Source organism: Mobula birostris, chromosome 18, assembly GCF_030028105.1.
Source record: "Mobula birostris isolate sMobBir1 chromosome 18, sMobBir1.hap1, whole genome shotgun sequence".
Lineage (NCBI taxonomy): Eukaryota > Metazoa > Chordata > Chondrichthyes > Myliobatiformes > Myliobatidae > Mobula > Mobula birostris.
In genome coordinates, this window is record NC_092387.1 from 59,338,799 (window position 1) to 59,626,298 (window position 287,500).

The 287,500-nt window shown below is 43.5% G+C and overlaps 2 protein-coding genes across 3 annotated transcripts in view; one reads left to right on the forward strand and one right to left on the reverse strand.

Moving 5' to 3' along the window:
• Positions 1 to 49,607: 49,607 nt before the first annotated feature.
• On the forward strand, positions 49,608 to 198,577 carry tmem266 (transmembrane protein 266). Its single transcript, XM_072282074.1, has 10 exons — positions 49,608 to 50,842; positions 120,143 to 120,331; positions 139,844 to 139,998; positions 141,620 to 141,693; positions 145,978 to 146,034; positions 150,759 to 150,897; positions 168,512 to 168,627; positions 183,375 to 183,567; positions 196,001 to 196,063; positions 197,991 to 198,577. The coding sequence occupies exons 1-10, from the start codon at positions 49,608 to 49,610 to the stop codon at positions 198,575 to 198,577; spliced, it is 2,808 nt and encodes a 935-aa protein (XP_072138175.1).
• Positions 198,578 to 223,203: 24,626 nt separating this feature from the next.
• etfa (electron transfer flavoprotein subunit alpha) overlaps positions 223,204 to 287,500 on the reverse strand; it is a 71,209-nt gene continuing 6,912 nt past the window's right edge. The window contains exons 4-13 of one of the 2 annotated variants that reach the window (XM_072282772.1): positions 286,028 to 286,110; positions 280,785 to 280,884; positions 275,628 to 275,738; positions 271,947 to 272,048; positions 269,636 to 269,704; positions 263,546 to 263,628; positions 245,915 to 245,980; positions 238,221 to 238,301; positions 233,882 to 233,968; positions 223,204 to 224,231 (exon numbers count right to left, since the gene is read on the reverse strand). In XM_072282772.1, coding sequence (XP_072138873.1) covers positions 233,924 to 233,968; positions 238,221 to 238,301; positions 245,915 to 245,980; positions 263,546 to 263,628; positions 269,636 to 269,704; positions 271,947 to 272,048; positions 275,628 to 275,738; positions 280,785 to 280,884; positions 286,028 to 286,110 — 740 coding nt within the window. In that variant the 3' untranslated portion in view covers positions 223,204 to 224,231; positions 233,882 to 233,923. The remainder of the gene's footprint in view (positions 224,232 to 233,881; positions 233,969 to 238,220; positions 238,302 to 245,914; positions 245,981 to 263,545; positions 263,629 to 269,635; positions 269,705 to 271,946; positions 272,049 to 275,627; positions 275,739 to 280,784; positions 280,885 to 286,027; positions 286,111 to 287,500) is intronic. The other variant, XM_072282773.1, reaches the window with a different exon arrangement.

Below are 287,500 nucleotides of genomic sequence, written 5' to 3' on the forward strand. Positions count from 1 at the left end.
GGAATGTAACCCTGCACCAAGTCTCACAAGCCCCTCCGGCAGATTGTTTGTTCGAGATTCCAGCCTTGGCGTTCTCTCGGGTCTCTTTGTCCGAGTGTTTGCGCAGTTGTTATCATACACTCAGTGACCACGTTACTAGGTACATGGTGGTCTGCTGCCTCTGTAGCCCATTCATTTCCAGGTTCAAAGTGTTGTGCTTTCAGAGATGCTCTTCTGCACACCACGGCTGTAACGCAAGGTTATCTGAGTTACTGTCGTCTTCCTTTCATCTTGAACCAGTCTGGACATTTTCCTCTGCGCGCGCGCTCTCTCTCTCTCTCTCTCTCTCTCTCTCTCATTAATGAGTCGTTTTTGCCCACAGAACTGTCACTGGATGTTTTTTCGCACCATTCTCTGTAAACTCTAATGACTTGTGCATGAAAATCCCAGGAGATCAGCAGTTTCTAAGATATTCAAACCACCCCATCTGGCACCAACAATCATTTCACTGTCAAAGTCACTTAGATACCATTTCTTCCCCATTCTGATGTTTAGTCTGAACAACAACTGAGCATCTTGACCACGTATGCATGCTCTTATGCCTCCAATCTGACCACATGAACATCTGATTTCTAACTTCCGGTAATTCCTCCATCTCCCTCATAGCTCTTTCCCATTCCTCTTTCTGGCTTCCTTCCTACCCCTTCCTCTCTCCTCACCTGGCCACCACCTCCCTCCTCCTTCTCTTTCTCCCACGGTCCACTGTCCTTTCCTATCAAACTCCTTCTTCTTCAGCCATTGATCTTATCACCTCCCAGCTTCTCACTTCATCCACCCCTCCTCCACCCACCCACCTTTCCCCTCACCTGCCTCACCTACCATATACCAGCTTATCTTTCTCTTCCCCCCTCCCCACTTTCTATTCTGGATTCTCCCCCTTACTTTCCAGTCTCAGCCCAAAACATCATCTGTTTATTCCCCTCCATAGTTGTTGCCTGATCTGCTCAGTTCCTTCAGAATTTTGTGAGTGTTGCTCTGCATTCCCAGCACCTGCAGAATCTCTTGTGTTACTGCCCACTTCACCTTGTTTTCTGCTTAGCAATAGAAGAAACATTTGTCTGAGTTGGTTGGCAAGGTTCTGAAATCCTAACCAGGAAGAACGATGAGGTTGGGATCGAAAGAAAATCTTTAATCCCTTTACTGAAGCCCAAGTAGTGTGAGAAGGACTCTTGAAGGTACAGATATACCTCTTGGCTCAATGTGACGGCATCTTTCCCTGTACAGGACTGAGTGGTATAATGAGGCTTTGAACTAACTTCTCTAGAGCTCTCCATGTTGAGATATTCTTTGGTAACCGTTCACTACAATTATTGTGCAGATTCTCTACTGTACAAATCCAGGCCATGCTGTCTTCTTGCTGTTGCCATTGGGCAGGAGGTACAAGAGCCTTAGGTCCCACACCACCAGGTTCAGGAGCAGTTATTACCCTTCAACCATCAGGCTCCCGAACCAGCATGGATAACTTCACTCCCCTCAACACTGAACTGATTCCACATCATATGGACTCCCTATCAAGGACTCTACTGTATAACCCAGCATTATTTATTTATTTAATAAGTATTATTATTATTATTTTCTGTATTTGTGCATTGATTGTCAGTTTTTGTATGTGTGGACATTGATTTTGTTGTATTTTCTTTGCTCATTCTGCCTACAATAAAATTAATCTCAGGGTAATATATGATCTCAAATATATACTTTCATAATAATTTTACTTTGACCTTTGAACTTTTGAACTTTGAATCTGAGCTAATAATACATCTGTTACTGCCAGGGCCACTGATTTTCTTTTCCATAGAAAATTGCGTGGAATTATAATGTGCTATTCCCACAATGCTGATTTTAAAAAAACAGATAATCCCATGGAACTGAGCAGGGAATTGTCTTGATCTGTCAAAATATACTAGGGAGTGTAATTATATCATCATATGATCCGATTTAACAAAAAATGTGGGTTTACCTATTCAACAATTCCTAACCAATTGGTCAGATCCTTTCCCGTTGCCTGTGAGGGGCGGGAGGGATTTAGAGTAGGGTATGGAAAGTGATACAGCTGTCAGATAATAATATAATACAGTCAATTATCATTTTTGATTTCACTGCACATCAGGGGGCAGTAAAATTGCCAGCATCGTGCAATAAATAAAATGTATTTCAAAGATAGGCTCGCCACAAGCTGCACAGGGAATGCTGAATCCCAATTACTTTTTGGATGTACGATAGGTATCTGTTATTTTTTTCAATTAGCATCAAAGGTTACAGAGAAAAGCAGAAGAATAGTGTTGGGGGCGGGGATAATAACTCAGCCAGGAGGGAATGGTGGAGCAGACTCGATGGGCTGAATGGCCTACTTCTGCTCCTATGTTTTATGGTCTATTTAAAGTGAATTCAGGGTAACGGTGGATTCCCACTGCTGCCTCTAAGGAGTTTATATGTTCTCCCCATGACCCCTTGGGTTTCCTCCCACAGTCCAAAGAAGTACCGATTCAGAGATTAATTGGTCATTGTACATTGTCCGGTGATTAGTTTAGGAATTAAATGAGGGAAGGGCCAGAAGGGCCTATTCTGCACGATTATCCCAATAAATAAATAAATATTAACGGAACACGCTTTCATTGCAGTGCCTTGTCTCCTGCAAGGGTAAACAAGACCTGTAGTTATTTTTCATAAAGTTAGTCTCAGTACCAGTAATAATGGAGGTAACAAACTGTCGTAAAAGAACCAGCTGTTAACTTATGTCCTTCAGGTAGGCATTCTACCACCTTTATCCAATATGACCTAGATTTATGTGGATAATTCTAAGTATGGACAATGAAATCAAAGTAAATTTATTATCAAAGCACGTATATGTCACCATGTGACATATTGTGAAAATAAAGAAATACAGTAGAAGGACTGACAAGCAACCAATGTGCAAAAGGAGCCTAAGTGTGCAAATGAAAATAAATATGTAAATAAATAATACTGAGAACAGGAGCTGGAGAGCCTTTGAAAGTGAATTCGTAGATGAGTTCATCGTAATGAACACTAGCATCGCTAACACCGTGCACTTCCTGTGAATCAAAGTCAAAGTCAAAGTCGAGTTTATTGTCATATGCATAAGTGCTTTTACGCACAGGTGCAATGAAAGGCTGACTTACTGTAGCATCACAGGCACATTGCATCAGATAAGCAGCATGCGCAAGGAAAACATACATTAAACATAAATTGTACTCATTACTTACAAAAAATGCAATTAGAATGAAAATAACTGAGTTCACTTTAGCGCAAAGTGATCAAAGTGGTCATAGTGTTGCTAAACTGCAGTGATTAGGGTTGTGCCAGTTGTTTCAGGAACTGACTGATTGAAGGGAAGAAGCTGTTCTTGAACCTGGTGGCGTGTACCTCCTGCCTGGTGGTCGTTGTGCAAAGATGGCGTGGTCTGGATGGTGGGGATCTTTGATGACAGATGTTGCGTTCCTGAGGCAGTGCCTCCTGTAGATATTAATAAAGGGTCGCACCTGTGATGTTCGGGCAGAGTCCGCTACTCTCTGTAACCTTGTACTGCATGTACATTTCAATTGTCGTACCAGACTATGATGCAACCAGTCAAGATACTTCCAATGTAAAGAATATGGGAGGGAGGACTGAAAGATTATGCTGATAGGAAGGATGTAAGAAGGCCAATGGATTGGTTCTAGCCACATAGCAATGTCTATGTAACAATGGAAAATTGTCCATCACAATCCATTATTCTCTACCCAAGAGATGGAAAATAATAGGCAATGGATGTGAAATTCCCTGGGGTTGAGAGGTAGATGTAGAGGTAGGTTTATAACACAGAGGATGGTGGGTGCATGAAACATCCTTCCAGGGGGTAGTGGTAGGGGCAAATATATTAGGGGCATTTAAGACATTTTAGATAGGCATATGGATTAATTAGTGGCACTTGGGATTAATTAGTGAGAGCAAATTAAAGGAAGGCGGGGCAAGTACAACGGCCACTGTCTGGGTGGACAGAGCCAGAGTGGTGATCTTAAGGCTTTAGCTCTTCGAGGCCAGCGAAGAGAGGCTTCACTCAGAGAAAGAAAAGAAAAGCTCAAACTTTTTCCTTCTCTTCTTTGTATCTGCTCAGTTGGGTAGAAATGACAGGCAAGATAGTTGAATGCTCCTCTTGCGGATCTGGGAAGGCAGGGAGACCTCCAGTATCCCTGATAACTACAACTACGAGAAGAGCATCCAGCCGCAGCTTCTAACAAACCAGGTTGAGTTGGATGCACTCGGGATCATTTGGGAGGCTGAGGGGGTGGTAGATAGGATATAAAGAGAGGCAGTGACACCCATGGTGCAGGACACAGGAGACTGGGTGACAGTCAGAAAGGGGAAAGGGGTTAAAGAGCCAGTGCAGAGTATCCCTGTGGCCATCCCCCTCAACAACAGGTATATCACTTTGGATACTGTCGGGGGTTGGGGGGGGGGGTGACTTAACAAAGGAAAGTCACAGTGGTCAGGTCCCTGGCACAGAGTCTACCCCTGTGGACTCAGAACGTAAGGGAGAAGAGGCACGCTGTGGTGATAGGGGATTCGTTAATTAGGGGAAGACTGAGGTTCTGTGGGCGAAAACAGGATTCTCGGATTGTATGTTGCTTCTGGGGTGCCAAGGTCCGAGGTATCTTAGATCAAGTCCACGGCATTCTTAAGTGGGAGGGTGAACAGCCAGAACTCGTGGTCCATGTAGGTACCAATGACAGGGGTATGAGGAGTGATGAGGTTCTGCAGAGGGAATTCAGGGAGTTAGGTGCTAAGTTAAAGAGCAGGACCTCCAGGGTTGTGATCTCAGGGTTGCTACCCATGCCACGTGCTGGGTAGGCTGGAACTAGGAAGATTATACTGTTTAATATGTGGCTAAGGAGTTGGTGTAGGATAGAGGGCATAAGATTTTTGGATGATTGGCCTCTCTTCCAGGGAAAATGGGACCTGTAGAGAAGGGACAGTTTGCACATGAACTGGAGGGGGACTAATATCCTAGCGGGAAGGTTTGCTAATGCTGCACGGTGGGGTTTAAACAGAATTGCAAGGGAATGGGAACCAGGGTGCCAGAACAGTTAATGGAGAGGACTTGGAGGCAGATGTTGGATAGACCTCAAAGTTAGGAATCAAAAGATTGAGCATGGTGTGACATAATCAAAAAGGGTGAATACAGGACTGAAGGTGTCGTATCAGAATGTGCATAGTATACGGAATAAGGTAGATGAACTTACAGATTGGCAGTATGATGTTGTAAGCATCACGGAATCATGGCAGAAAGATTATAGCTGGGACCTTAATGTCCAAGGACACACATTGTATCGAAAGGAAAGGCAGGAAGGCAGAGGGGTGGCATTGCTCTGTTGGTAAAAAATGAAATCGAATCATTAGAAAGAGGTGACATAGGGTTGGAAGGTGTAGAATTGTTGTGGATAGAGCTAAGGAACTGCATGGGTAAAAAGACCCTGATGGGAGTTGTATACAGACCCCCAAATGATGTGCCCTACAAATTACAACGGGAGATAGAAAATGGATGCAAAAAAGCAGTGTTACAATAGTTACGGGGGACATCAATATGCAAGTAGATTGGGAAAATCAGCTTGATGCTGGGTTACAGGAGGGGGAATTTCTAGAGTGCCTATGAGATGGCTTTTTAGAGCAACTTGTGGTTGAGCCCCCTAGGGCATCAGCTATTCTGGATTGCGTGTTGTGCAATGAACTAGAATTGATTAAAGAGCTTAAGGTAAAAGAACCCTTAGGGAAAATTGATCAGAATATGATTGAATTCACCTAGAAAATTGAGAAGGAGAAGCTAAAGTCAGATGTATCAGTATTACAGTGAAGTGAAGGGAATTACAGAGGCATGAGAGAGGCGGTGGCCAGAATAGTTTCAAAAAGAACAGCATCTCTGGAAGCAATTCAGAAGGCACGGGATATATGCATCCCAAAGAGGAAGAAGTATTCTAAAGGAAAGATGACATAACCATGGCTAACAAGAGAAGTCAAAGCCAAAATAAAAGCCAATGAGAGGGTATATAATAGAGAAAAGATTCATGGGAAGTTAGAGCATTGGGAAGTTTTTAAAAAACAACAGAAAGCAACTAAAAAGTCATTTAGAAGCTAAAGATAGAATGCGAAAATAAGCAAGCCGATAATATTAAAGAGGATACCAAAGGTTTCTTCAGGTATATAAAGTGTTAAAGAGAAATGAGTGGATATAAGACTGCTGGAAAATGATGCTGAAGAGGTAGTAATGGGGGACAATGAAATAACAGACAAACTGAATCAGTATTTTGCATCACTGTGGAAGACATCGACAGTATGGTGGAAGTTCCAGGTGTCGGGGGCATGAAGTGTATGAAATTACCATAACTTGAGAGAAGGTTCTTGGGAAACTGAAAGGTCTGAAGGTAGAACATCACCTGGACCAGATGGTATACTCCCCAGAGTTCTGAAAGAGGTAGCTGAAGAGATTATGGAGGCATTAGTAATGATCTTTCAAGAATGACTAGATTCTGAAATGGTTCTGGAAGACTGGAAAATTGCAAATGTCACTCCACTCTTCAAGAAGGGAAAGAGGCAGAAGGAAGGAAACAATAGGCCAGTTAGTCTGACCTCAGTAGTTGGGAAGATGCTGCTGTTGATTATTAAGGATGAGGTCTCAGGGAACATGATAAAATAGGCCATAGTCAGCATGATTTCCTCAGGGAAATTGTTGGAATTCTTTCAGGAAGTAACAAGAAGCATAGACGAAGGAGAATTGGTTGATGTTGTGTACTTGGGTTTCCATAAGCATTTGGCAAGGTGTCACACATGAGGTTGCTTAACACGCTTCGGGCCTATGGTATTACAGAAAAGATCCTAACATGGATAGATAGATACTTTATTGATTCCAAAGGAAATTACAGTGTCACAGTAACATTACAAGTGCACAGATATGCAAATATTAGAAGAGAAGGTAAGAAAGAATAAAAAATAAGTTACCTCAAACAGTCTAACAGGAGGGGGGTCATCACTTCCCCAGCTATAGGTTGACTTGTTATAGAGCCTAATGGCCAAGGGCAAGAATGACCTCTTTGGAGCAGCACAGTTGTCTTAGTCTATTACTAAAAGTGCTCCTCTGTTCAGCCAAGGTGGCATGCAGAGGGTGAGAAACATTGTCCAGAAATGCCAGGATTTTCTGTAGGGTCCTTTGTTCTACCACAGCCTCCAGTGTGTCCAGTTTGACTCCTATAACAGAGCCATCTTTTCTAATCAGTATATTGAGCCTGTTGGCATCACCTGTGTTGATGCCATTGCCCCAGCACACCACCACATAGAAGATTGTACTGGCGACAACAGACTGGTAGAACATGTGAAGGAGAGACCTGCATACTCCAAAGGACGTCAGTCTCCTCAGGAAGTAGAGGCGACTCTGGCCCTTCCTGTGCACAGCCTCTGCGCTGGTGCTCCACTCAAGTCTGTCATCCAGGTGCACCCCCAGGTACTTGTAGGTCCTCACCACATCCACATCCTCACCATCAATAGGAACAGGGAGCAGTGCAGGCTTAGTCTTCCTAAAGTCCATCACCATCTCCTTTGTCTTACTGATGTTGAGCTGCAGATGATTCAGTTTGCACCATTTGACAAAGTCCTCCACCAGGCCCTGTATTCGCCCTCCCGTCCTCCCTTTATACGCTCAACTATTGCTGAGTCATCAGAGAACTTCTGCAGATGACTTGACTCAATGTTGTATCTCAAGTCTGAGGTATACAGTGGGAGCCAATACAGTCCCCTGTGGGGTCCCAGTTCTGCTTATAGCCATGTCTGACACACAGCTCTGAAGCCACACAAGCTGTGGTCTGCCAGTCACGTCATCCATTATCCAGGATACAATGGAAGTGCCAACCTGCATTGAATAGAACTTTTCCCCCAGCAACAAGGCAGTGGATAAAGCAAAGAATCAGAAGAGTCAGACTGGCTGCTGGTGACTAGTGGTATTCCACAGGGGTCTGTTTAGGGACCGATTCTTTTTTACAATATATTTCAATAATTTGAATGATGGAATAGATAGCTTTGTTGCAAAGTTTGCAGATGAAATGAGGACAGGTGGAGGGGCAGGTAGTTTTGAGAAAGTAGAGGGGCTACAGAAGGACTTAGACAAGTTTGGAGAATGGAAAAAGAAATGGCAGATGGAAAACAGCATTGGGAAGAGTATGGTCATGCACTTTGGTAGAAGAAATGAAAGGGTTAACTATTTTCTAAATGGAGAGAAAATACAAAAAAACTGAGGTGCAAAGGGACTTGGGAGTCCTTGTGCAGGATTCCCTAAATGTAAATTTGCAGGTTGAGTCTGTGATTAAGAAGACAAATGAAAAGTTAGCATTCATTTCAAGAGGACTAGAATATAAATCAAGGATGTAATGTTGAAACTTTACAAAGCACTGGTGAGGCCTCACTTGGAGTATTGTGAGCAGTTTTGGGCCCCTTATCCTAGAAAGGATGTGCTGAAACTGGAGAGGGTTCAAAGGAGGTTCACAGAAATGATTCCTGGATTGAATGGCTTGTCGTATGAAGAATGTCTGATGGCTCTGGGCCTGTATTCACTAGAATTCAGAAGAATGAAGGTGAGCTCATTGAAACTTATTGAATGGTGAAATGTCTTGATAGAATCGATGTGGAGAAGATGTTTCTTATGGTGGGAGAGTCTAAGACCAGAGGACACAACTGCAGAATAAAGGGGTGTCCTTTTAGAATGGAGATGAGGAGAAACTTGTTTTGCCAGAGAGTAGTGAATCTGTGCAATTCTTTGCCACAGGCAGCTGTGAAGGCCAAGTCTTTATATGTTTTTAAGACAGAAGTTGATAGATTCTTGATTGGTCAGGTATGAAGGGATACAGGGAGAAGGCAGGAGATTGTGTCTGAGAGAAAAACTGGATCGGCCATGATGAAATGACAGAGCAGACTCGATGGACCAAATAGCCAAATTCTGGTCCTGTATCTTATGGTCCTATGGCCTTGCTGGAGAGCAGTGTGGGAGAGAAGGGCTAGATTGATGAGGAAAGGACGCCAGCGTAGCATAATGCGATGCTATTACAGCTGGGAGTATCCCAGTGTTCAGAATTCTGTAAGAAGTTTGTACGTACTCCCCATGAACTGTACGGGTTTCCTCCTGGTACTCTGGTTTCCCCCACAGTCCAGGGATGTACTGGTTAGCAGGTGAGTTAGTCATTGTAAATTGTCCTGTGATTCTGCTAGTATTAAATAGATGGGTTGCTGGACAGTGTGGCTTGTTGGACAGGAAGGGTCTGTTCCATGCCATAACTCTAAATAAATGAAATAAAATAAATAAATCTTGGAGTAGGTTAGAACTTCAACAAAATAGGGTGGACCAAAGGGCCTACACTGTGCTGTATTGCTCTGTGTTCTATGTTCCATGTTGTTACTGAGTGCCGTTGAATCGCGTTGACTCATGGCGACCAGATGGATGGTGTAGTTGCCCACAGGATTTTCGCGGCGAGATACAGAAGTAGGTTGCCAGGCCTTTACTCTGCGCAGATACTGCTGCTGCCCAGGTTGGGACCCGGCCGGATTCGAACTTGGGTCCATCCTCCTCGAAGTCCAGTGCTGATGCCACTACACCACCGGCTATGTTCGATAAAACCTAGTAAATGTGTCCTTTTTTAACCCCTATTTCATATTTGTCTTTGATGCACCTTCCCTACATCCTAATTGCTTTATGCAACTTCTCTAGGACTTATGGTTGGGTAGGAGAAGCATGGAGAGAACCTATTGGTTTCAAAACACACTTTTACTTCTGTATTGTTATTCCAAAGATGCTCTAAATAGAGTCATACACACTCTTCAGTCTACTAAGACCATGAGGAAAATCAAACACTCATTTTACACTAATGTATACTAATTCTATTACTATTATTTCCCCATGAACTTCATCTTGATTCCACCACTCACCCATAGACTAGAAACAATAGACAGTCGCCAATTAATGTATCAACCTGCATCTTTCGGACATGGGTTGAAACTGGATCACCCTAGGTCACAAGGAGAGTGTGTAGTCTCAACATAGTCAGCGCCCAAGGTTAAGATTGAACTTAGATCTCTGGAGCTATGAGAGCTCTGCTAGCTGTGCTGCAGTGACGTCCCTCCTCCACCCCAAGATCCTCAGTCCTGGACGATTTGAAAGCTACAACCCTCAATGATTTGGCAATCCTTGAATTATGACCTCTGTCTATTTCCAATTTTCATTGCTTTACTGTGGGTGGTTTTTCCCTCAGCTTTGCAATTTTTTCTGCTGGATTTTTTTCTCAACATACAGTTGGAGAGCTTTACAGCTCAGAGACAGGCCCTTCAGCCCAGCTTGTCCATACTAACCAAATTTCCTGATCTAGTCCCATTTCCAGTCATTTGGCCCTGTACACTGCGTCTTTATAAGGCATTGGCGAGACCGCACTTGGAACGCTGTGAGCATTTTTGGTCCTCTATCTGAGAAAGGATGTCCTGGCATTGGAGAGGATCCAAAGGGGATTCACGACTCGAGAACGATCCCAGGAATGAAAAGCTACACAAATGAGGAGTGTTTGATAGCTCTGCGCCTGTACTCACTGGAGTTTAGAAGAATGGGGGTGGGAGTGGAATCTCATTGAAACCTATTGAATATTGAAATACCTAGATAGAGAATGTGGAGAGGATGTTTCCTATAGTGGGGGAGTCTCAGACCAGAGGGCACAACCTCAGAATAGAAAGGCATCCCTTTAGACCAGAGATGAGAAGGAATTTCTTAAGCCAGAGGATGGCGAGTCTGTGGAATTCATTGCCACAGGTGGCTTTGCAGGCCAAGTCATTTAAGTATTCTTAAAGCAGAGGTTGATAGGTTCTTGATTAGTAACGTTGTCTAACTTTACAGGGAGAAGGCAGGAGAATGGGGGTTGAGAGGGATAATAAATCAGCCGTGATAGAATGGCAGAGCAGGCAGAATAGACCGAATGGCCTAATTTTTCTCCCATGTCTTAAGGTCTTATAAACCTTTCCTATCCACATATCTGTCCAAATGCCATTTAAACGTCACAATTTTACCTGTGTCTACCACTTCCTCCGGCAACTCGTTCCAGCATTGACCACTTTCTATGTGAAAAAGCCCCCTCCCACTTTATATCTTATATTCTTATAATCTTATATTAACACCCTAAATTCTGGACTCAACTATGCTGGGGGAAACTTTGTCTATTTATCTGTGCCCCTCATGATTTTATAAACCTCTATAAGTTTAGTCCTCTGCCTCCAGCGCACTAAGGAAAAAGTCCCAGAACATCCAGCTAACCAAATGGCCTCCAGTCCCAGTAAATCCTTTTTTATCCTCTCTGGTTTAATGATTTCCTTCCTGTAGCTGGCCAACCAGAACTGTATCAGTACCATCTTTCTGATTTGGTGTCCAGCAACATTCCAGCAGCCAGGTTGTCTCCACTCACACCAAACCAATTTCAGCTTCTTCTCCCTGAAGAGGTTGTTCATATGCCGAGACCCTGTCTCTCAACCGGACGCACTTACTCCACAGTGTTGAATTCGAGAGTGCCAGGAACTTGCAAATCACACATGAACATTGAGGACCGCTTCGAAGTCAACACGGAGGCAAATGTGTTTCTGGCTGCACAGAGGCACAGCAGGTGGAGTTCCTGTCTCACAGCTCTGTGACCCACATTCAGTCTTGACCTCTGGTACTGTCTATGTGGAGTTTTCATGACGTCCCAGTGATTTTGTGGGTTTCCTCTGGGTGCTCTGACTTTGGAACATAGAGCACTACAGCTAATTACCGGCCCTTCAGCCCACAATGTTGGGCCGACATTTTAACCTACCCTAAGATTAATCCAACCCTTCCCTCCCATATACAATATATATTTATTTATCATCCATGTGCCTATCTATGAGTTTCTTAAATGTTCTAATGTATCTGCTTCTACCACCACCCCTAACAGGGCATTCCATAGACCCACCACTCTCTATGTAAAAAACTTACCTCTGATACCCCACCTATACTTTCCTCCAATTATCTCGTATTAGCCTGGAGGATGGTCTGTGGCCATCCACTCTATCTATGTTTCTTATCATCTTGTACACCTTTATCAGGTCATCTCTCATCCTCCTTCACTCTATAGAGAAAGGCCCGAGATCACTCAACCTATCCTCATAAAACTTGCTCTCTAATCCAGGCAGAATCCTGGTAAATCGCCTCTATGCCTTCTCTAAAGCTTCCACATCATTCACATAGTGAGGCAATGAAAACTATTCGCAATACTCCTTGTGTGGACCAACCCAAAGTTTACAAGGATTGTTTGATGGCTCTGTGTCTGTACTTTCTGGAATTTAGAAAAATGAGGGGAGATGCCATTGAAACCTGTTGATTATTGGAAGGCCTAGATAGGGTGGACATGGAGAGGAAGTTTCCTATAGTGGGGGGAGTCTAGGACCAGAGGACACAGCCTTAGAGTAGAAGGGGTCTCTTTAGAACAGAAACGAGGAAGAACTTTTTCAGCCTGAGGGTTGTGGACAGGTGTGCTATGGATGGGTGTGGAGGCCAACTCTTTGGGTATATTTAAAGTGGAGGTTGACAGGTTCTTGATTATTAAGGGCGTCAAACGTTACGGGGAGAAGGCAGAAGGCTGGGGTTGAGAGGGATGACAAATCAGCCATGATGGAATGGTGGAGCAGACTCTATGTGTCAAATGGCCTAATTCTGATCCCCATTTATTATTTTAAACAGGAAGAGACTTCGCTCTTATTCATTCCTCCAATGTTTATCTGTCGGTCAACACCATGAAGCGCAGGTTGTCTGGCTGTTGTAGAATGGTCCAGGTCCTTTAGCCCACGATAATAGGACCTTCCCGTGTACAGATTCGCTGTGACATTTCCTACATTCTCCCAAGACTGCAGCATTTGAATCAGCTGACCGTGAATTATGACATGATGCGACCTCCATAAAGCGATCATCCAGGTCCACAAGAAAAACAGGATCATATGCCTCAGTGGCTCTGACATCTACCATCGTGAAGTGGTTTGGGAAGCTGGTCATGACATGCATCAACTCCAGCTTTTCAGACAATCTTGATCCACTGCGTTTTGCCTGCTGCTGTAACGGGTCTATGGTGAACGCCACTCCCCTTGTCCCTGCACTCTTATCTGGAACAACTGGATAATAAGGACACCTAAGTCAGACTATTGCTTATTGACAGCAGTTTTTCCTTCAAACTCTTCACCAAATTCCAGATCTTGGGAGTCACTGTCTCCTGCAACTGGAATCCTCCTTACTAACAGACTGCAATCAGTAAGGGTAGGCAGCAACACCTCCGCCAGACTAGCCTCATTCTCTGCCCTCTACTCTACTCTCTGTACACTCACGACATTATAGCCAGATTCTGCTTAACTCGGTGTGCAAGTTTGCATTGTAGTAGGCTGTATCTCAAACGGTGATGGGTCGGAGTTCAGGACGGAGGTAGGGAACTTATTGACGTGGTATCATGACAACAACCTTTCCCTCAAAAGAGCTGCACATTGACCCAGAAAGGAGGGTAATACAGATGCTCCTGTCTACATCCACAATGTTGAGATTGAGAGGGTTGCGTGCTTCATGATCCTAGGCGTGAACACCATCCTGGTCGAACCACATCGACGTCACGGCCAAAAAGTCTCTACTTCCTCAGGAGGTAAAAGAAATTTGTCATGCCCTTACCCATTTTTATTGATGCACCATCGAAAGCATCTCCCACATTCTTTCTTCTTCCCTGTCCCATCGGGCAGAAGATCCGAAAGCACCTAACACCAGGTTCAAGGACAGCTGCTATCCCACCGTTATCAGACTCTTAAACAGACCACTTGTATGATAAAAATCTAATCACAACCTATGTCATTACGAACGTGCACTTTATCATTTACCTGCGTAAATAATATGCAGGGTGGGGGGGGGTGTCGATTCTATTGCTGCTGCTTGTGCAAAGGGAGGGGAACGAGGGGCTTTGGGGCTTCGGTGTTTGTATCGTTCTGTGGGGTTTCTTTGTTTCGTGGATGTTTGTGAAGGGGATGAATTTCAGGTTGAATACTGTGTACCTACTCTGATATTAAACGTACTTTGATATACTTTTTCAGTAGCTTTCATGCTTTACTTTGCATTGTTACTGTTTCACCTTACTCTGACTCAATGCACTGTGTAATGATCTGATCTGTACGAGCAGTGTGCAAGACAAGCATCTCGGCACATGTGACAAAAATAAACCAAGTTCAATACCAAATATTTGTTTTCAACTTCAGGACACTTTTTTTTAAAAAAGGCATTGTTATGTCATTAAATTCCTAGACATTTCAAACCCATTTTAACAGTTCAGGCACCTCAATATCTTCCCAGCAATTGAAGTTATTTAACAAAGTCAATGTTATAACATTGGAAAAATATAGTATATTTATTAATGTACTTACTTACTGCCCGTTATACCGCTGGCACTCGGGACAACAATGAAGGTCCTCCAATTCTGTCTGTCCGTACTGACACACACAGATACAGATATTGCTGTTTCTGTAACTATTTTTTTTACCATTCAGTGTTGTTAGCTCGGAGCTGGACCCCCGAACCTAGAGGACCAGTGGACCACTCTTAGTCTGTCCTCTACCCTTTGACCTGTTCGGCATGGGTTACCACACCAAGAGCCAAAGCACAACGCCCTGACTCTAGCCAACATATCTCTCCAGGTCACTGAGGCACGCAAGCCTCCAAACCCAAATGACAGGGTTGTGTTCCCGTTAGAGGATTTATTAATGTAGAAACCATTATATATTTTATTGATGAATAATTATCTATTATTAATGCAGTCAGTAGATTATATTAGAGTGTTCAATACTGAAGAAAAGCAATACAATCTGTACCAGGAGGTACATTGGCTAACGTGGAACTGAGTCACAAAAAAATCAACAATTTGTCTTAATTTGAATTATTAAGGGCAGTAAAACTAGCTCCAGTGAATTAACCTCAGGAAATTTCCCTACAGAAGTACTACATGTACCGGTTTGCTGGGTGACAAGTACTTATGGGTGGCTTCAGAGGAGAGGTCAGGAACTGATTAAGTGGACTAATCAATTCCTGATTAGAGAGGGCATGGAGAGAATGTTTCTTACAGTGGGGGAGTCTAGGACCAAAGGACACAGCTTTAGATTTCAAGGATGTCCTTTTAGAACAGAGATGAGGAGAAATTATGTAGCTAGAGGGTGGTGAATCTGTACATTGCTTAAGGGCGTCAAAGGCTACGGGGAGAAGGCAGGAGGATGAGGTTGAGAAGGATAATAAAACAGCCAGAATGGAGTGATGGAGCAGAATCAATAGGCTGAATGGCATAATTCTGTTCCTATGTTTTATGGGCTGTGATACAATATATGGGTCACAAGGAGTGTCACTTGCTGTCTTAACACATGGTCACTGAGCAAAGTGCTGGCAGATGTTGAGGACCAGGAGAAAGCACACGACAAAGCGTACATTCAAGTAACCAGCTCAGGATTCACCGGTGATAGTGACTGTTCCTCCCAAGGCTCAGCAAGTATCAAAGCATTTTCGTGGTTAAATTAGGGTCTGTGCACTCAGTGACCCTTGTCACCAGTGAATATAGTTAAACTTCTGCTTTGCTAATTGAGTGAATCTTGGTCACGTCTTTAATTTCACCTTTTTTTATTTAGCTTTAATCTCAGTAAAACAAAAAAAACGTGGAAGCTCCTTATTGTAAGGGGAGGGTGTACTTGTGTTTATATAAACCCCTTTCACCTTCTCGAACATGTCCCAAACAGCTTTTTGAAGTGTTGATCCCGTCACCATTAGGGCCCAACGTTCCAGTCAATTGGCGGAGCACAGCAAGATCACACAGGAGTAAGGTGATGAGAGTTTGGGTGTCTTGACAGAACATAAAACATAGAACAGTACAGCAACAGATCAGGCCCTTCAGCCCGTGATGTTATACTGACCCTTTTAACCTACTCTGAGATCAATCTACCCCATCCCTCCCACATACTCTCCATTTTTCTATTATCCATGTGCCTATCTAAGAATTTCTTAAATATCCCTTATGTACCTGTCTCTACCACAACCCATGGCAGAGTGTTCCACGCACTCACTACTCTCCGTGTAAAAAAACCTACCGTTGAAATCCTCCCAGTACTTTCCTCCAATCACTCTTTTGTATTAGCCATTTTCACCTTGGGAAAAAGGCACTGGCTGTCCACTGTATCTATGCCTCATTATCTTATACAGCTCGATCAAGTCTGCCTCTTTGCTCCAAAGCTAAAAGCCCAAGCCCCATAATGAATGAATCTGACCTTCGAACTTCCTCTGAGATCAATCTAACCTTTCCTACCCCCCACATAACCCTCTATTTTTCCTTCATCCGTGTGCTTATCTTAGAGCTTTTAAATGTCCCAAATGTACGTGCCTCTAGTACCACTCCTGACAGTGCGTTCCATGCACTCACCACTCTCCATGTAATAAAACCTATCTCTGACATCCCCCAATACATTCCTCTAAGCATTCTATAATTATGCCTCTTCATGCCACTCTGGGAAAATGTCTCTTGTCCACTCAATCTTTGCCTCTTATCATCTTGTACACCTCTAACAAGAAGGCAGGATTGTGAATGGAAATGACACTCACTTCTCCTTCATGTTCAGCAGATTCCAAAAAGACATAAAGTGTTTGTTTCTTAGACCTGAGGCCACACTCTGGGTGGAGAAGCAACACTTTATATTATGTCTAGGTATCCTCTAACCTGATAGCATGAACATTGATTTTTCCTTCTGGTGAACACATTCCACCCCTACCTCCTCTATTGCCCACTCTGACCGTTTACTTCTTCTCACCTGCCTACATCTTCCCCCTGGGTCTCTCCTCCTTCACTTTCTCCTATGGTCCACTCTCCTTTCCTAGTAGATTCTTTCTTCTCCAGCTCTTGACCTTTCCCACTCTCTTGGCTTCACCTAGCACCTTCCAGCTAGCCTCCTTCCCCTGCCCCCACCTTTTTATTCCAGCATCTTTCCCCTTTCTTCTCAATCCTGAAGAAGGGTCTCAGCCCGAAACTTTGACAGTTTATTCTTTACATTGAGGCTGCCTGACCTGATGTCTTCCTCCAGCGTTTACGTGTGTTGTTTATTTGTAAAAGTTTATAATGTGTAAATGCAGAATGTTAATGTCACTTTTTCAGAGCAAGTTAGTCTCCTTACGTGATTATTGGTTATCATTCATTTGCAAACTTAGAGTAAATGGTTTTTGAAATTTAAAGCGTTTTTAAAGATTAGCTTTAGTTGCCACACGTACATTGAAACACACAGTGAAATGCGAGGTTTGTGTCAACAATTAAACACAGTCCGAAGATTTGGTTGGGGCAGCCCACAAGCGTCTCCATGCTTCTGGCACCAGCGTAGTGTAAGCACAACTTGCTAACTCTAACCTTTGCACTTTCTTTTGTAATGTGGGAGGAAGCCAGAGCACTATGTGGAAACCCATATGGTCACAGGGAGAACATACAATCTTTTGATTGCCCAAATATTGATTGGCATCTCCCTAGACTGAAGGGTTTAAATGGGGTGGAGTTTGTTAGGTGTGTTCAGGAAGGTTTCTTGACACAATACGTAGATAAGCCTACAAGAGGAGAGGCCTGATCTGGTATTGGGAAATGAACCTGGTCAGGTGTCAGGTCTCTCAGTGGGGGAGCATTTTGGAGATAGTGATCACAATTCTATCTCCTTTACCATTGTATTGGAGAGAGATAGGAACAGACAAGTTAGGGAGATGTTTAATTGGAGTAAGGGAAACTATGAGGCTATCGGGCAGGAACTTGGAAGCATAAATTGGAAACAGATGTTCTCAGGGAAATGTACTGAAGAAATACGGCAAATGTTCAAGGAATATTTCATGGGGTTCTGCGTAGGTACGTTCCAATGAGACATGGAAGGGATGGTAGGGTATAAGATCCGTTGTGCACAAAGGCTGTTGTAAATCTAGTCAAGAAGAAAAGAAGAGAGTATGAAAGGTTCAAAAAACTAGGTAATGATATGAATCTAGAAGATTATAAGGCTAGCAGAAAGGAGCTTAAGAAGGAAATTAGGAGAGCCAGAAGGGGCCATGAGAAGGCCTTGGCGGACAGGATTAAGGAAAACCCTGAGGCATTCTACAAGTATGTGAAGAGCAAGAGAATAAAACGTGAGAGAATAGGACCATACAAGTGTGACAGTGGAAATGTGTGTATGGAACCAGAGGAAATAGTGGAGGTACTTAATGAATACTTTGCTTCAATATCCACTACGGAAAAGGATCTTGGAGATAGTAGGGATGACTTGCAGTGGACTGAAACACTTGAGCATGTAGATATTAAGGAAGAGGATGTGCTGGGGCTTGTGGAAAACATCAAGTTGGATAAGTCTCCGGGACTGAATGACATGTACCCCAGGCTACTGTGCGAAGCAAGGGAGGAGATTGCTGAGCCCCTGGCGATGATCTTTGCATCATCAATGAGGACAGGAGAGGTTCTGGAGGATTGGAGGGTTGTGGATGTTGTTCCCTTATTCAAGAAAGGGAGTAGGGATAGCCCAGGAAATTATAGACCAGTGAGTCTCACTTCAGAGGTTGGTAAGTTGATGGAGAAGATCCTGAGAGGCAGAATTTATAAACATTTGGAGAGGCATGATCTGATAAGGAATAGTCAACATGGCTTTGTCAAAGGCAGGTTGTGCCTTATGAGCCTTATTGAACTTTTTGAAGATGTGACTAAGCACATTGATGAAAGTAGAGCCATAGATGTAGTGTATATGGATTTCAGCAAGGCATTTGATAAGGTACCCCATGCAAGGCTTACTGAGAAACTAAGGAGGCATGGGATCCAAGGGGGCATTGCTTTGTGGGTCCAGAACTGGCTTGGCCACAGAGGGCAGAGAGTGGTTTTAGATGGGCCATATTCTGCATGGAGACCGGTGACCAGTGGTGTGCCTCAGGGATCTGTTCTGGGACCCTTACTCTTTGTGATTTTTATAAGTGACCTGGATGAGGAAGTGGAGGGATGGGTTAGTAAGTTTGCTGATGACACAAGGGTTGGGTGTGTTGTGGATAGTGTGGAGGGCTGTCAGAGGTTACAACGGGACATTGATAGGATGCAAAACTGGGCTGAGGAGTGGCAGATGGAGTTCAACCCAGATAAGTGTGAAGTGGTTCATTTTGGTAGATCAAATATGATGGCAGAATATAGTATTAATGGTAAAACTCCTGGCAGTGTGGAAGATCAGAAGGATCTTGGGGTCCGAGTCCATAGGACACTCAAAGCTGCTACACAGGTTGACTCTGTGGTTAAGAAGGCATATGGTGCATTGGCCTTCATCAATTGTGGGATTGAGTTTAAGAGCTGAGAGGTAATGTTGCAGCTATATATGACCCTGGTCAGACCCCACTTGGAGTACTGTGCTCAGTTCTGGTTGCCTCACTACAGGAAGGACATGGAAACCATAGAAAGGGTGCAGAGGAGATTTACAAGGATGTTGCCTGGATTGGGGAGCATGCCTTATGAGAATAGGTTGAGTGAACTCAGCTTTTTCTCCTTGGAGCGACAGAGGATGAGAGGTGACCTGACAGAGGTGTACAAGATAATGAGAGGCATTGACCATGTGGATAATCAGATGCTTTTTCCCAGGGCTAAAATGGCTAGCACGAGAGGGCACAGTTTTAAGGTGCTTGGAAGTAGGTACAGGGGAGATGTCAGGGGTAAGTTTTTTACACAGAGAGTGGTGAGTGCGTGGAATGGGCTGCCGGCGACAGTGGTAGAGGCAGAATCGATAGGGTCTTTTAAAAGACTCCTGGATGACTACATGGAGCTTAGAAGAATAGAGGGATATGAGTAAAGCATAGGTAGTTCTAAGTTAGGGACATGTTCGGCACAGCCTTGTGGGCCAAAGGGCCTGTATTGTGCTGTATGTTTTCTCTGTTTCTATGTTTCTATGTACAGAGGCAGGAACTGAATCCCAATCTTCTGATCATTGGCACTGTATCTGCCGTGCTACTGGTAGCCTCCATTGTAATTTACCAGCGTACACTCAGCGATTTTGTTTTTAATGTGCTGTGTCATCACTGGGCAAGCCAGCATTTATCTTCCACCCCTGAGCATCCTTGAAGTGGCTTGCTGGGTCATTTCATTTGCGGTAGCTCTAGAGGCACGTGTGACCCTTATCAGAGTAAAGATGCCAAATTTCCTTCCACAAAGGAAGTTAAAGGTCGACATACACTCAGTCACCACTTTGTTAGGTATGCCTGTGTGCTTACTCTAGTCAACCAATCACCCGGCAGCAACTCAATCTATAAAAGCAGTTAGACTCGGTCAAGAAGTTCAGACCAAACATCAGAATGGGGAAGAAATGTGATCTAAGTCACTTTGACAGAGGAATGATTGTTGATGCCAGACAGAGTGGGTTGAATATCTCAGGAACTGCTGATCTCCTAGGATTTGCACGCGCAGCATTCCTCTGGAGCTTACAGAGAGTGGCAATGAAATATTGCAATGTACAGTGAAATGAATTGTTTGCGTCAGTGACTAACACAGTCTCAGGATGTCCTGGAGGCAGCCTGCGAGTGTTGCCGTGGCTCTGGCACCAACGTAGCTTGTCCACAATTTAAAAACTCTAACTTGTGTTTGTTTTTTTTTTGTAAAGTGCATGGAAACTGGAGCACCAGAAGGAAGCCCAGGCATTAGGATTAGGGTTAGGGTTAACAATCATGGGGAGAAAGTACAAACTCCTTACAGACAGAAGCTGGGAAATGAGCCCCGATTGTTGGTGATGTGAAAGATTATGCTACCTGCCACGCTACCGGCAGCCACCATTATAATGTAGTAGCAGACGTGCAGTAATTTAATTTTTCTAGGGAACGGTGATACCATTGGAGGAGCCAGCATTTACCTTCCATCCCTGAGCATCCTTGAACCGAGTGGATAGCTGGGTCGTATAGCTCTAATCATATGTGGGCCTTATCAGAGTAAGGACGACTATTTTCCTTCCAGGAAGGATGTTAAAGGTCGAGATATTTGCCAAGATACCCAGGAGAACCCCGACTCCATCTTGGAATCTATTACAGTATATCCACCTGCGATTTCTGATGAGGCAGATGCTAACTTCTGATTCAAGTGAGAACAACTCTGACACTTGCATATCCTGCACTAACATGTTGTGGGTCAGTCTTAAGCCCCTGAAGTGGTACCTGAACCCATGACCTTCGACCAAAAGGTTGGGATCTCACCAAGTGAGCTATGGACAATGCCATTGAGCAGGGCACAGGGAGAACTCCCTCAGTACTGCAGCGAATCATGGATTACATGCTTAGATCCTGAAGTAAGCCTTAAACCAGTACCTATCTGATGCAGAGGAGAGCCTTCCACTAACTGAGCCAAAATGATACTCGGTGGCATTAATAGGTGAATGCCAGATGTATATAAATGAAGCATTATCTGCAATTTTAGCAGGTGATAGCGTTTGGAACTGGATTACAGTGGCAAAGACCGAAAAATGGTTTCTTGGACATGTAAAGTGTTTGTTCATTAATATTGCAGTAGTAATTTGTGTGTTAAAATACTTACTGAGTCGGATATTAATATAAAACTGAAATAAGTTATTTGGATTTCCATTATTAAGAACTTACTGTTAGCATTGGGAAGCTGAGTGTTATCCGTTTCTGCAAGCCTGAATCAGCATTATTTCATTTCAGTGCGATTTAATTTTAGTACTGCTGATGCTCCCAGATCTGGTGTAGCGCAGCTAGAATTTGAATAAAACCTCACTCCCTCTACAAGCTCACTTCACCAGTGTGACACTTTCTCCTTTCATTTCCTGCTCTGTCCAATCCTTGGATCAAGCAGGTAGCACTGCCAATTTAGCAGCACATTCATCATCATCATTATGTGTTGTGTCATATGACACGGGCGATCATGGTCCCACGACCATGATTGTTCTTGGCAAATTTTTCGACAGAAGTGGTTTGCCACTGCCGCCTTCTGGTCAGTGTCTTTACAAGACGGGTGACCCCAGTCATTATCAATACTCTTCAGAGATTGTCCGCCTGGCGTCAGTGGTCGCGCTACTAGGACTTGTGATATACACCAGCTGCTCATACAACTATCCGCCACCTGCTCCCATGGTGACCCTGATCAGGGGGCTAAGCAGGTCCTACACCTTGCCCAAGGGTGACCTGTAGGATAGAGGAGGGAAGGAATGCCTCATACCTCCTTTGGTAGAGGCGTATCTCCACCTCGCCACCCAAGCAGTACACCGGGAGCGAGAGTCAGACCTTGCCCCCTCAAGCCTCATCTACCATTAAGTATGATAAGACTTTAGAAAACTCTGGTTAGGCTGCATCTTGTGCATTGCATTCGTTTCTGGTCATCCGTTTATAGGAAGGGTGTGGAGACTTTGGAGAGTGTGCAGAAGCGAGCAGCATCCACTATCAAGGAGCCCCATATCCAGGCCATCCTCTCTTCTCATTATTACCGTTGGTCCCACAGAAGCCTTGGGTCCCACACCACCGGGTTCAGGAGCAATTCTCGCCCTGCAACCGGCAGGCTCTTGATCCAGCATGGATAAATCCACTCTCCACGGCTCTGACTTGATTGCACAGCCCACAGACTCACTTTCGAGGACTCTACAACTCATGTTCTCAATATTATTTTTTTTTTGGTGAACGCAGCAGGCCAGGCAGCATCTGTAGGAAGAGGTACAGTCGACGTTTCAGGCCAAGACCCTTCGTCATGACGAAAGGTCTCGGCCTGAAACGTCGACTGCACCTCTTCCTACAGATGCTGCCTGGCCTGCTGCGTTCACCAGCAACTTTGATGTGTGTTGCTTGAATTTCCAGCATCTGCAGAATTCCTGTTGTTTTTATTTTTTTTGCGCAGTTTGTCTTCTTTTGCACATTGGTCTTTTGTCGGTCTTTGTTTATGTAACTTTTCACATATTCGACTGTATTTCTTTACCTTCATGTAAATCCCTGAAAGAAAATGAATTTGGGTTGTTTTCTCTGAAGCAGCAGAGGCTTGGGGTAAACCTAATAGAATTTTCCCGATGAAGGGCCTTGGCCTGAAACGTCGACTGTTCACTCTTCTCCATAGACGCTGCCTGGCCTGCTGAGTTCCTCCAGCATTTTGTATGTGTTGTCCAAATAGAATTTTAAAAGGTTATGAGGGGCGTTGATAGAATAGACAGCCGTTATCTTTTTCCCAGGGTTGAAGTGCTGAATACTGGAGAGCAGGCATTTGAAGTGGGAGCGGTTCATCTCAAAGGAGATTTTGGGCCAATTTTTTTACGCAGAGTGTGGTGTGTGCCTGGAATGTCCTGCCAAGTGCAGCAGTGGAGGCAAGTAGGGCCGGAGGCACATTTAGAAATGGATCTGTATTTATTATCGAGATACAGCATGGAATGGGCCCTTCCAGCCTTTTGAGCCACGCCACCCAGCAACACACAATATAATCCCAGCCTAATCACAGGACAATTTACAATGACCAATTAACCTACCAACTGGTACGTCTTTGGATTCTGGGAGGAAACTGGAGCACCTGGAGGAAATCCATGCGTCACCAAGAGAATGTATAGACTCCAGATAGATACCGGCAGGAATCAGACCCCTTTCTTAGGGTTGGCGCTGTGCAGTGTTACGCGAACTGCTGCAGTACCGAGCTGCTCCTGTGTCCCACCGTACTTGTACAAACTCCATGTAGGCAGCGGCAGGATTTAAACCCAGGTCATCTTACTGTGTAGTGTTGTGCTAACCACTATGCAGTCACTCCACCCTGTGTGCACAGAAGGGTTTAGATGCTTAATTACTAGTTTAATTGTCTTGGCACAACATCTATGTTTTATAATGCAAACTCAACTCGGTATTCCTGTCTGTCACAGCAACTTTTCACCTCCTTGCTTAAGAATCTACCCACCATTAGAAAATATTCCAAGGCGTCACTTCCACTGCTCTTTCCAAAAACTCACAGTACTCTGAGAGGAAAGCTTTTTCTTCATCTCTGTTCTAAATAGGTGACCTTTTATTTTTAAACAGTAACCCCAGGATTAAGATTTTCCCTCAGCTGGAAACATCTTCTCCAAATCCAACCTGTCAGGATCCCTTAGGAAGTTGTTTCAATGATATCTCCACTCTCTCTTATAAAATTCAGTGGTTGTAAGCCCTGCCTGTTCAAACATTCCTCCCTCTTTCAGATCTGAGCTGTGAATGTCCCACTTCACTTTAAAGAAGTCTATGTGTAGACAAGAAAATTCTATTACATTTGTCTGGCCTGGTATGGTAATGATAGTGTAGTGGTTAGTGCTGTCACTTTATAGGTACCAGTGATTACCTACTCGGGTTCAATTCTCACCAATGTCCATAAGACCATAGGATATAGGAGCAGAATTAGGCCATTTGGCCCATTGAGTCTGCTCTACCATTTCATCATGGCTGATCCATTTTTCCCTCTCAGCCCCAATCTCCTGCCTTCTCCCCATAACCCTTCAAGAATTTACCAACCTCTGCCTTCAATATACCCAATGTTCTGTAAGGAGTTTATACATTCTCCCTATGACCATGTGGATTTCCAATTTCTGCCACATCTTAAAGATGTATGGGTTAGGGTTAGTGAGTTGTGGGGATTCCATGGCTCTAGAAGCGTGGCGACACTTGCAAGCTGCCCCTAGCACAATCCTCGGGCTGCATTGGACATTAACGCAGATAATGCATTTCAGTGTATGTTTCCATGTTTTGATGTACATGTGACAAATAAAGCTAATTTTTGGAGGGATGGATTCAACCAGTGATCCTACTTACAATTTATAAGTAAGTGTGTGTGTGTGTGTGTGTGTGTGTGTGTGTGTAGATATTCTGCTTGTGAAGTGTTGATGACTCCTCCTAAGGGTTTCAAGAACCCACAATTGGGCTCATTGTTTTATGGGCCGGTCTATGAATGATTTTGGCTTTGGAGGGACTGTTGGTATATCTGAAGACCTTTCTCCATTGTTTGCCAAATGACGATACAGCCTGTTGAACTTGTATTTGAAGTTAAAGTAACTTCATGCAGTTTCAGTGAAGTTCCTTATATTCAGAAGCATTACTGATTCCTGACCACCAACTCTATAATTGTAACTGTTCCTCAACCCCAGCCTGGTAATTGCAAACTGTCTGACCTGTGGTTGGTGATGTGAAGGAGATACTCACAATGGTTAAGTAGAAAATGGTGGTATCGTCCTTCTGGGATTGATTTCAACCACCAAGACTGCTGATCTTTCGGGCCTGTTTACTTAATTCGTGGATACGTAAAAGATACGCTGACACGATTCAACAAAAAGCCAGGCAGCCCTCCCAGTTACTTTTATTTCTTTTTAAGTAAACCCAGCGACATAGATTATCTGGTCATCTATCTCAATGCTTTTAACCTTGCAATGCACTAAATCGAATGACATAATACAACAGGGACCACAGTTCTAAAGAAAATTCATTGAAAAATATTGATTATGGACTCATCTTTTTATTTCTGTGTTAAGGAACTACCTTCAATTTTAACATTATTGAGAGAGCTGTACTCTAAATCTAATCTGTGCTTCCAACTAACCTGGGAGTGCTTGGTACTCACTCTGGTGAGTTTACCATCTTCTCCCAGCTATTTTTAGTCCACTGATTAATGCATTGATAGAAACTCCTGTCAGAGTGGTCTTAACGCAGATGTGCATCGATTTAAAATAAACAGGTTATTGACTCTGTGAAAATACAGATTAATTGTTGTGCTAAATATAGCACAGAAAGGAAATTAAACCGACAGGTGTCGAATGTGGGAACATGCTGAACACTCCAGCCACGACGTTACACAGCAGGAGGGGAGACAGTCTTGCATTTGCAAGTGTCTTGCCTGTCACTCTCAGAGTGTCCCATTATGCTTTGTAGCCAATTAAACGGGTTTACAGACTCTGGGTGTACTTAGTGGAACTTGGCACTGCAGAACTCAAGCAGATTTCTAGGTTAAGGGTGGAGGCGAAACTTCCCCTTTCATTTGCTAAGTCTATACATGTCTACGATCATACCTATGCAATAAGGCCAAAGCAGTGATAACTATTGGCCAAGATAAAGGTAAACTACCCCTACTCTTTCCACTCCCTGATGAATCGTTCACCATTATGTTTGGACCCAAGATCTTAATGACTGAGATGGCAGTCGACTGAATCCAGATGAAGGGTCTCCACCTAAAATGCCAGCTATCCATTCCCCTCCGTAGATGCTGCCTGACCCATCGAGTTCCTCCAGCACTTTGTGTGTTGTTTCATTTCGACATCTACATGAGATTCTGCAGATGCTGGAAATCTTCAGAATATTGTGCTCAGTTCTGATCGCCTCCTAACAGAAAGGTTGTAGAAGCTTTAATGAGGATGCAGAGGAGATTTACCAGGATGCCGTCTGGACTGGAGAGCATATCTTCCGAGGATTGGTTGAGTGAGCTAGAACTTTTCTCTTTGGAAGAAAAGGAGGATGAGAGTTGACTTGATTGAGGTGTATAAGATGATAAGAAGCATAGATAGAATGGACAGCCAGAGACCTTTTCCCCCGAGCGGAAATGGCTAAGACAAGGGGGGATAATTTTAAGGTGATTGGAGAAAATAATAAGGGGGACATCAAAGGTAATTTTACACAGAGTGGTAAGTGCCAGTCCTGGTAGAGACAGATACATTAGGGACATTTAAGGGACTCTTAGATAGCCTCATGGATGGAGGCCTATGTAGGAGGGAAGGGTTATATTGATCTCAGAGCAGTTTAAAGATCAGTACAACATTGCGGGCCAAAGGACCCGGACTGTGCTGTAGTGTTAATATAAAAGTACTGGAGGAACTCTGCAAGTCAGACAGTCTGCGTCTTGGACTAAGACTGATCCTGATGTAGATCCCGGCCCAAAACGTCAACTGTTCACATTCCTCCATAGATGCTGCCTGACTTGCTGTGTCTACATCTTACCTATCTGGACTGGGGGAACACCATTACTTCGCAGGTTGAAGGCCATCACTAGTTTCTTATCGGCAGCTGGTAGTAAATGTCGTCAACACCTTCATCCCAAAGAACAGATGTTTTAAAATTCAAATTTTTTAAAGTCCCAGATTGGTGCTTTTAGATGACCCCTCTAGAGTTTCTGATTGTATCTGCCACTGTGAGATACGCTTTATTCACTGATAATGCTTACACTACTCCTTCCCATCTCACCAATCATAATCAAAGCAAGATAGGAGTGAAGAATTAAGGATAAATCAATTCTTTCACATCATTATTTAACAATGATCCGTTAAATTCCACTCTGAATGTAGATTTATTCTTGATTAAAATGGTCTTGAGGTAACTTCTGCTGAATTTATGAGAATGTTTCCAGGACTCAGGTGTGAGTTATAAGGGGAGATTGGACAGGCTAGGACTTGATTCCTTGGAGCGTAGGAGACTGAGAGGTGACGTTATAGAGGTGTGTTTGTGTGTAGGGGGGAGGGGGGGTATAGATTAGGTGAATGAAGCCAGTCTGTTTCCCAGGGTTGGGGGATCAAGAACTAGAGGGCAAAGGGCGAAAGGAGAACTTAGTCATCTCCATCCTGGGAACTAGCCTCTGTAGTATCTAGGACATCTTCAAAGAGTGATGCCTTAAAAAGGCAGCATCTATCATTAAGGACCCTTGTCACCCAGGTCATGCCTTGTTCTCATTACTATCATCCAGAAGGAGGTACAGAAGCCTGAAGGCACACACTCAGTGATTCAGGAGCAGCTTCTTCCCCTCTGCCATCCGATTTCTGAATGAATATTGAATCCAGGAACACTACCTCACTACTTTCTTTATTTTTATTTTGAACTACTTATTTAATTTAACTATTGTATATATACTGTAATTCACATTTTAAGACCATAAGATATAGGAGCAGAATTAAGCCATTTGGCCCATTGAGTCTGCTCCATCATTTCATCATGGCTAATCTATTTCCCCCTCAACCCAAATTTCCTGCCTGCTCCCCGTATCCGCATAAAGTCGTAAATTTAGTCAGCACCATCTTGGGTACTAGCCTCTAGGCATGTTCAAGGAGCAGTTCCTCAGAAAGGCAACCTCCATTATTAAAGACCCCCATCACCCAGGGCATGCCCTCCTCTCACTGTTACCATCAGAAAGGAGGTACAGAAGCCCGAAGGCACACACTCAGCAATGCAGGAACAGCTTCCTCCCCTCTGCCATAGGGTTCCTAAATGGACATCGAACCCTTCAACACTACCTCACTTTCTTTTAAATATATGTTATTTCTGATTTTGCAAAATTTGAAATTTATTCAGTATACATATATGTGCTTACTGTAAATGATTTACTTATTTTTTGCTTTCTATATTATCATGTATTCCATTGTACTGTTGCTGCGAAGTTAACAAATTTCACGACTCATGCCAATGATAGTAAACCTGATTCTGATTCTGATATCTCTTCAGGCCGTCACCAATCAAGTTTCCTTCCTATTATTACATATTGCATTGTCCTGCTACCACAAAGGCAACAAATTTCACAACATATTCCAGTGATGTTAAACCTGATTCTGATTAAATAGGAACCTGAGGGGTAACATTTCACCTGGAAGGTGGTCAGTGTATGAAACGAGCTGCCAGAGGAATTGGCTGAGGCAGGTGCTTTACCAACATTTGAAAGGCACTCAGATGGATATATGTATAGGAGAGGTTTAGAGGGATACGAGACGAATGTCAGCAAATGGGACTAGCTTCGGGGAACCTTGGTCAGTATGGATGAGTTGGGCTGAAGGGCCTATTTCCTATGGTGGGAGAGTCTATGACCAGGGGACACAATCCCAGAACAGAGTCCTTATGGAACGGAGATGAGGAGGAATTTGTTTAGCCAGAGGGTGGTGAAATTGTGGAATTCTTTGCCGCAGGTGGCTGTGGAGGCCGAGTCATTGGTTATATTTAAGGCAGAGGTTGATAGATTCTTGATTAGTCAGGGCATGAAGGGATATGGGGGAGAAGGCTGGAGATTGGGGCTGAGAGGGAAAATGGATCAGCCATGATGAAATGGTGGAACAGACTCAAAGGGCCAAATGATCTAATTCTGCTCCTATATCTTATGACCTTATGATACCGTATCATGGTTGTGCCTCTCATAAAACTTTGTAAAGGTGGCGTGGTTAGCTTAACATAGTTAGCTACGGTAGGAAACTTTGTCACATAGTGTGAGCAGAATTATCTGCAGCTTAATGTGAAAAAGACTAAGGAGCTGGTGGTAGACCTGAGGAGAGCTAAGGTACCGGTGACCCCTGTTTCCATCCAGAAGGTCAGTGTGGACATAGTGGAGGATTACAAATACCTGGGGATACGAATTGACAATAAACTGGACTGGTCAAAGAACACTGAGGCTGTCTACACGAATGGTCAGATCCGTCTCTATTTCCTGAGGAGACTGATGTCCTTTAACATCTGTCGGACGATGCTGAGGATGTTCTACTAGTCTGTGGTGGCCAGTGCGATCATGTTTGCTGTTGTGTGCTGGGGCAGCAGGCTGAGGGTAGCAGACACCAACAGAATCAACAAACTCATTCATAAGGCCAGTGATGTTGTGGGGATGGAACTGGACTCTCTGACGGTGGTGTCTGAAAAGAAGATGCTGTCCAAGTTGCATGCTATCTTGGACAATGTCTCCCATCCACTACATAATGTACTGGGTGGGCACAGGAGTACATTCAGCCAGAGACTCATTCCACCGAGATGCAACGCAGAGCGTCATAGGAAGTCATTCCTGCCTGTGGCCATCAAACTTTACAACTCCTCCCCTGGAGGGTCAGACACCCTGAGCCAATAGACTGGTCCTGGACTTATTTCCTGGCATAATTTACATACTACTATTTAACTATTTATGGTTTTATTACTACTTAATTATTTATAGTGCAACTGTAACGAAAATCAATTTCCCCCAGGATCAATAAAGTATGACTATGACTATGACGACTAACATGATCGATCACTGATCAGGGGTTCAGTTCCCAATACTGTGTATAAGGAGCTTCCATGTTCTCCCCATGATCATGTGGGTTTCCTCTGGGTGCTCTGGTTTCCTCCAACATTCCAAAGGTGTACGGGTTAGGATTAGTGAGTTGCTGGCACTGGAAACATGATGATAATTGCAGGCTGCCCCATGCACAATCCTCACTCATTTGATTTGATGCAAACAATGCATTTCACTGTATGTTTCAATGTACATGTGACAAATGAAGTTAATCTTTAATCTCTTTTCTTTAAATAGGAACCTCTTTGTTATATTGTGGTAAGTTTACTTTTTGCGTAAAGGCATCAATTGTTATCAGAGATGAAGTTTCATTTCAGTACAACAGTGACCTCCTCACCCTGCGAGATATTGAAATGTTGTTTACATTCTGCAGAATTCCCTTGTCGCTGGTCACCCATCCATTATCCACTGTGTTCCCTTCCCATCAACTCCCTTGATGATACATTGCCTGGCTATAGACCCTCCATTTACTGAGCTGTCACTGCAAATTAAACAGTGTTAGGGACCTGAGCAAGAGAAGAATGGAGAAGCACAGTGATCCAGCACAGTCACAGGTCCTTCGGGCCTTTGACTCTGTGCTAACAATCAAGTACCTACTTATATGAATCTCTTTATTCTGCCCACAGATCCATTAACTCCCCTCGTCCTCTCACTCACACACTAGGGACAATTTACAACAGCCAATTAACCTGCCAGTCTATGAAGGCAAATGGAGGTCGGTATTTCAGGTTGTGACCTTTCATCCAGAATGTCCATCTCCCTCCATAGACGCTGCCTGACCCTCTCATGTATATACTGCCAGATTTCAGCATCTGCAGTCAGTTGTGTCTCTAACCTTCCAATCTGTATGTCTTTGGGTTTTGGGAGGAAACGGGAGCACACTTATTTGTCTCATGTACATCGAGACATGGAAACATACAAACAGTCCGAGATTTGTGCTGGAGGACAGCCCATGATTGTCACCATGCTTCCAGCACTAATACAGCACGTTCACAACATGCAAATCAAGATAAGTGGAGTATGTTATTACCATAACTAACAGTACGAGTGTTTGACACTTGATGATACTTACAGATGGGATACGCAGAGATTCTTTTAAGGTAAATCCAAGGTGCTATAGTGGAGCCATTCTTTTAAAGAAAAGATTAGCTTTATTTGACACATACAGTGAAATACGCCATTTGCGTCAATGATCAACACTGTCCGAGATGTGCTGGGGGCAGCCTGCAAGTTTTGCCTTGCTTCTGACGCCAATGAAGTATGCTCACAACTCACTAATTCCAGATCTTTGGAATGTAGGAAGAAACCGGACATGTGGCCACAGGGAGAATGTACAAACTCCTTACAATCAGCAGCAGGAATTGAACCCCGATCTCCCGATCGTCGATGCTGTAAGGCATTGCATTAAGCATTGTGCTACTGTTGCTTGCCTCACTTTCTAAAATGTTGGCCACAATTCTTTCATCATGTCCCAGTGAGGTGCTGGGGTGACCTTCCTCTCGATACACTAAAACACAAGAAATGGAGGCTTCTCAAATGTCTGCCTTGTCCTTTCCTGTCAACATCTGTAGATCAGTGGCCTCTCTTTCAAGTTCATCACCAAGTTCAAAGTAAATTTATTAGCAAAGTACATATACGTCACCATATGCTACCCTGCGATTCATTTTCTTGTGTGCATTATGGTAGATACAAAGAAACACAATAGAATCTCAGGGTCATATATGGTGACTTATATGTACTTTGCTAATAAATATACTTTGAACTTTAAGAATCAATGAAAACTGCACACAAATACAGACAACAAACCAACGCACAAAAGGCAACAAATTGTGCAAATACAAAAAGAAAAGCAAGATAATAACAATATTAAATAAATAATATGGAGAACTTGAGATGTAGAATCCTTGAAAGTGAGTGCATAAGTTGTGGAATCAATTCAGTGTTGAGGTGAGTGAAGTCCTTGACTTTGGTTCAGGAGCTTGATGGTTACAGGGTAATAGCTGTTCCTGAACCTGTTGGTGTGGGACCTGAGGCTCCTGTACCTCCTTCCTATTGGTAGCAGTGAGAAGAGAGCATGGCCTGGGTGGTGGGGTCCTTGATGAAGAATGCAGTTTTCCTGTGACAGCACGCTTTGTAGATGTGCTTAATGGTGGGGAGGACTTCACCTATGATGGACTTGGCCATATCCACTACTTTCTGCGGGCTTTTCTATTTAAGGATATTGGTGTTTCCCTACAGGCCATGATGCAACCAGTCAGTATACTCTTTAAATTATTCAAATGGTTCCGTTTATCATCAGAGAATTTATACAGCATACAACCTGAAATACTTAGTCTTCACAGACATCCACAAAAAAAACAGAAGAATGAATGACACAAAAATGTTAGGACTCCAAAGCCCCCTCTGCCCCCACCCCCACAAGCAGTAGAAGCATCAACACATCAACCTCCTCCCCCCTCTCCCACCCATTTCAGCAAAAAGTGTCAGCACCCACCACCAACCAAGCAATATCAAAGCTCCCCAGAGTGAGATCAAGATCTGCAGTCAACAAAATCTATTGTTTACCCAACAGATCAACATGCCAGAGGCTCTCGTTCTCTCACTAATAAAGGACAGGGAGATGGCATCTATTTCACAGTGAAAGGGGAGACTAACATACACTGTTATGATGTTACTGTCTGTCACTTTACTTTTTATTCCGAGATTCTCTGACTCGGGAATTGGCAGAACAATCTCCCTACCATCGAGAAAAAGGGAGACCGGTTGCTCAGCTACAGAGAGCTCCGTCCACACATCCGCCACAGTGAAATCCTCATGAACTTCTCCCGCGAGGCATCAGCCAGCGGCACCAGCCTGAAACCAGTCGTCCACAGGGCTGCACCCTGGCGCCTTCCATACCGCGCCCGGAGAATGTCGGAAAACAGCTGGTCGGGCAGTGAGCTCCAGGAATGGGAACTCATCTCCCTGGGAAAAAAAAAACACACACGTTTGAGTGCCGTTGCAGATCAGGGACCTCAATAGAGTTCCAACCACCTTGAAAGGATTAAAAAAATACATTAAAGAGAGGAATGTAAGCTGTTTCCGCAGATGAGCTCAAAGAGGCAGCCACTTGGCACCATCTTAACTGTGCCCCTTTACCGCACATCTATGGAAGTTTTTCAAGGATTTAAATGACGTTAATTTTTTTGCAAACTCCCAAGAAAGTAGAAGTACTGACATGCCTTCTTTGTAATGGCACTTACGTGCTGGACCCAGAACAGGTTGTCTGAAATGATAATGCCGAGGCACTGCTGAGGACTAGCTCGTGGGCCTCCAGTTTCCTCCTCCAAATCCCAGGATAGATCGAAGATTAGATTTATTTATCACATGTGCATCAAAACATACAGTAAAATGTGTTGTTTGTAACAAACAACACACTCGAGGTTGTGCTGATGGCAGCCCACAAGTGTCGCCACACTTTCCAGTGCCAACATAACATACCCACAATACTTGGCAGAACAATACAGAACACAGCAAGCAACAAAATGATAGGAAGAAAGGCCCCATTCTTCCTTCCCACTCACTCACCCAGGCACACACACAGCCCTCCAAACCCAGGATAGAAAGTCTTCAGCCTCCAAAATTCAGCAGACTGAGTCAGACTTGCAGACACTGGACCCCTTGACTTGCCCAGTGACTCGCAGAGATCTGCAGACTCACAGACTAGAACTAGGGGACATAGCCTCAAGATTCAGGGGAGTAGACTTAGGATGGAGATGAGGAGGAACTGCTTTTCCCAGAGTGGTGAATCTGTGGGAATTCTCTGCCCAATGAAGCAGTGGGGGTTACTCAGTAACTATATTTAAGACAAGGTTGGATAGATTTTTGCATAGTAAGGGATATAAGGGTTATGGGGAAAAGGCAGGTAGGTGGAGATGAGTCCATGGCCAGATCAGCCATGATCTTATTGAACGGTGGAGCAGGCTCGACAGGCTAGATAGACTACCTACTCCTGCTCTTGTTTCTTATGTTCTCTTGTTCTTATGACTCAGAGTTCTGGACAATGGGCTTTGATTTCCAGACTTCTGATTCAACCCTTGGGCCTCGATCCTTGACATTGATCCCAGGACCTGCTGATCTCCAAACGCTAGGCCAGTACTCTAGGCAGGGTCAGGTCAAGACTAATCTCTTGCCCCTGCAGCTGGTCTCCTCATGGTAGATCCCTAACTTGATTGCATGTGATGCATTCCCGTTCCAGCACTGTAATGTTAGGGCCAGATGTCCGGTAAGATTGCGGTGTGCTTAGTCACAGTGGCCTCTCTGGGTCCAACAAATGGTGCAAACGTTTGTCTTCAACATTTTTCTTGTGATCGCAAGGCCCTGTTGGACATTGGTAATACAGGATTTTGCAAGTCTGGTTCATTGGTTCTTTGGGGAGGCCAACAGAGGGAGACCTGTGTAGCTCAGTTGTTGCACAGACCAGGAACTCATGCCACGGTGTCGCCCGCTTTAGCCACCCAGGGGTGCACTGGAATCCAGGCTGGTTTGGGGGCTGGCCCTGCAAGCTGGCCTTCTGATTAGCACTGCTTTCACTCCGTGGAAGACAAGCTGGACTGCTTTAGACTGCAGCCGGCCCAGCGTGAGATGAAGAACTGCTGCGGGCTTGTTCTTGCAGAGTCGTGGCTCCAGGACAACATCCCATGCACATCACTCTTCAGGCCACACCAGTCAGGGACCTCTGCGAACATTAGTCAGTGATAAAGTAACTTTATGTGCTCTTTGTAACTGTATGTGCCGAGTTTTGCACCTTGGCCCTGGTGCAGTGCTGTTTTGTATATGACTGAATGACAATTAAACTTGAACTTTATCTTGAGAAGGGAGAGGACTGCTGCCTGTTCGGAATGAATGAATGGCTTGCTCTCGTTGATGTTCAGGTTGTGAACCAGAACTCTGTCTTTCTTTGATTGATGGGTCAATTAAGAAGTTGTAGATGTTGTGGGACTGCTACGTTATTGGAGGGAGGAAGATGGAACACACAGCATTTTGAGATTGATTTTGCCTCTGTGAGAGCAAGAGCCTTGTGCAGAAGGTAAAAGATGTAAATGATCCTGTTTGTAAGAGCTGCTGTTTTACAATCTTTAACATTTTCTACACTTGTATCCACCTTACAGCTATTAGAGTTCTTTAACCTCTGTTTCACCAAGTCAAGCCACAAATCTTGAGAGAACATTTAGGATAATAATCAGATGGGAAAAAATGAGCCAATTAGATATGGCAGAGTACACTTGCATATTGAGGAACAAGGGTGCCTATATGAGAACAGATTTGCCGTCAGACTCAAGGACAGCTTTTATCCCATTTTTTAACATTTCAAAACAAACTTTCTTCAAAATAAAGGTAATGGAAAAGAAGAAATGGTGCAAAATTTTTGCTTTTGTGGTCATTATATTTTTCAAGATCATACCCAAGATGACGGCAGCTGTGTTTTGGCTCCCAGACTGTAAGAGTCATGTATCTGTTCTCTGCCTGCTTTGTATTCTGTGTTGTGCATTTATTATGTTTTTTATGGTAACTAGTCTCAGTAGTGGGGGCGTGGTAAAGGCAAAGGGAATAAGTTCCGTATTCTTGCTTATTTTGTGGTAGTTTGTAGCTTGGGACCGCAGAGTTCATATGTTTGCTGACCACTTAATACCACAATATTGCTTTAAGATTATACACTTGCTAATGGGTAATGTAGGATCAAAATAAGGAGTTTGACTCTATGGAACAATCACTTCATTGTAGCTGAGGGCATGCCACGTAGTATAACAATACCTTGGCGATCACAGGCTAGTGGCAATTGTTCTGTTTTGATTTTGCATTAGTTTTTTGCTTCTACACCGCAGCAAATTCCTAATACATGTAAACTTAGCGAATTAAGTTGATCCTTGATCCTTGATTACGTTTAGTCATAGCCATAGTCATAGTCATACTTTATTAATCCCGGGGGAAAATTGGTTTTTGTTACAGTTGCTCCATAAATAATAAATAGTAATAGAACCATAAATAGTTAAATAGTAATATGTAAATTATGCCAGTAAATTATGAAATAAGTCCAGGACCAGCCTATTGGCTCAGGATGTCTGACCCGCCAAGGGAGGAGTTGTAAAGTTTGATGGCCACAGGCAGGAATGACTTCCTATGACGCTCTGTGTTGCATCTCGGTGGAATGAGTCTCTGGCTGAATGTACTCCTGTGCCCACCCAGTACATTATGTAGTGGATGGGAGACATTGACCAAGATAGCATGCAACTTGGACAGCATCCTCTTTTCACACACCACCGTGAGAGAGTCCAGTTCCATCCCCACAACATCACTGGCCTTACGAATGAGTTTGTTGATTCTGTTGGTGTCTGCTACCCTCAGCCTGCTGCCCCAGCACACAACAGCAAACATGATCACACTGGCTACCACAGACTCGTAGAACATCCTCAGCATTGTCCGGCAGATGTTAAAGGATCTCAGTCTCCTCAGGAAATAGAGACGGCTCTGACCCTTCTTGTAGACAGCCTCAGTGTTCTTTGACCAGTCCAGTTTATTGTCAATTTGAGTTCATTTATTTTTTAAAACCATAGAAACATTGCCACTCATGTGTCCCCAATGGGTGATACACCCTTTCATTGTTTGATGGTTCTTCCCCGTCCAGCTCAGCCTCTCCGTGTTCAATAATGGAAGGGCCTTACACTGTGGTCCTTTCCCACGGAATCTTTGCATTGGCCGCGCCGTGCTTCAGAGTATCGCTCAGCGTGCACCCTTCCAGTCTGGACTGTGCCAGTCGGCAGTGTTCCCTTACAGAGATCTCTCTGTGCTGGAAGACCAACATTTTTCGGGCAAACTGAAGGGTCTTTTACCATGTTGATGATCTTCCCACAGCACTTGATGTCCATCTCTCTGTCTGTCCCTGGGAACAGTCCAATGATCAGAGAGTGCCGATATTATAAGACTCTTGAACAATAAAATTTAATTGGTCGCATAGGTGTATTTGGGCAGCGTGGGCGTATTGGGCCAGAAGGGCCTATATCCGTGCGGTATCTCTAAATAAATAAAAATAATAAATAAGAAAATAACCAGTTCATTTGCTTTTGATGAGGGTGATTGAGAGATAAGTAGTGACTCAGGCACTCACTTGCTCTCTGAGATATTGCCATGAGAGATCTTACATCTACTGAGAGCTTTAGTTGAACATCTCATGCAAAAGGCATCTCCTTCCACAGTGCAGAGTGCCCTGGGTACTACACTGGAGTATTAGCATAGATTTCTCAGCTCAAGTGTCTGGAGTGAGACTTGAACCTGCACCCTTCTGACTCAGAGGTAAATGTGTGCTACCAACTGAAACGTTTAAACAAGTGTTTAATACGACATAAACTGCCTCACTGATAGCCCAGGGAATTCAGTAACAATTCACACTAATGTGTACAGGTTGTTCTATTCCTTTATAACAGGCAATGATATAAAAATCCTCTCAGCGACATAAGATTATGTGAGTCATGGGACCTCAGCTTTTGCTATTCTATGGTTCGTTATCTGTCATTGGCAATATAAAACTACCCCCACAAAGGTTGCTTTATGTTACATTATAAATGATACAAAAGATTAGACTCTAAGGGCTTCTTGAGGTGTTAGAGGCACAAGATATGAAGATGCACAGGATGGGTTAGCACAATTTCCGCCGCTGCCTGTGAGGAGTTTGTACGTTCTCTGCGTGACCGCGTGGGTTTCCTCCGGGTGCTCCAGTTTCCTCACACAGTCCAAAGGCATACGAGTTGGTAGGTTAATTAGTCGTTGTAAATTGTGCTGTGAATAGCTAGGATTAATTCCGAGTGATTGCTGGGCAGCATGCCTCAAAGGGCCAGATGGACTGATTCCGTGCTGTATCGAAAGAAAGATAGATAGATAGATATTTTATATTCACTTCTTGGTGCTGGCTGAGTTTGCACAGAATGGGGAAATACTGAAAGAGCTTTTTATGATTAACATTATAGTTCCTGGGCTGCAAAGACAAAATACTGATGAGGTTAACACTCCTTATTTTGATATGCAGCAGCCATTGAGTCATTGAGAGAGACATAGAGTCATAGACCAGCAACACACATAAAAGTTGCTGGTGAACACAGCAGGCCAGGCAGCACCTCTAGGAAGAGGAACAGTCGGCGTTTCAGGCCGAGACCCTTCGTCAGGACTAACTGAAAGAAGAGCTAGTAAGAGACTTGAAAGTGGGAGGGGGAGGGGGAGATCCAAAATGATAGGAGAAGACAGGAGGGGGAGGGATGGAGCCAAGAGCTGGACAGTTGATTGGCAAAAGGGATATGAGAGGATCATGGGACGGGAGGCCTAGGGAGAAAGAAAGGGGGAGGGGTGAAGCCCAGAGGATGGGCAAGGAGTATAGTGAGAGGGACAGAGGGAGAAAAAGGAGAGAGAGAAAAAGAATATATATATAATAAATAAATAAATAACAGATGGGGATACGAGAGGGAGGAGGGGCATTAACGGCCCTCGGCCTCCCGTCCCATGATCCTCTCATATCCCTTTTGCTAATCAACTTTCCAGCTCTTAGCACCATCCCTCCCCCTCCTGTCTTCTCCTATCATTTTGGATCTCCCCCTCCCCCTCCCACTTTCAAATCTCTTAATAGCTCTTCCTTCAGTTAGTCCTGATGAAGGGTCTCGGCCTGAAATGTCGACTGTACCTCTTCCTAGAGATGCTGCCTGGCCTGCTGCGTTCACCAGCAACTTTTATGTGTGTTGCTTGAAATTCCAGCATCTGCAGATTTCCTCGTGTTTGAGTCATAGACCAGGCCCTCTTGCCATCGGGGATATCTTCAGGAGCCGTGCATCAAGAAGGCTGCATCCATTATCCGAAGGAGTGGATGAACTGGACATGGAGCAAATGTTTCCTATAGTGAGGGAGTCTAGGACCAGAGGGCACAACCTCAGAATACCAGGATGACCCTTTAGAACAGAGGTGACAAGGAATTTCCTTAGCCAGGGGGTGTAAATCTGAGGAATTCATTGCCATGGATGGATGTGGAGGCCAAGCCATTGGGTTTATTTAAAGTGGAGGTTGATAGGTTCTTAATTACTGAGAATGTGAAAGGTTAGAGGGAGAAGGCAGAAGATGAAGGGGATAATAGATCAGTCATGATGAAATGGCAGAGCAGATTCAATAGGCCAAATAGCCTTATTTTGCTCATGTGGTCTTATGGTCTTATCATTCAGGACATACCCTCTTCTTGTTACTGCCTTCGAAGAGCAGGTACAGGAGCCGGTGGAACCACACTCAGTGATTCAGGAACAGTTTCTTCCCCTCCACCATCAGATTTCCGACTGGTCCATGAACACTACCTCACTGTTCCAATTTCACACTATTTTATTCATTTATTGATTGATTGATTGATTGTAACTTAAAATAGAACACAATCAGGTTTAATATCACCCCTATATGTCGTGAAATTTGCGATTTTGCAGTAGCAGCACTTTGCAATACATAAAAATATTATTAAAAAGGGAGCTAGGGCTTTACTCTTTGGAGAGAAGGAGGATGAGAGGAGACATGATAGAGGTGTACAAGATAATAAGGGGAATAGATAGAGTGGATAGCCAGCGCCTCTTCTCCAGGGCACCACTGTTCAATACAAGAGGACATGGCTTTAAGGTAAGGAATGGGAAGTTCAAGGGGGATATTAGAGGAAGGTTTTTTACTCAGAAAGTGGTTGGTGCGTGGAATGCACTGCCTGAGTCAGTGGTGGAGGCAGATACACTAGTGAAGTTTAAGAGACTACTGGACAAGTATATGGAGGAATTTAAGGTGGGGGCTTATATGGGAGGCAGGGTTTGAGGGTTGGCACAACATTGTGGGCCGAAGGGCCTGTAATGTGCTGTACTATTCTACATTGTATGTTCTATGTTTTATTATAAATTACAATAAGAAATATATATATATATTTGAAAAAATTAGAAGGTAATGCAAAAAGAACGAAAATAGTGAGATAGTGTTTATGAGGTCAGTTCATTGTCTGTTCAAAGAGCTAATGGTGGAGGGGAAGAAGCTGTTCCTAAATCGTTGAGTGTGGGTCTTCAGGCTTCTGTACCTCCTCCCTGATGGTAGCAATAAGAAGAGCGCATTTCCTGGGCGATGGGGTAATGGGGGAAATGGGTAAGATGACGTATCTCGACCCGAAATATCCTTAGATGCTAACTGGACCCCCTGAGTTCTTCCAGTGCCTTTCATTTTACTTTGAGTCAGAACCGTTAGTTCGTGTCACTTGCCACCACACCCAACACTAGGAAATGAAATACAGCAACGGGAGGAATTTAGGGAAGGATCTTTGGAAAGATACCTTACTCAAGCCTTTGTCCAAGGCGCAAGTGTGGCTTTGAAACTTTTTACTTTTAATGTGTCACTGGGTCTTCACAATGAGGACAAAAAGGTAGTGTATTATTAATGTAATGCTTTACAGTAGCAGTGATCACTGATCGGGGTTCAATTCCCACCACTGTAAGGAGTTTGCACATACTCTCCTTTTATACGTTGGGTGTTTGTCAGTTTCTACCTATGTAAGCAGGACAACAAATCTCTGGGTGGTATCTGGTGACACACCCGTTCTTTGATAATAGGCTGACTTTAAGTGTATAAGCTGATGCAAAGGGCTTTGGGATGTCCTTTAGAGCTGGGTCTCATGCTTTATCTAGAGGCAAGGTTGGTTGCAATTCGACTTAGACTAGGTTGTTTGCAGTTACTTTGTCTGCAAGGGAAGGTCAAAGGCTTTACTTACCTCTGGCCTCCCCAGTGCCTTTCCTCCATCTACAGAGTACAAAATAGGAACAAGTTGGAATACCTGCTTGGATGAGCAGAGAAGTTCGACACCATCCAAGACAGAGTTTGCGTGTTACTCCTTGTGCACAATTCTCAGTCTATTATGAAGTGGGTGATTGCCAACAAGTGCTATTAATATCATGTCATTGTAACCTGGTTATACATCCTCAGGAAGAAATTTCCAGAATAAGTGGTATTGAATTCAGTTTCACAATTCTGGAATGTGCAGCACACAAATAAGAAGTGCAAATAAAATTGGCAGATCATACATTCTAATTAGATTCATAGATTGTTATCTTGAATAGTTATAATTACTTTGGGGTCAGCTATACTCAAGGCCTTGAATGCAGGTTAAGTTACAGCTTAGAACCTGTTTATCCAAACAATTGAATCCCCCATTCTCTCTCCCTGTCTCCCTCTTTCTCTCACTCTTCTTTGTCCTCACTTTTTCTGTTTCTCTCTTTTCTCTCCCCGCTCACCACTCCCTTCTACCTTTCTTCTACTTTTCTCTCTGCCCCTCTTTTCTCTCTTCTTTCTCTTTCTTTCTTCTCCTCCTACTTTCTCTTTCTTTTCCCGCTGTCTTTTCTTTCTTTGTCCTCTCTCTACTCTCTCTTTCTCTCTACCATTTTATCTTTTTCTCTCTCTTTCTCATTTCTCCCTTTCTCTCCATTCTCTCTTCTCCCTTTTTCTCTCTTTCTCTCTCTGTATTTCTCCCTTTCTCTCTCTCTATGTGTCTCTCTATCTCTGTCTGTCTGTCTCTCCCCTTCCCTCTCTCCACCCACCCTCCTTTCAATGGACACTGGATCACTTGTCAGTCTTTAGAGGACAAGCCTTGTCATGCTGCCTGCTCCCCATGGCTTAACCTTTCCTGAGAACAGAAGGAGCAGGTGGACACCACACAGCCCCTCGAGCCTGCTCTGGCACTCGGTATGATCACGGCTGATTAGATCTTGGCTGCAGCTCCACGTTGCTGCATGTTCTCCATAACCTTCGATTTCCCCTGTGTTCCAGCAACCTGCCTTGTGAAGCCTGGAATGCACTCGATAGCTCAGCTTCCACTGCTCCCCGAGGAGAGTATTCCAAAGACTCACGAGTCATGGGAACCCTCTTTCAGCAACATACAGGTGTAGTTATCCTTAGTGCAGTTCCGAAGTTGTCTTCAATATACCTGCACGCCGAAGGGAGATTTAAAACAAACGAGCCAGCGGAACACTGTACAGAGTAAAGGCGGCGGAGAGGCGCAGCTGATAGAGACACTGGCCCACATCTCCAGCGATCCAGGTTCAATGCTGACCTCCGGTTCTCCTTCTTCTCTTGATGACCACCTGGGTTTCTCCTAGATGCTCTGATTTCCTCCCGAGTCCCAAGGAAACAGTAAGTTAGTTGGCTGTTGTCTATTGTGCTTAGAATATACTCGGGCAGTAGGTTCAGAGGGGAACTATTGGGAAGGTGAGGAAAATAAAGGCACACGGTAGTGTAGTGGTCAGCATGACATTACTACAGCCTGGGGCACCGGAGATCAGAGTTCAATCCCGGCGTCCTCTGTAAGGAGTTTGTACGTCCTCCTCGTAAATGCATGGGTTTCCTCCGGGTTCTCCGGTTTCCTCCTACAGTCCAAAGACGTACCAGTTAGCACGTTAGTGGGTCATTGTAAATTGTCCTTTGATTAGCCTAGGTTTGATTAATTAATTAATGTATGTATTGATATACAGCCGGGTTAAATAATGTATTTATTTATCAGTTTATTGCAATACAGTGCAGAACATGCCTTTCCAGCCTTTCGAACTGTGCCACCCAGCAGCACCCCCCAATTTAATCCTAGCCTATTCACGGGACAATTTACAATGACCAATTAGCCCAAGTCTCTAGACTGTAGGAGGAAACAGGAGCATCCGGAGGAAACCCATGCGATTACAGGGAGAACGTACAAACTCCTTGCAGCAGCGGTGGGAATTGAACCCAGGTCGCCTGTACTGTAAAGCATTGTGCTAACCACTACACTACCATGCCGACCCTGGACGGTGCGGCTCATTGGGCTAGTAGAGCCTGTTCAGTTGCATCTCTAAATAAAATTTAAATAAAATGGGGTTAGTGTAGGATTAATGTAAAGGGTGGTTGGCAGAGTGTCAATGGGCCGAAGGGTCAGATTCCATGCTGTATAATTCTATAAATCTATGATGTATCTTAGGTGGAGGAAGATTAATAGTGAGATGATCCAATGAGAACCATATGGTCATAAACATTTCAGTGGTTTGGCTCGGGGACAGTTAGGGAAACATGCCAACTACTGTGATCCAGGTCTGTAAAGATGCAAGATATACAGAACTTTGATCCAAAATTGTGGCCCATATTCCTTTCAGTCCAGCAGGATCAGATTACTAAATCATTTACTCCTGTACACAAATTGACAGCCACGTTTTATAAACACAAGAGATTCTGCAGGTGCTGGAGATCTTGAGCAATGCACACAAAATGCTGGTGGAACTCAACAGGTCAGGCAGCATCTGTGGAGGAAGTAATCAGGACCAATGGAAGGTCTCGGCCCAAAACACCAACTGTTTACTCCTCCCCATAGATGCTGCCTGACCTGCTGAATTCCTGCAGCATTTTGTGTGTTTTGCTCCCGTATTTGTTCAAATTGCAACAAGCGTGTCATTATTCCTGCCTTTGCCTGTAAGGAGTTTGGACGTTCTCCATGTAACCGCATGCGTTTCCTCCGGGTGCTCCGGTTTCTTCCCACAGTCCAAAGATGCACCCATTAGAAGGTTAATTGATCATTGTAAATTGTCCCGTGATCAGGCTAGGGTTAAATAGGTGGGTTACTAGGTGGCATGGCTTGAAGGGCAGGAAGGGCCTATTTCAATATCATACAATACATTTCATGATGAGGTTAAACCCAGACTGGAGGAGAAAAACCTCGTATTCTGTTTGGATAGCCACCAACATGATGGCATGAACATTGACTTCTCTAACTTCCAATAATTTGTTCTTCCTCCTTCCTTCCTTCTCTCTCTTTCCATTCCCCATTCTGGTTACCAGTCAGTTTTGATAGGAACTGAGAACTTAATTTTGATGGAAATTTAAATTCCTAATCAACAAAAGGTAAATATTTCCTATAAAGTTGTAGTGACTATTGCAATAATCAACTATCCCCTTATTAATGATTAACAAAAAGCACAATTAAGTCTTCACATTTATTGCAGACTAGAAAATGGGAAAAGGTTTCAAGACAGCAGCCCTGTTGCACAGTGGTGCATTCAGTAGAGCAGCTCCAGACACCCAGGTTCAATTCTGACTTCTGTGTGTGGAATTTGCACGTTCCGCCCGTGCCTGCATGGATATCCTCTTGGGATGCTCTGGTTTCCACCCACATCCCAGAGACATGTGGGTCGGTAGGTTAATTAGCTATTGTAAATTACCCCTAGTGTGTAGGTGAGTGTTGGAACCTGGGGGGAGTTGATAAGAATATGGGGAGAATAAAAAATAACATGATTAATATAAATGAGAGTTGATGGTTATTGGAGCCTGTGTTGTCGTGGAGCCTGTGTTGTCGATGAGTCTGTGTTGTTCTGGAGCCCGTGTTGTCAATGAGCCTGTGTTTTTGATGAGCCTGTGTTGTCATGGAGCCTGTGTTGTCATGGAGCCTGTGTTGTCGTGGAGCCTGTGTTTTTGATGAGCCTGTGTTGTCATGGAGCCTGTGTTGTCGTGGAGCCTGTGTTGTCATGGAGCCTGTGTTATTGATGAGCCTGTGTTGTCATGGAGCCTGTGTTGTCGTGGAGCCTGTGTTGTCATGGAGCCTGTGTTATTGATGAGCCCGTGTTGTCATGGAGCCTGTATTGTCATGGAGCCTGTGTTGTCGTGGAGCCTGTATTGTCATGGAGCCTGTGTTGTCGTGGAGCCTGTGTTGTCGTGGAGCCTGTGTTGTCATGGATCCTGTGTTGTCATGGAGCCTGTGTTGTCGTGGAGCCTGTGTTGTCATGGAGCCTGAGTTATTGATGAGCCTGTGTTGTCATGGAGCCTGTATTGTCATGGAGCCTGTGTTGTCATGGAGCCTGTATTGTCATGGAGCCTGTGTTGTCGTGGATCCTGTGTTGTCGTGGAGCCAGTGTTGTTGAAGAGCCTGTGTTGTGATAGAGCCTGTGTTGTCGTGGAGCTTGTGTTTTATGTCTACGTTTCTCTCTCTCTCATACGCTCCGTAGACGTAGAGATTCTGCAGATGCTGGAAATCCGGAGACACACACACACAACATGCAGAAAGAACTCAGCAGTTCAGGGAGCATCGATGTCACAGCTCTATAAAACTCTGGTTAGACCAGACTTAGATTATTGTGTTTGATTCTGGTCGCTTCATTATAGGAAGGATGTGGAAGATTCAGAGAGGGTGCAGAGGAGGTTTACCAGGAAGCCGCCTGGATTAGAGAGCCTGTCTTATGAGGGAAGGTTGAGCTGGGGCTTTTCTCTTTGCAACGAAGCAAGATGAGAGTTGACTTGATGGAGCTATATAAGATGATAAGAGGCATAGGTAGAATGGCCAGCCAACAGCTTTTTCGCAGGGCTGAAAGAGCTAATATGAGAGGGCATAATTTTCTGGTGACTGGAAGAAAGAATAGGGGAGATATCAGAGGTTTTTTACACAGGTGCAGGTACATAGAACATGACAGAAGTGGTGGGACAGGCAGATACAACATGGAGATTTAAGAGACCCGGAGATAGGCACATGGATGAAAGAAAAGTGGAGGGTTATGTGGGAGGGAAGGGTTAGATTGATCTTGAAGTAGGTTATAATGTCGGCACAACATTGTGGTGCTGTACGTTCTAAGTTCTCTGTGAAGGTTGGAGCATAAAGTCACTTCATTGTAAGCTATCTGGCTTTTATCCAATGAAACTGCAGTGTTAATATTCATTTTCACACCTTATGGGTTCCTTTGAAAGCTGTTGTCTAATTATTCCAGCTTGGCTAGCATTAGAACATAAGAAATAGGAGCAGGAGTAGGCCACTCGGCCCCTCATCCCTGTCCCACCATCCGATTTGATCATGACCGATCTGCCCCAGGCCTCAACATTTCAGGCTGAGACCATTCATCAGGATCTGAGAGGAAGCCAGAATAAGAAGGCAGGGGGAGGGGAAGGACTGCAAACTGACAGGAGATATGTGAGGCCAGGTGAGGCCGGGTGAGGGAGGAACGGGGTAGCTGGGGGAGGGGAGGACGAAGTAATAAGCTAGAAGGCACCCATTGACACCAATCCTATGGTAATCCCATACTAGACCCTATATATATAGATATATAGATATAGATAGATATAGATATAGATATATATATGTAGAGAGAGATAGAGAGAGAGAGACAAAAAGAAAGAGAGAGAGACAGAGACAGAGAGATGACCCAATGACCCCACTGGATTTCTGCACGACTGGTCAATATTTTCAGCATAAAACCACCCTGTGCACTCCCTCATGGTGTGTCATTTCCCACATAGGCATTTGCGTTGGGCCCATGGGTTATTTATAAGCAGAGTTCCTCCATCCATCCCCACCACCAGCCCACAACTCTTCTGTTCCTCACCCTTCCTGAAACCCCTCCCCACCCACCTCCGTTCTTCAGTCAGGGCCTTTGAACGCGTCAGAGACAGATGGACAGTAAACACCATGAGGGACCAAGTCAAATTCAGAAACCAGATGTGAAGAGGGATTTGGAAGTCCTAGCATAGAAGTTTGCAAAGATTCGGCATGTCATTCAAAACATTGACAAACTTCTAAGATGTGAACTTCTATAGAATAGTATAATTGGTCATGGCTTGGTGTGGAAGCACCAAAGTCCTTGAACAGAAAAGCCAACAAAAAGTAGTGCATAAAGCCCGGACGGTCACAGGTAAAGCCTTTCCCACCACGGAGCACATCTGTATGGAGCAGTGTTGCAGGAAAGCAGCACCCAGCATCAAGGAGCCTCATCATCCAGGCCTTGACAGAAGCCTCAGGACTCACGCCACCAGACTCAGGAACAGTTACTACCCCTCAACCATAAGATTCTTTAACTGGAGGAGATAACCTCACTCAGCTTCATCTCTCCTTTCACCGAACTGTCCCCACAACCTATGAACTCACTTTCAAGGACTCTTCACTTCATGTTCTCGATATTTATTGTGTATAGGGTGTCAGGGAGGGGTAGCACCTCTGGTGGGGGAACTTGTCGCGTCCTTTTCAGGGCGGTTTGTCCACCTTTGGTCCCCAACTGGAACTCAGCTCTCACCTGTGGCTCGCCGTAGCTGTTTGCATGCGACAGCGGCCACACTCCGGGCAACGGCTTCGACAAGCCGGCTAAACCAGGTGAGGGTAGCCGACGGGTCTCAAACCCTCAGTGAGATAGGGAGTTGTCTATCCCAGCATGTGAAGACAGACTCCGGCGGATTGAGCAGACGAGACCAATGGAAGGTCCAACAGTCAAGAAGGCGGTCTCTGCAAGCGTCGTGGAACGTGTAGAACACGACAAGACACAGAAGATGTCCTGGTCACCCACTGCACCTAGTCCCATCTCCAGCCGTCTCAACTCTTGTCTTGCCACTGGGTCCAGATGGGAATTGGGAAGAGAGAGTGAGGCTGACGCTGTGCAACTCTCCCTCACTTAAATCCAACTGAAGCGCTAGTCTCGACACCATCATCACTAATAGTGTCGAGGCATTCATCGACGACGATGGACGAACCACACACATTTATTGGTCATTTATTTATTATTATTACTTTTCTTTCTTTTTGCATTTGCGCAGTCTGGTTTTCTTGGGTTGTTGTCCATCCTGTACAGTATGGTCTTTCATTTATTCTGTTGTTTTCTTGTATTTACTGTGAGTGCCCATAAGAAAATGAATTCTCAGGGTTATACAGTATGGTGACATATATGTCCTTTGATAATAAATTTATCTTGAACTTTCAACTTTTAAGAAGTTAGTCTCAGTACCAGTAATAAAAGAGGTTCTAGACTGCTGTAAAAGAACCACCTGTTAACTTACGACTTACCACCTTTATTCAGTCTGGCCTAGATTTACATGGATAACTCTAAAGGCTAATTCTGCTCCTCTGTCTTATGGTCCTATGTTCTCATGGTCTAATAGAAAGACGTCCCTGTAGAACAGAGGTAAGGAGGAAGCTCTTTAGCCAGCAATTTAACTAACATATATTTTTCTGTGTGTCATACTTGTCAGAGCCTCGGCGACCACTTTTTTTCAAGTGGTTGTCTTGGAAGAAAGAGTCTGTGAGTGGTCCCCCACGTCCTTCCCACAGCAACTACCATATTACTGTACCCCATTACACTCACACAGAGTCACATAGGCTGACGATAAGGAAGGAATCGTTCCCTTAGCACCAGTCAACTGGGTAGCCAGGAAAACAAGGCTCCTTTAAGAATTCTGTTAAGCAGAAGACTTCCTAGTCCAAAAGACACCAGGCTCTGTGAAGCATTTTGTGCTACATTTAGAGCTATTAATAGTGAAAATCACCATATGGGAACGGTTAGAAGAAATCACAACATATGTTTATACATTTTAAAACAGCTCAGGACACTTCATCAGAGTGTTAAAAGATAACACTTGATTCCAGACCACATAAGGACTAGAACAGGTGACTTCATCAAAAAAAAGTTAGGGTTTTAGGAACATCAAAGATGGTGAAGTTAAGGCAGAGAATTCCAGATATAAGAAAGTGAACTAAAGTATTCGAAAATCATTTGAGGAACAGCGAAAATTGTGGCAATCACTGTCAGATTTGGAAAATTGACTTCCCTAAGGAATGCAGGAGTTTCCAAAGGTGGTTGGGAACAAAATCATGGATAAGAATTGTTTTCACTCACTCAAGGAATCCAGTGGACCCATATCCTAAGAACCTTTCTGGGTCACATCAGCCCTGTTACTGAAGGGAAGGTGTCAGAATCAGAATCAGGTTTATTACACTGCAATACATGAGAAAGATTACTATTAAGTTACAATTAGAAATATATAAAAACAATAAATAAACAGGCAAAAAAAGAACAGAAAGTGAGGTTTATGGGTTCATTGTCCATTCAGAAATCTGAATGAAATGAGGGCACGTCCAAATGATGAGGGTCCTTATTTGTTGCTGCCTTCTTCAGGAATCACTTTTTGAAGATGTCCATGATGGAGGAGAGGTTAGTGTCCATGATGAAGGAGAGGTCAGTGTCTATGATGGAGGAGAGGTCAGTGTCTATGATGGAGGAGAGGTTAGTGTCCATGATGGAGGAGAGGTTAGTGTCCATGATGGAGGAGAGGTCAGTGTCTATGATGGAGGAGAGGTTAGTGTCTATGATGGAGGAGAGGTTACTGTCCATGATGGAGGAGAGGTTGGTGTCCATGATGGAGGAGAGGTTACTGTCCATGTTGGATGAGAGGTCAGTGTCTATGATGGAGGAGAGGTTACTGTCCATGTTGGAGGAGAGGTCAGTGTCCATGATGGAGGAGAGGTCAGTGTCCATGATGGAGGAGAGGTTAGTGTCTATGATGGAGGAGAGGTTAGTGTCTATGATGGAGGAGAGGTTACTGTCCATGATGGAGGAGAGGTTACTGTCCATGATGGAGGAGAGGTCAGTGTCCATGATGGAGGAGAGGTTAGTGTCCATGATGGAGGAGAGGTCAGTGTCCATGATGGAGGAGAGTTCAATGTCTATGATGGAGGAGAGGTCAGTGTCCATGATGGAGGAGAGGTCAGTGTCCATGATGGAGGAGAGGTTAGTGTCTATGATGGAGGAGAGGTTAGTGTCTATGATGGAGGAGAGGTTACTGTCCATGTTGGAGGAGAGGTCACTGTCCATGTTGGAGGAGAGGTCAGTGTCCATGATGGAGGAGAGGTTAGTGTCCATGATGGAGGAGAGTTCAGTGTCTATGATGGAGGAGAGGTCAGTGTCCATGATGGAGGAGAGGTTAGTGTCTATGATGGAGGAGAGGTTAGTGTCCATGATGGAGGAGAGGTCAATGTCTATGATGGAGGAGAGGTCAGAGTCTATGATGGAGGAGAGGTTACTGTCCATGGTGGAGGAGAGGTTAGTGTCCATGATGGAGGAGAGGTTACTGTCCATGTTGGAGGAGAGGTCAGTGTCCATGATGGAGGAGAGGTCAGTGTCCATGATGGAGGAGAGTTCAGTGTCTATGATGGAGGAGAGGTCAGTGTCCATGATGGAGGAGAGGTTAGTGTCTATGATGGAGGAGAGGTTAGTGTCCATGATGGAGGAGAGGTCAGTGTCTATGATGGAGGAGAGGTCAGTGTCTATGATGGAGGAGAGGTCAGTGTCTATGATGGAGGAGAGGTTACTGTCCATGATGGAGGAGAGGTCAGTGTCCATGATGGAGGAGAGTTCAGTGTCTATGATGGAGGAGAGGTCAGTGTCCATGATGGAGGAGAGGTCAGTGTCCATGATGGAGGAGAGGTTAGTGTCTATGATGGAGGAGAGGTTAGTGTCTATGATGGAGGAGAGGTTAGTGTCCATGATGGAGGAGAGGTCAGTGTCTATGATGGAGGAGAGGTCAGTGTCTATGATGGAGGAGAGGTCAGTGTCTATGATGGAGGAGAGGTTACTGTCCATGATGGAGGAGAGGTCAGTGTCCATGATGGAGGAGAGTTCAGTGTCTATGATGGAGGAGAGGTCAGTGTCCATGATGGAGGAGAGGTCAGTGTCCATGATGGAGGAGAGGTTAGTGTCTATGATGGAGGAGAGGTTAGTGTCTATGATGGAGGAGAGGTTACTGTCCATGATGGAGGAGAGGTTACTGTCCATGTTGGAGGAGAGGTCAGTGTCCATGATGGAGGAGAGGTCAGTGTCTATGATGGAGGAGAGGTCAGTGTCTATGATGGAGGAGAGGTTACTGTCCATGATGGAGGAGAGGTCAGTGTCCATGATGGAGGAGAGGTTACTGTCCATGATGGAGGAGAGGTTAGTGTCCATGATGGAGGAGAGGTTACTGTCCATGATGGAGGAGAGGTTAGTGTCCATGATGGAGGAGAGGTTAGTGTCCATGATGGAGGAGAGGTTACTGTCCATGATGGAGGAGAGGTTAGTGTCCATGATGGAGGAGAGGTTAGTGTCTATGATGGAGGAGAGGTCAGTGTCCATGATGGAGGAGAGGTTACTGTCCATGATGGAGCCAACTGAGTTTGCAACCCTCTGCAGCTTTTTCCGATCCTGTGCATTGGCGCCTCCACACCAGACGGTGATGCACTTATCGAACTTCCATTGGTAGCAAACATTTTACTACAGAGAGATTTCTCCTTGGTCAAAGATAAGGCAAAAGAACATCAAGTGAATGCCTGATGGTATGAACATCAATTCCTTGAACTTCCAATAATGCCCCCCCTTCACCATTCCCCATCTCCTTATCCCTCTCTCATCTTATCTCCTTACCTGCCCAACACCTCCCTCTGGTGCTTCTCCCACCTTTTCTTTCTTTCATGCCCTTCTGTCCTCTCCTATCAGACTCCCTTTCTCCAGCCCTGTATCTCTTTCACTAATCAGCTTCCCAGCTCTTTACTTCACCCCTCCCCCTGCTGGTTTCACCTATCACCTTATGTTTCTCCCTCCCTCCCTCCCCCCACCTTTTTACTCTGCCCCTTATCTTTTTTTTCTCTAGTCCTGCTGAAGGGTCTCGGCCCAAAATGTTGACTGTATTCTTTTCCGTTGATGCTGCCCGGCCTGCTGAGTTTCTCCAGCATTTTGTGGATATCACTCTGTATTTTGTTACTGTTTTCCCTTCTGCTGCCTGAATGTGCTGTTGTGTTGGGCTGGTCTGTCTGGATGGCCTACAGGGCAGGGTTTCTCCACTGTACCTCGGTACACACGACAATAATAAACCGTTTTACCAATTTGTGCCGCTTTAAATGTTTTAAGTGTTGAACTTGCTTCAAAAACCTTGATAGTTCAGTCTAGCCCAATGCTATTACAGAGCCAGTGACCTGGACTCAATTCTGCCACTGTCTATAAGGAGTTTGTACGTTTTTCCCGGGTGCTCCTGTTTCCTCCCACGTATGGGCTAGTAGGTTATGTGTAACAGGCTCTATGGGCTGGAAAAGTCTTTTGTCATGATGTACCTCTAAATATTGTTATGTAGGTTGATGTGGTTGGCACACAGCAAATTCCCACACAGAGCAACGTCATCAAAACACTGATCATCTCGGTGTCGGCCAAGGGATGGATATTGATTGACCATTATGTTGGGGAGGACCACTGCAAAACTTGATGTGGCCTCATACAGGCGGAGTAAATGGCAGCTTCGTTCAGTTTTTCATCTGAACAGCAGTGGGGCATCCCCTTCAGGACAGCTCAGCAGCTTCAGGAACAAAGTTGTGTTCATATTCCCTGTGGTGGAGCTTACAGCTTCCTGTCTCAGATACAACAATGCCACAGCTGGTAATAAAACACAGACAATGATTTTTGACCAGTTCCCATGTTACCCTTCCCTTCTCTCTACATTTTATGGCTTGTAAAATAGGAAAAAAGTTATTACAGTTCTGGACATCTTTAATAAACACTTCTATGATTGTAATTCACATCATTAAAAGGTTCTGCTTAAATAAACATGCTAGCAAGATTTTCAGACGTGAATTCCCCACATTTGTACGAGAGATCACTAATCCTGCCAGTGTTTATTGTCATGAGTTCACTCTCGGTCATAAATGTAGTAGCTGCCCTCAATGGCCACTTTATTACACACGAGAGGTACTAATCAAGTGACTGCTGCGTTTTTTCTGTATGCTCATAGTCTCCTCTGCTGCAGCCGATCCATTTCAAAGTTCAACATGTTGTGCATTCAGAGATGCTCTTCTGCACACCACTGTTGTGACGCGTGGTTATATGAGTTACTGACCCCACTCCTCTGATTAACAAGGTGTTTTCGCCAACAGAACTGCCAGTCACTGCATGTTTTTTTTTTTTGGTTTTTGCACCATTCTCTGTAAACCCAAGAAATTGTCATGTATGAAAATGACAAGAGATCAGCAGTTTCTGAGATACTCAAACCTGGCACCAACAATCATTCCACAGTCACTTAGATCATATTCCTCCTCCATTTTGATGTTTGGTCTGAACAACAACTGAACCTCTTGACCATGCCTGCATGCTTTTATGCATTGAGTTGCTGCCACATAATTGGCTATTTAGATATTCGCATTAACAAGCAGGTGTACAGGTGAGCTAATAAAGTGGCCATTGATTGTATAACCATTAAGAATATACAAAATAGATCAATAAAATATTAAACAATGGCAAGATTTCCAGATCCCCAGTTTCACTTGGCAGTCTCATGTTTGTCAACTGAATGTGTGTTTCTTGCCTTTTTTAGTGAAATAGTAGTGCTTGAATCCTTTGGGAACTTTGATTCAAACAGGAAGTTGAGGTGAAAGTAATCCCTACCCAATGCCCCTCATGAAGAATGACTTCTCTAGCCTCAGTCTGACGGAAGATGATTGGTTTACTTACCTGTCAATATTGTCAGGAGCCCCATACTGCTTTGGGTGACAGGGATGGATCTTGGGCTCATCGTTTCATACTCTCTGGCTGTGGCTCGCTCACTGAGTTATTCCAAGGAAGTTAGCTTGCTTTTATTAAAGAAAAGTGCCATAGTTTCGCTGATAGGGTCTGTTTAATCTGGATAGGTTCTGTTGAAAGGATGCTAAGTGAACCTTGCTCATTGTTTGGAGTAAATTAGAGTGTTATCTGAGCATTCTGTCCTAAATCTTACCCCTCACTTTGATATAGTGGGATTCCAGCCAATGTGAACTAAGCTAATTTGCATAGGTCAAATGGCAATGGGATACCACCGCACACTCTGGACAATTCTGACTCTGACTTCTGGGGCAGCTGCTGAGGCTGAAGTTAAAATTCTGGACCAAGGAAATCTGAAGATATGAATGCAGAATTCCTTCTGAGGTTTACTTCTATTTGCTACTTTGCCTCCGTATGCAAAATAGATTGCCAACAGTGCAAGATGGATGGTGTTTTAAACCCTGCCTGATCTTATTCCCACAGTCAGCCTGAAAGAATGAAAGAATTCTTGCAGCCGTAAGACATCTCATGCCAATGTGTTCTTTTGAAGGGTGGTCAGAATTGTGTAGAAGTATATTTGTAATCAATGCCAGATCCACATTGCATCTGATGTTTGAGGTCTGGTGTTTGTGGTCCTCAATGGGGGTCTTCATTCAATATCATTGACGAGTCCTGGGGTCGATACTGAAGAGTGAAGCCAAAGCCCAAAGGTCAATTGGAAGCCTGGAAACTGAGGTCCAATGGAGTGAGCCCTGAGTCCACTGGGGAAGTTGAAGCCCTGTGTCTGTGAATCCGCTATTCCACTGGAGGCTGGAAATGGCCTGTACTGGGATTGAAGAACTGTGCACGTTATGGGGAAGAGGGAGAAATGAGGGTTGTTTTGCTGTTGTTGTTTTGTTGCTTGTTGTGTTCTGTGTTGTTCTGCTGAACATCGTGGGCTTGCTCTGTTGGTGTGGGAATGTGTGGCAACACTTGTCGGCTGCCCACAGCACACCCTTAGGTTGTATTGGTTGTTATTGCAAATGACACATTTCACTGTGTGTTTTGATGCACATATGATAAATAAATCTGAACCTTAATCTGGATACTGACCAAGACACCAAGGGTAACTCTTTTGCTGTTCTTCAAAGATGATGAGAGGCATTGATCCTGTGGATAGTCAGAGGCTTTTTCCCAGGGCTGAAATGGTTACCACAAGAGGGCCACCGGTTTAAGGTGCTGGGGAGAAGGTACAGAGGAGATGTCAGGGGTACGTTTTTTACTTAGCGAGTGTTGAGTGCGTGGAATGGGCTGCCAGCAACGGTGGTGGAGGCGGATACAATAGGGTCTTTTAAGAGACTTTTGGATAAGTACATGGAGCTTAGAAAAATAGAGAGCTATGGGTAAAACTAGTAATTTATAAGGTAGGGACATGTTCGGCACAATTTTGTGGGCAGAAGGGCCTGTCATTGTGCTGTAGGTTTTCTATGTTTCTATGAGTGCCTTCGTTTAACGTGACAGGCTTCTATCAAAATGCACCAGTCCTGTGTCGCTGCTTGGAGTGAAATCTAATCAGGCAACAGATACAAAGTTCTAACGCAGGACTCCTCCAGTCCAGCGTCATCATAGTTAAGTGTGATCTTTCATCGATAACCTTTTCCCAGAAAGATTGCTGACTTGGTGAGTAACTCCAATTTCCTCCCTTTCCAAGAATTTGCTTGTCTTCCATTTTCCTTTTTGACATTATTGTCCTTTCGTTTAGATTTCAGCAATTTGCAATGTAATACTTCTGCATTATCCTCATTTAGTTAGACTTCCGATATCACAAACTGCTGATGGCGGAATTCGTAATGAGAGCAGAAAATGCTGGAACTGCTCTGCAAGTCAGGCAGCGTCTGTGGAACGTGAATCGGTTAACACTTCAGGTCCAAGACCCTTCATTAGAACATTAACTCTGTTTCTCCTTCCCCAGGGCAGGAGAATTTTGGAAAATAATTTCTGTGTGTATGAGGTTGGCAGTTGTAAAGTCCTGTGGTGGTGGAGCAGAGAGGACTGAGACACAAGGATGTAAGATGAAAAAATGGGTTTGGTGGAATCACAGACTTTAATAGGACATGAAATTGTGAGCGAGGTTTTTACTGTAAAGAATGGATGGTTGATGGTATAGTCTTAGTGGACTGAATGGCCTCTTTTGTTTTCGGTCCTGCCAAAGGGTTTCGGCTCAAAATGCCAACTGTACTTTTTTCCATAGATGTTGCCTGGCCTGCTGAGTTCCTCCAGCATTTTGTGTGTGTCACTCAGATTTCCAGCATCCACAGATTTTCTCTTGTCTGCAGGTCACCATTGGGCAAGGTGTCGCACCTGTTTAACCCCACATCGCAGGATCACCTGAAGCCATGGTGAATGGCACAAGTCCTGGTTATGCAACTACTGACGCCAGGCAGACAGACTCTGAAGGGTAATGATAATGGCTGGGGACACGGCCCAGAAGATGGCAAGGGCAAACTACTTCTATAGAACAACTTGCCAAGATCAATCATGGTCGCCTACATCATACGACACAGCACATAATGATGATAATGGTGATGACTCCACTGAGAAAGTAAACTGTGCTGTAGGTTTGGAAGCAATGACATACTAATTCTGTCATAGCAAAACATTTTAAGATGCCTCATAAGACCATAAGTTATAGGAGCAGAATTAGGCCATTTGGCCCATCAAGTGTGCTCTATCATTTCATCATGGCTGATCCATTTTCCTCTCAGTGCCAATCTCATGCCTTGTCCCTGTATCCTTTCACGCCCTGACTAATCAAGAATCTATCCACCTCTAGTTTAAATATACACAAAAGCTTGGCCTCCACAGCTGCCTGTGGTGAAGAATTCCACAGATTCAGCAAAGTTCATTGTCAAAAGAAATATAATACCAAATATTGTGGTGTTAGGGAAGGTAAACAATACCTGGTCAAAAATATGGATTGTAAGAAGTCCATCTAAGAGATGCAGGAAGGTTAAGGAAGCAAATTCTCAACCAATGAAGTGCCTGAGTTTAAAATTGAAGGGGCACTGAGATCTTAGAGGTTTAAGGGAGGTTCCAGAGATCAGGAGGACCAAGCTAGTGAAAACAAGGATGAGAACTTTAAAATTAAACTCTTACTTACCCAGGAGCATCATCAGTGCACTTACATGGGTGACAAGTGAAGCACAAAGTGGGAATTAACGGGGCTGACGGTTTAGAATGAAACGCAGATTTACAAGTTTATGGTGAGTTGTATAATGGAGTGTGTCGTGTGACAACAGAACGGTCACTGTTCTGTAGTAATGTGCTTCCATCAGCTTTATGTCACTTGTGAGTCATCCAAAATGAAAATAAGAGATAATTACTCAGTAAGTAGTCAAGTCCTGTAGAGCGCTGTGGAACAGAAAGGGACGACAACGGTAGATGGCGATGAAGATGCAGTTTGGTGCTCTTGCTTCATCATTTGGGATGCTGAGTGCAGGAGTTGCCACACCATGTTATGGCTGTCCAAGTCATTGATAAGGATGCTGCATTTAATTCTGGCTGCCCTGCTATATAAAAGGATGCTATTAATTTGGAGAGAAACCATTTACAAGGATGTTATCACGACTGGAGGGTTTTGGTTATGAGAGGCTGAACAGATGAGGATTTTTTTTCTCTGGAGCATAGCAGGTTCAGTGGTGACCTTACAGAGATTTAGAAAATCATGAGAGCCATCGATGCAGGATTCAAGATTGTTTAATGTAATTTCCAGCACACAAGTGTAAAAGAGGACAAAATAGTTGTTACTCAAGATCCGATGCAGCCCAAAAAAATAAGATAAAGGACGCAATAATAAAAAAAACACAATAAATATAAATACATAAGATACATGGACTGATAGTATGTACATAAGATGTCAATAGGCACAGGAGTGTCTGTAGGTAAGGTGACTCTGATAGGATATGATAAAGTAGTGGTGGTGGAGTGGGTTATTGAGTGGAGATGTTGATCAGCCTTGCTGCTTGGGGAAAGTAACTTTTTGATGCATGGATAAGCTGAATATCCGCAGTCTTTTCCCAGGGAAATGAAACAAGAACTAGAGGGCTCAGGTTTAAAGGAAGAAGATTATGTGAGGGGTCAAATTCCTCACACGGAAGGGGTGGGCATATCGAACAAGCTGGCAGAGGCAGTGGTTTGGGCAGATAAAATTACAACATTTAATCCATGGACAGGTACAGGGATAGGAAAGGTTGAGAACAAAGGTTCCCAACCTTAGGTCTATGGACCCCTTGTTTAATGGTATTGGTCCATGGCATAAAAATGTTGGGAACCTCGAGTTTAGGGGGATATGTAGGCCAAGTGGAAAAAGCTCAGTTAAGCAACTTGGTCCACATGGACAGGATGGGCTGATTTCCATATTGTAAAGCTCTGTACCTCTATACATTTTTTAAAATCGCGGCATTATTTAATTTTCTTCCTTCAGGTAAATTTGATCCATTATTCCTCTCACAGACTGCAGAGAAGAAGTGTATTTGTGAAGGCCTTCTGTACTGTGGTAACTCAGTGGAGCTGCTTTGACCACCGATTGATTTAAAATGGTCAGCATATCATTTAACCAGAATTACTATCTGCTGCAAATACGTGTGGATTATAAACCAATGGAGTCGTTGGATAATGTGAGACGATCCTTACGGATTAACCATCAGGATATTGAATTGTACTAACGAGCTTGAAAATAATTAGTCATCGAGAGATAGAGCAGAGAAATGCCCATCGACCTCCTGGGTCTATACTGGCCATCAAACACTCACCCCCACGCTGATCCCAGCTTAATCTATTTTACTGTGCCCACATTCCCACTCACACCACAGCATTCTATTTAATGAACCAACCTGTGAATACTACTTCAATAATTTTGCTCTCTTTATGCTCTACTTATATTATTTAATTTTTAATATATGTTTTTATTGTAATTTGCAATTTTTTGAAATATATTGCACAGTACTGCTGAAACAAAACAACAAATTGTATGATACATGCCAGTGATATTAAATCTGATTCTGATATTTTAGTTAGAGATACAGTACGGTAACAAGCCCTTCTGGCCCAATGAGCTTCTACTGCCCAGCTACACCCACGTGACCAATTAACCTTCTAACCCGTACGTCTTCGGAATGTAGGAGGAAACGGACCACCCGGAGGAAGCCTACGCGGTCACAGGGAGAATGTACGGGCTCCTTACTGACGGCAGAGGAATTGAACCTGGGTCGCTGGTACTGTAGCAGCGGCATCCTACCCGATCGTAAACACGAGAAATTATGTAGATACTGGAAATCCAGAGCAACGCACACAAACTGCTGGAGAAATTCAGCAGGTCAGGCAGCATCTATAGAGAGGAATAAACAGTCTATGTCTAGGGCCAAGACCCTTCATCAGGACTGGAAAGGAAGGGGGAGGACACCAGAACAAAAAGGTGGGTTGAGGGGAAGGAGGATAGACATAGCCAAGTGCATGGGAAAGATAAAGGTCTGGAGAAGGAATCTGATAGGAGAGGAGGATGGACCATAGGAGAAAGGGAAGGAGGGAGGAGGAGGGGACCCAAGGGGAGGTGATAGGCAAGTGAGAAGAGGTTAGAGGCCAGAGCGGGGAATAAAGGAAGAGGGGAGGGGGACGGAATTTTTTTATCGAAAGGAGAAATCTATATTCATGCCATCAGTTTGGAGGTTATCCAGATAGAATATAAGTTATTGCTCCTCCAACCTGAGTGTAGCCTCATTGTGGCACAAGACGACGCCATGGACTGACATGTTGGAACGGGAATGCCAATTGGAATTAAAATACCTGGCAACCAGGAAGTTCCACTTTTGGCGGCTGAAGCAGACGTGCTCGACGAAGTGGTCCTCCTGTTTACAGCAAGCCTCACCGATGTACAGGAGGCCACATCAGGAGCACTGGATACAATAGACCTGAACACAAAAGACCTTGCTTTATTTTTGCACAGATTGTGAGTGTTTGTTGGTGTGTCCCGGACCATTTCAGAGGGTGGGCAGAGTCAGTCACTGCAATCTCATAAATCAGACCAGAATGGGATGGTAGATTATCTCCTTAAAGGATATGAAGAAGTGAGAAATATAACCAGGAATTCCGGTGCCAACGTAGGATACCCACAACTTACTAACTTTAACCCTAACCCTAACTGTACATCTTTGCAACGTGGGAGGAAACCAGGGCGCCCAGAGGAAACCCACACGGTCACAGGGAGAATGTACAAACTCCTTGCAGACAGCAGAGGGAATTGAACCCCGATCTTTACAGCAGGTGGTGTAATGGCATTGCACTAACTGCTGTGTACTGCGCCGGCCCTTTTCAGATCAATGACCCTCTAGCCACAGTGAGAAATCAGTTAGGTTTTCACGAATCAAAAGTTTTGGGAAGGTTATGCCAGAGTCAGAGGAGCTGAGAGCTGATTCCCTCGGGGTAGTTACTGAGCTGAAATTAATGCTGTTTCCCCAGGATTCCTGAACTTCTAATGTTTTCAACAACTTAAAAGACTCAAAGCTATGATTTTTGTCTAAAAGAAGGCATACTTCAGTAGCACTTTTCACATCTTTTTCAAGAACTTCAAAGTAGTTTGCAGTGAATGAAATACTTTTTGAAGTACAGTAATGGTGGAAAAGTGACAGACAGTTCCCCCAACCGGCAACGTGATGTGAATCTGCTTGAGTGAAGTTGTCTCTGGGGCAAATGCAGGCTTCAGAGAACTGTTTGCTGTTCTGCAGGATGTAATGTTGAGGCTTTAGAAGGCATTCATCAGACTATACTTGGAGTATTCTGAGCAGTTTTGGGCCCTTATCTAAAATAGGATGTACTAGAATTGAAAAGGGTCCAAAGGAGAATTATTCTGGGAATGAAAGGGTTAATATATGAAGAGCGTTTGATGGTTCTGGAGTTTGGAAAAATGAGAGGGTATCTCATTGAAACATATTGAATATTGAAAGGCCTAGATAGAGTGGACATGGAAAGGATGTTTCCTATAGTGGGGGAGTCTAGGACCAGAGGGCACAGCCTCAGAATAGAGAGATGTCCATTTAGAACAGAGATAAGGAAAACAATTGTTCAGCCAGAGGGTAGTGAAGCTTTGGAATTCATTGCCAGAGACGGCTGTGGAGGTCAAGTCATTGAGTATACTTAAAGCAGAAGTTGACAGGTTCTTGATTAGTAAGGATGTCAAAGGTTATGGGGAGAAGGCAGGAGATCAGGGCTGAGAGGGATAATAGGTCAGCCATGATGGAATGGTGGAGCGGTCTTACTTAGCCGAATGGCCTGGTTCTGCTCCTAGGCCTTATTGTCTTCACCTGAGACAGTGGTTTTGGAGGGACGGCACATGTGACAGAGCAGCCCTCCCTCAGTACTGCCTTGGTTTATCATTGTCCCATGTACCAAGGTATGGTGAGAAGCTTTTGTCTGCCTGCCATCCAGGCTGATCCTTCCATGTATACGTACATAGAGAGGCAAAAAGAATGCAGATTGCAGTGGTATATTTACAGAGAAACTGTCGTGCAGGTAGACCGGGACATGACCAGGTAAATGGAGAGATCGAGAGTTCATCTTTATTGTCCAAGAGGTCCATTCAAGTACAACAGCGAGGTAAGATGAGCCTGGTGATGAGTATTTTAATGTTTTGTATCTTATTCCCAATGGGATGAAGGGGAAGAAAGAATGACTCTTGTAGGAGAGGAGGGAGGGGAAGAAAGAATAACTCTTGTTGGACAAGAGGGAGGGGAAGAAAGAATGACTCTTGGAGGACAGGAGGGAGGGGAAGAAAGAATAGCTTTTGTAGGAGAGGTCCTCTTTCTGCTACTCTCTGTAAGGACCACATGGGTTTCCTCCAGATACTCCACCTTTCTTCCACACTCCAATGATGTACAGTTAGGGTAAATGAGTTGTAGGCATGCTACGACGGTGCCAGGAGTGTAGCAATACTTGCAGGCGATCCAGCACAATCCTTGCCGATTTGATTTGATTCAAAATGTGCATTTCACTGCACGTTTTAAGGTGTGTGTGACAAATAAAACTAATCTTTAAGTTGGCTGCTTTCCCGAGGTAGTGGGAAGTGTAGACAGAGTCAATAGAGGAGAGGCTGGTTTTCATGAGAGTTCACAGCTCTCTACAATTTCATGTGATCTTAGACAGAGGGGGAGGGGAGGGGGAGGGGAGGGGAGGGGGGAGGGAGAGAGGGAGGGAGAGAGGGAGGGAGAGAGGGAGGGAGGGCTCCCCCCTTAGACAGAGCATTTTCCAGTTGTAACCTCCCGGCTCCAAGGCAGGAGCGCCATCCATCAGTGGCAGCTCACACCATAGTGGAACGTCTCCTTCCCAGTCTCCATTCAAGACGATCAGGGATAGCAGGATCAAGGGATATTGGAAGAAATGTGGAACAGGCGAATGATCATGCTTTCTTATCACTGCTGCTATCAGGAAGGAGGTACAGGAGCCTTAGGTCCCACAGTACCAGATTCAGGAACAGTTAATACCCTTCAACCATTAAGCTCCTGAACCAGTGTGGATAACTTTAGTCACCCCAACAGTGAACTGATTCCACAATGGACTCACTTTCAAGGACTCTACAACTCATGTTCTCGATATTATTTATTTACTTATTTATTATTATTATTTGTTCTCCGTATTATTTATTTATTATTATGCTGTTTTTGTATTTGGACAAATTGTCTTCTTTTGCACTTTGGTTGTTGGACTTTGTGTGTAGTTTTTCATTGATTCTATTGTATTTCTTTGTTCTAGTCTACTTTGATGATAAATTTACTTTGAACTTTGAATCTGGATGACTAAGCGTGTTGATATTGAATGGCGGATGAGGCTTTATTCTGATGGTCAGCTCTTCCTTCTACTGTCCTTTTTAATCGAGGAAGGTGCATGGCCAATTTTTTATTTTGGGATGGAGCTGGAGGCTAATATATATCTCAGCAAGAGGAAAGGAGACATCTTCACTTGCGACGCAAAGATGCTACAATAGATTTCAGGGTGTATTACTAAGTGTTCTCTGGCCTCTTTGTGGAGATTCTGTTACTACGAGGACAGAAGCTTAAGGCAAAGAGCCACCATTCCCAGTGAATGAGGGACCTCTGTGTTTATTGTCTCCGTGGAAAGGACGATTGATGCCTGGTAGATGAGGGCACCTGTGGATGGTGTGGCTAGCCTTCTGGGTTGGTCTCAACCGGTCAGATGTTAAGAAAATACACGGAGAGAAGTACAGGGCAAGTCTGCAGTCCAAGTGGAAGACTCCTGTTGCAATAAAAACCTCCTTTTCCCTGGTCCCTTTCGCTCTAATAATTTCAGAGCGTCCTGAAGTGAGTTACAATCAATGGGCAATGCATTGGTGCAGCGGGTAGTGCTGCTGCTGTGTTTGATGTCTGCAGCCAAATGGGTTTGATCCTGACCTCTAGCGCTGTCTGTGTGCATGTTCTCTCTATAGTAATGCAGGCTTTCTCCTGGGACTCTGCTTTCCTCTTGCATCCCAATAGTTGTATGTTAATTGGTTAAAGGAAGATAAAGAATTAAAAATTCGTTATATTTGTCACCTGTAAATGGGAACATACAGTGAAGTGCATTGTTTGCGGCAAACCAGATCAGCAAGGATTGTGGTCAATCCCAACTGTTGCCATGCTTCCAGTGCCAACATAGCATGCCCACAACTCATACATCTTTGGAATGTGGGAGGAAACTGGAACATCCAGAGGAAACCCACGCGATCTTTAGGAGAATGTACAAATCCCTTTCAGGAAGTGGCGGAAATGCAATCCTGATTGGTGGTTACTGGCTCCTGTACCATAATGCGCCGACCGCTACACTACCGTGCCACCTCCAGATGCTGTAAATAACTACTCGTTTATCTGCTTGGTGGATTTAATGGGCCATGGAGGAGATGATGGGAATTAAGTGGGGAAAATAGGATTGAAAAGATTAGTCTGAGAGCTAGTATAGATATGATGGACCAAATAGCCCTCATCCACACTGTAAGAAAATACTTAATATCTAAATACTTGGGCGGAAGAAAGGAAATTATAGGCCAGTTAGTCTGACTTCAGTGGTTGGGAAGATGTTGGAGTCAAGTGTTAAGGATGTGATTTCTGGGTACTTGGAGGTACATGATAAAATAGGCCATAGTCAGCATGGTTTCCTTGAGATAAATTTTTGCCTGAGAAATCTTTTGGAATTCTTTGAAGAAATAACAAGCAGGATAGACGAAGGAAAATTGGTGGATGTTGTGTACTTGGATTTTCAGGGTCTTTGATAAGGTGCCGCACATGAGGTTGCTTAACAAGTTAAGAGCCTATGGTGTTACTGGAAAGACAGCAGCAGAGATAGAGCATTGATTGATTGGCGCGAGGCAAAGAGCAGGAGTAAAGGAGCCTTTTCTGGTTGTTTGCCGGTGATTAGTGGTATTTCACAGGGATCTGTGTTGGAACCACTGCATTTTACATTATATGTCAATGACTTGGATGACGGAATTGATGGCTTCGTAGCCAAGTTCGCGGACAATATGAAGATAGGGGAAGGGCAAGTAGTTATGAGGAAGTAGAGAGGCTACAGAAGGACTTAGACAGATTAGAAGAATGGGCAAAGAAGTGGCAGATGCAATAAAGTGTCGGGTAGTGTACGTTCATACACTTTGGTAGAAGAAATGAAAGGGTATACTATATTCTAATTGGAGTGAAAATTCGAAAATCAGAGTTACAAAGGTACCTCTGAGTCTTCATCCAGGATTCCCCAAAGGTTAATTTGCAGGTTGAGTCTGTGGTAAGAAAGTCAAATGGAATATTAGCATTCATTTCAAGAGACTAGAATATAAAAGAAGGGATGTAATGTTGAAACTTTATAAAGCACTGGCGAGGCCTCACTGGGACTGTTGTGAGCAGTTTTGGCCCCCTTATCTAAGAAAGGATGTGCTGACATTGCAGCGGATTCAAAGGAGGTTCACAAAAATGATTCCAGGATTGAAAGCTTGTCATATGTGGAGCGTTTGATGGCTCTAGACCTCTACTGACTAAAATTCAGAAGAATGAGGGATGACCTCATTGAAACCTATCGAATGTTGAAGGGCCTTGATGGGGAGGTCGTTTCCTATGGTGGGGGTCTAAGACCAGAGGGCACAGCCTCAGAATAGAGGGGCGACCATCTAGAACAGAGATGAGGAGGAATTTCTTTGACCAGGCAATGGTGAATGTGTGGAATTCTTTGCTACAGGCATTTATGGAGGCCAGTCATTGGGTATATTTAAGGCAGAGATTGACAGATACTTGATTAGTCATGGTGTGAAGGCATACAGGGAGAAGGCAGGAGATTGAGGCTGAGAGGTAAAATGGATTAGTCATGATGAAACGGCAGAGCAGACCGGATGGGCCAAATGGCCTAATTCTGCTCCTATATCTTATGGTCTTATGGTCTTATTGAAGTGTAGGTCCTGATGTTGTTTAGGAAACATGGTGTCAGGTTTATGCATGATCATCTCCCACAAAAACAAACATGATAAAACCAGAACAAACAACACAAACAACAGGAACTCTGCAGATGCTGGAAATTCAAGCAACACACATCAAAGTTGCTGGTGAACGCAGCAGGCCAGGCAGCATCTCTAGGAAGAGGTACAGTCAACGTTTCAGGCCGAGACCCTTCGTCAGGACTAACTGAAGGAAGAGCTAGTAGGAGATTTGAAAGTGGGAGGGGGAGGGGGAGATCCAAAATGATAGGAGAATACAGGAGGGGAGGGGATGGAGCCAAGAGCTGGACAGTTGATTGGCAAAAGAGATATGAGAGAATCATGGGACAGGAGGCCTAGGGAGAAAGAAAGGGGGAGGGGGGAACCCAGAGGATGGGCAAGGGGTATAGTGAGAGGGACAGAGGGAGAAAAAGGAGAGAGAGAAAAGGAATGTGTGTATATAAATAAATAAATAACGGATGGGGTATGAGGGGGAGGAGGGGCATTAGCGGAAGTTTGAGAAGTCAATGTTCATGCCATCAGGTTGGAGCCTACCCAGACAGAATATAAGGTGTTGTTCCTCCAACCTGAGTGTGGCTTCATCTTTACAGTAGAGGAGGCCGTGGATAGACATGTCAAAATGGGAATGGGATGTGGAATTAAAATGTGTGGCCACTGGGAGAAGTCCTTCCAGGTGAGGCGCCTCTTCACCTGTGAGTCAGCTGGGGTGATATATTGCGTCCAGTGCTCCTGAGGTGGCCTTCTATATATTGGTGAGACCTGACGCAGACTGGGAGACCGCTTTGCTGAACACCTACGCTCTGTCTGCCAGAGAAAGCAGGATCTCCCAGTTAGTCCTGACGAAGGGTCTCGGCCTGAAACGTCGACTGTACCTCTTCCTAGAGATGCTGCCTGGCCTGCTGCGTTCACCAGCAACTTTGATATGTGTTGCATGATAAAACCAGGTCATCTATTAAATGTTGGTGGAGGGTTAAATATTAGTCTGAGCACTAATGGTAACATATATGTACTTCAATAATAAATTTAGTTTAAACTTTGAACAGTATCTGCTTTCAATTACAGGGTACAATGGGCCTTCAGAAGGCAATTAGAAATAATAATTTGTGGGGAGCTAGTATGGAATTAATCAGTTAAACAGCCTCCTTCTGTATAATGATAGTTCCATAAGAGTACAGCACTCCCTCAATGCTGCAGCAGAGAAAGCCGCTCAGATTTCCTTTTCAGATCCCTGGAGTGGTACTTGAACCCTTGACCTTCCATGTCAGAGACGTGTGTGCTGTCAGCCAAGCCACTGCTGACAAGTAGCCCTTGAGAACAAGGGGGAAATCCATCCTGTCTCCTCTCAGTCACGAGCTCAGATTTTTTTGCTATTGTGTCAAGGATCACATTTTATGTTTCTGCCCATTTATATTTATGAGTAAATCTAGAAAATGCAGGAACCACTCCACAGGTCAGACAGCATCTGTGGAAAGAGAAATACTCTTAGTGGCCACTTTAGTAGGTACACCTGTACTCCTGGTCATTAATGCAGATAGCTAATTAGCCAATCACGTGGCAACAACTCATTGCAGAAAACCATGCGGATGTGGACAAGAGGTTCAGTTGTTGTTCAGACCAAACATTAGAATGGGGAAGAAATGTGATTTAAGTGACCTTGACAGTGATACGATTGTTGATGCCAGATGGAGTGGTTTGAGTATCTCAGAAACTGCTGATCTCCTGGGATTTTCACGCACAACACTATCTAGAGTTTACAGAGGATTTTCCAAAAAACAAAAAAACATCCAGTGAGCAGCACTGTGGACAAAAACACCTTGTTAATGAGAGAGGCCAGAGGAGAATAGCCAGATGGTTCAAGTTGACGGGAAGGCGATGGTAACTCAAGTAGCCACATGTTACAACAGTGGTGTGCAGAAGAGCATCTCTGAATGCACAGTTTGTCGAACCTTGAAGTGGATGGGCTACAGCAGCAGAAGACCAGGAACATACATTCAGCGGCCACTATATTAGGTACAGGAGGTAACGAATGAAGTAGCCGCTGAGTGTAGAGTTTATCTTTCAAGTCCGAGAACTGGGAATGAGAGTAAATGATTTAGTTTGAGTTGCTGAGGAGACAGGGAAGACTAGGTAGGAGAAAGAAAATATCCCTGCCAGGAAATGAACAACTCAGTAACTTAGTGACAGATAAGACACCTTTGCCTGTGTTGAGTTTTGCTGATAGCAGAGCAGTGAAATGTGCTCATCGGGCAAAGTTATATATACTCAGGGCTTACACAGACCATATAAATGAAATGTTGTGGTCTTTTCAATTTCCATGATTATTACTGTCATTTTGAAGAGTGGCAAAATCTGCAGAACTTATTGCCACAGACGGCAATGGAGGCCAATTCATTGGGTATATTTAATTTGGAGGTTGATAGGTTCTTAATTAATAAGGATGTCAAAGGATATGACTTCAACTACTGCACAGAATCTTGTCATCTTCAGAAGTTTTCTGATGATTCTGCCATAGTTGGATGCATCAGCAAGGGAGATGAGGCTGAGTATAGGGCTACGGTAGGAAACCTTGTCACATGGTGTGAGCAGAATTATGTGCAGCTTAATGTGAAAAAGACTAAGGAGCTGATTGTAGACCTGAGGAGGGCTAAGGCACCGGTGACCCCTGTTTCCATCCAGGGGTCAGTGTGGACATGGTGGAGGATTATAAATACCTGGGGATACGAATTGACAATAAACTGGACTGGTCAAAGAACACTGAGGCTGTCTACAAGAAGGGTCAGAGCTGTCTCTATTTCCTGAGGAGACTGAGGTCCTTTAACATCTGTCGGACAATGCTGAGGATGTTCTACGAGTCTGTGGTGGCCAGTGCTATCATGTTTGCTGTTGTGTGCTGGGGCAGCAGGCTGAGGGTAGCAGACACCAACAGAATCAACAAACTCATTCGTAAGGCCAGTGATGTTGTGGGGATGGAACTGGACTCTCTGACGGTGGTGTCTGAAAAGAGGATGCTGTCCAAGTTGCATGCCATCTTGGACAATGTCTCCCATCCACTACATAATGGACTGGTTGGGCACAGGAGTACATTCAGCCAGAGACTCATTCCACCGAGATGTAGCACAGAGCGTCATAGAAGGTCATTCCTGCCTGTGGCCATCAAACTTTACAACTCCTCCCTTGGAGGGTCAGACACCCTGAGTCAATAGGCTGGTCCTGGACTTATTTCATAATTTACTGGCATATTTACATATTACTATTTAATTATTTATGGTTTTATTACTATTTAATTATTTATAGTACAACTGTAATGAAAACCAATTTCCCTCGGGATCGATAAAGTATGACTATGACTATGACTATGAGGAAAAGAAAGGAGAATGGGGTTGACAGGTAAAATAAATCAGGCATGATAGAATGGTGGAGCAGACTTGATGGGCTGAATGGCCTACTTCTGCTCCTATGTCTTATGGTCTAAGACTATCACCTCCATCCATTCTCCTACCAAAACTGCAGCTGGTGCACTTTGCCCAGCGCTTAGTTGGTTTCAGGTTTGGACTATGCAAGTTAAGAGGGGGGAGAAACCGTACAAATAAGAGGAGTGTCACAGTAGGGTAGTGGTTGGCACAATGCTAGTGACCCTCGATCAGGGTACAATCCCCGCTATTGGTTGTAAGAAGTTTGGACCTTCTCCCCATTCCTCCAAGTGCTCTGTTTCCCCACACATTCAAGTTCATACAGTAAGGGTTAGAGTTGTGGGCATGCTACCCTGGCACTTAGCATGGTGACACTAGCAGGCTGCCCAACACAATCCTTGCTGATTTGATTTGTTGCAAGCGACACAGTTCTCTGTATGTTTCAACGTACTTGTGTCAAATAAAGCTAATCTTTAAATCTTTAAATCTTTAACACATTGGAAGGTTCCCAAATTTTCTGCAAGATGCTTAAACAAGTTGTTTGCAGTAACTCATATCAAATAGAATCCAGAATATCAGCAACAAATTGCAGGCCAAGTAAGAGGAATCAATGGCTTGATCAAAGCGTTCTCAGTTGCAAATCAGTCAGCAAGTCCAGCTGAGATTTAGAACAGCATCTTAAAAACAGGACAGTGCAATTTTTTCTGGTATTGATTTTTGTTTTTAATTTGGCTGTACAGCAGAGGTGAAGCTTGCGTCAATAAGGTACGTCCTAAATTTAGAACTGGTTCCGACCCTGCCTCACCTCATCTGTTGGAGAAATCCAAATGGTGTTATTACCTGCAGTTGTGATTATTCCAACATGTTTCTGACCATTTCACCTTCTTTCTAATCTTTTGTGTGTCCTACCTTGCCCCAAGCTCCACTCATTGAACAACCTGGGGTACATTTGTTGCCAGAATCCCTCACCATTTAAAAGCCTTGTCCCTCATATTCTTTCCCACAGCCTTGCTCCAGACACTACTCTTTTTTTCCCCATGGGAACACACACAAAACACTGGAGGAAATTGGCAGGTCAGGCAGCACCTGTGGAGAAGGAATAAACAGTTAACATTTCAGACTGAGGATCTTCATTCAGGACTGGAAAAGGATGGGGAAAAGAAACAAGAATAATCTTTGGAAGGGAATACGCAGTCAACGTTTCGGCCAAGACCCTTCACCAGGGCTGGAAAAAATGCGGAAGAAGAAGCCAGATTAATCTCTGAAGGGAAATAAACCATCAATGTATCGAGCTGAGACCTTTCAAGAGTGCCTGAAACATTGACTGTTTATTTCCCTCCATAAATGCTGCCTGACCTGCTGAGTTCTTCCAGCATTTTGCGTGTATTGCTCTAGACCAGCTGTATCTGCAGAACCTCCTGAGTATCTATTTCTTTTCTATGGCACCTTCCACTTTTTTTAATCCACCATTTCCAACTATCCCTCCAATCATTATGCTAAATTCTGGAATTTTCTCCTTGAACATCTTCTCCTCTCCTCTCCCCTCCTTCAACTTTCCCCCATTCACCAATATTGAGTACTCATCCCCTGTCTCCAGTGGCTCAAATAATTATTTTGTGCGTTTATGTTAAGATAAATTCTTCTAGGCATTGTTCTATGAACAGTTCCACACATAAATGCTCGATATCTTGGTATGCTTAAAAATTATTGTGCTATTAGATTTTTTTAAAAGAATATTTTAGAAGGATGTGGATGCTTTAGAGAGAATGCAGAAGAGATTTACCATAATATTGCCTGTATTAGAGAGCGTGTCTTACGAGGAAATTTTGAGCGAGCTCTTTGGAGCGAAGGAGGATGAGAGATGACTTGATAGAGGTGTATAAGATGATAAGAAACATAGAGATAGTGGACAGCCAGAGAATTTTTTTTTGCCAGGGCAGAAATAGCTAATACATGGGGCATAATTTTAAGCTGATTAGAGTATCTATAGGGGTGGATATCAGAGGTAGTTTTTTTTAACACAGAGAGTGGTGGGTGTGGCAGTAGAGGCAAATACATAGAAATATTTAAGGGACTCTCAGATAGGCACATGGGTGATAGAAAAATGGAGGGCTGTGCGGGAGGGAAGGGTTAGATTGATCGTATAGTAGGTTAAGAGGTTGGCACAACATTGTGGGGTGAGGGGCTTGCACAGTCCTGTACTGTTCTATGCTCTATAAGTTGTAGAGTCAGTGAGCAGTACAGTACAGAAAATATCATTCGGCCCATCTAGTCCATGCCAGACTGTTATTCTGCCTCGTCCCATCAACCTGTACCTGGACCGTAGCCCTCCGTATCCCTCCCATCCATGTACTTATCTTAACTCCCCTTAAATTTTTCAGTCAAACTTGCATCCACCACTTCCGCTGGCAGCTCGTTTCACCCACGCACCACCCTCTCAGTGAAGAAGTTCCCCTCACACTCAGCCTAAATATTTCACCTCATAACTTTAGCCGTTTTCTGAGTTTGGAATGAGGACCATCTTTGGCTGAGAGAGGGTTTTTGGGTTGGGACTCTAGGTTTTCCTCCATAGCTATTGCTTGGCCCACTGTGTTCCTCCCACATCTTGTGTGTCATTCTCGGTGGTGGGGGAGGGGGTGGGTGCTGCCTTCAATCCTTCCACTGACTTCTCACCTTCAGAAGCCAAAAGGACAAACACTGGCCTCAAACAGCTGAACCAGATCTTATCTCGCCCCTTTGTCTTTCATGCTAAAACAGTGATGATATAAAAACCTCAAGACTTCTTTTTCCAAGGCACATGATCGAATAATGTCACACATTGATATCATGACAAGGAAAGTCTACCAACATCTCTGCTTCCTCAGGAGGCTCAAGAAATTCAGCATATCGTACAATTACCAATGGGCCCCGCTGTACATCTTCTAAATGATGACTCCCACCTTTCCCTTGTGGAAAAAAACACACAAAACCTGGCTGGCAGGCCTGACTGCAGCAAAGAAGATTGTAGTTCAGCATTGGAAACCTCCCCATGATATTTCAAATACTCACTGGCTTCGGAGCTTTTTGGACATTTCTTACCTGGAACTTTCATCAGCAAGAGTAAATGATGCACGGCCAAACACAATCTTAATGTGGACAAATCTGATACCTAACTTAAAAGATCTTTTTGTTAAAATAGGAATGCTTTGTCTGTGTATGTACTACTATTCAGTTGATTGGTGGAGGGGAGAGGAATGGGGGAGAGAAGGATGGAGGGGGGATGGTGATGAAGGTTGTGGGGTGACTGGGTTAAACAGTCAAAATGTAATTGGCAGCTGGTTGTATTGAATGTAATTTGTTGGTGTTGCAATAAAAAAATTAATAATAAAAGGAAGAAATTCAGCATATCCCCGTCAACTCTTCTGAATTTTTATTGATGCACCATAAAAAGCATTCTGTCTAGATGCATAACGGTTTGGTGTGGCAACTGCTATTTACATGACTGCAAGAAATTACAGAGAGTTGTGCACACAGCTCAGCATATCTCAGGGACCAGCCTCCCCCTTTATGATCACAATCTATATTTCTCATGCCTCAGTAAAGCAATCAACGTTATCTCATCCCAGACATGCTCTATTCTCTCCTCTCCCACTGAGCAGAAGATACAAATGCCAGAAAGCACATACAACCAGGATCAAGGACAGCTTTGGTCCTGCTGAGCAGACTCTTGAACAGGTCTCTTGTACAATAAGATGGACTCTTTGTCTCACAGTCTACTTCGGTATGATCTAGCACTTTATCGTTGACTTGCTCTGCACTTTTTCAATAGCTTTTTGTACTTTATTCTGCCTTGTTATTGTTTTACCTTATCCTAGCTTAGTGCACTGAGTAATGATTTGATCTCTATGAAGAGTATGCAAGACAAACTTTTCACTATATTTTGGTACAAATAACAGTAGCATGTGCAGTAACTATCAGAAAGCAATAAAGAATCAAAGTTATGTCTCCTTTTAATTGATCAGTAGTTTACGTGTTCAGATACAAATGTAGGTCATCAACGATCATCAAAGCTATTCGCTCAATGAGATCATGGCTGGTCTGTGTACTAACCCCACCGATCTGACTAAGAAAGATATTTTGACCTCTGTAATGGAATCTTCAATTGGGCAGAGAGAGTTCCAGACTTTTTCACCTTTGTCCTACTGAGTGCCTGCAAGAAAGCAAATCTTGGTAGTATATGATCACATACACATACTTTGATAATAAATTAACTTTGGACTTTGAATCTTATCTGATGTGAACTAAATTTTAATGTGTTGTCCTTAACTCTCAATTTGCTGGCCAGCAAAAATAGTTTCCCTCATCTATACAATCAATCCTTTAATTGGATTAAACATTACAGTTAGATCACTATATAATCTTCCCTACTCAAGGTGAATGGGAATTCCTGCATATAATCCTCAAAACTGAGGGAATAATTGCATTTAATTGTTGCTATGTTAGAATATAATTGAATTTGGGAATGATGAATTCTTTGTTTCATTTTGCTAGATAGCAGGGAAAGCACAATTTTGGTTATTGGTTATTGGAACCCTATTGCACTATTCATAACGGGAGAAGCAGCTGCCTTAAAGTGGAGGCACAAAATACTTCAAATTCTGGAATCTGAAGCAAAATATAAACTGCTAAAGAAACTCAGTGGCTCAAGGTGTGTGTGTGTGTGTGTGTGTGTGTGTGTGTGTGTGGTGAAGGGAGATTCCAAATGTTTAGTACCCATTAAGTAAAGGGATTTCTCCTCATCTCAGACCTAATTGGCTGACCTTTTCTCATGAGACTGTGGTCCCTGCTTTTGCATTCTCACTATGAAAATACTCTGAGATTATAATGAGTGGCCCCTGGTTTTGCATTCTCGTTCTATGGAAATATTTACTCCATCAGTCCCTCTCATTACCTTCTGCTTCAATGAGATCTCTTCTAAACTCCAGTGAATATAGGCCTCTCTACCAGGGAATTCTCTGCTAGGTCCTTCATTCTTTCTGTTAGCAGGGATAAAGCCTATTAGCCTACACAAGGTCTCAAGCAAATTTCTATGGATGTACTGTGGACAGAACTCTAGCTGGTTGTATCCCTGTCTGTTATGGAGGAGCTACTGCACAGGGTTGGAAAAAAAACTGCAGAGGATTGTAAACTCAGCCAGCTCCATCATGGGCTCTAGCCTCCTCAGCATCATGGACATCTTCAAAAGGCGGTATCCATCATTAAGGACACTCACCACCCAGGACATGCCCTCTTCTCATTATTACAATCAGGGAGGAGGTTCAGGAGACCAAAGACACAAGCTGGAAGCTTAAGGAATAGCTTCTTCCTCTCTGCCAGCAGACTTCTGAATGGATGTTGAACCCATGAATGCTACCTCACTCTTTTTGCTCTTTTTTCATAACTTCTTTTTACATATACATTTTTGATGTAATTTATAGTATATTTTATGTTTTGCACTGTAATTCATGGCATACGTCAGTGATCATTCTGATTCTGACATGCTGTATTTGTTTCTTTTATTTCGTACAGGCATTAGAAGTCAAGGCAATGGGATGAGATTGCAGTAACTTCTGGTGGAGTTCTGAGAAGGGCATCTCTCCACATGGCGGACAACCAGTGAGTGTCAATGATAATTATCTTGAACTTGACAATGAACTACTCTGAACCTATCCCTGCAATGCCGAGTAATTATCAAAAAGCCACATTCAGCGGCCGAGGCAACAACTATGGAGGAGAATAAACAGTCGATGTTCTGGGCTGAGCCCCTTCATCGGGACTGAAAGGAAGGGGGAGTCAGCCAGAACTTAAAGTGGGAGGAGGGAAAGGACAGGGGGGTGGGATGAATAAAGAATCCGGGAGTGGATAAGTGGAAGAGGCAGAGTGCTGAAGAAGAAGGAAGTGATTTAAGGAAAATGGACCATGGGAGAAAGCGAAGGATGGGGGCCACCAAAGTGGGGTGATAGGCAGATGGGGACAGGAGAAGGGGAGGCAGAGCGTGGAGTGGAAAAAGACGGAAGGGGAAGGAGGGAGAAATTATTGGAAGATAGAGAAATAAATAATCATAACTCTTCTCCCACGTACCCATGTTCCCCCTCTCCTGGTTTCACCTATCACCTCCCGGCTTGTATTCCATCCCTCCTCACCCCTTCCCACCTTCCTATTCTGGCTTCTGCGCACTTCCTTTCCAATCCCAAGGAAGAGCCTCAGCCCAAAATGTTTATAAAACAAAAAGACATAGGAGCAGAATTAGGCCATTTGGCCCATCAGGTTGACTGTTTATTCATTCCCATAGATGCTGCCTGGCCTGCTGAGTTCCTCTAGCATTTTGTGTGTTTTGCTTTGTATTTCCAGTATCTACAGAATCTCTTGCTCTTATTAAAATGGGCAAAATGATCCCTGAGGATAGTTTAGGAATTATTGAGGAATTTCACATTCCATTGGCTGCAGTTTTGCACAGAAGCTTAGTTTCTCATTTCTGAATGGTATCATTGATTGACTGATTGACCCAAAGCAATTATTCTGAGTAAGATGTAGGGGTTTCACTGTCAAGCCAGTAAACTAAGCTTGACTGCTGCCTCTATGAGACCATAAGACATAGGACCAGGATGAAGCCATTCAGCCCATCAAGTCTGCTCCACCATTCCATCACGGCTGATTTATTATCCCACTCAACTCCATTCTCCTGCCTTCTCCCCGTAACCTATGACATTCTTATCAATCAAGAAGCTATCAGACTCTACTTTAAGTTTACTCAATTACTTAGTCTTCACAGCTGTCCGTGGCAATAATTTCTCCAGATTCACCACCCGCTAGTAAAGAAATTCAACCTTATTCCTGTTCTAAGGGACAGTTTTCTATTCTGAGGCTGTGCCCTCTGGTCCTGGACTGCCCACTATAGGAAACAGCTTCTCCTCGTCCACTCTATCTAGGTCTTTCAATATCTGAAAGGTTTCGATGAGATCCCCTATTACTTCTAAACTTGAGTGAGTACAGGCCCAGAGCTATCAAATGCTCAATGATTATTGAAAAAGATGTTCAGTGTTGTGTTAATTGGAAACTATTAGTTGATTTATCAAGTTATCAGATGGTTCATGTTTGCAACATGTTGAGTCAGAGGGAGTGGACTATTGATTGGGGATGGAAAGAGGTGGATTTGAAATGTTTTTTTGCCATTCATAGTAAATACTACCAAACAACAGCTTGCATTTGTATATAATCTGGATTTCACAGAGCAAAGCCAGCAGAGCTGCCTCACAACTCCAGTTTACTCAGCTTTAGTCCTGACCACCAGAGATGTCAGTGTGGAGTTTGCATATTTGACTGTATTAGTTACCTCCAGAGGCTCCAGTTTCCAAAGCATCCCACAGATGAGCAGGTTTAATTAGCTACTGTAAATTGCCCCTCGTGTATAGGTGGGTGGTAGAATCCGAGAGAGGGAGTTGAGGGACATGTGGGGAGAACAAAATGGGACTAGTATCAATGACTGCTTGATGGCTAGCACAACATTCAATGGGCTGAAGGGCCTGTTTCTATGCAATACAACTCTCTGACCTTTTTAATGCAACAAAACACTTGAAGGCACTGGAATCTAGATTTAAGATTCAAGTTTATTCAGCACATGTACATTGAAACATAGAGCGAAATGTGTCTCTTGTGTTGGCAACAGCACACCCCAGGGTGCGTGCCGAGTGTGTGTCCTCAGGGGGTGCTGGGGCAGCCCACAAGTGTCACCACACATTTCAGTGCCAACTTTGTATGCCCACAATGCTCAGTGGAACAACACTAAGCGCAACAAGTAATGAACCAACATCAGGAAAACAAGGCAGAATCAGGTTTAATATCACTGGCAGGCATTATGTCACGAAATTTGTTGTTTTGCGGTAGCAGTACATAATAATAAAAACTATAAATTACGATAAGAAGTATATTTATATAAAACCAAATAGGTAGTGCAAAAAGAGAGAAAGGAAAATAAAAACTGAGTTAGTGTTCATGGGTTCACTGTCCATTCAAAAGTCTGATGGCTGAGGGGAAGAAGCTATTTCTGAAATGTTAAGTGGGTGTCTTTGGGCTCCTGTACCTCTTCCTTGATAGTAGTAATGAGAAGAGAGCATGTCCTGGAAGATGGGGGTCTTTAGTGATGGGTAGGTGTGTTTGAGACATCGTCTTTTGAAGGTGCCCTGGATGCTGGGGATGATGGAGCTGGCTGAGTTCACAACTTTCTGCAGCTTCCACCATCTGAGTCTGGAACTAAGGAGCATAACCCAAGGGGCTTCCCCCAGCAAGACAAAGATGAGGAGAAATTTATTACAGAGAACAATTCCTTCCTTTAACATTTTATTTATTGTATTTAGAGATACAAAGTAGTTGGTCCCTGCAGTCCAATGAGCCTGCACCTCCCACAATCCAAGGATGTACATCTTTGGAATGTGGGAGGACACCGAAGTAAATTCACCAGGTCACGGGGAGAACGTACCATCTCCTTACAGACAGCAGAGGAGTTGAACCCAAGTCACTGGAGCTCCAATATTGTTACACTACTGTATGGCCCAGTGGATGCTTCCACAAAGAAGTATTGTTGTTGTGGAGGGGGGATTGTTTCACAGTCAACAGATGATTGCATTAATGATGTGCTGGAGAGGATATTAGGTCCCCTGGAAACCAGTCAAAAGAGACATTCTTTTCAAATATAATTAGCAATAAATTTCTTATATGCTGTCAGCTTTTGAGAAGATCAGGTGACTAGTGAAGATTAGTAAACCAGTAGGAAGCTTTTAAGATACAATGGATACCACATCATCTATTGCAAGGGTGAAGAGTTACCATAAAGCTCACCTAGCCAAGAGTAATACTGTCTTATCTCTTTCTCGATCTCCTAATTAATTCCACTCTTTACCTTCCTTCTCTGTCAGTTCCCATCATCCCAGGCCTTTGCTGTCTCTATCTTTCATCTCCCAGTCTTGTTGCTATTTCCACCCTTTCCCTCCTTCGTCTGCCAGTCACTCCCCTCACCTAGATGATCCTAAAGATTATCTTTATTGGTCATATGTGCATTGAAGCATCGAGGAATGCTTTGTTTGCACCAACAACCAACATAGTCCGAGGATGAGATGGGGAAAGTCCACAAGTATCACCATGCTTCTGGTGCTGACATAGCATGTCCAAAACTTACTAACCACTACTAACGAAATATCCTTGGAACGTGGGAGGAAACCAGGGCACCAAGAGGAAACCCACATGTTCATGTGTGGAACATACAAACTTTTTATAGACAGTGGTGGGAATTGAACCCTGATCTCTAGCACTGTAAAGAGTACACTACCTATCATCTGTCACCTCTTGCCACAATAATCCCTCACTGGTTATACTCTTTCAGTTCAGATGAAGGGTCTTCAAGTGTTCTCCACATGTGCAGTCCAATTACACTCAGCTCAATACTGAACCTATTCCACAACCTATAGACTCAATTTTAAGGACTCTACAACTCATGTTCTCAGTATTATTTATTTACTGTTTGTTTATTTGTTTTTAATTTGTACAGTTTGTCTTCTTTTGCACATTGGTTGCCAGCCTTTGTTATGTATACTGTTTCATAAATTCTTTCGTAATTCTGTAAGACCATAAGATATGGGAGCAGAATTGAGTCATTTGGCCCATCGAGCCTGCTCCACCATTTCATCATAGCTGATCAAATTTAACCTCTCAGCCTCAGTCTCCTGCCTTCAACCCATATCCCTTCATGCCTTGACCAATCAAGAATCTATCAACTCCTGCCTTACATATACATAAAGACTTGGCCTCCACAGCTACCTGTGGCAAACAATTCCACAGATTCACTACTCTCTGGCTAAAGAAATTCCTTCTCATCTCCATTCTAAAAGGTGCCCCTCTATTCTGAGACTGTGTTTTCTGGTCTTAGAACCCCCCACCCCATAGGAAACACCCTTTCCACATCCATTCTATCAAGGGCTTTCACTGAGGACACAATGAAGTCACCGCTTATTCTTTTGAATTCTAGTGAATACAAATCCAGAGCCATCAGATGTCCTTCATATGACAAGCCATTCAATCCTGGAATCATTTTCATTAACCTCCATTGAACCCTCTCCAGTTCCGACACATCCTTTCTAGGATAAAGGGCCCAAACCTGCTCACAATACTCCACGTGAGGCCTCACCAGTGCTTTATAAAGCTTCAATCTTACATCCTTGCTTTCATATTCTAGTCCTCTTGAAATGAATATTAACATTGCATTTGCCTTCCTCACCACAGACTCAACCTGCAAATCTAGCCTTTAAGGAATCCTGCACAGGGACTCCCAAATCCCTTTGCACCTCAGTTTTTTTGTATTTTAACTCCATTTAGAAAATAGACAACCCTTTTATTTCTTCTACCAAAGTGCATGATCATACACTTCCCAACACTGTACTCTATCTGTTACTTCTTTGCCCATTCTCCTAATCTGTCTAAGTCATTCTGTAGCCTCTCTACTTCCTCAAATCTACCTGCCATTCCACCTATCTTCATATCGTCCAAATCATTGACATATAACATAAAAAAGAATCAGTCCCAACACAAACCCCTGTGGAACACTACTAGTCACAGGCAACCAGTCAGAAAAGGTACCCTTTTCCCTGCAAAATGCTGTCAAGAAAAATGGATCTCAAGGTAGTATATTGTACTTTCATAATAAATTTACTTTGAACATTGAACTTGTACCCTCAGGATTCCTCGTCCAGGCCACCAAACAAACACATAATACCAGCTATCAAAAGATCACAGATAATGAAAAAGAACAAATTTCTGTTTAAAGAGTAACCCATTGGATCAAGAGGACATCCCTTGAGGCTCTGAAACTACTAGATGGTTTCTGGTGCATTCAATGGAGTTTTTACAGACAATAATATAAATATTCATTGATAATACTTTGATTTCAACTGTTGAGTTCCTCCAGCAGCTCGTTTTTTTTTTGGCCACAATTTTGCATCAATATCAAAGTCTGAAGGCAAATTCTATCTTGGCTCTGAGCATGAGTTTGACATGATTGGATGTATTGCTGGTCTTGGAGCCCATTTGAAATTACTCACTGCCGAGATGAGGGAAAGTAATCGGGAGGCCTGTAAAACCAACATGATATCTAAACCTGTCAGACTGAAGCAATTTTGTTTAAAGTTGCTTCCCCCATAATCTCATACCCCTTCACTAGCTTCCCCCTGCCTCCCCAGAGCTTCTAGTTGAGGATGAGATTGCCTGTCGTTCACTGCAGTCCACAGTTGTTAACATAGAACATTACAGCACAGTACAGGCCCTTCAGTCCACAATGTTGTGCCGACTTTATAACCTACTCTAAGACTAATTTAACCCTTCCCTCCTACATAACCTACACAATCCTCTATCTTTCTATCATCCACGTGACTGTCTTAGAGACTCTTATATGTTCCTAATGTATCTGCCTCTACCACCAACCCTGGTAATGTGTTCCACACACCCACCACTCTCTGTGTAAAAGAAAAGCAACTCCATCTCTGACATCCCCCCTATACTTTCCTCCAATCACCTTAAGCTCATACCCCCTCGTACTAGCCATTTTCACCCCAAGAAGTTCTTCTGGCTATCCACTTGATCTATGCCTCTTATCATCTTGTACACTTCTATCAAATCATCTCTTATTCACCTTTGTTCCAAAGAAAAAAGCCCTAGCTCACTCAGGCTATTCTCATAAAATATGTCCTCTAGTCTAGGCAGCATTCTGGTATATCTCCTCCACAGCCTCTCTAAAGCTCTTAACAAGATCGCTGTCGGTGGCCCCTTCTTTGTCCTGGACATGTACAAGCTGTGCAGTGATGGTATTCTGCAGCCAGCGACCTTTTCTGTTGTCCTGACAGTTCTTTTTATATTTTGAGAGGATGCTGTAGCAAACCAGACGGTAATGACAGTAATAGAGAGGATGGCAGTGTGTTCTGGGGAAAATAGAATTGGATACCTTCAGGGAAATCGCTGACTTTCTACTCTGCTCTTGGACTGGGACTCTGTGCGTTGACTCTATCCCCTAGCAGCGCTCCTTGTCCAGCAAGTTAATCTGTACCCTGGAGTGATTACTCACTTGGGCCGGATTTCCTGCCCTGTAATTATCTGTGAGCAGACGGCGGCAAAGCCATGGTGCGTGTGTGCAATCCTGTTAGCTCAGCTGGTAGTGTGTGTTGTCATGTGCCTCTGGCCGCTCTGTGGAGCAGATGTCCAGATGGAGTCGCTGGAGTATGATGGTTGATACCTTCATCAGGATTCCCGGCTCAAAGCTGATGTACACTGCTAATGAGGGCAATGATGACTCTGGTCGAACACCACTGTGTTCCTGATTCTGGGAGGAGCGCTGTGTTAATGTGCAAATCAGAGACACTTGCAGGACATTTTTGTAGAGCAGCACATTAAAGGGCAGTACAAATGGTGCAGTGACTAGGGCTGCTGCCTTATAACTCCAGGGACGGGGGGTTCAATCCTGTGTTTCGGTCACAGGCAGCTGTCAGTGTCCAATACTCTGGAACTTGCAGCACAGTAACATAGCCATTATCATAAAGCTGTTTCAGTGCTGGAAACTCGGGTTCAATTCTTGCTGGTGTCTGTGCACTCTCCCTGTGACCACATGGTTTTCCTCCGGGTGCTCTGGTTTCTTTTTTAGAGTCATAGAGTCATAGAAACACAGTACAGCACAGAAACAGGCCCTTTGGTCCATCTAGTTCATGCTGATCCATTTAAACTGCCTACACCCATAGCCCTCCACACCCCTACCATCCATAGAAATAAAAAAGTAGTGAGGTAGTGTTCATGGATTCAATATCCATTTAGAAATCAGATAGCAGAGGAGAAGACGCTGTTCCTGAATCACTAACTTTATGTTTCTGTACCTCCTTCCTAATGGTAGCAATGAGAACAGGGCATGACCTGGGTGATGGGAGTCCCTAATAACGGACACTGCTTTTTTGAGGCATCGCTCCTTGAAGATGTCCTGGATGCTACAGAGGCCAGTGCCAATGATGGAGCTGACTAAGTTTACAACTCTCTGCAACTTCTTTTGCTCCTGTGCCGTAGCCCCCCCCCCCCCCCGCATAACGAATAGTGATGCAGCCGGGTTAGAATGCTCTCCACGGTATATCTGTTAAAATTTGCGAGTGTCTTTGGTGATATACCAAATCTCAAACTCCTAATAAAATATAACCGCTGCCGTGCCTTCTTCAGAGCTGCATCAGTATGTTGGTCCAGGATAGATCCTCAGAGGTATTGACTGGAACTTGAAATTGCTCACCCTTTCCAATCTGATCCCTATGAGGACTGGTGTGAGTTCTTACCCTTTCTAAAGTCCATAATCAGTTCTTTGGTCTTACTGATGTTGAGTGTGAGGTTGTTACTGCGACACCACTCAACTAGCTGATATAACTCACTCCTATCTGCCCTCTTGTCACCATCTAAACATGTACAAAGGAGAATGATGTTTCTCCATTGTACAGGTAACAGCAGTTAGGGCACCAAAGTGTCGTAGCCACTGGACTGCAAGTCAGTGTTAAGAAATCAAAAGGTTTTCACGTTACCTGCAAGAAAAAGATGCAGACACACATACTGTATATACAGAAAGTTTCAAACTTTCCACATTGCAAAGACGTACACCTAGGGTTAGTAAGCTGTGGACTGGCTATGTTGCCGCCAGAAGCTTGGTGACACTTGCACACTAGTCAGCACAACCCTCACTGATTTCATCTGACACAAAAACAACTCATTTCACAGTACGTTTTGATGTGTGTGTGACAAATAAAGCTAGTACTTTATTATACCCTCATAGAATGGGTCATCAGAAAGGCGAATACCAACTTTCTGGGCCATTAGTATTATCAAGGATCGCGACCATTCAGCTGGCATCCTCTTTGCCAGTCTACTGTCAGGCAGGGAGGTCTGATACATAAAAGCAAGAATGGTCAGAAAGGGAAGCAGTTTCTTCCCTCAGGCCATTGGGCTCCTGAACTTCCTGCTGCATCACATTCAAAGTATCACTGGGTAATCTGTTCTGTACCTTAAAATATTTAATTTATGCACTTTATTTATTTATGTGTAATCCATCTATAGATCTGTAGATATTATGTATTATGTATGTTATGTATACTACTGTGCTTTACACCCTGGTTCAAAGAAACGTTGTCTCGTTTGACGGTATACATGTATATAGGCTTTTTCCATTGAGAGTGGGGGAGATTCAAACATGAGTCGAGAGTTAAAGGGCAAAAGTTTAGGGGTAACATGAGGGGAACTTGTTTATTCAGAGAGGTAGATGTGTGGAACGAGCTTCCAGCAGAAGTGGTTGAGGCAGGTTTGATGTTGTCATTTAAAGTTAAATTGGACAGCTATATGGACAGGAAAGGAATGGAGGGTTATGGGCTGAGTGCAGGTCGGTGGGACTAGGTGAGAGTAAGAGCTCAGCACAGACTAGAAGAGCCAAGGTGGCCTGTTTCCGTGCTGTAATTGTTATATGGTTATATAGTTAAATGACAATAGACTTGATTTGACTTAACCAAGTATCACCTGGTGTAATTGAGCAATATCTGGGAATTCGAATGGATGCACAGTGTGGCATCAGCCTGTGGGAATGGAACTTGAAGCTCAGCACCAGAGACTCAGGTTCGAATCTGAGCTCAGGTGCTGTGTGTGGCGCTTATGCATTCTCCCCATAACCTTGTGAGTCTCCTTGGGATCCAAGGTCATGTGGGTTTGTGGGTTAATTGGCCACTGTAAGTTGCCTCTAGCGTGTGGGTGAGTGCTCGAATCTGAGGGGAGTTGATGAAAATGTGGGGAGAATAAAACAAAATAGGATTTTAAAAGAATTCCCCCCCCTCCCCCCCCTTCTATTCCCCACTCTGGCCTCTTACCTCTCCTCACCTGCCTATCATCTACCCCGTGTCCCCTCCTCCTTCCTTTTCTCCGATGGTCCGCTCTTCTCTCCTATCAGATTCCTCCTTCTCCAGCCCTTTATCTTTCCAATCCACCTGGCTTCACCTATCAACTTCTAGCTACTCTCCTTTTCCTTCCCCCCCCCCCCACCTTTCCATTCTGCTATCTTCCCCCTTTCATTTCCAGTCCTGAAGAAAGGTCTTGGCTCGAAACGTTGACTATTTATTCATTTCCATAGATGCTGCCTGACCTGCTGAATTCTTCCAGTACCTTGTGTGTGTTGTTTTGGATTTCATGCATCTGCAGACTTCCTTGTGTCTAAAATGGGATTAATATAGACACAGGCACAAAACATTACAGCACAGTATAGGCTCTTCCGCCCACAATGTTGTGTTGACCCTTTAACCCAATGCCAGATCAATCTAACTCTTCCCTCCCACATAGCCCTCCATTTATCGGTCATCCATGTGCTTATCTAAGAGTGTCTAATGTATCTGCCTTTTCACCATCCCTGCAACATGCTCCACACACCCACTACTCTCTGTATGAAAAAACTTATCTTTGACATCTCCTCCAATCAGCATATGCCCCAGCGTATTAGCCAAAATGGCTGACTGGCCATGCTGTCAATGCCAGAATGGTCTGTTTCTGTGCTATATATCTCATTGACTCTATGACTATAACATTGCAATGCAATAATTTCTGAGGATGTGATTAATCACACTGATGGAGGTAGAGAAGTAGATGTAGTGTATATGGATTTCAGCAAGGCATTTGATAAGGTACCCCTTGCAAGGCTTATTGAGAAAGTAAGGAGGCATGGGATCCAAGGGGACCTTACTTTGTGGATCCAGAACTGGTTTGCCCACAGAAGGCAAAGAGTGGTTGTGGATGGGTCATATTCTGCATGGAGGACAGTGACCAGTGGTGTGCCTCAGGGATCTGTTCTGGGACCCCTACTCTTTGTGATTTTTATAAATAATCTGGATGAGGAAGTGGAGGGATGGGTTAGTAAATTTTCTGATGACATCAAGGTTGGGGGTGTTGTGGATGGTGTGAAGGGCTGTCAGAGGTTACAACAGGACATTGATAGGATGCAAAACTGAGCTGAGAAGTGGCAGATGGAGTTCAACCCAGGTAAGTGTGAGGTGGTTCATTTTGGTAGGTCAAATATGATGGCAGAATATAGCATTAATGGCAAGACTCTCGGCAGTGTGCAGGATCAGAGGGATCTTGGGGTCCAAGTCCATAGAACGCTCAAAGCTGCTGTGCAGGTTGACGTTGTGGTTAAGAAGGCATACGGTGTATTGGCCTTCATCAATCATGGGATTGAGTTTAAGAGCCGAGAGGTAATGTTGCAGCTATATAGGACCCTGGTCAGACCCCACGTGGAGTGCTATGCTCAATTCTGGTCGCCTCACTACAGGAAGGACGTGGAAACCATAGAAAGGGTGCAGAGGAGATTTACAAGGATGTTGCCTGGATTGGGGAGCATGCCTTATGAGAATAGGTTGAGTGAACTTGACCTTTTCTCCTTGGAGCGACGGAGGATGAGAGGTGACCTGACAGAGGTGTACAAGATGTTGAGAGGCATTGATTGTGTGGATAGTCAGAGGCTTTTTCCGGGGCCTGAAATGGCTAGCACGAGAGGGCATATTTTTAAGGTGCTTGGAAGTAGGTACAGAGGAGATGTCAGGGGTAAGTTTTTTACGCAGAGTGTGGTGAGTGCGTGGAATAGTGCCAGTGGTGGAGGCAGAAACGATAGGGTCTTTTAAGAGACTCCTGGATGGCTACATGGAGCTTAGAAAAATAGAGGGCTATGGGTAAGCCTAGGTAGTTCTAAGGTAAGGACATGTTCGGCACAGCTTTGTGAGCCGAATGGCCTGTATTGTACTGTAGGTTTTCTATGTTTCTATGTTTCTAATATATTTTGTATCACAACATTCCTGCAATACACCATTCTCTTATTACATCAGTGTTGGAATATGACATTTCTGAATATTCGTTATTCCTGCTTTACACCATTTCTGCATAATTAAAATAAATTAAAATACTGCAGCCGTTGGAAATCTGAAATAAAAATAGGCAATAGCTGGATACGCTCAGCAGATAACTATTTCTCCTTTCACTGAATTGTGCAAAGGCATAAACTTACTATAAATTACAAAATAATTAAGTAGTGCAATAAAGAACAGGTGGTGGGGAAGAAGCTGTTCCTGAACAGAAGGCTTCAGTCTCTTGTAACTCCTCCCCGATGGTAGTAATGAGAAGAGGGCATGTACTGGATAGTGAGGGTTCACACTCTTGACACACACCCTCTTGAGGGTGTCCTCAATGGTGGGGAGGGTTGTGCCCATGATGGTTTACAGGCTGTTGCCAAAGCTGGTGGTGAAAGTTTTGGGGGGGGAAGTAATCTAATCTTTAGGACACAGGAGACCGAGGGGAGCTTTATTAAAGTGTGTATGATTATGAGAGGCCAACTGGAAGGACCTGTCTCCCTGAGCAGAAATGTTGGTAAGTAGGGTCATGCATACGCTAATCAGTAGAAGAGTTACAAGGTAGCCGAGAGAGGTGGGATTTGCTACTCACTGCCGGAGAAAGGGCTTCAGCACTGATCTCTCGAAGAACGGTAAATTTAAGACCACGTTCTGGAAACGTGGACACAAGATCCTGCAGGCGCTTGTCACCAGAATGTGTGGCAACAGTTGCCGGCTGCCCCCAGAACACCCTTAGCTGTGTAGGCTGCTAATGCAAACAAAGTATTTCACTGCACGTCTCGATGTACGTGTGATAAATAAACTTGAACCTTGTATCTGGAGATGCCAGAATCCGAAGCAAAAAACAATCTGCTGGAGGAACTTGGTGGGTTATATAACCATATAACCATATAACAATTACAGCACGGAAACAGGCCATCTCGGCCCTTCTAGTCCGTGCCGAACTCTTACTCTCACCTAGTCCCATCTACCTGCACTCAGCCCATAACCTTCTATTCCTTTCCTGTCCATATACCTATCCAATTTTTTTTAAATGACAAAATCGAACCTGCCTCTACCACTTCTACTGGAAGCTCATTCCACACAGCTACCACTCTCTGAGTAAAGAAGTTCCCCTTCGTGTTACCCCTAAACTTTTGCCCCTTAACTCTCAACTCATGTCCTCTTGTTTGAATCTCCCCTATCTCAATGGAAAAAGCCTATCCATGTCAACTCTGTCTATCCCCTTCATAATTTTAAATACCTCTATCAAGACCCCCTCAACCTTCTACGCTCCAAAGAATAAAGACCTAACTTGTTCAACCTTTCTCTGTAACTTAGGTGCTGAAACCCAGGTAACATTCTAGTAAATCTTCTCTGTACTCTCTCTATTTTGTTGACATCTTTCCTATAATTCGGTGACCAGAACTATACACAATACTCCAAATTTGGCCTCACCAATGCCTTGTACAATTTTAACATTACATCCCAACTCCTATACTCAATGCTCTGATTTATAAAGGCCAGCATACCAAAAGCTTTCTTCACCACTCTATCCACATGAGATTCCACCTTCAGGGAACTATGCACCATTATTCCTAGATCCCTCTGTTCTACTGCATTCTTCAATGCCCTACCATTTACCATGTATGTCCTATTTTGATTAGTCCTACCAAAATGTAGCACCTCACACTTATCAGCATTAAACTCCATCTGCCATCTTTCAGCCCACGCTTCTAACTGGCCCAAATCTCTCTGCAAGCTTTGAAAACCTACTTCATTATCCACAACGCCACCTATCTTAGTATCATCTGCATATTTACTAATCCAATTTACCACCCCATCATCCAGATCATTAATATATATGACAAACAACATTGGACCCAATACAGATTCCTGAGGCACACCAATAGTCACTGGCCTCCAACCTGACAAACAGTTATCCACCACTACTCTCTGGCATCTCCCATCCAGCCACTGTTGAATCCATTTTACTACCTCAATATTAATACCTACCGATTGAACCTTCCTAACTAACCTTCCATGTGGAACCTTGTCAAAGGCCTTACTGAAGTCCATATAAACAACATCTACCGCTTTACCCTTGTCAATTTTCCTAGTAACCTCTTCAAAAAATTCAATAAGATTTGTCAAACATGACCTTCCATGTACAAATCCATGTTGACTCTTCCTAATCAGACCCTGTCTATCCAGATAATTATATACACCATCTCTAAGAATACTTTCCATTAATTTACCCACCACTGACGTCAAACTTACAGGCCGATAATTGCTAGGTTTACTCATTATTTGAACCATGTTCAAACTAATGGGTGGAGCGGAGTGGTAGCAGGAGGAATTGATGATATTCCAGGTTTCAAAGGGTTCAGAGGTTCATTTATTATTAAAGCATGCATCCATACGCAACTCTGAAATTCATCTTCTCCAGATCCAGACAGCCATGAAACAAAGAAAGAACATGAAAGTCACTCAGAGAGAAAAATCAAATCCACCCCCCCACCGCACAATAAAGAACAGCAGCCCAATCATCAACCCCCATCCTCTGCACAAAAAAGAACAAAGATATCAACCCCCAAAAAACTACCCCTCCTCCCCCACACAAAATAACTAACAGAACATCAACTCCCAAACACCCTTCCCTCGCACAACAAAACGGAAAAGGAACTGGCGATAAAAATCACAGAATATAAAAACCGTAAGTCTGAAACAGTCCACAGTCCATAAATGCAATAGTCCAATCCATAAATGCAGAACCACGATATCACTGACATTCATCGAGAGAGGGGGACACCACGCAAGACAGACAGGCCTACCCACCTGCCACAGTGAGCCGCACAGTGATAGGCCACTCACTGACTCCATCTTGGCAGTGATCAAAAGAAAAGTAGTCAGTGTTGAACTCTCGCTCGCCTTTCGCATTTGTCTTGATGTCTCAATCTTCCTCGAAGCTATAATCGGGGAAATGGAGTCCAACGTTGGCCTGCACCCTGTTTCAAAGTCTCTTCGCACCGAGTCCATCTGAGTGCATGCACGCTTCCCAGACTCTTCTCGGAGACAGCAAGGCACTGGATCACTCAAACAGTCTCCAAACTGTAAATCACAGGATCTGACAGTCCCAAAGACACACTTAAAGGTGAAAAACAGACGTAAAAAAAGCAAAACGGACATTTTTGTGTGCTAGCTGGAAGATGTTCACTGGCACCATCTTGACCGGCAGGTTTTAACCTGAAATGTCGGCAATTCCTTTCCTCACACAGATGCTGCGCAGCCCGTTGAGTATTCCAGCAGCTCGCTTGTTGCCACAAGCAGGATTACGGTCGATAGCCTGCTTTAGCTCCAAATGTCACCAAGGCATTCTCAGGTCTATCCCTCACCATTCTATGAAGCGGAACTATTCAAGATTCACGATTGTTTAATCTCATTCTTCAGTACACGAGTGTAAAGGAGAATGAAATGATTGTTACTCTGGATCTGATGCAGTATAAAAAACAATAAATGTAAATATAAAAGCAATCCTATAAAAACACAGCATACAAGTAACTGAGATTAGCATATATATGCTGAGTATATATGGTACAGGAGGTAGCTAATAAAGTGACCACTGAGTATATTTCTGTGTGTCTGTAGTGTTCCGCAGGGGTAGCCCATCCATTTCAAAGTTCAACATGTTGTTCTCTCAGGGACACTCTTCTGCACACCACTGTTGTAACATGTGGTTACTTGAGTTACTGTCGCCTTCCTGTCAGCTTGAACCAGTCTGGCCATTCTCCTCCTACCTCTCTCATTAATAAGGCCCTTTCGCCGCAGAACTGCCACTCATTTGGTGTTTTTTTATGCACCATTCTCTGTAAACTCTAGAGACTGTTGTGCATGAAAATCCCAGGAGTCTGCAGTTTCTGAGCTACTCAAACCACCCCGTCTGGCACCGACCATCATTCCACAAGCAAACTCACTGAGATCAGATCTCTTCCCCCATTCTGATGTTTAGTCTGAAAAGCAACTGAACCTCTTGACCATGTCTGCATGCTTTGAGTTGCTGCCACATGATTGGCTGACAAGATATTTGCGTTAATGAGCAGGTGTACAGGTGTACCTAATAAAGTGGTGACAGAGTATCAGTACAAAAGCAATCTTATAAAACACAATATATAAGTAACTGTTGGCCATATATTGTATACGTAATATTAACTTAAATACACTACCTATAAAAAGTATTCACTCCCCCACCCCAGAAGTTTTCATGTTTTATTGTTTTACAACATTGAATCACAGTGGATTTAATTTGGCTTTTCTTGATGCTGATCAACAGGAAAAAAACTCTTTCATGTCAAAGTGAAAACAGATCTCTACAAAGTGATCTAAATTAATTGAAAATATAAAACACAGCATAATTGATTGCATAAGTATTCACCCACTTCAGGTCAATATTTAGTAGATGCACCTTTGGTAGCAATTACAGCCTTGAATCTGTGTGGATAGAGCTCTATCAGATTTGCACATCTGGACACTGCAATGTTTCTCCATTCTTCTTTACAAAACTGCTCAAGCTCTGTCAGATTGCATGGTGAGTGAACAGATCCTTTCAAGTCCAGACACAAATTCTCAATTGGATTGAGGTTTGGGCTCTGACTTAGCCACTCCGGGACATTAACTTTGTTGTTTTTAAGCCATTCCTGTGTAGCTTTGGCTTTATGCTTGGGGTCATTGTCTTGCTGGAAAACAAATCTTCTCCTAAGTTGCAGTTCTCTTACAGAGACTGTATCAGGGTTTCCTCCAAGATTCCCTGTATTTTGCTGCATTCATTTTACCCTCTATCTTCACAAGCCTTCCAGGGACTGCTGCAGTGAAGCATTCCCACAGTATGATGCAGCCCCCACCATGCTTCACGGTAGGGATGGTGTGTTTTTGATGATGTGCAGTGTTTGGCTTATACCAAACACAACATTTAGTCTGATAGCCAAGAAGTTCAATTTTGGTTTCATCAGTCCATAGAACTTTTTCCAGCTGACTTCTGAATCTCCCATATGCCTTCTAGTAAACTCTAGCCAAGATTTCATGTGAGTTTTTTTCAACAGTGGCTTTCTCTTTACCATTCCTCCATAAAGCTGCAACTGGTGAAGCACCTGGGCAACAGTTGTTACATGCGCAGTCTCTCTCATCTCAGCCACTCAAGCTTGTAACACCTCCAGAGTTGTCATGGGTCTCTTGGTGGCCTCCCTCCCTAGTCCTCTTCTTGCACGGTCACTCAGTTTTTGAGGATGGCCTCCTCCAGGCAGATTTACAGCTGTGTCATATTCTTTCCATTTATTGATGATTGGCTTAACTGTACTCCAAGGGATATTCAGTGTACTTGGAATTTTTCTTGTATCCATCTAACCGGACTAGTGCTTTTCAATAACCTTTTTGCGGGGTTGCTTAGAGTGTTCTTTTGTCTTCATGATGTAGTTTTTGCCAGGATACTGACTCACCAGCAGTTGAACCTTCCAGATACAGGTGTATTTTTACTACAACTGATTGAAACTCCTTCACTGCACACAGGTCTCCAAAAACAGATCTCCATTTAACCAATTATGTGACTTCTAAAATGAATTGTCAGCAGCAGTGATGATTTGGTGTGTCATATTGAAGGGAGATGAATACTTATGCAATCAATTATTTTGTGTGTTATAATTGTAATTAATTTAGATCATCTTGTGGAGATCTGTTTTTACCTTGGCATGAAAGAGTCTTTTTCTGTTGATCAGTGTCAAAAAAGCCAAATTAAATCCACTGTGATTCAATGTTTTAAAACAATAAAACATGAAAACTTCTTGGGGGGGTGGTGTGGGATGTGAATACTTTTTATAGGCACTGTATTATTTGTCCATCGTCGACGTCGATGAGGACCTCGACGCCATTATGATGGTGTCGAGACTAGCGCGTGATTTGGATTTAAGTGAGGTAGAATTGCACAGCATCAGCCTCACTCTCTCTTCCCAATTCCCATCTGTATCTAGTGGCAAGACAGAGTATACTGTATATAGACTGACAGTATATCGTCGTTCCTTTGTCATTGCTGGCTTTGAATCCTGAAAGCCCCTCCTCAGTAGAAGGACTACACATTAATTGGAGACACCACCTTCTCAAGGGCAGTTAGCAACGGCCATTAAATTCCCCTGTCCTTGAGGTGAATTATCAAAGTGGCTCAGAGGCTCATGGAAGTCAGCAGTGTTGGAGGTTTCAGAAAATTACTTGGAGCAGCTACTTTCTGGCTCTGTTGATCTATTTATACCGCTCGCTGTTGAACTACTCGGTCGAAAGAGACAGCAGCTGGGATTCAGCAGCACACCTGTCGCCCAGCCAAGCTTCCTCTGATCGGCCAGATTTCCTGATCATGTGGAAGCTATTTTTTAAACTATAAAAGCAATACAAAGCACTGAAGGATCCCATGTGACCAGCCCACTGAGCACCGTGTAACAGATGTCCTCCCTGTGACTCTCTACTCCCCTGCTGTCGGAGAACGGTAAACAATAGAAACTAAGTCTCCCCGTGGGTGCACCCCAAGTGAAGTCACGGCTAAGTGCCAGCGTTAGCAGCAAAAACTCAACTTTCTCTGATCTTTCCCAGTCAAAAGCTAGCAATAATTAATAGCGTTTGCATTTTGACAGCACCTTATCATTATCAAAGCACCCCATATTACCCCGTGAATTACTTCTGACACTGAGTTATTTTGCTTCCAGGCATTTTGGGCAGTCATTTTGGGACGGCAAAAATATCCTGTAAGAGTTGGCGATTAATTAATCAATGGATTGAGTACGGGTAGAGTGTTGGCCAATGGCCAGCAACACCATACCTTGAGTCCTGATGTAGGGTGTTGATCCAAAACATCAACTATTCCTTCCCCTGCCTCATTCCCTACCCCACCACAGCAGAGGCTGCTCAGCCCACTCACTTTCCTCCAGCAGGTTGTTTGCTGCGCCATGCCACGCCAGTACGGTGTACAGTTTCGGTCTCCTTACCCAATACAAGATATACCTGTCACTGCAACACGTACAAAACGCTGGATGAACTCAGCAAGCCAGGCAGCACCTATGGAAGTGAGTAAGCGTTTTAGCTCAGACCTTTCTTCAGGACTGGAAAGGAAGGAGGAAGGCACCAGGATTAAAAGGTGGGGTGGAGGTGCAAGGAAAGAGGGTAGCTAGAAGGTGATTGGTGAAGCCAGGTGGGCAGGAAAGGTCAAAGGCTGAAGAGAAAGGAATCTGAGAGGAGAGGAGAGTGGACCATAGGAAAATGGGAAGGAGGAGGGGACCCAGGGGAAAGTGATAGGCAGGTGAGAAGAGATAAAAGGCCAGAGTGGGGAATAGAAGAAGAGGGGAGGGGGAGGGAAAAAGAAATCAATATTCATGCCATCAGCTTGGAGTCTACCCAGATGGAATATAATGTGTCGCTCCTCCTCCCTGAGGGTGGCCTCATCTTGGCACAAGAGGAGGCCATGGACCAACATGTTGGAATGAGAATGGAAATTAGAATTACAAAGTTTGTGGCCACCATTTGGTGGATGTTTGGTGGATGGAGCAGACGTGCTCCATCAATTACTTGCCTTTCAGAGGCTGGTCACTTAAAACTGAGGTGGGCATCTCGTCACAGGTGGTGATTCTGCACATGGAGTATTGAGTTTAATTCAGGTCACCTTATTATATGGAGGAAGCCGAAGCTTTAAAGAGGACGTGGAGGACATTTACCAGGATGCTGCCTGACGTCGGAGGTCCTAACGAGAATAGATTGAGCAAACTAGGGCTTTTCTCTTTGGAGTGGTGGAGGATGAGAGATGTCTTGATAGAGGTGTACCTGATAATAAGTGGCATAGATCGAGCAGACAACCTGACACTTTTTCCCAGGTGGGGGGATAGTTTGAAGAGCCTAATTTTAAGGTGATTAGAGGATGGTATTGGTGTGAGGGGTGTGTGTCAGAGATAAGATTTTTTCCACAGAGTAGTGAGTGTATGGAATGACCTCTCAGGGGTGGTGGTAGAGGTAGAGGCAATGGGGACATTTAAAAGACTTTTAGATAGGCAGGGCACATGGATAAATGAAAAATGGAGGGCTATATGGGAGGGATGGGTTAGATTGATCTTAGAGATTAAAAGGTCGGTACAACATCATGGACTGAAGGGCCTGTATTGTTCTGTAGTGTTCTATGTTCTGTCTCTGGTATTTGCTACCCCAGAAGAGTGTTGAAGGCTTGATCATTAGTTCATCAGGATTTAAGGAGGAAGTAGATAATTTTTTTTAAATTAGGAAATTGAGGGCCATGGGGCAACACATAATCTGCTGGAAGAACCCGGTGGATCAAGAAGCATCATTGGGAGGCAAGGAAGAGTTTTGGATCAATGAGGGCGATGAAGACCAAAAGGGTTATGGGGAAATGGCAGAAGAAAGGAGATGAGGCCTGGAGCAGTTCAGCCATGATCGTATTGAATGGTGGGACAGGTTTGAGGGGCCGAGTGGCCTACTCCTGTCCCTACTTTCCTGTGTTCCTACTAATAAAGATTTGCAGCACTTGTTCCAGTGATGGTGAATTTGCTGTTTGAGGAGAGATTGAGTAGATAGGGGGTGTATTCAATGAAGTTTAGAAAGCCGTTCGGAGTTTGCGTTGAACCTTACAGAGCCTATTTACCTTGATCATCAGCCAAAGTCAAGAAGGAAGTGTGGACAGTGAAATAAATCTTATTTTGTCTTCTCCAGAGGTGGGTCATTCACAGGGACTGTGTTACATTACAGACTGTACTGTCCCTTTGTATTGGGCAGTGTTTGTCTAAAGCAGGGGTTTCCAACGGAGGGTCCACGGACCCCTTGATTAATGGTATTGGTCCAAGGCATAAAAAAGGTTGGGAACCCCTGATCTAAAGTGACCTCATGTCACTTTATGTTAGAAATGTAGAAATGTCACTAAGCCATTGTTCAGATAAGACCTTTTTGGCTCTTATGGATCTCTGAGGTTGAGATAACCTTGCTTGATCACATGACAGTAAACAGGCCATTTGTCATGGTCAAGGGTTGAATGGGAGGAAGCTCAAAATTCCTCCCAGTCACTAGTTGATCAGCCATGAAAGGGAGGAGGCACGCTCTCCTGCCACTTTCTGTTCTCTCCCCGTTTGCTCATAGTGGAGCTTAGCTTACCGTTTATGTGAACAGGATACCGCTGTGTGCTGCGTGACTCCACTGCTGTGTCCAGGGGAGACTCCTGCCCTAGATTTCTGATCTGAGACCAGACTGGAACTTTGCAACAGCATGGTGTTCTCGGTTTTTGTTAGTTTCTCAACTCAGCCAAAGTTCAAGTTTATTGTCATTCAACCGTGCATGTGTATACAGCTAAATGAACATCGTTCCTCTGGGACTAAGGAGTAGAACACAGTGCATACATCACATACAGCACCTAGAGTAATATTAACAGATTAAAAATAGATATCCTATAGATGTACAAGTTGACAAAGTGCAAGTATGACATATAGTTAAATATACAACAGTATTACTGCTACTGACACAGTTATTTGTGTACTAAGTGGTAACAGAGTATTCAGAAGTCTCTCAGCCTGGGGGAGGAAGCTGTCACCCAGAAGCTGATTGTGCTGTAGGGTGCCTTTGGGTGACACCTACCCCCATCTCTCCTTCTGAAGCCCATTTTTAATGTGCTGACATTGAAAGTGAGTGCCAGTATGTTGGTAAAGGTGAACTGGGAATGTAGTGGTGATTGGTACAGGGAGGCAGAGAAAGAAAACAAAATAAACCCCTGTGCTTATATCTCCACTGAGTACCATCCACTGGGTGGGACTGAGTGGAAAACATGATCCAACAGGTGGGTAACTGAACAGGAGAGACACCATTGGTTTTCACTGACCATCAGAGTCACATGACCAGCAGGATCTCTCTGATTGGGTGTTTATAGGAATCACATACCGTTTCCCCTTTCCCTCCCTCACGCTCCAATTTGAAATATTTTGTTTAGTCCTGTTTGCCTCATTCAAGGAAGGAAATGGAAGTTTCAGAGAGGGTGCAGAGAAAATTTATCAGGATGCTGCCTTGTTTAGGGAGCATGTCTTATGAGGAAAGATTGAGTAAGCTACGGCTTTTCTCATTGCAGAGGAGGAGAACGAGAGGTAACTTGATAGAATTGTATATTATGTAAAGAAGTATCGATGGAGTGAACAACCAGAGACATTTTCCCTTGATAATAATGGCTAATACAAGAGAGCATAATTTTAAAGTGATTGGAGGAAATTATAGGGAGGATGTCAGAGGGTTTTTCAGTGGTGCAGTCGCAGTCGAATTGCCAGAGGATGCCTCGTAGGTCTGGGACAGAGAGAATTAAAAAAGGAGCTTTCACGGGATTTCGGCTTTTTTCAGTGGTGCAGTCACGATTCAGTAGCAAGGGCAAATAAAAATAAGGCAGGGACTACTGGAACGGCCATTGTGTGAGTGGACCAGTGTTAGAGTGGGGAGGCATTGGCTCATCTGGCTTCAGCAAGAACAGGCCTGAGCGAGGTTAGTATCTGGTGAATTTCCTCTTCTTCATTCTTCGTCTGTAGTGCATAGATAGTGCAGTGAGAATGGCTCCACGGTCTATGTTCTGTTTTTTTGTGAGCCGTGGGAATTCTGGAAGACCTGCAGCCTCACTTCTGCACCAGGCTGTACCTCCTCAGAGAACATGTTAAGGAACTGGAGCTGCAGCTCGATGACCGTCAGCTCATATGGGAAACTGAGCAAGTGACAGGAGCTACAGGGAGGTAGTCATCCCTGAGTTGCAGGAAGTAGGATGAGACATAGGAGTGGAAGATGTAGAATTCTTGTGAGTAGTGTTAAGAACTGCAAGGGTAAAAAGACCATGACAGGAGTTATATACAGGTCTCCGAACAGCAGCCAGGATGTGGGCTACAAATTGTAAAGAGATAGAAAAGGCTTGTCAAAAGGGCGATGTTATGGTAGTCAAGTGGGATTTCAATGTGCAGGAAGTTTGGGAAAATCAAGTTGGTGCTAGGTCACAAGAGAGAGAATTTGTCAAATGCCTACAAGAAGGGTTTTAGAGATGCTTGTGGTTAAGCCCACTTGGGGATCAGCTATTCTGGACTTGGTGTTATGTAATGAACCAGATTTGATTAAGGAGTTTGAGGTAAAGGAACCCTGTGGAGGCAGTGATCTTAGTATGATAGAATTCACTCTGCCATTTGAAAGGGAGAAGTTCAAGTCAGATGTATCAGTATTGCAGTGGAGTAAAGGGAATCACAGAGGCATGAAAGAGGAGCAGGCTGAAGTTGATTGAAAGTGAACACTAGCACAGCAGAGCAGCAATGGCTGGAGGTTTTGGGAGCAATTCAGTAGACACAGGATATAAGAGGTATCCTAAAGGCAGGATGATACAATCGTGCCTGACAGGGAAGCAAAAGAGAGATATGTGATAGAGCAAAATTAGTGAGAAGTTAGAGGATTGAGAAACTTCTAGAAACCAACAGAAAGCAACTAATAAGCCGGGTGGGGGGGTGGGGGGAGAAGAATTGTGAAGGGAAGCTAGCCAATAATATCAAAGGGGGTAACAAAAGTTTTTTCAGATTTATACTGAGTGAAAAAGAGGTGAGAGTAGATATCGGATCATTGAAAAATGCCACTGGAGAAGGGGACAAAGAAATGGCAGATGAACTGAGTAAGTATTTTGCATCAGTCTTCACTGTGGAAGACACTAGCAGTATACCAGAAGTTCGAGAGTGTCGGGGGCAGAAGTGAGTGAAGTTGTGAGAAGGTAATTGGGAAGTTGAAAGGTCAGAAGGTAGATAAGTCAGCAGCAACAGATGAACTACACCCCTGGGTTCTGAAAGAGGTAACTGAAGAGATTGTGGAGGCATTAGTAGTCATCTTTCAAGAATCACTAGATTCTGGCATGGTTCCGATGGACTGGAAAATTGCAAATGTCACTCCACTCTTCAAGAAGGGAGGGGCGGAAGAAAGGAAATTATAGACTATTAGGCCTGACAATGGTTGGGAAAATGTTGAAGTTGATTGTTAAGAACGTGGTTTCAGGGTACTTGAAAGCACATTATAAAATAGGTCGAAGTCAACATGGTTTCCATGGGAAAACCTTACCTGACAAATCTGTTGGAATTCTTTGAGGGAATAACAGGCAGGATTGGTGGATGAATTGGTGGATGTTGTGTACTTGAATTTTTAGAAGGTCTTTGAGAAGATGCCACACATGTGGCTGCTTAACAAGGTAAGAGCCCATAGTATTACAGGAAAGATACTAGCATGGATCAGAGCATTGGCTGATTGACCAGAGGCAAAAGGTGGGAATAAAGGAGGGCTTTTCTGACTGGCTGCTGGTGACTAGTGGTGTTCCACATGGGTCAGTGTTGTGACCCCTTCTTTTTACATTGTATGTCATTGATTTGGATAACGGAATTCATGGCTTTGTGGCCAGGTTTGCGGAGGATACATACAGTAGATAGGTGGAGGGACAGTTAGTGTTGAGGAAGCAGGGGGACAGCAGAAAGACTTGGACAGATTAGAAGAATGGGCAATGAAGTGGCAGATGAAATTTAATATCAGGAAGCCTATGGTCATGCAGTATAGAAGGATTAAAAGCATAGACTGTTTTCTAAATGGGGAGAAAACTCTAAAATCCAGGATGCAAAGGCACTTGGGAGTCGTCGTGCAGGATTTCCTTAATGTTAATATGCAGGTTGAGCTGGTGTGAGGAAGGCAAATGCAATGGAAGTATTCATTTTGAGAGGACTGGAATATCCCATTGCTGCATGTAAGGAGTTTGTACCTTCTCTTCATGACCATGTTGGTTTCCTCCAGATGCTCCAGTTTCCTCCCACAGTCCAAAGGCTTACCGGTTGGCTGGTTAATTGGTCATTGTAAATTGTTCCATGATTAGGCTAGGATTAAATCGAGGGATTGCTGGGCACAGCTCAAAGGGCTGGAGGAGCCTAATCCATGGTGTATCTCAATAAATAAATAAATATAAAAGCAAGGATGTAATGCTGAGTCTTTATAAGTCACTGGTGAAGCCTCACCAGGAATACTGTGAGTCTGTTATCTTAGAAAGGATGTGCTGATATTGGAGAGGGTTCAGAGAAGGCTCATGACAAAGATTCCAGAATGAAAGGCTTATCGTATGAGGAGCGATGATGGCTCTGGGCCTGTACTCACAGGAATTTAGAAGACTGAGAAGGGATCTCACTGAAACCTATTAAATGTTGAAAAGCCCAGTGAGTGGATGTGGAGAGAATGTTTCCTGTGGTGGGGGAGTCCAGGACCAGAGGTTACAAACTCAGAATAGAGGGATGTCCTTTTAGAACAGAGAAGAGGAGGAATTTCTTTAGCTAGAGGGAGGTGAATCTGTGGAATTCATTGTCCTGGGAGGCTGTGGAGTCCAGGTCATTGGGTGTACTTAAGGTGGAGGTTGTTAGGTAGTTGATTAGTCAGGGCATGAAAGGTTATGGGGAAAAGGCAGAAGAATGGGGTTGAGAGGGAAATGCCACAGCCTTGATGAAATGGCAGAGTAGATTCGATGGGCCGAATGGCCTAATTCTGCTCTTATATATTATGGTCTTACGGTAGGTTGTATATACAGAGAGTGGTGGGTGTATGGAAAGCACTGTCAGGGGGTGGTGGCAGAGGCAGATACATTAGGGACATCTCTAAGAGACTCTTAGACACGTAGCTGAAAGAAAAATGGAGGGCTACGTGAGAAGGCAGAGTCAGTAGATTAAAAGGTCAATACACAATCATGGGTTGTAGGGCCTGTACTGACCTGTTTTATGTTCTTTTCTGTACTGAGTCCCCGACCAACAACATCAGAGAACATGGGGCAGACTTTGCCTCGGCCAATATAGTCCCAATGTACACAAGCCCACCTTCCCTTTCCTCCCCTGACAAATTAGACCTTGAAATGAAGGCTTGCAAAGGTGATTAATTCAGCTTTATTTAGACCTCTTCACGTCATGAACACAGCACACGTTCCAAGTGTTTGCTGGGGGAATAAAAAAAAATCATCATCTTTTGCCAAAGCAAGTGACAAGGACCAGGAATTTACATAATTGTGAATATTGTGTTGAATTAATTATAATGACATTTTTTTTCCATTGTGTGCATTCGTGAGATTTTCCTGTCACAGTCGATGATGTTGTAATTGGTATTTGCAAAAGGAACCATGCTGCATTAATAGGCTTTTAATTCTACACCCTGTGGCCACTTTATTAGGTATAGGAGGTTTGTGTCTTCTGCTGCTGTAGCCCATCCACTTCAAAGTTCAACACGCTGTGCATTCAGAGATGTTCTTTTGCACACTGCTGTTGTAGCATGAGGTTATTTGAGTTACTGTCACCTTCCTGTCAGCTTGAACCAATCTGGCCATTCTCTCTGACCTCTCTCATTAACAGACATTGTCACCTACAGAACTGCCACTCGTCAGATGCTTTTTTTGTTGTTTTTTGCACCATTCTCTGTAAGTTCTAAAGACTAATGTGTGTGAAAATACCAGGAGATCAGCAGTTTCTGAGATACTCGTCTGACACCAACAAATTCCACGGCCAAAGACGCTTAGATCACATTTCTTCCCCATTCTGGTGTTTGGTCTGAACAACAACTGAACCTCTTGGCCATGTCTGCATGCTTTTATGCCTTGAGTTGCTGCCACATGATTAGCTGACTAGATATTTGCAGTAACGAGCAGGTGTACTTAATAAAGTAGTCACTTTATTTGAAGCTAGATGGGGCAGGACATCTGTTGCTCATAGAGGAAAGAAAGGCGGCTATTTCCATAGCATCGGTCACCTCCCTTTTATGGCATCCCAAATGCCTCACAACAAACAACGCACCCTTGACAAGTCCTCAATGCTCCCATGTAGGAAACTGGAGTACAATCAGTGGTGATTGATTTTAGTGATGTTCAATGTTGGGTAAGTATAAACAGGCAGAGGTATGGCCTATAGCTCATTGGTAAGTTCTAATGGGCAGTTTGGATTTGTATCAACAGGAATTGGTTTGGGACTATCATAACAACATAAGAACCAGGAGCAGGTGTGGGCCATATGGATAGGTACATGGATGGGAGGGGTATGGAGGATTACGCTCTGGCTGCAGATCGATAGGACGAGGCCAAATATTATTTGGTGCAGATTAGATGGGCTGAAGGGCCTGTTGCCGTGCTGAGTGTTCTTTAACTCTGTGACTCCATATGGTCTGATGAAACCATTGAATAAGATCATGGCTGACTTGGCCGTGGACTCAACTCCACCTACCTACCTCTTCCCCATAACCCTTAATTCCCCTACTATGCAAAAATCTAACTGAGTCCTAAATATATTTAATGCATTAGCTTCTACTGCTTCCCCTGGGCAGGGAATTCCATGAATTCACTATTCTCTGGGAGAGGCAATCATGGCTTGGCTTCGCGAACGAAGATTTAGGAAGGGGGCTGCCCACGTCTGCTGCAGGCTCGCTGGTGGCTGACGAGGCCAATACGGGACAGGCAGGCCCGGCCACAGCGGCTGCAAGGGAAATTCTGTTCTGGGTTTGGTGCTGCTGTGTCATGGTTCTTCCTCCTTCTCCTTTTGTCCTCAATGCCAGCCCTGCGTGCGTTCTCGAAGGAGGAGACAGACTGGTGAATGGTGTGTCGCCAGGCCTTGCGATCGGAGGCTAGATTAGACCACTGGTGATAGTCAATGTGACAGGCACCAAGGGATTTCTTCAGGGAGTCCTTGACCTCTTCTTCAGTGCCCCTTTGTCATGGTGGCCAGTGGAGAGTTTGCCATACAGCACAATCTTGGGCAGGCGATGATCCTCCATCCTGGAGATGTGCCCTGCCCAGCGCAGCTGCGTCTTCAACAGCATGGCCTCGATGCTGGTGACCTCCGCCTGTTCGAGGACTTCGATGTTGGTGACGAAGTCACTCCAGTAGATGTTGAGGATGGTGTGGAGGCAGCGCTGGTGGAAACACTCAAGGAGTCGTAGGTTGTGACAGTAGGTGACCCACGACTCGGAGCCATACAGGAGGGTGGTCAGTACAATGGCTCTGTACACGTTGATCTTTGTGCCTTTCTTCAAATGCTTGTTGTTCCAGACTCTTTTGTACAGCCTGCCGAATGCGCTGTTTGCCTTTGCCAGTCTGTTGTCAATCTCTTTGTCGATCTTGGCATCTGACGAGGTGGTGCACCCCAGGTAGCTGAACTGGTGGACTGTCTTCAGCTCTACCTCACCGATGGTGATGCGGGGAGGGTGGTAATCTTCCTGAGGTGCAGGCTGATGGAGAACTTCTGTTTTCTTCAAGCTGACTTCCAGTCTGAAGAGCTTGGCAGCCTCTGCGAAGCAGGATGTTATACGCTGCAGGGCTGTCTCTGTGGGGCAGCATCGTTGGCGAAGAGTAGCTGTCAGATGAGTTGCTCCAATGTCTTGGTGTGAGATTGTAATTGCCTCAGGTTGAACAGGCTGCCATCGGTGCGGTATCGGGTGTAGACACCATCCTCGTCATCAAGGTCTTCTGTGGCCCTTTGGAGCATCACGCTGAAGAAGATGGTGATGAGATGGAGCCTTGCTTTACTCCGTTGCCTATTGGGAAGGGTTCTGAGAGGTCGTTGTTGTGTCTAACTTGGCCACTCTGATCTTCATGTAGCTGGATGACCACGCTGAGGAACTCTGGGGGGCATCCCAGTCGTTCCATGATTTGCCACAAACCTTTCCTGCTCACAGTGTCGAACGCTTTGGAAAGATCGACAAACATCACATACAATCCCTTGTTCTGCTCCCTACATTTCTCTTGGAGCTGCCTGAGAACAAATACCATGTCAGCGACAGTAAATTTTACCCAGTGATTGGTTTGTTTAAAGGACCATGGAAATGAAGCTTTAATATGTTTCAAGGGAGAGTGGGACATAGATTCATTGTTTTGGATGCTGTATAAAACATGGGAAATAAAAGAGGAGTAGTCCATCTGTCCAGTCAAGTCTGTTCCAGATCCAATAAGATCACGGCTCTCAGGATGAGGCTATTCATTCCAGAACTAAGGAGAAGTCCTCCTTCTACAAAGGAAGGTGCTTCCCTTCCTTCAATATCAACAATGCCCTCAACTGCATCTCTTCCATTTCGCTCACGTCTGCCCTCATCCCATCCTCCCACCACCCCACCAGGGATAGGGTTCACCTTGTCATCACCTGCCACCCTACCAGCCTCCACGTCCAGCACGTAATTCTCTGTAACTTCCGCCATCTCCCACAGGATCCCACCACCAAGCACATATTTCACTCCCCCCCCCCCCAAAATTTCTACTTCCTGCATGGATCGCTCCATACGCAACTTCCCTGTCTATTCGTCCCTCCCCACTGATCTCCCTCCTGGCACTTATCCTTGCAAGCGGAATAAGTGCGACACCTGTCCCTACACCTCCTCCCTCACTTCCATTCAAGGCCCCAAACAGTCCTTCCAGGTGAGGCGACACTTCACCTGTGAGTCTGTTGGGGTCATCTACTGTACTTAGTGCTCATGGTGTGGCCTCTGTATGTCGGTGAGACCCAATGTAGATTGGGAGACTGCTTTGCCGAGCATCTACGCTCTGTCCACCAGAAAAAGCAGGATCTCCCAATGGCCACGCATTTTAATTTCCATTTCCCATTCCCATTCTGACATGTCAATCCATGGCCTTTTCCAACATCGTGATGATGCCACTCTGAGGTTGGAGGAACAACACGTCATATTCTATCTGGGTTGCCTCCATCATGATGGCAAGAACATTGATCTCTCGAACGTCCAATAATGTTCCCCCCCTACTTTACCGTTCCCATTTCCCTCTCTCACCTTATCCCTTTGCCTGCCCATCACCCCCCTCTGGTGCTCCTCCCTCTTATCTTTCTTCCATGGCCTTAAGTCCTCTCCTATCAAATTCCCCCTCTCCAGCCCTGTATCTCTTTCACCAATCAACTTCCCAGCTCTTTGTTTCACCCCTTTCCCCAAGCTCCGTTTCACCTATCACCCTGTGTTTCATCCTCCCCTCCCCCCACCTTCTTATTCATACTCCTCATCTTTTTTTCTCCAGTCGTAATGAAGGGTCTTGGCCCAAAACATTGACTGTACTCTTTTCCATAGATGATGCCTGGTTTGCTGAGTTCCTCCTGCTTTTTGTGTGTGTTGCTTGCATCTGCAGTTTTTCTCTTGTTTGTGATTGGATCACTCCCTAATTTTTCCTACACTACATCGATGACTGCATTGGTGCTGCTTCCTGCACCCATGCGAGCTTCTCGACTTCTTCAACTTTGCCTCCAACTTCCACCCTGCCCTCAAATTTACCTGGTCCATTTCCGAGACCTCCCTCCCCTTTCTCAATCTCTCTGTCTCTATCTCTGGAAATAACTTATCTACTGATGTCTATTATAAGCCCACTGACTCTCACAGCTATCTGGACTATACCTCTTCCCACACTGTTACTTGTAAAAATACCACCCCCTTCTCTCAATTCCCCCATCTCCGCCTCATCTGCTCTCGGGATGAGGCTTTTCATTCCAGAACTAAGGAGATATCCTCCTTCTTTAAAGAAAGGGGCTTCCTTTCCTCCACCATCAATGCCGCCCTCAACTGCATCTCTCCTGTTTCATGCACGTCTGCCCTCACCCCATCCTCCCGCCACCCCACCAGGGATAGGGTTCCTCTTGTCCTCAACTACCACCCCTGAATCACCCTACCACCAGCATCCACATTCCGTACATAATTCTCTGTAACTTCCGCCGCCAAGCACATCTTTCCCTCCCATCCCCCCCTGACTTCTTGCATTGTGCAGGCATCGCTCTTTACGCGACTCCCTAGTCAATTCATCCCTCCCCACCAATCTCTCTCCTGGCACTTATCCTTGAAAGCAGACCAAGTGCTACACCAGCCCCTACACCTCCTCCCTCACTACCATTCAAGTCCCCAAACAGTCCTTCCAGATGAGGCGACCCTTCACCTGTGAGTCTGTTGTGGTCATATACTGTATCCAGTGCTCCTAGTGTGGCCTCCTGTGTATCGGTGAGACCCGAAGTAGATTGGGAGGCCTCTTCACCGAGCACCTACACTCTGTCTGCCAGAAAAAACGAACTCCCAGTGGCCACCCATTTCACTTCCACTTCGTATTCCCATTCTGTTGTGTCAGTCCATAGCCATTCCGTTGTGTCAGTCCATAGCCTCCTCTACTGTCGCGATGAGGTCACACTTAGGTTGGAGGAGCAACACTTTATATTCCGTCTGGGTAGCCTCCAACCTGTTGGCATGAACATCGATTACTCGAAATTCCGGTAATGGCCCTCCCACTTCACCATTCCCCATTCCCATCTCCCTCTCTCTCACCCTTTCCTCTTACCTGCCCATCACCTCCCTCCGGTGCTCCTCCCCCTTTCCTTTCTCCAATTGCCTTCTGTCCTCTGTTATCAGAAACCCCTCTCCAGCACTGTACCTCTTTCACCAACTGCCCAGCTCTTTGTTTCACCTCCCCCACTCCCGGTTTCACCTATCACCTCGTGTTTCTTCCTCCCCTCCCCTCTCCTACCCTCTCCCCCCACCCGCCCACCTTCTTACTCCGACTCCTCAGCTTTTTTACTCCAGTTCTGATGAAAGATCGTGGCTAATCTGGCCATTACCTCCACCTACTCCATATCCCTTAATCCCCGTACTATGCAAACATCTATCTAACTGTGCCTTAACAAGGTAACCTCTACCTGAGCAGAGAGTTCCACAGATTCGCGACTCTCATGGAAAAGCAGTTTTTCTTTATCTCCATCCTAAATCTATTCCCCCAAATACTGAGGCTGTATGCCCTCATCCTAGTCTCACATGCCAGTGGAAACAATTTTCCTGCCTATATCTTAGCTATTTCCTTTCATAGTTTTGTACATTACATTAAAAACATTCTTCTGAATTCCAGTGAGTATAGACACAGGTGACTCAATCTCTCTCATAGCTTTCATAAGTCGAGGGATAGAGTTTAAGAGTCGCGATGTAATGATGCAGCTCTATAAAACTCTGGTTAGGCCACACTTGGAGTACTGTGTCCAGTTCTGGTCACCTCACTATAGGAAGGATGTGGAAGCATTGGAAAGGGTACAGAGGAAATTTACCAGGATGCTGCCTGGTTTAGAGAGTATGCATTATGATCAGAGATTAAGGGAGCTAGGGCTTTACTCTTTGGAGAGAAGGAGGATGAGAGGAGACATGATAGAGGTGTACAAGATAATAAGGGGAATAGATAGAGTGGATAGCCAGTGCCTCTTCCCCAGGGCACCACTGCTCAATACAAGAGGACATGGCATTAAGGTAAGGGGTGGGAAGTGCAAGGGGGATATTAGAGGAAGGATTTTTACTCAGAGAGTGGTTGGTGCATGGAATGCTCTGCCTGAGTCAGTGGTGGAGGCAGATACACTAGTGAAGTTTAAGAGACTACTAGACAGGAATATGGAGGAGTTTAAGGTGGGGGCTTATATGGAAGGCAGGGTTTGAGGGTTGGCACTACATTGTGGGCCGAAGGGCCTGTACTGTGCTGTACTATTCTATGTTCTATGTTCATAGACTAACCCCCTCATCTCCAGAATCAACCTGGTCAATCTCCTGTGCTCCACCTCCAAAGTCAGTATATCATTCCTCAGGTAAGGACACCGGAAACAGGATGAGAATCAAGTTTAATATCATCGGCATATGTTGTGAAATTTGTTAACTTTGCAGCAACAGTACAATGCAATACATGATAATAAAGGGAAAAATGAATTACTGAAGTATAGATATATGGACGTATATTAAATAGTAGACAAGTAGCACAAAAGCAGAAATTTTATAAAAGGTGTGAGGTTGGTGTTCATGGGTTCAATGTCCATTTTGGAATCGGATGACAGAGGGGAAGAAGCTGTTCCTGAATCGCTGAGTGTGCCTTCAAATTTCTGTACTTCCTTCCTGATGGTAACAATGAAAAGAGGTGATGTCCTGGGTGACGGGGTGGGGGTGGTCCTTAATAATGGGCACCGCCTTTCTGAGGCACCAGTCCTTGAAGATGTCTCAGATGCTACGGAGGTTCGTACCCATGATGGGGCTGACTAATTTTACAGCTCTCTGCAGCTTACTTCAGGTTTGTGCAGTAGCCCCCTCCCATGCCAGTCAGTGATACAGCCAATCAGAATGCTCTCTATGTACACGTGTAGAAGTTTTCGAGTGTTTTCGGTGATAAATCATATCTCCTCAAACTCCTAATGGATAAAAAGTGTGTCTTGCCTTCTTTATAGCTGCATCGATAGGTTGGGACCAGGTTAGATCCTCAGAGACCTTGATACCCAGGAACTTGAAATTGCTCACTCTCTCCACTTCTGATCAGATTGGTTCGTGTTCTCTGGTCCTACCCTTTCTGAAGTACAAGATCAGCTGTTTGGTCTTACTGATTCTGAGTGCAAGGTTGTTACTGCGACACCCCTCAACCAGCTGGTATATCTCACTGCTTGTCTCCATCTGAGATTCTGCCAACTATGCCCCCTAGTTCTAGTCTCACCTGCCAGTGGAAAGAATTTTCCTGCCTTTATCTTATCTATTCCTTTCATAGTATTGTATATTACTATAAGATCATCCTTCTGAATTCCAGTGAAGGTAGCAACTCAATCTCTCCTCAGAGACTAACCCCCTCATCTCTGGAATCAACCTAATGAACCTCCTCTACTCCACCTCCAAATCAGTAAATATCTTCCCTCAGCTAAGGCCATCAGAACCCAGTTGGGTTGGGAATATGATCTTTAACCATCGTATTCCGAGTCCTCCCAATACGTCCATCGTTTCCTCTTCTCGACACTGAATGACTAGACCATCAGTCATTTCATTTCCTCACCTCCCTTTGCCCTTTGCTTTCAAACCACTGACCCACTTATCCTTCATAAATCACCAACTACCCCCACGTGAACTCTCCTTGTTGACAGTGACTTCCCTATCTGTGTCAGCTCTCACAGGCACTATATTGAGACTGACAGCTCAAAGTCAAAGTCGGGTTTGTCATCATGTGCACAAGGACACGCATGCACAGTGACCCAGATGCAACGATAAACTTACTTGCAGCAGCATCACAGGCACTTGGCATCACACATGCAGCATTCACAGAAAAGGCAGAAGCATAAATTATATGCAAATTTTACAAGGAAGAACACATTAGAAGTCAATTTTAGTGCAAAGTGATCAAATTGGTCATAGCTAAACTGTGGTGGTTAGGATTGAGGGTTCAAAAAGCAAATGGTTGAAGGGAGGAAGGGAAGTAACTGTTCTTCAATCTGATGGATTTCAGGCTTCTGTACCTTCTGTCCTCTGGTCCTACATCCCCCCACCCATAAGAAACATTCTCTCCATGACCAGTCTATCTAGGTCTTTAAAAATTCAACACGTTCCAATGAGATCCAGTCTCATTCTCTAAACTCCAGTGAGTACAGGCCCAGCACCATCAAACGCCCCTCATACGTTAACCCTTTCATTCCCAGGATCATTCTCATGAACCTCCTCTGGACTCTCTCCATTACCAGCATTTCCTTTCTTAGATACGGGGCCCAAATCTGCTCATCCAGCCAGCCCCATTACAGGCACCAGCCTCCCCATCATCAAGGACATCTTCAAGAAGGCAGTATCCATCACTGTCCAGGATAGTCCTGGATAGTGGTAAGTCCTGACGAAGGGCTTCAGCCCAAAGCGTCGGCAGTACTTTGTTCCATAGATGCTGCCTGGCCTGCTAGGCTCCTCCAGCATCTTGTATGTGTGTGTTGCTTGGATTTCCAGCATCTGCAGATTTTCTCTTGTTTGTGATTGCACCATCCAGAACATGCCCTCTTCTCATTGCTACCATCAACGAGGAGGTACAGGAGGAGCCTGAAGACATGCACTCACATTTTAGAAACAATTTCTTCCCCCTCCCCAACACACACACACACACACACACACACACACACACACACACAAACACACACACACACACACACACACACACACACACACCCGCCATTGGAATTCTGAATGGTCCATGAACCCCTAAACACTATCCCAAATTGTTGCCATCTTTTTGCATTACTTGCTTGTATTTTTATATATTCTTATTGTAAATTATATCAATTTCTATGTATCGGACTGTACTGCTGCCACAAAACAACAAATTTCACAGTATATGTCAGTGGTAATAAACCTGATTCCGATTCGTATTCCTTCGATGTTGGCCACCTTTGACATTCAGGAAGCGTGGGAGTTTGTATGTTGTTTCAGCTGGGTTCCCCAATTAGCTATACGTCAGGTGCCAATACGCACCCACAACCTGTTGTACAGCAAGTCTCCAACCGAGGCTAGCAGATGGTCCCGAGCAGTTTTCCAAGGAGCTTAGCTTCCGCTTGACGTTAATGGGAGGCAGAGGTTCATCAGTTTTGGGCAAATACAGGGCGCGATAGCGCAGGCTGCATGCCAAAGGCACACTTGAGATTCTGCATTTACAGTTTTTCCTAACACAGCAGCCGTCAACATGCACTCTGCGAGGACGCAGACGCTACACTTCATAGCTGATGCGACTGTTTTAAGAAATGCTAACGCTAATCAGCTTTCACACATGCACGCAAAAATAAATTGGTTTGTTTTAGTCATTCTGGCTCTCTGCAGGGTGCCAGCTTGTGGGGGTATTAAACAATGTCAGAGTATTAATGACTGAGAAAATTCAGCGTATGATGTAAGTTTGCAAACTCGGGATCCCACACGTTTCCTAAAATCTCAGTATTTTTTTTGGTTTTTTTTTGGGATTATGCTTGTCTCCATCTGTCACCCATTTCTCCACTCCACACTTCAGTGATATGTCGATGTCACAGTCTCATAGTGATTTTGCAGATGCTAGAAATATTGAGTAACACACACACACACACACACACACGCGCGCGCAAAACGCTGGAGGAACTCAGTAAGCTAAACAACATCCATGGAGGAGAATAAGCAGTCGACGTTTTGTGCCGAGACCCTTCATCAGGACTGGAAAGGAAGGGGGCAGGAACCAGAATGGGACGGTGGGGAAGGGAAATTGGCAGGTGAAAGGTGAGACCAGGAGAAAGGGAAGGTGGCTGGGTGGTGGGGTGGGGGAGGGGAGATGAAGTAAGAAGCTGGGAGGTGGAACAAGTAAAGGACTGAAGGAGAAGGAATCTGATGGGAGAGAGTGGGCTATGGGAGAAAGGGAAGGATGGAATTGAGGAAAACCATGAGGGCAGAGGAAGGGAAGGTACGTGTCATGTGATAAATAAATTAATGTGAATCTGAGATGGGAGGAAAGTTGTGGAAGAGTGAGTAGCAGAGGGGAACTGGTTTGTCAACAGAAAGTAGTGGAGGGCAAAGAATAGGTTAAAGTCGTATGGAATAGCACATCCAACAGTACTGCCCTCCCTCATCCTTTCAACCTTGTCTCGGTGCAGTTAGTGTGCATTTGTTAAATCTTACGACAACATTCTGTACGAATGCTGGAGCAAGGTGGATCAGGGACTGGGAACAGACCCCAAACTCAACAGGAGGTGGTGTCAACATAGCATGGGACAATCATGCATACAGATGGTACAGCGCGGCTTTGGGATCCAAGCATTTGTCACTGTCTTTGGGAGGTTGGTTTGGCCAAAAATAAAAAGTTCAGTCATTGCTGAATTGAAATCTTCAAAAGCTGCAGCCACGGACTTTCAGAATAAGTATGAAACATGAAGGGATCTATAAAGAGCCGACAACACGAAATGGTCACTTCCACCCGTTCACACACGCCCTACTCAAATCACACTTTGTGCTTCCCACACTCCCATAAATTGCCCCAGAATTGACACAGGAGAGGCAATTTACAGTGACCAATTTACCAGCCAATCTGCACACCTTTGAGATGTGGGAGAAAACTGGAGCGCCGGAGGGAAACCCATTTGGACACAGGGAGAACCTGCAAACTCCACGCAGAGAGCACCCAAGGTCAGGAGTGAACGTGGGTCTCTGGGACTGCTCTACAAACTGCTTCATTTGCCCATCAATAACAATTTCATTCAAATAACACCTTTAATGTAGAAAATGATTAATGTGGAAAGTGGTTTGCTACAGCATTAGCAAACAAAATAGATAGATAGATACTTTATTGATCCCAAAGGAAATTACAGTGTCACAGTAGCATTACAAGTGCACAGATATACAAATATTAGAAGAGAAGTAAGAAAGAATAAAAAATAAGTTACCACAAACAGTCTAACAGGAGGGGGTCATCATTTCCCTGACTATAGGTTGACTCATTATACAGCCTAATGGCTGAGGGCAAGTATGACCTCATATAGCGCTCTTTTGAGCAGCGCAGTTGGCTTAGTCTGTCACTAAAAGTGCTCCTCTGTTCAGCCAAGGTGGCATGCAGAGGGTGAGAAACATTGTCCAGAATTGTCAGGATTTTCTGTAGGGTCCTTTGTTCTACCACAGCCTCCAGTGTGTCCAGTTTGACTCTTGCAACAGTCAGCCTTCCTAATCAGTTTGTTGACCCTGTTGGCACCACCCATGTTGATGCCTTTGCCCTAGTACACCACCACATAGAAGATTGTACTGGCGACCACAGACTGGTGGAACATGTGAAGGAGAGACCTGCATATTCCAAAGGACTTCAGTCTCCTCAGGAAGTAGAGGCGACTCTGGCCCTTCTTGTACACAGTCTCTGTGCTGGTGCTCCACCCAAGTCTGTCATCCAGGTGCACCCCTAAATGTGATCCTGTTGACTGCAACACACACACACACACACACACACAATGCTAGAGGATCTCAGCAGATCAGTCAGCATCTATGGAGGGGAATAAACAGTTAATATTTTGGGCCAAGATGCTTCATCAGGACTCTCAATAGATGTTGCCCGACTTGCTGAGTTCCTCTAGCATTTTGTGTGTAGTGCTCAAGATTACTAGCATCTGCAGAATCCAAAAGGTCGACTGTCCATTTCCTACCACAGATAGTACCTAACCTGCTGAATTCTTCCAGCTACTAATTTTTATCAACTGAAGCCAGTCTTCACTCTCTCTTTCCCTTTCCTTCCCTCTCGTATTTATTTATTTAGAGATACAGCATGAAGCAGGACCCCCCCAGCCCATCGAGCCACCTCACCCAGCAACCCACCCATTTAACCCTAGCCTAATCGCAGGACAACTTACAATGGCCAATTAACCTACTAACCGACACGTTTTTGGAAAATGGGAGGAAAACAGAGCACCCAGAGGAAACCCATGCGGGGAGACCATACAAACTCCCTAAGACAACACCAGAATTGAACTCTGAACTCCCGCACCCCAAGCTGTAATAGCGACACGTTAACTGCTAAACTGCCGTAGTGCCTCTTCCCTTCCACCCTTTCCCTTTCTCCCCTCTGCAGTCCATATCAACTTCCAAGTGCGGTGACTTATCCCGGAGTTTCTGGCATGGGTCCAGCAGCCAGGACCAGAATGTGTTAGCACACTACGAACAAATGAACTACTTGAATGATAATCAACCAAAGAATTTCTCATTTATATGCTGTAATGAGAGAAATTAGACACACTCAGTGCGCCTCGCGAGGATAACTGATAATAGGAGAGGCCAGTGGGGAATCTCATGGTTATAAAAACTCTACAGTTAGGCTCGGAAGAGGGAGGTGCCATCCCATGTATTGCTGAGCTGTGAAGATTGACGTTTGTTCTGAGGACTATCTCCATTCAGCTCCAGGTAGTTGTTCTTGATAAGGATTAAGGTAGAAGCTACAGGAAGTGCTTGAGGAAGATACAGTGCAATATTTAAAAGATGTTTACTTGGACAGCAAGGGGATATGAGCCAAAAACAGGCAAATGGGACTAGCCTAGATGGGCCTCTTTGTTAGCACGGATGAGTTGGGCTGAAGGGCCTATTTCAATGCAGTAGGATTCTATGAGAAGCAGCAAAAGGTTTGGATCAGAATCAGGTTTGAATCACTGATATATCTTGTGAAACTTGTTTTGTGGCAGCAATACAGTACAACACTTAAGAAAAATATATACTGTTGAAGGGTCCTGGCCCAACACATCAGCTGTTTATTCATTTCCATAGATGCTACCTGACCTGCTGAGTTCCTCCAACATTCAGTGTGTGTTGCTTTGGATTTCCAGCATGCGCAGATTTTCTCATGTTTATTAATACAGTATATATATAATAAAATATAAACTAAGTAGTGCAAAAAAAAGAGCTCAGACAGTGAGGTGGTGTTCATGAGTTCATGTGCTATTCACAAATCTAATGGCAGAGGGAAATAACTGTTCCCAAAGTGTTGAGTGTGTCCCTTCAGGCTCCTGTACCTCCTCCCTGAGAAGACCGTATGTCCTGGGTGGTTGGGCTCCTTAGTAATGGATGCTGCCTTTCTGAGGCATCACCTTTAGAAGATGTCCCCAATGGTGGGGAGGGTTGTGCCCACGGTGAAGCTGCCTGAGTTTACAACTTGCTGCTATTCTTTTCAATCCTGTGTAATGAACCACCCCACCTCCCCAAACCAGATAATGATGCAACCGGTTAGAAAGTTCTCCACAATACATCTGTAGAGTCTTTGGTGGCGTACCATATCTCCTCCATCTCCTAATGAAATATAGCCGCTGTTGTGCTTTCCTTGTAATTTGGAGAGGCCATGCTGCGTCTGTACCACCTTGTTAATCCTGTACCCCGTTAAGTTCCTTGCACCATTCACATGTTCTCTGGACCCCTTCACATCCAAAAGTATCTCAATTTTGAATACTCACAATGACTGCCCTCCAAGGTAGAGAGTCCTGAAGATTTGCAACACTGCCTAAAGAAATTTCTCCTCATCGCCATCCTTCACGGCCATCCCTTTAGCCTGTGACTGCAGCCGTGAGCTTTAAACTGCATAAGTTCACGAGGAATAAATCAAAGAATAGAAGGAAGGATGTGTCGCTGGATCAGTGATCTGTAGTACTCATAGTCCAGAAGGGTGACTTCAAACCTCCGTCACTGGAACCTTCACTTTCAAAGATCATCTGTAACCTAAAACTTAGAGCATTGTTATAAACCTATTGAAGATTCATTGATGAGTTCTGCAATGCACTTTGTAGGTGTTTCATGTAGCGGTTACCAGGCCAGCACCAGTGCCCTAGGGAGTGAATGTTTAAGGTGGTGGAAGGGTTGCTTTCTCCTGGATGTAAAACTGCAGTTGGGGTGTAGACAGACATCAAAGTTTTGTAGTGCTTGTAAAGTCATAGAACACTGCAGCATAGAAACAGGCCCTTTATCCCAACTAGTCCATGTTGAACTATTAATCTGCCTCGTCCTATCGACCTGTGCCAGGACCATAGCCTTCCATACTCTCTTATCCACGTACCTATCCAAATTTCTCCCAAGTGTTGAAATTGAACACACATCCAGCACTTCCACTGGCAGCTCATACCACACTCTCTCCACCCTCTGAGTGAAGAAATCCCCCCCTCATGTTCCCCTCATTTCACCTTTCACTTCCACCCCATGACCTGTAGTTCTAGTCTCACCCAACTTCAGTGGGAAAAGCCTGCTTGCATTTACCCTACCTATAGAAACCATAGAAACTACAGCACAGAAACAGGCCTTTTGGCCCTTCTTGGCTGTGCCGAACCATTTTCTGCCTAGTCCCACTGGCCTGCACACGGACCATATCCCTCCATACACCTCCCATCCATGTATCTGTCCAATTTATTCTTGTGTTAAAACAGAACCCGCATCTACCACCTCGTCTGGCAGCTCATTCCATACTCCCACCACTCTCTGTGTGACTAAGCCCCCCCTAATTTTCCCTTTAAACTTTTCCCCCCTCATCCTTAACCCATGTCCTCTGGTTTTTTTTCTCCCCTTGCCTCAGTGGAAAAAGCCTACTTGCATTCACTCTATCTATACCCATCATAATTTTATATACCTCTATCAAATCTCCCCTCATTCTTCTACGCTCCAGGGAATAAAGTCCTAACCTAGTCAACCTTTCTCTGTAACTGAGTTTCTCAGGTCCCGGCAACATCCTTGTAAACCTTCTCTGTACTCTTTCAACCTTATTTATATCCTTCCTGTAATTTGGTGACCAAAACTGAACACAATACTCCAGATTCAGCCTCACCAATGCCTTATACAACCTCATCATAACATTCCAGCTCTTATACTCAATACTTTGATTAATAAAGGCCAATGTACCAAAAGCTCTCCTTACAACCCTATCTACCTGTGACGCCACTTTTAGGGAATTTTGTATCTGTATTCCCAGATCCCTCTGTTCTACTGCACTCCTCAGTGCCTTACCATTAACCCTGTATGTTCTACCTTGGTTTGTCCTTCCAACGTGCAATACCTCACACTTGTCTGTATTAAACTCCATCGGCCATTTTTCAGCCCATTTTTCCAGCTGGTCCAAGTCCCTCTGCAGGCTCTGAAAACCTTCCTCACTATCTACTACACCTCCAATCTTTGTATCATCAGCAAATTTGCTGATCCAATTTATCACATTATCATCCAGTGATCCAATTTACCACATTATCATCTAGATTTACCACGTTATCATCTATTATATACTCTTCATAATTCTGTATACCTCTATCAAACCTCTCTTCATTCTTCTTTGCTCTAGGGAATAAAATGTAGGGAACTGCACACAATAGTCCAGATTAGGCCTCACCAACATTTAAGACAACTTCAACATAGCATCCCAACTCTTGTACTCGATACTTTGACTTATGAAGGTCAATGTGTCAAAAGCATTCTTTATGGCCCTATCTACCTGTGACACCACTTTCAAGAAATTATGGATCTGTGTTCCCAGATCCCTCTGGCCTACTGTATGCCTCAATGCCCTACCGCTCACTATATAAGTTTATCTCCTCAAAGTGCAACACCTCGCACTTGGCTGCATTGAATTCCATCTACCATTTTTCAGCCCATTTTTCTAACTTGTCCAGATCCCTCTGCAAGCTTTGATAGCCTTCCTTGCTGTCCACTACACCCCCAATCTCAGTGTCATCTGAAAATTTTGCTGGTGCAGTTTACCACATTATCATCCATGTTGTTATAAAAGTGCAGAAAAAAACTTACAAGGATGTTGTAACAATGGACCCAGAACCGATCCCAGCAGAACATCACTACTCATGGGTCTCCATTCGGAGAGACAACCATCTACTACCACTCTTTGGTTTCTCCCGTGTCTAATCCAATTGACTACTTAATGTTAATGTAAGATTGTGATACAATTCCTGCTGCTTTCTGTATGAGTTTGTACTGCGGGGGTTTACTCTGGGTGCCCTGGTTTCCTCCCGTTTTCCATAAAAATGTATGAGCTTGTGTTAGTAAGTTGCAGATATGCTATTTTGGCACCTGAGGCATGACAACACTTGCGGGCTGTCCCCAGCACACTCTTGGACTGTGTGAGTTATTGACACAAAAAGTGACACATTTCACTGTAAGTTTCGACATACATGTGACAAATAAAGCAAATCTTTAAGAGTAACATATGTTGTTCATTGGGTATACCTTGGCTTTCAGGACGATACTAAATAAATAAATGTGGATATTTAGCTTGCTTCTTGTTTGGGTCTGGGGGGGTAGGGAGGATATAAGAAAATAGGGTTCACCCCAGGACAAAGGTCCAGCAGATTTGGGTCATGTGATGTTAAAAGTTACAGAAGAGTAACGAGTTGTTTGTTGAGACAGAAGGAGTGGTGTGGCGGCAGGAAACTCCTGAACAAGCTGCGAGTGTCAATACCCTACTGCTGGGAGTGGACTCCTAACGGCTGCTGGCTACGTCTCGGGCTGAGCCAAGTGATTAACTTTATAATTAAATATTCCACTAAGTGTGGAAGTGATGTTCGGCAATGACAGACAAGCAAGAGAGCGGTGGGAGGTAATTGATTTCACGCTGCCTGTCATCAATTATGACCCACTGCACCATTACAAGTCTGTTGCTGCTTCTAAAGGAAGAAAGCCTGCATTTCCATAGCGCCGTTCGCAGACTTCAGGACGTCCCAGCCAGTGGTGTGCCATCATAGCTGTAGCACAGCAGCCGGTTTGTGCACAGCAAGCTCCCACAAACACCAATATTGTCGCTCAAAGTAAATTTATTATCAAAGAATGTACATGTCACCATACTCTATCGGGGATCCATTTTCTTGCCGGCATTCACAGGAGAACAAACAAAATTCAATGGTATCGATGAAAAATGACACACGAAGACTCAACTACAACTCATGTTTTCAGTATTATTTATCTATGCTTTTTTACTTTGCACATGTGTAAAAGAAGAGAAAAAATATGCAAAGTAAAAATGCATGAATAAATAATACTGAAAACGTGAGTTGTAGCTGAGTCCTTAAAAATGAGTCCATGGGTTGTGGAATCAGCTCAGAGCTGCGGTGACTGAGGTTATTCATGCTGGGTCAGGAGCCTGATGGTTGAAGTGGGACTTAATGCTCCTGTACCTCCTTGTAGATGACAGCAGTGAGAAGAGAGCATGGTCTGGATGGTGGGGGTCCTTGAGGACAGATGCTGCTTTCCTGTGGCAGTGCTCTTTGTAGTTGTGCTCAGTGGTGGGGAGAGTTTTTCCTGTGATGGACTGGGCCGTATCCACCACTTTTCCAATCCTGGGTATTGGTGTTTCCATACCAGGCCGTGATTCAATCAGTTAGGATACTCTTCACTGTCCATATGTAGAATAAGGTCCAGATCATCTGCCTTTGACAGATCTTGGGTGAAGTTAGATACTCAGCCCGAGACATTGGGACCTTAAACTGGTCTCCTTCCAGGCCATGCCATGGGATGTTTTTGGGGTCCACTTGAACTAGTCAATCAGGTCCGAGTTTTGACACCTCACCTGAAAGATGCCAGCTCCAATATTTCATCCTTCTTTCCGTACTACCAGCCAGAATTTAAAGAATGGTTTTATTTGTCGCATACAGTGAAATGCTTCCTTTGTATCAATGGCCAAGGATGTGCTGGGGCAGTCTGCACGTGTGGCCATGCTTCCGGCCCCAACATAACATTCCCACAAGTCACTAACCCTAACCCACACAGCTTTGGAATGTGGGAGAAAACAGGACAACCCAGAGGAATCCCACATCGTCACAGGGAGAACGTACAGACTCCCTACAGACAGTGCCGGGAATTGAATCGTGAACGTGATCACCGGCAGAGTAAAGCATCATGCTAATCACTACGCTATGGTGCTGCCCTACCAACTTGAGCTTGTGTGGCAACAGGACCTGAACTTGCAACCTCCTGGCTCAGGGGGAAAGCGGAACTGGGGCTGCGATTCTCACATCTACCAGTTCCAATTGAACACAGAGCCTCAACACCACAAGACTATGGGTATGAGAATTTACTGTCCGAGAACACGGCCTCAGAATAAATGGACATCCCTGTAGAACTGAGGTGAGGAGGAATTTTTTCAGCCAGGCGATGGGAAATTCATGGAATTCATTGGCATGTAGGGCTGTGAAGGCCATGATTGAGTGTTTTTAAAGCACTTTGGTAGATTCTTGATTGGTAAGGGGTTAAGGTTTTGAGTTTGGGTATTTGGCAGTGTTTTTTTTACGAGGTCGAGTTGTGAGCTCGACATCAACCTGACATGGATGGAGAGCACGCTCGGGAGCGGTCTGTCACTGGATCAAACTCGGGAACTTCCGTCCTCGAGCCCAGCGCTGATCTCACTGTGCCACCAGCCAACCGGGTTATGGAGAGAAGATGGGAGAATGGGTGTTGATTGGTGTTGAAAAAAAAATCAGCAAGTAGACTTGATGGGCTGAATGGCCTAATTGTTCTCCTATATCTTGTGGTCTTATGGTTTAACACTTTATATAAGAAAACAATGCAGACTTTTCATTACCCTGGAACATCCTGAGAAGCAACATTAGTACAGTTGATGTTGTGATGGAAGATGTGAGGCTGCACTATCTTTCATTAATGCAGCCAATTTACACTTGTCTCTTCACATGCCCCAACATCTCTTTATATGAATTGGAATTGAAACTAACATTTCTATGAGGTGTTTTGGGAACACTTTCCAACGTCAAAATGGCTACATACACTCAGTGGCCACTTTATTAGGTACACCTGTGCACCTGCTCATTAATGCAAATATCTAATCAGCCAATCATGTGGCAGCAACTCAATACATAAAAGCAGGTAGGCACGGGCAAGAGGTTCAAACTAAGCATCAGAATGGGGAATAAATATGATCTAAGTGACTTTGACTATGGAATGAGTGTTGTTGTCCGACAGGGTGATTTGAATGCTCACATGGTGAGAAAGTTCAGTCATTGTTCAGACCAAGCATCAAGAATGGGGAAGAAATGTGATCTGAGTGATATTGACCATGGATGATTGTTGGTGCCAGACAGGGTGCTTTGAGTATTTCAGAAACTGCTGATCTTCTGGGATTTTCACACGCAACAGTCTCTGGAGTTTACAATAATATAAGTCCAGTGAGCAGCAGCTGTCTGGGAGAAAACAGTTTGTTAATGAGAGAGGTCGGAGGAGAATAGCCAGACTGGTGGAAGCTAACAGGAAGGTGACAGTAACTCAAGTAACCACACGTTACAATTGTGTGCAGAAAAGCATTTCCGGATGCACAACACATCCAGCCTTGAAGTGGATGGGCTAAGGCAGCAGAAGACGACAAACACACACTCAGTAAAGTACCTAATAAAGTAGGCACTGAGTGTATCTGGAATGAGCTGCCAAATAGTTGAGATAGGGTATGTTTTATTTGTCAATTAAGCTGTCACTGAGAGGGACAATTCCGTCACAGTTGAACGCCAGCCTGTTCTCACTAGGTTGAAGCACAAGGGGGTCAGGCACAGATTCACAGTGTTGCACAGCACGGACACAGGCACTTTGGCACATGTCCACTCCGACCATCTGGTGTTTATCTGTTGTTGTTCAGTCATCGTCGACTCATGGTGACCCTATAGATAGTGTAGTTGTCGTGGCAAGTTACAGAAGTAGATTGCCAGGCCTTTATTCCGTGCAAATATTGCTGATTGGGACCCGGCTGGATCAAACTCAGGACCATACGCCTCGGAGTCCAGTGCTGATACTGATACACCACCAGCTGGTGTTTATCCACACTATACTAAATGGCATGGGTGTAAGATGAGATAATGTATGAGATCATGAAAAGGCAACGTAACTTCATTGGACATGGGATTAGGAAAGAGGAGTTAGAATGCACGGTAATTACGGGAAAGATTGAAGGGAAGAAAGCAAGAGGAAGACAAAGGCAAATGATGATGGAGACAGCAGCCAGAGAACTGGAAATGAATACCAATGAATTGATCCACTTGACCCGAAACAGGAGTGTGTGGGCCTTGGCAGTCAAAGCTCAAACTGGGCACGACACCTGATAATGATGATGATGTAAGGTGAGAGTGAAAAGATTTAATAGGAACCTGAGGGTAACCATTTTATCCAGAAAACTCATATATGAAATGAGCTGCCAATGGTTGAGGCAGATATTTCACCAAAAAGAACTTGACAGGTACACGGATAGGAACGGTATAGAGGGTTATGGCCAAACACAGGCAAATGGGACTAGCTTCAATGGGTATGTTGATCAGCATGGATGAGATGGACTGAAGGGCCTGTATCCTTACTGTAGTACTCTAATAGGACAACAAAATGGTTGGAATGACTGGGTGTGAGAGTTCTGTTTTCAATTCATGTTCAACCCAGTACAAACATGTCCCCCCACCCCGTGCCCCAGGCTCACTGTGAGGGGCCCCCGCCTTGTCACATGCATGCTCACACCAATCTGTGTCTCTGGCAGGCTCGGTCAGGAAGCGGGTGTGTCAGACCTGGAGATCATCTCACAACAGGTGGAGGAGGAGAGCCAGTGCATCGCCCCAGTACAGCTGGTCAGCTTCGCCTATCGCGACCTGCCGCTGGCCGCGCTCGACCTCTCGCTGGCTGGCTCGCAGCTGCTCTCCAACATGGACGACGATGACCAGCGCGAGAGGTGAGCACACCGTATCATTGCGATTCGACTATCAGCCGAGGTGGGCAAGTAACAGAGGACGGTGCGGTAATGTAGCAGTTAGCAAGGCGCTTTACAGTGCCAATGACATGGGTTCGATTCTCGCCATTGTCTGTAGAGAGTTTGTACATCCACCCGTGACTGCATGCGTTTCCTCCGGGTGCTCCAGTTTCCTCCCAAATTCCAAACACATAAGGGTTAGGGTTAGTAAGTTGTGGGTGACGACACTTGCGAGCTGCTTCCAGCACATCCTCGTACTGTTTTGGTCACTGCCACAAAAGATGCATTTCACTCTATGGTTCGATGTTTTGATATACACATGACAAATAAAGCTCGTCTTTACCTTTAATTGTGATCTCTAGCTTCCTAGCTGCCCTGAGCGAGTTGGGTGGTTACAGTCCATGGCGGATGGGGAGAAGATGCACAGGGGGATCTTCAGGTCCAAGTCCATTTGATGCATAGGGTGGTGGTGGGAATGGTGTATGGCACAAAAAACTGCAGATGCTGGATTATGGAGCAACTAACAAACAGCTGAAAGAACTTAGCAGACCAAACAGCATCTGTGGGAGGAAAGGAATTGTCGGTGTTTCAGTTGAAGGTCCTGCATCAGGGCCAGAAACAACAATTCCGTTTCCTCCCACGGATATGTACCACTCAAACCTGTGAGGTCTTCCAGCAGATCCTTTGATGTATAGGGGGATCATGAGGTCTAAGTCCATCTGATGTAGAAGTCGATCTTGGGGTCCAAGTCCATTTGATGCACCGAGGGATTTTGGGATCTAATTCCATACCTGCGTGAAAGTGACCGCACAGTAGATAGAGTGGTAAAGAAAGCATATGGGTATGCTTGCCTTCATCGGTCGGGCCATTGAGTGTGAGTCAGGAGTTATGTTGCGGCTGTATTGTCAGATGCTGTTCTGGTTACTTCATTATAGAAAGGATGTGGAGGCTTTAAAAATGGTACAGAAGAGGTTTACCAGGATGCTGACTGGATGAAAGGTTATGAGCGAAAGGAAGAGGTTGAACAAAGTTGGCTTGTTTCCCGTGGAACATCAGAGGATGAGAGGAGATCTGATAGAAATATACAACATTATGAGAGGCAAAGATAAGGAACACAGCTTGAATCATTTTCCTGAAGTCAAAACATCACATTCCCTGGAATACAGGAGAATAAGGGAAGATCTTATAGAAATATAGAAAATTATGATCAGTATAAATAAGCAGGCCTTTTCCCCTCCAGTTGGGTGAAGCTAGAACTAGTGGTCATTGGTTCAATTGTAACATTCGAGGGAAGTTTGGATCGGTACATAGATGAGTGAGGTATGGAGGGATACAGGCCTTCAGGTAGATGGGACGAGGCAGAAGATCAGGTTGCATGGACTAGATGGGCCAAAGAGCCTGTTTTGGTGCCATCATGCTCTATGACCCTATCAGATACTAGAAAATGTATGTTTAAGGTGAAAGGGCGTAAATTCACAGATGTGCAGAGCAATTATTTTTTACACTGGGAGTGGTAGGGGTCCGGTACGGTTATGGAACAGATACAATTGTGGTGTTTAAGATGCATTTAGATAGACTTGTGAAGGTGCAGGGAACAGAGGGATATGGATGTACGTAGGCAGAAGAGATATGGTTTAATATGGCATCGTATTTGGCATGGGACATCGTGGGCCAAAGGGAATTGAACCTGAACAACGTAACGCTAACCACTGCGCTGACGCGCCATTCCCTATGTTCTGTTGTTTATCATTGCGTAATCCACAGCATTGGCTGCTGAGTATTCACAAGGTGAAGTTTATTAAACCACAAGACAAAGGAGCAGAATTAGAACATTTGGCCCATCAGGTCTGCTTTGCCATTCAATCATGACTGATTTATTACCCCTCTCAAACCCATTCTCCTGCCTTCTTCCGTGAACTTTGACACCCTTACTAATCAAGAACCTGTCAACCTCTGTTTTAAATATACCCAATGACTTGGCCTCCACAGCCATCTGTGGCAATGAATTCCACAGATTCACCAGCCTCTGGCTAAAGAAATTCCTCCTCATCTCTGTTCTGAAGGAACATCCTTCCATTCTGTAGCTGTGCCATCTGGTCCTAGACCTCCCACTATCACGTTCACACTATCTAGGCCTTTCAATATTGGATGTTTCAATGAGATCTCCCCTCATTCTTCTAAACATCGGTGAGTACATGCGCAGAGCCAGCAAACGCTCTTCATACATTAACCCTTTCACTTCTGAGATCATTCTCATGAATTCCACTGCCAGCACATCCTTTCTTAGATAAGGGGCCCAAAACTGCTCACAATATTCCAAGTGCAGTCTGGCCAATGCCTTATAAAGCCTCAGCTTCTTAAACTCTGGGGCACAAGGAAAATCAAGGAAAGTGGGGATCAGGACAGAAAGTAGATGTAAAATAAAGGGTTTTCTGCAATCTCTTTGAGTGGCAGAGCAAACCAGGGGTGTTGAATGCATGCTGACCCTCACAGGTGATTGGGACAAACCCTGGTCATTGATAATTAACACTAATGTAATGGGGATCAGATGTTATCTCTGTGCAGTAGACACCATCCAAGCCAGCCGTTATTCTCTAGCTAATTGCAACTTGATTAATGGCAAATTAAATTGTTGTTGAGTAATTAAATCTGTGATTAATATTTAACAAGAAGCTGCGTACATTTGTGATCAATGTTCTAGTAGGCAACAAAACCCTACAAGGTTTTTTTTGTCAGGCTAGCTAGGTGGAAGTTAATGAAACAGAAGTTTAACACCACAGCAAAGATGAACACGATTAGACCTGTCAATCATAATTGGGGTCGACTATGAGCCCAATAACTTAGAATGGTTCTTCCCTTTCCAAGCATGTCAAAATTGTAATTGCAACTGGAAGCTAGGGCAGCACAGTGGCACAGCAGTTAGTGCGGCTGCCAACACGTAAGGTCAGTTACGACGGAAGCATGGCAATGCCTCCACTTCCTTAGGAGTTTGCAAAAAGTTGGCATGGCGTTTAAAACTTTGACAAAATTCTGTGAGGTGGAGAGTATATTGACTGACTGTATCACAGCCTGGTATGGAAACACCGATGCCCTAGAATGGAAAATCCTACAAAGAGTAGTGCAGGCAGCCTAGTCCTTCATGGGTAAAGCCCTCCCCACCATTGAGCACATCTACCCGAAGTGTTGTCGCGTGAAAGCAGCATCCATAATCGGGGACCCTGCCCCACAGCCCAGGTCATGCCTTCTTCTCTCTGCTGCCATCAGGAAGACAGTACAGGAGTCTCAGGATTCGCACCATCAGTTCAGGAATGGTTATTACCCCTCAACTATCAGGCTCTTGAACCAAAGGGAATAACTTCACTCAACTTCACTTGCCCCATCACCGAAATGTTCCCACAACCTATGGGTTCACTTTCAAGGACTCATGTTCTCAATATTTATTGCTTATTTATTTATTTATTATTATTATTTCTTGTCGTTTGCCTACTGGTTGAGCGCCCAAGTCGGTGCAGTTATTCATTTATTCTAGTATGGTTATTATTCTATAATGGATTTATTGAGTATGCCTGCAAGAAAATGAATCTCAGGGTAGTATATGCTGACATATATGTACTTAGATAATAAATTTATTTTGAACTTTGCCTCATAGCAGAATTAGTCCACTCGGCCCTTCGAATCTGTTCTGCCGTTCCATCATGGCTGATTTATTAACCCTCTCAAACCCATTTTCCTCCTTCTCCCTGAAACCTTGACACCCATTAATCAAGAACCACTAAACCTCCACTTTAAAATATACCCAATGACTTGGCCAACTGTGACAATGAATTCCACAGATTCACCACCCTTTGGCTAAAGAAATCCCTCCTTATCTCTGTTCTAAAGGGACATCCTAATCCGAGGCCTCTGATCCTAGACTCCCCCACTACAGGAAACATTTAGTACACACCCACTCCGTCTGGGCCCTTCAATATTCAATAAGTTTCAATGAGACCCCCCCCCCCTTTATACTTCTAAACTCCAGCAAGTACAGGCTCAGAGGCATCAAACACCCCTCACACATTAACCCTTTCATTCCTGGGATCTTTCTCTGGACCCTCTCCAATGCCAGCACATCCTTTCTTAGATAAGGGGCCAAAACTCCTCACCAAGTGCAGTCTGAGCAATGCGTTATAAAGCCTCAGCATCACCTGCTTTCTTTGACCTCAGTTTAATGCTGACCTGCGGCGCTGTCTATATGGAGCTTGCATGTTCTTCTTGTTTCACCCAGGCTCTCAGGTTTCCTCCCACATCACAAAGATGCCGCTCGGTTGGCTAATTGGTTGCAGTAAAATGCCCCAATGTGGGAGAGTGGCAGGATGTGGAATGGGTTGATGGGAATGTGGGGAGAATAAAATGGGGTCAGTGTAACTGGGTGCTCATTGGTCCTCGTGGGCATTGTCATGAGGATGTATCCAATAGCGGGGAGTCCAGGATCAAACGGCACGGCCTCAGAATTAAACAGCGCCCCTTTACAACAGAGATGATAGATATGTGTGTTATGACCGAAGGAAAAAATGGCTGAGGTTGCTTAGCACTTTAGTGCAAGGGAGTTTGTTAGGTGTGTCTAAAAACAAACTTACAAATGTTAGCAGAAATAGTGAAAAGAAAACCGCCAAAATTTATAAGTCACAATAACAGCTCCGTACTTTGTCCAATGTGAACTCCTGGCAGCTCTGATCTCTCCCTCCTACCAAGAGCGATTTGCCCCGTTTATTGGGCACCAGGACATACCATCTTCAATTACCAGCAACGTTAACTTAAGAATTAGAATATGATGCACCCCACAATATAGTTGCAATCATATTACAAAATAAACAGAAGTATCTACCTTAAATGCAGTATACAAACAACATATACACATTTACACATCCCCATTACTAAAGAAATGGAATATTCCACTGTGTGTAGCGGGAAAAGCACCACAAATCCCACCCTTTAGGACCCATTATTAAAATAAAACGGCGAAGTCATGGAAGTATGCACGGTCAACACAATGACAGCAGAATGCCAAGGTAGTGTATGTGTAGGTGTTGGTAGCTGTGTGAATATGCGATTGTACCCCTGTGTGTGTGTGTGTGTGTGTGTGTGTGTCTGTGTCTGTGAGTGTGTGTGTATGTGTGTGTGTGTGTGTGTGTGTGTGTGTGTGTGTGGAGTGCCGGTACTGAGCGCTGTCCGCCTCAGACGAGGAGGAATTTCTTTAGCCAGCAGATAGTGAATCTGTTGAAATTATTGCCACTAATGGCCGTGGAGGCCAAGTCATTGGATAGATTTAAAGCCGTGGTTGATAGGTCCTTGGTTAGTAAGAATGTCAAAGGTTACGGAGAGATGGCAGGAGCATGGGGCTGAGGGGGAAAAGCTCGGCCCTGATCGAATGGCAGGACAGACTCAATGGGCCTAATTGTGCTCCTATGTCTCGTGGTCTGAATCAGAAAATACTAGAAGTATTTGAGGCAGTATCTGTGGAAAGCAAAACAGAATGAACATCTAAAGTCAAAGACTCTGTCAGAATTGAGCAGAGTTTTAACTTGAAATAAAATTCTCTCTCCCACTGACCTGCTGGGCAATTTCTGTTTTTCATTTTCATTTTTAAAATCTTTTTATTGATATATAATCTTCTACAGCTATAAAATACAGAAGTTCAACATATTAGTATATATATAACTAATAAAGCCAAAAAAAACTTATATATGCTAATAAAAAAAATAAATTTTTTATATAAGAAAAAGAAGGAAAAAAGAGAACCCCAACTAACTGAAAAAAAACCCATTAACTACAAAACAAAACAAAAAGGAAAAAAAACGTTAGGAACCAACTCCCAGAGCAATACGTCTTACAATCATTTATATATGTAAAAGAAGAAAAAGAAAACAACAACCGCCAAATCACATTTATATAACATAAAATTGGAAGGAAACCATATAAATTAATTCAAATTAAATGGTAGTATTTGGCAAAAGAGCCCCACCTTCTCTCAGAATCGAATCGGGGATCAAAAGTTCTACTACTAATTTTTTCCAAACTAAGACATAACATTACTTGGGAAAACCATTGAATTAGTGTAGGAGCAGAGGTATCTTTCCACTTCAATAAAATAGCTCTTCTTGCCAACAATGTAATGAATGCAATTACATGTTGGTTTGAAAATGAAATACCCTGAACATGATGCGTAACTATTCCAAGTAGAACAGTCAATGTATTAGGTTGTGAATTAATTTTCAAAGCTTTAGAAATTGTAGAAAATGAAGATTTTCAAGAAGATTTCAATGAGGGACATGACCAGAACATGTGACAAAGTAGCTACTTCATTTTTGCACCTATCACAATAATTATCTATATTAGGAAATATTTTGGATAGCCTCTCCTTTGTTAAATAATAATGGTGTTTTTGTTCCAGATTTCCATTTATAGTCCTTTCATTTTAGCTCAGTTATTCCAGCTGAGTATATCCATCTGACATTTGCTGCCCAGAAATTACCAGCCAAATATAGTCAAACTTTAAAAAACATGTGAAGTTAAAAGTAGTGATTAACTTGAGTTTCGCACCAGATGAGAATGGTGAGGAGTGTGTGACAGGATCCTGAATTATCCCTGTGAACTGTGCTTTTAAAAGAGAGAGAGAGAGAGAGAGAGAGAGAGAGAGAGAGAGAGAGAGAGAGAAAGAGAGAGAGAGAGAGAGAGAGAGAGCGGTGTCCAACACAGACACCTTGTTATTAAGAGAGAGAGAGGCAAAGACTGCTTGGAGATGGTGGTATGGTTTCTCTGCAGCTTGTTTACACTTTAGCAAGGACACTTCCAGCTTCTGTGTTCCTACAGAGAGAGAAGGGAGGAGCTACTTGATGGACAGCTGATGTTCATCACAACAGTATTTAAACCAGCGTAATTGCTTGTTTCACGGGGACACGCAGACACACGAGGGTGTGGTGAAGTTACCGCTATCCTGTTCAGGTGCCCACGAGTGTGGGACTGAGGATTGATTCTGAGGGATCGATCTGTGATTATTAGTGCATGAAAGAGCGACCCTGTGGAGCCTACTAGTGTGTCTAACCCTCGCCTGGGTTGGTAGACTATCACTCGAAGATGGTGATCTTAAGTTGGTCAAGTTTGGCTAACTTGGAAGTTTTGGAGGACAACGGGAAGATCGACAGCATCAGCTCATCTGAAGAACTAAACACCTCTCTCTCTCTATCACCACTCAACTCAATACCACGAACTGAACTGAACTTTACTCATCACCGTAAGGCTGTATCTGTTTACCCCTAGGCTTGAAGAAGCTTGGTTTTTCTATTTCCACACTTATATATATATAATCATTGCTAACCTGTTTGATATATCTGAATTTATATTACTGTATTGCGTAGTTACTAATAAACAAGTATTAGTTAATAGCAACACTGGACTCCAAAGTGTTTTCCATTTCTGCTGGTTCTTTAACCCGTCACGGGGTACGTGACAGGTGCCTGTGGCAATAATGACATCTGGGTTGAGCCATTATCAGAGTTGTAGACTGTGACTTAGACTTATTCACAAACAATCTGTGGAGCAAATGATGTCCACAGATGACATCTGAGACAAACAAACAGCATACATTTCAGGAGATTGGACCGTGTTGAAAGGAACACCTTGGGAGGGCAGTGGGACAGAGAGTCTGTGTGTGTGAGCATGCGCACACATACACACACGTAAGCATATACACACAGAAATCCTCATATATTCAACATATATACAGACATCTTTATACACATACTATGAACACACATATACAGAAAACATTACAAAGGAAATTTTCAAAGTTCAAAGTAAATATTATTATGAAGGTACACATATGTCACCATATACTACTCTGAGATTCATTTTCCTGTGGGCATACTCAACAAATCAATAGAATAGGAACTATAACAGGATGAATGAAAGATCAAGTATATTGCAAATGCAGCTATAAGTATACACAAGGACAGAATCACATTTTTATGCACACACGTAAACATATACACCCAGAAACCCACATACTATGTATATAGGGGGGCACAAAGTCATATACAGACATCAGTACATTGCATACTATAAACGCACACACACACATGCACAGATATACATATACACAGAGGTACAATCACATAGCACACAGATACCAACACCTACACACACACACACACACACACAAAATAAATCTGCTTGCCTGCTTCCTTCTCTCTAAGGACTAGAGGAGGAGGCAGCTCTTGCTGCTTATTTAATTAGTGTGCAGTGTAATTTTTCTCGAAGGAGCGCTCGGGGGCATCTTGTTATCTAACAGGTCACACACACCCGTCTACTGCAGGAGTAGCCCACAGCAGCAGTGAGTCACAGGCACTTCAGCTTCATACCTCCAGTGATTTCTCTCTCCGTTTAATTTAATACTTTGAGGGGAAGACAATCATTTCGATGGTTGTTATCCTTCTTGTTACTTTAATTGGCGTTTCTCCGTCTAGTCCAAGACTGCAGATGAATTGGCCGTGAGCACCTTCAGTAGTGGAAAGTTGTTTTTTATTGGTTTTCCAACTCTTTCTCCCTTTCCCCCATGTTCTTCCAGTATTCTTGTGCAGGGATCAGGTGAGAGTGTGGTTAGGTAAAGTATCATCCACGATATTTGATGGTGAGAAGGCTTGAAGCTATACTTCTGTAGTTACTTTATCTAGAGACATAGCTTGGTGTCAGGCCCTTCCGGTCCACTGACATCCATGTGACCAATTAAACTACTAACCCATGATCTCTGGAATGTGGGAGGAAAGCAGAGCACCCACATGGTCACAGGGAGAACAAACTCCTTACAGACCTTGGTGGAATTGAACCCGGGTCACTGGCACTGTAATAGAGTTGTGCTATCATGCTGCCCTATTGTGAAGCACCTAATTGACAAAAGGGTTAATTGTCACCGTATCCAGTACACACCACATAATGTACCATAGTGTTCTGCACAGCAGCTTCAATATAGTGAACACTTAATAATCACACACGCTCAGTATACTATTGAGTCTGGATATATGAAGATACACTCAGTGGCTACTTTATTAAGCACACCTGTACAGCTACTCGTTAATGCAAATATCTAATCAGCCAATCGTGTGGCAACAACTCAATGCATAAAAGCATGCAGACCTGGTCAAGAGATTAAATTGTTGTTCAGACTAAACACCAGAATAGGGGAAGAAATTTGATCTAAGTTTCTTTGACTGTGGAATGATTGTTGGTGCCAGACGTGGTTTGGGTATCTCAGAAGCTGATGATCTCCTGGGATTTTCACAGAACATTCTCTAGAGTTTACAGAGAATGGAGCAAAAAACAAAAAGCATCTAATGAGTGGCAGTTCTGTGGACAGAAACGCCTTGTTAATGAGAGAGGTCCCAGGAGAATGGCCAGACTGGTTCAAGCTGACGGGAAGACAACAGTAACTCAGATGTCCATGCATTACAACAGTGGTGGGTAAAAGAGCAACCCTGAATGCACAACACATCAAACTTCGAAATGGATGGGCTACAGCAGTAGAAGACCACACTGGGTTCCACCCTTGTACCTAATAACGTGGCTACTGAGTGTGGATGCAAACTTGCCTGCTGGAGTCTGATCCACTATCCAATAGGATTGGTAATTGGTGACTTGTAACCAGATAGTGTAGCATTTAGCGTAATGCATTAGGGTCCAGCATTTGGGGTTCAATTCCTGCCAGACCCTGTAAGGAGTTTGTGCATTCTTTTGTGACTGCATGGGTTGCTTCCATATGCTCTCATTTCCTCTCTCGTTCCTAAGACTGAGGAATGGGTTAGGGTTAGTAAGTTGTAGGCTTGCAATGTTAACACCAGAGGTATCGCAACACTTGTGAACTGTTCCCAGCTCGTCCTGGGGACTGTGTTGGTTGTTGACACAAATGGGGCTTGACAAACGATAGTGAATGACACATTTCACTATATCACACACAAAATGAATAGACAGTGGAAGTTTCAGGCTGAGACCCTTCTTCCTAAGGAAGGGCTCGGCCTGAAATGTCGACTGTCTATTCATTTCCATCGATGCTGCCTGACCTGCTGAGTTCCTCCAGCATTTTGTGTTTGTTGCTTTGGATTTCCAGCATCTGCAGATTTTCTTATGTATATGATTTCATTGTATGTTTCAGTGTTTCTATGTACAGTACATATGGCACAAAAAGTAATATCTTCATTATTGTCACATCTACCAAGATGCAGTGAAGAACTTCATTTTGCAGGCTGTTCATACAGATCATCTCAAAAAGACACGTGGTTTGAGGTGGTATGAGGGAACAGCAGTTACAGAATGCAGAATACAGAGAGTGCAGTGCAAGTAGATGGTAAGGTGTTAGGCCATGATGAGATAGATTGTGAAGTCAAGTGTTCATCTTAAGTATACGATAGGTATATTGAAGATGGACACTTCAATATGTAAGGAGTCTTATAACACCGGGAAAAAAAGCTGTGCCTGAGCCTGGTGGGGTATGTGTTCAGGTGCATGTATCTTCTGCCTGATGGGTGACTGAGAAGAGAGGATGTCCGGGGTGGGCTTTGATTGTTTGTTTCTTGACATGAGGCAGCAAGAAGTATAGACAGAGTCCATGGAGAGGGGCTGGGTTCCTAATAGTTGGAGCTGTGATCATACCTGATGTGATGTAACCCATTATCTGCACCTCCCCCCCCCACAGCCCCAACTCTATCTACACTCTATCCCCACCCAGTCTACAATAAAGCAGTTCTAGAATCATTACTTGTATGCTGTGGATGGCTGAATTTTAAGGTAAAAGATTAGCTTTATTTGTCACATGTACAAACGTACATCTAAGTCTGCAGTGAAATGCATAGTTTGCGTCAAATCATATCAGCAAGGACTGGACTGAGCCGCCCACAAGTGACACCATGCCAGCAGAGCATGCCCACAATTCACTAACTCTAATTGTACACCTTTGGAATGTGGGAGGAAACCAGAGCACCCAAAGGAAACCAATGCGGTCACGGGGAGAACATACAAATTCCTTATAGACAACGGTAGGAATCGAACCTGGCTCTGTAGAGTAAATGTGCTAACCACTCGACTACTATGCCATGCTAGAGTATTTGAGGAGAATCTTCACCATCTCTCCAAAGTGATTGAGCCAAAGTCTTTAATACATGGTGTCAGAATATTGTATATACTGTCATTTGATTGGATGTGGTTCTTTCTATACATTGCATACAACATAGACATCATATACTTTATGATACTTTCAGTATATTGTGCACACAGTATTGTCTCATCCTGAAATGTCAACTGCTTAAAAAACGGATCTAGTGCTTTCCTGGTGTATATGATGAATAAACTATTCTCGATCCTCCTGTACCTGGCTGGAATTTGTCAACTGTTTATTCCCCTCCATAGACGCTGCCTGACTTGCTGAGATCCTCCAGCATTTTGTGTGCGAATGTAATCCTGTTGTTATTTATTTATTTAGGGATACAGTACAGAACAAGCTCTTTCAATGCAGTAAGCCTGTTCCATACTGTAGCCTGTCTATTTAATCCTAGCTGATTGCAGGACAATTTACAATGATCAATTAACCTACTAACCGGTACGTCTTTGGAATGTGGAAGGAAACCAGAGTACCTGGAGGAAGCCCATGCAGTCACAGGGGGAGTATAACAACTCCATACTAACGGCTCTGCAATTGAACTCCAAACTCTGAAATTGCCAAAGCTGCAACAACATCATGCTAACCCACTACACTACCATGTTGCCCAGTTGACCAGCTTTAAGCACCTGCTTTATCTCCAGTTAACTGACACAAAATAATAGTTCAGGATTTCACCAGAGAGATTAGTGTTGTCAATTGTCCTTGAATAATCACTCACACAGCCACTGTTAACACTTTAAATGCACCTAAGATGTAAAGAAGGTTTAGCTTGTCACTGAACTCCAGTAATCATCTACAGATGTACTTCTGATACCTGACCAGTTGCACAATGGTCTGGTATGGCAATTAAAATGTACAGGAGTACAGCAAGCAGCAGATTGTAGTGAACTCAGATCAATAAATCACAGACGCATCCCTCCCCACTGCTTCCGGAAGGCAACATCTGTTGTAAAAAAACCAACTATCCAGGCCATGCCATCTCATAGCTACCGCTAATAAAGTATAGCCGCTGCCTTACCTTCTTTATGACTACATCAATGTGTTGGGACCAGGTTAGATCCTCACAGACCTTGACACCCAGGAACTCGAAGCTGCTCACTCTCTCCACTTCTGATCCCTCTATGAGGATTGATATGTGTTCCTTCATCTTACCCTTCCTGAAGTCCACAATCAGCTCTTTCATCTTACTGACGTTGAGTGCCAGGTTGTTGCTGTGGCACCACTCCACTAGCTGGCATATCTCACTCCTGTATGCCCTCTCATCACCACCTGAGATTCTACCAACAATTGTATCATCAACAAATTTGTAGATGGTATTTGAGCTATGTCTAGCCACACAGTCATGTGTATACGGAGAGTAGAGCAGTGGGCTAAGCACACACCCCTGAGGTGCACCAATGTTGAGATTCAGCGAAGAGGATATGTTATTACCAATCTGCACAGACTCTTATATTTTAAGTTGTAATGTATTTTAAAATTACTATAAGTTACAACAAGAAATATATTTTTAAAAAGTAGTGCAAAAAGAGAGCTAAACAGCGTCTCCATGGGTTTATGGATCGTTCAGAAGTCTGATGGCGGAGAGGAAGAAGCCACTTCTAAAATATTGTGCAAAGAACAGGAATTCTGCAGATGCTGGAAATACTGTGTGTGTGTTTTCAGGCTCCTGGTAGCATTGAGGACATGCCTTGGATGGTGGACATCCATAATGATGGATGCCGCCTTTTGAAAATGTTCTCAATAATGGGGAGGCTGGTGCCCGTGATGCAGCTGACTGAGTTTACAACCCTCTGCAGCCTCTCGAACCAATCTGCACAATCCTAATCACTGCCTCAGAATAGCAACACCATAATCACTTTGCACTACAGTGATTGTTGTCCCTGTTCCAATCATGGTCTTTCTTGTATCTTTTTGAATAAAATATGTTTATTTTATTTTGAATGTTGTGAATCCGATGCTGCTGTAAGTTCTTCATTGCACTGATGAAGACATGGACTTGTGCAGATGATAATAAACTTGGCTTTGACTTTGATTGAAGATAGTCCAAGCTTCATAATAGCTCCTGCCCACTTGTATCTCAAGTTGCCTTACAGTTCACCCTAGCCCTCTGGTGTGAAAAGTGATTGATTGGAGCACAGATTGTGTTGAGACAGTGTTGTAATTACAACAGGTTTACACCCTGTGCTAATTGTTGCTTGTGCTTAAGAGAACTGTTCACTAATTAAGCTGCAAAGTTTACAATCTGCTATACTTTTCAATCATCAGTGGCTTAAAATAAAACTAGAGTAAAGAATTTTAACAAAGACAAAGGTCTCAGTCTAAGAACTGTAATTAGATTGTAAGCAAGGTGGGACAACAGAAACCTGATTGGATGAGTACTAACCAATCAGGAGGGATGGACAATGGGGGTATAAATACCACCAGACTAGATATGCCCTGGCATCGTCTCTGATGAAGATGGCAGAGTTTGTCATCGAAACATTGGTTAAAATCGATACCTGTCCCCAGCTGGAAACTCAAGAAGAGTTTATTCGTTATATATTCTTAATGTAATATAGTAATTTTTTGTATTGCACTTTAACACTGCCACAAACAGCAAATATCACAACACATGTCAGTGAAAATAAAAGTGATACTGATTCTAAACACAAGAGATTCTGTAGATGAAGGGTCTTGGCCTGAAACAGCGACCGTTTGCTCCTCTCCATAGATGTTGCCTGATATGCTGAGTTCCTCCAGCATTTTGTGTGTGTCCATCTGTCAAAAGTGGAACTTCCCGCAGGCCAAACATTTTAATTCCCATTCCCATTCCAACATTTCAGTCCATGGCCTCCTCTTGTGCCAAGATGAGGGAGGTCACCCTGAAGGTGGAGGAGCAACACATAACAGTGCCTATAAAAAGTATTCACACTCCCTCCTCCACCTTGAAAGCTTTCATGTTTTATTGTTTTACAACGTTGAATCACAGTGGATTTAATTTGGCTTTTTTGACAGTGATCAACAGAAGAAGACTCTTTCATGTCATAGTGAAAACAGATCTCTACAAAGTGATCTAAATTAATTAAAAATATAAAACACAAAATAATTGATTGCTTAAGTATTCACTCCCTTCAAGTCAGTATTTAGCAGATGCACCTTTGGCAGCAATTACAGCCTTGAGTCTGTGTGGATAGGTTTCTTTCAGCTTTGCACATCTGGACACTGCAATTTTTCCCCATTCTTCATTACAAAACTGTACAAGTTCTGTGAGATTGCATGATGATCATGGGTGAATAGCCCTTTTCATGTCCAGCCATAAATTCTCAATTGGATTGAGTTCTGGTCTCTGACTTGGCCATTCCTGAGTAGCTTTGGCCTTATGCTTGGGGTCACTGTCTTGCTGGAAAACAAATCTTCACCCAAGTTGCAGTTCTCTTGCAGACAGCATCAGGTTTTGCTTCAGGATTTCCCTGTATTTTGCTGCATTCATTTTACCCTCTACCTTTACAAGCCTTCCAGAGCCTGCTGGAGCACCCCCACAACATGGTGGGGCCACCACCATTCTTCATGGTAGGGACGGTGTGTTTTGATGATGTGTGCTGTTCAGCTTACGCCAAACGTAGCTTTTAGTCTGATGGCTAAAAAGCTCAATTTTGGTTTCATCATACCTTACAGCCTTCTTCTAGCTGACATCAGAACCTTCTGGCAAACTCTAGCCGAGATTTCATGGCTTTTTCTTTGCCACTCTTCCATAAGTTGTGACTGGTGAAGGACCTGGGCAACAGTTGTTGTATACACAGACTCTGCCATCTCAGCCATCGAAGCTTGTAACACCTCCGGAGTTGTCATAGGTCAATTGGTGGCCTCCCTCACTTGTCCCCTTCTTGCACGGTCACTCAGTTTTTGAGGACAGCCTGCTCTAGGCAGATTTACAGCCGTGCCACATTTTACTCCATTTCTTGATCTGTACTCCAAGGGATATTCAGTGACGTGGAAATGTTCTTGTATCCATCTCCTGACTAGTGCTTCTCAATAACCTTTTTGCAGAGTTGCTTGGAGAGTCCTTTTGTCTTCTTGGTGTAGTTTTTGCCAGGATACTGACTCACCAGCAGTTGGACCTTCCAGATATAGGTGTACTTTTACTACAATCAATTGAAGCACCTTGACTGCACACAGATCTCCAAAAACAGATCTCCATTTAACTAATTATGTGACTTTTAAAACCAATTGGCTGCACTAGTGATAACTTGATGTGTCATATTAAAGGGGGTGAATACTTAAGCAATCAATTATTTTGTGTTTTATATTTGTAATTAATTTAGATCACTTTGTAGACATCTGTTTTCACTTTAACACAAAAGAGACTTTTTCTATTGATCAGTGTCAGAAAAGCCAAATTAAATCCACAGTGATTCAATGTTGTAAAATAGTAAAACATGAAAACTTCCAAAGGAGTTGAATACTTTTTATAGACACTGTACATTCCATCTAGCAGCCTCCAACCTGATGGCATGAATAACAATTTCTCCTTTCAATAAATATTTTTCCATTGTCCTCCCCTCTTCTTCTATTCCCCAGTCTGACCTTTTATCTCTTCTCACCTGCCTATCACTTTCCCTGGGTTCCCTCCTCCTTCCTTTTCTCCCAAGGTCCACTCTCCTCTCCTATCAGATTCCGTCTTCACCAGCCCTTTACCTTCCCTACCCACTTGGATTCACCTATCACCTTCTAGCTATCCTCCTTCCCCCTCCCCGCACCTTTCTTTCTGGCATATTCCCCCTAACATTTCAGTCCTGAAGAAGGGTCTTGCCCAAAATGTTGACTGTTCATTCTTTTCCATAGATGCTCTCTGATTCGTCAAATTCCTCCAGCGTTTTGTGGTTGTTGCCGATTCTGGTTCTGAAATGTGTCTTTTACAAAATGCCACCATGTTAAATGGGATTTAGCCTGCCGTTACTTTGTTAATACTTGGAAAAGCAAGTACTTAATACTTGGGCTCCTTTGCCTGCTACTATCATTTGATTTGAGCTAATTAAGATGGTTTCCTTCTGACTCTTGGGTAAATGGATTTGGTTGGCGGATTGATGTCCTTTTTTTAATAGAAGCTTGTATGACGCATAGCTCCAGGTTTGTGCTCCAAATGGGTATTTTTTTCTCGTTTTTTTTTGTTTGTTAGTTGGGTTTTTTTTTGTTTTAGTTACTAGGGGTTCTTTTTTCCTTCTTTCTTTTTTCAAAAAAATATAGCTTTAACATTTTGTTTTTCTTAATTATTATTATTGATATACTGTTTAGTTTGGTTAATAGTTTGACTCTTATTATACTTATTGATATATTGACTTGATTATTTTAATGTATTTTTCTTTGTCAATTTTCAATAATAATAAATAAAAAGATTTTAAAATGAAATGGCTAAGCAATAGGAGTAAAGTCAGGCTGCTGACGTTGCATTTCTACATAAACACAAGGGATTCTGCATATGCTGGAACTCTTGGGCAACACACACAAAATGTAACAGCTCTTTAACACACTGGTTAGACCATACTTGGAATATTGTGTTCAGTTCTGGTTGTCTCATTATAGGAAGGATGTGAAAGCTTTAGAGACGGTACAAAGGAGATTTACCAGGATGCTGTCCGAGGAAAGGTTGAGTGAGTTAGGGCTTTTCTCTTTGGAGCAAAGGGGGGTGAGAGGTGACTTGATAGAAGTGTATATGGTGATGAGGTATAGATAGAGTGGACAGCCAGAGATGTCTCCCAGGCGGAAATGGGAACATAATTTTAAGGTGACTGGAGAAAAGTATAGGGAAGGATGTCAGAGTTAGATTTTATACACGGAGAGTGGGGTGGGTATGTAGATGGGGTGGTGGTAGAGGCAGATACATTAGAGACAGTTGGGTTGAGTTGTTCTCCAGTCTTGGCTGTGTGACAAACATCGTGTGGTGTGGTCAGGAATTTTGCCTGCATCAGCTCATAAATAGGATTGAGGTCTACATTTTTGTTTACAGAGTTGTTGACAGTAAACCACACTTCTAGGGATTCTCTTGCATGCCATGTGTTCACTTGCTTCATGGCTTTCACTGATGCCTGGTCAAATTTGCGACCTTCTCAATCTTCATGGTTAGAGACTAGGGAGAGTTGGTTATGTCGCTTTACAGCCCGTTGAAGTTCATGGATCCTTGTGGGTAGTTTTCTCCCAGTTTGGCTGACATAATGTGGGGATAGAGGGGTGGGTTGGCAAGTTTGCAGATGATACAAAGGTTGGTGGTGTTGTAGATAGTGTAGAGGATTGTCGGAGATTGCAGAGAGACATTGATAGGTTGCAGAAGTGGGCTGAGAAGTGGCAGATGGAGTTCAACCCAGAGAAGTGTGAGGTGGTACACTTTGGAAGGACAAACTCCAAGGCAGACTACAAAGTAAATGGCAGGGTACTTGGTAGTGTGGAGGAGCAGAGGGATCTGGGGGTACATGTTCACAGATCCCTGAAAGTTGCCTCACAGGTAGATAGGTTAGTTAAGAAAGCTTATGGTGTGTTAGTTTTCATAAATTGAGGGATAGAGTTTAAGAGTCGTGAGGTAATGGTGCAGCTCTATGAAACTCTGGTTAGGCCACACTTAGAGTACTGTATCCAGTTCTGGTCGCCTCACTATAGGAAGGATGTGGAAGCATTGGAAAGGGTACAGAGGAGATTTACCAGGATGCTGCCTGGTTTAGAGAGTATGGATTGTGATCAGAGATTAAGGGAGCTAGGGCTTTACTCTTTGGAGAGAAGGAGGATGAGAGGAGACGTGATAGAGGTATACAAGATATTAAGAGGAATAGATAGAGTGGATAGCCAGCGCCTCTTCCCCAGGGCACCACTGCTCAATACAAGAGGACATTGCTTTAAGGTAAGGGGTGGGAAGTTCAAGGGGAATATTAGAGGAAGATTTTTTACTCAGAGAGTGGTTGGTGCGTGGAATACACTGCCTGAGTCAGTGGTGGAGGCAGATACACTAGTGAAATTTAAGAGACTACTAGACAGGTATATGGAAGAATTTAAGGTGGGGGGGGTGTTCTATGGGAGGCAGGGTTTGAGGGTCAGCACAACATTGTGGGCCAAAAGGCCTGTACTATGCTGTGCTATTCTATGGTTTGTGTTCTAGGTTCTATAACATTTGTAGCAGCCCATGCATTGGATTTTGTAAACTGCATTAGTCTTGTCTAGTAGCTTGGTTTGTTTTTTTGGTTTGCAAAGTACACTCCTCAGTGCTGCTCTTGGCTTGTGCGTGACTGAAATTCTATGTTTTTGGAGCAGTCACGTTGTCATTTCCGAGATATTTTGTATGTATGGGAGGACAACCTGTTTGGTCGCTTCTTGGTTGGTGTGTCGTCGATCTTGTAGACATCTTTATATGCACCCATATCCTCGAAGCATGGTTTTCAGCAAATAATTCTGTAAACAAACACATAGACTTCGATCCTATTTACGAGCCGATGCGGGCAAAATTCCTGACCACAATACACAAGGTTCGTCACACAGCCAATAAGCAACAAAATTTCCTCCGCACATCACAATTAAGTTTCCAAAATAACGTCCAATCAGTTGATTGGAACATATATAAAGGCCAAGCATTCGGGGGACGCACCACAATCAGCAGCGGTCTGACGATGTCTCCTCGCACGATGACGAACATTTGCAAGTAAATTGCCAAGATCAGAGAACAACTCAGCCCAGCCATCAGCCACCTGAGCTACGCATCGTCCGAATTATTTCCACATTAGAGACATTTAAAAGACTCCTAGATAGGCACAGGAATGATAGAAAAATGGAAGGCTAGGTGGAAGGAGGTGGTTAGATCGATCTCAGGCTAGGTTAAATTGTGGAACAATGTCACTGGCCGAAGGACCTGTACTGTGCTGTAATTTTCTGTGTTCTAACTCAGCAAGTCCCGCAGCGACTGTGACGGGGAATAAAGGGTTGATGTTTAGAGCTAAGACCCAAAGCACTGGTTTTAAAACTTTGCACTGAAACTGACTCAATGAGGATCTCAGCCCGAAACGTCGTCTTGTTTATTTCCCTTCGTAGATGCTGCCCGACCTAGAATTATGTGTCTCACTCAAGCAGTTTCAATGTAGTTCAGTTCTACATTCTTTCATCTAAATGTCTAAAACAACATTTTCACCCATTGTTTAGCTTCTGTGGTTCAGTCAGATTACTTTAGTATTTACCTGTCCGCTCTGATTTGATCACGTACAAAGTTCACAGACCAGAATTGTGCATGTATTGTGACATCCTGTCAAATGTCACCCACTAACTCTGACCCTCTCTGTTGTGCACTCACGGGCTTCCAGCTCGAACTGGCTGAAGCCATGCTGTGGCAGGCGAGCAGCAGTCTGGCAGGTGGTCTTGCTGAGCGTTGGGCTTAACTGCTTCCTGGTGGCGGCTGTGATCCTGGTCGTCCTTCTCCTCACGCTGGAGCTCCTCATCGACACCAAGTTGCTTCAGTGTGAGTACCGACCCAAGTGTTACTCCATGTCAGCCCCAACACCGGGGTGTGTAACACCACTGAGTGTGAATTCAGACCTCTGTGAAGACTGACCAGTGTCTGTTGTTACTTGGTATGTGCACGGTTCTGAGTGTGGAGTGTTATACATTGTGCAGTTACTACGTAGACCTCAGTGTGCATTGTTAATCAGTGTAAGTGGACTGTCCTCATCACCAGTGTTACTGTGAGTACTGACCACTATGACATTCTTTCCCTATGTGATGTGTTGCATATAGCAGGGCAGTGGGATGGTCTGAGTACAGATCCCAGTGTGAATACTGCAATTTCACTCAGTATCAGAACAAACACCAATATATAGCGTTACTTCAGTAGATGGCATTGTTTCACGCAGGAACAGATCCCAGTTTGTAATGTTATTCAGTATGAGAACTAACTCCCATGTCTATTGTTACTCTGTCAGTACTAACTCCTGTGTGTAATGTTACTTAGTCAGTACTAACACATGTGTATTATTACTCAATCTGACTACCTATTACCCTGTGTATTGTTACTCATTACTAACTTCCAAATGTAATGTTACTATGATATGAGTACAATTCCTGTGTGTAATGTTATGCAGTCAGTACTAATTCCTAGGTGTAATGTTACTCAATATGAGTACTAACTCCCATGTGTAATGTTACTCAGTCAGAACTAACCCATATGTAATGTTAGTCAGTATGAGTACTAACTCCCATGTGTAATGTCACTCAGTATGAGTACTAACTCTGTGTATAATGTTACTTAGTATAAGTGCTAACCCCCATGTGTAATGTTACTATCTGAGAACTAACTCCCATGTGTAATATTACTCAGGCAGCACTAACACCCATGTGTAACATTATTTAATCTGTACTAACTCCCATGTGTAGAGTTTCTCTATCAGTACTAGCCCATGTATAATGTTATTCAGTTTGAGTACTAACTCCCATGAGTAATAATACTCAGTTTGAGTACTAACTCCCATGAGTAATAATACTCAGTTTGAGTACTACCATATGTAATGTTACTCAGTCTGAATACTAACATCTATGTTTTATGTTACTCAGTATTACTAACTCCCATGTGTAATGCTACTCTGTCAGTACTAACCCATGTGTAGTGCTACTCAGCATGAGTACTAACTCCCATGTGTGATGTTACTCAGTTTGAGTACTAACTCCCATGAGTAATGTTACTCTGTCAGTACTAACCCATGTGTAATGATACTCAGTTTGAGTACTAACTCCCGTGTGTAATGTTACTCAGTCTGAATACTAACATCTATGTGTAATGTTACTCAGTATTACTAACTCCCATGTGTAATGCTACTCTGTCAGTACTAACCCATGTGTAGTGCTACTCAGCATGAGTACTAACTCCCATGTGTAATGCTACTCTGTCAGTACTAACCCATGTGTAGTGCTACTCAGCATGAGTACTAACTCCCATGTGTAATGTTACTCAGTTTGAGTACAGATCCCAGTGGTAGTCGTTGTAATGACCCCATTGTGCAATGTTAATGAGTGAGTACTGTGTACCTCCTGAAGAAAATTCTGCCATCATCTTTACCATTTCTAATTATTTTTCTTTCCGTTTGAAGTTAGCAGTGCGTTCCAGTTTGCTGGAGTCATTCACTGGATAAGTCTCGTCATCCTCTCTGTCTTCTTCACAGAGGTAAGTGCTCCCTGCTGGTCCACTGCTTGCTAAACAGTGATCCTTGCTGAAGTGGACCCCTGGGTTGATGCAGCAATGCTAACTCTTTTACCAGTGAAGCCTTTGACACTGTTGAAATGATGACTCCAGTTGGATGTAACTCTGGAGGTTTTATCATGTGACCTGCCAACCCTGTCTCCTCCTTGATCACCCAAGATATCCAGTCCTGAGCTATATTGTCACGCAGCCAATTATCCAGTACGCCAGTCAGCCATTTCGGATGGAGTAGAGGTGGAACACTATTGCAGCACCAGCAACTGGGGTTCAATTCCTGAAGCAGTCTGTAAGGAGTTGGTATGTTCTCCCCATGACAGTGTGGCTTTCGTTTGGCTGCCCTTCCCCCCCCCATCCCAAAGACGTTCAAGCTGGTATGGCAATTGGTCACATGGGTGTAATGGGGCAGCACAGACCATTGGGCCAGAAGGGCCTGTTACCATGCAGTATTGCTAAATAAAAAATAATAAGTAATTAGAAGTGAAGCAGGCTATTAGCCAATTAGAAGACAATCCTCCAAATGTGCATTATTTACTCACCTCCAATCCTTTAATAACAATTATTTGAAATGTTATTCAAAATGACTAGAGGGACAGATAGACAATGAGAGAGAGATAGATAGATAGATAAATGGGACAATAAAAAAATAAAAAGGATCAACGATCAAGGGACAGCATGGTAGTGTAGTGATTAGCACAAGGCTTTACTGGACCAGTGACCTGGTTTCAATTCCCACTGCTGTCTGTAAGAAGTTTGTACACTCTCCCTGTGACCACATGGGTTTCCTCCCACAGTCCAAAGACATACTATTTGGTAGGTTAATTGGTCATTGTAAATGTCCCATGATTAGGATAGGGTTAAAGCAGGGATTACTGGATGGCAGAAAGGCCTATTCTGTGCTATATCTCAATAAATAAATAAATAAACAAATAAAACTTTATACACCATGTACGTGCATTTGGAATTTGCTATGATATGTCGGTGTGACATGCAACAAAAAAGAACATCATTCAACAATTATAAAGAATGCAAAATTATATGAAGGAATTAAATAAATGACTTTATTACCTAATGACTTCTCTCCTGGGTTTTGGGTTGGAAATCAACTTTCTGTGGCTTGGTCTTCGGGTCAGGCCGATGGTTGTGGAGTAACTGATGTTCCCTGAAGTTGTGAAGTAAATCCAGGAGTTTTTATTGCACTGTCATCCATAACTTCTCATTAATTTCATTGTCCATTCAACTCTCCAACAAACCAGCTTGATTGATGTCACCCAAGGGTCTTGTTCACCCTAACAATCCCTCAGACAAAATTTCTCTCTCTTTCCCAACGTACACTAATATCATTGTGTCTATTTGTCGTGTAGCTCACGTATAACTTGGGGTGGCACGGTAGAGTAGCGGTCAGCACAACGCTTTACAGTACAGGCGACCCAGATTCAATTCCCGCTGCTGTCTATAAGGAGTTTGTATGTCCTCCCTGTGATCGCGTGGGTTTCCTCCGGGTGCTCTGGTTTCCACCAAGAGTCCAAAGCTGGTAGGGTAATTGGTCATTGTAAGTGGTCCCACGATTAGGCTCAGATTAAATCTCGGGAGTGCTGAGCAGTGAGGCTCGAGGGACCGGAAGGAGCTGCTCTATGCTGCATCTCAATAAATAAATTAGTTAATTATCCAGATGAAGGGTCTCGACTGTCCACTTCCCTCAATAGATGCTGCCTGATCCCCTGAGTTTCTCCAGCACCTTTGGAGTTGATTCACACCCCGGCATGTGCAGTCTCTTATCTCTCTGAGATGATTGCAGGTTTGTCTGTGGGAGTTTGCTGCACACCAGTTGGACGCTGTTATTAAAATAATGACTGCTCTTCAGTGAGCCATTGACTGTGAAGCACTTGGGGGCATGTGGAAAGGGACAAGAAAGACACCTTGTAAATGCAAGTCTTTCTTTCTCCTTGCCTTTACTTGTGACATCTGCTGACTGCTTTGAATTCTGTAAAAAAAAGTATTGACATATACGACAGTGCATCTGATCTTTATTCAGGCTAAGTGTACCTCGCTGGTGTTCCTACATTGGTGATTTGGCAATGATTCAAGATCAGGTGATCCAGAGCGATGGGGGGAAAAATCTCGGAATTAACTGGGAACTTCCCGCTGATTGAACAGCCCGGCTCATTTCAATCTCCATTCATCTGATGCCTCTTCCTATTCATTCAAGGGCCCTGCATTCAGACACTGGGCGATTTCATTCACCTTAATGTCTCCATTCATCAGACACTCCTACTGTGAAGCACCATGATGAGGAACACTGATTTTGCAGAAATCTTGAAGGGCTTTTCATTCTGGGCAACAATTCTAACATTTGGCAATCTTCAGGGTCGAATTAGGTGAACCTTCCTCTGCTCTGCTTTAAGTGTATTTAAAGTGGAGATTGATAGCTTCTTGATTAGTAAGGGTGTCAAAGATTACAGGAAAAGGACAGGAGAATAGGGTTGAGAGGGATAATAAATCAGCCATGATGGAATGGTGGAGCAAGCTCAATCGGCCAAATGGCCTAAATCTGCTTCAATGTCTTATGGTCTCATGCTCTAAATAGTACTCCTCAACCTCACTCCCAACCACGTGGGTCAGGCGAAGCGGCAACAGGAAAAGCGTAGAAGTTCTACAGAATTAAAGCACTAATTATAAGTTGTGTTAATGAGAAGCCAACACATATTGAGGGTCCCTGACTGAGTGCGGCAGCAATAGTTGGAAGCGCCTGTGGTCGGTCCAACTGTACCAAGAAATCGCTTGTAATTTCTGACTGAGCAATCTGATTGTAGTTAGATTAACTGAAGCCATAAAGAGATATGAGCCTATGGGCAAATGGTAGTGTAGCAGTTAATGTAACACTATTACAGCACCAGCAATCAGCGACTGGGGTTCAATTCCCGCTGCTGTCTGTAAGGAGTTTGTACGTTCTCCCCATGACACCTGTGTTTCCTTCTATATCCTGGCTTCCTCCCACATTCCAAAAACGGACGGTTAGAATGAGTAAGTTGTGGGCGCACTATGTTGGCCCTGGAAGCCGTGGCAACACTTGCAGGCTGCCAGCAAGCACAATCCTCTCTAATTTGATTTGACACAAACAATGCATTTCTCTGTCGATCACAAACACAAGAAAATCTGCAGGACTGGAAATCCAATGTTGGCTTGCTCACTCTTTTCTATACATGCTACCTGATCTTCAAAGTTCCTCCAGCATCTCCCTGTATGTTTTGATGTACATGTGACAAATAATTTTTATATCTTTTCTTAATACAGCATGGAAACTATCACTTCAACCCAAGCAAGATGCCCAACCGGGCAACGGAGGTGGTTCCATTGTCTGCCTTTGCCTCGTATCCCAATATACTGTTCCTTATCCAAACCTTTCAATCTTTAGTAGAAAAGTACCTTAGACCAATTCCAACAAGTTATAAGAAAGTAGATCTTATAATCTATCCCTCTCTCATAACTTCATATTTCTGAGTGAAGACATTTCCACACATCTCAGTAATAAATAACCAGCCCCTTATGTAGTAACTATGTCCCCTCATTTGAGACTTTCCCAGTTGGTCACTCTGTGAAAAGTAGCAAATTTATTGAGAAACTTTGGGGTTACTTACCAGCCTCACTTGACATTCTGGTTCGGAATAGGACTGCTACACTGCAGTAGAAGGTTAGACACAAAGAGATTCTGTAGATGCTTGAAATCTCAAGGAACACATGCGAAGTGCTGGTAGAACTCTGTGGGTCAGGCAGCATCTATGGAGTTTTGCCAACTTAGTCAATGTTTTGGGCCGAGCCCTTTCATCAGAACTGATGAAGGGTCTCAGCCCAAAACGTCGACTGTTTAGTCCTCTCCATAGATGCTGCTTGACCTGCTGAGTTCCTTCAGCACCTTGTGTGTTTCAGCAGGAGGTTAGAGTAGGTTACACTGCATCCAGCTCTTGCTTTAGTCAACCTGTTTCCTTGATGTCATACTTGCAGATCCCCATAGCAACAACCTGAAAACAATCTTAATATTTTAGATCTTAGGTTCCATTTTAGATTTGCCAAACAGCTTCAGAACTTCTATATTTCTCTTCCAGGAAACTGTTCAAAAATGGAAAGTTTGTGTCCTTAATCTGACAGATGTCCTATGCACATATCCTTTCAAAAGGAACAGTAAAAGATTTTGTTACTCTAAATATTCAAGTTCCATTGTTTTACCTTTCCCTCTCCTTCTCTCTCCATCAGACTGTCTTCAGGATTGTCGTTCTTGGCATTTGGGATTACATTGAGAACAAAGTTGAGGTGAGTTTAATTCTTTTATGGTCTGGGGATTCCACCTAGAATTATACTTCATGGTAACTTACTTACTGCCCGTTACAGCACTGGCTTTTAGGGCAGCAATGAAGGTCCCCCATCTCCAGTGGTGTCCAGCAACATGTCAGTCACTTCCTCGTGGTTTTCACTACTGTCAGTCACGCAAGTCCAGGTGGAAACTCAGTAATACCGTCACACTCAGATGTAGAAGAATTCTTCATTGCTGTTTCCAGAATTCCTGAATTGAACCCCTGAACCAGGAGGACGGGTGGACCGCTCTTAATCTGGCCTCTACCCTTTGACCTATTTGGCATGGGTGACCCTGCCAAGAGCCAAAGCGTAAAAGCCCTGACTCCAGACAACATACAGTAGTTCTCTGGGTCATTGAGGCACACAAGCCTTCAAACCACAACAAGGTTGTGATCCTCTTGGAGGAAACTTCATGGGTCAAACTCTGCTCTTGACCAACATTCTTATTTCTATAGACCAATGTTGCATTGACCCCAGGGGAGTGAGAAACTAGTTCATGAATGGAGAAGAGGGCAAGTGTGGCAGCAGGAGCACTTTCATACCACTAATTTCAAAACTTAATAGTACAATCACTGGCAGCCTAGAATAGGTTCAGAGGCCATTCAGCCCTGCCAACTCATTCCACTACGTGGTTTATCTACACTGCTAGCCTCTTCTCCACAACTGGGATACTCTTAAACATTATGAAGCCTCCAGTTGACTGTGTTTCTGATTATGATGACAAAGCTGAGCGCCTTTTATCTTCATGGTCTATTCTTGGTGGGAGCAGTGTCATCAAGTCATAGTCATAGAGTTATACAGCAAGGATACAGGCCCTTCGGCCCAACTGGCCCATGCAATCCAAGTCAGTCCCATTTGCTAGGGTTTGGCCCATACACTCTTCTCATTGCTACCACCAGGGAAGAGGTACAGGAGCCTGAAGTCACAGAGTCAACATTTTAGGAACAGCTTCATCCCCTCCGCCATCAGATTTCTGAACGAAAATTACCCAACCCGTGAACACCACCTCACTATTTTTGCTTTCGTTTTGCACTACTCGTTTAAATTTTAATATGTATTTTGTACTGCAATATATCTTTTTTATGCATTGTACCTTACTGTTGCCTCAAAACAACAACTCTCATGACATATCTCAGCGATAATAAGCCTGATTCTGAACCTCCTAAACCTTTCCGATCCACGTACCCTGGACGATCGGGGAGGGAAACGCAGAGAATTGCTGTGCGCTGCTCCATGCAATGGTCTGCCCAGATCAAATCCCTGCAGACGGCGGCCCTGTACCTCCATGAGATAGGGCAAGACCAAGACCAATGCTATTTTTGATGTGATTTGTGGTACTATGAAAGGACAACTAGGCTTGCCTTTCTCTGAGCACTGAAAATGGAGGCTGGGAGAAATGGTGTCAATGTCCCAATGGAGACAACTGCAGTCTTGTTAGCAATCCCTGCACTAAGTGCTCTCAGTTTTTCTGTATTGAATATTGCTAGTAGGTTGGACCCATTCATGCCATCTTGTGCTGGTAAGGGAGGAAATGTGTGGTGCGTGTATCTGATGTCATTAGAACGTGACTGACATCAGTATCAGACACACTAGGGTGAACTGCCCAGGACTTTTTTCCCAGTGGATGCATTTAAATCAGGAAATTATGACTACTACAATTTACATTGTGGGCACTGGAATGTGTGGTGACACTTGCCAGCTGCCCCCAGCGCATTCTTAGGTGTGCTGGTTGTGAACACAAGCGACACATTTCATTGGATGTTTCAATGTACATGTGATAAATAAATGAACATGGCTCTCAGTCTATATTTATCCAAAGTAATGTCACTGTAATGTGCAACGTGCTAATGGTAAGCAGCTACTGATGGGTTCCATTTCACCGTTAGGGTAGTTTCCATGTACTCAAGCATATTCTCTCAGCATAAATAGTACAAGATGCAAACATGCAGACTCACTTCGAAACTCACAAAGCATTGAGGGCACACATTCACAAAACCGACACACTCACCCATAGAAACACAGTCACTCACACTTAAATGCAGACTTGCATGAGTACACATACAGATATACACTCTCGGAGACAAATAGGTGTGCAAGCACACGGGCGAGGATCTACACACCAGGATGTGCAGGCGTGAGTGTGCACAGTGGCTCAAATCCATCAACTCTCCCAGGCAAATAGGTACATGCGGACTCACTGACACGGATATGCACGTACACACATTCATGTACAAACTTGTATACAGATGTGCACACCAAGATGCACAGGTGTGAGCGTGCACCATGGTATAGGCTCATCGAGATACACAGGCACATTCAGATGCATGAAAATCACACAGATAAAGCATCTCCAACAGGTAAAATCCATCCCAAGTCATGGGAGGATGGTAGTGTGATCACTCGAGTCGAATATGATGTTATCTTAAGGGGCTGTCTATTGGTGGTTGTAGAGGCCAATCAGGGGTCTCCACGGAACATAATCCGGGATGTCAGGGTGGATTCCCTTAATAGTCATAGTCATAGTCATAGTCATACTTTGCTGATCCCGGGGGAAATTGGTTTTCATTACAGTTGCACCATAAATAATAAATAGTAATAAAACCATAAATAGTTAAATAGTAATATGTAAATTATGCCAGGAAATAAGTCCAGGACCAGCCTATTGGCTCAGGGTGTCTGACCCTCCAAGGGAGGAGTTGTAAAGTTTGATGGCCACAGGCAGGAATGACTTCCTATGACGCTTTGTTTTGCATCTCGGTGGAATGAGTCTCTGGCTGAATGTACTCCTGTGCCCAACCAGTACATTATGTAGTGGATGGGAGACATTGTCCAAGATGGCATGCAACTTGGACAGCATCCTCTTTTCAGACACCACCGTCAGAGAGTCCAGTTCCATCCCCACAACGTCAATGGCCTTACGAATGAGTTTGTTGATTCTTTTGGTGTCTGCTACCCTCAGCCTGCTGCCCCAGCACACAACAGCAAACATGATCGCACTGGCCACCACAAAGGAGAGTTACTGTGTGTGACTTTGTTTAACACGGAGAGGCTGACACATGGGCAGCCAACACAGAGTATTGGACAGGTCAGGGTCCGGAGGCCTGGAATGCAGGACAGCTGGAGACCCTTCACTGCTGCGGTGATGTGTCAACATTTCTGCCGGCTCTATCACTGAGGTCTCGGCTGGATCACTCTTTGCCTAGGACCTCCACCTTGACCTGACCACCATGGGTGACCCTACCAGGAGCTGAGCTCCAGACAGCATCATTCTCAGGACCTCAGGGACTCACATATATATCATAGTTATAGAAGTAGTGAGGTAGTGTTCATGGGTTTAATGTCCATTCAGAAATTGCATGGCAGAGTGGAAGACGCTGTTCCTAAGTCATTGAGTGTGTGCCTTCAGGCTTCTGTACCTCCTTCCTGATGGTGGCAATGAGAAGAGGGCATGCCCTGGGTGATGGGGGTCCTTAATGATGACCACCACTTTTCTGAGGCATTGCTCCAGACAGATACTACAGAGGGTGGTACCCATGATGGTGCTGACTAATTTTACAACTCTCTGCAGTTTACTTCAATCTGTACGGTAGCCGCCCCTCTGCACCCCCCATACCAGATGGTGATGCAGCCAGTTAGAATGACCTCCACGGTACATCTCGAGAAATTTGTGAGTGCTTTTGATGACACACCAAATCTCCTCAAACTCCTGATGAAATATAGCCACTGTCTTGCCTTCTTTATAACTGCATCAATATGTGGGTCCAGGTTAGGTCCTCAGAGATATTGACACCCAGGAATCTGAAGTCGCTCACTCTCTCCACTTCTGATCCCTCTATGAGGACTGGTACGTGTTCCTTCGTCTTACCCTTTCTCAGGAAAGCTTCCTTGAGTTATACAGCAGCACAGCAATTAGCGTAATTAATTACATTGCTAGCAATAGGGGTTCAATTCCCGCTGCAGTGTGTACGAAGTTCTCCCCGTGATCCTGTGGGTTTCCACTGGGTGCTCCAGTTTCCTCCCACATTGCAAAAGACATACATATTAGGGTTAGTAAGTTACGGGCATGCTTCATTGGTGCCAGAAGTATGGTGACACTTGTGGGCTGCCCCAGCACACCCTCAGATTGTGTTGGTCGTTGACGCAAAGGACACATTTCGCTGTATGTTTCAACGTACATGTGGCAAATAAAGCTAATCTTTAAAGACCTTTAATTCTTCAACTGAAAAGGCACCTGGAGTTGGGAGCTAAACCACTGTAAGGAACCGTGCATCCACAGTGAACCTTGTCAGATCAATTGCAAGCATGTGGCAAGTGTGCATGTGGCAAGTGTGGCAACTGTGCATGCACAAGTGTGCATGTGGCAAGTGTAGCGAGTGTGCATGTGGCCAAATGATAGCATGGTGAATCAACTGAGCCTTCTATGCGCGGAAGACCCCTCTCTAATGTGCATGCTTTTGTCTCGGTGGGCCCAGTTCATTGCTACCACACTGTAAGTTGCCCAGCGTATACCATGGCATAACATGGCTCGTTAAAAACGTTTAATCCCGCTACTCCATTGTTGTACTTCCTCCTCACGTTGTAGCACACGGTACGGAGAGCAGTGTCCATTCATTCGTCTGGTGATTGCTGCCTGCCGCGTCTGCTTGCTGAGCCATGCTCACAGTAACGATTGTATGTTGCAGGTGTTTGACGGCGCTGTAATCGTCCTGTCCTTGGCGCCCATGGTGGCTTCGACAGTGGCAAATGGACCCAGCAGCCCGTGGGATGCCATCAGCCTGATCATCACCCTTCGCATATGGAAGGTCAAGCGCATCATTGACGGTGAGTGGCGGCCATCGCGTTCAGCGCTCCCGGGTTGGATTGCCCGTCGAGCCTTGCCCCTCTCCTGGAGGCTGGGATTAGGGTTGCAGTCTTTGCTAGCTTTCAAGAAAGTGCACTTGTTTAGCACCTTTCACCACCTCAAGACCTGCAACCTGGTTGGATTCCCACTGCTACCTGTAGGGGAATTCGTATGTTCCCTCTGTGACTGCAGGGGTTTCTGCCTGCTTCTCCCGTCTCCTCCCACATTCTGAAGAAGTACAATACAGGTTAGTAGGATAATTGACCTCATGTTTGTAATTGGGAGGCATTGGGCCAGGAAGGCCTGTTACTGGCTGTATCTCTAAATACAATTAATGAATCTGGCTGTTTATTTCCTGTAGAGCAGTACAGGGCAGTACAGACCCTTTGGATTAAAGGAAATGCTTAATTCCAATTTATCCACCTAATTGTGCCCTGGTTGTGACATGATATCAATATGCTGTCAATCACGATAACTGATCAGCATCAGACATGTTGCAAGGAAAATCTCCCAGAGGGAGAGATGTCCCAGGCATTCAAAATAGCTCATTCAAACCCCAAACAAGTCACATCTCAAACTACTTTTACACTCTTTCCTGAATAATATTTTCCATTTAACATTCGGGTGTTTGGTCTGATGTAAAGAATAGGCAGAAGGGTTGGTCCCTCAAACCTGGTCCAACATCTGAGCTGAACCTTTGTCTTATTCATTTCCACACCTGGTCCCATTTTCCCTGATCCCCCAGGTGTTTAAATATCCATCCTTGAATACATTCAGAGGCAGGGTATCCACTGCCCTCTAGGGTGGAGAATTCCAAAGGCCTGCAACGCACTGAGTGGAAACATATCTTCTCCACACAAGGGCAAGGGAAATTTGGATTTCTCTCCCATAAAGGTTATGTGGAGTTGATGTTGGTACTGAGATAGCTAGATAGTGTTTGGTTGCTTCAAGGGAGACGAGATCAAGATGGAAAAACTGAATTGACAGGTTGCGTCGAAAGGAAACGTTTCCCCTCTGCAGGAAACATCTAACATTAGAAAATTTGAGCTTAGGATAAAGGGTAAAAGTTTCAGAGGGGATCTGAGGAGAAAGTTTTTCATCCAAAGGGACTCAGGAAGCCACTTAAGCATTTAAACGGGATTTACCAGTGTCCTTCCATTTTAATTCCACTGGCCATTCCCATTCCCATTCCAACATGTCAGTCTATGGCCCTCTCTACTGCCACAACGAGGCCACTATCAGCCTGGAGGAACAACATGTCATACTTCCTCTGGATTGCCTTGAACCTGATGGCACAAACATTGATTTCTCTAACTTCAGGTCATTTCTTACCACCCCACTCCCACTTCTCTCTTTTTCCATCCCTCTTCTGCCCCCTCCTTTTACCCCTTCTGTCTTTTCACCTGCCCATCACCTCTCTCTAGTTTCCCCTTCCCTTCCTCCCATAGCTCATTGCCTTTTCCTATCAGATTCTTTCTTCTTAAGACCTTTACTTCTTCCATCTATCACCTCCCATACTTCATACTTCATCCGCCCCTCCCCATCCACGACCTTCCCCCCTCACTGGTTTCACCAGCTTGTACTCCTCTCCTCCCACCTCTTATTCGGGCTTCTTTTCCCTACCTCTCCAGTCCTGATGAAGGGTCTCAGCCCAAAACGTCAACTGTTTATTCCTCGCCATAGATGCTGCCTGACCTGCCGAGTTCCTCCAACATTTTGCGTGTGTTCCTCATTTAAAAAGTATCTCAATGACCATTTTGAATCACCAATACACAGAAGACCTGGTAAGTGGGATCAGTCATGGACTCATACAGCAGGAAGAAAGACCTTCAGCTCAACTGGTCCGTGCCAACCACAGTGCCCAACTAAGCTGTGTTGGGCTGATATCCCTCTAAACTTTTCCTATCCATGTACTTGTTCAAGTCAGAATCTTAATCAGGTTTAATGTCACCAGCATACGTCATGAAAGTTGTCGACTTTGCGCCAGCAGCTCAATGCAATGCATAATATTATTAGAAAAACCTGTGAAATACAGTATATATATCTATATATACATAGATAGATATGTATATACTGTAACACACACAAAATGCTGGAGGAACTCAGCAGGACAGGAAGCATCTATGGAAAGGAGTATAGTTGATGTTTCGCGCCGAGACCCTTCATCAGGACTGGAGAAAAAAAGGATGAGGTATCAGAGTGTGAAGGTGGGGGGAGGGGAGGAAGAAACACACGGTGATAAGTGAAACTGGTAGGCGGGAGTGGTGAAGTAAAGAGCTGGGAAGTTGATTGGTGGAAGAGATACAGGGCTAGAGACGAGGGAATCTGATAGCAGAGGGACAGAAGGGCATGGAAGAATGTCCATTCAGAAATCGGATGGCAGAGGGGAAGAAGCTGTTCCTGAATCATTGAGTGTGTGCCTTCAGGCTTCTGTACCTCCTCCCTGATGGGAAGCAATGAGGACAAGGCATGTCCTGGGTGATGGGGATTATTAATGACGGATGCTGCCTTTTTGAGGCATTGCTCCTTGAAGATGTCCTGAATACTACAGAGGCTAGAGCCCATGATGGAGCTGACTAGGTTTATCACATTTAAAAGTATTTTTTAATGTATCTGCCTCAACCTCTGGCATCTCATTCCATACACGGACCATCCTCTGAGTGAAAAGGTTGCTCTTTGGATTACTATTACATTTCTTATTTCTCACCTTAAACCCATGGCTTTTAGTGTAGATAAGGACCAGTGATTGGCAGGGACATGGGCCAGAGCGGCTCTTTTCCATGCAGTACAATACTGTTACTTTGTTCCTGAGTGCCTTGTGCTCCTACCGAGTGGGAACAGGTTGACGTTAAACTGTGATGGAATTGTCCCACTCAGTGACAGCTTAATTAACAACTCAAACACACCCCTGCTCAACTGCACGGTGCGGGCACAGACCCTCACCACAGCTGCCTAACATATCTTCCCTGCCAGAATGCTAATATTAGCCCTAACACAAAAATAGTCTGAGGGTGTTTCATTCTGCAAGTTAAAAACCAGCCCCAGAGCTGAACAAATACAGAAAGTGCGATAATGGCAAGCTGCACAGGCTGAAGTCACAGTTATTTAGTTCCAATTAAGTGACAGGTTTACAATGGAGGGGGAATCACGGGGCTGTGTGTTTCTGGAATTGTTAAATCAATTTGACAATAGCACTCAGAGTTCTTAATTTCATTTACAAAACGCTAGAGGAACTCAGCAAGTCAGGCAGCATCTGTGGAAAGGAATAAACAGTCAACATATTGGGCCAAGACCCTTCATGAGAACTCACTCACTTCCATAGATGCTGCCTGACCTACATTGAACCTTGAAGTGGACGGGCTTCAGCACCAACAGACACTAATGTGCTCTCAGTGGAAACTTTATTAAATATAGATAGATAGATAGATATACTTTATTAATCCCGAGGGAAATTTGGTTTCGTTACAGCCGCACCAACCAAGAATAGAGCGTAAATATAGCAATACAAAAACCACAAACAATCAAACAACAAAATGCAAACTATGCCAGATGGAAATAAGCCCAGGACCAGTCTATTGGCTCAGGGTGTCTGACCCTCCACGGGAGGAGCTGCACGTTCGATGGCCACAGGCACGAACGACCTCCCGTGACGCCCAGTGTTGTATCACGGTGGAATGTGGCCGAAGTCCAACAGTAAAAAGTTCAATATCCGGTCTACAAACACATTCCTTGATCGTAATATGACCCGGATTGCACCATCCGTTGTTAGCCAGAACAGTAAGCACCCAACCCCTTTACGCTTACCGCTCTCAGTGCACTTCCGGTCAGCTGAAACGGTATTACCCACCGAACTCCTCTTCTCCAAAAGTCTCTGTTGTCTCAACCCAGTCCTCTTTCCTCGGCTTTGTGATCCCCCTCTGCATCCTCTGTGTGTTTTCCTCTGGATTTCAGCGGGGTGTCCGCCGCTCTGCTTGCTAAACCAGCCGGCGTTTGCTGCTCCCTGAAATACCCAATGCGACCTTGCTTCTGTCCCACGTGTCGGGATGTAACCATTTCCAGTGGTAAAAAAAACCCAAATAAAACTCTCTCTACCAGCATGTTAGAGAGGGTACAGCTTCGACGTGTTACCGTGAGAAAAAAAAATACAAAAAATAACATAAATTAAAAAGTAAGAAGAAGAAAGTAAGAATAGATCGGAACGGCTGAACCAGGCTGCATGCACGACCGGCGCACGCGCACTAAGGACTAATAAGGCTACTGAGTGTAGGTCACCATGTGTTACCCTGAAGTGGAGGGGCAGGCTTGAGGAACCTTCTATTCTGACATTCTTGAGTTATACGTGTAGACGTTGTTGCTCTTTACTAAATTATGTAGTCGTGCATTGGTTGTCAGTCTTTAGGAGACCCAGAGGTCACATCGGGTGCTACAGAAATGCCACACACTGCTTCCTTTTTGTTAAGCCTCTGCAGTCTTGCCAGACTGACAGACAAGCAAGAAATGGCATCATATCATGATCAGCCTTGTCCAAAAATAGACCCCATTTAATCCCCATGATTGCATTAATGCAGATTAGTCCATATTCCCATTGTAGACTCTTCCCAAACAGTTCATCAGCTGAACTGGTATTTATCAGTTCTTGTCAGCTAATCAGCATTGGACCTGTTACCTGTTCATTAGCAGCAAGTGGAATATCATTGACATTTACTTCGCTGTTTATGTCTAGTTTAAGAATTAATCAAATTAGATGACAAATTCAAATTCTCATTTTTAAAGGCTAACATCAAATTGAACAATCAGCCATTAAGGAGAATCTCTTTGTGTAGAGGATCATGTAGGTGTAAATATATCAAAGCAAATCAGTGATCCCTGTGGAGGGATTGTTTAAGTACCGGCTATTATTGTAGAGAGGGTGCAGGAAGGTTCTTCATCCCTCTTGAGGTTGTTCCGCTGTTTAACGGGAGTTGGGGGGGGGGGGGTCACTTTGTCAAGCACCTGCTCTCCATCTGCCAAAGACGGTATTTCCTGGTGGCCAACCAATCCAGTTCCTATTCCTATTCCAGTTCCGACACATGGGTCCACGGCCTTCTCTTGCGCCAAGATGAGGCCACCCTCAGGGTAGAGGAGCAACACCTTGTATTCCATCTGGTAGTCACCAACCTGGTGGCACTTACCTCAGTTTCTTCTTCTGGTAAAAAAAAATTCCCTCCCCTCCCCTCTTCTTCTATTCCCCACTCTAATCTCTTACCACTTCTCCTCACCTGCTTATCACCTCCCCTTGGTACCCCTCCTTCTTCCCTTTCTCCCATGGTCCACTCACTTCTCCTGTCAGATTCCTCCTTCTCCAGCCCCTCGCCTTTCCCACCCTCCCTGCTTCATCTATGCCCTTCTAGCTTGGCCTCCTTCCCCTCCCCCCAGCTTTTTATTCTGTCACCTCCCCATTTCCTTTCCAGTCCTGGTCTCATCCCAAAACATCAACCGTTTATCAATTTCCACAGATGCTGCCTGACTTGCTAGGTTCCTCCAGCATTTTGTGTGCGGTGCTTAAGAGAACTGATCTGCTTCTGACCTCTGACTTCTGCCTTAGTTTGAACATCCTTACTATCCCTGATGTACAAAAATCTGTGAAATTCATTTCTAAATATTTCAGGTGATGATGCATATTTCAAAGCTTTCTGGAAGAGCAAATCCCAGAGCTCAGGAATGGCGTGGTAGTGTAGTGGTTAGTGCAGATGCTTTACAGTGCCAGTGATCATGGTTCGATTCCTGCCATTGTCTGTAAAGAGTTTGTATGGTCTTCCTGTGACCTCCTGGCTTTCCCCTGGGTGCTCCTACACGTCAAAGATGCAGGGGTTAGGCTTAGAGAATTGCGGGCAGGCTGTGTTGATGCCAGGATCGTGGCGACACTTGCAGGCAGTGAGCACCATCCTCGGAACATATTGGTTGTTGATGCAAAACGACACATTTCACTATATGCTTCTGTATATTGATATGCATTTAGCAAATAAAGCTCATCTTCATAATCTCTCCTTCAGAGTAAAGAAGTCATCTCTAACTTTAAGACTAAACGTTTCAATTGAACTCATATCCATCACTTCCACTGGCAGCTCATTCCACACGTGCACCCACTACCTGATCGAAATAATTTCCCCTCAGTTGCCACGTTAAATACTTCACCTTTCACCCTTAACCTATGACTTCTAGTTCTAGTCTCACCCAACCTGAGGGAGAGAGGCCTGCATGCATTCGCCCGGTCTTTACCCGTCATAGTTTTGTACAGGTCTATAAGATCTCCCCTCATTATCCTACACTCCAGGGAAAAAAGTCTGAACCTATTCCAACTTTCCCTGTAACTCTGGTCCTTAAGTTCAGGCAACATCCTTGGAAATTTTCTCTGTACTCTTTCAAGCTTATTGACATCTTTCTTGTTGGTACCCCAAATACACCAAATTAGGCCTTGCCAACATTTTGTACAACTTCAACATTACATCCCAACTCCTGATCTATAAGTTGTAACTGTCTACTTTGCCCTCGCCTTCAATTTGCACAGCAACAGGTACTACTCTGTGATCTAAGGAGCATCTGCCCTTCAGTACAACCCACTCATGCCAACCATGGTGCCCATAGAGCCAGTTGCATTTGCCCAACTTTGACACATATCTCTCTGAAGCCCTCCTACCCCTCTGTCACCTGAATGTTGCTATTGTGCCCGCCTCAGTACTTCTTCGGGCAGCTCATTCCACATACATACTACCTTTTGCATGAAGACCATAGAATAGGAACAGAATTAGGCCATTTGGCCCATCAAGTCTGCTCAGCCATTTCATCATGGCTGATCCATTTCCCTCTCAGCCCCAATCTTCTGCCTTCTCCCCGTATCCCTTCATGCCCTGAATAATCAAGAATCTATCAAACCCTGCCTTAAATATACCCAACGACTTGGCCTCCACAGATGCCTGCAACAATGAATTCCACAGATTCACCAATCACTGGCTAAAGAAATTCCTCCTCATCTCCATTCTAAAAGAACGCCCATCTATTAAGAGGCTATTTCCTCTGGTCTTAGACTCCCCCACCACAGGAAACATCCTCTCCACATCCACTTTATTGAAGTCTTTCAACATTCGATAGGTTTCAATGAGCTCACCCTTCATTCTTCTGAATTCCAGTGAGTAGAGGCCCAGAGCCATCAAACACTCCCCATATGACAAGCCTTTCACCTCTCACCTTAAATCCATGCCCTCTAGTGTTTTAGTTCCCTTTCCCTGGGAAAAAGCTCTGTGCGCTCATCCTGTCTATGCTCTGCATAACCTTGTAACGTCACCCTCTTAATTTCCTGCATTCCAAGGTACAAAGTCCCTGCCTGCCCAACCACTCCCTGTACTTCAGGCCCTCAAGTCTTGGCAGCATCCCTGTAAATCTTCTGTGCACTCTTCACAATTTAACAATGTCTTTCCTGTAACAGGATGTCCAAAGCGGGATGCAATACTGTAAGTGCAGACTCACCGGTGTACATGACATCCAAAGTCCTGTACCCAGTGCCCAGACTGATGAAGGCCAGTGTGCCGAATGCCTTTTTCACCGCCCTGTCTCCCAGTCTCGTTCCCAAGTTCTGGGAAAATAGGGATCGGGAATGAGTGAATTCTGATCACAATCATTTTAACTGATTGACATCAGGAGAAATGGGTCAGCTCACAAAATCTATTACATTATAGCCAACTCCAGGATATTCCAAACAAACTTTCTTTATCAATAGGAGACTTCTTCGGCTGTCCATCGATTTTCGATGTTGACTGAGGCCTGGGCAAGGTTGCATGGAAGACCAGCAGTTGCCCATGCTGCAAGTCTCCCCTCTCCACGCCACCGATGTTGTCCAAGGGAAGGGCACTAGGACCAATACGGTGTCGTCGCAGAGCAACGTGTGGTTAAGTGCCTTGCTCAAGGACACAACACGCTGCCTCAGCTGAGGATCGAACTAATGACCTTCAGCTCACTAGACCGACGCCTTAACCATTTGGCCACGCACCAAGATAGGAGACAGGGCAAGGCAGACACAGCAAACTCCCACGACCAGTAAATAATAACCTTCCATCATCCATACATTAACTGGATATAAAACAGCCATAATATTACATTTAATTTGTTTTATTCTTCCATTCCACATTTGGCATCGGTAATTAGTATAATTAACAAGGAAGCACACATCTGAACATTAAAGGCAATCCTTCTAACTCCTCCTTGTGTAGCTTTCTGTATGGGCTTGGATATCCTGCTCAGTACCAAGCAAATAATAACCCATACCTTCATTCAATAAATTGCATTTTCGGCTCAGTTTATAGACGGTATAGGAACAGACCCTTCAGCTCACAGTATTGTACTGAACTAATTAAACAAATAATTTAATGCCTAACGAAACTAATTCTTTCTCAGAATCAGCATCAGGTTTATGTCTCTGACGTACACTCAGTGGCCACTTTATCAGATACAGGTGTAGCACCCATTGTGGTCCCCTCCTGCCCATCCATTTCAAGGTTTGACGTGTTGTGCGTTCAGAGATGCTCTTCTGCACACCACTGTTGTAACGTAGTCATAGTCATACTTTATTGATCCCGGCAGAAATTGGTTTTCGTTACAGTTGCACCATAAATAATTAAATAGTAATAAAACCATAAATAGTTAAATAGTAATATGTAAATTATGCCAGGAAAAAAGTCCAGGACCAGCCTATTGGCTCAGGGTGTCTGACCCTCCAAGGGAGGAGTTGTAAAGTTTGATGGCCACAGGCAGGAATGACCTCCTATGAAGCTCTGTGTTGCATCTCGGTGGAATGAGTCTCTGGCTGAATGTACTCCTGTGCCCAACCAGAACATTATGTAGTGGATGGGAGACATTGTCCAAGATGGCATGCAACTTGGACAGCATCCTCTTTTCAGGCACCACAGTGAGAGAGTCCAGTTCCATCCCCACAACATCACTGGCCTTACGAGTGAGTTTGTTGATTCTGTTAATGTCTGCTACCCTCAGCCTGCCTCCCCAGCACACAACAGCAAACATGATCGCACTGGCCACCACAGACTCGTAGAACATCCTCAGCATCGTCCAGCAGATGTTAAAGGACCTCAGTCTCCTCAGGAAATAGAGACGGCTCTGACCCTTCTTGTAGACAGCCTCAGTGTTCTTTGACCAGTCCAGTTTATTATCAATTCGTATCCCCAGGTATTTGTAATCCTCCACCATGTCCACCCTGACCCCCTGGATGGAAACAGGGGTCACCGGTACCTTAGCTCTCCTCAGGTCTACCACCAGCTCCTTAGTCTTTTTCACATTAAGCTGTAGATAATTCTGCTCACACAATGTGACAAAGTTTCCTACCGTAGCCCTGTACCCAGCCTCATCTCCCTTGCTGATGCATCCAACTATGGCAGAGTCATCCGAAAACTTCTGAAGATGACAAGACTCTGTGCAGTAGTTGAAGTCCGAGGTGTAAATGGTGAAGAGAAAGAGAGACAAGACAGTCCCCTGTGGAGCCCCACAAATAAGTAACGCGTAGTTATTTGAGTTACTGTCACCTTCCTGTCAGCTTGAACCAGTCTGGCTATTCTTTTCTGACCTCCCTCACTAACAAGTTGTTTTCACCCACAGAACTACCGCTCACTGTATCTTTTTTTTTGTTTTGTACCATTCGCTTTAAACTCTTGAGACGGCTGTTGTGAAAATCCCAGGAGATCAGCAGTTTCTGAGATGCTCAAACCACCCTGTCTGGCACCAACAAAGTCAAAGTCATTGAGATCACACTTCCTCCCCATCCTGATATTTGGTCTGAACAAAGACTGGACCTCTTGGCCATGACTTCATGCTTTTATGCATTGAGTTGCTGCCACATGATTGGCTGATTAGATATTTGTATTAATGAGCAGATGGACCTAATATGTTGGCCTATGAGCATATGTCATGAAATTTGTTGTTTTGTGATGCAGTGCAAGTACCGTACTAAAGGTCGAGGGGTTAAAGTGAAAGGTGAAATATCTAAGGGGAACCTGAAACGCAACTTTTTCACTCAGAGGGTGGTGTGAGTGTGGAACGAGCGGCCAGTAAAAGAGGTGGATACAGGTTCAATTGTAACATTTAAGAGAAGTTTGGATAGGTACGTGGATGGGAGGGGTGTAGAGGACTATGATCTAAGTGCATGTAGATAGGACTCGAAGGCAGGAACTTGATGGGCAAAGGGTCTAATTCTGTGCTCTATGACTCTACAAGAATTACTACAAGTTACAAAATAAATAAAGAGTGCAAAAGGTGAATAACAAACAGGCGTTCATGGTTTTGTGGGGCACACAATGTGCACGCCCCTCAGTTTTCTGCACACTCACGTGCCTAAGAGCCTTTTGAATATCTCTGTCACACTTGCTTCCACCACTAATCCAAGAGGAGCAATTCAGACACACGTCACTCTCAGTTTTAAAAAGAAACATCGCACATCTCCTTTGAATTTACTCCATCTCATATTAAATGCAAGCAATCTATAGATAAGAAATTTCCAAATAATCTAATTAAGATGTTCCATGTTAAGATGTTTAACATAATTAATATGTTAAGATGTCCCTGTTACAAGCACTCGTCAATATTAAATTAAATTTGAATGAATCATATCCAAGGGCATGGAGTGGATACTGGAAAGAGCAGGCAGACGACTGCCAGTTCTGTAGAGCTTTTAACGTTCCTAGGGGCTTCACAGGCAAACTGCTGATGAGATTTCCATGGCACAAGCTGCTTCCTCTTCAGCCACGTTGGTGAGCAGCTCCAGGAAGGTCTGATTTCCCAGAACCGAATAAATGACTTGGACATTTCACAGTCGACCATGTTGCTATGGGTCTTGACAGGGTAAGGATGGGAGATTCACTGCCCTAGAGGATGTTACTGAGACTACTCAGTTCCGGTATTTTAAACTTCCAGATTAGTCATAGTCATAGTCATAGTCATGGTCATACTTTATTGATCTCGGGGGAAATTGGTTTTCGTTACAGTTGCTCCATAAATAATAAATAGTAATAGAACCATAAATAGTTAAATAGTAATACGTAAATTATGCCAGTAAATTATGAAATAAGTCCAGGACCAGCCTATTGGCTCAGGATGTCTGACCCTCCAAGGGAGGAGTTGTAAAGTTTGATGGCCACAGGCAGGAATGACTTCCTATGACGCTCAGTGCTGCATCTCAGTGGAATGAGTCTCTGGCTGAATGTACTCCTGTGCCCACCCAGTACATTATGTAGTGGATGGGAGACATTGACCAAGATGGTATACAACTTAGACAGCATCCTCTTTTCAGACACCACCGTGAGAGAGTCCAGTTCCATTCCCACAACATCACTGGCCTTACGAATGAGTTTGTTGATTCTGTTGGTGTCTGCCACCTTCAGCCTGCTGCCCCAGCACACAACAGCAAACATGATAGCACTGGCCACCACAGACTCATAGAACATCCTCAGCATCGTCCGGCAGATGTTAAAGGATCTCAGTCTCCTCAGGAAATAGAGACGGCTCTGACCCTTCTTGTAGACAGCCTCAGTGTTCTTTGACCAGTGTTCAGTTATTGTGTTCAGTTCTGGTCATCTCATTACAGGTTGGATGTGGAAGCTTTCAAGAGGGTGCAGAGGAGATGTACCAGGATGTTGCCTGGATTGGGGAGCATGTCTTATGAGCAGAGGCTGGGCGAGCTCGGGCTTTTCTCTTTGGAGTGAAGGAGAATGAGAGGTGACTTGCTCGAGGTGTACAAGATAATAAGAGGCATAGATAGTGTGGCTCTATCTTTTTCGTTACCTCCAAGAGGGCCACGACCTTGTCGTAGGGTTTGGAGGCTTCTTGTATGCCTCAATGACCTGGAGAGCTATGTTGACTGGAGTCAGGGGTTTTTGGTAGGGTACCCGTTTAACGCGTCAAAGGACAGAGGCCAGACTAAGAGTGGTCTACCAGTCTTCCAGGTTTGAAGCCTCAGCTCAGGGCTAACAACCCTGACTCTTCAAAAAACAATTGTTATGGAAACAGCAATGAAGAATCCTTCTGCACCTGAGTTCGATGGTTGTCCTAAGTTGCCATCCAGGACTTTTGTGACTGACAGTAGTGAGAAAGAACTGCTGACATGGTGAAGGAAGTCCTGAACACTGCCAGAGATTGAGGACCATTGTTGCAGCCCTAAATCCCAGTGGCATAACAGGCAGAAGCAATCTTTTTCACCAAGGTGGAGCTAATATGAGGGGGTATAATTTTAAGGTGATTGGAGGAAAGTATGGGGGTGATATAAGAGGTGGTTTTTTAACACAGTGAGTAGTGGGTGCATAGAACGCACTGCCAGGGTTAGAGGCAGACACAGTAGGGACATTTAAGAGATTCTTCGGTAGGCAAGTGGATGAAAGACGAATGGAGGGAAGTGTTAGATTGAACTTGGAGCGAGTTAAAAAGTTGGCACGACATCGTGGGCCGAAGGGCCTGTACTGTGCAGTACTGTTCTATTATAGATATATAGGTACTGACATTCTATATTATTAACTGAACTTAACTTCTACAGCTATGGTGGGATTTGAATGCAGATCTTTAGACTATTAGACTGGACTTTGAAGTTGCTCATCCATTGTACCTCCTGTTGGCTTAAATTCAGGGAGGGAGGCGATGTTGGAGAATCTACAAAGAAACAAAGGTGGCTTGGCCATCTGCATCTGGTTATAGTGGATGGAAATTGTTAATTACTGGGTGTAATTAATTATTAATTATCCTGGGCAGCAAAGGAACTCTGCGTCCCAATCAATTCCAATGTTTTTCGGATAAGATTTTCTTACTCCTTGTATTGGCACTCCCTCTAGAGGCAGAAGCCTTGAATGACAACTGAGATTTTTAAACTGGGATCAAAGCAACCAGTAAATTGCACGTTTTTGGTTTTCCTTCACCCCACATTTGAAAATGACAATGGTGCAATGGATAAGGGCAACTCAGTATTGAAAGTAACGCACCCTAAGTACTGGGGGCACTCAGCAGGTCAGGCAGCAACTGTAGAGAGGAATAAACGGTCAAATTCCTGGGCCAAGACCCTACATCTTTGGAGGGGAATAAACAGTTGACATTTCAGCCTAGACCCTTCATGATGAAGTCTCAGCCCAAACAGGCAACTGTTTGTTCCTCTCCATAGATACTGCCTGACCTACTGAGTTTCTCCAGTAATTTGTGTGTGTTACTCAGGATGTACCAAATCTGCAGAACCACTTGCGTCAATATTACAAGCCTCTTAGTTGTGCCACCAAACCTCCCAATAATTATTGCAGGGGAATAAATAGCCAATATTTCAGGCCAAGACATTTCATCATTCCTGACGAAGGGTCTTGGTCCAAAAAGACAACTGTTTATTCCCCTCCATAGATGCTGCCTGACTTGCTGAGTTCCTCCAGCATTTTGTGTGTGTTGCTTAAGATTGGCAGTATCTGCAGAATCTCTTGTGTCTCCCATAATCTTCTCCACTCTGGGAGTGTCGCAGACAGAAGAGACTACAGATGCAGGACATCTGGAACAACGCACACAAAACGCCGGGAAGACTTGACAGATCAGGCACTATCATCAGTCCTGATGAAAGGTCACAGCCCAAAGCGTAGGCTGTCTGTTTCCCCTCACAGGTGCTGCCTGACCTGCTGATTTTCTCCAGAATTTTGTGCACATTGACCCAGGGTATTGCTTTCAATCCCAATTATCCCAATTTGAGTCGCTGATGAAACTCCCTGAGGGGATGAGGGACTTCACTCACAGGACCACGGGGGAAAATAGGAACATGTACCTCTTGTCTCACAGGGGTGTAATGAGTGGTTATCTCTTGGAATTCCCCACACCAGGAACTTGTAGAGGCTGGATCCCTGGGCATACTTAAGGAGGAGGCTGAACCTCTTTGTGAAAGATCAGGGAATTGAGAGTAGTGGTGAACTAGCGTGGCATAGATTGAAAAATGGGTTAGAGTTGAGGAGCCAAGCCATCTACCTCTGCTCCAATTTGCATATGTTCTTATTTTGGAATTATTTTTGTCACATGTACCAAGATACATTCTAGGCATCCGTTAGTCTCCTGAGACCATGGATTTGCACCTTGGAAGGTTTCCAGGGCGCAGGCCTGGGTAAGGTTGTATGGAAGATCGGCAGTTGCCCATGCTGCAAGTCTCCCCTCTCCACGCCACCGATGTTGTCCAAGGGAAGGGCACTAGGGCTGATACAGCTTGGCACCGGTGTCGTCGCTGAGCAATGTGTGGTTAAGTGCCTTGCTCAAGGACACAATACGCTGCCTCAGCTGAGGCTCAAACTAGCGACCTTCAGATCATTAGACCAACGCCTTAGCCACTTGGCCACGCGCCAACACCAAGATACAATGAAAAGCTTTTGCTTATGTGCCAGATCATTCTGTACACAATTATATTGACATGTTTAAACTGCTGCTTAAAATTTTATTTTTATTGAGATACAGCATGGAATAGGCCCTTCCAGCCCTTTGAACTGCACCACCCAGCGACCCCCGACTTAACCCTAACCTAATCGTGGGACAATTTACAATGACCAACTACCAACCAGTATATCTTTGGACTGTGAGAAGAAACCAGACCACGTGGTCACGGGGAGAACGTACAAATTCCTTACAGGCAGCGGCAGGAATTGAACCCGGGTCACCTGTACGGTAAAGCGTTGTTCCGACCACTACGCTACCGTGCCACCCTAAGCTGAGAAAGTGAATAAAGAACACAGAATATAGTGTTATAGTTAGAGACGCTATGCTGTGCAGGTAGACAAATAAAATGTAAGTGTGTAAGCATTTAAAATCATTATGCAAGTATTTAAAACAGAATGTAAAATACAGAGTCCCAATTATAGAGAAGGTGAAGTGCAGGTAGACAAATCAGTGTGACTATGTAAGCATTTAAAGATTCAAGATCCTGCAGTACACAAATGTAAAGGAGAACAAATGATTTGCAGCATAAAAAATACACAATAAACATAAGGAACACAATAAAAAAGCAAAACAAAATGATATAGGAGTATAGGAATTGAAATGTTATGGGGAGGTTGTATAAGGCATTGGTGAGGCCAAATTTGGAGTATTGTGTGCAGTTCTGGTCACCTAACTATAGGCAGGATATCAGTAAGATTGAAAGAGTGCAGAGAAGATTTACTAGGATGTTGCCGGGTCTTCAGGAGTTGAGTTACAGGGAAAGATTGAACAGGTTAGGACTTTATTCCTTGGAGCATAGAAGAATGAGGGGAGATTTGATAGAGGTTTACAAAATTATGAGGGGTATAGACAAAGTAAATGTGAATAGGCTCTTTCCACTTAGGTTAAGAGAGATAAATACAAGAGGACGTGGCTTTAAGGTGAAAGAGGAAAGGTTTAGGGGGAATATTAGGGGGAACTTCTTCACTCAGAGAGTGGTGGGAGTATGGAACGAGCTGCCATCTGACGTGGTAAATGCGGGCTCACTCTTAAGTTTTAAGAATAAATTGGATAGGTACATGGATGGGAGAGGTCTGGAGGGTTATGGACTGGATGCAGGTCAATGGAACTAGTGGAATAATGTTTCAGCACAGACTAGAAGGGCCAAATGGCCTGTTTTCTGTGCTGTAGTGTTCTATGGTTCTATAAACATAGTTATAAAAGCAATCATATAAAACACGATGTACAAGTAAATGTTATACATATGGACTGTATGTACATAGAGTGTTGCCAGGTGATGTGTATGTAGTGTGGCGGTGGGGTCTGATGGGGATCATTATGGAAGTATCTAAAGCAGAATGTAGAATATAAACACAGGGAAATCTGCGGATACTTGGAGTCCAAAGCAACGCGCCACAAAAGGCTGAAGAAACTCAGCAGGTCGGGCAGAATCTATGGAAGTTAATAAACGTTTGATGCTTCGGGCCTATACCCTTCTTCAGGTCTGGAAAGGAAGGGGGAAGATGCCAGGAGGTAGAATTTGGTGTTCCATTTTCAGAGGAAGTGTGGGAAAAGTAGACAAGAAGGTGCAAACAAATGAAGTGCAAGTATAGAAGCATTAGAGATCATTGTAACTGACCTAGAGACACAGCACAGTGACAGGCCCTTCCGGCCCAACGGCCCCACGCTGTCCAGCTACACCCTGTGACCAATCAACCTACTAACCCGTTCGTCTTCAGAATGTGGGAGGAAACCAGAGCACCCGGAGAGTGTACAAACCTCTTGTGCACAGCGGCGGTAATCGATCGCGGGTCGCTGGCTCGGTAATAATGTTACACCACCGTACCACCCAATTGCAGCAGGCCGTAGTAAATAAAGAGAGGCAGCTCCCATTAGCTGGAAATGTCAGCGACTGAGCAACGAGACAGAAGGGAAAGCTCTCACACACTGTTGGGGGAAGTTCCCACTGTGACCTTCTAAAGGGGTTGAATCGGGTTACTGTACTTAACCCCCACCCCCCATCTATTACTCCCATCACTGCACTGTAAACACTTTAAACCAATGTTTACAAGCTGGTATTAATGCATTTGCACACATTTTATTCATATCTGTACTTTAACTATTTTTATATAATCATTATTCTTTACGATTGTTGAATATTGTTGTTCTTGTTGCATGTGGTGACCTGACCAACACAGCTCAGCAAATTCCCAATTCATGTAAATATATATGGCAAGTAAACTTGATCTTTGATTTTAAACACACTGCATTAGACACAGGTGGAGAGAGGTATGCATCTTTAATATTCTTGATGATAATTGTAGGCTTAAAAAAAGTTATGAGGGATTGAACAGGGGAGTAGGAAGGACAAGATGCCGTTGCAAAATGTCAGGATGGTGATGGGCCGAATAGCCTCTAACTGTGCTGTAAGTTCTCCAATTCGGCCCTGGCTGTGAGAGAAGAGGAGCCGGTCTGGGACTTTAAAAAGCACTGGTCGAACAGCACGTGGAGTATTGTGAGCAGTTTCAGGCCCGGTACCTCAGAAAGGACGTGCCAGCATTGGAGAGGGTCCAGGGGAGGTGCAGGAGAATGATCCCAGGAATGAGAGGGTTAACATATGAGGAACGTTTGAAGGTCCTGGGCCTGTAATTTCTGGAGTTCAGGAGAATGAGGGGGAATCTTGTTGAAATCTAGCGAATACTGAAAGGTCTGGATAGGGTGGATGTGGAGAGGATGTCTCCTATGGAGGGGGAATCTACGACCAGAGGGCACATCTTCAGAATAGAAGGAAATCTCTTTAGAACAGAGATGGTGAGGAACTTCATTAGCCAGAGGGTGGTGAATCTGTGAAATTCATTGCTATGGACACTGCAGAGGGCAAGTCATTGGGCGTATTTACAGCAGAGATTGATAGGTTCTTGATTAGTAAGAGTGTCAGAGGTTAAGGGGAGAAAGCAGGAGAATAGGGTTGAGAGGGATAAGAAATCAGCCATGATGGAATGACAGAACAGACTTGATGGGCCGAATGGCCTGATTCAGCTCCTGTGTTGTACGGTCCCTGGTGGAGAGGTGTGGTACGCAGTTTCACTCTTCCGCCCAGGCGACTCAGTCGCGATGAACTCCCAACTCTCTCCCTTCTGACTCTTCCAGCGTACGTTCTGCCGGTGAAGGTGGAGTTGGAGATGGTGGTGCAGCAGTACGAGAAGGCCAAGCAGGTCCGCGAAGAGCAGCTGGAGCGGCTGACGCAGATCTGTCAGGAGCAGGCGGTGAGTCGGGCGGGCGGGGAGGGTAAGTACCTGCAACCCTGCCACAGCTACAAACTCCCAACCATCGTATAGCCGCTGTAGTGCAGATTAAAGATTAACGTTCCTTGTCACAGGTACAGTACGTGGGAACACTGAAACATGCCCATTGCATCAACGACCGACACCATCTGGGGGCTGCCCGCTAGGATCTCCATGCTTTCAGTGCCAACATAACTCACTAACCCTAACCCGAACATCTTTGGAATGTGGGAGGAAACCAGAGCACCCGGAGGAAACCCACACAGTCACAGGGAGAACGTACGAAATCCTTACGGACAGCGGCAGAACATAGAATGGTACAACACACTTCAGGCCCTTCGGCCCCAATGTTGTGCTGACATTTCAATCAATTCCAAGATCAATCAAACCCTTCCCTCCTACGTACTGTTACTCTCCACTTTCCTGTCCTCTATGTGCCCATCCAGGAGTTTCTTGAACGTCCCTAATGTATCTGTCTCTCCCACCACCCCCGGCAGGGTGCTGCACGCACCCATCACTCTCAGTGAAAAGTAAAACCCTACCTCTGACGTCCTCCACATTGAAATTATACCCCCTCCCATCAGCAATAAGCTGAACCCCAGTCACTGGACTGTGAAGCGTTACGCTATCCTTGAATTCCCTGAGGTGTCATCTCAACTATAACACAGGAAAACAGAGGCCAGCATCATCATCGTCACCGTCAGGTGCCCTGCCCAACCTCCCTCAAACAAAAAGGAGACCACAACCAGGATAACTATTGTAGGGATGGTTGGGGGGGGGGGGAGCATATACCAAGGAGTGGCCACCCGACCCCTCTCCAAACTCTCAGCGCTTGCCTGAAATAACAGATGGGGCTATGGTTTGACGTCTCGACTGAAAGGCGCTCACTGCTGTCTAGGCTGCACCCCCCTCCTCGAGTCAATCTGGACTCTCTGCTCAAGCCTCGGGGGTGGAAGATGGAGGCTCGGCCTCCTCCCGGCTCAAGGACGACTGCCTGGCTCCTTCACGTTTTGGAACTGCGGGGGCGGAGGAAGGATCTTGCAGGTTCCAATACCCAGGAAAGGCTTAATAAAGACAGCCGTGTCGTGGATAAAAGCACGAACTAGAAATCTTGAACAGCGCACAGAAAGTGCTGGAGGAACTCAGCAAGTCAGGCAGCACCTATGGAGGGGAATGAAGAGTCAACGTTTCAGGCTGAGACCCTTCATTGGGACTGGAAAGGAAGGGGGAAGAAACTGGAAGATGGGGGTGGAGGGGGGAACACAAGCTAGCAGGTGATAGGTGAGGGGGAAGGCGGGTGGCTGGGTGGTGGATGTTTAACGTTTCAGACCAAAACTCTTTATCAAGATAAATGCAGGTCTTTTTTTGACTATTGGCTTAACTTACCCAGGTAAATTCTTTAGCCTGCGGGTGGTGAATCTGTGGAGTTCGTTGCCACAGGTGGCTGTGGAAGCCAAGTCATTGAGTGTATTTAAGAACATAGAACATAAGAAACAGGAGCAGGAGTAGGCCATCTGGCCCATCGAGCCTGCCCCGCCATTCAATAAGATCATGGCTGATCTGTCTGTAAACTCAGCTCCATCTACCTGCCTTCTCCCCATAACCCTTAATTCTCTTACCATGTAAAAACCTATCGAACTGTTTCTTAAATATATGTAATGAAGAAGCCTCAACTGCTTCCCTGGGCAGAGAATTCCACAGATTCACCACTCTCTGGGAAAAACAGTTTCTCCTCATCTCCGTCCTAAATCTTCTCCCCTGAATCTTGAGGTAATGTCCCCTAGTTCTAGTCTCACCTACCAATGGAAACAACTTTCCTACTTCTATCTTAACTATCCCTTTCAAAATTTTGTATGTTTCTATAAGATCCCCTCTCATTCTTCTGAACTCCAGAGAGTATAGTCCCAGCAACTCAATCTCTCCTCATAGGTTAACCCCTTCATCCCTGGCATCAACCTGGTGAACCTCCCCTGCACTGCCTCCAAAGCCAGTATATCCTTCCTCAAGTATGGAGACCAGAACTGCACACAATACTCCAGGTACTTAAAGTGCTGGAGGAACTCAGCAGGCCTGGCAGCATCTCTGGAGGGGAGTAAGTGGTTGACGTCTGGGGCTAAGACCCTTCATCAGAACTCCATAGATGCTGCCTATTCCTGTGTCCCAGAGGATGGATACTCTCCGGAGAAGCATCCTGAAGTTATCCATCAGGATTGGACGGGACAAGATGCCGGGAATGCGGAGAGCCGGGGATGGAAGTATCACTAACACTGCTGCTTGGTTAGAGTGATAATGTCAAACTGCTGTCACCTCCTTACTGGTACAATACACTGGCCCTTTCTGGAATACCGTACTTCCTCCTGTGGTGACAGTCTGCCGAGTGTGAGTGGGTGGGCAGGAGGGAGCGAGCTTCATCCGGGGTGGAAAAGGAAGGGGCCAAAGCCAGAATAAGAAGGTGGGCAGGGGTGGGGGGAAGGTGTGCAAGCTGGTTGGTGATAGGAGGGAGGAGGTAAGGGAGAAGGTGGGTGGGTGGGGAAGAGGGGAAGATGTGAGAGGCTGGAAGGGGATAGGTGGAAGATGTAAAGGGCTGAAGAAGAAGGGACTTTCTTCTCACGCTCCCCCCCCCATCTGGTCTTACCTTTCACCTGCCAATTTATACTCCTTCCCTCCCTCCAACCTCCCCATTCAGGATTAATATCTCTAGCTTATATGATGTGAAATTTGTTGTTTGTGACCAGCGGTACAGTGCAAAGGCATAAAATGACTCCTCATCATCATTATGCACCGTGGGCCATCATGGTCTATCCATGACCAGGATTGTTCTTGGCAAATTGTTCTGCAGAAGTGGTTTGCCGTTGCCTTCTCCTGGGCAGTGGTGACCCCATCCAGTATCAGTGTCTCTTCAGAGATTGACTGCCCAGCGTCAGTGGTTGCATCACCAGGATTTGTGATCTGCACCAGCTGCTCATACGACCATCCAACACCTGCTCACGTGGCTTCACATGACCATGATTGGGGGTGGTGGTGGTGGGGGACGAAGAAGGTGGTACACCTTGCTCAAAGCTGACTTCCAGGCTAGCGGAGGGAAAGAGCGCCTTGTACCTCCTTTGGTAGAGACATATCTCCAAACCACCGCCCCAACAAAATGACTATAAATTACATTATAAATAGTACAAAATCTCATAGACTGTTCTGAAATTGGAACTGGCTTATTATAGTCACATGTACCAAGATACACATCAGAACATTACACAGTGCATTGAGACAGAACAACATGTAGCAACAACAATGCGGAATAAAGTATAACAACTACAGAGAAAGTGCAGAGCTGGTGGACAACGAGCTACAAAATGATAACAAGGTAGATTGTGAGGTCTGGAGTCAAAGTTATCGTACTAGGGAACCATTGAACTGTCTCATACCAGCAGGGTAGAAGCTGGTCTTGAGCCTGGTGGGACTGTACGTGCTTTCAGGCTTTTGCATCTGCCCAGTGGAAGAGTGGTGACGAGAGAATGCCCAGGGGGAGGGGGGATTTTGACTGTGCTGGCTGCTTTACTGAGACAGCAAGAAGCGTAGACAGAGTCCATGGAGGGGAGGCTGGTTTCCATGTTATGCTAAGCGATCTGATGGTGGAGGGGGAGAAGTGGTTCCTGAATTGTTGAGTCTGGGTCTTCAGGCTCCTGTACCTCCAATCTGAAGATAGCAATGAGAAGAGGACATGGTGAGGATCTTACTGATGGATGGCACCTCCTTGAGGGTGGCACCACTTGGAGGTGGTGAAGTGGGGGGGAGAGAGGGTTGTGGCCATGATGGAGCTGGTAGAATCTAAAACCCTCTGAAACCGCTTGCGACCCCTGCATTGGATCAGGCCTCAGGTCAACGGGATCAAACGTACCCAGAGCACAGAGCTCTCTAGTTTCACAAAGATCTGCTGGCACAGAGGGATGGATTTTACAAATTAACACTATATCCCCAAAGACACCTGATCCCACATCTTGTTCACAACTCTCAGCATGACATTCTTCTTGTTGTGTTGGGAATTACTGACTAGTGTCATAAGATGCGACCTTTTAATCCAATTTCTGTCATCACTTAAGCAAGCCAAGACTCGCACATTGGCGACATCACCTGCTTAAAATAGAAGAGGAAAATAAAATCTGCATTAAGGTGACTCATAACAGCAAATGGCCAATCCCATTTCCCAAATGGCAGAAGATTTTGACACAAAATTGCGTCAAAGTTCTGCACGGAAATAGATCTGATTCCCAGGCAAGAACATTCTGGCAGGAAAGGGCAGGCCCAGAGCAACGGCAGTTGCTGGAATGGGGAACCAGACACAAAATGCTGAGGGAGCTCGAGAGGTCACAGAGTCAGAGCTCTACAGCACAGAAACAGGCCCTTCAGCCCATCTCTTCCATGCTAAACTGTTATTCTGCCTCGTCCCTGTTGTGGCATGGATGAAATCACCCGAGAGGCAGAGTCACTGGTAGATACAAAGCAGCTTCTTTATTCAACACAACAAGGTTCAGCAGGTATCATACGGACAGAGACGCTTTCAGTGGAAAGGTCTGTTAGCCCAATGTGGGCTCGATATTTACATGCTAAACACAAAGGGCAATCGCTATTTAAAAAGTTATAGACAATGCTTCCTTTTGAGGCTACATACAAAACATCACACCTTCTGACTTCATCCTTTCCTTCTGACGCCAACATGTCTGGGTTGGTATCCACAGCCTTTAGTTAAATCCACAATACATTTATTTGGTATTTTACACGCTAACATAGAGGACAATTAATATTTATAAAGTATAGATAATACTGTCTTCAAAGCTACATCATCTGGTCAAACTACAGCGTCAGCAGCGTCTGGTATTCACGGCTTTTAGGAAATGCATTGCTGTGAACTCGATCCACAGTACTTTGTCAAACAGAAGACTGGTGGCCAAAGTCATTGAAGTGTAAATGAATCATCTACCCAAAAACTCACTCTAACAGTCCCATCGATCCTCACCTGGGCCATAGCCCTCCACACCCTTCCCATCCTTACACTGGTCCAAGCTTCTCTTAAATGTTACAAATGAACCCTCATGCACCATTTCTGCTGGCAGTTCATTCCACACTCTCGCCACCCTCTGAGTGAGGAAGTTGCCCCTCAAGTTCCCCTTAAACACTTTACCTTTCACCCTTAACCCATGACCTCTAGTTTTAGTCTCACCCAAACTCAATGGGGAAAAAAAACCTTCTTGCATTTACCCTTTCTATAACCCTCATAATTCTGTATACCTCTAACAAATCTCTCCTCATTCCCCTGTGCTCCAGGGAATATATTCCTAACCCATTCAACCTTTCCCTGTAACTCAGATCTTCAACTCCCAGCAACGTCCTTGTAAATTTTCCCTGCACTCTTTCAACCTTATTGATGTCTTTTCTGTCGGGAGGTGACCCACAGAGGAAGCCCCTTCATCGGGCCTGGAAGATAGAGAGGAGATAGGTGGAGAAAAAGCTAGCGGGGATAGGTGGATCTGCTACCTGAAGACTGGCCATCTCCCCCTCTATCTTTCAGTCCAGGTGAAGGCTCTCGATCCAAAATGTTGTCTGTCCAGCTCCCGCCATGGACGCTGCCTGACCTGCCGAATTCTTCCTGCAGATTGTGTGTTGCTCCAACAGGAAGGGTTTATCCAGCAGCAAACCCTGCAGTAGATATACATGGGAGCTAAAATACACGAACATCAATTTCTCCAACTTCTGGTGATTTCTCCCCACCCCCTCCTCACTTCTTCTTTGTCCATTCCCCACTCTGGCTTTCCTTTTACCCTTTCTCTTTCCCGCCCCTGCCCTCCACCTCCTTCTCTTTCTCCCATAGTCTATTGTCCTTTCCTATCAGATTCCTTCTTCCTTCATCATTTACCTCTTCCACCCGTCACCTCCCATCTTCATTTCCCCTCCCCACCCACCTGCGTTCCCCCTCACCCGGTCCCACCCATCATCTGCCAGTTAGTACTCTTTCCCCTCCCCACCTTCTTATTCTAGCTCCCCCCCTTTCCATAATGAAGGATTTCAGATGAAAATATCGACTGTTTATTCCTCTCCAGCAATGCTCCCTGACCTGCTAAGTTCCTCCAGCATTTTGTGTGTGTTACTCTGGGAAACTTTCAGGATCATAGGACAGAGCCTTGACTGGTTAAAGTGCATTGTCCCAACGCTGATGCGGGTGTTGTTCTGGGGAAAACCTAGTGAAGCCATGAGTAACCAAGAGCTGCTATTATAGAGTAGGTGGAGAATGTTATTGCTACTGCATCCACAATTGCCTGGTCTGGGCCAGCAGCCAATTTCAGCAATGTAAACAGACAGAGAGGGGCAAGTCTGAGTGAACCGCTTCTCGGATTCAGACTTACTCACCTTGCGTACATCAAAACGTACAGTGAAATGCCCCGTTTGTGTCAACAACCAATAAAACCGAGGGACGTGCTGGGGGCAGCTCTGTCATGGACAGTCCCAAGCCCAGCTGAGAAAGGAGAAGGGTTGGCCATGGGGCTAGCAACACTTTCCCCTAAAAGCCCAGAGCTGCAGAAACTTCAGAGACCTCATTCCTGGGAGGGGAAACATCTTTGATGGCTACACCTGTGGCCCAGGACAGATGACTCTGGTAAGCTGCTGTCGGCAGCCTGGGCCCCAGTAGGTAAGAGAGTATTGTGCTGGCGGTAGCCCTCAAGGGTCCCCACACATTCCATCACCTGCATAGCATTCCCACAACACTCAGCAGAACAACACAAAACACAACAAGCAAAGCAGCCCCTTACCACCCTCCCTCCCACCCAGACAGTCGTCCAACCCCTGGACAGGCCTCTGGGTGTCCAGTCTCCAGGCTTTATCCATCGGCGTTCGATCTCCAGACTTCTGATTGACCTTTGGGCTTCAGTCTTTAGTATCAACCCTCAGATTCTTGATGACAGGACCCAGACTCCAGGTGCACCCACTGACTGGCCGTCCTGCCTCTTCAGACCTACAACACCCGTCCACAACGCTGGCCTTCGAGCACAGAACAGAGGCCTGGACTGCGAATGGGTTCTTCGTCACCCGTCCACCTGCTGCCGTTGTGTAGATTGTCGCCTCTTTCAACTGTGTTTGCTGTGCCACTTTCCACCGGGCCTTTCACCTCCTCACATAAGCAACACACACAAAACGCTGGAGGAACGCGGCAAGGCAGGCGGCATCCGCAGAGGGAAATAGACAGCTGGCGTATAGAGCCAGGGCCCTTCATTGGCACTGGAGAGGGAGAAGCACAATCTGACAGGTGAAAGGTGAGAACAGGTAGACTGGTGGATGAGTAGGGGGAGAGAAGTGAACAGAAATGATGCGAGAAGCTGAGAGGTGACAGTCGAAGAGACAAACGGCTGAAGAAGAAGGAGTTTGATAGGGGAAGAAAGTGGACCATAACATAAAGGAAAGGAAGTGGGGAAGCAGAGGGAGGTCATAAGGGCGGGGGGAGGCCACAGGAATGGGGGGAAAACAAAGTGGGAGGGGGAGGAATTAAAAGTGAACAGACGGGAAGATTACCAGAAATGAGAGAAATCAATGTTCATGCCATCAGGTTTGAGGCTACCCAATGGAATATGAAGTGAAGCTACTCAACCTGGTCTCACTGTGGCAGTAGAGAGGACCAATGGCAGACATGTGGGTGTGGGGAATGGGGATGTGGAAGTGAAATGGAAGGGCCACCAGAAGTTTTTGGCTGTTGCTGCAGACAAAGAGAAGGTGCTTAATGAAATAGTCCCCCAGTCTGCATCAGGTGTTGGTGGTCCGAATGAATTTGGGAAGCACTGGTTGTTCAGCCAAGTGGCAGTGACACCGTTGAGGGGAAGGTAGCCTATGCAGTGAAGGCTCCACTGAGGGCATGAGATCCATCCAAGACATGGGCTGGTTGGGATGAACGTTCTCCTTATAGGCTCTGAATGGTGTTCAGTTCTGGTCACCTTATTATAGGAAGGATGTGGAAACTCTAGAGAGAGCACAGAGGAGATTTACCAGGATGCTGCCTGGTTGGAAAGCATGTCTTACGAGGAAAGGTTGAATGAGCTAGGGCTTCTACCTTGGAGGTGAACGAAGCTGAGAGGTGACTTTTCCGTAAGATGTCGGTCTCTGCAGCCCCTCTGTGTCCAAACAAAGGTGTGATTGTTCATCTCTTTTGTCATTTTTACAATGGCTACACACTGCTGGATACTAAGAACATCCAGTACTGCAGTTCTGCCCCGCTAGTGAGATATTCGGTAGCGGTGGAGCTGGACTTGTGTGTTGTGTTGCAGCCCAAGGAGGAAGGCATCGCAGGCAGTGCCTGAAAGGTACAGGATCCAACTAACGATGTAAATAATTGTCTTGGGCATTTTTCTTGAGATCACGTCCCTGCAATCCGGTTCACTGGTTTATTGGTGAGACCGGTGGCGGGGGAGCTGCATGGCCGCATTTGTTGCGTGGAGCAGGCCTTCCTGCTGGGGTTCACCTTTTGCAGCCGCCCGGGGAAAGGGACGCCGGAGGAGGTGTGGGAGAGAACAGAGGCACCGCTGGATTCAGTACTGGGCTGGGGGCTGGCCTCCCCCAGCAGTGCTGCCCTCCAGTGGAAGACAGAATGAATTGCATTGGTCTGCAGTTGCACTTGTGTATGATGAGGAACTGCTGCGTGCTTGTTCTTGCAGAAACATGGCTCCCATGCACCATCAATCTTCAGGCCATGACCCTCAGGGACTTGGGGTATGTTATTTTTGCAACACTATGTCTTTCTGCTATTATAATTATATGTGTTATATGTGCTGTGTGTAACTGTTGGTACAGAGGTTTGCATCTTGGCCCCAGAGCAATGCTGTTTTGTTTGGCTGTATTCAGATGTTCAGTGACAATTAAACCTGAACTTGACTTGATAGAGGTGTACAAGCTGATAAGAAGCATAGATAGAAAAGACAGCCAGAGACTGGTTTTCCCCCAGGCAAATGTGGCTATTACAAGAGGGCAAAATATTACGGTGATTGAAGAAAAATATAAGCGGGTGTCAGAAGTAGTTTATTTGCTTTAGTGTGTGGAATGTGTTACCAGGCAGGTGTAGTAGAGACATTCAAGTGGCTCTTAGATGAGTACATGAATGATAGGAGCTGTAGTGGAGCATATATCAAGCTTCAAATTCCTTGGTGTCCACGTTTCCGAGGATCTCACCTGGTCCCTGAACTCCTCCATCCTGATCAAAAAGGCGCAACAGCGCCTTTATTTCCTGTGGAGCATCAAGAAAGCTCACTTCTGTCCCGGGATACTGACGGACTTTTACCGCTGTACCATTGAGAGCATACTCACCAACTGCATCTCAGTGTGGTATGGCAATTGTCCCGTATCGGACCGCAAAGCACTCCAGCGTGTGGTGAAAGCTGCCCAGTGGATTATCGGCATCCAATTGCCCACCTTTGAGAACATCTACCATAAACGCTGCCTGGGCAGGGTGAAAAGCATTACCAGGGATGCATCTCACCCTAACCATGGACTTTTTACTCTCCTCCCATCCGGTAGGTGCTGCAGGAACCTCCACTTCTGCACCAGCAGGCACAGGAAGAGCTTCTTCCCTGAGGCTGTGACCCTGCTGAATGTCACATCACAGCGCTAAGCAGTATTGCACCCATATTGTACTGTCTCAGTACTTTTATATTTGTGTGCTGTAGCACTTACTTTTTATTCACAGTTAGTTTGTAAATAACACTATTCTTTGTACTTCTGGTCAGATGCTAACTGCATTTCATTGGCTTTGTATCTGTACTCGGCACAATGACAATAAAGTTGAATCTAATCTAATCTAATCTTTTGGTCACCTAATTACAGGAAGGATATTAATAAGGTTGAAAGAGTGCAGAGGTTTACAAGGATGTTGCCGGGACTTGAGAAACTGAGTTACAGAGAAAGGTTGAATAGGTTAGGACTTTATTCCCTGGAGCGTAGAAGAATGAGGGGAGATTTGATAGAGGTATATAAAATTATGATGGGTATAGATAGAGTGAATGCAAGCAGGCTTTTTCCACTGAGGCAAGGGGAGAAAAATACCAGAGGACATGGGTTAAGGGTGAGGGGGGAAAAGTTTAAAGGGAACATTGGGGGGGCTTCTTCACACAGAGAGTGGTGGGAGTGTGGAATGAGCTGCCAGATGAAGTGGTAAATGCGGGCTCACTTTTAACATTCAAGAAAAACTTGGACAGGTACATGGATGAGAGGTGTATGGAGGGATATGGTCCAGGTGCAGGTCAGTGGGACTAGGCAGACAAATGGTTTGGCACAGCCAAGAAGGGCCAAAAGGCCTGTTTCTGTGCTGTAATGTTTCTATGCTTTCTAATCTAAAAATGGAGGACTATGTAGGAGGGAAGTGTTAGATTGATCTTAAAGTAAGTTAAATGTTCAGTACAGTTTCATGGGCTGAAGAGCCTGTGCTGTTCTGTTTCCAGTCCTGCTGAAGGGTCTCAGCCCAAAACATCAATTATACTCTTTTCCATAGATGCTGCCTGGCCTTCTGAGTTCCTCCAGCATTGTGTGTGTGTGTGTTATAGTGTTCCGTGTTCTATTACACATACTGCATATGGGTAATTATATTTAAAAAATGTTATCAAGTATAGGAAAATTACACTACAAGGAAATTAACAATTCTGCATCCTAATTCAACAGCATTTTAGAACGAACTTCGGTTCTGTACTTCCATCATCAAAGGCTTATGCTGTGATCAAAACTGAGATAAGGTTTAAAAAGTACAAGAAGTCTGCCGCTTGGAATTATAATTAAATGCTTTTATTTATTGTCCTTAAAAATCACAGTCAGCTTCAGCTTGACCAGAAATCTTTAAAATTATCATTATAGAGCTGTAATGTTGTAGAAGTTCATTGTAAAAACATAAATCCCATTGACCGCATTTGCTCAGTAACCTTGCATTGGTAAGATGGTTCCGCTGGCTGCACTACTGCGGACCGTCAGCAGAGGGCAGTGAGTTCTCACTGACTGATTGAATCCGTTTCCCTCCACCCTGCTTTAATTTTACTATTCACCCGGTCACTTCGGAGTGGAGTGCAGAGTGTGGGTCGTGATTCAACCAGACTCAGAAACCCGGGACCATGCCCCCAATATGAAGTGTCCGTATGACTGAGGCACAGTTTGACGATGGCGAAAAGTCTCTCTAACTCCCATCCCTGACATTATTTGCTATTATCCAGTAGCTGGAATGGTAGCGCAGGTAAATACTGTGAATCTATCCCTTCTGCGGTCAGAGGTTCGATACCGACTTGGCATAGATATCGCGGTATCACGGGAAGGATACCGACCCTTCAGCACTGTCTGTGTGTGCGTGAGCCCATGTGTTTCCTCCCGGGAACTCCAGTTTTCCAATTTCCTCCCTCATTTCTCTAATTTACTTAGGGATACAGCGTGGAACCGGCCCTTCAGCAACGCCCGATTTAACCCTAGTTTAATCACAGGACAGTTTACAAAATTAAAATACCAACTGGTAGGTCTTTGGACTGGGGGCGGAAACTGGAGCACCCGGAGGAAACCCACGCAGTCAAACTCCCTATGGACGTGGCGGGAATTGAAGTACTGTACAGCGTTGTGCTAACCACTATGCCGCCCCAAAGACATACTGGTTTGTGGATAAACTGACTGCTGCAAGTTGCCCCAGTACAGGCTGGAGAATAAAGAGCTGCAGGAGAGAGCAGAGAAAGGCTAGAAACAGCAATGCAAACTCTGGGTTGAAGGGCCTACACGACTCTGCCTAACAACTTTGCCCCTCCCGAAACGTATTTTCTAGCCAACAGATTACATGCTAGTGACTGCACAAGTTGGCCCAGTGCTCTGGTCACAATGTCTCAGAAATGTTTATTTGACATCCTATGGTAGGGAAATGTGCAAGGTAAATCAGTGCTCTTTGCTTTCTAGTTCCACTGGAGCCAGAGAACTTGCCACCCCTTCCATCCCACAGGCGCAGTTGGCCCAGATTTTCCTCATTGTGACATCTGAGATCAACCTCTCTTGAGAATGCCTCAGAGGCAGTGTCGAGAAGATTCAGAGACTTTTCATGGAAAGAAAAGGTTGCTTTGAGAGAAAGGGGTGGATTTGTCTCTTTGGAGTCCAGAAAGATAGAGCAACAGAGCACTACAGCACAGAAACAGGCCCTTCAGCCCATCTAGTTCATGCAGTAATATTATTCTGCTTAGCACCATTGATCTGCACCAGGACCATAGCCCTCCATGCCTCTCTCATCCATGTACGTATCCAAACTTCTCTTAGATATTGAAACTGAACTCTCAACCATCACTCCCACCGGCAGCTCATTCCCCACTCACACCACCCTGTGAGTGGCCTTCCCCGTCATGTTCCCCTTGTGCATTTCACCTTTCATCTTTAATCCATAACCTCTAATTCTCATCTCACCCTATTTCTGTGGAGAAAACCTACTCGCATTTACCCTATCTATAACACTCATAATTTGGATTACTTCTATCAAATCTCCCCTCGTTCTCCTACACTACAGGAAATAAAGTTCTCAGCTGTTCAACCTTTCCCTGTAACTTGGGTTCTCAAATCCTGGAAACATCCTTGTAAATGTTCTCTGACCTCCTTCAATCGCAAACATGATATCAAAATCATGATAGACGATGAGGGATGATGTTCTTGCTTTTCTTACAATGTACAGTAGCCTTTAGGGTTAGGGTTAGGGTTAACCCTAACCCATTAAGACCGTACATGCTTATCAAACAAACAAGAGAAAATCTGCAGATGCTGGAAATATGCTGAGTTCCTGCAGTATTTTGTGTTACAAACTTATCAATCCCATTCCCTCTCACTCCCATGTGACCTATTCTCTCACAGCTGACCATCAGATTCTGCTACCCACCTACACTGGGGGTATTTGGCCAGCACAGCGTGCCGGGGGGGGGGGGAGATCTCATCTGTCTACTGGGTGCTGCAGTTTCCTCCCACATTCCAAAGACGTATGGGCTAGGATTAATAAGCTGTGGGCATGCTATCTTGGTGCCAGAAGCATGGTGATGCTTGTGGGCAACCCCCAGCACATCCTCAGACAGTGCTGGTTGTTAATGCAAACAATGCCTTTCACTGTGTGTTTCAATGCACATGTGACCAATAAAGACCATGAGACCATAGGATATAGGAGTAGAATGAGGCCATTTGACCCATCTGGTCTGCTCTGCCATTTCATCATGGCTGGTCCAATTTTCCTCTTACCCCCAATTTCCTGTCTTCACCCCGTATCCCTTCATGCCCTGAACCTATCAAGCGCTGACTTAATACACAAAGACTTGGCCTCCACGGGTGCCTGTGACAAAGAATTCCACAGAATTGCAAAGCTAATCTTTTAATCTTTAATTCTGCAAGCTCTGCATAGGTCAGAATCAAAGCCGGCTCCCTGGAGCTGTGAGACTGCAGTACCATCCACTGAAGCCTCCGAGGTGATTTCACCGGGCAAATGTGTCGAAGTCCTGCCGAAGGGCTTCGGCCCAAAATGTCGACTGTACTTTTTTTCCATCGATGCTGGCTGGCCTGCTGAGTTCCTCCAGCAATTTGTGTGTGTTGCTCCAGCAAATGTTGTGAGCATGTTTCCTTTTATGGGCTATTCCAGAACATGGGGTCAGTGTCTAAAGAGAGGAGATGATTTCTTTCATAAATCTTTAGGAATCTTGGTCTTGTGGAGGCTGAATCACTGTTTAAGACTGAGATAATGAGAATCAGGTTCATTATAAGATGTAGGGGCAGCACTGGGTTACTCAGCCCATCCTGTCTGGTCTACCACTGCATCGTAGCTGATTTATTCCCTCTCAAACCCATTCTCCTGCCGTCTCCCTGTAACCTTTGACATGCTTACCAATCAAGAACCTATCAAACTCCACTTTAAATATACCCAAAGATTTGCATGGACACCTCATGAAATTGTTGTTTTGCAGCAGCTGTACAGAGCAATATATTTAAAAAATAACTAAGTTACAATAAGAAATATTTTAAAAGTAGTACAAGAGAGCAGAGTAGCGAGGTCGTGTCCAGGGACTGTTCAGAAATCTGACGGCGGGGAAGAAGAAGCTGTTCCTGAAACGGTGAGTGTGTATCTTGGGCTCCTGTACCTCCTGCCCGATGGTGGTAATGAGAAGAGGGCACGGCCTGGGTGGTGGGCATGCTTAATGATTGGTGTCACCTTCCTGTGGCATCGTCTTTTGAAGATGTTGCCAGTGCTGGGGAGGCTGGTGCCCCATGATGGAACTGGCTGAGTTTTCAACCTTCTGCTGGTTTATCCGATCCTCTGCATTAGTGCCCCCGGACCGGATGCTGATGCAGCCGGTCAGAATGGACAAAGGTGTTGTGAGGAACAGCCAGGAAGCTGGAGTTGGACCATAAGCCACAGGAGCGGATTTAGGCCATTAAGTCTGCTCTGCCATTCAGTCATGGCTGATCCTTCTCTCCTCTCCTCAATCCCACTCCCCAGCTTTCTCCCCGTAACCTTTGATGTCGCGTCCATCCGAGTTGAGGGAGATGATCACGTGAGCCATGAATGGTGAGGTTCAAAGGGGTCGTAATTATTCCAGTCCCATCTCTTGGTGCCCAGCCAATACCCACCCACCTTCAAATGGCGTACCCAGTGAAGGGTTCCTATAGAAATGGGTAGTGACGGTGAGGAATGCCAGCAGCTGACAGCCTCTGTGTTTCTTTCTCCTCCGCAGTTCGAGATCAGGCAGCTGAGGGCTCACCTTGCCCAGCAGGACCTGGACTTGGCGGCCGAGAGGGAGGCCGCCATGCAGATGCACCATGTCTGGAACAAGCAGACCAACAAGTTTCAAGTGGTGGACGGGTCAAACACGGGGGGGTCCGATGACGATGGAACCGAGAGTGTCATCGGCCCGCACCAGCCACCAAGTAAGGAACCCGCTCAAGTTGTGTTGTTAAGAGGGAGCTTGCCAGTACCAGAGAATACAGAATATTACACAGCAGCACAGGCCCTTCAGCCCACAGTGCTATGCCGACCTTTTAAACTACTCCAAGTTTAATCTAACCCTTCCTCCCACATAGCACTCCATTTGTCTTTCATCCATGTGACCTCCCGGGAGCCTTTTAAATGTCCCTAGTGTACCTGCCTCTCCCACCATCCGTGGCAGGGTTTTCCATGCTCCTGCCACTCTCCGTATAAAAAAACCCAACTCCGCTACCCCCCAGACTTTCCTCTAAACACCTTGAAGTTATGCCCCCTCATGTTAGACATTGCCACCCTGGGAAAAAGTCTCTGGTTGTCCACTCTAACTTTGCCTCTTACCATCTTGTACACCTCTAACCGGGAGGGTGGATTGCCAAAGGAAGTGACGCTCACTTCTCCCTCCTGTTCAGGAGATTCCACAGATTTTGTCTCCCGCATTTCAAAATACACTCCGTGGCCATGTTATTAGGTACAGCTGTATGCCCACACAGTAATGCAAATATCTAATTAGCCAATCATGTGGCAGCAATTCGGTTTATAAAAGCATGCAGGCATGGTCAAGAGGTTCAGTTGTTGTTCAGACCAAACACCAAGATGGGGAAGAAATGTGATCTAAGTGACTTTGACTGTGAAATGATTGTTGGAGAATAAAGAGCTACTAGAGAGAGCAGGGGAAGGCTAGATGGGTGGTTTGTGTATCTCAGAAACCGCTGATCTCCTGGGATTTTCATGCACAATAGTGTCTAGAGTTTACAGGAAATGGTGCAAAAAACAAAACAAAAATTCAGTGAGCAGCAGCGCTGTGGGCAAATAAATGCCTTGTTAATGAGAGGTCAGAGGAGAATGGCCAGACTGGTTCAAGCTGACAGGAAGGTGACAGTAAGTCAAATAACCTCACATTACACGAGTGGTGTGCAGAAGAGCATCTCTGAATGCACAACATGTCGAACTTTGAAGTGGATTGTCTACAGCAGCAGAGGCCACAGACTTACTTGTAAAAGTCTATCAAGTGTAAATGCATAATTTTGAAAAGAAGTTTGACATCACCAGGGAAGATAAAGTAAATTAGGATTTATCATAAACAGGAGAGATTCTGCAGATGCTCGAAATCCAAAGCACCACACACAACCTGATGAGTTGCTTCAGCATTTTGCGTGTGCTGATTAGGTTTTTTCATCTGCCCTAATGTCTTGCACAAGAGACACAAACATTTCAATAGTGGGAGATTGAAGGAAGGTGCTTCTACAGTTTAGAGGAAATGGATTGGAAGGGGAAAAGGGCTGAAACCCTCTGGTGCATTATTAGCGTGCAAACCGTATCCTTTGTTTTGATTCACCTGTTTAAAAGTTCTGATCCGCCAAACACGTAACGCTGTAGGAACCCAGCAGGTCAGGCAGCATCCGTGAAGGGAAATAGACAGGTCAACATTTCAGGTTGAGACAGCGGGGTGACGATTGGTATAAAGAGGTGAGGGAAAAGGGTGGAGCAAGAGCTGGTTAATGATAGGTGAGCAAGGATGGTAGGCAAGTGGGGGAGGGATGGTCAAGACACCAAAGGAGTCTGGGAGGTGATGGGTGGAGACAACCAAGGGCAGCAGATGATGGAATCTGACAGGAGAGGAAGGTGGAGCATAGAACCAAGGGAAGTGAGATGGGCAGCAGATGGAAACTTTATTGTGGGCATTGACTGCCCACTTCTCCCTATAAATGCTGCGTGTTCCACTGAGTTCCTCCAGCGTTTTTGTGTGCCTCTCCAGATTCCAACATCTGCCGTCTCCTATGTCTTCATACCACCACACACAGCTATTACAATCTCTTCATACAAGACTGTACAACGTATTTCACTGTGAGGAATGCTAGCATGCACCTCAGCACTTGAAGTGACGGAATTGTCCAGCAATACCTGACCCATGCATCTCATACACAGAAAACCAGCCCCTTTAGAAATGTCCCTCGAGGACAGGCTGGACAGTGTGCAGAGATTAACTGGAATAAGCAGCAGAATACAGAATTGTTATAAAAAGCATTCACAGAAGGCAATTTACAGACTTTCAGAGATGGCACAGAGAGTTTTGCAGATCTGATAGCCTAAGATATATTTCAGTGTTAAAGCCTGAAAAATGGTGACGCAGTCAGCATACCTACATTGAAGTTTGAGCCTGCCATGCATGTTCTATAGCACAGAGGACAGTGGGCATTAATCTGATGCTGCCCTGGCTAATGGGAATACAGCAGGCAGGCACAGATACTATAGTATGGAGAATGAACAAAGCTGTTGTTGCTCATGCAAACCTCTTATTTCAGGACCTTGGACAAGGAACAACTATCTACCTCACAGTGTAGCACGGGTTCCCAACCTTTTTATGCCATGGACCAATACCATTAAGCAAGGGGTCCATGGACTTCAGGCTGAGAACTCCTGCTGTAGAAAGACATTTCTTGTAGTGAGCTGTACTTATGAAATGAAACATAAGAAATACAGCGACCATTGGGCACAGCAAATTCCCACAAACAGTGACAATCTGACAGAAGGATCTAAAGGTCCAGTTTATAGTTACCATAAAGTGCTCATGCAAGTGGTAACATTATGCTTGCCTTCATTGGTCAGGCCACTGAGTCTGAAAGTCAGGAAGTCACATTGCAACTTTAATTAGACCATATTGCTCAATTCTGGTTGTCCCGTTACAGAAAAGATGTTTATGCTTTGGAGAGGGTGCAGGCTTGAAACTTTGACTGTTTATTCATTTCTATAGACGCTGCCTGACCTGCTGAGTTTCTCCAGCGTTTTGTGTGGTTTGCTTTGGATCTCCAGAATCTGCAGTCTTTCTCATGTTTATTACTAGGATGTTGCCTGGATTGGAGAGCATGAACTATAAGAAGAGGTGGAACAATCTTGAGTTCTTTTCTCTGAACAGAGACCAAAGGGAGATATACAACATAGAACACTGCAGCATAGTACAGGCCCTTCGGCCCACAATGTTGTGTCAGTCTTAACTTACTCTACGGTCAATCTAACCCTTCCCTCCTACATAAGCCTCCATTTTTCTGTCATCCAAGTGCCTATCTAAGAGTTATTGAATGTCCCCAATGTATCTGCCTCTACCACCACCCCGGCAGCATGTTCCGTGCACTTATCAAACTCTGTGTAAAAAACCTACCTCTGATGTCTACCCCTATACTTCCCTCCAATCTCCTTAAAACTATGTCCCCTCGTATTAGCCATTTCCACCCTGGGAAAAAAATCTCCTGCTATCTATTCGAACTGTGCCTTTTATCATCTTGTACACCTCTCATCCTCCTCCCCTCCAAAGAGAAAAGCCCTTACTTGTTCAGCCTATCCTCATAAGACACGCTCCCGAATCCAGGCAGAATGAAGTGGTAATGCCATGCTTGCCTTCTTTAGCCAGGGTCTTTAGTTCCTGTCTAAATTTTTGTACTCAAGGTGTGTGACATAGGTTTGAAGTTGGAACTTCCACCTAGCTGGGGGTGACGTATTCCAGTAACCTGGCCGGTCAGAAAACAAGCACAAATTACTTGGTTGTTGTAAAGATGCTGCTTGTGGGAGCTTTCTGTGCTGGTGTAGACAACCACATTTCTTACACTAAAACACTGACTACAGTTCAAGAACACTTACTCAGCTATGTAGACTTGGAGAGGTGCATTGGACAGCTGATTCATAATCCTGGAACCAGGCTTCACTCCCGACCTCCAGTACACCAGTTCTGTGTTCTGTGTTCTTCTCCCTGTGATCACTTGAGTTTAGACCATAAGACACAGGAGCATAAGTAGGCCATTTGGCCCATCGATTCTGCTCCACCGTTTGATCATGTGCATTTTATTCTCCTTTCCATTCTTCTGCCTTCTCCCTGTAATCCTTGACACCCTTACTAATCAACCTTGCTTTAAATATACCCAATGACTTTGTCTCCACAGCTGTCTGTGGCAATGACTTCCACATATTCACCACGCTGTAGCTGAAGAAATTCTTCCTCATCTCCGTTCTAATGGGACATCCTTCTATTCTGAGGCTGTGCCCTTTGGTCCTAGACTCCCCATTATGGGAAACATCCTCTTACGCGTTCACTCTATCTAGGCCTTTTAATATTGATAGGTTTCAATGACGTCCCCTCTCATTCTAATGAGCTCCAAGCATAGTTTCTCCTGGTTCCTCCAGTTTCCTCCTGCATCGCCAAGACGTATGGGTCAGTAGGTTAGCTGGCCACTGTAAATTGCTCCGAGTATATAGTTGAGCAGTGGAATCGGGTGGGGGAGTTGACGAGACTGTGGGGAGATTAAGTTGTCAGGAGAAACTGGTGTGAGACAGGGTAAACACGAGGAATTCTGCAGATGCTGGAAATTCAAGCAACACACATCAAAGTTGCTGGTGAACGCAGCAGGCCAGGCAGCATCCCTAGGAAGAGGTACAGTCGACGTTTCGGGCCGAGACCCTTTGTCAGGACTGTCGAAGGGTCTCGGCCTGAAACGTCGACTGTACCTCTTCCTAGAGATGCTCTGAGACAGGGTATCCCTTTTGCCAATCAACTTTCCAGCTATTAGCTCCATCCCTCCCCCTCCTGTCTTCTCCTATCATTTCAGATCTCCTCCTCCCCCTCCCACTTTCAAATCTCTTACTATCTTTCTTTCAGTTAGTCCTGACGAAGGGTCCCGGCCCGAAATATCGACTGTACCTCTTCCTAGAGATGCTGCCTGGCCTGCTGCGCTCACCAGCGTTTTTTGTGTGTGTTGCTTGAAATTCCAGCATCTGCAGATTTCCTCGTGTCTGAGACAGGGTTTGCTCTGTGACATTGGACTCAGTGGGTCAACCTTCTATATCTAAAGGAAATAACGTGGGGAACATCCTTGCAGAAAGGAGAAACATTGCATATGAATGCAAACTTTCATTTCCTTAAAGGTTACTCAGCTCACTTAACACCTCAGATTTGGTGGAATAACCTGAATGCTTGGATTCAGAACATAGAACAGAACAGTACCACACAGAACAAGACCGTCAGCCTATGATGTCCTACCAGTGTTGTGTTAGATCAATCTGACCCTTCACTTCTACATAACTCATCATTTTTCTTTCATCCATGTGCCGGTCCAAGTGTTTCTTAAATATCTGTAACGTATCCGCCTCTACCAGCACTCTGGCAGCACGTTCCATACACGCGCTGTTCTCTGTGTTTTAAAAAAAACCTACCTCTGACACTCTGACATCCCCCCTACACCTCCAATCACCTTAAAATCATACCTCCTCGTATTAGCCATTGACGCCCTGGGAAAAGGTCCCTGGCTCTCCGTTAGATCTATGCCTCATATCATCTTAAACACCTCAGTCTAGTCTCCAGCCTGCTCCAAAGAGAAAAGCCCTATCTCACTCAACCTATCCTTGCAAGGCATGCTGTCTAACCCTGGTTAAAAAAATCTCCTCTGCACCCTCTCTAAAGCTTCCACATCCTTCCTATAATGAGGCGACCAGAACTGAACACCATACCCACAGTGATAGTCTAACCAGAGGTTTATAGAACTGCAACATTACCTTCTGACTCTTCAACTCAATCCCCAGAGAAGCACCAAAGGACGGTCTTTTAAATTCATGGCATTGCCGTGAATAATGCAACAGGAAGAATGCGCTAAATAAAATAATTCAACCCAATTTTCTCAAGGAAATATTTAAGATTCATAGCATTCACCAGCGGCAGGAGGCTTGGTTTAACTGTGGTCTCCAGTCCCTGTATTTTGTGACCGTTGAAAGACAAGGCTGATCCAGTGTTCAGCGGGACTGTCGTGGGAGGTTAGGTAGTGTGTGCATTATGGAAAAGCTGAATGTGAAATCTGTTCACACGGAGCATCCTGAGCATCCCAGCCTGTCTTGCATATCCTCCTCGGCTCCCTAAAGAGTTGCCTCAGGCTAAGATGAGGCTTGTCCTTAGAACGGCAGTGTTAGCACCATACGCACTTCTGACTGGAGGCGATTAGAGGGGAACTGTGGCCAGGAAAGCTTTTAAGTGTCTGTGAAACCCAGGAAGACAATTATGTTCTGTTTGTATGTCAGGTTCGATTGCGATCTCCAGAGTGCTGCGATTGCAGGTACAGAGTGCTCAGTGGTTTGTGCTTTGAAACAAGGAGCAAGTGGTCCTCACAAAACACGTCTCACCCGCCAACCGCGCGCTGCTCTGGGATATGATGGGAACGTTGCCAAAGTGATGCCAGGAAGCGGCCGCTGTTTAGGATCACCGTGGCTGGGTGCCTGATGTCTTCCCTCAGTTGCGACTATAAACACCGGAGGGAGGAATCAGCTGGTGATTCATGCTGTTCCTGCTTGAGCTGGGACGCTTTCCTCTCGTAAGGACAGCAAATATCGGAAACTTTCAACAGATCAGACAGCTTCTGCAGAAAGCATTAATGTTCAGATGGAAGGAACAATTTGGGATCCTGGCATGATCGACAGGGCAATTAACCAACCACACTCAAGGCCCTTTCGCCTGACACATCGATTCTATTTCTTGTTCCTCAGATGAGGCCAGGCCTGCTGAGTGTTCCTAGCATTTCTGAATTTTATATTAGGCTTCAAGCATCTGCAGTTCTTTTCTAGTTTTCATTTTGTAATGATACACAGTCCACTTCAAGATCTGAGGTTCCCTACTCACCAAAACCCCACAATAACATCAAGAACATAAGAGATTTTGCAGGTGCTGGAAATCTTAAGCAACACACACACAATGCTTGAGGAACCCAGCAGCTCAGGCAGTGTATCTACTTACTCAAGGCCTGTTATGCCACTGGCTTTAGGGCAACAATGAAGGTCCCCCATCTCTGGCAGTGTTCAGGACTTCCTTCATCGTGCCAGTAGCTTCCTCTCAGTTTTCACTACTGTCAGTCAAGCAAGTCCCGGGTGGAGACTCAGGAATACTGTCGCACACAGATGTAGAAGGATTCTTCATTGCAATTTCCGTGACAATTTTGTTTGACCAGTCAGGGTTGTTAGCCCTGAGCTGAACCCCCGAACCTGGAGGACTGGTGGACCACTCTTAGTCTGGCCTCTACCCTTTGACCTGTTTGGCTTGGGTGACCCTACCAAGAGCCGAAGCATAAAGCCCTGACTCCAGCCGACATACTGTAGCTCTCTGGGTGGTTGAGGCACACAAGCCTCCGAACCAAGAAAGGTTGTGGACCTCTTGGAGGAAACTCTGGCAGCATCTGTGGAGGGAAATAAACAGCTGATGTCTCGTGCCGAGACCCTTCACCAGGAGGGAAAGTTTGAATGTGTTCGGTCTTTATTTCCTGAAGCATAGGAAAATGAGGGGAGATTTAATAGAGGTATACAAAATTATGACAGTTATACATAGGTATCATATTTCACGTTCTTTTGAGAGTATACTGAAGCACCCTGCAGCTATTGAAGTACTTTTCAGAAGTACTTCACAAAGAGACACAAAGGTTGGTGGTGTTGTAGATAGTATAGAGGATTGTCAAAGATTGCAGGGAGACATCGATAGGATGCAGAATTGGGCTGAGAAGTGGCAGATGGAGTTCAACCCGGAGAAGTGTGAGGTGGTACACTTTGGAAGGACAAACTCCAAGGCAGAGTACAAAGTAAAAGGCAGGATACTTGGTAGTGTGGAGGAGCAGAGGGATCTGGGGGTACATGTCCACAGATCTCTGAAAGTTGCCTCACAGGTAGATAGGGTAGTTAAGAAAGCTTATAGGGTGTTAGCTTTCATAAGTTGAGGGACAGAGTTTAAGAGTCACGATGTAATGATGCAGCTCTGTAAAACTCTGGTTAGGCCACACTTGGAGTACTGTGTCCATTTCTGGTCGCCTCACTATAGGAAGGATGTGGAAGCATTGGAAAGGGTACAGAGGAGATTTACCAGGATGCTGCCTGGTTTAGAGAGTATGGATTATGATCAGAGATTAAGGGAGCTAGGGCTTTACTCTTTGGAGAGAAGGAGGATGACAGGAGACATGATAGAGGTATACAAGATATTAAGAGGAATAGATAGAGTGGATAGCCAACGCCTCTTCCCCAGGGCACCACTGCTCAATACAAGAGGACATGGCTTTAAGGTAAGGGGTGGGAAGTTCAAGGGGGATATTAGAGGAGGGTTTTTTACTCAGAGAGTGGTTGGTGCGTGGAATGCACTGCCTGAGTCAGTGGTGGAGGCAGATACACTCGTGAAGTTTAAGAGACTACTAGACAGGTATATGGAGGAATTTAAGGTGGGGGGTTATATGGGAGGCAGGGTTTGAGGGTCGGCCCAACATTGTGGGCCGAGGGGCCTGTAATGTGCTGTACTATTCTATGTTCTATGTTGTAAGTCCAGTCTCTGTTGTAACTTAGGCAACTTGCACACAGCATCATCCCACAAAAGGCAACATGGCAAATGGATGATCAGTACCTACATGGGACAGCACAATGGGGAGGAATCTCCTGCTCCTTGTAACGATACAAGGGATGTGTCTCCCATCCACCTGAGGCAGTCTGGCACTTTCTCAGTGATCCCCTGAGATATGACTGGATTATCTGGAGTGAGATTGGAACCGACAGCCTTCTGGCTCGAGCACTACCCTACAGTGCTAGCTTGGACCTCTGTGTGTGGAGCTTGATGCTGATGTGAAGGCTTTCTTTGTTAACCCTTTCTTTCTTGTAGATGAATCCAATTTGTTTTCTGCTTTTAATTGTTGTCCTGAAATTATTAGGTACTCCCTCATTTTTACATTTCCCAAGGCAAAGAATCCTTGATGAATGGATGCAAGAAAATGAATCTCAAATAATACTATACATGGTGACATATATATACTTTGATAATAAATTTACTTTGAACTTTGCTGAGCTCAATTACACTCAGTGGCTGCTTTATTAGCTGCGGTGTGATCTTCTGCTACTGTTGCCCACCCACTTGAACGTTTGACGTTGTGCATTCAGAGATGTTTCTCTGCACACCACTGTTGTAAGTGTTGTGCATGAAAATCCCAGGAGGTCAGCAGTTTTGGAGATACTCAAACCACCCCATCTGGCGCCAATGACCATTCCACCATCAAAGTCACTTGGAACACATTTCTTCCCCCTTCTGATGTTTGGTTTGAACAACAACTGAACCTCTTGGCCATGTCTACGTGCTTTAACTCAAAGAACCATGCATTACAACAGTGGTGTGCAGAAGAGCATCCCTGAATACACACGTTGAACCTTGAAGTGGATGGGCAACAGCAGAAGATCATGAACATACACTCACTGGCCACTTTATTACATACAGGAAGTACCGAGTAGAGTGGCCACAGAGTGCAGGTCAGAATGTGTTCAATCCTGATTCCTCACTCATTCTACAGCAGTTCACAGGGCCCATGAGAAATATAATGTCCTGATAAAGGTACAGAAATAAGCTTTTCAGTGTGAATTATCCGAGACGAAAGAGAGGGGGTGCTCACTATTACTTCCCTGAATGTTACATTCACTTCGAAGTTCAAAGTTCATTTATTATCAATGTATACTGCGTACAACCTTGAGAATCGTCTTCTTACACGCAGCCACAAATCAAAAGAAACACGATAGTATCCAAGATTTTAAAAAAACACACAGCAAAGACCGTCAGACACCCAATGTGCGGAAAAAGAACAAACTTTCCATCAATAAAAAAGTAAACAAAAAGCATTCAGAATATTAACCGAAGAGTGCCGGAAAGTGAGTCCGCAGCCGCAGAGCCAGCTCAGTGCTGCGGCGAGTGACGGGTTGCTGCAGACCTCAGAGTAGCGCTGAAATGAGTAAACCTCGCAGGATAGTGAGCTGAACGCCGGTTTGTCCTTTGCCCCTGGCCTCTGTGCTTTGATCCAATCACGGAAATAGTAAAAATCAAAGTAAACAAAAGCACACAGAACCTGGACTGTCCACAGCTGTGGAGCCCGTTCAGCGCTGAGGTGAGTGAAGCCTGTACAGTCGCCCGATGGCTGCAGGGCAGCAGTTGCCCCCGAACCTGGCAGTGTGGGGCCCAAGGCTCCTGCACCTCCCACCCAAAGCCAGTAGCGAGGAGCCCAGTCAAACGCAGGTCATCTGTGCTCAGCCTCAATGATTTTAACTTTGCTCAACACTTTATTCAGGGCAGAGTAATGGAGCCGACCATGGGTTTGTCTTCCGCCATTAGGCCCCGATGCAGTGCAGCATCCGCCCCCAGCAACGGCCACCCTGGCTGTAACTGCACTCTCAAGAGTCCGGTTCACAGAATCCCTCAGGAGATCACAAAAATGCCAGATCGTTTAGTCAGTTCAAAAGAACATTGTATAGACTGCGGACTGCGGCAATCAGAAGAACTACGTGTACCAGAGTATCGAGTAGTTTTGTGACCTGTCTGCAAAACGTTGCTTCTCTTACTAACTCTTCCTTCACTTGGTCCTGACGAAGGGTCTCGGCCTGAAACGTCGACTGTACCTCTTCCTAGAGATGCTGCCTGGCCTGCTGTGTTCACCAGCAACTTTGATGTGTGTTGCAAAACGTTCCTGTTGGTCGCCAGTGCCATCTTGCTGGGCTTCTTGTTTCACTGAATGCTGGGCTGATTCCTGCACTTCTGCATATTGCGGTTGTTTGCATATTTATATGTATACAAAGAGGCACAAATTGTCTCTTGCTATTTGACTGTAATCTCAGCCTAAGGCTGGCTCGATAGGACACAAGTAAATGAAATACTTCCCCCCGGAATTGGGCACTGCTTTTATCTCTGGCCTTCAAATTATCCATCTATCATTCTTACTTCTAGTTTCCAAATGCCAACATACTCCCTCTAACCTTACCTTTTCTTCTCCCTGTTCTACATGGTGTTGGATTCGAGCCTTACTGAGTTACTATCATAGAACACTACAGCACTGAAACAGGCCCTTCGACCCATCTAGTCAATGCTAGACTATTAATCTGCCTAGACCCATTGACCAGCAAGTGAGCCATAGCCCTCCATACTCCTTCTATGTATGCACTTACCCAAATTTTTTTAAATGTTGAAGCCGAGCATGTTTCCACCATTTCCCTGGCAGATCATTCCACACTCGCACCATCCTCCTGCTCATGTTCCCCTTAAACATTTCACCTTTCATCCTTAACCCATGACCTCTAGTTCTAGTCTCACTCAGCCTCAGTGGAAAAAAGCCTGCTTGCGTTTACCGTATCTATACTACTCACAATTTTGTAAACCCCTATCAAATCTCCGCTCATTCTCCTGCACTCCAGGGAATAAAGTTCTAATCTATTCAACTTCTCCCTATAACTCAGGTTCTCCAGTCCTGGCAACATCCTTGTAAATTTTCTCTGTACTTTTTCAATCTTATTTACATCTTTCCTGTAGGTAGGTGATCAGAACCATACACAATACTCCAAATTAGGCCTCACCCACATCTTATACAACTTCAACATAACATCCCAACTTCTGAAACCTTCTCATACTTTCCCCAAAACCTCAAAGCTTTCCTGCCCACACCTCCCCACCCCCTCAGTTAAGGACACTCAAATATTGAGCTTACTGAGGGAAAACCATATACTGATGCTCAGGTTAGACCATAACACACAGGAGCAGAATTAGGCCATTCAGCTCCTCGAGTCTGCTCGGTCATCTGATCATGGCTGATTTATTGTCCTCTCACCCTATCCTCCTGTCTTTGAAGCTTTGAGTAACCAAGAGCCTAAAGAAATTCCACTTCATCTCTGTTCTGAAGGGAGATGCTTCTATTCTGAGGCTCTCCCTCTATTGGACTCTCCTGCTATTGGAAACATCCTCTCCACCTCCACTCTATCTGGGCCTTTCAGTATTTGATAGGCTCCAATGAGATCCTCCCGTGTTCTTCCAAACTCCATTGAGTGCAGGTCCAGAGCCATCAAATGCTACTTATATGTTCACCCTTTCATACCCAGAATCATTCTCATAAACCTCCTCTGGACCCTATCTAATGACACCACATCCTTGCTTAAATATGAGACCCAAAGCTGCTCACATTACTCTTAAGTGTGAGCTTATAAAACCCCAGCATTGCGTCCTTGCTGTTACATTCTCGTGCATTCAAAATGAATGCTAACATTACATTTGTCGGTGTATCGCATTGCACTATCGGTGATGCCCCTCAGGATGACATCAGCACATTCCAACATGTTTCAGCCAATGACGTACCTTGAAAATGTTGCCAGTGGTGTGATTTAGGGGACGCATTAGTAGCCCACGCAGGATGGTTTAGTGTCAGTGAGTTGTGGATCAGATGTTGGGATTGATGTTGAGTGATCCTAATCGTGAGAGGCAGGAGCTGAAAGAACAGTTTACCACAATAGACTCGATGAAGGTGATCCCCAGCTCTGTTAAAGTGAGAGCTGCTCAATGTGTTTCACTTGTCACATCTTATTTTTCAGAAGCAGCCACAAGCGACGACATGAACAATTACATCAGCCAGTATTACAGTGAACCAAGCAGCGGTGAGTCGAGTGAATCAGCCCCTCCCTGCAGCCCTCACCAACAACAGCATCACAAAACTGTCCACGTAAAGACACAAAACCCTTCTCTGCCTGTGAGTGGGAAAGGAATTGTCAACATTTCAGGTTTGAAACCCCACATCAATAATGTTTCCTTCCATAAAGTGCGTTGATGGGGCCGAGGTGCTTTTGAACAATCTGCTAGATTCCCCAAGAACAATCCCTTATCAATAAAGATTTTAATTTGTTGACCCTACATCTCCCTACTCACTCGCTGGATCAGTGGTCCGTTAGTCTTGCGAGACCATGGATCTGCACCTGGAAAGTCTTCACTCTCCAGGGCGCAGGCCTGGGCAAGGTTGTATGGAAGACCAGCAGTTGCCCATGCCACAAGTCTCCCCTCTCCACGACACTGATGTTGTCCAAGGGAAGGGCACTTGGACCTATACAGCTTGGCACCGGCGTCGTCGCAGAGCAATGTGTGGTTAAGTGCCTTGCTCAAGGACACAACACGTTGCCTTGGCTGGGGCTCGAACTCACGACCTTCAGATCGCTAGTCCAATGCCTTAACCACTTGGCCACGTGCCACACATGGGTCCAAAACTCAGAATCAGATTTATTACCACTGGCATATGTCGTACAATGTGTTTTGCGCCAGTGGTACAGAGCAATACAGCAAATGTACTTTAAATTAGCTCATCCACTTCAAGGTTCGATGTGTTGTGCATTCAGAGACGCTCTTCTGCACACCACTGTTGTAACGCGTGGTTATTTGAGTTACTGCTGCTTGAACCAGTTTCCTCTGAACTCTTTCATTAACGAGGCGCTTTCACCCACAGAACAGCCACTCGTTGGACATTTTTACTAATTTTACACGCCATTCTCTGTAAACTAGAGACTGTTGTGTGTGAAAACCCCAGGAGATCAGCAGTTTCTGAGACACTCAAGCCACCCTGTCTGGCACCAACAGTCATTCCACGGTCAAAGTCCCATAGGTCACATTTCTTCCCCCATTCTGATACCTGGTCTGAAGAACAACTCAGTTTCTTAACCGTATCTGCATACGTTTATGCTTTGAATTGCTGACACGTGATTGGCTGATTAGATATTTGCATTAACAAGCAGGTGTACATGTGTACCTATTATCGTGGCCACTGACTATATATTGTATAATGTGTTGTCTGCAACAGCAGTCAGTGCAAAATACATACTAGGTAAATGTAAAATAAATTACAGTAAAAATATATATTTAACAATTAAATAAGTAGTGCAAAACGAGAGAAAAATTAGTGAGATGGTGCTACACAGAACATAGAAATTTACAACACACTACAGGCCCTTCGGCCCACAATGTTGTGCCAACCATGTAACCTACTCCAGAAACTGCCCAGGATTTCCCTAGCACATAGCCCTTTATTTTTCTAAGCTCCATGTACCTATCTAAGAGGCTCTTAAAAGACCCTGTTGTATTCGCTTCCACCGCTGCTGGCCGTGCATTCCACGCACCCACCACTCTCTGTGTGAAAAACATACCCCGATATCTCCCTTGTACCTATGTCCAAGCACCTTAAAACTTTGCCCCCTCGTGTTAGCCGTTTCAGCCCTGGGAAAAAGCCTCTGACTATCCACATGATCGATGCCTCTCATCATCTTATACACCTCTATCGGGTCATGTCTCATCCTTATGTCACCTATAATGCCATATAATGACAGGCATTGACAGTGGTGGAGGTGTATACAATCTGGTTTCCAAGGAGAAAAGGCCAAGTTCACTCAGCCTATTCGTATGTCGTCCATTCCGAAATCTGATGGTGGAGGGGAAGAAGTTGTAACTGTGGCTGTTGGTTCTGTAATTGAACAAATCTGCGACAACAAGATAGAACACACTGAGATTCTATTTTGTGACGATAAACCTGTTTATCTTCCTCAGAGCCGGCGGTCCCAGAGAGCGGATCCCACGTCATTACCACTGCTGCTATCGATGTCCACCTCCCCAGCACGCTTCACAACGCCTCGTCCGATTTCCTGAGCGCCGAGGTGCCGGCCCAGCTCAGTTCCGTGAGTGACACCTTGGGGAGCGCCTCCAGATCCGCAGAGAGTGGCGCCGCACCGGCCGAGAGCGCCCTGGGCTCTTCCACGGACTGCAGCACGCCCAGGGAGAGCTCCTCTGAAAGCTACCCGCTCAAAAGGCACAAAGACAATGAGGAGCCCACGGCGCTGAGCGAGCCAAGCAGAGCAGTGCAGCAACTGCTCTCTACCTTATCGGAGGACAGCTGCCTCGCGCAGAAAGGACTGGACCCCGTCAACCTTAAGCCACCAAGTCCGCCTGTGTCCCCTGATGCCAGCCCAGAGATGGGACACAGAGTTAACCTCTGCAACAAAAGAAACCAAGACCATCTCCATGTCTACCCAACAAAGCAGGTTATCCCAATCCAAGGCAATGATCTGGCGCTGGATGAAAAGTACAGGTTCCTGGAACCTACAGAGCCGACAGCAAACAGGCTGCCAGAGTCATAGTTCTTACCCTGCCCGGAGCAGCTTTCTGTTTACCTGGACTTATTCTTGTCATAAGCCAAGGATCAGCCGTGGGGAATTCACCCGTGACCTCAAACGGGAAAGGTCACGGCCGTCCAGGTCCCACATCTGGATGAGGAGGAGAACGTCTTGCCATCAGCACTTACTCAAGTACCGAGTCAGTGCAGTGTTATGATGAGCCCATGACTTTTTTTTTAATTAAGGACGTACATTTTTTGTTAACTTGTAATATATCACCAAGTGTTGAACATCATTGGAAGAGCTTTCTGGGAGGAAATCCACAATGGTTAGCGAGGGCGATTTTTTTTTTAAACAGACACAGTGGCCTACCATATCAATGAATGTATCTCCAGTGAGATAGGTCCAGGTACGTCTGTGGGCTCCATGTGCCTGTCCAACCCACATCTCCTGATGGCAACCCAAGCCTAACAGCTGCTGCAGGCGATACTCAGCGACGAGCTTCTGCAACGCCCTTACCTGTGACTTCAAAGGGACGGGTGGTGGGGGGGAGGATTTAACCCATAACACCCCCAAACCATAATTAGTACAGGAAGTCTCACACAAGTTGTGAACATTACTACACCAGATTCCAACAGTTTAAGCCTATGGTCAGAGGGAGAGTTAGATGGTTGACAATAGAACTGGACGTCAGTCAGAAAGGAAAGGGGAGATTTTGCCAATCAGTATTCTGGGCTTTGCAGACTGTTCTCATTTGTAACCTTCAATCAGTCATTCTTAAACGGTATTGGGTTACGCAAAAGCAGGTGATGTGACGGGGGCGGGGGTTTCCGAAAACAACTGCTGTCTTTAAAAATGATACTGCAGACAAAAGATAATATCAAATAAATTACTTACAGGCTTTAAGTAATTTTTATAAATCCAATTGTAAACATAGAAGGTGACAGCATAGTACAGGCCCTTTGGCCCACAATGTTGTGCCGACATTTTAACCTACTCAATCTAGCCCTTTCCTCCCACATTTCCCTATCATCCATGTGCCTATCTAAAAGTATCTTAAATGCCCCTAATGTATCTGCCACTACCACCGCCTCTGGCGGTGTGTTCCACGCACCCACCACTCTCCACGTAAAGAACTTAGCTGACATTCCCCTTGTACTTTTATCCAGTCAACCTAAAATCGTGCCCTTCGTATTTCGGCCCTGGGAGAAAGCAGGGGAACAGGGCTGAGAGGGAAAATAAATCAGCCACAAACAGAACAGACTCAATGGGCCAAAAGGCCTAATTCTGCTCCTTTGTCTTATGGTCTTACAGTTTTAAATGGTTTCTGGCTGTCCACTCAATCTATGTCTCTTACCATTTTATACACCTCTATCAAGTCACTTCTCGTCCTCCTACACGCCAAAGAGAAAGGCCTAGCTCACCCAACCTTTCACCATAAGACATGCTCTCTGATTCAGGCAGCATCCTGGTACTTCAGAGTACTTTGACTGCCCTTGACATGAAATAGAAATCACGAGAGAATTTTAGGCAGTTTGGAACATTTTTTATGAATTAGATGCATCACCACACATTCATCAGATACTGGCTCACAATGGTTTTACCCCTCTGTTAACAGAATTACCAGGATGGATTCAGCAGATGGGAGAGAATGTACTGGTATTATTAACACACGAGATTCTGCAGATGCTGGAAATCCAGAGTAACACACACAAAATGCTGGAGGAGCTCGGCAGGTCAGGCAGCATCTACGGAGAGGAATAAAGAGCCGACGTTTTGGGCTGAAACCCTTCATCAGTATTATTAACGTTTGTTACTGAACAGAATCCAGTATGGCCTTGCAGAACTTTCTTTATTCATATAGAAATCTGCTTTTCAGTTGGACGGCCTCCCTCTAGCCCTTGTCAAGCTCGCTTGCCTAAGCTGTTAAATTCTCACCATTTGGCTATTAAGTCATGGACCAGTAAGTGTTGCTCTCTCACAAAGATCTGCCTCACCCTGCCCTCATTTACTGCCCTGTCTAATGATGCAATTCCAATAACAATGAACTTGACAAATGAAATCAGCTAGTAACCTTGGAATAGTGATCAAAGTTCAAAATAAATTTATTATCGAAGTATGTCAGCAAGTACTACCCTGAGAATCAATGAAAATCTTCACACAAACAACCAATGTGCAGGAAAAGACAAACTGTGGTTAAGGTGCTGGACAAGTAACCGGACAAGTCACCTGGTGGTTCAGAGACGTTAACTACCACAGCAGCAGTGGAATTTAAATGTAGTTAAATAAACCTAGAATTTAAAAGATAATATTAGTAATAATGTCCATTGTCATCACTTTTCTGCCTCATAATATTCCTTTTGGAAAGAGATGGTGAAGTGATTAATTCCCGGTTCAATTCCAGGAACAAGATCCAAGCCGTATAAAATGCTGGAGGAACTCAGCAGGTCAGACAGCATCGACGGAAATGAGCAAATAAACAATCACAGACCTCAGGCCCACTTCAGGTCTCAGCCCAAGACATCAACTGTCTATTCCTTTTCATCGATGCTGCCTGGCCTGCTGAGTTCCTCCAGCATTTTGTGTGTGTGACTCTGGATTTCCAGCATCTGCAGAATCTCGTGTGTTCAAAATCCAAGCCATAATGCCACTTTCACTTGCCCGTCCCTGTTATGAGGCCAACAGTGACGATCCCGATTTCAACAGCTTACTTCAGCTGCTCCAGTGGTCATCTTTCACCAAGATACCCACCGTCCCAAGAAATCACAACCTCATTTTAGTGCGCTGAAAATGAGCGGTTAAATAATTGGGAAAAGGCATAAATCCAATGGAGTGATGGTAGAAGTTGAACCTAGACTGCATCATCAGTGGGCTGAACTGTATTTGCTGACACTTATCCGCCACTCAGAACCTCTAATGGCTGTTGAGTTATTCCGGCTTTCCCTCAAACCTCCTTTCGAGAAATATTGAAAGTCCTCGATAGAGTGGACGTGCTTCCAATAGTGGGAGAGCCTAGGCACAGCCTCAAAATAGAAGGATATAGAACAGAGATTTGGAGGAATTTCTTTCACTAGAGGTTGATGAACTTATGGAATTCATTGCCACAGACAGCCGTGGAGGCAAAGTCATTGGGTATACTTAAAAAGTGTAGGCTGATAGTTTCTTGATTAGTAAGGGCGTCAACGATTATGGGGAGAAGGCAGAAGTATGAGGTTGAATGCAAAAATAAATCAGGCCTGTTGAAATGGCAGAGCAGATTTAATGGCCAAATTCTGCTCCTATGTCCTATGATCATGTGGAGAAGGCAGGAGAATGGGGAAATAAATCAGCCATGATCGAACGGTAGAGCAGATGTGATGGATGAATGGCCTAAGCTTTATAGTCAAATACAAGTCAGCATAAAGCGAATCATGATTCGTTGGAACTGGTGTCCTGTGGGAAGAACTCCCTACCACAGAGCGGATCCTTTTTGACACCAGATTTCGGATTATAGATTGTAGAAGGTTGTACCTTTGGAAGTGAAACATTTGAATCTTGTTGGGAGCCCCGTGGAATTTATCAGCAGGTCAGTAGTTGGGACTGAGATGCAAGGAGGGTTGACGCAACATCTTGCCAAGTTAACGGAACACTGCGTACTCATGCTAGAGATAGCGAAACGTGTACTATCCCCCATTCAGTGGAGCCTGCACTGGTGTAGAAGTGGGGTGAACGAGGTGTCTGGCTATTGAGCAATACCAGCAATCCATTGCTATCCTGCAGGCGTGAGGGTTGCTGGGGGTGGCGAGGTGGCCAGTTGTCGGCAAAGGCCACTTGTGACTTTCAAACTCTTGGAAAATGAGGGGACCGTGAAAAATACAAACAAAGATGATTCTTAAAAAAATAAAACGCATTGTCTCTATTCAACAAAAGTCTATAGTTGACAGCTGTATCACCAGGAGAAGTCTCTCTTAAAGTGGTATTTCATTTAATGGACGGAAACAGGAAGGCCATCTGAATTATGTATATGATTCACAGAACACTGGGCTTACTAGTTCTCCAGGGACAACACACTGACCTAAAAAAAGGACAAAAATACGGTGCATTTAAAGATGGGAGTGGTGGGGGCCAAATACGAGGACTTATTTCCAGCAAGACTCCCCTGTACTGATCTGCTGCATCGACTACCCTTGTCAGAGAACAACATGATTCAAGATGCCACCTCTGTAAGAGACTAAAGGCTTTAAATATGGGGACGGGGATATGATCTGATATTTGCACCCTGCATGTGAACTATATGCAGTACACACAGATTTGCATTCGTAACTTTGAAATGCTTCATTTATAAGGTCTGAATTCTGTTTAAAAACAAAAATTTATATTGCAACGAGAAACCGTGGAGAATATTATGAAGTCTCTTTTAAATAAAAACAACCGCAAGCTTTTTGATTTATTTAAGCGGTATCGTTAGTCCTTTGTGCTGCCCGTTTTCTCCCAACATAAGGCGGTATGGTCGTGTGGCAGTTAATGCATCGCTTTACAGCGCTAGTGACCCGGGTTCAGTTCCTGCCGCTGTCTGTAAGGAATTTGTACATTCTCCCGCAATCCACAATCGTACCGGTTAGCAGGTTAATTTGTCATTGTAAATTGGCCTGTGATTAGGCTAGGATTAACTCGGTGATAACAAGAGTGTGAACAAACGGGTAAGATGAGGAATGATCACCTGACCAAGGATACTGAAAACCGGGTTGACACCGGAAGCAGGGCAACACTTGGGGGCTATGCCCCACGCATCCTTGGACTGTGTTGGTGATGGACGTAAACCACGCTTTTCACTGTACGCTTTGATGTTTCAGTGTATATATTTTTGTGGAATTCATTGCCACAGGCAGCTGTGGAGGTCAAGTTTTTACAAATATTCAAAGCCGAGGTCGGTAGATTCTTGATTGGTCAGGGCATGAAGGGATACAGGGAGAAGGCAGGAGTTTGCAGCTGAGAGGAAAAATGGATCAGTCATGATGAAATGGCGGAGCAGACTCAATGGGCCAAATGGCCTAATTCTGCTCCTGTATGTTATGGTCTTATGGTATATTGAACAACAGAAAGCTGATCATTGTGTAGTTCATTAACACATGCTAGAGCCGGCAGGGTACTATGGAATGATCAGGATGGGATCTCACTTTGCCCCACAACCTCTCCGAGACAGAAGCTGCAAAACGTTGAAGAGATTAGAGTAAACCTTTGGGGAAAAGCTTTGTGAATGTTGCTAATGTTTCAACAACTGTCAGCAATAGGTTAGTCAAAGCTTTCTTCTCGGGCTTAACCACAAAAAAAGAAACAAGAAAATAGCAGGGCTACAATTTGTTACAAAATTAATGAAAGGCACTCGGAAAGATTAAAATTTAATGGGGGTGTTCAGAGAACTGAGAAATGGAAGGAGCACATGTATTAGTGTACGGTGATATCTTCCGCACTCCCTTTGTACAGAGGCTGATCATCGTTTTAGGGAAAGTCTGACCTCAAAAGCAGAACTGCAGTATTCCCAATTAACTACTCAATCCCCAATATTACATGATGCACTTACTCTCGTTTCCAATTGTTTCTCCTGCTTTAAAGTTAACAAGAAGCAGCAATAAGATTATTTTTTGGAAGAGGGGTAAACACTCACCAGGACAGAAGAGAGATCCCTGTTCTTCTGGTCATTAACTCCACTGGATAATTAATGCCGATCTGAGAGGGCAGACAGAACCCCAGCCTCATCCTTTGAGAAGGAGATACCTGGTGTATAAAGTCATGAGAGGCACAGGCAGGGTGAATGCATGGTCTTTTTTCCAGGAAAATAGGAATCAAAAACTAGAGGGCATCAGTCCAAGGTGAGAGGAGAGAATTAAAAGAGACCCGGGGGACAACTTTGTACTGTAACAATCAGAATCAGGTTTATTATCACTGGCATATGCTCTGTGGCCACCTTATCAAGTACAGGAGTTACCCAATAAATTGTTCATGGTCTCTTGCTACTGTAGCCCATCCAATTCAAGGTTCGATATGTGGTGCATTCAGACATGCTCTTCTGGGCACCACTGTTGTAACGTGTGCTTATTTGAGTTACTGTCACCTTCCAGTCAGCTTGAAGCAGTCTGGCCATTCCCCTCGAGCCTCTCTCATTAACATGGTGTTTTCACCCACAGATCTGCCACTCACTATGTTTTTTTTTGTTTTTCACACCATTCTATAAACTCTCTATAAACTCTAGAGACTGTTGTGCATGAAAATCCCAAGAGACCAGCAGCTTCTGAGATACTCAAACCACCCCATCTGGCACCAACAATCATTCCACATTCAAAGTCACTCAGATCACATTTCTTCTCCATTCTGATGTTTTGTCTGAACAACAACAACCTCTTGACTATGTCTGCATGCTTTAATGCATTGAGTTGCTAGCACACGATTGGCTGATTAGACATTTGTGTTAAAAAGCAGGTGTACAGGTGTACCTAATAAAGTGGCTACTGAGTGTATGTTGTAATATTTGTTGTTTGGTGGAAGTACAGAACAATACATAAAAATTACTATAATTTCAACTTATTACAGACATTACCTTTGTTCCCCATGTGGACCAACGTGCTTACTCCCGTCCTCAGTTCTAATGAAGGTCTTCCACCTGAAGCATTAACTGCTTCCCTTCCCACAGATGCTGCCTAACCTGCTGAGTTTTTCTCCAGCTTTTTCTGATTTGTTTTAAATTTCAGGACAGAGATAGCAGTGGAGATAGATTCAACCATAGTGTTCAAAAGGGAGCTGGTTAATTATCTTAAGTGAAAGGATTTGCATAGATACAAGGAGGAGGAATGAAACAAGCTAGACTGGTCATATACAAAAATGACTCCAGGATTGAAAGGCTTATCATACGAGGAGCGTTTGATGGCTCTGGGCCTGTACTCACTGGAATTCAGAAGAATGTGGAGGAATCTCATTGAAACCTAATGAACGTTGAAAGGGTTCGATAGGGTGGATGTGGAGAGGGTGTTTCCTAGGGTGGGGGAGCCTAAGACCCGAGGGCACAGCATCAGAATAGAGGGACATTCATTTAGAATAGAGACGGGGAGGGATTTCTTTAGCCAGAGAATAGTGAATCTGTAGAAATTGTTGCTGCTGTGGAGGTCAAGTCATTGGATGTATTTAAGGCAGAGGTTGGTAGATTCTTGATTAGTCAGGGCATGAAGGGATACGGGGAGAAGGCTAGAGATTGGGGCTGTGAGGGAAATGGATCAGCCATGATGAAATGACGGAGCAGACTCGATGGGCCAAATGGTCTAATTCTGCTCCTATTTCTTATGGTCTTATACATCCAGCACAGGCTTGACAGGTTTTCTCTCTATCTTATCACATCTTAAATACTCTTAAACTCCAATTACAATAATTCTCCAAAATTCAGTTGTGATATTGAGACATTTGAGCAAGTATACCACAAGTGGAGCTTGGGCAAAAGGGATGAGCTCAAGTAGACCACATGATCAGCATGGAAAAGATGGGCCGAAAGGCCTCTTTCCATGCTGTATAACTCCAAGACCCTGTGATTCCTGCATCGAACACGCTTTAATCTTCAATACTCAAACCATACCATATTGTCTGTTATGCCCCTGGTGTTGAGGGCAGCAATGAAGGTCCTCCATCTCTGGTGGTGTTCAGGGCTTCCTTCATCATGTCAGTAGCTTGCTCTTCATTTACACCACTGTCAGTCATGCAAATCCTGGCTGGAGACTTAGAAATACCGTCACACTCAAGTATAGGAGGATTCTTCATTGCTGTTTCCGTTACAATTTTGTTTGACCAGTCAGAATTGTTAACCCTGAGCTGAACGCCCAAAGCTGGAGGACCAGTGCACCACTCTTAGTCTGGCCTCTACCCTTTGACCTGTTTGGCATGGGTGACCCTACTAAGAGCCAAAACATAAAGCCCTGACTCCAGCCAACATAGTTCTCCAAATCATTGAGGCACGCAAGACTCCAAACTCAATGACAAGTTTGTGGTCCTCTGGGAGGTCAATGTGGAAAAGAAATACAAAATTGGTCTCTGCTAGCTAGGCTAAAAATTGAACATATTATTCTTTGGCCTCTAAGAGGCCATGTTTAAGGTGCAGTGGCCACTACCCGAGGTCCAACCACAGCTTTGTACAATACAGCTTCCTTAATACTGTCTCAGTTGAGAATATGGACACAGCACAGATTACAATATCTGGACTAAATGGTTGAGTTACACCATGTGTCAATTAGTTTATTCATAGCTTTTAAAAGAAAGAAACATGTAACATTTCATAAACACAAGAGATTCTGCAGATGCTAGAAATCCAGAGCAACACACACAATATCATTGTTTGTCCTGGTGAAGGGTCTTGGTCGGTCAAAACTCGGACTGTTTATTCATTTCATAGATGCTGCCTGACCTGCAGAATTTCTCCAGCAATTTGTATAGAACATTTTAAATTTTTGGATGTGGCTTAGAAATGTTTTGTTTGGCTCACGATGCTGTCAACAGCAATTTATGTACCTCTCTGTACCCACTAATACAAAACTTGGCATTTAGATACCAGTTACAGCAAGTGAAGAAATTGATATTCGTTTTTAAACATCTGAAATTTCAATGAAGATTTGTGCCTACTGTTGGAAGACCATCTTTCCTCAAAATAGCTGTAACTTGTAATTATATTTTTTAATGCTTCACAGTTGATGGATAGTTGTGAATAATTCTCTCTAGAATGGATGGCTATTGAATTAAGTCAAGGGAATAATAGAAAACCAGATTTTTTTCAGAAAACAATAGAACCATAGAAAGTTACTGCAGAGGAGGAGATAATTGAATCTACTGTACCCAGACTGACAGTAAATGCATTCCCAGATTCCCAATGTACGTTTTAAATGTATCTAGTCCATTCCTGATGAGGGATCTTGTCCCAAAATATTGACTTTTCATTCATTTCCATAGATGCTGCCTGACCTGCTGAATTCCTCCAGCGTTTTGTGTGTGTTACTCTGCACTTCCAGCATCCACAAAATTTCTTGGTTTAATTATTAAATAAGACTATAAGACATAGGAGCAGAATTAGGGCATTTGGCCCATCAAGTCTGCTCTGCCATTCAATCATGGCTGATCCTTTTTTTTTCCCTCCTCAGCCCCACTCTCCAGCCTCCTTTTCATAATCTTTGATGCCATGTCCAATCAAGAATCTATCAAGCTCTGCCTTAAGTACATCCAATGACCTGGCCTCTGTAGCTGCCTGTGGTAATAAATTCCACAAATTCACCACCCTCTGGCTAAAGAAATTTCTCCACATCTCTGTTTTAAATGGACATCCTCCAGCCTGAGGCTGTGCCTTCTTGTCCTAGACTCCCCCACCATGGGAAACATTCTTTCCACATTTACGGTGTCTAGGCTTTTCAACATTTGAGAGGTTTCAATGTGATCCCCCCCTCATCTTTCTAAATTCCAGCGAGTACAGACCCAGAGCCATTAAATGTTCCTCATATGATAACCTTTTCATTCCTAGAATCATCCTTGTGAACCTCCTCTGGACCCTCTCCAATGCCAGCACATCTTTTCTTAGTTGAAGAACCCAAAACTGTTCACAATACTCAAGGTGAGGTCTCACCAGTGCCTTATAAAGCCTCAGCATCACATCCCTGCTCTTGTATTCTAGACTGCTTGAAATGAATGTCAACATTGCATTTGCCTTCCTCACCACCAACTCCGCCTGCAAATTAACCTTTAGGGTGTTCTTTACAAGGACTCCTAAGTCCCTTTCCATCTCAGATTTTTGGATTTTCTCCCCATTTAGAAAATAGTCTGCACACTTATTTCTATTACCAAAGTGCATGGCCATGCATTTTCCAACATTGCATTTCATTTGCCACTCTTTTGCCCATTCTCCTAATTCCTTCCGCAGCCTACCTGTTTCCTCAATACTACTTGCCCCTCCATCAATTTTTGTATCATTTGCAAACTTGGCAAAAAAGCCATCTATTCTATTATCAAAACATTGATATACAGCATAAAAAGAGGCGGTCCCAATACCAACCCCTGTGGAACACCACTAGCCACTGGCAGCCAACCAAAAAAGGATCCAATCAGCCAATGCTCTAACCATGCCAGTAACTTTTCTGTAATACCATGGGCTCTTAACTTGGTAAGCAGCCTTATGTGTGGCACCTTGTCAAAGGTCTTCTGAAAGTCCAAATATACAACATCCACGGCACCCCTTTTATCTGTGTATCTTACATGTAATCTCCTTATAGAATTCCAATATGTTCATCAAGCCAGATTTTCCCTAAAGGAAACCATTCTGAATTTGTCCTAGCTTGTCCAAGACTGATGAACTCACGCTGATTTGAGTATATTCTAAACTACATTGACTGTTCTATTTATTATAAGTTATTATAAATTACTATGATTGCACATTGCACATTTAGATGGAGACATAACGTAATGATTTTTACTCCTCATGTATGTGAAGGATGTAAGAAATAAAGTCAATTCAATTCAATTCCTGTGTCACCAAATACTCCATAACCTCACCCTTAACAATTGACTCCAACATCTACCCAGCCACTGAGGTCAGGCTAACAGGTCAACTATTTCCTTTCTGCTTCCTTCCTCCTTTCTTAAAGAGTGGAGTGACATTTCCAATTTTCCAGTCATCTGGCACTATGCTAGAGTCCAATAAATTTTGAAAGCTCATTACTAATGCCTCCACAATCTCTATCACTACCTCCTTCAGAATCCTCGGGTGCAGTTCATCTGGTCCAGGTGACTTACGTACCCTTAGGTCTTTCAGCTTTTTGAGCACCTTCTCCCTTGTAATAGTAACTGCACCCACTTCTCTCCCCTCACACCCTTCAACATCTGGCACACTGCTAGAGTCTTCCACAGTGAAGGTTAAGTGTGTTAGGTTTCAATCCCTCATATACTGTGGCAAGTTCCAGACAAAACCGTTCTTTAGGCAAAATTTCTTTCTCCTGAGCTCTTTAACTCTGCTCCAACCACTGGAAAACCTTGACTCCTGACTGTTGACATCACTATTTTTGGAATTTGGTCTGGTCTTTAAAACTGACAAAGGCTTCCCTGTTTTATATGCACTATTAAGGCTCCTTTCAGCATCTCTTCTTCTAAATAAAAACGAACAACTCAGACAATCTTTCATAACAAATTTCCCAGATTTTTTGTTTGGTTCATCAGAGGTAGGTTTTTTTTTAACAGAGTGGTGTACGGATGGAATGATCTGCTAGGGCTGGTGGTAGAGGCAGATACATCAGAGAAATTTACGAGTTGATGGATGAAGGAAAGATGGAGGGCGATGTGGAAGAGATGAGTTATATTGATCTTGGAGTAAGTTAAAAAGGTTGGCACAACATTGTGGGTCATAGGGATTGTACTATGCTGTACTGCTCTATGTTCTTTGCCAGAGCAGACTTGATGGGCCAAATGGCCAAATTCTGCTCCTATGTCTTTATGTTCTTGTAAGTGTAACTGCTTAAAATGCAGCAACCTCATCAGGGACTAACACTGAGCCTTATCCACCACAGTCAGCATTTGCTAAAACAGTTGAATAAGTTTTATTGACAATAAAAATGATTCTAAGGTTCATTTATTATCAAAGCATGCATCCATATACAACTCTGAAACTTCTATTTTAATGAAGGCAGGACACATGGTCTATATTTAGCATGCAGTCTGACTGCAAGTAATCACCACTTTAAATATTACAGTCCCACATTGTCACAACTTAACCCTTTGAAATCCACCACTGCAAAAGCACAACTAGCAGTAAATAGTCTCACCTGATACCAGGTCCTTGTCCAACCCCGTAATGTGGCTCAAATCCTGTGTAGACCATAATGTTAACAGCAAATACACTTCAAGCAGAAAAATGCCTCTTGGCTCAATGGTACATTTGCTTAATTGTTGATGTCAGAAACTTAGCACCATTCAGTAGCTGAACAGGAAGTCCAGGACTTCAATCTTCCCCAGATGAATGAAATTCAGCTTGGGCCTTCTGAGCATAGGTGAGGGAAACTAGCCAGTTACTGTACAAGTGGAAAATGGGGAAATGTCATAGCTAATCAGCCCATAGTTTTTTACCTAATTGATTCCTTAATGGCGGTCCCTCCATATACATTGCGTCACCTGAAACCACTGTGAAACCTTGATTTCCTACACCATTCTACCTGCTACTTAAAAGGCCACACATACGAACCCACAGTATAGAGCAGCACAGCACAGCACGGTGTAGTACAGGCCCTACAGCTGACAATGTGCCGACCTTTTAACTCACTTTAAGATCAATCAAACCCTTCTGTCCCAAATGGCTCTCCATTTTTCTTTTATCCACGTTCCTATCAAAGATTCTCTTAAATGCCCTTAATGTATCTGCCTCTACTACCATCCCTGGCAGTGCATTCCATGCACTCACCACTCTCCGTGTAAAAAACTTACCTCTGATACCTCCCCCCCTCATATTTCCCATTTCCACTCTGGGAAAAAGGCACAGGCTGTCTACTCTATCAATACCTCTTAACATCTTCAAAAGATTCAAAGGAATTAAAGGTTTATTTATTATCAAAGTACATACCTCTGAAATTCTTCTTCTCTAGATAGCCATGAAACCAAGAAAAAAAAAGAATGGCAACATGATCGTCAACCCCCAAAGACTTTTAAACACCCATTCAAGTCTCCTCTCATTTTCCTTCGCTCAGAAGAGAAAAGCCCTAGTTTGCTCAGCCTATCCTCATTAAGACATGCTCTCTAATCCGGGCAGAATCCTGGTAGATCTCCTCTGCACCCTCTCTAAAGCTTCCACATCTTTCCTATAATCAGGTGACCAGAACTGAACATAATACTGCAAGTGTGGTTTAACCAGAGTTTTATAGAGCTGCAACATTACCTCACGGCTCTTGAACTCAATCCTCTGACTAATGAAGGCCAAAACACCACCTACCTTCTTAATCAACTTGCATGGCAACCTTGAAGGATCTATGGATGTGGGCGCCAAGATCCGACTTTTCCTCCACACTGTTAAGAACCTCCCATCAATCTTGTATTTTGCCTTCATATTTTATCTTGCAAAGTGAATCACTTCAGCTCAGCATCAACAATTCCTTGTTGTGTTTTCTGGCAGCAATGGGTACAAACTTAATTGCAACTGCACCACAATCCTTAACCAGATTAGCAGACTCAGCACTGACTTGGAAATTATATCCAGGAGCTTTCCATTCATTTAGCTCAATGGTTTGGGAACATAAGCTCCCTGAAGGCTGGGTTGCTATTTAGCAACTCTTCAAGCATTTGAGAAGATCTTATGAAGAATTCGGTCAGAATAACTGATGTTGGAAAGAAGTCATTAAATACACAAAATGGCAGCTTGAACAGTGTCCCTGTTGGCAGTTTCGAGTTTGACCATCCTTCAGGTTCAACCTTCCCAAGTGTATCATTTCAGCATCAGCATCAAGAATTCTTTGTTGTACTTTCTTCCAAGTTCTAGCAATGGAACCTGAGAGAAAGGAGATTTTCTTCAAATACATGTAATGCCCTGGTTCACATCTTTACTGTTCTGCTGTAGGTATTTCATTTAGCAGCTTTGTAAGAGCAGTTTGTTCTGCTTTCAGCCTCTTTGGGTTAAAGATAAGGGATGATGTGGAATGTGTGCCATCCAATTAGCAGGAGGTTTTCTCGGTGAGGGAAAATAAGGTTGGTCCTGGGCTTGTGTTCGGCGCGAGATGGAGAGAGAAGATGCTGAGAACAACCGGTCGCAGTATGCAATCCAGTAGTCCCGTTTGTTCGAGATGGATTGCAAGTGACGTTCGGAAGGTGGTGTGTTCTTTCACATTGACCAAGGACTCAGCGCGTGAGTGACAGAGAAGTTCAAGATGAGTTCCAAATTGTGCACGTTTGACTGTTTAATTAGAATGGGCCCTTTTCCGTTTGTTATTCTTTACTAACCCTTTAATTAAGTTAAGATTCATAAATATAATTCCTTTAATTGTATGCAGTGTACTGTCTGTCATTTTCATGGCACTAATTTGTAACAGGGTAGCAAATGACACAGCATCCACACAAACCAGGGTTTGGAGTGGGACGAGCCGTCTCAAGCTCATGAGTTTGGCAGGACTTGAGAGTGTTTTTCCTGGACTTATGCAGCCGAGGAAACCAGGGTGTTTCACACAAAAGATTGTGTTCTATAGTGCACTACCTAGATCCAGAAGTAACTTACAAAAAAGGAAAAGTTTAGAGGAATGCAATCGACCAAACCCCTCTTTCAAAGAGCCAACAGCGTCCGATGGGCCAAACTGCTTCCTCTTATACTGTTGGATACACTCAGTAGTCCTGCATCTGTGCAAAGTACAGTGTTAAAGTTTGAAGGGCCTTTGACTTGGAAATTTAACTCCGTATCTTTATCCACAGGTGCTGCCTGACCTGCTGAATTTTTCCATTATTTTGCTTTAAGACCATAAGACATAGGAGCACAAGTAGGCCATTCAGTCCATCGAGTCTACTCCACCATTCCATCAGGGCTGATTTATTATCCCTCTCAAGGCCATTCTCCTGCCTTCTCCCTGTAACCTTTCACGTCCTTATTAGTCAAGAACCTATCAACCACTGCTTTAAATATTTGCCCTCCACAGCTATCTCTCGCAATGAATTCCACAGGTTCACCACCCTTTGACTGAAGAAATTCCTCCTCATCTCTGTTCTGAAGGGACATCCTTGTGTTCTGCAGCTGTGCCCTCAGGTCCTAGACTCTCCCACTATTACAAACATCTTCCCCTTGTCCACTCTATCCAGGCCTTTCGATATTCAGTAGGTTCTTGATTAGTAAGGGTGTCAAAGACTACTGGGAGAAGGCAGGAGAATGGAAGGAAGAGGGGTAATAAATCAGCCATAAAGGATTGGCGGAGTAGAAGTGATGAGCCAAATGGCCTAATTCTGTTCCTATGTCGAATGGTCTTTATGTTATATATTCCAGCATTTGCTTTTGATTTTCTGTACCAAACAATTCTTCTCTCTTTTAGAGATTTATGACTACTTCAGTCTACTATACACTAAATCATTATCCTGAAAGATTCCTTTGGACACCCAGCTAACACCAGCTACATCTTGTCTGAAGAGGCTACCAGATTCACCAGCTTAATGCCAGAGCAGGAGACAATGAACTATGTCTCACATTGACTGAAGGAAAATAAAATATGAAATTTCGCTGTGTTTGAGAGTTCAGATGAAGAGCATTGTCCCACCTGACTTAATGCACGGGCACCTAGCCTCGACTTTTAGAATGCACTCTGTTAAAAACAAGAAGCTGCCGAAATATCATTCATCACAACAAACCAGAGGGAGGAGGATTATGATAGCGATCAGATTTGGCTGAGGTTTTTATCAGTGAAATGTTTAAGGGGAACCTGACGGGGAGCTTCTTTACTCAGAGAGTGGTGGAAGTGTGGAACGAGCTGCCAGCGAAAGTGGTGGATGCAGGTTCGATTTTAAGTGGTGGATGCAGGTTCGATTTTAAGATAAAATTGGATAAGTAAATGGGTAGCAGGGGTACAGTGGGCTCTGATCCAGCTGCAGTTCAATGGGATTATGCAGAACAATAGTTCGGCACAGACTATTCAGAGATACAGTGTGGAAACAGGCCCTTCTGGGCGGTACATCTTTGGACTGTGGGAGGAAACCAGAGCACCTGGAGGAAACCCATGCACACACGGGAAGAAACGTACAAACTTGCTTACAGAGAACGCCGCAACCGAACTCCGAACCCTGACACATGGAGCTGCGTCAGCATCACAGTAACTGCTGTGCTACCGTGGTCCAGATGGGCTGCAGGGCCTTGTTCTGTGTTGTAGTGCACTATGATGACTCCTAACACGGAATCACTGTTAGGCTGTGACATATTTCACTTCGTCAAGTCAGATCAACAAACCCAGATAAACCTTCCAAAATCTTTTCAGATGGAAGATTTTATCCTCCTTTATTTTATCCTGTCTTGCCAGGTTTACTTTCTCATTTGCAATATCCCTATTCCTTGACCAAACCCCAACCATGCAATTTTGCCAGCACTATCCGGCACTATCAGTCTGTCAGCTTTAACACCTTCCGGTGTGTATAAGTTTGCCTTTCAGTCCAGAATCTTGACTTTCCTTCACTTGTACCCTTGTTTTCCATTTCCTTCTCCATTTTCATACCTCCCCAAGGTTATTTTACTTCTGCCAGAGGCAAAATTTACACTCAGTCATCACTTAATTAACTGGCCACTCAGTGTACATTCTTGGCCTTCTGTGGCTGTAGCCCTCCACTTCAAATTTCAACATCTTGTCTGTTCAGAGACACTCTTCTACACACCAATGTTGTAATACATGGTTATCTGAGTACCGTTGCCTTCCTGTTAATCTGAATCAATATGGCCATTCTCCTCAGACCTCCCTCATTAACACTCAGGTTGGAGGAGAAGCACCTTATATTCGGTCTGGGTAGCCTCCAACCTGATGGCGTGAACATTGATTTCTTGAACTTCTGGTAATTGCCCCACCCCACTTCACCAGTCCCCATTCCCATTTCCCTCTCTCAGCTATCTCCTTACCTGCCCATCACCTCCCTCTGGTGCTCTTCCCCCTTTCCTTTCTTCCATGGTCTTCCACCCTCTCCTATCAGATTCCTCTTTCTCCAGCCCTTTATCTCTTTCACCAATCAATTCCCAGCTCTTTACTTCACCCCTCCCCCTCCCCATCCCCGGTTTCACCTATCACCTGCCACCTCGTGCTTCTTCCTCCCCTCCCCCCACCTTCTTGCTCTGACTTCTCATCTTTTATTCCAATCCTGATGAAGGGTCTTGGCCCAAAACATTGACTGTTTACTCTTTTCCACAGATGCACACTGGCCTGCTGAGTTCCTCCAGCATTTTGTCTGTGTTGCTCTGGATTTCCAGCATCTGTAGATTTTCTCGTCTCTCATTAACAAAGTGTATTTGTCCACAGAACTGCCATTCACTAAATATTTACTGTTTTTGCACCATTCTCTGTAAATTTTAGAGACTGTTGTGTGTGAAATTCCCAGGAGATTAGCAGTTTGGCACCAACAATCATTCTGCAGTCAAAGTATCTTAGATCACATTTCTTCCCTATTCTGATGTTTAGTCTGAATAACAACTGAACCTCTTGACCATGTCTGCATGCTTTTATGTATTGAGTTGCTGCCACATGATTGGCTCATTAGATATTTGTATTAATGATTAGGCGTACCTAATAAAGTGACCACTGAGTGTAAATTAAATCAATAAATAAACCCTTCTTTCTCCAAGGGAAAAAACAAATTCCCATGGAGGAATTTTTTTAAAAACGTTAGAAAGGTTTTTACTCAGATATTTCATTTCTTTGAGACTTCAAAGTTACATCCTAATTTACTATGATCGATTCAATCTCTAGATTTTAACATTCCTCGCACGCTTGTTTTCAAACCTCTATCTCTAACTCTCAGTCCACCCCTACTCTTTCGCTTTGGTTTCTGTCCCTTTACTTTCCAGAGCTGATGAATATTGCAAGGTCTACTGTCTTCTCCGATCAGATCCCATTGATCACCTCCCAGCTTCTCACATCATTTCTTTTAGAGGCCCCCTTCCCCACCCTCCTGTCTTACCTCTCACCAGAATTCAGCTATCACTCACCAGCTTCTGCTCCTTCCCGTATTCCTTTATTCTAGCTTTCTCCCCCCACCCCCCACCCGTGGCCTGAAATATTGACTGTTCAATTTCCTCCATAAATGCTGCCTGACATGCTCAGGTCCTTCCTCAGCATTTTGTGTGTGCCTCTTCCTCAGACATTAATCTCTCTTCCATTAGCCACAGAGGCCTTAAAGTCCTGACTTCCTAAATCTCTTCTATTTCCTTTTAAAAAACCTCTGCTCTAGTATAAACACAAGAGGTTCTACAGATGCTAGAAATCCAGAGTACCACACTCAGAATGTTGTAGGAACTCAGCAGGGTCAGGTCAAGAGTCCTAATGATGGGTCTCAGCCCGAAACTTAGCTCTTCAGACCATGAAACCAATTAAGGAGCAAAATTACAAGCAACACACATAAAAGTTGCTGGTGAACACAGCAGGCCAGGCAGCTATAGGAAGAGGTACAGTCGACGTTTCGGGCCGAGACCCTTCATCAGGACTAACTGAAAGAAGAGCTAGTAAGAGATTTGAAAGTGGGAGGGGGAGGAGGCATCCGAAATGATAGGAGAAGACAGGAGGGGGAGGGATGGAGCCAAGAGCTGGACAGGTGATTGGCAAAAGGGATATGAGAGGATCATGGGACAGGAGGCCTAGGGAGAAAGAAAAGGAGGAGGGGGGAAGCCCAGAGGATGGGCAAGGGGTATAGTGAGAGGGACAGAGGGAGAAAAAAGAGAGAGAGAAAATGAATGTGTGTGTATATAAATAAATAACGGATGGGGTACGAGGGGGAGGTGGGGCATTAGCGGAAGTTTGAGAAGTCAATGTTCATGCCATCAGCCATTTGGCCTGTCAAGTCTGCTCTGCCATTCAATCATGGCTGATCATTTTTTGCCCTCCTCAGCCCCACTCCCTGGCCTTCTCCCCGTAACCTTTGATGCCGTGTCCAATCAAGAACCTATCAAGCTCTGCCTTAAATACATCCAACAACCTGGCCTCCACATTGCTCTGCTCCAATATACAGCTTTTGTTTGACAATGCTCTCACACAAGACCTTGGGCAGATCTGTTGCTGATGAATGGTACCAAGTTACTGCAAGTGGAAGCTGTGTGTGCAACGCCACAGAAGACACATGGAATATTCATATACCTGGAGTATTACGGGCAGTTTTGGGCCACATATCTTCGGAAGAATGTGCAGGCACTGGAGAGGTTCCAGAGGAAGTTCACAAGAATGATCCCAGGAATGAAAGGAGCATCAGATGACTCTGAGACTGTAATCACTGGAGTTTGGAGTAAGGGGGGATCTCACTGAAGCCCATTGAATATTGAAAGGCTTAGATAGATGTGGGGAGGATGTTTCCTATAGTGGGTTCTAGGACTAGAGGGCACAAGGATGTGCCTTTGGAACAGAGATAAGGAGATTTCTTTAGCCAGAGGGCAGTAAATCTGTAGAATTCCTAACCACAGATGGCCAAGTCATTTGATATACTGTATTTAAAGAAGAGGTTGGCAGGTTCTTGATTAAGGAGATAATGCTGAAGCTTTATAAGACAATAGTCAGGCCGCACTTGGAGTACTGTCAACAGTTTTGGGCACTATATCTCAGACAGGATCTATTGTCATTGGAGAGATTCGAGAGAAGGTTCACAAAGATTATTCTGGGAATGAAGGGGTTAACATATGAGGAACTTTTGATAGCTTTGGGCCTGTAGTCACTGGAATTTAGAAGAATGCAGGGGGAATCTCATTGAAACCTACCGAATGTTGGAAGGACTAGATAAGGTGGATGTGGAGAGGATGGTGGGGGTATCCAGAAATGGAGGGCACAGCCCCAAAATTGAGGGGAAACCTTTTAGAACAGAAGTAAGGAGTAATTTCTTCAGCTAAAGAGTGGTGAATCTGTGGAATGCTTTGCCACAGACTGCGGTGCAGGTGAAGTCGGTGGGCATATTCAAAGCAGAAGTTGAGATTCCTGATTGGTTGGGGCATCAAGGGATATGGTGAGAGGGCAGATGTATGGAGTTGAATGGGATCCAGGATTGGCCACGATGAAATTGGTGAAGTGGACTCGATGGGCTGAATGGACTAATTCTGCTCCTCTGTCTTATGGTCTTGATTAGTAAGGGTGTCAAAGGTTACGGGGAGAAGGCAGGAGAATGGGCTTGAGCGGGATAATAAATCAGCTATGATTGCTTGGTGGAGTAGATTCAATGGGCAAAATGGCCTAATTCTGCTCCTACAGTACTATGCAAATGTCTTGGGCTAGGCACATATATATATAAGCCTAGAATTCTGCACACCAATGTAGTAATTTTATGTATTTCACTGTACTGCTGCCAAAAAAAAAAACAAGTTTCATGACATATGAAAAACCTGACCCAGATATGGGTCTCTACTGGGGACTGACAGTGGGTAGGGGGCAGAGAGAGGGGAATCGTGGTTGAGAAAAGGGGGAGCAGGAAGCACCAGAGACATTCTGTAATGATCAATAAACCGATGGTTTGGAATCAAATGACCTTGCCTGGTGTCTCAGGGCTGGGTGTGACTGCACCTGCACCACCTTCCACCCCTGGCACTCCTTCTCTGCCACGTGTCTCACATCCCTTCCACGGTGCTCCATCCTCACCTTTCCCAAAATCCTGTGCTCCCTCCAGATTTAGAAACTCACTCTCTGCTCCCCGTTGACAAATACAGTACTGTGCAAAGGTTTTAGGCACTCCAGCTATATACTGTATATGTGCCTAATACTTCTTCACAGTACTATGTCTTTTGTCTTATTAAAGAATGCCTTCATTTGCTATTGCTGAACTTTCAGGGCTTAGTGGAGGTAAACATCGAGTAACTTTCTACCACAGATGTTTAAGGAACTAAGAGACTTGCATTTATGTGGCATTTTCTCACAATCCCGGAGCTTCCCTGAATGCATAACAGACAATGAAATAACTGCACTTCAGGTGTGATAAAATGAAATGCAATTTGCCACCGCTCTTCACAAGTCACAAATTGTCAAGGGACAGATTATTCCCATAACAAACGTTTCCAGAGGAGACTGCAGATTCTGGAATCTAGGATGCTGGAGGAACTCAGAGGGTCAGGCAGCATCTATGGAGGGAGATGCAAATCGACTTTTTGGATTGAGAATCTAGACCATAGACGGTAGACAATAGGTGCAGGAGTAGGCCATTCAGCCCTTCGGGCCAGCACCACCATTCACTGTGATCATGGCTGATCATCCACAATCAGTACCCTTTTCCTGCCTTCTCCCCATATCCCTTGACTCCGCTATCTTTAAGAGCTCTATCTAACTCTTTTTTGAAAGAATCCAGAGAACTGGCCTCCACTGCCTTCTGAGGCACAGCATTCCACAGAACCACAACCCTCTGTGCGAAAAAGTTTTTCCTCAACTCCATTCTAAATTGTCTAACCCTTATTCTTAAACTGTGACCTCTGGTTCTGGACTCCCCCAACGTTGGGAACATGATTCCTGCCTCTAGCATGTCCATCTACATGTGGACTTGCTAATGGATAGGTTATCAATTATTTTAATTATAGATACAACATGGTAACTTCCGGCCCGATGAGCCCGTGCCACCCAGGTACACCGATGTGGCCAATTAACCTGCTAACCAGCATGTCTTTGGAATATGGAAGGAAACTGGAGCACCCAGGGGAAACCAGCCTAATAACAGGGAGTTCATGCAAGCTGCTTACAGAAAGCAGCATGAATTGATTTTGGGTTGCTGGTGCTATAAAGCGTTACACCAACTCCTACGCTACATTACTGTCCCCTTATGGCAACGATTTCACTTAAAGTGTATTTCTATTTAGATTGAGAATGTCAGTCAAGATCTCAAGTTCCTGTTGTCCGATTCATTAATTTTATGGAGTATGTTACCATCATTCACACTTGCCCTTTGCAGAAGCCACGTGCTGAGTCAGCAGTAGGAATCGAGTACTGACTGAAGAGGCCTTTTGAAGGATGGTTTCCAATGGAATAGGAGGACCAGACTCTAATCCCCCAGTTTAATCTCTACCCCATTCATTTTGATAATCTTTGGTTCTTAACGGCTAAGGAATCTTTGCTTGTCCACGACTTATAACTACAATGTGATGGTAGGCTATTGAGCTGAAAGTTGACTGTTTCTTTTTCCACTGATGCTACCGACTTGCTGAGTATTTCCAGTGTTTAATTCATATTTTCCAGTATCTGTAGTAGCTCGTTTCTGAAGAAAAACTACAGGTCATTTCACCGATACCCTTTACAAATCATAAGCACAAGAGATTCTGCAGATGCTGGAAATCTTGTGCAACACACACAAAATGCTGGAGGAGCTCAGCAGGTCAGGCAATACCTGAGGAGGAGAATAGACAGTCGACATTTCAGGCCAGAGACCCATCATCGGGACTAGAAAGGAATGGGGCTGAAGCAAGAATAAAAGGATGGGGGAAGCGGGTGGCCGTGGGGGAATAAAGGAATGATGCGAGAAGCTGGAAGTCACATTGCAGGGATAAGTACCCAGAAGGGTAGCAATGGGGAGGAACAATCAGACAAAGAAGTTGTGGAGAGGCTGCGGAAAGTGAGGAGAGGAGGGGAGGGGAAGAAGTGCCTGCTGGTGAGATCCTGTTGGAGATAGCAGAAGTTCACAGTTTATATACTGTCTGCTGCAATATACTACCATGGGGTCATTTTCTTGCAGATAGTTACATGAAAAATGAAATGCAATAGGATTTTATGAAAACAGACAATCAATGAGCAAAAAAAAAGCAAATAGCAATTCAAAATAATATTGAGGACATAAGTTGTAAAGAGTCCATGAAAGCGAGTCTGTAGGTTGCAGAATCAGTTTAAGAGTTGAGTTAAGTTATCCACGCTAGTTCAAGAGCCTGATGGTTGTTCCTGTACCTGATTGTGTGTAATCTAAGGATTCTGTATCTCCTCTCCAATGGTAGTAGTGAGAAGAGGGCGTGTCCTAGACGGTGGAGGTCTATGATGATGGATGCAGTTTTCTTGGTGGGGAGGGCTTTGTTCTAATAGACTGGGCTATATCCACCACTTTCTGTAGTCTTTTCCATGCCTGGGCATTCGTGTTTCCATACCAGACCATGATGAAACCAGCTGGGACATTCTCTACTGGGCATCTATAGAAGTTTGTCCAAGTTTTTGGTAACATGCTGAATCTATAGAAACTTCTAAGAAGTGTTGTCATACATTCTTAATGACAGCAGTTTCTTGATGGTCCCAGGACAAATCATTATAACACCAAGAAATTTAGAACTACTAATCCTCATCACCTCTGTTCCCCTATGAGGACTGGCTCATGAACCTCCAGCTTCTTCCTCCTGCAGTCGATAATCAGCTCTATAGTTTTATTGACATGAGTGAGAGGCTGTTGTTGAGGCATCACTCAACCAGATTTCCAATCTCCCTCCTAGATACCGATTTATTGCCATCTTTGATTCCACCAATAGTAGGGTTGTCCGCTTGGCACATGTCATGCTAAGTGTTACACCTGCCACTAGAACCTTCCCTCACCACTATTCGGGGCCCGAGATAGCACTTCCATATGAAGGACATCAATCCTTCGGTGTTATTTATTGTGTTTGGTGCTCCTGATGTAGCCTTCTCTACTTCGATGAGACTTGACAGAGTCAAGCATCTCCACTCTGACTGCCGCACCAGCCAGTCTTTCCTCATGGCCATCTATTTTAATTCCACTTTCTATTCCTACACTGACACAAATTGGAGGAGCAATATCTCATATTCCATCTGGGTAGCCTCCAACCTGATGGCAAAAACATCTATTTCTTTAATTCCCAGTAAAGCTCTTTCCTGACCATCCCCCTTTTTTCCCTCATCCCTGTGGCCCCTTTATCCCTCTTCCCTCATGATCTGCCCACCACCTTTCTGTCTGATTTCCCAACTCCCCTTTATTCTGTGACCTGTCTTGCACCAGATTCCGTCTTTTTTTTTTAGCTCTTTGCCTCTCAGACCTATCATCTCCCAGCTTCACTTACCAATTTCTCTTCCACCCTGCCCCCTCTCTAATTCACCTATCACCTGACAGTTCCTGCTCCTACCCCTCCTCTTTGTACTACTTCTGCTCACTTGGCCTGAAATATTGACTGTTTAGATGCTGCCTGACCTGATGGGTTGCTCCATTTTGTGTGTGTGTTGCTCTAATTGTAACAAATAGCACACTATTCTTCCTGCTTGGGAATAAGAGTTTGCAATGAGCTCAGCCTTCGTGATTTATGCCAGTTCGCTAACAAACCACTTTCCAGAAATGCATCCCTTTCATAAAATCAAGGAATAGCTGTGTCTTAAACCTTTTTTTAATGGGTTCAACAAAGAAACAATTTAATTGAGCTGCATATAAAAACTCTTGATGGAACATGGCAAAATTCCACATGAAGTCTCCTATATTTGGACCCCATCTGCTGATCACCAGCTGCCATTACTCCTTCCATTTTTCTCCAATTTACAAGGACATTGCCAGGACTTGAGGACCTGAATTACAGGGACAGGTTGAATAGGTAAGGATCTTATTCCCTAGAACGTAGAAGACTGAGGGGAGATTTGATTGATTGAGGTTTGATTGTGAGGGGTTATAGATAGGGTAAATGCAAGCAGGCTTTGTCCACAAAGTTTGGGTGAGACTACAAGTAGAGGTCATGGGTTAACTGTGAAAGGTGAAATGTTTAAGGGGAACATAAGGAGAACTTCTTCACTCAGAGGTTGGCGAGAGTGTGGAACGAGTTGCTAGCAGAAATAGTGGATGTGAATTCGATTTCAATACTTAAGATAAACCTGGATAGTTACATGAATGGGAGGAGTATCCAGGGCTATGGTTCAAATGCAGGTCACTAGGACTAGGCAGATTAATAATTTGGCACAGATAGATGTACCATAGGGCCCGTTTCTGTGCTGTCGTGTTCTATGACTCTGAGTATGACTATTTATGCTTGTAGAGTCTGGTGATACTTGGTAAATAACAAGTTGCTTTATTTGTGTGTTGGTGGTACTGATTATCTGAGAACACAGATACACAAGAGTAGCCATACAGTTTATTTCCAAATAGTATTTGGCTGGTTACCATAAAAATTGCAAAGGATAATTTTTTCTTAAATTATTTAACAATCAAACAATTACTTGGTTTCCTTCTCGTTCCTTCTGCAGTTCCTTCCAGAAACCCTGCAGCACAACTGTGCCCTTGCATTACCAAATCTCAAACTTTTCCCAACAGAGCCGTCTTGGCTCTTGGCTATTCTGCACTTTTCTGCAATTGTTTTCCTTCCATTTACAGTAACCTTCCACAGTAACCAAATAACTGGTGTGACATGGAGGTTAAGCTGAGCTGCTGTGTCTTCCTGCAGTGCAATACTATTTATGGAACTCTCTATAGGACTTCTGAATTGTGATGGGACAACTTGCTCTTGTGGCCAGGGCAGTGAAATAGCCTTCAATAATCAGAGCCTCTCCCCCTAGTGTTATCAATGAGATAAGAATACCAGACCCAAGATATACCCTTAAATGCTTGTGTTCTCAAATGAAAATTAATGCTCTTGCTCTAAATGTCCTTGAAAGCAACCCGAAAATTTCCTGGTATTCTTAAATTGTTGCCACAGTTTGTTAGGAAGATGCTGAGTTTACTCTAAAAGGAAGATAACAGTTCCAGGCATACTCAAGAATTATCACCAAAGTAGGTTTGACGGGATCCAGGACTAGAGGATGTGGGCACCGATTTCTTGGAATGGTGCAAAAACAGGTAGCATTCCAATTCTGTAACCTTAATCTAATGGGTTATAAAGTAAATCAAGTGGAATCAGTTGATTGCATTGATAGAGATGGACACCATGTGCATCAAAGTAATGTTCAGTATTGATAGATGCATTGTCAGCACATCATATGCACGTTGTACAGGTCCAATTCACGATCTGGTATCCATTTCACCTAACTGTAAAGCCTTAGAATTACTTATCCAGAAGAGCAGTCATCTCTGGGACAGCCTGTGAAGGAAAACAGGTACACTCAGATTAAGTCTGTCGTTTATTACACAAATCCTTTGCAATGCATTCAAGACATTTGTTTTTATTTAAAAAAGGAAATAATAACAGATTAACAAAGGTGAGACAATGGTGCTTTCACCTTTAATTTGACATACTTTGAATTGACAATAGAATAGGGCATATCAAAATTACAACCAGAAAGTGCCAACAAGTCCCCTCCAGTACTCATTACATCGAGACTTGTAACTTGTGAATACTGCCCGGTGGCAAAAGGAAAGCCAGTTCCTTTGACTCTTAAAGAGATTCTGAAGGTGCTGGAAATTCAAACATTACACAGAAAATGCTGGAGGAACTCAGCAGATCAGGCAGCATCTACGGAGGTTAATAAACAGTTGACATTTCAAGCCAAGGCAATTCATCAAGACTTCCACTCTTTTACATCTCTTGGCTCCAACCAGATTAAAGAAATTAGCTTCTGGTGCCAACACAGCATAACTTACTATCCCAAACCAGTTTTAGCAACTTTGAGTTAACAGTTAAAGTACCATGCTTTTACCCACACCCAAGAAATGATGAATGCAATCCTTCCAATCAAATATTGCAGATATCCAGTGCAAATTTCTAGCCTTTCTGAAGATGGCCCATGGTTTCCACCTACCCTGACCAAGTCTTCCAAAAGCAAAATACTGTGGATGCTGGAAATCTAAAGTAAACACGGAAAATGCTGGAAATACTCAGGCAGCATCTGAGTATTAGAGAATCAAAGAGTTAACATTTCAGGTCAATGACTTTTCATCAGAGCTCTTCATAGATGCCATCTGTACTAAACAGCATTTCAATAACCATATAACCATATAACAATTACAGCATGGAAACAGGCCATCTCGACCTTTCTAGTCCATGCCAAACTCTTACCCTATCCTAGTCCCACCGACCTGCACTCAGCATTCAAGCATTCTGTTTTTGTACTTTTGCTTTGTTGGGCACCTTCGCTCTGTCCACCACAAACGACAGGATTTCCTGGTGGTTACCCATCTCAATTTGACTTCCCATTCCCATTCTGACATGTCTCTTAATGGCCTTCTCTGCTGCCATGATGAGCCCAAACTCAGTTAGAGGAGCAACACATACTCCATCTGGGTAACCTCCAACCTGATGGCATAAAAATTGATTTCTGCAACTTCCTGGTAAATTTGCCTTAACCATTCATCATTCTGGTTACCCTTTCAATCCTGCCCATTACCTGCCTCTGGTTCACCTCTTCTTTCCCTTTCTTCCATGGTTCATTGTCTTCACCTATTCCTCGTCCTTCTTCTTCATCCTGTCTTCCACCAGTCCCCTCCCAGCTTCTTACTTCACCCCATTCCCCACCTGGTCTCACCTACCACCTGTCAGCTTGTATTCCTCTACCACAACCTCCCCCTCACCCCGCCTTCTTACTCTAGCTTTTGCCTTCTTCCTTTCCGGTCCTGATGATGAGCCTTGGTTCGAACGTCAACTGTTTATTCCCCTCTAGCATTTTCTGTCTTTCTGCCGATTTCCAGCATCTGCAGAATCCCTTGTGTTTCTAATAGGAGTTTCCTATCCAAACGTGTAAGGCTGTAGTGACCAGAGCAGGTTTTCCAAAGTGTGTAAAATCTAGTTGTCTAAACTATAAAGACTTGGGAATAAAGTACATGAAGCAACAACAAAAACACTCCTGTATTTCACTTTTTGGGTAATGTTTAGTTGGCCCTAGATGCATCAAAGTTTCCACAGTTTTGAAATTTGTACAATAAAACCTGCCTGGAAGAGCTTTAGCTTCACAAGAGCAACACCGTTCTTCATTCAAAGGGCGAGGATTACCACTGCACAAGGTGACTCTCTTGTGACATAAAGCATCCAAGGAAGAAATCAAAACTTTTAAAGAAACATCTACTAATTACAAGGTGGTACATTTGGTAACAAGAAAGACAGAAGCCTCATACTCTTCGGGAAAGCGTGAATGGGATTAACAAGCAAAAAGATCTAGGAGTGGAATTAAACAAATCACTGCAAGTTAAGTAGACAGGATACAAAGTACTGGGGGGAGTAATTCTCAGAAAGTTAGAATTAAAAAGAAGGAAAGGTGTGTTAACCATTTACAAACTTGGTTTATTTTGAGAGAGCTAATAACTTGGGTACAAAAATATTAGATGGTTGTTAATAAATCAAAAACAAAACTCGAGAAACTTCTTATTCTATTGGGTGATTGTAATATGGAACACTCTACCACTGAGTTGTGGAGATAAAATGTATAGATGCATTTAAAGGGAATAAAAAGTATGTTAACTAGAATTGATGCCGTAAAACCACCAGCAGCAAGCAGAATAGACTGTATGGACAGTTGCAAGAAAAAGTTTGTGAACCCTTTGCAGTTACCTGGTTTTCTGCATTAATTACTCATAAAATGTGGTCTGATTTTCATCTAAGTCACAATAACAGACAAATGCAATCTGCCTAAACTAGTTGCACACATGCAATTGTACTTCTGGTCAATACACCATTTAAACAATCACAGTCTAGGCTAAAAACAGTATGTGAACCTCTGGGGTACAAAAAGCTATTTAGAATCAGGTGTTCCAATCAAAGATATGAGATTAGAGTTATGGGTTTGCAGAGGTGCCCTGCCCTATAAGAAAAAAGACACACCAAGTCAGGTTACTGACAGAGCCTGTTCGTTTCATGCCTCGATCAAAACAACTTTCAGATGATCTTCAAAGAAAATTGTTGAGATGCGTGAAGCTGGAAAAGGCAACAAAAGCATTTCTAAAGATCTGGGTGTTCATCAGCCCACAGTGAGACAATTTGTCTACAAATGGAGGAAATTCAGTCCTGTTGCTACTCTCCGTAGGAGCAGCCGTTCTACAAAGATCACAACAAGAGCACAGCATGCAATGCTGAAGGAGGGAAAAAAGAACCCAAGGGTAACAGCAAAAGACCTGCAAGAATCTCTAGAACATGCTAAAGTCTCTGTTCACGTGTCCACTATAAGAAAAACACTGAACAAGAATGGTGCTCATGGAGGAAACAACTGCTCCCCAAAAACAAATTGCTGCATTTCTCAAGCTTGCAAAAGACCACCTGAATGTGCCACAATGCTTTTGCGACAATGTTTTGTGGATAGATGAGACAAAAGTTGAACATTCTGGCAGAAATGCACACCATTATGTTTGGAGAAAAAAAAGGACACTGCACACCAACACCAAAACCTTATCCTAACAGTGAAGCATGGTGGAAGGAGCATCATGGTTTGGGGCTGCTTTGCTGCCTGAAGGTTTAGACGGCTTGCAATAGTCCAGGGAACAATGAATTCAAAATTGAATCAAGACATTTTACAAGAGAATGTCAGGATAGCAGTCTGTCACTTGAAGCTTAATGGAAGTTTGATGACACAACGAAACAATGATCTAAGACATAAGAGTAAATCAACAACACAATGATTTAAAAAGAAGAAAATTTGAGTTTTGGGTTGTCCAAGTCAAAGTCCAGACCTTAAACCAATTGAGATGCTGTGGCATGACCTGCAAAAAGTATCCCAGAAATATTGATGAACTGAAACAGTTTTGTATGGAGGAGTGGTCTAAAATTCCTTCTCGCCATTGTGCAAGTCTGATCAGCAGCTACAAAAAACGTTTGGTGGAGGTTATTGCTGCTAAAGAAAGTTCTACAAGTTATTAAATATAAGGGCTGACATACTTTTTCCAGCCTGGACTGAATGATTAAACAATGTGTTCAATAAAGACATGATGAGTACAATTGTTTGTGTGTTATTAGTTTAGGCAGATTGTGTTTGTCTATTATTGTGACTTAAATGAAGATCAGACCATATTTTATGAATAATTAATGCAGAAAATCAGGTAATTGCAAAGGGTTCACAAACATTTTCTTGCAACTGTACATCACTGTAATTGAACTTAATATATGACTAAGAAAATGAGAACCAGCAAGAAACTGAGACCAGTGGGGCGACAGCCACTCTTTCTTTTGGCTATAAGGCTCCCATGTCAAATCACCATGAACATTCCCAATCCAGTAAGAACTGGGATTAACAATGCCAGAGTATTGTTACTTCACACACCTCACAGAGGGTACACCAGCTCATGAAGAAAATTTAAAGAATATTAAGATTGTAAAATAGCTGCTACTCTTCACAGGTCAGTTCTCCTCAACTTGCCAGTGTACAGAGGAAAAAAAATTCCACTCCTTAGAAAAAGCTGCAGAGGGGTGAAAGCTCAGCCAGCTCCATCATGGCAATTAGCCTCCCCATCACCTAGGACATCTTCAAAAGACGAAGCCTCAGAAAGGAAGCATCCATCATCACGGACCCTCAAACCCCAGAACACAGCTACCATCAAAGAGGTACAGGAGCCTGAACATACTCAACATTTTACGAACAGCTTCTTCTCCACCATCAAATGTCTGAATGAATATTGAACCCATGAACACCACCCACCACATTATCACACTATTTTTGCACAACTTAATTTTTTTAAGTACAGTATAAGTTTCTTATTGCAATTTATATTTTATGTATTGCACTGTACTGCAACTGCAAAACAAATTTCATGATATATGCCAGTGATAATAAATGTGATTTTAATTCTGAGTATTAACAATTACTAACTTGAACATAAAATTGATTTTCTCTTAAGCTGAATTGTAGTAGAAAGAATATTCCTGCAGTGAATGGATTGATTTCCTCTCGACAGATCTGGCTCACATTTACAAAGGCAAGGATTCAAATCAAGTATGTGGGCCATTTATTTATACAGGATTAATTGATTCAGTAATTGCTCACTGATCAGGTTAGCCTGTGCTCCATTACACCCAACAGGCAATGAACTCCATAGAGTCCGTTTACTCATAATAGAAACCTGCCGAGTTTGTTTACCCTGGGGAACAGAAATTCTACAAATTGATTACTAAAGACAGGAGTTATTTAATCAATGTGGAGGGTTGTCTGTGAAGCTAATAACATTTTAAATCTTAAATGTGGCCTTCATTGTCACTCCTTAACTGCCCTTCAGGTGACAATGAGCCACCTCTTGAACGACTACACAGGTACTCCCACAGCAATATTAAGGTGTGCTGCAATTCCGATTTTATCCTCAAGCCTCAGAGAGAGGGAGAGGTCCTTAGAAATGCTTTTGTAGCTTTTCCCTTCAAACCCCCGCCCCCCCACCACCCCTCACGAGAATCTGCTGCATGCACATTGGCTGCAAGGATTTTTACAGCTGCGGTAATTTTAAAAACAAGGAATTAGTCTGAAAATACTTTGGCTCATTGTGACACTTTTAAAGAGATGACACATGGTTGTGAATGTAGAAAGAGTAGAACAGTGAGCTAGGCACACATCCTTGAGGTACACTAGTGCTGACTGCCTACAAGAAGGATTTGTTATTTCTGATTCTCACTGACTGTAGTATCCCAGGGAGGAAGTCAAGGATCCAGTTGCAAAGGGAGGCACAGAGTCCCAAGTTTTGGAGCTTGTTGATTAGAACAGAGGGTACGGGGAGAAAGTCAAGGATCCAGTTGCAAAGGGAGGTACAGAGTCCCAAGTTTTGGAACTTGTTGATTAGAACAGAGGGTATGATTATGTTGAATGCTGAGCTGTAGTCAATAAACAGCAGCCTAACAAAGGTATTGCTATTGCCTGGGTGATCTGAGGCTGAGTAGAGAGCCAATGAGATTGCATCCACTACAGGCCTATTGTGTATAACCTACATAGACTATAAACCTATGTAGTGTATAACCTACATAGACTATAGATCTAAGGCTGAGTAGAGAGCCAATGAGACTGCATCCACTATTGACCTATTGTGGCGATAGGCAGATTTCAGCAGGCCCAGATTGTTGCTTAGACAGGAGTTGACTCTGGCCATGAACAATCTCGCAAAACACCTCATCACTGTAGTTTTGTGTGCAACTGGGCGACAGTCATTGAGGCAGCTCACCCTGCTCTTGTTGACCACTGGTATGACAGTTCAATCTCTCACTGCTCCGACTGCAGCAGTGAGAGATTGAGGATGTCCTTGAAGACTCTCGCCAGTTGGCTGGCACAGGTTTTAGCGCCTTACCAGGTACAACATCAGAGCCTAATGCCTTGCGAGGGTTCACCCTGTTGAAAGACATTCTGATGTTGGTCTCTGAGGCAGAGATCACTGGGTTATCAGATGCTACAGAGATTCGCACAAGTGTAGTTTTATTCACCCTTTAGAAGTGAACATAAAAGGCGTTGAGCTCATCTGGGAGTGAAGCATCACAGCCATTCATGATGTTAGGTTTTGCTTTGTAGGAAGTGATGGCCTAAAAACCTTGCCAGAGCTGACATGCATCTGATTCCATCTCTAACTTCAATCAGAATTGCTTTCTTACTCTTAAAATAGCCTTCCACAGTTGGTACCTGGACCTTTTGTATAGTTCTGGATCACTGGCCTTAGGAATATTTGATAGTTTCCACTGGAGACACACACAGAGTCGCACTTACCGGTGCCATCTTGTCCATAATTAAACAGTTGGTATAAATATAATTTAATTTGATAAATCTACTATCAGAATGCAACAAACAAGATGCTAGAGGAACCTAGTGGGTCAGGCAGCATTTCAGCTCAGAACCATTTCCCTCCACAGATGCTGCTCAACCTGCTGAGTTCTTCCAGACTCTGGTTTGTTGCTCCAGATCCCAGCACCTGCAGTCTTTTGTGCCTCTGTCTTTACTTTCAGAATTGACTCCAAATTGCCAACCAGTAATAAAAACTTGTTTTTACACTGAATCACATTAAACAACATTTCTTACCAAGCTGCTCAAGGAGAAATTAAAGCAGATGATAGAAAGTTTTAGCAATGTTAGTTTTTAATGAAATGACTTAATGGGAAGAAAGACACACACACACACACACACACACACACACACAGGGGAAGGGAGCAGCAAGATGGGAATTTAAGATCTCAAGAGCACAAGCAGCAGAAAGCATTGGACAAAATTATGGAAGTGGCTACTCATAGGTATTGATAAGAGGTCAGAATTAGAAAAGCACAGCCATCTCAGAGCATTGTAGGACTAGAGATGATTAGAGAATTAGGGTGTTTCAAGTCTACGAAGGAGCGGGTGGTAAAGTCGAGGCTAGCAGCTGAATTCACACAGTTACAATCAACCATCAGTTATTACAAGGAATTTACTAAAACAATGCTGCTGCCTGTTGTGCTTCAGAAGGTTAGTAAATAATTCATGAATAAAGAAAAGCCAATTGATAAAAAAATACTCCAGCTACATCAATCACAGTAAACAAAGCCCCCCTTCTGCCAAGAACTCTTGACTAGCTCCCATCACATTATCACTATTCCCGACTACTGATTGCTCATCACAGGTATTTGGCTGAAGATGGGAGTCGGCTATGCACGGACACTCAGTGACCACTTTATCAGGTACACCTGTGCATTAATGCAAACAACTAATCAGCCAATCATATGGCAGTGACTAAGTGCATAAGACATGTTGACATAGTCAAGAGGTCCTGTTGTTGTTCAAACCAAACATCAGAATGGGGAAGAAATGTGATCTAAGTGACTTAGGCGACAGAATGATGGTTGGTGCTATATGAGGTGGTTTGAGTATCTCAGAAACTCCTGGGATTTTCACATACAACAGAGTTTACAGAGGATAGTGCAAAAAACAAGTAACATCCAGTGAGCGGCAGATTGGAGGGTGAAAATGCCTTGTCAATAAGAGGTCAGAGGTGAATGATCAGAATGATTTAAGCTGACAGGAAGGTGACAGTAACTCAAATAACCACGCAGTGAAAAAGTGGTGTGCAGAAGAGCATCTCTGAAATCACAAAATGTCAGACCTTGAAATGGAAAGGCTACAGCAGCGGAAGACCACAAGCATACGGAACTACGCTCAGTGGCCATTTCATTAGGTACCTCCTGTACGTAATAAAGTAGCCACAGAGTATAAATGTTTGTTCAAATGTACAGAAAAAGTGATGAAAACTAAACCCAGTCACTCTTGCTGAATATCAGTTACTATATCTGATGAAAGAAGGTCCTGTGGTCATCACAGAGCGAGAGAATCCCAGCTGAACTCGCCAGTGATGGATACAGTCCCTCAATTATTCAAGAGATGTGCATTTCCATTAACTGGAAATAATGCCGTCCTACAAAATTTATTAGGGAAATTGTCTACATGTTGTTTCTACCTCCCATCACTTTGTCTCTGGATTATTAAAAACCACATGTTTACTGCCCAGCCAGCAGGCATTACTTAGATAAAACTATTAATCTTTGGCATGGATTCTTCCCTCTTGCCTTCTGGGATTGTACTGCCCTGTGGCATCTCCCATATGCACACTAAGTCTTGTACACATCAAGAGCATTAAACAGGAGCAATATCCCCAAGGGCAGCTGTACACATTACCTTGATGCTTCAGATAGACAAGGTAGGCTATTATATAGTTCAGCCTAAATCTATTTCCATGAACACTATCTGACCTGCACAATATTTCTAGCACTTTGCTGTTTTTAATGTTTGTAACAGTGTTCTCCCTGGCACCAACATAGCATGCCCACAACACACTAAGCCTAACCGTAAATCTTTGGAATGTGGGAGGAAACTTGAGCATCCTGAGGAAACCCAGAAGGTCACAGGGAGAACTCCATTACAAAGATAAGGAACATAGAAAACCTACAGCACAATACAGGCCATTCGGCCCACAACGCTGTGCTGAACATGTACTTACTTTAGAAATTACCTAGAGTTACCCAGAGCCCTCTATTTTTCTGAGCTCCATGTACCTGTCCAGGAGCCTCTTAAAAGACCCTATTGCATCCGCCTCCACCACTGTCGCCGGCAGCCCATTTCACGCACTCACCACTCTCTGCGTAAAAAACTTACCCCTGACATCTCCTCTGTACCTACTTCCAAGCACCTTAAAACTGTGCCCTCTCATGTTAGCCATTTCAGCCCTGGGAAAAAGCCTCTGAGGAGAGGGATGACAAAGGGCCTCGGCCTGAAACGTCGACTGTACCTCTTCCTAGAGATGCTGCCTGGCCTGCTGCGTTCACCAGCAACTTTGATGTGTGTCCCATGTGGACCTCGTCAGTTAGCTCTGAACTGGAATGGAAGCAACTCATCCTCAATCCGAAGGGACAGCTTAACAAAGGTCGAATAGGTGAGGACTTTATTCCCTGAGCACATGAGAATGGGGGAAGAATTAATAGAGGTATACAAAATTATGAGGGGTATAGATAGAATAAGTGCTTTTTCCACTGAGGCTGGGTGAGACTAAAACTAGAGGTCGTGGGTTAAGGATGAACGGTGGAATTTGTTAAAGGGGAACATGAGGAGGAACATCTTTACTCAGAGGGTGGTGAGAATGTGGAACCATCCGCCAGCGGAAATGGTGGATGCAGGTTCTATTTCAACATTTAAGGAATTTGGGTAGGTAAGTGGACGCGTGGGGTATGGGAGGGCTATGTTTTGGGCACAGGGCAATGGGACTAGGCATGAACTAGATGGGCAGAAGGGCCTGTTTCTGTTCTGTTCTGTTGTACTTTCTATGACTCTCTGGAGGAAAGAGAGTATGGAAGTTTAAGGAGGTTGATATAGTGTGGTAAATGGAGTGCCTTGCCTGAAATACTTCCAAGGTTCCTGAGTGTTATTGGAGCCGCATTCATTCAGTCTGGTGGATGGCTGTTCCTGTGAAAGGTGGACAGGACTAATTAGGAAACAAAAGCAGAGAATTAGATAAGCTAAAAGGTGAAAGGTAGAAGCCAGTCAACAAGGCAGTCAAAAGGATGGGGGTGATAGATTTGCAACTTCATAGAAGTAAGAGCGTACAGCCTTTTGGAACAGCTCAGTCAGCAAATGCATGAATAGGACTTGCTACCAAACCACATCGTCATATGCTCTTGGGTTAAAACTGGGAGAACAATAACGAAGGTATTTCATAAATGGTTGATTGGTTGGCATCCATCTGTCTTAAAGGACAAAGGGTGATGATGATCATCATAAGCCGGGCGGAAGTAATGGAGATCCCGAAAAGTCCAGTTGTCAAGATCCCCCTCTCAGGCTCACCAGTGTAGTCCAAAGCAAAGCTAATGAAGCAATATGTTTGGCACCAGCTTGGCTGCAGGAGCTGCCAAAAGGATGTTCAATGACGTCCAGCTGCCTTAGGGGCTCCACTCCGGATTTTCTGTCTGGGTTTACTCCCATAGCCTTCGCCTCTCCCGAGGCTGCCCACAAGGCAGTGGGGTTACTTACCCATAGCTGAGGGATCTGGTTCATGAGCACCAGGGTGTGTCCACACACTGGTGGGCCTGCATACTACATGTGCAGGGGCCAGACCTCCTCCCTGTCCTCTGTAGCTCAGCCTGAGTCTGAAAGGAGACCAGTTTCCCTGTGTCACCAGCGAGGAGGCACTATATGAGGCTTGCTGTTAGACAGGCTATGTACTGGCAGAGAGAGCCTTACACCTTCTCGCAAGTCTGCTAGCCAGCGGTGGATGCTGAAAATGAGAGCAACAAGTACTATCCACTACACCAGATGTGTCACAACAAGCACAACAAGCCAATGATGACACTCATAATCAGACAGCAGGTACACAGGAGTGCAACCTTGGCTGAGATCTCCTTAGCCCAAAGATACTAAGGCACCATTACTGCCTTCTTGCTAATAAAAGCAAATTCATAGCAAAAGAGGAACTGAACACAAGACATTTCTAATCAGTATCAATGAACCACTCATTCTCTTAACCAGCTAAACCACAAAGTATTTTGTCTCTCCCTCTGTGATCCAGTTAGCCTGAGTGGCATCAATTTTCCTAAGCCTCTTATTTCCTGATTTAATATTAGGCAACCTTATACATTAAGCTGTTATGCAAAATGTAGTAAGGAAAAAATAATTATCTCTGTCATAGCTGATGCTGTAAAATTTCATTACTCGACACCAAGCAAAATAGATCATTTTTATCTTCTCATTAATTAACAGTAAAAACCTCAAAATATCCCACAATAATTATTACAGCAATTTGTATTATCACTAAATAACACTCTGGAAGATTAAACTTCCTAAATACACTTTAAACAAGTTAATTGCTGAAATATTAAAAGTATTAAAATACACACATTTGCACTCCATGCCCACTTTATTAGGTACAGGAGTGAAACCTGTATTCTGCTGCTACAGCCCATCCATTTCAAGGTTCGACATGCTGCGCATTCAGAGGTACTCCTCTGCATACCAGGTGTGGTTATTTGAGTTACTGTCGCCTTCCTATCAACTTAAACAAGTCTGGCCATCCTCCTCTGACCTTTCTCATTAACAAGGAGTTTTTGCCCTCAGAACTGCTGCTCAATGGAACTTTTTTTTTGCTTACTGCGCCATTCTCTGTAAACTCTAGAAACTATTGTGCATGAAAATCCCAAGAGATCAGCAGTTTCTGAGATACTCAAACCACCCCATCTGGCATTAACAATCATTTCATGGTCAAAGTGACTTAGATTACATTTGGTCCCTATTCTTATGTTTGGTCTGAACAAAAACTGAACATCTTAACAATGTCTGCATGCTTTTATGCATTGAGTTGCTGCCACGATTGGCTGACTGGATATTTACATTAACATTAACATGCAGGTGTACCTAATAAAGTGGCTACTGAGTGTATATATGCAATCTAAGGCTTCTCTACCATTCTTTTTATCTTAAAGCGACTTTCCATGAGTGCCATGATAAAGTAGTGGAAGGGGTGGTTCCGGAGTTCACAGCTCAATTCTGGCGTCATTCTATAAAGAATCTCTTTATGTCCTTCCCGTGGAATGCATGGGTTTTCCCCGGATGCTCTGCTTCCTCCCACAGTCCAAAGACGTACCGGGTAGGTTAATTGGTCATTGTAAATTGTCTCGTGATTAGGTTAGGGTTAATCGGGGTTGTTGGGGGTTGCTCAGGCTTGAAGGGCTGGAAGGGCTGTATCACTTAATAAAATAAATAAGCTTCTCCTGAATCTCAATCAGAGACAAGTTTAAAATAAAATCAAGTGGGAGCTGTAAAGTGCACTGGGAAATGTGGAGACTGTGTCCCTGATTAGCACATTAAAAAGCACTGCAATCAGCACCACAATCAATTGTGTATGTAAAGCCATTTCAAGAGAACTATAAATGTCACTAAAGTTCAAAGATCTCATTAAAGGATTGACTAATTGCACTGGTTTAAATTTAGCAAGTGCTTGTTTTGCATATATTTTTTTAAATATTAGATGAGTAAAATAAATTTTGCCCATATTTGCAACCTGGTTATGAACTCATGTAGTCTCTTTAGAAAAGTTAGAAGGCACATTACAGCAGATTGGTTTCATGTGAATCCAAGGGGAATAAAAGGGTCATTTGGCCGTTAGCTGAAACACAGGAAGATGTGATGCAAAAGAGGCAAAGTCACAATGAAGGCAACTATTTTTAATCAGACAGTAGTGGCTTATTAATACCCCCTTACTTTTTTTGCTTCCGCTATACTCACCAGTTTTGCCTTCTACCAAGATCAGTTTTATCATCTGATTTACTTTCTATCACTCTACCACGGACCTTTCTTTTGGTCCATTGCTCACCCTCCCTCTCACCAATTCCACTTGCAATGATTCCCTCTATCTTCAGCTCTGATATGAGAAAATAACCTGAATTATTAAGTCCAGATGAAAGGTTTCAACCGGAAATATTGACTGCACATTTCCCTCCATAGATGCTACCTGACCTGCTAAGCTCTTCCAGCTTTTTGTCTGTTGTTCTGGATTCCAGTACCTGCAGTTTCTTGTGTCTCTATCTAAAACATTAACTCTGCTTCTCTCTATACAAGTATCGTCTGTTCTGCATGTTTTTATAACACTGTTCATCACTTCTCCCAATATGCATTGGGATCAAACTCTTTACAACCCTCCAGCCTCCGCACCTCCTTACCAAAGGGCAGGAGGTACAGAGCCTGAAGTCCCAAACCATCAGGTTCAAGAACAGCTACATCTCTTCAACCATTCGGTTCTTGAAACAACCAGCAAAACCCTAAGCACTACCTTGATATAGCAACATTATGTCCATTTTGATCACTTTGCACAAAAATGGACATTATTGTGCTTTTTTTTTGTGAAAATTGTGTATAGTTTGCCTTCCTTGTGAATGCTGCTTATCTGATGCAATGTGCCTGTGATGCTGCTGCAAATAAGTTTTTCATTGCACTTGTGCATACATGTACCTATATACATTATAATAACGTCAATTTTTGACTTTGAAATAGGGGACTACTGTTCTTTTTTTTAAGGATTAGATTAGATTAGCTTTGTCTGTCACATCCACATTGAAACATACAGTGAAATGCACCATGCAACTCTATGAAACAAAAAGATTATTCAACCTGTGAACTTGACTGACATACCTCAATCACTTCCCTGTCAGAACTCTCCACCCCTTGTTTCTCAACAGTTCTCAGTTGGAGAGGATGTTTCCTATAGTGGGGGTGTCTAGGACCAGAGGGCACAGCCTCAGTATAGAGGGGCATCCATATAGAACAGAGATGAAGAAAAATGTCTTTAGCCAGAGGATGGTGAATATGTGGAACTCTTTGCCACAGACAGCTCTGCGGACCAGGTCATTGGGTATATTTAAGGCAGAGGTTGATAGGTTCTTGATTAAACAGGGTGTCAAAGGTTACGGGGAGAAGGCAGGAGAATGGGGTTGAAAGGGTTAATACATCAGCAATGATGGAATGGCAGAGCAGACCCGATAGGCCAAATGGCCTAAATCTGCTCCTATGTCTTATGGTCTTATTATATTCATCAGTTCACTATTCTCAGCTCGCCCAAGGGAAAGAAGGCCATTAATTACACTAAATAACAAATAATTTTCTCTATTTTCTCACAGAAATAAAATTTCAACCTCTATATACTCAATACTTTGGCTGGCATCTTTCATTTCTACCAACAGATTACTCACCTTGAAGAGATCTGCCACCAGCCCATAGTCTGCCACCTGGAAGATGGGAGCCTCTGGATCCTTGTTAATGGCTACAATGGTCTGGAAGGAAAGCAGAACACTCAGTGACCACAAAGTAGGTTCATTCAAATATACAATTCCTATCAGCAAAGAAACTTCCTGTTACTGAAAAAGATTTAAACATCAGCACTGAACTCTCGGGAATACCTCAGAAACAAAAAGCCTTCTAATAAAGTCACCATAGAAATACAAAATTCAATTGGCATTGCCAAGGGTTAATTAGAACAGTACAGCACAACAAGCCCTTTAGCCCACAATACTGTGCCAACCTTTTAACCTACTTCAAGACCAATCTAACCCTTCCCTCCCTCACATCCTTCCATTTTTCTTTTATCCATGTGCCTGTCTAAGAGTGTCTTAAGTGTCCCTAATGTATTTCCCTCTACCACCACCCCTGGTAGCAGGTACAATGCTCCTACCACTCTCTGTGTAAAAAAACTTACCTCTGACGTCCTCCCTATACCTTACTCCCAACATGTTAAAGTTATGCCCCATGTATCAGCCATTTCTGCCCTGGGAAAAAAGTCTCCTCAATCTATGCTTCTTATTATTTTGTACACCTCAATCAAGACAACTCTCAGATTTCTTTCTCTCCAAAGAGAAAAGCCCTAGCTTGCACAACCAATCCTCATAAGGCATGCGCTCTAATCCAGGCAGCATCCTGGTAAATATCCCCTGCACCCTCTCTAAACATTCCACATCCTTTCTACAATGAGACGACCAGAACAGTTCTGGTCTGATGAAAGGCAAACAGATGCACTTACACTGCCTGTTAAAAGTATTCACCCCCCACCTTCGGAGTGTTTTCATGTTTTATTGTTTTACAACATAGAATCACAGTGGATTTAATTCGGCTTTTTTGATCAACAGAAAAGACTCTTTCATATCAAAGTGAAAACAAAATTCTACAAATTGGTATAAATTTATTACAATTATTAAACACAAAATAACTGATTGCATAATTACTCACCCCCTTCAAGTAAGTACTATATTTAGTAGATGCACTTTAGGCAGCAATTACAGTCTTGAGTCTGTGTGAATAGGTCTCTACCAACTTTGCACATCTGGACACAGCAATTCTTCTTTATAAAACTGCTCAAGCTCTGTCAGATTGCATAGGGATTGTGAATGAATAGCCCTTTTCAAGTTCAGCCACAAATTCTCAATTGGATTGAGGTCTGGACTCTGACTTGGCCACTCCAGGGCATTAACTTTGTTATTTTTAAGCATTTCCTGTGTAGCTATGGCTTTATGCTCGGGGTCATTGGCTTGCTGAAAAACAAATCCTTTCTCAAGTTGCATCAGTTTTCCTCCACAATTTCCCTGTATTTTGCTGCATTCATTTTACTTTCAATCCTCACAAGCCTTCCAGGGCTTGCTGCAGTGAAGCACTCCCACAGCATGATGCAGCCACCACCATGCTTCATGGTAGGGATGGTGTGTTTTTGATGATGTGCAGTGTTTGGCTTATGTCAAACATAGTATTTAGCCTGATGGCCAAAGTCCTCAATTTTGGTTTCATCAGATCATAGAATCTTTTTACACATGACTTCTGAGTCTCCCAAATGCCTTCTGGCAAACTCTAGCCGAGATTTCATGTGAGATTTTTTCAAGTGGCTTTCTCTTTGCCACTCTCCCACAAAGCTGCAACTGGTGAAGCATCCAGACAACAGTTGTTGTATGTGCAGTCTCTCCCATCGCAGCCACTGAAGCTTGTAACTCCACCAGAGTTGTCATAGGTCTCCTGGTGGCCTCCCTTACTAGTCGCCTTCTTGCACGGTCACTCAGTTTTTGTGGATAGCCTGCTCTAAGCAGATTTACAGCTATGCCATATTCTTTCCATTTCTTGATAATTGACTTACCTGTACTCCAAGGAATATTCAGTGACTTGGAAATTTTCTCATATCCATCTCCTGACTAGTGCTTTTCAATAATCTTTTCGCGGAGTTGTTTGGAGTGTTCTTTTGCCTTCATGGTGTCGTTTTTGCCAGGATACTGACTCACCAGCAGTTGGACCTTCCAGATACAGTATTTTTACTACAATCAATTGAAACACTTTGACTGCACATGGTGACCTCCATTTAACTATGCGACTTCTAAAACCAATTCGCTGCACCAGTGATGATTTGGTGTGTCATATTAAAGGGGGTGAATACTTATGCAATCAATTACTTTGTGTTACGTATTTGAAATTAATTGAGATCACTTTGTAGAGATCTGTTTTCACTTCGACACGAAAGGCTTTTTCTGTTGATCAGCGTTAAAAAAAGCCAAATTAAATCCACTGTGATTATTAGATTAGATTATGAGGACACTCAGTCCTCGTTTATTGTCATTTACAAATGCATGCATTACGAAATGATACAATGTTCCTCCAGAGTCATATCACAAAAAAAACAGGACAAACCAAAGACTAACACTGACAAGACCACATAATTATAACATATAGTTACAGCAGTGCAAAGCAATACCATAATTTGATAAAGAGCAAACCATGGGCACGGTAAAAAGAAGTCTCAAAGTTCCAATCGACTCCCAATAGCAGGCGGCAAAAGGGAGAAACTCTCCCTGCCATAAACCTCCAGGCGCCGACAAATGCCAATGCATTGCAAGCACCCAACCTCAGCCCTCCAACACCGAGCACCGAGCACCATCTCTGCCGAGCACCTCAATCCCGCTCCGGCCGCCGAGCAACAAACAAAGCCAAGGACACAGGGCCTTCTCCTCCGGAGATTCTGGATCACACAGTAGCAGCAGCAATGTTGTAAAACAATAAAACATGAAAACTTCCGGGTGGTGGGGCGGTGGGGTGAATACTTTTTATAAGCACGGTATACTGCATCTCCTAGGAGCAAGGTACTCACTATGGCTGGGCTCTTGTCCACTTAGCTACAGATGGATGCATTTCTGCTCAGGCAGTCAATGTATACTTGCAGCTGGCACCACTGAACCATGATCCCTAGTCACTTCGTCACCCCCACATCCCACCTCTTTCCTCCCTTCTCTCTCTCTATTCAACTATGTCTTAGCTTGATAAATCAAGTCAATGTTCTGCAAGTAACATATTTTACATTTCTAAATTTCAATACGTATCAGGTCTGTTGGTAAGTACATTAGAAATTCACTTCCCTACAATTTATGTTTCTCAAAAGATCACACGACCTTTAAATCATTTCAAAGCATAACTTATCAAACAAAAAAAAAGTCAATCAACAAAGAAAGTATTGCTTAAATTTCAGCATGTTAAATATAAGAAACATTATACACTCAGTGGACTCTTTATTAGGTACCTCCTGTACCTAATAAAGTGGCCACTGAGTGCATGTACATGGTTTTCTGCTGTTGTAGCCCATCCCTTCAAGGTTTGACATGTTGTGCTCTTCTGCACGCCACTGTTGTAACTTGTGGTTACTTGAGTTACTGTTGCCTTCCTGTTAGCTTGAACCAGTCTGGCCATTCTCCTTTGACCTCTCATTAGCAAGGCATTTTCACCCACAAAACTGCGCTCACTGGATGTTTTCTGTTTCTCACACCATTCTCTGTGAATTCTAAAGACTGTTTTGCATGTAATCTCAGGAGGTCAGCAGTTTCTGAGATACTCAAACCACCCCATTTGGCACCAACAATCACTCCATGGTCCAAGTCACTTAGAACACATTTCTTCCCCATTCTGATGTTTGGTCAAACAACAACTAAACCGCATGGCCATTTCTGCATGCCTTTATTCAATGAGTTGCTGCTACACGATTGGCTGATTAGATAGTTGCATTAACAAGGTGTACAGTTGTACCTCATTATGTGACCACAGAGTGCAGATTACAGGGACTCTGTACCTCCCTCTGCAATTGGATCCTTGACTTCCTAACCAAAGACCACAGTCTCTGCAGATTGATGATAATATATCCTCCTTGCTGACGATCAACACTGGTGCACCTCAGGGATGTGTGCTTAGCCCACTGCTCTACTCTCTATATACACATGACTGTGTGGCTAGGCATAGCTCAAATACAATCTATAAATTTACTGACAATACAACCATTGTTGGTAGAATCTCGGGTAGTGACGGGAGGGCGTACAGGAGTGAGATATGCCAACTAGTGGAGTGGTGCTGCAGCAACAACCTGGCACTAACGTCAATAAGATGAAAGAGCTGATTGTGGACTTCAGGAGGGTAAGATAAAGGAACACATACCAATCTTCATAGAGGGTTTGGAAGTGAAGAGAGTGAGCAGCTTCAAGTTCCTAAGTGTCAAGATCTCTGAGGATCTAACCTGGTCCCAACATATCAATGTAGTTATAAAGAAGGGAAGACAGCGGCTATACTTTATTAGGAGTTTGAAGAGATTTGGCATGTCAACAAATATACTCAAAAACTTCTATAGTTGTACCATGGAGAGCATTCTGACAGGCTGCGTCACTGTCTGGTATGGAGGGGCTACTGCACAGGACTGAAAGTAGCTGCAGAAGGTTGTAAATCTAGTCAGCTCCATCTTGGGCACTAGCCTACAAAGTATCCAGGACATCTTTAGGGAGCGGTGTCTCAGAAAGGCAGTGTCCATTATTAAGGACCTCCAGCACCCAGGGCATGCCCCTTTCTCACTGTTACCATGTTGGTAGGAGATACAAAAGCCTGAAGGCACACACTCAGCGGTTCAGGAACAGCTTCTTCCCCTCTGCCATCCCATTCCTAAATGGGCACTGAAGCTTTGGGCACTGCCTCACGTTTTTTAATATACAGTATTTCTGTTTTTGCACATTTTTTAAAACCTATTCAATATACGTAATTTGATTTACTTGTCTATTTATTATCTATATTCTATCTATATTGTCTATATTCTACTTTATTTATTTTTTTCTTCTCTCTCTCTCTCTGCTAGATTATGTATTGCATTGAACTGCTGCTGCTAAGTTAACAAATTTCACATCACATGCCGGTGATAATAAACCTGATTCTGATTCTGAAGTGCAGAAGAGTGGAATGTGACTAATGATTGTGCTTGTAAAACCGCCTTCAGAGAGGCAGTCAATGTGGCTAAATACAGTACAGCTGAAATCTACTACAGTAACCTGCAAAACTAGACACAGAATTAAAATCATATGTGGTCATGTGTGACTAGAATCAGACAGTGGCTGGGAAGCAAGTGAACCAAAGTATGTCCAGATATAATTTAGCTTAAAACCACAATGCATTTATATTTTCACAAATTTTACATTTCTTCCCACTGGTCCTGAACACCATGTCATCCTAAAACTGATTACCATGTCCCAACAGCACTGGTGACATGAAAGCACCTCAACTTGTCAATGAATGTAATTAAAATATGTTAAGTCAATAGAGCTGATAGTTGCAGGAATTCCTAAAGGGGGAAGCTTGCCAGGAAATCCACTCAGACTCTTAAGATTTAACACATAATGGATGCACATTTTATTTTGTACTTCAATTTCATTAAGTGAATTAAATGCTCAAAAGGAGGGAAAGGGTGAAGGAATAAAAATTACGATCATGCTCAGAGGCAGAAGCAGTTTTCCCTTTCAAAAATACTTTCTCAGTCTCCAAATGTGGAGGATATTGACACTTGCAAGTTGCAAGGTTTTATATTGCAGTTTTTAGAATGGAAAGTTCCAGGATAGCTTATGGCCCCTGTTAAAAATAACGTGCAAAAGAAGTGAAGAATATGTGTGTTGGGGAGGTCATCAGGAGGAAGACAACAACAAAACCTGAAAACAAGCTGACACAGTCATCCAGTCCTGATGAAGGATCTCGGCCTGAAACGCGGACTGTTTATTCTCCTCCATAAATGCACTACTGTGGTGCCTACAGTTTTAGTGTGCTTTAATATAAATGCTCAGTTTTGATATAAAATTAGAAAATGACTGATACCCAAACAATCTGAATAAAAAAAAGTCGAAGGAATTATCATTTTTCTATGTGTAATTCCATTTTTGGAATTTACAATTACAGATGGCCACAACAGCCAAGTCACGATACATTTTAAAATAAAGATAAATAAATTTCTGAATCCTAAAGGCTTCAAGGAAAGTGGGGAGTGTGAATAAGGTATTGAGATAGGAGATCGATGACAGTTGAAGAGCTGAATGGCCTATTTTCAATGTTCCTATGTAATTCATGTACCAGTTTAGTAATTCCAAGGTCAGGCCAGATTGACCCAAGCTAAGTGCAAGTGTTTTATCCAATTATGCACCCTGCCTGACTCAAACCAAATAAATTGCATCAGTTCATATTGGGCTTGATTCAAGTTGCTAGTACTCATACTGTAATGCTCCCCTCTGCTAATAAGGGTACTATACCTATTGGATTTAATTCAATTGGCACAATGGTATTTTACTATCTTCATAAAAGAACTGATTAACAAGGTAATTTCAAGAAATTCAAAATTTTGGTTTTCAGTAAAATGTTCAAATTTGATTTTTTTAAAAAGCTATAACTTCTTCATAGTGGGTTAATGCTTTTTTTAGTACACTTCCACATAAAGGACATTAATGGATTCACGGACGTAAAAAGCAGCTTTCACTGCAGAAGATTCTATGTATGGGGTTTATTGTTCTTGTTATGTTTGAGTGCACATGACTAAATTTATTCTGCTTAAAGATCTGTCTGAGATATATAAAAAATACTGGAAGTAGCACTTAAAGAGTTAGACTCTCAGATGTAGGATTCACAAAACCATCCGACAGTAAGAAGCCTGTGCATTAATAATACAATAACTCTTAAGCAAATATATTCACGCAAAATAAGAAGCTGCAGAAAAACAGTAAACATGTTAATTATAGAACATGCTATTAAGCTGAATAAAATATTTAAACTATTTTCAAAAGTTGCTTTGTTTTAAATAGCTTTTTGATAACTCTCAATATTCTAATACTACAGAGAAGGTTAGATATTACACAGGCACATACTCTAGAACTCACACTACCTACTGGCTATATTGCTCAGTTCAAAGAAACTTTCAGGATTGATCCCTATGAACAATTACAGTTAAGGGGGTCAGTTAGTTAAGGGGGTCAAAAGATACAGAAGGCAAGCTGACATAATTGAATTTACATACGGACCAACCACAATCTAAATAGGGAAGCAAGAGAACTTCTGTATGTCAAGTTGGATGAAATATAATCATCAAATTACAACACCACAGAAAGAAAACGACTATAAAAGCTTGTAAACCCACATGCAAAGTAAGGTTAAGAAAAAAGCTATACTATAAAAATTTCCTGGGCAAGACTGATAGATAAACACGGCTACAAGTTTATGCAGAATTTGTTGGAATTTTTAGGCAAGTGGGAAAAAAAGAATATACAATTTGTTTACACCCAAATATAAAATAACTTCACTTCAAACTGAATAAGAATCATTCTAACATGGAAATAAATGCAACCTCAACTGTATCGTTTCTATACCTACTATTTTTCGTGAAAAATTTTGTTGCACTTTGATCAGTGCCAGGGAAATGCCTGTGAGAATATCTCCGGCGCCACAGTGCAAAGAGCACTGAATTATTCAGAGATGGAATGATGGACTTTCTTTACACCATTACACTCAGCAGCTCATTTCTACTAGAATTCTGTTAGTACTTAATGTAAATAAAGATACACAATAAAATAGAAGGAAAACTTACCTTGCTATCCTTCATTCCTGCTAGGTGCTGAATTGCTCCTGAAATCCCAACAGCGATATAGAGCTCCTATAAATTTTAAAAGAAAATATTACAAAATATAAACTGTCAGCTCTTACTCTATACAATAATTTATACTGTCAATTCTACATCATAGAATTGATTAAAACCATCCTAGATCAATATCCACCTGTATGTCTGGCCTGTTTTACTTCAACTCCAGTATTTATGGTTCTGTCTATAGTAGTCCAGATCTTCAGTTCCTTTTCCATAGGAGAGATTAAGGCCATTCAGTCCATCAAGTCTGCTCCATCATTCAATGATTTATTATTCCTTCTCAACCCCATTCTCCTGTTCTCCCCATAACCTTTGACACCTTTTGCTAATCAAAAACCTATTAACCTCTGATTTCATCATACCCAATTGTCTTGGCCTTCACAGTCATCTGTGGCAATGAAATCTATAGATACACAACTCTTTACTGAGGCATGATCCTGCTTTGAGTTACTCCTTAAGCCCTATGTTTCGAACCAATCCTTTGGTCACTTAACCTAATATCTCCTTATGTTACCCAGTGTCAAATTTAGTTCTTTAGTATCCCTGTGAAGTGTTTCAGGATGTTTTACTGTTAATAGATATTCATTCTAACTGCAAGTTGTTAAGTGATTTCCTATCATGTTGATCTGATTAAAAATGTTTTATATTATGTCAGTAATTTCATCATCAATAGTTAAATGTTCATCTCAGAAAGCTTGAATAGACACAAATGCTAAAAGTAATTTATAAAATACGGTTCCTAGTTGGTCCATTTTCAGCAACAAAAACAAATACTGATTTTAAAAAGTTGCAAAGTTTGAACTTGCACTGCCTTAGTCAACAGAATAATAGATATGATATAAAAGGTTTTGGACATCACATAATGCCTGACCCCTTGGACTTCGAACATTAAAAATTGTTTTCAAATGACTATCAATGAAAAATTACTAATGAATATAGAAATCTGGTCCAAACATCATAAACCTAAATGACAAACAATTTCTAGAAATCTGCAAGATGCAATTGTATGTGAGTATAGGAAAAATAGGGTTTCCTGGCTTAGCAGATCTGATAAACCTCAAATCCATTTCTAAAATATAAAAGCATACATCTGGAGTGCATTGGTTTGAAGTACTTGCTACCGGTAAGCAATTGAACTTGAACAAATTTTTGTCATTAGATGTACACCTAGCACTATTACAAACACAACAGGTTCTGCAGATGCTGGAAATCCTGAGCAACACACCCACAAACTGCTGGGGTAGCTCAGCAAGTCGGGCAACAATCTATAGAGTAAACAATCAACATTGGGCTGTTTATTCCTCTCCATAGATACTGTCTGACTTGCTGAGTTCCTCCAGCATTCTGTGCGTGGTACACACACCACCAGACTTTGTTTTCCTTTAAAAAAGCAAAGAAACAAACTCCAATTTCCTTTTTAAAGTTATACTGAATCTGCTTCCACCACTTTCAAACAGTGCATTCAAAACAATTACTTGAGAAAAATAGATTTTCCCCATCCTGCCTTGACTCCTGTCTGTATAAACCAGGATCATCTAGTCCACACTACCAAACACCTTTAGAAGAAACATTTAGTCTACACAGCACTGCTCTAGTGTTCAACTTATTCCACCCTATTTTTAGTGGATTTAAAATGAAGCATGACATATGTTAATGAGTGGATTGTAATGATGTAGGCATCTAGCTGGAGATGACAAGAAACAAAAATGAAATTAAAATTTCCATTAATGATTAAATGCAGAAGGCTGAAAATTTCATTACAATTTGTAAAACAGTCTTTTTCAAGTTAAAAAAATTCCAAAACAATAAAATAAACAAAACAACAGGACCATGCTAAGTGCTTTTGTGCTTTTAAATTAAAAGTAAAATGCTTTGTAGTTGACAAGCAGATCTGTTCAATTGGAAAGAGCACTGTATTATCTGACCATCAACTATTGGGAATGCAGTTAACCATCACGAAACGACATAAAATCTCATAGTACACAATTCCTTGGGCTTGTACAAGTATTCATTTTGTCTCAGACTCTCTGCTTGATGGTTTGGTATTCTCTATTCATCTGTCCCTAGACACCCACCCTGACCACTCTATTACATATTGATGTTCTGCATCCTTTCAAAAGCTTTTGTGAGCATGTCCACTGTAGAGAACTCATTTTATTCAGAAATGCTGCGGCTCAAGCCCCATACTTGTCTATCTGGGATCATGAAAATACTCAGCAGGTCAGGCAGCATATACAGAGAGAAAGAAAACCAAAACTCATCAATTTTCATCAGTGTCAATATTTTTTCTTCTAGAGCTGCTGAATTGTATCACACATTTCATATTTTTGTGTAACATGGACCATCATTCTGTCCACTGAATCCAAACCGGGTCCCAGCACAATCGCATTCATCCACCACATATTCACTCACATGTCCACCACCTCCATTCCTACGCACCTACACACTAGAGGTTAACCAATTAACCTACCTTTGGGATATGGGAGGATATCCACACTGTCACAGGCAAATATGCCACACAGGCGGCACCCGAGGTCATGACTGAGCCCATATCACTGGTGCTGTGAGGCAGCAACACGGTTGGTCCTACCATGAATTGGTACTAGTTTATAATTGTCACGTACAGATATATAGTGAAAAGCTTTTGTTTACCTGCTGTCGACATATTATTCCTTACATAACAACACTGAGGTAATAAAAAGGAAAACAAAATACAGAATATAGTGTTACAAGTCCAGAGAGTGTGCAGTGCAGGTAGACAAGGGCTAAGATGAGGTAGATTAAGAGATCCGCAGGCCAAGACCATTCAAGATTACAGCAGGATAGAAGCTGTCCTTCTATCTTTCTGTGATATATCCGGGTGATTAAGAGTTCTCAGGCTTTTGTATCTTTTGCCCCACAGGAGGGGCTGAGGAGACAGAATGATGGGTTTGGGAGTGGTCCTTAATTACGTTGGCTGCTTTGCCGAAACAGCAGGAAATATAGATGATATTAATGGAGGGGAGGCTGGTTCCCTGACGGACTAGACTCTGTACATAACTTTATTCCTAATTTCAGTGGAGTTTGTGAATTTTATAAGGTGCAGAGAGAGATTAATTTGATCTCAGCATCTCAGATTAGCAATGGACTGGGGTTAGACCATCAGACATAGGAGCAGAATTAGGCCATCTGGCCCATCGTGTCTGCTCCACCATTCAATCATGGCTGATCCTTTATTTTATCTCCTCCTCAACCCCAGTTCCCGGCCTTCTCCCCATAACCTTTGATGCCATGTCCAATCAAAAATCTATCAATCTCTGCCTTAAGTACACCCAAAGACCTGGCCTCCACAGCTGCATGTGGCAACAAATTCCACAAATTCACCACCCTTTGTCTAAAGAAATTTCTCTGCATCTCTGTTTTGAAAGGGTGCCCCTCTATCCTGAGGTTGTGCCCTCTTGTCCTAGACTCTCCCACCATGGGAGACATCCTTTCCGTATCTACTCTGTCTAAGACTTTCAACATTCAAAAGGTTTCAATGAGATCCCCCCTCATCCTTCTGAATTCCAGCGAGTACAGACCCAGAGCTATCAAACATTCCTCATATGATAACCCTTTCATTCCTGGAATCATTCTTGTGAACTTCCTCTGGACCCTCTCCAATGCCAGCACATCCTTTCTAAGATGAGGGGCCCAAAACTGTTCACATTACTCAAGGTGAGGCCTCGCGAGTGCCTTATAAAGCCTCAGCATCACATCCTTGGCAGGGGTGGGAAAGGAAGAAAGAGATGCCCATGCAAGGGGGGGGGGGGGGTGGGGAGTGGACAAGGCCAAATTCTCCAATGACACTCATACTCTGGAAATACCAAAAGCAAGAAACATAAGCCTACGTAGTTGTGCCCCAGGAAGCATTTGGGACCCTGCTATACAGCTTATTTTTGATTTGTATAGCACCTATACAGGATATATAGTAGTACAGGATAACTTCACTCACCTCAACACTGAGCAGATTCCACAACCTACGAACTCACTTGCAAGGACTCTACAAATTCATGTTCTCAGTATTATTTATTTACTGTTTTATTGGTTTCATAAACTGTCTTCTTTTGCACATTGGTTGCTTGTCAATCTTTGTTAATTATAGTTTTTCATAAATTCTATTGTTTCTTTTGTAATTTTCCAAGTAAATGCCTGTCAAAAAAATGAATTTCAAGGTAGTATGTGGTGATATATGTACTTTGATAATAAATTTGCTTTGAACTTACACTCAGTGGCCATTTTATTAGGTAGCTCCAGTACCTAATAAAGTGGCCACTGTGTATAGGTCCATGGTCTGCTGCTGTGGCCCATTCACTTCAGGGTTCAACATGATGTGCTTTCAGAGATGTTCTTCTGCACACAAATGTTGTAACGAATGGTTATTTGAGTCACTGTTGCCTTCCTGTCAGCTTGAACCAATAAGGCCTTACTCCTCAGACCTCTCTCATTAACGACGCAAACACAAGGAAATGGTGTTTTCACTCACAGAATTGCCGCTCACTGGATGCCTTTTAGTTTCTGTAAACTCTAAGAGACTGCAGTGTGAAAATCCCAAGAGATCACCAATTTCTGAGATACTCAAACCACCCAGTCTGACACCAACAATCACTCCATGGTTAAAGTCACTTAGATCACATTCCTTCCCCATTCTGATATTTGGTCTGAACATCAAATGAACCTCTTGACCAGGTATGTAGAGTTGCTTCCACATGATCAGCTGATTAGATATTTCCATTAATGAGCAGGTGTACAAATGAACCTAATAAAGTGGCTAGAGTGTATCTGCCTGCAACAGTATACACACCAGTGGGCTCCATCTTCAGTTCCTGCTTTCTGCCAGGTAGGAAGTCAAATGATCTCCACACCATCCAGAGGCCCTCCATTGGTCAGAGTTGACCATGGATGTTGCATCCTAGCTGTCCACATTGTATACACAAGCCAAGTACACAGGCCAGGGCAGTATAATTTGGAGAGCAAGCTGTTGTCCATGCAACAGGCTCCCCCTCTCCACACAGCTAATGATTTCAAAGGAACAGCAGAGACCCATGTAGTTTAGCACCAGTGGCATCGCAGGAGTTGCCCATCAGCATTGAACACAATGTAGGAGTGCCAGCTCTAGAGTTTTCCTTGAGGTTTACTTCCAAAGCCTTCCCCATGAGGGAAAGGCAGTGGCGGTTTCAGATCAGAGTTTTACTTCTCCTAGATGAGCTGCCAACCACAGATAACAAGCTCCATCTGCCCAAAGTGACTGGTTTTAAGGTGCCACTAACCTGCCCTTGCTACCTCTCCTGTTAGTAGAAATAGTTTTGCTGGGCTTAGAAGCTAGGCCACATATGGAAGGCCAGGAGTTGGACTTGGTTGTCAGAAGCTATTTGAGATGCACACCACTGGGAGCATTTAACAGGTAGAGCAAATTTATTCCCACTATAACCCCCCACCCCCACTCCTGCTATGACAACCTTAAGGAATACATCCAGATGTATTTGGAAAATAATGATGAAGGTCAGAAAGTGAAACAGATAGGGTCATAACCATTTGACTATGGTTCTAATGGGAAGAAGAGAGGAATACAACTTAAAAGCAGGGCTAAATTGAACTGTGATGCTCCCACAATGAAAGCTCATAGTCAAATAGCCTATTGCCTTGGTTCATTCTTAGGAGAGAGGCATCTCAGTGACTTGGCAGACAGTGCAAACAGGAATGTAGAGTGAGTACTTTTTTAGGAGCCATAGCAGATGAAATGAAAGTAATTTAGAAGGGGGAATAATAAGATCTTCATGTTACCACCATCTCATAGACTTATGCCATTAGGACATTTCAATAAATATCCATTTACAGTTTAATCAGCTTGATCCTAAATAGGGACTCAGATTTATTAAACACAGCCAAGGCCTCTTTAAAAGACAGACACAAAGGTTAACTATCCACATTTGTTTTAATTTGCAACTATCTAATCACAAATGCCTTAAATCCCACATGAACAGGACAATTTAAACTTAGGAGCAGATTATACTGCAAAGCAGATACGTAATATATTGTTACAGGAAGATCAAATAAATTTTGTTAATCATTACTTTAGACTGCTGCGATTTAATTATATGATAGCACAGGGGTGCCTTAGGGGGCCTTCCAGCAAATTTACAAATGTACAGAGTTGCGAGGAGGGTTAGGGAGTAGTGGGAAGGTTGTGGTTACTACAACTTCAGTTCAATACTTTGCACATTCGATTCAATGGAGAAAAAAAGGTCAGCTTGCCAGGCAGGAAAAACAGATTATGAACTATGGAAAGACACTATTTCAGCACAGGACTGTACATTTATCAAAGTTACCAGCCTACATTGTGAAACATTCTTCATTTGTGACAGACTACCAAGCTGGCGTACAAAAGGCAAGTGAAACAAAGGCTGCACAGAAACCTGTTTAGAATGTTCTGGAATGTTGAAAAGCAAAAACTGTTTTGGTTTTGAATGCATTCGAAAACTCAGTGAAAGTTGTATGGAGTGAGTGTAAGAGCACAAAAGAGAACAAGGAAAGAGGGAGAGGGAGAATGAAATGTGAGAAAATAAAGGAAGAGTGAAAAAGAGAGAAAAAGGGGAAAAAGGAGGAAAAGAGGAAGAATTTTAAAAAGTGAGAAGAAAAAAAAGAGGAAGAGTAAGGAAATAACGGAGAAGGTTCTCACTTCCCAAACCATATATCATTGCATATTCAGAGATGGGAAGAACATAACTCATTTCTTGTTATTTGTATAGCTTGGCAAAAATGGTCACAAAACCCATTCTGTTGAAAATGTTCTCCCACACTGACATTATAACTACAAACTCTATGTTAAAAAGAGGTAAAGGCAGTTCCTCCAGAATATTTTGTGAGTGTTGAAAGGGATAATTCTGACAGTTCCAGAATCATTGCCTTAATTTAATTCTATTAAAACATATCACTAACTTGTTCACTTTTGATTGACCTAGTTACCTAGATGAGACATTTTATGGACTTCATGCTATACATACAGTTAAAGTTTGAGAGCTGAAGGCTTTATTATAAGCATGTTCACAGGCAAATTTCACAGTATGTTTATGCTCCAAACTCTTTGAAAGAATGATTGAAGAAAATACTCGGCTTGGTCGCCAGTTCTTTCTTGTAAGAGGAAGACAATATAGCACAGATAAGCTGATAATTTTTTAAATGGACGCACTGCAGTCAATCTATCTAAGCTACTGTTTACATGAAAGGTGATACATCAAACATATGCTTTCATAGATGAGCTGGGGTGTCGAAGGCACACATGATGACACCTGATATGTAATGCACACTCGCCAGCTTGGTCCCTTCCTCGTGAACTTACACTGGTCATTTTAACAAGAGAAACACTAATTCGAATTTCAAGGGTCTATTTACATCAAATGCTTTAGAGTTTTGCCCCCACTAAAAAACATTTACCAAGTTATTTCCACATGAAGTTCCTCATGTGTCAATACCACAGAAGAGCACAGGGCATACTTCTTTGGATTCAGAAAAGTGAAAGGCAAAGAATGTGAAAAAGAACACTGCATTTAACCTTCAGTTGTAATGGGACTAATAAGCTTTCTGTTATTTGCACATGTTATTAGAAAGGAAATTAAGCAGAGAATTTGGAGCATGTGCTCTATCTGCTCAATACTTGCTTCATCCCAGTCCTCAGATTTTCTCCACCTTCCATCAGGGAGACCACGTAATTACCCAACGATGAGTGTTTGGGGTGTCTGCTGGAGTGAGAGACCCCACGCTGCTTCCTTCTGGGCTCCAGGGAGCAGTGCATCAATTGCTCTCAGCTAAATGCACTTGCACATGAATATTTCAGTACGATTTAATGTTTCTGTACAAACCCCTCAGGAGCGCAGCATCAATTTGTGAACAGAGCTCTAGTACAGTTAAAAGCCAGACCATATACTGCAATATCAAAAAGTCCATAAACCTGCTGGGAATTTATTTCTGGATAAAGCAAGAGGAAGCGAGAAGCTAGCCCTTGCGAGTTCCCGCTGCACACAAACAGACTCTCAAAAGTTTTTGCCGTAGCAACTCCTGAGCACAGCTAAATAATTCTGCTTCTTTATAAAAACACATCATGGAAAGCAAAGCTTTCTCTGGGGCTCTTCTCTTTGGAGAAGAGGAGGATAAGAGGTGTACAACATGATAAGTAGGATAGATCAAGTGGACAGCCAAAGATCTCATCGCGGGGCAGAAATGGCTAATATGAGGGGGCATAACTTTTAAGGTGTTGGGAGGAAAATAAAGGGGAGATGTCAGCGAGAAGTGTGTTTTTTTTTTAAACACAGAGAATGGTGAATGCATGGAACATCTGCCAGGGGTGGTGGGAGAGGCAGATACGTTAGGGACACTTAAGAGACTCCTAGATAGGCAATGGATGAAAGAAAAATGGAGGTCTATGTAGGAGGGAAGGATTAGATTGGTCTTGGAGTAGGTTAAAGGGTCGGCACAACATCATGGGCCAAAGGGCCTGTACTGCGCTGTACTGTTCTATGTCAAAGCACATTGCCAGGGTTGATCCAAATCTCCAAAGCTAATTTTTCAGTATTCATATTACTACGTGAAGCCACATTATCTGCATCCTGTTAAGAAAGACCTACAAAAAAAAATTGTACGACTAACACTGCCTCCAATGAACAGTGCTTCAGGTATTAGCAACAACCCACTACTAGTTACTCAGGCTGGAGTGAGATGTTAACTTAATCAGACACATTCACACTTTGGAGGTACATGACAATATACAAACAGATGCACTCTGCCACACGCTTGCTTAATTTTCAGGCTACCTTATGCCATCTGCTAATTCAAACCATCACTCAGTGAACAGTATTTTCCCAATTGTGCTTCGAAAAGCAACGGGGGCCACTCTATACTCCACAGGAGTACCAGTGTCGTGTCATGCGTCCTGAACTTCTAATGGATCCCATGAGGCAAAGACTGGGAATAAAGAGGGCCTTTTCTGGTTGGCTGCCGGTGACTAGTGGTGTGCCGCAGGGGTCGGGCTTGGGATCATTTCTTTTCACGTTATATGTTAATGATCTGGATGACAAAATTGATGGTTTTGTGGCCAAGTTTATGGATGATACAAAGACAGGTGGATGTGGCAGGTAGTGGAGGAAGCAGGAAGTCCGCAGAAGAACGTACAAATTAGGAGAATGGGCAAAGAAGAGACAGATAGAATAGTTTAGGGAGGGTATAGTAATGCACTTCAGCAGAAGAACTAAAGGTGTAGACATTTTTTTAAACAGGGAGCGAATTCAGAGGTGCAAAGGGACTTGGAAGTCCTCATGCAGGATTCCCTAAAGATTAACTCACAGGTGAGTTGGTGCTAAGGAAGGTAAATTCAATGTTAGCATTCATTTCAAGAGAACTAGAATATAAAAGAAATGGTGTATAGTTTTTTCCTTTTGCTTGTTCTTTCTCTACTCCCTTTTCTATAAGTGTATACCTCAGATAAATATTACCTGGAGATTTGTGGCAAATATGAATATATGATATATACGTACAGTATCTGAAATACATCTTATGGAAATGTTTGTTTGATGATGTACTTCAATAAAAAATAAATTACAAGAAAAAACCAATGATGTAATGCTGGGGTTTTATAAGACATTGGTCAGACCACATTGTAATATTGTGAGCAATTTTAGGTTTCGTATCTAAGGAGTGTGCTGACATTGGGGAGGGTACATAGGTTTATGAGAATTATCCCAGGATGAAATGTTAATGAATGAGGAGCATTTAAAGGCTTTGGGCTTGTACTCACTGGTGTTTTAAAGAATGATGGGGGAGCTCTTTGAAACCTACTGACTACTGAAAGGCCTAGATAGAGTGGATGTGGAGAGAATGTTTCTAATAATGGAAAAATCTACAACCAGATGGCACAGCCTCAGCCTCCAAATAGAACAGAGATGAGAAGGAATTTCTTTTGCCAGAGGGTGGTGAATCTGTGGAATTCACTGCCACAGCTGGCTGTGGAAGCCACTTCATTGGGTACATCTAAAGTGGAGGTTGATAGTTCTTGATTAATAAGGGTGTCAAAGGTAGGAGAAAGGGGTTGAAAGGGAAAATAAATCAGCCCTGATTGAACAGTGGAATAGACTGGATGGGCCAAATGGCCTGATTCTGCTTTTATGTTTTGTGGCCTAAGCTGTGGCAAAGACACAACAGTGCTACAAACTTTCATGTCAAGCAGACAGCATTTAATTCAGGTTAAACAGTACAAGTCAATGACCTGCTGTCCAGAAATTCAAAATTATCTTGGAGAAAGAACTGCCAAAGATACTTAGTGCTTACTATCACTAAAAATATTAAACATCCCAAGTCAGCTCCTTCATCTGTAAGGAGGTTTTCCAGAAGCTTGATTTCAGCCATCGTGTACCCAAAAATGTTAATAGATTTGAGCTACAAAACTACATCCCTGGATTCAAATTCTCAAGACAAGAAAAAGACTTGCAAACACAGCATGTCATTTTCATGAGAATATTTACTATTGTGTTAGTTATTCTTTCAGCCAGACATTACCATGATCTTTATTTCTGTCTAAACTTAAATGGTTAAACGGTTAATATACCACTTATCTTATTCTTAATATACTTTATACTATTTCTTCCAAGCATTTATGCATTCTATAAATAGAGGAATCTAAAGCACCTGTTGATATAACTTTATAGAGATACAGGAATTGATTTATGGCAGTAAAAGGAGCAAACAGATTTTATACAAGTATTGTATTCACTGCAAGGTTAAAGTTCTTATGTCTAAATGTGTGTAGCTACAACTAACAATTTACGACAACATGTTTGAGAACTGATTAAAATTCAATTTTAGACAAAGCAGCACCCAATTTCCCAGAAACAAGAGTCTTTTAGGTTGACAACTCTGGGAAGGTTTCAAAGAAAATTAAAATTTGAAGATTAAAAGCGAAAGGAGAGGAAATCTTTCCATGTTGGGGCAAACTACTTTTGTTCAATTTATCTCTTTGCATTCTGCCAGAGCTTTTCCTGTGATGCGCAATCAAGAACTGGAGGACATGTACTCACTGGCCACTTTATTAGGTACAGGAATGCAACTTGGTCTGGTCTTGTGCCTCTGTACCCCATCCATTTCAAGGTCCGACATGTGCATTGAGATGCTTTTCTGCACACCACTGTTGTAACATGTGGTTATTTGAGTTACTGTCACCTTCCTGTCAGCTTGAACCAGTCTGGCTATTCTCCTCTGACCTCCCACTAACAAGGTATTTTTGCCCACAGAACTACTGCTCAATGGATTTTTTGTTTTGTTTTTTGCACCATTCTCTGTAAACTCTAGAGATTGTTATGCATGAGGTCAGCAGTTTCTGAGATACTCAAACCACTCCAATTGGCACCAACAAGGTTAAAATCACTTAGATCACATTTCTTCCCCATTCTGGTATTTGGTTTGAACAACTGAACCTTTTGACCATGCATTTATGCATTGAGTTTTTGCAACATGTAATTAATTGGCTGATTAGTTATTTGCATTAACGAGCAGGTGTACATACTGAGTGTAGGTTGAAGAGGGCAGAGATTTACTAGGAACTTGAGGAGCAGCTTTTTCCACCCAGTGGGTTGTATTTTTATTTAAAAGGAATGAGCCTCTAGCAGAAGCAATTAAGGTGGGTACACTAACAGCATTTAGAAGGCATTTGAACAGATACAAGGATCTGAAAGGTTTAGAACAGGGGTTCCCAACCTGGGATCTATGGATCCCTTGGTTAACGGTAAGGGTCCATGGCATTAGAAAGATTGGGAACCCCTGGTATGGGCCAAGCATGGGAAAATGGGACTAGCTTATATGGGAATCTTCCGTTAGGCCAAAGGGCCAGTTCTGTGTCTATGCTTTTCTCTGAGAGTCAATCAAAATACTTGATAAAGCAAATATCTATGTGACCAAATTTGCACCAGGACACACATTTTACCAGTTTTCATTTACTGCAATGAACATTCTTCATTAGAACCACATGATTTTTTTGCAAGAATTATCTTATATACTAGCCACTTAGCACACAAAGCTAATTAGAAATTTAAATGTGGCATTTCTGATAAGCAAGTAAAATTGAGCAGAGGCGAACATTTATCATCTGATTTTAATAATTAAAATGCACCATCTACACATCCTTAACCTTGTTGTGCATCTGCTGGTAAAGTGCCAAACTGCTTCACAAGTGCTTTACTTCCTTGGGTACTGACTGGAATATACTTGAAAACCACACAAAAAAAAAGCATTCGCCTCCCCATGAATTATCTAGCCAACCCTCCCCCCCCCCATTTAATATCAGAACTGCAGTTTTACTTGTAAGATCCATTCCGACATGTAAGAGTACAACAGTTTCTGCGTCTGGGATAACAGTATCATACCTGGAGTCAATACCATGCTAGATGTGATTCCCACTCATGTTAAACCGCAGGTTAGATAAGATGATGAAGGGAAAAGGGACAGAAGGAACCTCTAGTTTTAGTCTCACCCACTGAGGTATAACATCTGTACACCTGCTCGTTAATGCAAATACCTACTCAGACAATCATGTGGCAGCAACTGAATGCATAAAAGCATACAAACCTGGTCACCAGGTTCAGTCATTATTCAGAGCAAACATCAGATAGGGAAGAAATGTAATCCAAGACCGTTTGACCACGGAATGATTGTTGGTGCCAGATGGGGTGGTTTGAGTATCTAAGAAACTGCTAATCTCCTTGGATTTTCAGACAAAACAGTCTCTAGAGTTTACAGAGAATGGTGAGAAAAACAAAATATATCCAGTGAGCAGCAATTCTATGGGGAGAACCTTCTGTCAATGAAAGAAGTCAGAGGAGAATGCTCAGACCAGTTCAAGCTGACAGGAAGACCACAGTGACTCAAATCACCATGCGTTAAAATAGAGCACAGCACATCGGACCTTGAAGTGGATGGGCTACAGCAGCAAAGGCCACACTGGGTTCCACTCCTATACCTAATAAAGTGGCCACTGGGTGTATAGGTTATAAGGAAAAAGTTAAATGTCTGTCAGCATCCCGCAGATCAGTTCACTTTGAGGATGTTAATGTACTGCTACTACTTACTGCTATAGAGATATTTTTCCTTTTGTACTGTATTTGTGCTAGTTCTAAAAGCGTTTTCTTGTGGACTTAAACACGTGTTGTCAATCACAAGATTTAAGAGGAAATTTGGATAAGTTACATGATGGCTATGGTCCAGATGGGACTAGGCAGAATAACAGCTTGGTACAGGCTGGAAGAGCTGAAGGGCCTTCTTCTGTGTTGTAGTGCTTTCTATGACTAAGGATGGGTCAACTAGTTTAGGTGAGTGATGAGGTTCAGCAGATCATAAAATCACCAATATGGACCAGCTAGTCCATACCGAAAATTCTAAATTTCACAAATTTTTTAAAAAACATTAACAGAGGGCCTTGCTTATATTGCCTTGGTCTGTTCCAATCTTTCAATAATCTAACATGGACAGGAACCTCATGAATAAGCAGCTACATACTGCCAGCCTGCCTCACCAGAATCAGATTCACAACGAGACTGAGTTCATGAAATGCTGTCAGTTGTAAATATATCAAAGGTTGGAAACTACAATACAACAAAATCAATTGTTCTGTATTAAAACACAAACTCAGTTCTCTATTTAATTTTCACTGTGCAGACTGGTATTAAAATATAAACACTAGAGATTCTACAGATGCTGGAAATCCAGAGTAACACACAAAATGTTAGAGGAACTCAGCAGGTCAGGCACAGCATCAATGGAAAGGAATAAAGAGTCAACATTTCAGGCCGAGACCCTTCACTAGTACTGTGCATGTTAATACTCCTGGTACTAAAACAAAGTTTCAGCCCATTCTATGGATTAACTCAGTCATCAGACGTTCTACTACTTGTTTCAGGTTTAAGTTCAAAATTCAAAGTCAATTTATTATTGAAGTAGATAAATAGCACCATATACAACCACCTGGAGATTCATTTTCTTGTGGGCATACTCAATAAATGCATATAGAATAATAGAAGAAAGGAAAGAATACACCAACCTGGGTGTTCAATCAGTGTGCAAAAGACAATTATGCAAATACAAAAAGGAAATAATAATAATAAATAAACAATAAATATTGAGAAGATGAGATGAGGAGTCCTTGAAAGTGAGTCCATAGATTGTGGCAACAATTCAATGAAGGGGCAAGTGTAGTTATCCCCTTTGGTTCAAGAACCTGACGATGAGAGGGGTAATAACTGTCCCTGGACCTGGGGGGGCGGGGTGAGTCCTGAGGCTCCTACACTTTCTTCCTGATGGAAGCAATGAGAAGAGAGCATGACATGTAAATCGTGGGGGATAGGGAGAGTCCAGCAGAATCATATTCAAGCAATACACATAAATAAATTCAGAGGGCACAGCCTTAGAATAGAAAGGCATCTCTTTAGAACAGAGATGAGGAGGAATTTCTTCAGCCATTTGTGGAATCCACTGCTCCAGACGGCTGTGGAGTGCAAGTCACGGGTATATTTAAGCAATGGTTGATAGGCTCTTGATTAGTAATGGTGTCAAAGCTGACAAGGAGGAGTTAAGAGAATAGGATTAAGAGGGATAATAAATCAGCTATGATCAAACAGTAGAACAGACTTGACGGGCCAAATGGCCTAATCCTGCTGCTATGTCTTATGGTCAAAATTCCATTCAGAGAACATTACTGCACTTATGGCTGCTTTGTGGGGCACTTCAGTGCTTAGAGCCTGTGTGTATTCTCAGGACACATTATGTCTGTGCACTTATGGGTTTCACTAACCATTGGGAGCTCTGGCTGAGCCGCAGGAAACGCGCAATGCTTCTTAGTGAAACTCTGTAATGCCCAATATCCTTTAATTGAAGCTTAAATGAAAGATTCTAAAAAAAACGTTCCATCAGAACGTTAATCCATTAACCCTTTAGACTGCATATACCATTTGCTGAAAAGAAATCTACACCAAATGTTTCTTTCAAATAATAGTGATCTGCACCTAAGAAAAATTATAAAATACCATTCAAGTTAGTCCATTATCGTAAATAGCACTGAGCTCCACAAATGGCATACCATGGAAATCCAACAATATTAGTTCCAACCTGGAACTTACTTTCACTATTAGTTATCTCTCATAGGAAACATTTTTGAGTTAATAACTCTGAAGTTCTAGAAAGTTAGCAAGCAAAATACATTAACTTAAACAATATACTGATTATCAATCACAGTGCACCTACTCAGCTGTGATTCTTTTTTTAGTTATATTACTCAAATTTAATTTCAAAAGTAAAGCTAATAGGTCAGTGGCACGTTAACTATATCCCCAAAGTGACTAAGAACTCCAGCTCTCTATCCATCGAAGTTCTCTTATTTTGACAGAAGCACAATTTTAACAGCATATTTACAACAACTCATCAAAAAAAGGAAGAGTTGCAGCAATAATTAATGAATTCTGGCAGACATTTGAAATTGGAGGAAAGTTATGAGTTAGAAAATTGGGGCTCAAATAGTTCATGCAGAGCCTTTTCGGGAAATAAATTACGTTGTAATTAATTCACATGCAGTATATGTTGGCAAGCAGGAATAAGCTCAAGTCTGGAAAAATATCTTTCATCAAATGTTGCTACCTCACATTTATATTTTGATAGGATTAGCAACCAGATAAACACAATAAAAGAGGGTTTTAAAGCGAGCACTTGACTTTTTAAGCCTTTGCTACACACTGTGAAGCCTGTGCCCCTTGTTTGCAAATTAATGGAACTAGTGCATCCCAGTCATGTTTGTTGCAGTGAAAATATATTTTTAGGGATTTAAAATCCCAAATCAAAATACCCATGTGCACTAAAGCACGACTTGCTGCTGCAATAAATGCTATTATGTAGATTTATCATTAAATTAGCAATTAATGGCAGAATCCACACAACCAATTAGCTTTACATGCCAAAAGACATTTCCTTCACATTCAAATACAGGGATTCAATCTAGTTTATTCCTTTAAACATTATTATACTAATTAGAAATACAGATGACCTTTAACATGATGAGGAAATTAGAGGTTAAAATAAAATCCATGATTTTTAGATGTTTAGGGAATAAACTAAACTGAATCCCTGTATTTGAATATGAAGGAAATACCTTTTAGTCCATAAGGCACAGGTAGGCCATTTGCCCCGCCGAATCTGCTCTGCCTTTCCATCATGACTGACTTATTATCCAACTCAACAAGACTAAAAGCAGAGTGCATAGGTGCCCTTGTTAACTTAGAGGGCAAACCCCCTTTGCTTCTGTAAACATCAAAGTGAGGGGTCAGACCAAGGCTATAATGTGCAGACTGCGGCTAAGCAGAACACAGGGGTAAACTCCAGGTCAAACAAGGCGACGGAGAGACCCGTATTAACCAAAATGCAGCAGGAAATCACAAAGAGGCTTTCGGCCTTTTCTCCTTGGAGCGGCAGAGGATGAGAGGTGACCTGATAGAGGTGTATAAGATGATGAGAGGCATTGATCGTGTGCATAGTCAGAGGCTTTTTCCCAGGGCTGAAATGACTAACATGAGAGGGCACAGTGTTAAGGTGCTTGGAAGTAGGTACAGAGGAGATGTCAGGGGTAAGTTTTTTACGCAGAGAGCAGTGAGTGCATGGAATGGGCTGCTGGCAACAGCGGTGAAGATGGATATGATAGGGTCTTTTAAGAGACTCCTGGAAAGGTTTATGGAGCTTAGAAAGGTAGAGGACTATGGGTAACCCTTAGTAATTTCTAAGTAAGTACATGTTCGGCACAGCATTGTGGGTCCAAGGGCCTGCATTGTTCTGTAGGTTTTCTGTCTTTCTATGGAATATATTCTGCCATTAGTTGTAATTTAATGATAAATCGACATAATGGAAAGCATTTTCTGAATGAACAAATGATGTTAGTAAGAATGTAGAGCACATCCTGTGAAAACTTGCACGATTGTATGAACAAGCAATGACAACAAAGCTCTGAAGTAAATAATCCCATTTAAGGAACTAATTCCATTTAGATTCTTGGAGAGCTATGCCCAAACTGAAGCCAAGGATCACCATGTACTCCTGTCACTGGTTAAGGTTACTAAACTTTGTCACTCCTTTCAAGTTGTGCCACAAATCCCATTAACTAAATAGAACTAATTCACCAGTTCTGCAGTTAAGCGGAAACCTGACAGCTCACACTCTATGAAATTATTGAATCCTATAAAGTTCTCAGAGCTTGTAGCATTCTTTCTATCAAAGTCTCATCAACTGCTCGTGTGCCAGATGTGTCTGCCTTGCCCTGTGTAAATGCTTTAAGCAACCAAGCATACATATTCAAAACCTTTAGTTTAATCTGTAGTCATTAAACAAAGGAAAATCCTGGTGTTTGTAAATGTTTCTGAGAATTCTGAATCACACTGAAAACTCAGTTTTAATGGTATTGCACCAAGTTACCAATCTCCCAGATATTATAGCCTGCCAGGTAAAACTGTTAAGTAGACAAAACAACATCAAATCAAGAACTATACTTACAGGTGCCACAATCTTCCCAGTCTGTCCGACTTGCAAATCATTGGGCACAAATCCTGCGTCCACCGCGGCTCGAGAAGCACCAACTGCAACATACAGAAAACAAGTATCAACAGTTGCATCGTTACAGACCTCACAGGAAATTATAAAACTGATATAAAAATTGCAAAATTCTACATTGTCTCAAAGATTCTCTACTTCTTAATTTGTGCATTTCACTGATAATAATAAGAGCACACTCCCAACAACTTCAACAAAAAAATTAGGGTTTATTAATACATAGATGTTAACCATACACTTTGCTTTCAAAATGTTACTTTCAAATGCAAAAATTGTGCATATATTAGCAGCTAATTACATTTGTTCATTAATATATAATTGAACATAAGAAACAGGAGCAGAAGTAGGCAAGCCATCTGGCCCATCAAGCCTGCTCCGCCATTCAATAACAGCATGGCTGATCTGGCCACGGACTCATCTCCACCTACCTGCCTTTTCCCCATAACCCTTAATTCCCTGAATATGCAAAAATCCATTCAACCTTGTCTTAAGTATATTTACTGAGGCAGCCTCCACTGCTTCATCGGGCAGAGCATTCTACAGATTCACTACTCTCTGGGAAAGGCAGTTCCTTCTCATCTTCGTCCTAAGTCTACTCCCCCAAATCTCCAGGCTATGTCCCCTAGTTCTAGTCTCACCTACCAGCGTTAATAACTTTCCTGCCTCTAACTTATCTATCCCTTTCATAATTTTATATGTCTTTAAGTTCTCACTCTTCTGAATCCCAGCGAGTACAGTCCCAGGCAACTCAATCTCTCCTCATAGTCTAACCCTCTCATCTCTGGAATCAACCTGGTGAACCTCCCCTGCACCACCTCCAAAGCTAGTGTATCCTTCATCAAGTATGGAGACCAGAACTGCACGCAGTACTCCAAATGCAGCCTCACCAGTACCCTGTACAGTCGCAGCATAACCTCCCTGCTCTTAAATTCAATCCCTCTAGCAATGAAGGCCAACATTCCATTTGCCTTCTTGATAGCCTGCTGCAGTGGTCCTCAACCACCGGGCCGCGAGGAAACGATACGAGTCAGCCGCACCTTTCCCCATTCCCTGTCACACACTGTTGAACTTGAACATAGAGTTGCCAACTGTCCCGTATTTGCCGGGACATCCCGTATATTGTGAAAAATTGGTTTGTCCCATACGGGACCGCCCTTGTCCCGTATTTCCCCCACTAAGGCACAGCGTTCCTATGAAACCTTTCGTGCCAAAATGGTGTAAAGCAAAGAAGCAATTACCATTAATTTATATGGGAAAAATTTTTCAGCATTCCCAGACCCAGAAAATAACCTACCAAATCATATCAAATAACACATAAAACCAAAAATAACACTAACATATAATGAAAGCAGGAATGATATGATAAACACACAGCCCATATAAAGTAGAAATAATGTATGTATAGTTGGGAAGATGAAGGCAAGACCGAGGTGTGGGAAAAAAATCAGCACGTACGCACATGCGCACGTCTACCCGCACGTCACGCATGCGCACACAGGTGCCCGCGCAAGGCTTCATGGTCATAGTAGTCTTTCCTGGGGTGAAGTTTCCCGGGATTTGACTGCTACCTTTGTCCCATATTTGGGAGTGAGAAAGTTGGCAACCCTAACTGTAAAAGACATGTTGAGGTGAGTTTAACTCTACTTGAACACCCCACCCTCGGTTGGCCAGTCCACAAGAATATTGTCAATATTAAACCGGTCCGCAGTGCAAAAAAGGCTGGGGACCCCTGGCCTACTGCACCTGCAAACCAACCTTATGTGATTCATGCACAAGCACTCTCAAGTCTATCTGCACAGCAGCATGCTACAAATGTTTTACCATTTAAATAATAGTATCTGTTCTTTCATTTTTCCTTCCAAAATGGATGACCTCGTATTTACCAACACTGTACTCCAGCTGCCAGACCCTTGCCCACTCACTTAACCTATCTATATCTCTCTGCAGACTCTCGGTATCTTCTGCAGTTTGTTTTTTCACTTAATTTAGTATCATCAACAAACTTAGATACACTACACTTGGTCCCCTCTTCCAGGTCGTTAATGTACATCGTGAACAGTTGCAGGCCCAGCACTGACCCCTGCGGCACACCGCTCACCACTGATTGTCAACCAGAGTAACAGCCATGTATCACAACTCTCTGCTTCCTATTAGTTAACCAATCCTCTATCCATGTTAATACATCACCCCCAGCTCTATGCATCTTTATCTTATGGTAAGTCTTATCCAACGCCTTCTGGAAATCCAAGTAAATAACATCCATCTGTTCCCCTCTATCCACTGCACTCATTATGTCCTCAAAGAACTCCAGTAAGTTTGTCAAACAGGACCTGTCTTTGCTGAATCCATGCTGTGTCTGCCCGATGGATCTATTTCTTTCCAGATGCCTCGCTATTTCTTCTTTATTGATAGCTTCAAGCATTTTCCCATTACAGATGTTAAACTAACTGGCCTATAGTTACGTGCCTTTTGCCTACATCCTTTTTTGAACAGAGGCGTGACATTCACCGTCTTCCAATCTGCCAGGACTGCCCAGAGTCCAGAGAATTTTGGTAATTTACCACCAAAGCTTCTACTATAACTTCTGCCATTTCTTTCAGTACTCTGGGATGCATTCCATCAGGACCACGGGACTTATCTATCTTCAGGCCCACACGTTTGTTCAGCAATACCCCTTTAGTGATAGCTATTGTATCGAGGTCCTCACCTCCCATCACATCCATTACATCTCTTTGGCACGTTAGACGTGTCCTTTACCATGAAGACCAACACAAAATAGTCATTCAAAGCCTCCACTGTTTAGGGATAATACACTAGTTTTAGATTGAACTATTGCACCCTTCATTTGCATGAGAAACTCAATCATACTGTGATCACTCTTTCCAAGAGGATCCCTAACTACAAGGTCACTAACTTTACCTGTCTTATTGCACAGGACCAGATCCAAGATAGCATGTTCCCTTGTAGGTTCAGTAACATGCTGTTCATGAAAGCCACCGCAGATATATTCTATGAAGTCCTGCCTTGACCAACTTGATTCACCCAATCTATGTGCAAGTTAAAGTCCCCCATGATAACTGCTGTTTCATTCTTACATGCCTCAGATATTTCTTTCTTTATTGCCTGTGCCACTGTAATGTTATTATTCGGTGGCCGATAGACAACTCCCACCAGAGATTTTTTTCCCTTTACTATTCCTAATCTCTACTCTAGTGAGAGATGAACCGAAGGTAACTTAGAAGATAAAAAAAAAGTTCACATTATGAAAAGTACAGGGGCAATGGATGACAGTGAACATACAAATACTACTGTCACAACCAATTCAATTGCAATTTTATAAAACAAATTAAATTCAAGTGCATTTTCCTAAACATGAGATATTCTGCAGATGCTGGAAATCCAGAGCAACATATACAAAATGCTTGAGGAACTCAGCAGGCCAGGCAACATCTATGAAGAGGAATAAACAGTCTATATTTCATCCTGTAACTTGATGAAAGGTCTCAGCCCGAAATGTTGACTGTTTATTCCTCTCCATAAGTGCTGCATCACCTGCTCAGATTCTCCAGCATTTTCCTTAAGATTGTTTTTAGACATCTAAAAGAGCAAACAATCCAAAATAAAATCTGAATAACTTAAGCCCGAAGTCCCACTGTAGTTTCAAGTCCCGCCTTAAAGTTTTAACACTGAAATCACACGAAGTTCATTCAATAACTAGAAATTAATTCAAAGAACTCCAACATTCAAAATTAATTTTCAAAATGGTGGCTTATGATATGAGATGGCTACTCTCTGAAACATTTTAATTTGAAATATATATGACTTGAAGCAGAAGGTATTTTACAGAATTCCTTTAGCTTAAACCAGCAGTGAAAACCAACATCACATCACAAGTGCTAACTTCTAAAGTTCTAGGTAATCTCTTATTAAGTTGCACACAAGGTCACAATGAAGTGTTATTTTCCAATGGATAATTACTCCAGGATGTGCTGACAAATCCAATCTCAGTTGCCAAACTGTACCTTCAAACTTCATGTATTCACCTTATAAATACCCATGTCTAACTTCGCAATGGAAATTGGTTACAAATTTGACATAATCATGTTCTCTCACTAGATAGCACTACAGAATTTCTACTAACTGGGAGTACATAAATGCATTAAGTTCACACAGGCAATCCACACTGTAAATACCTTACAAATTTATAAATGAAAACGTTGGTAATGCCACGCCATTTTCATGGAACAGGAACTAGCACATTTGACCTTCCGGTCAAGATGGCGCCTGTGTACAATACTCCTTTGGTCAACATTCGGATAGATCATAAAACTATGTATTTCACTTCTTTTATATCTTTTATATTTGTTTTTCATCCTGGATGTGATTCTAGAACCATTGTAGCCTGTGATTCGCTGTTTGGAGTTCATTTGGGTGTTCCAGCACTCTGCAGTCTCCGAGAGGATTCTAGGAGGTGGAAGCAGCGCACGGGAACCTCAGGGCAGGCAGGCCTCCAGACGGCTACAGAGCACGAATGTTTGACTCCGTTTCACCAATTAAAACTTCCATTGTTCGCCAATTAAAGCGATGAGTGAGATTGAAACATTGAGGCAAATGCTGAAGTTTGGAGATCGTTTGAGTGCTTCAGCACTCTGCGGTGTCCAACAGCATTCCAGGAGGCAGGGGCAGCATGCGCAAACCCCGAGGTGGGCAGGCTGCAGGACAAGGTGCAAGCCGATGTTTGACTCCATTCCGCCAATTAAAGCTTCCAATGTGAGCTGATTAAAGTGATGAGGGAGACTGAAGTATCGAGGCGAGTGCGCAGGGTGAGCGCCAGCTGCCTGTCTTTTGATCGCTCTGCTACCAGAGGGGAGAACCTGCTGCCGTGCCCAGAGAATGTTGCCCAGGTTTTCTGCTCTTTGTATGTGGACTTGGACTACAGACTTTTTTCAGTTTTATAGTTTTTTATATTCTGTGTTTTTCACCCACTCTTTCTCCATTTTTTTTGTGCGGAGCGGATGATTTGGGAGTCGATGCACCTGTTCCATTTTGTTTGTTTTTTTGTGAGGGAGGAGGATTTGGGGATTAACGTGCCCATTGCAGGGAGGGAAGGCTTTTGGGGTTGATGATCGTGCTGCATTTCTTTTCTTTCTTGATTTCATGGCTACCCGGAGAAGAAGAATTTCAGAGTTGCATACTTTGATAATAAATGAACCTTTGAACATCATCAAAAGTTTTAGACTGCATCTTGTCAGAGGGAACTGCTGCAGGCTACACAAGTTGCCATGTTGATATGGCAGTAGAAGGAGTCCAATTATACAACACACCTTTAAAATATTTAGAAAATTACCTGACCTGCAAGTTTTCACCAAGATAATTGAGGGATTCCTGCCCAATAAATGTTAGGAGGGAGTAAATAACAATTTCAGACAATAAACTACAGAAACAGTAAAACCAAAGTCAAATTACACTCAATGGCCAATTTATTAGGTACAGAAGGGGAACCCAGTGTGATCTTCTGCTGCTCTAGCCCATGCATTTCAAGGCTTGACACTTTATGTGTTCCATTATTATTGTTACACATGGTTATCTGAGTTACTATCACTTTCCAGCCAGCTTGAACCAGTCTGGCCATTCTCTTCAAACTTCTCTCATTAACAAAGTATTTCTACCCCAGAATTGACACTCACTAGATGTTTTTTGATTTTCTCACTATTCTCTGTAAACTCTATAGACACTGTTGTGCATGGAAATCCCAGGACATCAGCAGTTTCTGAGATACTCCAACTACCCCATCCACCCCATCATTCCAAGGTCAAGGTCACTAAGATCATATTTCTTCCCCATTCTGATGTTTGGTCTGAACAACAAATGAACTTCTTAACCATGTCTACATGCTTTTATGCATTGAGTTGCTGTCACATGAATGGCTGATGAGATATTTGTATTAATGAGGTGTACAGATGTACCTAATAACGTGGCCACTGACTGTACATTCATGTACAAGGTTGAAAGGCCCCCAAAGGAAGCACTCACCAGCAGCATGTAACTTATCAGCCAAGTCATACAGTAACTTGAAGTTGTCTCCACTTTTCAATCCACGGCCTAATAAGCATTAAAACAAACCAATGAAAGTGCATTTACAATAAAGGTAAACTGTTTATGAGATCAGATAAAAAATCTGTGCAATTAACTACATGTACAAGAAGCCCTGAAAGATATGTAGACCTTTCTTTTCCTCTGAAAAATGTTATTATCTGGGATTTTACAACTATTCGTCACATTTATTTTGGTTTATGCAGTGAGCAATTTGATTAAATTTCACAATTTGGATTGTACACGAACTGTACAGGTAAGTTTTTCAATGTACCTGTGCACACATTTACTTGTGCCTAAGACTATAAACTCAATCTTGAGATTCATTACCAGTGGTGCTACCATTCCTTTATCATCAGCAACATGAATTAAAATAATCTGGTAGTGTGTGAGCCAAGACCTGAGCAAGAAGAATAATACAAAAGATTCTGCAAATGCCGGAAACCTCAGGTAACACACACACACTGGAGGAACTTGGCATTTCAGGCAGCATCCATAGAGAGGAATAAACAGTTGACGTTTCAGATTGAAACCCTTCATCAGGACTGAAGGTAGAAGGTAGAATAAGATGAGGAGATGAGGAGGAGTACAAGTTAGCAGGTGATAGGTGAGACCAGATGAGGGGGAATGTAGATTGGGCGGGGAAGAGAGAAAGAATAGAGTAAGAAGCTGGGAGGGGATAGGTGGAAGAAGTAAACGGCTGACGAAGGAATCTAATAAGAGAGGACAGTGGACCACTGAAGTAAGGGGCGGCACAATTGCGTAGTGATTAATACAATGCAATTACAGCACCCGCGACTCAGATTCAATTCCTGCCACTGTCATAAGGAATTTGTACCCAATGACCCCGTGACCACATAGTTTTGTTGGGTGCTCCAGTTTCCCCTCACATTCCAAAGACGTACAGGTTCGTAGGTTAATTGGTCACACGGGTACAATTGGGGAGCGCAGACTTGTTGAGCCAAGAGGCTGGTACCATACTGTATCCCAAAAAAAAGGAAGAAAGAGCATCAGAAAGAGGTAATGAAGAGGTGAGGAGAACATGCTGGGATGGAAATGGGAAATTGAATTGAAATGTGCAACTACCAGGAGATCCTGTATTTTGCAAAGGACAGAGCAAAAGCACTCAACAAAGCTGTCCCCAATCTATGCCGGGTCTCACTGATGTAGAGGAGGCCGCACCAGGGGTACTGAATACAATTAATGACCTCGACAGACTTGCAAGTGAAGAGTCACCTCACCTGGAAATACTGTTTGGGGAAAAAAACAAAATTTCACTAAGACCCTTCCGGGAAAGAAATATAACCCCTTGCCTGTTTTAAGCCATTGTACACCATTCCATAATGGAACTCCAATGTATCTTTATAAAGTTCTGATGGCATTAAATGCATTAAAAACAATGATATTTTAAAACCATTCAATCCAACTTGTTAATTAATTTAACATACAAAAAATACAGAAAATATTGGAGATATGAAGAACAGGAGGAGAAAAATCAGGTAGAAAGTAAGGGAGGATGGGAAAAAGGTGACCCTGGGGCAGAAGGAAAAGGGAAATGAAGAGAGAGTAGGAAGTACAAATGAGAGGAAAGAAGAGAAAAGCTAGAATAGTGGGGTGGAAGAGGGGAACAAATAAGGGTAAGGAAGGGCTAAAGGGGAACAAGCCATGGGATTGAAGATGGGTGAAGGGAGGAGATTGAGTGTGAGAGGAATATGGACATGAAACACCTTGCCAGAGGTGATGGAGGTAGTTACATTAACAGCATTTAACAAAGTCTTAGATAGGCACATGGATGATAAATAAATGGACTATGTGGGAGGGAAGGATTAGAATAGGTTAAAAGATCAGCACATCATACATAGGCTGAAGGGCTTGTACTGTGATGTAAACAGTTGACTTTTTTTTCATTTACATTTACTTTACTGAGCCAAACTAGTTCCCTAATAACAGTCTATTTTCTGTAATCCAAGTTTTGCCATTCCAAAGTTAATTCATCCTAGCACTGGGAAAACCAGAATGAAGCAATAGAGGGGCAGGAAAGTGGGAACTTTTTTAAAAGACCAGCACCTGAGACAATGGTTTCATTGATATTTATAGTTTAAATGTTTTTGTGATGTAAATTCATTATTTGCCCCCGTAACATGTGTAACACTGGATTTCATTCAAAGTTTGAAAATTCAGTCTAACCCATCTTGCACCTCAGGCACTGCATATTAAGAATTAAATAACAGACATTTCATCAACAACTTACCCCCAGATATAACAATTTTGGCACTAGTTAGTTCTGGACGATCACTTTTAGACAGACTTTGTCCCACCCATTTAGACAATCCAGCTGCAGGTGGGGCTTGAACTAAAAAAAACAAGAGGACAATGATTACCTTTAGAAAGAAAGCCAAAAAATAAAACTGCAGATGCCAGAAAGCTGGGAACACTCAGTAGATCAGGCAGCATCTGTGGAGAGAGAAACAGGGTGGCTTATAAGGGAGACAAGGAATGTACAGCTCTATGCTCAGTAGAAAAATATCTTTAGCAAAAGCAACTATTGTTAGGACAATGGCTGGTCACAGCATGGGAACGGTAACTATGAACCAAATATTATACCCACAGTTTAGACCAGCCATTCTCAATGGGGGCCATGGCACATTTGAAGGGGGCCACCGACTGAAAACTGTGAGAAGGGAAGCCCCAAGGGTTTATGGGGGGCCTGGTAACTGAACCAATGAAATACACAAGCTGCAACTTTCATTGGAGTCAATAGTTTCCCTCCTATTTATAATATCTTTCCAACACACCGTTTGAATTTGGCGCACCTGGTAAATTCATTGCTTAAGCTCCTCCCACACAATCTCACTTCAAAGTCAGTCGCGAATCAGACTGCACCGGGCCAACGTATTCAATCAAGGGTTCTCGCAACCATTATCGCCATACTTCATTTTCCAAAGATCAGCGTGTCTTGCTAGGCCTTTCTTCAGCCTAGTAACTTTAAAGTATATGTGTTTGGATATGTTATACGTTAAGGTAGGTTGTGAAAAGTGTTTATTACTGCATATGAAGCCACCAAAAAAAAATCCCTGGCTCCAGGTGACAGCATTTTTTTTGTCAGTAATGCATCTGTATTTCGCATGCTTATTATTTTCAGAAATAATTCTACCCATGAGTCCCTTGGCGAAAAAAGAGTCGGCAGCATTCAGTGGAATACTTATCGTACGGTTTCATTGCATCTCCGCAAAACCCATCTTTGCCCATGAACTGCATGACTACACTATCAAGTGAAAGCGTGAGGCCAAGCAAATTGAAAACACATTTGGATACCTCGCATCCAGAGAAGAAGGATAAACACTTAGATCTTTCTTCAAAAACCTTCGAGATAATTTCGAGAGAAGGCCAACGCTGAAACAAATGCTTAATCAAGCATCACAGAAATTAGAGAAGGGTCTTGTTGCATCATACAAAATAAGTTTTGTCCAGTATGTCGGAATGTTCAAGTTTTCTTGGTGTTCAATAATAAATGATTTCCTGTCTATCTGTTCACGTTGTATGCCTGTTTGAAAGGGGGGCCCTGGAACCTGGGAAGAGCTCCTAAGTGGCCAAAAACCGGTTGAGAATCACTGGTTTAGACTATTAAAAACAAAGAAATACAATCATTATTGCTGAACTAGTATCTGTAGTGCACACAGCAAGATTTCACAAAATTAAATAAGTGCCAAGGTAATGTATTTTTTTCATGTTGGTTTGGGACTGGAGAAAAGTCAAATGAAAATTTAACTCCAATTCGTACATGGGCACTGTTTTTTTTTAAAACATACCATCCACTGTCTTCTCTGAAGGACCCAACTATCTAATAATACAGAACTCCCACACTAATACACTCTGCTGTCAGTCCACAGACCACCTTCAAGATAGACTCGAGTGCACAAAATTCACTCTCATTGCTTTCTCATTATTCAGCTGCTGCCAATAAAGTCTGATCTAAGTAAAGTGTTTCTTTGCAATGATGCATTGGTTTCTCCACATAAAATCACATATAATATTTGGATAATGGAGATGGCTGTACAGCATTTAAATGATAATCCAACTTTGTCTTCCATGCTGCCTTGACTGTAGACTGCTAATTACGCCATCTTAAAAGACACCAGCTATGCTTACTACTCATAACAGCAGCACAAGACTGTAGCTATTTCTTTAAATAATTCTGTATAGAAACTCCCACTTCTATCAACGTAAGAATTGTTAAGCTCTACAAGTCACCCAGGGAATGTAACTTTTACTTTCTGTTTTGTTACCAATAAGCAGAATCTGGTCAGAATTGTTATTGCTAGTAATCTAAGATCCACTAAAGCAGTTCTTTAGCCTGGCAGCTTTTAACCCACTAATTTGATTCTGCTTGTAGTCCCTCATTTTTTTTTACTTCATTAACTCATCATCACTTCGGGAACCAATCAAGCTCTCCCACAGGGTAAGACCATTAGACATCGAAGCAGAATAAGACCAAACAGCTCATCGCGTCTGCTCCACCATTCCAACATGGAAGACCTACTATCCCTCTCAACCTCATTCTCCTGCCTTCTTCCCGTAACCTTTAACTCCCTTCCTAATCAAGAATCTATCAACCTCCGCTTTAAATGTACCCCAATGTCTTGGATGACTGTGGCAATGAATTCCATGGATTCAGCACCTTCTGGTTAAATAATTTCCTCCTCATTTCCATTCCAAATGGACACCCTTCTATTCTGAAGCTGTGCTTTCTGGTCCTAGACTCTGCCACTACAGGAAACATTCTTTCCACATCGACTCTATCTAGGCCTTTCAATATTCAATAGGTTTCAATGAGATTCCCCCCTCATGCTTCTAAACTCCAGGCCCAGACCATCAAACCTCCTTATACATTAACCCTTTCATTCCTGGGGGTCATTCTTATGAACCTCCTCCAGACCCTCTCCAATGCCAGCAATGGCATGAGGGTCAGGAGGACCACAGACTTACCTGCCTATTCAAAGTGAGCCGAACTATTCAAAGCAGAGGGTTGGAGTTTTCCCCAATATTCTGCAAAAATATTCATTATCAGTCAGTACTCCCAAAAAACTGGAGTTACCTGATCAATATAATTCTAGTTGATGAAACTTAAAGTCAATTGGCTGCCCAGTTTGCCTGCATCAAAGAACCGTATCAGCGTAGCGGTTAACACGAAGCTATTATAGCTCAGGGCATCAGAGTCGGGAGTTCAATTCCGACACTGACTGTAAGGAGTTCTGGTCTTTTCCACAAATGCATGGGTTTCTTCCAGTTGCCTCCCACGTTCCATAATCATACTGGTTAGTACATTTAATTGTTCATTGTAAATTGCCCTGTGATTAGGTAGAGTTAAAAAGGTGGGATGCTGGGCCATGTGGCTCACTGGACCGAAAGAGCCTTCCCCCCTCTGTACCTCTAAATAAATAAATAACATTTTCTCTGCACATTGAACTCAGCACCAGTGAACAAATATTTACTGTGTAAACAAGATGATAGCAGTGTTAGCAGTAAGAGCAACCTATACAGGCTGAAGAGGAAAACCCCATGTTATTTAGCAAAGTGCTCAATACCAGGGCAACATGCATTTTAGTTGATCAATAGAATTAGAGGGAAAGAAAGCAGTTTCTTTTGGCTGAACACTGAGGGTATGGGACTTGCTGTTCAAAAGTAGGGAAGGCAGAAATTCTCATTACATTTTTTAAAATAATTGGATCAGCATCTGAGGAATTGTAACTTACAGGGACCAAAACTGGAAAGTAACTATCATGGACACAATGGGCCAAATGGACTGTTTAGTTCTGCAAAGTTTTATGACTCTGCAGAGTAACACTCATCAGGAAACCAGCTCAGTCAAACCTAAACATGAGTTTGCAGCCGGAAGACCGTTGCAATATTTATTAGCCGTAAGATCATTTACCTTCCTCCGAATGTGCTTCTCCTCCATTTGTAGAAGCAGCTTCAAAAGCTGTACCTCGCACAGAGAACACTTTCACCTCATCGCTAGACTTCACTGTGCACACAGCATTTCCTATAAAGGTCCAATGATTAAGAAAAGAAAATGGTTAGACTTTAAGGTGAACTTTGGAGATCTGGATCTGCAAAAACACCTTTGGCTAATTTTGTAAACACGAGGAAATCTGCAGATGCTGAAAATTCTAGCAACACACATAAAAAACGCTGGTGGAACGCAGCAGGCCAGGCGGCATCTATAGGAAGAGGTACAGTCGACATTTCGGGCCGAGACTCTTCATCAGGACTAACTGAAAGAAGAGATAGAAAGAGATTTGAAAGTGGGAGGGGGAGGGGGAGATCCAAAATGATAGAAGACAGGAGGGGGAGGGATGGAGCCAAGAGCTGGAAAGTTGATTGGCAAAAGGGGTACCAGACTGGAAGGGAGAGGATCATGGGACGGGAGGCCTAGTGGAAAGAAAGGCGGGGTGAACCCAGAGGATGGGCAAGGAGTTATAGTGAGAGGGACAGAGGGAGAAAAAAGAGAAAAAAAAGGGAAAAGAAAAAAAATAATAATGGTGGGGCATTATTAGTGTCAAACACATGCTTGGGATTATATGGGAGTAGACTGCTTCTTCACAAAAATAATCCAGCTGACATCGAAAACACTGACCAATGCATAAATTCAAACTTAGTTAAGCCACAAGGCCTGACACAGGAAGTAAAACAATAATGCTGCACAAGGTATCTGCTGGATTCAAAGAGTAGTCGCCAACGCTAGTCACTGACAAGTGCATCGAAATATACAGTGAAATGCATCATTTGGGTTTACGACCAACACAGTCTGAGGATGTGCTGGGGGCGGCCCACAAGTGTTACCATGCTTTGTGCGCCAAAATAGCATGTCCAGAACGTACTAACCCTACTCTGAAAATCTTTGGAATGTGAGAGGAAACTGACACTGTCACAGGGAGAAAATACAATCTCCTTACAGTCAGCAGCAGGAATTGAACCCTGATCACTGGTGCTGTAAAGCATTACGCTAGGTGCTACGCTATTTGCTCTGCTTCTAAGGTTACATCCCAGCTCTCAGCCACCGCCTCTTCAAAATCCACTCCTTGTGCCACTTTCAGACCATAGAGTTATAAAAGTCATAGAACAGTACAGCACAGAAACAGGCCCTTTGGCCTATCTAGTTCATGTTGAACTATTAATCTAACCAGTCCCATCGACCTGCACCCGGACCATAGCCGTCCATATCCCTCCCAACTTCACTTAAGTGTTAAAATCGACCCCCGCATCCACCACTTCCAGAGGCAGCTCGTTCCACACTCTCAGCATTCTGAATGAAGTTTCCCCTCATGTTCCCATTAAACATTTCACCTTTCTCCCTTAACCTTACCCAACCTCAGTAGAAAGAGCCTGCTTGCATTTGCTCTATCAATAGCCCTCATAATTTTGTATACCTCTATCAAATCTCCCCCCAGTCTTCCATGTTCCAGGGAATAAAGTCCTATCTTCTTCAACCATTCCCTGTATATCAAGTCTTCAAGTCCAGCAACATCCCTGTAAACTTTCTCAGGATCCGTTCAATCTTATTTACATCCTTCCTGTAGGTAGGTGACCAAAACTGCACACAATACTCCAAATTAGGCCTCAGCAGCTTCTTATACAATTTCAACATAACATCCCAACTCCTGTCCTCAGTCCATTATTTTATGAAGGCCAACATGCCAAAAGCTTTCTTTCAAGGAACTATGAACCTGTATTCCCAGATCCTTCTGTTATACCACACTCCTCAGTGCCCTACCACTCACCATGTAAGACCTACCTTGTTTGGTCCTCCCAAAGTGCAACACCTCACAATTATCTGCATTAAATTCCATCTACCATTTTTCCAGCTGGTCCAGATCACACTGCAAGCTTTGATAGTCTTACTTGTTGTCCACTACACCCTAATCTTGGTGCCATCCACAAATTTGCTGATCCAGTTTGCCACATTACCATCTAGATCATTGATACAGACGACAAACAACAATGTATACAGCACCAATCCCTGTGGCGCACTACTAGTCACAGGCGTCAGTCAGAGAGGCAACTATCTCTCTGGTTTCTTCCGCAAAGCCAATGCCGAATCCAATTTACTACCTTACCTTGAACACCAAGCAGCTGAACCTTGCAGGGCCTTGTCAAAGGCCTGACAAAAGATCATGCAGACAACATCCACTATCTTGCCTTCATCAACTTTCCTGGTAACTTCCTCAAAAAACTTCATAAGATTGGTTAGACATGATCTACCATGCACAAAGCCATGTGACTGTCCCAAATAAGTCCCTGTCTATCCAAATATATATCCAGTTGCTTAAAATACATTCCAACAACCTTCCCAGCTCAGTAGCCTATAACTTCCTGGCTTATTCTTAGCACCTTTCTTAAACAACAGAACAACGTTAGCTATCTTCCAATGCTCCGACACCTTACCCATGGCTAAGGGTGTTTTAAATATCCCTGCAAGGGCCCCTGCAATTTCTGCACTAGCCTTCACAGAATCTGAGGGAACACCTTCTGAGGATTTTGCCTCAAAACAGTGAACACCATCTCCTCTGTAATCTGCAAATGGCCCATGACTTCACTGCTGCCATGCCTCACTTCTATAGAAGCAGTGTCTGTCTCCCAAATAAATACAGATGCAAAGAATCCAGTTGTCTCCCCACCTCTTTTGGCTCCATGCATAGATTATCATTCTAATCTTCCAAAGGACCAATTTTGTCCCTTGCTATCCTTTTGCTCTTAATATATCTGTAGAAGCCCTTAGGGTTCACATTCACCTTGTCTGCTAGAGCACTGTCATGCTTTCTTTTAGCTCTCCTGATTTCTTTCTCAAGTGTTCTCTTATACTCATCAATTACCTCATTTGTCCTACCAGCCTACACCTGCTATGCACCTCTTTCTTTTTCTTATCCAGGGCCTCAATATCTCTCAAAAACCAAGGTTCCCTAAACCTGTTATCCTTGCCTTATATTGTGACAGGAACATATAGACTCTGTACTTCCAAAATTTCGCTTTTCAAGGCCTCACACTTACCAAGTACACTTTTGTCAGAAAAAAAACCTAACTCAATCCACACTTGCCAGATCCTTTCCGACACCATCAAAATTGACCTTTCTCCAACTTGGAATCGCAACCCGAGGACCAGACCTTTCCTTTTCCATAATTATCTTAAAACTACTGGTATCTTGATCACTAGGTGCATAGTGTTCCCCTACACAAGCTTCTGTCACTTGCCTTGCCTCATTCTCCAATAAGAGACTTAGCATCACACTCTCTCTAGTTGGGACTTCTATGTACTGATTAAGGAAACTTTCCTGATCACATTTGACAAACTCTTTCCCATCCAGCCCTTGTACAGTACGAGAGTCCCATTCAACACGTGGAAAGTTAAAATCACCTACTATCACAACCGTATATTTCTTGCAAAAGTCTGCGAACTCTCTACAAATTTGTCCTCTAAACCCCCCGAGCTGCTGGGTGGTCTATAATGCCATTAACGTGGTCATACCTTTCTTATTCCTCAGTTCTACCCATGAAGCCTCACTGGACAAGCTCTCCAGTCTGTCCTGTCTAAGTTCTGCCATGACATTTTCCCTGACTAATTCCACCCTTCCCCCTTTAATCCCTCCTGCTCTTATCACATCTAAAACAACATAACCCCAGAACATTGAGCTGCCAGTCCTGCCCCTCCTACAACCAAGTCTTATTAATGGCTACAATGTCATAATTCCACACGCTGTCGATAACCTAAGTTCATCTACCTTTCCTACAACACTTCTTGCATTGAAATACATGCAGCTCAGAACATCAGTCCCATCATGTTCAACTTTTCAGTTCCTGACCTTGTATGTACAATACGCTTAACGATAACTTTCTCCACAACCATTCCACTACCTGTTCTGGTACTCCCCCTGCAACTCTATTTTAAACCCCCCCCCCCCCCGTGCAACACTAGCAAACCTTTTTGCTAGGATATTAGTCCCCCTAGGCCCCTCCAGTTTGGGTACAAAGCATCACTTCTGTACAGGTCCTACCTTCCCTGGAAAAGAAACCATGATCCAAAAATCTGAAGCCCTCCCTCCTACACCATCTCCTTAGCCACATGTTAAACTGTGTGACCTTCCTATTTCTGGCCTCACTAGCACATGGCATGGGTGGCAATCCTAAGATCACAACCCTGGAGGACTTGTTCTTTAAATTAACACCTAACTCCATAATCTCACTTTACAAGACTTCGTCACCCTCTTACCCACATCAGTAGTACCAATGTGGACCACAATCTCTGACTGCTCACCCTCCCACTTAATAATGCTGTGGACTCAATCCATGATGTCCCTGGCCCTGGCACCCAGAAAGTAACGTATCATCTGGGAATCTCATTCTCATCCACAGAACCTCCGTTCCATTGCCCTAATCAATGAATCCCCTATCCCAATAGCTCATCTCTTCTTCGCCTCCCCCACTTTCCCTTCTGAGCCACAGAGCCACACCCAATGCCAGAGACCCGAGCACGGCGGATTCCCTCTACTAGGTCATTTCATCACCAGAGCCCTCCTCAAGGTTTGCAGCCACACATCCTGAATCTGCCCTTACTTTATCCCTCCTCGTGCTCAAGGGTCTTCTCAAAAAACCACCCCTTCAACCTTGCCTTCAGTTCCATCTTCTAAAATTCTATTTCCTAATCTGGTGGTCACATGCCTCCAACACTTCAGTGTCTTGACTGTGCCAGTGAATACTGCCGGGACAGGTTGTTGTAGCAATTGAGATTTCTAACACACCTGCCTGCTTTTTAACAATGCAAGAAACTACTGATAACAGCCCGTATGCTCCATAAAATGCATTGCTTCAATCAATAAAAGATTTAGTGTAGCAGATGGAAGAAATGTAACAATAAAATCTTAAGTGAATCCTTCTTTGATTCCAAGCCAGATCCTAGTGAATTATAGAAAAGAATATAAATGGCTCTAGGATCACTTCAAGAAACAATGTTGTACCTTCAGTGAAAAGGCAAATTAACTCTTAGGTCAATAATTTTCTTATACCATCAAGCTACTGCCTGGTTCTTTATTCTTACCTGCATAGATGGTTCTGACAAATGTGTCAGAAGATTTAATTTCAATGATATCAGAGATGGCAGCAACATCAAGCTTAGCAGCTATTCTAGGTACAAGATTCTGCAAACAAATGGAAAGCCATAAATAAATCCTTCTGTACAAACATTGTATACTTTAATGTCAAACCAATTCTTATTTTTACGTTGTTTTTTTTTAAATTTTTTAAATTAGATTCATTCACATCAAAATTTCCCAGGAAACTGGATGATAAACAGCCTGAAATGTCAATTGTTTATCCCCCTTCGTAGCTGCTGCCTGACTTGCCGAGTTCCTCCAGCATTTCATGTGTTGAGCCAGATATTAATACAAGTTTCAAATAGACAGAGAATTGCAAGCCATCATCAGCTTCAGTTTTACATTCTACTACTCTGCCACAGGGAGACCATTAATGATTGTTGTATTAAATTAGCTGGGGATTCACTGCACGTTAATAATGGGATCCTGCTGCACACAGACATGGCACACAATTAGCTCAAATAACAGAATTTTTTTCTCTCTTCTCTCTACTTAAACTGCTTTGTTGCTTCTTGATGCTCAGTAGACACCTGGCAAGATTCCCAAGATCCACTCTCCTTTCCTATCAGATTCCTTCTTCCCCAGCCCTTTGCCTTTTCTACCTCCCAGCTTCTCACTTCATATCCCCTCTCCCACCCACCTGGCTTCACCTATCACCTTTTAGCTTGTCCTCCTTCCCAATCCCCACTTTATTCAAGCATCTTCAACTTCATTTTCAAATGTGATGAAGGATCTTGGCAAAAAATATTGACCGTTTATTCATTTCCATAGATACCGCCTGACCTACTGAGTTCCTCCAGCATTCTGTGTGTGTTGCTCTGGATTTCCAACATCTCCGGGATCGCTTGTGTTTATATTAAATGATTCCTTTCACAGCTGTCTTAGATATTCTGAAAGCCCACAGATAAACTCAGTAGACACTTTATTAGGTACCTCTTGTACCTAATAAAATGGCCACTGAGTGTATGTTTGTGGTCTTCTGCTGCTGTAGCCCGTGCACTTCAAGGTTCAACATGCTGCACATTAAGAGATGCTCTTCCACACACCATTGTTGTAACATGTGGTTAATTCAGTTACTGTCTCCTTGCTGTCAGTATGGCCATTCATCTCTATCCTCTCTCATTAGCAAGGTGTTTTCACCCACAGAACTGCTGCTCACAATGTTTTTTTTTGGTTTCTGCACCATTCTCTGTAATAGAGACTGTTGTGCATGAAAATCCCAAGGGTTCTGAGATACTCAAACCACCCCCTCTGGCACCAACAATCATCTCACAGTCAAAATCACTTAGATTACATTTCTTCCCCACTCTGATGTTTGGTTTGAGTGTACATGATATCGTTATTTATAGCTACTATATTCACCAAAGATGGCACTTTGCTGTTTTTTTTCCTGTCTTTGTATATTCTTAAAGGAAAACATTCTGATCCCCACTACCTACCATGTGTTATACTAGAGATGTTATAATCACAAAGCAACAATTAGTGGAAAAAGTCAGATAATTGCAATCTTGCTGGGAAACACAGAAATAAAGTAGAATGTAGCCCAGCAAAAAGAGCAGAACTAATTAAATAAAACAGAACTTATGACATATAATGCACTGTGTAATGCACCGTAATTCAATTGAGATGCCATTAAGCCATTGACCTGACAGCTCCAAAACAATATGAAGGATTGCAAGGGAAGCTGCAGGAAGTGTTATAGCAATTTGAGTCTCTGTTAAAGGACCAGAGAGCATTATCAACCACTTACAACATTAAACTTCTCGTCAAAGAGCAAGTGGACACTTCCCTGCAGATTATAATTTCCAAATATTTTCAGAATTACAGTGATACACCCTGGATCACTGTTCTTTGAACAATTATCCCTGTGCTAGCTGTTCAATAGAAATCCAAAGTTAATTGCATTCCTCGGCTCCTTTCCCTTTGACCTATCTTTTCCATCCAGGCATTAGATCAAAATCTCTTGCAGAAGTCACTGCTGAATTGGCAACTGTCACTCCATGCCCATATAAATCGGATTAACTGAATTCAAACCTGGTGTCCAATTTAAATCCACAAAAGATACATAACACAGGGCATCCAAAGTTATTTGAACATAACCAAGCTTTAATTAGACTACACAGAAAATATCTTCAGGGAGTAAATCAACATATTACTTGCATTAATAGTTCCTAATCAAAGGGAGGACTTAAATCAAAATATATTGTAGAATGTGTTCATAGAATGCTATCAATTGCATTCTCCACATCTTCATTTTCATTGTAATATTCAAGATGATTGTCGGCATCTTCAAATTCTTCGTAGTTCCTAACTTGTTGAAATAGTGAAATTGTTTCATTTTCACTCCCAGCCATTTCTGGCATCTCTAAGCCTGAATAATTGAAATCACATATAGGAAATAGTTCTGAATTGTCTCACTGCTTATTTCTTGCCAACTGCGACTGACAAAACTCACTGCTTTAGATTGAACAGAAGCATACACAATGGACACTATCTAAAAACTGCTCACTCTAGGCACTTTGTAATGTCTAGCGGCCAAACGTCCATGCATCTGACACCAATTAAAAACTGTTCGACAACAATCTCCTGCCCCAATTAACCAAAATCCAATGTGTTAACCAAAGCACTATGGATCAAATTAATTCAACACCCTTAGTGGGGAGAGTAATGTTGGAAATCTAAAGTAAAAACTGAAAATGATCAAGGCACTCAGAAGGTCAAGCAGTATTTGTGGAGAAAGAGACAGGGCTAACATTCAAGTTGATGCCTACCTGGAAGAATTAAACTGCAATCAAATTAAAAATTGCTGGATATCTGTCGGAAAGAGAAGTGACCGTTAATTCAGTTGCAATCTCCACAAATGCTTCCTTCCCTTCTGAATATCACCAGCTTTTTTATTTTTATTTTACCAATAATGGGGAAACTGCTCAAGAGCCATTAAATGACACATTATATAAGTAAGGATTACTTAATGCACATAAAGTGCTGGAGGAACTCAGCAAATCAGGCAGCATCTATGTGTGCACTGCTTCCGATTTCCAGCATCTGCAGTTTCCCTGTGTCTCTAAGGATTAGTTAAATTGGTTTTAGAAGCAAGTGGACAAATAAGTGGGATCTTGAGACAAGCTAAACCAGCATCAACTGATGTATGTTGAATTCATACAATGAATGTGTAACAGTAGACTTTTTTTGAAAGGTTTTTTTTACTACAAACATTCTGGGCACAATTAAAATTAAGTTCTTATGCAAAACACTACATAAAAATAAAACCTTGCATGCTATTGTGCTTCACTAACAAGCCAATATGACTTAAATTTCAGAATAAAAGATTTTAGAAAGTACCAATAACATTGCATTCAGAGAATAATTAGAATTTGAAACTTATTGTATGTAAACTGAGGCAAACAGTATTAATGAGTTTTTAGCTTAATCCAGATAGACAAGACAGGAAGGATGAAGAATGCAAATTCAGTTAGAAGATGATAACACTCAGTGGCCACTTTATCAGGTACCTCCTGTATCTTATGTGAGAATGCTATTCTTGGACTACACTGCAGCATTCAACACCATAATTCCATCCAAGCTCAACAGGAAGCTCAGAGACCCTGCCTTGTGCAGCTGGATCCTGGACTTCCTATCAGATCGCCGGCAGGTGGTAAGGGTGGACTCCTTCGCCTCCACCCCTCTGACTGTCAACACAAGAGCCCTTCAGGTACCAAGTCCCCTGCTTTACTCCCTGTACACCCATGACTGTATCGCCACCCACAGCTCTAATCTGCTAATTAAATTTGCCGACACTACATTGATTAGCTTAATCTCAAACAATAACAAGGTGGCCTACAGGGAAGAATTCATCTCTCTGACACAGTGGTGTCAAGAAAACAACCTCTCTCTCAATGTCGCAAAAACAAAGGAGTTGGTTGTGGATTACAGGAGGAATGGAAACAGGCTAACCCCTATTGATATCAATGGATCTGGGGTTGACAGGGTAAACAGCTTTAAGTTCCTCAGCATCCATATCACCGAGGACTTCACGTGGTCTGTACACACCAGCTGTGTGGTGAAAAAGGCACAACAGAACCTCTTACACTCAGACGGTTGAGGAAGTTTGGTATGGGCCCCCAAATCTTAAGAACTTTCCACAGGGGCTCAATTGAGATCATCCTGACTGGGTGCATCACTGCCTGGTTTGGGAACTGTACCTCCCTTAATCGCAGGATTCTGCAGAGAGTGGTGTGGACAGCCCAGCGTATCTGTAGTTGTGAACTTCCCATGATTCAGGACAATTACAAAGATAGGTGTGAGAAAAGGGCCCGAAGGATCATTGGGGACCCGAGTCACCCCAACCACAAACTATTCCAGCTCCTACATCCGGGAAACGGTACCACAGCATAAAAGCCAGGATCAACAGGCTCCAGGACTGCTTCTTCCACCAGTCCATCACACTGATGAACTCACGCTGATCTGAGCGTATTTCTATGTTACAATGTCTATTGTGTTTATTATAAACTGTTATAAATTACTATGATTGCACATTTAGACGGAGACGTAACGTAAAGATTTTACTCCTCATGTATGAGAAGGGTGTAAGAAATAAAGTCAATTCAATTCAAGTGGACACTGACTGTATGTTTGTGTCTTCTACTGCTGTAGCCCATCCACTTCAAGATTCAACATGTTGAGGATTCAGAAATGCTCCCCTGCAAATCATGGTTGTAACGCATGATTATTTAGTTACTGTCGCCTTCCTGTCAGATTAAACCAGACTGGCCATTCTCCTCTGCCCTCTCTCATTAACAAGACATTTTCACCCACAGAACTGCCATTCACTGGATTTTTTTTGTTTTTTGTGCCATTCTCCGTAAGCTCTAGAGACTCTTTGTGTGTGAAAATCCTAGTAGATCACCAGTTTCTGAGATACTCAAACCACCCTGTCACCAACAATTATTCCACAGTCATCCACTTAGATCACATTTTTGATCTGAACAACCTTTTGACCATGTCTGCATGCTTTTATGCATTGACCTACTGCCACATAATTGGCTGATTACATAATTGCATTAATGAGCTGATGTGCAGGTGTACCTAATAAAGTGGCCACTGAGTATAGGTTGGTTCACTTGAAATCACCCACTTCTGTGCTGTGTGTGTTCCATGTAACATCTTAGTGCTGGTGTTTTAAACTCACCTTTCCAAAGGCAGAGGCCCCTGCACATATGTGTGTGAATTTAAATTGCTTTTGTGTAGCCAGAACCAGGGGTGTCAGTTCCTCTGTGAATGATACAGAAAGCAGAACATTAAAGATACACTTAAACAGATTGAAAAAAAATCTACATTCGTAAAAATAACAATGAACCCCAATTGACATAAATTGCCCAAGCGAAGCGTGAAATGTTCACAAAGAATTAGAGGCTTGCATATCTGAAGTGTCCTTGTCTTATTTGGTTCCTTTCCCATACACCTTCTAGTGACACAGTGGAGAGATTTATTATTCAAATGCACAGCATGTGTTATCACTAGTTTGTTTTTAATTATGTCACTTAACGTCCAATAATAAATTTTTAAAGCAGTGTTTGAAGCTACAAAAACCACATGTTAGTGATACAGAGTACAAATAGTCAACATCATAAGAAACTAGAAGCATGACATGTGTCCTCACAGCAACAGTATCTAAAGGCCATTTATAAAAGAGTTCAAGAGTGAAATTCTGCCTCAAAATCATCATGAACAACTCGACTGAAATCTACAAGCAGCATGTTAGTACTTAAGCACTAAAATACAATCAATTTTTCACAGGCACCACTGAGATGAAGTCTGCCTTCTGCAGAAGACACCATTCTAATTCCAGCAATTAGTATATCACACGTCATTCTAGTTGTTCTGGTTGCGGACTTCAGGAAGGGGCAGTTGGGAGACCACACACCTGTCCTCACTAAGGGGTCAGCAATGGAAAGGGGAGGCAGCTTCAAGTTCCCAAGCATCAACATCCAGAGGATCCATCCCAGCCCAACACACTGATCCAATCGTGAAGGAACAGCTCCACTTCATTAAGGGTTTGAGGAGATTTGGTATGTCACCAAAGACACTTACAATTTTTATAGATGTCCGGTGGACAGTATCCTAACCAGTTTCATCAGAGACTAGTATGCAACTTCCAATGTTCAGGAAAGCAAGAGGGTTGTAAACAAAGCCAGCTGTATCACAGTCACAACCCTCCCCACCATCAAGGGCATCTTCAAGAGGCGATGCTTCAAGAAGGAGAGATAATCTTCACCATCTGGACCTGCCTTCTTCTTGTTACTACATTAGAAAGGATGTGCAAGAGCATGAAGACCCGCACTTCATGATTCAAAAACGGCTTCTTCCCTATGAATTGTCCATAAGTATTAACTCGTATTTTCTCTTTTTCTTGAGACAATTTATTTATTTTTGTCCTTGCACTGTACTGTTGACACTAAACAATTTCACATCACCGTAATAACCCCGTTAGTTGAAGGTCCATGTCCTCCAATGATCCAAATATGTACCAGTGGGTTAATTGGCTACTGTAGTATCATACAGTAATACAGCACAGAAACAGGAACTTGAGAATGAGTTCATACCAGCCATCAAATACCCATCTCCATTTATTCCATTTTATAGTACTTGACCACTAGCCTTT

What these genes read in the sequence shown, in the direction of transcription:
- tmem266 (XM_072282074.1), top strand. Translation starts at nt 49,608, where the DNA reads ATGGAGGAGAGTTCAATGTCTATGATGGAGGAGAGGTCAGTGTCCATG. An exon ending in CTGTCCATGATGGAGGAGAG is followed by an intron (nt 50,843 to 120,142) that starts GTCAGTGTCCAT and finishes TGTCTCTGGCAG; the next exon opens with GCTCGGTCAGGAAGCGGGTG. An exon ending in AGATCTGTCAGGAGCAGGCG is followed by an intron (nt 168,628 to 183,374) that starts GTGAGTCGGGCG and finishes TCTCCTCCGCAG; the next exon opens with TTCGAGATCAGGCAGCTGAG.